Raw genomic sequence first — 288358 nt, forward strand, 5'->3', positions numbered from 1 at the left:
TTTCCCAGCCACACATCATGAACTTTGCCATTCATTAGGCCATAACAGCATAGGGGAAGTAGTCCTGTATCACTTGTCCATATTAGTTATGGCACTTGGATGCACAGCTGGAGCAGGTACCACACCAGAGGGTCTTCCCTTATTCAGTACCAAAACTATCTGGTCTGCAGTAGGACTGGACCTGAATACACACAACACATAATTGGGAAAATGCCAAATATTTGTCCCCATATTCGGTGGATCCCTTGTTTAGGAGTCCGTACAGGATCACACTTGGAGTGCGTTTCAAAAATGTTATTTTTTTTAAAACTATTCCTTATATTCTGGTTTATTCTGATTATTCATACTAGATTCCTTAAATGTTTGCAACCATCTCTGCTGCTGTGACACTGCAAATTTCCCACTCCAGGTAGTCTGTATCCAATGCATTCAAGTAAAACTATCCAACATTGATTGTCTATCACTGGTACATATCAATATTATTTTATTGTCTAAGCTTACTGTAGACAGACAGTTTAGTCTAGATGTCAGAAAAAAACAAGATATCATATGACTAATAATTGCACCATCAGCAAGCTATACATTTGTTGTCTCCAAGTGGTTCCAAATGTTGTATACAGGAATCTCCAGTGGAACCTCATATCTGTCACAAGATGGTTAGATACAAAATAAGGGGGGAAATCCCTTGGCAAAAAAGAAAATACAGATCCGTTGATCTTTACTTTTATATTGTTATTACTGGATGACTTACAAAGTATTCACAGGCATGGGTGAGATAGAGGCGTTCACTCTTTGCAGACTGTAACAATGAGAAGCAAATAAACACTGCTTGAATTTAAAGGCAAAGAGCGCTTTTCTAGACCAAAGGTAATTTGAGGTTGGACCCTATAGTTTTAGTGATGTTTTTCAGTTGTTTTATCAAAGTGTTACACATAATATGCCTTTTTCTCAAGCGATATTTAATGTCAATACCAACATTAAACCAAATAAACTGAGCTTCAGTAACATTAAACAAATTAATTCTAATTGAACCAAGACTGGTGACTGCATTGACCCACGATGCATCACTAACACTTCAGGCAGCAACAGTAGCTGAGACAAGAAAACAAAACTAAACATACACTTGAAACATATACCAGCCATGGCACATAGGCCACCCCCGGTTAACCACAGACATGTTGCACGTGTACATGGTGTAACACTGACATTCAGGGACACCCACTGACAACATACACAAAAGTCCAAATCTATATGCAAATCCACACGTGTCACACAAGCAAATGTGAGCTTGTGCTTACACACATGTATACAGAAGCAAACATGGAAGCCACGAAAAGTACATTCTGTCTGAGTCACCAGTAAACTCTGATAGATAAACAAGATGTTGGAGGCAGCGGGTTTATTTGACATTTCTGTCTGTCTCCTTCAGTTTGTGGTGTCTCTCTTGGCTCATCTTTAACCGTGACCTCCTGCTGTATTTGTTTTAGAGGTGGGACTCTGAAGCTGTTCAAAGAAACACTCACACAGATGGACACACTGGATGAACACACAAAAACACAGGCCTTGTTTTATTGTCAGATCTCAAGCATAAAAATTTAAGGTCATCTGGTACTTGAATTTAAAGACTTGTTTTTTCTAAAACAGTAAATTCTACATTGAGGTTTTCTGGATATGGAACTGACGATGAGAGAGACAAACGTGTGATCAGAAGTTTGGGGGGAAAAAAAAAAAACAATGTCCCATATTAAATTCTCTTTATAGTTTTGGCAATTACACCACTGGTAAAATCACTTTTTATGACAAAATCATAAAAGCTTGCAGATGATGCAAACTGACAGCTGGGACATAGGCATGTTGCTTTTGGAGTTCTCCAAGCACATATAAGATCTTGTCATGCATAATTAAAAAGATTAGTAGAATGTCAAAGCACAAGATTTGTACAGTTGCAGGCCAGTTGTTATGTAGGCTGCTACACAAACAGAGTCATGGACCTCGGAACGCACCTTTTTGGCTACAAAATGCATCTTATATAACTGGTTTCATAAATCCTGTTGTATGGTTTCCTCTTTTCTGAATTTCTGCTAGCAAGCCATATCGACTCTTCATAAAGAAACAGAAGGTACATTAACTTCTCCAATGCATCTATCATCACTCTTGCAACTGATGGGTGGAGATAAAGGTGAGTTTTCTGACAGTAATGGCACAGTTCAAGCCATTAATTTTCTAAATGCCACACCTGGATTTTTTTGTGTATTTTCCCCCAGAGAGAGAATATTTGGGTTGCAGTGTTGTAGTGTGAACCTGAAAGCTGGTAATGTAAATCCAAGTACAGAGTAGGTTGTATTCTAAATGCTGCACTACAATAGATTTAGTTAGTAATAGCTATATTTCGATGTAATGACAGATCGTTTTAAGAAAGACAGACATAGACAAAGCAGTGTTTTATAATTAAAAAAGAAAAAATAATTTGTTTCACGTTCGTAGAAAACGTACTGAATCATAACCTTAAACTCAAGGCACATGTTTTTGTGTACCATTACACTCCTAAAGTGTGATATCGTGCAGCCTTGGAGAAAAAAAACTGGAGATAGAATTAAAGTATTTCTAGATTACGTTGCAAAGATCAGTTTTAAGTCACTCATATCATTGTAAAACCAGGGTATGCAAAGATTACTATTCATCTTTATGCAGTGTTGATTATTACCATGCTGTACCTACGCGTGCAGTCATTCGACAAACTGGAAAAATTGGATGCACCAGTGCCACCAGTGGAAAGGTTAGTTTGGAGCTCTGCTTAAAACAAGGCTTTTACATCTCCAGCTGCTAATAGTTAACTGTATAAAAGCGATTGCAATATGAGTACAAATAAATGATATACTGATGATGGGAAGGTGGAAATGTAAATCAGCTGCTCTTTCGAGCTTTCAGTAAAGTACATGGAAGAGACCGCAGAAACAGATGAAGATAGATTGAAGTGTAAAGTCTGTATTATATATTACTGTCATCATGAAGTCATCGGTTTAGTTTTGATGATGATGCACGTTCCTGGGTAGTCTTTCAGCTCATGCTTGCCCTGGTAGTAAACCTTATACCTCCACAGACTACAGGATAATCAAGGAACACCCACACATCAGTGTGCACTCGCACACAAACACACGCCAAATACACTCATGCTTCTGGCCTGGAGCTGGCATTTGCAGGCCAGGGTGTGAGGGGTAACATTTCAAAACACACCGCCAACTCTGCTCAGAAACAAAGATGAAGTACGCTTACTTACAGACACAGACGCACACACAGACACACACACACACACGCATCGAAAAAGTGGAAAAAATATCACATTCCAGGTGTGTGGAAAATTTGGACTAAACATTCTGAACTAATGTGAGCAGATGATGGAAAAATTATCTGGCAGAAAATAATAAACATCAGTCTTGCCCATTAGTTATTAGACTTTATTGATAGCCCTAACAGTCACAAACAGCTGACTGCACTTCTTAACCCAGAACACAAGTTTGGAAATATTAACACGCGAGTGTGAGCCAATGTACAGTCTGGCATTCCTTTTATTCCACCCCTAATTCAGATTTAAAATGTGTTTTTCAAAGGCCTTGGAGTTTGCACACTGTTCATCATATTTTGGCTCTGTCAGTCTTTGTATTTTACACCAATTTTATGATCACATACTGTGTAAGATGTTCCTGTTTGTTACACAAGGCCTGAACCATAATCTTAAGAAGATTATCAACAAAGTCACATCTATTTTGTTTTTAAGTTGATGGATAGACTCGCACACTTTGACCTATGCAGTCTGAATTGTCCAAAATTATAGCAAGAACACGTCCATTATGATTTAAGGTGGACTTTCTGCTTTAGTTGTCATCAGTTTTGTTACTTTTGAGACCTGATACCGCGTCAAATTCAAATGTTATCTATGCTAGGCTAACAATGGCTATGCAGCATTTAGTAAGTGTGTCTGGATGCATTTTTACTTGCTTCCTATGACTTTATACTGCATGTTTTGTGCATTGTGGATGGTTTGCATGAAATTTTAATTTAATGAAACCTTGACTAGTCTATTCTTTTTGTGGATTTAATGACCTCTTCTGCTAAATCTCATTTCTCTAAAAAGTCAAGCTGAAAGGACAAAGTAGCTTTAGTGTCAATAATTGATTGAGGTCTCTGGGTTCAGTCTATCACCAGGAAAGACACTGGAGAAAATTCCAGGATCCAGTGCATATTTTATCAGGCACCAAGACAAACCACAGTCAAAATCAAACTAAAATGACCACCCATTATGTACAACAATATTTCTCCTTACGAGAAGAGATTCAACAGGCAGAAAAATAATGAAAAGCCTTTTCAGGCTTCTGTGTATAGTAAGGTAGAGTTGTACGAGTTATACAATCAGGTTTTGTAACCATATATCAAAATGCCAAAAGTCCAGGTTTACTTACTATAAAGCTGGAAGACATATCTCTCTGGATAAAGCAAAGCTCAATTAGTTTAATACATAGTGATGTTCACCCACTTTGTGTAGCATGCTAAAATAACAGCATTTATTAATAAGCACAAAATACAGCTCAGTCTAATGAGAATGTAATCAGTAGTGGGCAAAATTCAATCTTTAACCTGATGAGGAGCCTGTGAGGAGTCAAGGGATGGACCAGATTCATGTTATTCTCCCATTAGTTATCTAGACACCACTAAGAACCAATACCAACTTCATGGTGACACCCTAAGTTGAAATTTCCTCCTTTTGGTCATCCATTACCCTCTGAAATATGGATACATTTTCAATACATGAGCACTGGCTGGAAGTCATTAACAGCTACAGAAGTCTCTGTCATGGTGACCTATTGGTAATCATCACAATGTCTGTGTAGATTCTCAGATCATGATACTTCAGTCAAAGTCACTTGCGACCTCCTCGGGTCGCTACAGTGGTAACATCGTAAACAAGCTGTAGTCTTCAATCTCATTCAGTAGTGAGAGGCTTCACCTGGTGGTGCAACCAAGTACTACAACAAATATGCTATACATTTTCTAACATGCATGTCCTTCATCGTCTGCCTTATTAACTGATATATTTCCAATTGGCTGATCAAACTAAAACGTAATCAATGAGACTACCCTCATTGAGTGACATTCAGTCAACTATTAGAGGATACCCCAAGTATTGATCCCCTAGGGACGATGAATCCAGTGGCAGTGCTGATACTTGACCAGATAACTGAAAATACTAATCTGCTGATGGCATTAGATGAAAAGTAATTGGATGATCAAAATTCAGTTCTCTCAACAATTAACATTTTAATCACTGGTGTACATCACGTTCTCTTTTCACAAATCACATTAAACAAAAACTTTCTGAAAACAAACAGGCACACTGCTCTCTGAATCTGCTGCAGACTGAAGTAAAATTGTCATCAAACAGAACACTTGCAAATGGTAATAAAAGAGACAAAGTTGGGACCAAAAGTTGGAAACAACATAAGCATAATTAGGCATAATAAAAGCTCTGTTCTTTATATCTTTGTACAACTTTGTACCCCACTGCTCTTTCTCAACATGTCTACTACAACAGCTGAGGAGCATCTCATACCAATGCTGTAACCCTGACATACAAGTCCTAACACACACATGCATTCGCACACAAACGCACACTTTCAAGCTCACTCACATGCACGGACACACACAGGCAGGTCGTGGCCTCTTATTAATATTTCCTATTCTGGAGTGTTCTTTTGGCAGGCTGTGCTGTGCTGCTGCAGTGTGTGGCCTGGCTGCACAAACACTGAGTTTCACCAAAAGCTCTCTAAATTAAGTTTTATTGCCATTCCAGGAGGTGACTCATTGGACTGCCACACTAATGAGGGGTTCCCCTACTTCTATCCTATTTTTCTGCCTTTTCGTTTATTTCTGTATGCTGGTGTGTCTGTCTTTGAGCCTTCCTTTCTCTTAGTCATCATCACCATCATCGTGCCTTCTGTCAGTACCACACAGTGTAACGTATTATTCCAAAAGCGTGGTGTGATTACAACAACATTGGTCACTTGCGCAAATTCTTAAGCCGATCCATGTTTACTTTTTCCTGACAAGCGACATATTTCAGTAACGTAAAGGATGACTGTCCTCTAGAGGGAAGTACTTCAACATTAATCTACCACAAAACCTGCAAAGGGGGAGGTCAGAGTGGACAGAAAACATCTCACTTCAACACAGGAGATTAGCTGTTATCTCTCCCGTTTTTAAACTCATGAACTGGTGGCAAACAGTTAAGAGAGATATTTAAATTAAATATAACTTCAACTGCAGTAGACTAAGGATAAGCCTTGGAGAAAAATGCATCTTTGAGAGCAGGGAAATTGGATTTAATTGTCAGTGTAGCATTAGTCTCAGTTCATCGACTCAGCCATACTGAGCTGTTTGTTTAGCAGGATAAGATGTATAACTGATCACTTTAGTCATCGTCATTAGAGTGAGCAGAAAGACTTCTGCTGGGTTCTGTAGTCAGGCTGGACCACAAATGAGTCGTAGTAATATTCCAATGCGACAGCTCTGTTTCAGCTCATGTCTTACATTGTTCATACAGCTCTGGGATCACATTTTAAAACCTTCCTAGAATCATGTCCTTTGTGAGGTGAAAAGCTATTGTATCAGTGATTTCTCTCTGGCATTTGGAACCTTTTCTCATAGATTAACACTTGTTAAAACAATCAAAACAGTTTTCTGTCTTTGCACTCCTATACGGAGCTTTGTCGATTTAAATGGCAAAAAAGTTTCTTTTTGAGTTGCGTCTTGTAACGGTAACAACTGTAAGGCACTGCCAACAAAATACGTGTTTTTGGTCTACACAATCCTCACTGTGGAAAAATACAGCCATACAACAGATGCTGGTTTAAATCAAATATTCCTTTCCAGTGTTTCTTTCCTGTTCCTCACTCATTTCACCATGTCTTTTAAATAACGCTCACAAACCTCAGTGTATTCAACAACAACATGGAAAGCTCCAGCAGTCATGAAAAATATCAACCACCTGAGTTTTCTTTATGTGTCAAGCAGCATGATTTTTGCGACTAGTCGACAGGTAAAAATTCTAATTTTTCTATAGCAATAGAAGGAAACATCCCAACAACAATTTCATATTTTTATCACATTATCGAACTTTAGCTGAGCTGAAACTTCTTTGCTCCCCAGGCTTCAGAGAGATACAAACCTAACAGAAAGGTCTCATCTTTCATGAAATGAAATCATGAAATTTATGTCAGTTAGCGATAGTTAATATCTCCTCCTGCTGTTTGCACTTTTAACTGGCAGCCAACTAAAATGTGAAGCTGCTAAATGAATGCTTTTTGAACGTCAGAACTCAAGAGCGCACACAAATCCTTTGTCACATTCACATACTGCACGTTTCATCTGGATGTGAGCAAAATGCTTATCGTGTTGAGTCCTGTGTAGACGGGCTAAATAAGCATTTTTGCTTCTTTTTGCCACTGAAACTGAAGACGTTGGGAAATCAAAATTATACATATCTTTGAGAAAAAAGGAGGCTTTTTAAATAAAGTTTTGGCATGAACAGCAAACAATGCAACTGACAATCTGACTTGCATTTGATGCAAAAAAACAACTCTGAAAACATCTGCACTGCACAGTATCTCTTCTATCGGAGTGATTTAAAATTAGTTTCTTGTCTGGCACCGTGTAACTGCTGTTATTTTTCTCTGCTTGTAATCTGTTCATCGTGTCACAGTCTGTCATTTATTATTCGTGTCTGCGCCATTGGCAGGGCATCGGTTTCTCTGTGTTATTATTCTCTGTTTGCAGTCAGTCGAAACTGTCAAAGAAAATTTATTTATACACTGAGTAGAAAAGCTCTTGTCTGTTACCACCATGTAGTGTGATAATTAATGGGGGTATTGGGACATCAAATGACGTCTTCAAACCTAGTTCAAGCACTAAACTGGTGTAGTAAATAAATCTGCCTGTCTATTTAAGTAAAGCCATCAAGGCTCCATCTTGTTTTTTGTTGCTGCTGTTGTCGATTCCTCCCAAGTTGCATTCAAATGCATGCCGTTTCTCCATGGTTTTCAATACTGTTATATTCTCTTTGTATTTTCTTGTTGTTGACTATAAATAAAATGTTTCAGCAAGAGATGGTGTAATAAACAGACATGCTGCCAAAATAAAATCTCCTCAGTCTGTATGGAGCTCAGTTTAAGAGGCATTTTTGTTGTTAGCATTTTTGGATATTCTCGGTGAACACAATTAATCCCAGATGGATGGAATCGATAAATTGAAGCACTTGCTAATTTACTGGCAAATATTTCAGGAAAACAATTAATTTCTGCTTGGGATTACCTATAAACAAATAAATCACTCTAATATACAGCATGTGTGCAAGCATGAATCTCTAAAAAAAAAAAAGAATGGACGCGAAAGATTGTTGTGTTGCTCAGAAATTAAGGAAAGGACAAAATAACCCTTTACGGTCTGCTCTTGGTCTGTCTTTTCATTGTTCTTCTCTACTGGCACAGGATCTCTATTATCAGGTTCATCGCACACACATGAACCACAACTACAAGTTTCTTTCTCAGCTCTGAAAACACCTGACTCATGTGGCTTGAGTAATGATGTGGGTATCACAAGAGTTTCCATCTCTGCCACCATCAACATCATCATCAGGCACCCACATTATAAAATCACAGATGGCACAGCCGGCATGAGGATGTCCGGTTTGGGAGTTTCAGACTTGCAACTCAAGGTTCTGTTGATTCCATCCGACCGTGACCTTCAGCACACACTGGGGTTGTTTGAAGCTGAGTGTAAAGCAGCCTGGATAAGAGTCAGAAGCTTGAAGTCTGAGGCCATGGTTCTCTGGAAACCAGTGGATTGCTCCCTCTGGGTTGGGGATGGCTTACTACTCAAAGCCAAGAAGCTAAACTATCTCAGGATCTTGTTCACGAGAAAAAGGAAAATGGAACATAAGATGGACAGAGAGGGAGAAATAGGAATACAGGTGTAGTACTGGTCCGATGTGATGATTTATCAGTTGATCTATGTTTCAACCATGACCGAAAGAATGAGATTGCAGACACAAGCGTCCAAAGTTAGTTTCCTCTGTAGAAGAGCTGGGCTCAGCCAGGGAGATAAGGTAAGGAGCTCTGGGAATTAGAAGAGGCTCAAAGTAGATTTGCTGCTACTTCATGTTGAAAGGAGCCAACTGAGGTGGTTCAGGTATCTAATGAGGATGCCTTTTGGGTGCCTTTGGGGGCTTTTGGGGTACATCCAACTGGGAGGAGAACCCTAAGTATCTACTCAAGATACAGACACAGAACTCTCGAGTTATCACAGATCTCTTCTAACCTCTGCACCCCCTTGGGATCCCTGTCTGGATAGAGGGACATCTGACATGACCTGCTCAGCCTGCTGCATACACAACTTAACCCTGGAGAAACTCTAGGAAATGGGGTGGATAAAGGAGCAGACAGACTTATTTAGCCTTTCCACAACCAACAATCCAAACCAGTTTTTCATGACATGACACAAAAAAATAGCAAATATTCATATTTTGAGACCCTAGCCCTGAGGAATGAGTAGTAGAACATGTGCAAACTTTAAGACAACAATTTCATTACAGAAAATTTGGCATTTGGCCTCATACAGGACTCAACAAAAGTAAGAAAGTAGTGCTATATTTTCAAAACTAAGTAGTCAGAATAACAAAACGAGATACTGTTGTTGGATGTTACTGGTTGCACCATTCCCAATTTTACGTTAAACGCCCCTATCTGCCTGAAACATCAGCATGTCAACACATTAGTATCTCCCTGGCTAACATGTTTCATCAGATCCCCACTCAAACTGTGTGATCAAACACTTCATGTGAGCTGCTGATCACTGAATGGGCCACCATACAGCTGGGGAGCGTTCAAAGACACTCAGGTAGGTAGACAAGTGCGGTATGCTGGCTGCTGCCGTTTCCCTCTCATGCAGCAACCCAAACAGACGTGCACATGAACCTGCATAGACACAGGCAGCCTCACACAAAGTGGCACATTCCTTCTGTGACACAGTCCGGCCCAAAAAGGGGGCTCAGGTGTTTCTGCCTTTTGTAGTCTTACAAACACCAAGAAAGAGACAAAGTGAGTGAGACAGAAAGAGAAAGGGAGGGGAAAGATAGGATGTTTTCCTTTTTCTGCCTCGGCTGTGAAACCCCATCCTGCTTTCATTCCCTCTTTCATTGTGTCAGTCTGTCTTTTGTGTGCGTCGCTGATGAGGCCCTCTTGACACTGAAGAGGTTATCCAGCTGATACCTGACTCCCACTGAAGATGCTTTTCTCTCAAAAACACACACACACATCCACTATCCTCTTTTCTTCAGTTTTCCTACACACAAGTCCCCGTCTCTCAATTTCTTCCTTTCTTCTTTGTCCCAAGCCTTTTAGTCACCTCTCTACCACCCTAACACAGATACTCATCAGATACTACAGAAGTGTCAGAAAACACCTTGCATTATCGTCGAAAGGGGGAGTCTTTACTTTGTGTTTTCTCACCTTGAAAAGGTAGATCTGCTCACGAATAAACCACATAAGATGTCAGATCCACATTAAGTCAGATCCTGAGAGATTTAACCTCCATACCTTCCAAATATGTTTTCTTCTTTGTTGAAACTCTAAAATTCAGATGAAAGATATCTCAGATGATAGAACCAAGTGGTCGCCTTGTCATGATAGAGTGTCACCAGTCAAAATAAAGCTGGGTGTTTTTACAGTGCTGGGCTGATGAGACAGGGGTAGCTATCACAAAACATGTTGACATGAAAAAACTGGCTTCTGTCAGTTTTGTCAAAGCACAAAGAATGTGATCAGAATAATGGTTCACTTTATACACTCAACAAAAATATAAACGTAACACTTTTGTTTTTGCTCCCATTTTTGATGAGATGAACTCAAAGATCTAAAACTTTCTCCACATACACAATATCACCATTTCTCTCAAATATTGTTCACAAATCTGTCTAAATCTGTGATAGTGAGCACTTCTCCTTTGCTGAGATAATCCATCCTACCTCACAGGTGTGCCATATCAAGATGCTGATTAGACACCATGATTAGTGCACAGGTGTGCCTTAGACTGCCCACAATAAAAGGCCACTCTGAAAGGTGCAGCTTTATCACACAGCACAATGCCACAGATGTGGCAAGATTTGAGGGAGCGTGCAGTTGGCATGCTGACAGCAGGAATGTCAACCAGAGCTGTTGCTGGTGTATTGAATGTTCATTTCTCTGCCATAAGACCAGCCACTTGGACAGCTGCTGAAACAATCGGTTTGCATAACCAAAGAATTCCTGCACAAACTGTCAGAAACCGTCTCAGGTTTCTGAAACTGTCAGAACCCCTCCCCATAAAACAAAACTGCACCTTTCAGAGTGGCCTTTTATTGTGGGCAGTCTAAGACACACCTGTGCACTAATCATGGTGTCTAATCAGCATCTTGATATGGAACACCTGTGAGGTGGGATGGATTATCTCAGCAAAGGAGAAGTGCTCACTATCACAGATTTAGACAGATTTGTGAACAATATTTGAGAGAAATGGTGATATTGTGCATGTGGAAAAAGTTTTAGATCTTTGAGTTCATCTCTCAAAAAATGGGAGCAAAAACAAAAGTGTTGCGTTTATATTTTTGTTGAGTGTATATATATATATATATATATATATATATATATATATATATGATATAGAATGCCTTTCTAGAAAGATAATGATATTAACTGTAGGAGCCAATGAGCTCGTTATATTATAAATAGGAACCAATCTTTGTCTGGGCAGGTGTTCCGCCCGGAAGGTAAAACAGTTTTGACCGCCAAAGCAGCTGCCGAAAAAGCTGGTAATAATGAATTGTTTGTTTTAGATAAAAACTGTTGGACTACAATTGTTTGGAGTAAAAAAACAGATTATTGGAACCGCAAGCATTGTTCTCAGCTCTCTTCATCAGATGTGGTAAAATTTGTCGGTGCACCAACACTTTAAATCCTGGTGAGGCACCTCAGGGGCTTCAAGCATTGGCTTAGCCTCTACATTATAAAATTGTTTAGATGCCAACATACCTGGCATATACCCGTATAGCTCAACGGGTTAAGCGGGTGACCATGTAGAGCGGTTGGTCCCCGACGCAGTGGACTGGGTTCGATTCCCGCTCATGGCCCTTTGCTGCACGTCTTTCCCCAACTCTTCTCTCCTCCTTTCCTGTCCATCTCTCCAACTACACCTATCAATAAAGCCAAAAAAAGAGATTAACACGCCTGAAGCTTCCTCTTTACCTGACTGTTGTTTTGGTGAAGAAGTAAAGTACAAATAATAGAATATAACAACACATGCTGATCACCTACTAACTTTCCCACAAGACATAAGTCAAAACAATGAGTAAAAAGAGATGTAAGGCACAAGAAAAGGAAAATTTACACTCACTCGCGTCAAACAATCTGTTACAGTGACAATTTACGGGGAAAACAAATAAATTTTAAACTGGCAGACAGCGCAGTTGCATTGCAGACATACTTTGAAAGATTTCCTTCCCAGTGTTTGTACCTCACAGCCACCGTGGGACTACATGAGCTTCAAAGCCTCCTCAGTGTTTCCTATCTTGATTTGCATAGGTTGGGTTTCCTAACCATTCAGTGTAAATAGAATTTGTTTCTTTTTACGTTTTGTTTTTTTGCCCCTACAACTCTCGACTACCCACAAGACAATAACAAACTGAAGCTAAGCGGTCTGGAAGGATGTTTCAATAAACATCTTGTCTCTCTGAACTTCACGATGCCTCTGCTTTAATGGCATGTATGCACAAACACACGGATGCACAGAAACACACGCAGAGACCATTCTTAATGATCCCTGCCTCACTTCAGAGAAAATCCTCTCCCCTCACTTTTTACCACTACATTAACTACCCCTCACCTCTTTTCACCCCCGCCCCACTCCCCTTTTTCTCCCGTCCTTCCCATCCCAACCTCTCAACAATTTACATCCAGAGGTTGAGGAGCAGCTGGACAATAAAAGCAGCTTAAAAGGACACTCTCCCACGATGTTTATGTTAGCCAGCTCTGAGCAGCAATCAAACCGAGGAGTAAAGAGGCCAGTTGTTTTGGTCGCCAGCCAAGTTTGTGTGTCCACATCTATCTCTGAGCCGTCACAGTCCAAACGACTTCAGGACAGTCTGGGGCAGACACTGTATCTCCGGGACGATGTGTCCAAGACGCCTGGATATGGGGGCTTTTAAAACACCGCTCAATAGCACAGTTTTTCCAAACAAGCTGTTAGGACGATCAGATTAGACATTAAGAGAGGGAACATGCACAAGATCAAGCATGAAAGAGATTCGTCTGGTCCAGCTTACCAACGACATGATACACTATCACTCTACCTGCAGATATAAAGAGACTGCAGTGACAGATTAGCAAAGTGCACCTCCTGTTTGATATGGCTCAGAACTGCTAGTGGAGAAATACTTTACTTGGCAGTTAAAAATAGCAGTCAAAAATTTTACTTGCAAAGAAAAAGGTTCTTTGTATTTGTTATGCAACCTTCGTTTGGCTATTTTGCAAGTACTGAGAGTGCAAGGTAGTAGATAACCTTCATATTTCAAGCTGTTGTATAACGCTTTTAATGTGTACTTTACTGTGGTTATTTGTATTTGAACATAGCTTTAATTTAAGTTTGATTTATTCTACTGTTTCCTGTCCTTTACTCTGTTTTTATCCTTTTTGCAACTTTAACTGGTTCACTTACCCGACAGCAGAACACTAGTAGAACCTAAAGATTTATCATACCACATTAAAAAGAAGAAATAACTCTACTTCAAGAGATAAACAGAATAATAACAAACGGGTGGGAAACAAAGGAAAACCCTAAACCCTTGACCTCTGCAATGAGGGCATCCTGATGTTCTCCTACACTGCGAGCTTCATTTTAATGGCATGGTCTGGGTCCATATTTGTCCCCTTAGAGGAAAGAATCCCTGAAAATCAGCACAAAGCTGTTCTGGTTACAGAATGGTTGAATGAAATGAAAATGATGTGAAGCTTATGCTCTGACTTTCATAATCACCAGATTTCACCGCACTGTACACCAAAGAGTGATTCTGGACCAACGTGCTCTCCACCCCTATCGTCTAAACCCCACATAAAGTATATCCTTTTAGAAAAGGGTTTTTGGCGCTCCATTAAAGGTCCGAAGATGTTGAGAATTCATGCCTTAAGGGGTCTGAAGCTGTTCTGCCAGCATGTGGTGGTCCAACAACTTACTAAGACAATTCATGTTCACTTTTATTTTATTTTGTTGCCCATAATTAGTCATTTTCTTCTAACATGGAGTCATTTTTGGAACACTTTTTCAAGACGTTACTTCTCAAAATGTACCTATTTGACTAGTTTTTACAACTTTGGAGTAAAATTAGTTTCAGTCAGAATACAGCAAGTGATATATGGATTAATTAGCCCTTGTCATTGGGTTACAAGAAGATATTTCTTGAGTTAAATAGCAAAAAGAAGAAGAGAGATCCGAGGCACTCCGAGTTCCTAAAAGTCCTTTATTAATGCATGGACAATTTGATGTTAAATAAGTCTTCCTGCAGTGGGTTCAGACTGTATGTCTATATTGCTTGTAAACAAAGTAGCACATACAGTTAGTATTTAATGTTTAGACTCATAATTAGTTGGGAGACATGTTAAACAGATTTGTCGGAGAGGCTTCATGTCGTGGTACACACAAACACACACACATCTACTTCATCTGTGGTGGGACCATGGGGGACCCGTCTGCAAATCTCTTCAATCACACACAGTTTCATCCACATGCCTTTCAACATGGATTACTTCATGTTCACAAGGGAATCTCTACACACACAGTTAACAAGCATCTGTGGGTTTTGCAGATAGTTTTGAGCGCAGCGGGGTCTGAGGTTAGCGCTCATCACACAATCAAACACACTGCAGAGACCTGAGCATGTCTGTGTAACATATGTGCTTCCTCAGCCGAGTGTGATGAGATGAGATGTAGCTATAGCTGCTATAGCTGCTATAGCGCTGAAACACTGTTTGCCCATATTTCAGAGGATTTAAGAGTAGAGTGGGTTCTGTCAGCCACCCGATGGGGAACAAATGTCTTTTTTTACGTGAATCTAGAAAGTGTGCACAGCTAAAATTTCACCTCTTGGCTCTGAAATGACCATTGCTTGCAAATACGTGCCAAGATTTTCACGGCAAAGACAAAGGAGTGACGACAGTTAACACCTCCCAGTATGAAGCTCATTACCAAACACAGTACAGCTTGACGCATCTATGATTCACCCGAGGGTCCTACGAAAAAGCTCAGCATAACCAGCACTTCTGTTCACTATCTGAGCCTCACAACAGGCGTGCTGAGCAACTCAAACTGTGGTGGTATTGGCAACAGATCACCAATCACAAACATAAGCAGGTCCAGAACTGCATTTTTCTGGCAAGAAGAACAAAATATAATCCTAAATGTATAGGAGGAATTTTATAATACATAGTAGAGGCTAAAATCACCAGATAAGAAACTGAAAATCGTACACTGTGTGAATGGACATGTCAATAGGTTTAGAAGTATCACTACCCCATCATTAAAGCATAATCTGTCTACAGGGTGGGCTGTAAGTTTCCATGCATAGGAAAATGTACAATGCATATTCTTTTTATGTTTCAGACGCCCTAGAAGATGCATTGACGCTATCTTTGATGGCACCTGAAGGCCATGCTGTTTCAGGTGAAGATACAAGACAAATCATCTCAAGGAACATTTCACCAATGCCATTACAAGCATAACTTCAACTTTGCTAATGCAAGTGCATCAGCAGTGGACAACACATATTAATATGCGTTTTCAAAACAATAGTGATCATATAGAGCACATTATATAAAGAAAAACGCTTGTCCAACATAAAATGTTTATTTTTCCTATGTGTGAAAACTTATGGCCCACCCTGTATGATTAGAATGGTGGATTCCAAAAAATTGTAAGACAATTTTAGCATTACTTTTCTAGCTATAACCCTGGTAATGGTCAACATTCTTGAGAGCAAATAATGAACAAATATAACAACATAATAAATAGGCTTACTGCAAATATCAAAAGGTCAACAAGGATAAGGATTCTGTGCTTTAATCAGCCTCTGTATTACAATTATGTCACCATGCAAAGGCTTGTAGAACAGCAAAATCTCTGAAATCGCTTACAGTCAACAGGAAAAAAGACACACAAAGCAAGGAAAACTGCAGTTTGTTCTCCTGAAGATCTATTTCTTTCAAATTTATGCTAGTCAGTGAAAGAAAAACCTAAGGTTACCTACCTAGCCTGAAATCCTGCTTCATAGCACAGTCTTCTGGTCTGCAGCATCATGATACAGGCGACAAAAACAATTCACAAAAGCTATGGTGTGGAACCAACAATTTTAAATTGTATGTAGTACACAAGAGGCAGATTACCAACAATAGACCCTGATATGATCTGACCTCTACAGTGAGTGTAGATGAGTGGAGCAGCAGCAGCATAAATCACAGAAAAAGACAACATAATATGAGAAGCGAAAGAAGACAGATGGAGTTTAAGATTTTTACATAACTAATCTGAAATTTGGGTTTGTACACGTAAACAGACAGCATTGAAACAAGTAGTCATGATTAGCTACAGCCACAGTACAGCTAGCCAAAAAGTGACAGTCAAAAACTGAACTTATCCTGAAGTCTCTGCATGATTTTATCTGCTGCGTGCACTGGATTACAACCAATTTACTTGCTTTTACCCAATTAAATAACTTTATAGGATGAGTCCAACTCATATAATACCGTTTTCCCACTTGAAACTGGTGTACTAACATTTCAAAAGATATAACCCAGAGGATAATTGCAATAGACATAATTCATTTTTGGTACATATGAAACCATTTCTAAGTCATGCTATTCACAGTATAGCTTCCAAATATGAATAACATATCACAAAACATCTCCTAAACATCAAAGCCCTACTATAAAATTGCCTGTACTCATAAATGCCATGCTTGATTATGCTATAAACAAACATTTGTCTGGTCATTGGAAAAGTTTCAAGAAAAAAAGCATCACTACTGATATAAACAGATTTGCACGCTATGGCTGTTAGACGACGATAAAAGCAGCTGCAGAGGTACACAAGCAGGAAAATACAGCTTTAACAAGAAGCAATCAGCAGTTGGCACAACACCTGTATATACCACAGTGGAGTCACCACATCGACAACACTGAACCAGGAGAAGCTAGCCAAAACAAGCACAGCGATGAAAGCCAAGAGCAACACTACAGCCTAAAGCTCGAGTTCAAACATTAATTCAAGAAACCAACACAAAACAAGCCAATACGTACCTCAAACAACCCCAACTTTTAAGCTACTCAGGCCACAACAAATCTCAGTTGCAGCATTAGCATCAAACTTTAGCTTCCTACCTTATTGAAGTGAAGCAGGCCGTCAGTTGGAAATAAATCCTCTGAAGAGTGACGATAAGTGACAAAAAAAAAATCACGCAATTCTCAGTTAACACCAAAGAATACTTATTTATTTAAGAAAGCTGTAATGTATCGACAAAATGACACTAAGGACGCAGTGGCAGCTGGTGATAAAATATTTGGGGGGGGGGGCCGCACTAGCAGACGGGCATTACAACACAACAAAACAATTACTTGAACATAAATTGTGCTCTCCTCTCCTTCAGGCCAGCAAATTTATCAATGACTTTCTGATTGAAATCTGTCATTTCACAAACGAGTCTCTTTTCCATGGAGAGCATGGCCAAGGCATTCAGCCTTTCCTGGGTCATGGTGTTTCTGAGAAAAGTTTTCACTCTTTTCAAGGTTGAGAAACACCTCTCTGCTTCAGCTGTGGTCATGGGTGTGGTGATCAGGATCCTTAAAAGATTGACGGTTTCTGAAAAGACAACTTCAAGATTGTTCTCCATGAACAGCTGGAATAGGTCCAGTGCACCACAGCAGGCTCTGAACTCTACTTTGCTGGAGATGAGACCAAGTTCTGTCTTCAGCTTGCTTCCATTCAGCATCGGGTAGGCCTTCAAAGTGCGTTGCAGTGCCTCTTCAGGAAATGACCCGTGATGTTCTTCAAACCTGTCCCCCTGCAACAAGGTTGCACGGACGAGATGGTCGGTGAAGGAGAAGCGCTCCTTGGTGTGTCCCAGAATGGTGTTGCAGATCTACAGAGAGAAGGATACAAAAACATATAGAGAAAAAATAGATATGAAATTAATATACTTTTGTTGACACTGTTACCCTCTGTTGCTGCATGGTTTTGGAAAAATATCTTGCTATTATTGACTACTGCAATTGTGGCATGATTTTTAATATTTTTGAATAATTTTCATTCAACAGATTGTGATTAGATGATCTCTGCAACATGACAATGACATATTTAAATGTCATATTTCAAAACACATTTCTCCTCTAACAAACATTACAACCTCCAATGAAACATAGACTGAGATTTCTACAACATAAACTCACCTCTTCTGCAACCCTTTGACGATCCTCTGAACCGAGTGACCGACGCCTCTTTGCTGTCGGACAGCCACTCCTTTGCTCACCCATGGAATGGAGAGAATTTCTGTAAAGGATAAGGAGAAGTCATAATAATAACCAAAAAGGGGGAAAGAGATCCTGTTGAAAAATGTGATGATCATATTACTGACAGGAATACTTATTACCTGATGTTTTCGATGTCCTGTTCAAACTGCTGGATGCTCACTTTTATGTGGACTGCATCTATGTTCTTCTTCTGGAGCTTGGCATAGAGGAGGTCCACATGTGGCATGATGTGGTGAAAAAGTTCCAGAAAGAACTTAAAGTCCTGATGTTCCAGCAGCATGGCCATGGCCCCTGCCTCTCTGATGGTACTGGCATCAAAGTCACCCGAGTCTCGTATGTTCTCCAAACACTGAATGAGATCCTCTCTGTGCTCAAACACAGTGTTGATGGCTCAGCTGTGAAAGTTCCATCTGACATTGCTGGATGTTGGCAGTCTATGGGCCACCATTTTATCGAGAACAGCTGTACGCTTGGGTGATCTGGAAAAAAAGCTGGCAAATCCACCCAGGTCAGAAAAAAAATTCTCACCTTGGAAATGTGAGAGGTGGCCTGCTGCATGATCAGGTTGAGTTGGTGTGCATAGCAGTGGATATAGTGGGCATTTGGGTACACATCTTTGATTTTCCTCTGAACACCTGCAGTGGCACCCCTCATCACACTGGCTCCATCATACGTCTGGCAGATTAGCTGGCTTTTCTGATCCTCAGGAATGATGGCAGCAAGACGCTCTGTTAATGCAGTAGCAGTGGACTCAGACGTAGCTGACTGCAGAGGAATGAATTCAAAAAATCTTTCCTGCACACTGTGTTTGTCATCAATGTAGCGTAGTACAAGCACAAGTTGTGACTGTGTTGAAATATCTGTTGTCTCATCTGCCTGGATTGACACAAAAACACTCTTTTGGGCTTCTTTGATTATTTGCTCCCTTGCAACAGACAACATACAGTCCAGGAGCTCATTTTGGATAGTTTTTGAAGTACCCTTAAAAACAGTGGCAGTTTCAAGGTGCTCTTTCAAAGCTCCATCCAGAGAGGCAACAAAATCCACCAACCCATGAAATATCCCAGGGTTAACAGCAGTGGCGGCTGGTGAATTTTTCTTTTGGGGGGGCGCACTTAATTTACCAAACCAAATAGCAGAGTCGGCAACACAATACAAGAATTGATGTAAATTATGTTCACAGCCATTTGATGTGCTATTACTATGCACCACTACGAGGGTACGCCTAAGCACTACTGCTGAGTCAAATAGACAATTAATCAAATAGACAATTAAATGCACTTAAATGTTACCAGCTAGTGAATTTGAATTTATCTCCCCAGTGTTTGATATGATTTGCTCCAGATAAGGTGTAATTGGTACACACAAACCCTTAAAATCTCCTTTTCTATAATTAAACAAATTAAGAATGTATAAATATGCAAATCTATTTTTTTACTTCCAAAGTAAAAAAAAGAAACAATTCATTTTTCCAGCTTCAAAGAGTGCCAAGTGCTTCTTCTGTCCAGCAAAATCTTTGGAACAACATCTTTATATTTACATACTCACTTTCTTCTGTACACCACCTGTGGCTCCTCTCATGACACTCGCACCATCATAGGCCTGGGAGATGAGCTTGCTCTTCTGGTCATCAGGAAGAATGAGGCTCAGCCTCTCCAAAAGTGCTGTGGCAATGGACTCAGCTGTGGCAGATTGCAGAGGTATTAAGACGTCCGGCCGGTCAGGTCCGAGCTCCTTCACTCTCAGTTTCTCCTGCAGTGTTCTCCTCTCGGACGGCGTTGTTTTCAGTGACTTCACTGAATTTTCTCTCTCCATTTTCTCCTTTTTTTTGGCTCTCTCAAGAACTAGTTGACAATCTTGCTTGCTAATTACTCCTACACTCTGCGCTGAACGTCACTCGCTTGGCGGTTTTAAATAAAGGCAAGCGGATGAACAAACCGCTCGCTCTCTGCTGCCACCCCATGGCCGGTGGTGTGTAAAGCGATCAGAGGGAGACCGCAGGGCGCTGTCATCCTGCGCCCCATAGATATATACAAACGCTTTCAATCGTCCGGCTGGCCAACGGCAGATGGGCTGGCCCGTATGAGAGAGGTTTTGCTTAAGGTTTCTCCCTGTTAAAAAGGAGTTTTTCATTGCCACTGTCGTCTGAGGGCTTCCTCTGGGGGTTTCAGGCCATATGGGTTTGTAAAGCGTCTTGAAACATTTTAATTGTAATTGGTACTATATAAATAAATTTAAATTGAACTGAATTGAATTGAGAATCAGCCATTATGCATCAACACAACTGAAATTTCAGCATACTTTGACATTAATTTTCTCTAAAATTTTACAGTAAAATCAGGTGATACTGTGCAGGTGCTAGCTGGGATGACCCCTGACAAGGCCATAGTGAGAGATCTTTGTCACCGCCTCAGGATTTGAAGATATTGAAAGTCAAAATCTGAATAACAGCATGTATTTGCAGCGGACGTCTGTCAGCCTGGCTGCTCAGCGCCTGTGATAACATTACGGTATTACGCAGAATAGCCGCGCAACGCCCAGCGGCTCACTTAGCCGCAGTTTAACGGAGTGATTCCTCTGACAGAAGCAGATCGCTGTAGTGAGGAGGATGGCGCCCAGTTTTACTACTAAAGGTTCCTACTACTAGCTTAACCCTATAATTCTTGAATCATTAAGTAATTGACAAAAAATTCTTTTTTTTTTCGGGAGTAGCGGAAGTGACGTAATTTGCGCACATGCGCCGTACAAATCAGGTTTCCGGGACGGATCGGGTAGTGACAAGACATCTAGTGTTTGTATATATCTATGGTGACAGTCTCCTATCTCTTGTGTTGAAGAGGAACCATATGACGTTTCCAATCTGACTTTTTATTACAAATTATACATTTTAATAACTCTCCACAGGCTCTATTATCAATTTTGCTTGCTAAAAACATAGGATATACATGTAAATGTAATTTTAAAAACGTTTTATTAAAGGAAGGGCTGTGACACTACATGATGTGACACAGAGGGGGCGGCGCCCTAGCGCCCTCTATTGACCAGCCGCCCCTGGAGAGCTCTCACTCTCATCATGGCCACGTAAAGCCAACTCAAAGGCCCCACAAAATTTCACACAGTCTATTATCCTGGACAGTATGTGACGATTTTTTGTCACCTCTTCATGGTCTACATGTCAAACTGGTTCCATAGTAGAACCTTCACTGTAAAAACGTCATAGTATGGTGTGTTGCTCAAAAAACATTACGACCGGCTGTCTAGGGTTTCCGAGGAGCGACATAAAAACAGGACAAACGCTGGTTTATAGGGGGTCAGGTGGATATTTATTTGAAAGAGTAAGTTTTGCAAACTTACCCTCTACAAATAAATATATAGAGTGCTACTTACTGTATTTTATTGTATTTCAACATTTACATTACTGCACAGAACATTTCAGATTATTTTACAGATCAAGGGTACAGATTGTTGTTGTTCACTGTGTATTGGGTAGTACTCATTTTGATTTAGACCGATTAGCGCACAGAACCCTATGATGTTTCGGGTATATAGCTGAGAACTAGTTGCTAAAAGTGCAGAATATTATTTCTGATTTTTTTGCAGAATTTTTGGATTTTTTTTCAGACAAGGAAACAATATTTTTTGGTGCCCGTAAATGGAGAGAACAGGAGGTTAAGAGAGTAGAAGCATTCCTTTCAGTGTCATCTGTTGGACTAATTGAACATGTTGCCTAATTAGTTTTATTAAAAAAAATTTAAAAAAAAAACTAGGAAACTGGTCTTCAGGTTTCCCAGATCCACCCTGCTGTCCAGGAGACAGGATCTACTGCCAAAGTCCTGGAGGGAGACACGACTGGATTCTCCAATGGGCCAGAGCTGCTTTGATGGAATGAAGGGGACCAAGGCGATACAAGGTGGGGCAGTTTGATGTTGTTACCCATCGGTGTGGCACTGGAGTGGAAATATCTTCACACATGTACATGCATGCTCACTGACCTTATCACGCTCCACATGCTCATCACCGAACACATTCATCAAAACACACCCGAGCTGTAAATAATTACTCCACATCCAATCGCATGCAAGAGCAGAGAAAACACAGCCTGCAGGGAGGACGAATGGAGGCTTATTGTGTCTGGAACATGCTGGCCGTCCTTCAGGAGTAAATACTGGCAGTGTGACAATGGGATGATGTGAGCTGAGGATGCTGTCACCTCAGCTCTTATCAGCTCATGCATCTTCACGGTCTGCCTCTCACACACACTCATGCCACGGATACACTCCAGCAGACGCGACGTTCATAAGTAAGTGACTGCAAGAAGTAAACACACCAAGATGGATGAGTAAATAGTCGCATTTAAGAGCAAAACAAGTCGGACAGACGATGCACGCATAATAAATGACCGCGCATACAAATTCCCACACACTAGAAAAAATGCCCCTCTCAAAACAAGAAAAAAAAACTTATTTCAAGGAACTTTTACCATAAAATAAGTGAAAAAAAAATCTGCCAATAGAGCAAGTGAAAATTACGGAAGAGTATTAGGGCCACCCGTGAGAAAAAAAAATGAGAGGGGGTAGAATTTTTTTTTCAGCATGAATTTTGAGAAAAAAGTCGAAATGTCGAGCATAAAGTCAAAATATAATGTCGAGAATAAAGTTGAAATATAATGTCGAGAATAAAGTTGAAATAGGATGTCGAGAATAAAGTTGAATTAGGATGTCGAGAATAAAGTTGAAATGTCGAGAATAAAGTTGAAATATAATGTCGAGAATAAAGTTGAAATAGGATGTCGAGAATAAAGTTGAAATGTCGAGAATAAAGTGGAAATATAATGTCGAGAATAAAGTTGAATTAGGATGTCGAGAATAAAGTCAACCTTTTGGAGGTCTGCAGCCAACTGCTCTCGCCTTTTGAGACTAACAACCAGCGCACTGGTTGTTAGTCTGGTTGTTATACTTCAGACTCGGCTTTAGTAATAAAGAAATACTTTCTCTTTTAGCCCACAGACATACTGTAGTGATAAGTGTTAGAACTTTGAAGAAATTGATGGGATGAAGTAATTGGCTATCACTTTGGGGTCATTGTTTGTTCTGTATGCCTCCATCCATACGACATAGCGACTAAAACCGTCAATACAGCCATTAATGGCAATTCCATATGGCTTCAATTTATCATACGAGTCCATGTTCCACAGTACATTAGGGCCTTTGTTGCAGCAATGCCTGTGTCTCTCATAGCTCAGTGCATTGAGCTGTTGCTTTTGGTGCAGGTGGCGCGGGTTCGAAACCCAGTTGTAACATTTTGTGAATTTCTCTTTGGAGATTAATAAAGTATCTATCTATCTATCTATCTATCAAACGGCACACCCGCCTGAGCTCCACACCTTCAGGATCAAAGAACTTGATTAGCTGTCTTATTGTATCTTGTGATACAACATATCCCCTCTGAACTGTGCGCAGATGCAGCCATCGGTAGCCTTGCATTTGTCCATTACCCGCTATTTCAGCTTGCACGAATGAGGCCACCTCTTCCAACCGTGTGTGGTTTATCCTTCGGAACAGTCGCAGTTTTCGGAAAAGTCTCTTCAAAGTTCTAACACTTCTATCACTACAGTATGTCTGTGGGCTAAAAGAGAAAGTATTTCTTTATTACTAAAGCCGAGTCTGAAGTATAACAACCAGACTAACAACCAGTGCGCTGGTTGTTAGTTTCAAAAGGCGAGAGCAGTTGGCTGCAGACCTCCAAAAGGTTGACTTTATTCTCGACATCCTAATTCAACTTTATTCTCGACATTATATTTTGACTTTATTCTCGACATTTCGACTTTATTCTCGACATTATATTTCCACTTTATTCTCAACATCCTATTTCAACTTTATTCTCGACATTATATTTCCACTTTATTCTCGACATTTCAACTTTATTCTCGACATCCTATTTCAACTTTATTCTCGACATTATATTTCAACTTTATTCTCAACATTTCAACTTTATTCTCGACATTTCAACTTTATTCTCGACATTTCAACTTTATTCTCGACATTATATTTCAACTTTATTCTCGACATTATATTTTGACTTTATTCTCGACATTTCGACTTTTTTCTCAAAATTCATGCTGAAAAAAAAAATTCTACCCCCTCTCATTTTTTTTTCTCACGGGTGGCCCTAATACTCTTCCGTAGAAATGGCTTGGTAAGATTTCTTGAAATAAGATGTGATATTTAGCATATTAAGATCTTAAAATTAGCTGAGAAAACTTATTTGAAGCTATATTTTACCAGGACTGTCAAGCTTAAGTGTCTTAAAATAAGCCAGATATGTAAAAAAAAAAAAAAAAAAAATTAGCAGTTTTTCACTCAAAAATAAATTTTCGCTTTCATGTAACCTCCTAATTTGAGACGTTTTAACCCTCCTGTTGTCTTCATTTACAGGCACCAAAAATATTTTTTCCTTGTCTGAAAAAAATCCAAAAATTCAGCAAAAAATTCCCCAAATTTCTGAAAATTTGCAAAAAAAAAAAACCTTCATGAAGAAAATTCCAATAATTCATTAAAAGTTTCCCTTAAATGTTTTATTTAAAAAAAATCCCCAAATTTGGCAAGAAAATTCTGGTAAACATTTTTTTTAAAAATAGTAAAAATCTTCCCCAAAGAAACCTAAATACATCTAAAATGATTCCATATATATCAGTATAGCTTCTAATATTTCCTGAAGAACATTCACATAAAAATCAACCAAAATCCAGCGAATTTCGCTGGATTTTGGTTGATTTTTATGTGAATGTTCTTAAACATTTTTAACGGTTCTTTTCTTTCCCCAAAGATTTCCCAAAAATGTTGAAAATGTGGACACCAGAAGTTTCACTCTGAAAATATTTTTTCCCCACATTTTCAAACTTTAAAACTGGTCAATTCTGACCTGCAGGACGACACAAGGGTCAAACATATTTTGAGTTTTCTTGTAAAATTCAACTCAAAACAAGATAATTTCAAGATTGTTTGACTTAACAAGATATTTAAGATGCATTGTATTAGAACAAGTCCCTCTCTCTTGTTAAAATGTCACTTTAAATCAAGTGGGATGAGACATTTGACGAAAAATAAGACAGACTTGGTAAGATGCTGAGTTTTTTTGCAGTGTGCACGGTAGTTTCTCGGCTTTTATCGCAGCATCTCGCCTCCAGCTGTGGCAGTGACAGTTCTCCTCAGATCTCCTCCAGCCTGAGAGCAGATAACGGCCGTCTGAGTGCTACTTGTTGCAGGATGAAGCCACCCTCATCGCACACACATGCAATCCCCGACGCCCATAAATCTATCTACGCTCCGATCTGCTCCATCTCTGTGGGCACCACTCCCCTCCTAAGTACCTCCAGTTGGCTCTCGGCTGATGAATAGCAAATCAAGTGCAGAGATGTCCCACAAACTGATATTTACATTGCACTCATTGTCACAGCCCTCATCACAGACTCATGCGATCCCATTCTGGAGCTAAGAAAAGCCTCTGAGGTTATCGAGGTGGCTTTTTTGGACCCGTCTTCTCCCCACTAAGCCTCTCCGGGGCAGAGCTAGGCATGCAACAAGCATTTTTCTTGTTTAAAACACAGAAGAAATGCTTGTTGCATGACACGGGTTGTAGGATGGCAAGACGAGAACCGCCTCCCAGCTGTGTTTCGATGGCTTAATTATGCCACTGTCTTTAACTAATTATCTTCATGAAAACCATGTGTTAGAGCTGCACTGATATCTTCTTCAGCGTTTAATTTCCATTTTATTTTGGAAACAGCAACATGGTGGTCAGCAGCAAATACTGAGCGCTCCCTGAAGTATTTGTCATTTTTTTACGGTTTCAAATAGTTCGGTCCGTAAATATTTGGACAAAGTTTTTCTAATTTTGCTTCTGTACAGGAACACAATAGCCTAACCACGCTACACCCATGTTTCTGACGGCACAAGGGTCTAGGCACGCTCGACAGGGAGGGAGGCGGTCTAAAAGGTTGTCTATCAAATCACTCTGCAGCAATTGGGTAGGTATACAACCAATCAGCGCAACGAATAGGCTCCTAGAGCGCCGGAAATCAGAGGATGCGGGAGTTCGGTGAAGCCTTATTTATACAGTCAATGGGTGAAGCTCAAGTATATTACAGACATGCTAACAGAAAGATTATTCAGAGTCGGTGCTAATGGAGCTCAACGACTGTTGTCGTTTTTGTTGTCGACCCTGGCAGAGAATTAAATTTGTTGCCGTGTGTTGTCTAGCACGGCTAGGCTAGTTGTTTCCGGTTGTTTCTGTCAGAATCGTTGCGCCTCTGTCGTCACTTAGTTACGCCCTCCTTCTGACTCTACACTTCATGGTGATTGGTCCAGCCAGTTTTAGGAGAATCCAGTCTCGAGCCTTATGGAGGGTAACTAGACCCACCCTGGCAGAGAATTAAATTCGTCGCCATGGATTGTCTAGCGCGGCTAGGCTAGGAACACAATAAACTTTAAATGAAATCTTTGAACATTTTTGGTGGAAGAAAAGAAATATTAAAAAGGTTTCTGAATTTTGGGATTTTTTTCAGACAAGGAAACAATATTTTTTGGTGCCTGTAAATGAAGACAAGAGGAGGGTTGAAGACGTAAAAAAACAAAACTTGCGTCAGCGTCCAAACGTATATGGACTTAACTGTAAATTAGTAGCTTTTCTGACCAGTGAACATGCAGTTTTAAGTCCTCACACGTTGATCAAAACTTTTTTTATTCACATTTACATTATTTTACTTTCTGTAAAGCAGCTCTGCAGAGACGAAGTACGTGAGGAGATGTGGATTAAACTCCTTCCCCTCATGATCACTTCATCCAGGTAATTGCTGCAAATATTTGAGTTTTCAGCTGCAGCCGTAGAAAATGGGGCCGGTAACATTAACCTCAAAGCTGTGGTAGACCTCAAGGAAAAACCTCGCAGATCAACATGTCGACTGTTTGGGAATTCAATCGCACCTTTCACCTTTAAGAGTGTGTCGGGGAAGAAATGACACCTTCAGGCAACACTTAGTGTAAATACAGGTTTATTAGGGATGAAAATGTTCCATGATAAACAGAAGAGGAGGGGGGGAAACAAATTCACAGTACATTTCATCATTTCACCTCCCTAACGTGGCGCACTGATTCTTCAAAATCCCATTGTTGCTCTGCACAAATACAACGGCGCTTTACAAAAATACTCTCCTTAAGAAGAAGAAAAAAGGGCACAAAGGGGGCATTTAGTCAAAATGAGTCAAAATTTCCTTCTCCCTTAATTTGTCAATCCCTCAGAAATGGCGACAAGTCACAAATATGAGGCAAACACGTCATCTTGTAGTCATAAAGACTTTTTGTGTGTGTAAATCGACAACAATAACCCGCTTTCTCAAGCACTAGTGACATCTGCAGCTCTACACTCGCAAAAATAAGAGTTAACTGAGGTCTGGTGGTTAAAAATGAACACAAAACAGAAGGCTATTGGTCCTGGGTTTTTGGATAACGTGAGAGGCGACTGGTTGATGGGAAATGAGCGGTGTGGTCCTGCGGGAGGTACGGTGAGAGGTGACTGGTCAGACGAAGGTCCGGTGGAAAGGTGTTGGTCGTTTTATGGAGAGGTAGGATAGTTGTCATGGTCAACAAAGTGTCAGGTCCCAGGATGAAACTATAACTTCTCACAGTACTTTTATGAATTACAAAGTGAAGACGACTGCCGACCCGTCACCTCACCAACTATTGATCCTCAAACTATGTACCAATATACATCCTAGTTCAGCTACTGTCAAAGAAATATACAAAGGAGGAAATGCAACCTCACCTAAAAACCAACTTCTTGTACTTTTAGTTTGGTAAAATCAGTGGAAGCTATTGTTATTAGTTAGTGATCTTTCTTCAGCTACAGTGTCAGATTATCCAGATTTGTGCCATCGTTTCTAACCAGACTGAGTTTGAGAAAGGAGTGGTTGGCACAAGTTTATGGCAAATGTTAGGTTTTAACAAAATTAAGAGGAAATAAAATGGCAATTTCAGCTCAGAAATGCTGACTGAGGAATAACTAGCAATCCATATATACTGAAACGTAGCAACAATTTCAATTTAAATAACTGCATTGTTGTTTAGACTCTTTACACAACAGTCGTTCTGCCATCTGGCTCTACTTTACAAACAGTGATCCTTCATTTCCCCGTGGAGCAGTAATGAGGACACACATTGGAGTGGATGAGCCACATTCACTTAAAAGAAAAAAAAAACCCTTCTTCACCATTAAGGCCAAAAGCTAGCATCTCATGTACTGTAATATCGGAACCACACAGGGTGAAAGAACACACCTGGTTCAAAAACATCATAAAATCCATTCAGCCGCCAAAGTTACAAGAGTGTTTGTTTGTAAGAGCGGGACAGTCTTTACTGCGGTCTCACACGGAAAGGTCACAACCGGTCGCTTTATCGCATTATGGGCTCGAAAAAAGACGCCTGAATGGATTTTTAACTGTTTTCTGGATCCAAGTGTGCTGTAGAGGCATTGGCGGAGGTCACAAGACAAGTGAAAAGAAAAAAAAAAGCAAATAGCACGACGACGTACAGACGTTTTCTAAGTTTAGGATAACTATGAGCCCAAATACAAAAATCTCTCAATACAGTAGAAAACTGGAACTGAAAGAACTTTACAAAAATGTTGCACTATTTTGCTTTTTTTCCCCTTTAACTTACACAGAAAATAATGAGCATCTATCCAAGGGAACACCGTATTACTGAAGAAAATTAAACTCTGGAGGAAAAAGGGAGGAGAGTCTTTACAGTGTGGAAAAGATGTGAGTGCTCGGGTCTCGTCTCTCTTCCTCTGGTGAGATTCCAATTCATCTATATTTTATTTGAGCTATGGACTATTTCCTAAAACATCTTAACAGTGAAATTGAACATACCTAACACTTTAAGCATCTACACTTCTGATTGCTGTTTTACTTTAACGTACGGGTCTAAAATGAGGAGGACACTCGGTCGACGCACCCTTCCTTTAATATCTACCAATAAAAGAAACGCCAAAGAGTCATTGAAGTGTATTAACTCAGAGGAACTAATAAATCTACAGTATGTGCATTATTTGGCTCTCACTGCACAAGCCTGTTTCTTCTTTTCTGTTTTTTGCAACTAACTTTCTTTTATTTATAGATTAACAGAAAGGGTTTGCCAAAAACCTTTTATCCAACTTATCATCTTTGCTCAGTTGTTTGAGCAGCAGCTGGACAAAGACGATCTCTGTGCCGTTTGGAGAAGCTTCTCCTGGTCGTCTCCTCTCCAGGTGTGCTCTGGGTGGAGGTGTCTCTCTCTTATTGGCTCGTGGTCTCGCGGACCTTCGCCTGCAGGGCGTCGCAGGTCTTCTTAGCGTCGCCTAGCAACATCGCAGTGTTGGGCTTGTAGAAGATGGGGTTGTCGACGGCTGCGTATCCCACGCCCAGCGAACGCTTCATTACGATCACCTAGACGGGAGGAAAACAGGAAAATACACACACACTGATTAGCATCTAATTGAGGGGGGTCAATCATGCGTCCAAAAACCGGCCCTCCAGAGGGTCCAATCCGGCCCGCTGGTCGGAGAAGACATAACTGCAAACTGTAAAACTATAAATTGAAATTAAATTATTGAAAGTTTTGATCCTAAACTAAAATACTACATTGCATATTTATTCTTTTGTCATTTTGTGTCTCATTTTTGTAACATTGTGTCTTGTTTTGTTTTCTCTAACTTGTCGTTTGTCTCTTGTTTTTCTCATTTTGTGTTTCCTTTTTGTCTTATTTTTGTGTTTTGCTTTACTTGTTGTTTTGTCTATTTTTTTTGCTGTTTTGTGGTTTTTGTCTATTTTTTTTGTCGTTTTGTTTCTTGCTTTTGTTATTTGTGTATTTTTTTTGTCTTGTTTTTTGCTATTTGTCCATTTTTTGTCACTTTGTAACTTTTTGTCTCTTTTTTTGCTTTTTCATATCGTTTGTCACACTTCTGTCATTTTGTTTCTTGTTTTTGTCATTTTGTGTCTTATTTTTGTAATGTTTTGTTGTTTTTTGTCTTTATCTGTCTGAGTTTTAGCGTTTGTCTTGTGTTTTTGTCGTTTTGTTTCCTTTGTTGTCTCGCTTGTGTTTTCTGTCTTATTTTGTCATTGTGTTTTGCTTTATTTATTTTGTGTAGCGTTTTTTGCTTTTGTCATTTGTGTAGTTTTTGTCTTGTTTTTTGTCATTTGTCCATCGTCTTGTCGCTTTGTAACTTTTGTCTAATTTTTTGGTCTCTTTGTTGTTTTGTTTCATATTGTTCATTGCAGTTTTGTCATTTTGTCTCATTTCTGTAATATTTTGTCTTGTTTTTGTTGTTTCTTGTCTTTGGTTTTGGTCTGACTTGTGTCATTTGAATCATAAAGTAAAATACTACATCGATAGCTTTGAATAAAGGTTGCATTTCTTTGTAGATTCTCTGATCTGGAAGTTGTAATGTGTAAATGATAAACTGAGGCTGAATGTTGTTGAAACTAAACTTATTTTTGTTTCAGGTTGTTCGTAATGTTTTGTAAAAGATAGTTCCTTAAATGTGTACTTTTTCGCACTAAAACAGTTTGGAGTTGTGGTTATTTACAGGTTATTATGCTGTGATTTTACTGGTTCGGTCCACTGGAGATCAAACGGGGCTGAATGTGGAACCTGAACTAGAATGAGTTTGACATCCCTGATCTAATTGGACGAGAAGAAGAAGCAGCCTGAATAACAGTGAAGAAGAGCTCTGGAGAAATGCAAATTCTGTCAAAGCTCTTCCAAGTTTTGTAAATCAAACTGAAATTTTCCTTCCTCCTCGCCAGTCCCTCTTCACCAAACAATGTCTGTTGAACTTGGACGTAGAACTAAAGTGAAGTGATTGATCTTTTTTTTTTTTTTTCCATACAGCTGAGATGTTTGAAATTCTGCTTCTTTTTTTAGGTGAATTTCCTCTTGGCTTGTGTATGAACATATTTTACAACCTTGTTTTCATTTAAGTAAATTTAATTCCAAAAACGACAAGTCATAACTTTTCATTCTGGCCAGGGAATTCACTAAACACGTATATCGAGTTGAAACCAAGCAACATTCTACGAGTAGTGCACGACGTATGTAACAGTTGGGCACTTATAAATCACTACATACGTGTGTGTGTGGGGGGGTGTGTGTGTGTGGTTAAGTAGAACGTTCTCTTTGATTTCTCCTGGGGAAAGTGTGTGGAAACTAGCTGTAGCGCTGTATAAAGCCCACGTCTCTGAGCAGTGCCAGTGGGATGCTCTGAATGTTGTCATTCCACACCGACACAGTCACCACTAATGGGATCAGGATGGGACTGCACCTGGAACTGAACAGTGTGTGTGTGTGTGTGTGTGTGCTAATGTGGGATGGCATCTCTTTAGGTGGGTGTGTATCATCAGATGGAGGCCCTCTCTGCGGGTGTGGACAGTCCAGTTGTTGTAAAATCTTCCACTCCTCTTCATCTCGTTGGGCTTCGGGACAGATCTTGTGATCACACATACACAGTCCAGATGTCTCACCTGCTTCGACTTCCAGACCTCCAGCACTGGCATGCCGGCGATGATGGAGTTGGGATCTTCCTGGGCGGCCGAGTTCACCGTGTCGTTGGCGCCGATCACCAGGACCAGGTCAGTCTCTGGATTGGACACAAACAAAAATGCATGAACTACATCTCTATTTATTTATTTTTTTGTGGGGATTTGATTCCTTTTTATTTCTACAATTCAACATTTTTGCCAAACTATTGTTGTGCACTGAAAGCACTTCATTGAGTTCATTTTTAAACCCAGATACAAAAAGGATTGGCAACGAGTGTCAACAATGTATCATGACCTGAAATACCAGAAGATCTCCGTAATTTTAGATAGAATTAGGACAAATTATGTCAAAAGTAGGAATGCCTGATAATATCGGCCCACTGATATTGGCATAAAAATGTAATATCAGTCGATATTGTTTTTATTTGCCCATCATAAAAACCGATAAAATAATGCCTGGATTTCGCCAGCATTTACTGGACTCATAGAGGGAGAAAGAGTGTGAACTGTTGTTTGGGACAATTTTTTAAAAATAGGCATAAATGTGGCATTTTTTCCATACTTAAGTTGAAGTAGTTTTCTTATTTTGCACAAACAATGTCTACATTTCAAAGCCTTGTTGCATTTGAGAATGCATCCAATGGGGCATCACAATAAAATCAGGCATGTTGTTTTAATTCCACATCAGGAGATATGTGATGTTACCTAAAATTAGTTAAACAGCCGACATATATCGGTATCGGTTGATATCGGAATCGAAAATTGAGAGTTGGACAATTTCGGCATATCGGTTATTGGCCCCCCCCAAAAAAAAAGCCAATATTGGAGATGCCTAGTCAAAATTCGATTCATCCAATCATGTGCATCCTGTTTTATGATGATATTTCTCACAAGTTCTACCTCAGTTAGACAGAGATGGCATAGGAGATGATGGGAGAAGATTATAGGTTGGAAGAAAATGAAAATGTGCAACAAATCCATCACGATGGGACAGATTCGGGAAAAACATATTTACTTTATAGCTGCAACAAGTAAAGAACAGTAAAGTAGTTATGATGTAGCAATATTTGTGTCATCCGTATGTGAAAAGTTTGTTGACATTTGCGAGTAAGCTCATCATAAACTTTATCTTTCAATCTGAATTCTTTGACGTTTTGGGAAATATGTTTATTTGCTTTCATGCCAAGACACAGAGGAGAAGACTGTTAGCGGGCGTCTTTCTGAGTGCTAAATGTGAAACTAGACAGTGACCATAAAGGGTGGGATTAGGGGGGGAAATGGTAGCTGCGCTCTGTTTAAGCAAAATGTCAGATTGTTGCTTTTACTGTCTTTGTTGCTAACTCTAATGGAAGCAGCAAAATAAAACATAATGAGTCACAAGAAGACCAATTCATGTTTTCTGCAGAAAGTGACTTTCTTACACGCTCTTTCAGCTAAATACAGACTGGACAGCAGCATCTTGTATAAATGATTACTCCTGAGGTTTGCCAAATGCTATGGAACAGTCCGCTGCTGGGCTGGAGTTTGTTGTCTTCCCGTCTCGATCGCTGTATACAGACACATCACAGGATTTCTGGAGGATTTGGAGCTTCTCATTGTGTTTGGACGCCATTTATGGAAAGCAAGTACAAATCAAAGCATCTCTGTAGTCTGGCAGCGACTACTTCAAGTGAAATTCCTTCGTTTTCCTGCTGCGTTTGCAGTCGAAACACTTGCAGTATGTGCAGTCATTGTGGTCATAAATTTTGGCCTGCGTGTGGAAGTCCACATGGAGCCTCACAGACTTGAGCAGATAACAAAATTTATGTCACGCAGACGCTCGCTTACACAGAAAGCATGAATTAGCCTTCATTCTGGACGAATACACGGCAGGTGCAGAATGTAAAATTATGGAAAAGACCGTCTCTTACCAGGGAAGTCGTCGTTGATCTCATCCATTTCCAGCACGATATCGTACGGGACACCAGCTTCAGCCAGCAGCACATTGAGCTGACCAGGCATGCGGCCGGCCACCGGGTGGATACCAAACCTGTGGGAACCAAAGGCTGATTATTCATCCCTATAGGAATTTGAGATGCTGCGATCGCAACAATTAGCGCAAATTCAATCAGTCTCCGTGAATTTTGTCCAATCACCGCAACTTTTCTGCAATTTTGGCCCGCCTCCCGTGAGTTCCACCAATCATAGCAGTCCCCAAACATAATGTCACCAATTTCACTTCCTTGCTTATGGTTTGAAGATGCTGACATGTCCGATTCTAAAGCCTCTCATTTACCAACAAAAATTACTGCTAAAGACCGTGAAAAACAATTCCCTGATGTTCTTCATGAAAGTGGAGGTAAACCGTTTTGCACCCGTGTGACATTGTGGTGGAACACAAATGAAAATAATTGATTTATAAACACTTTTCTACCGCAAAACATATCAGGAGAATGGCTGAAAATCACATGATGGAAGCTGTTGCATCCGGATCTGTTGCTGAAAGAATGAAGGTAAGTTAGATTAATTCATTGATGTGACAAGCCGTGAGAGCATGTGTGTGTGTGTGTGTGTGTGTGTGTGTGTGTGTGTGTGTGTGTGTGTGTGTGTGTGTGTGTGTGTGTGTGTGTGAATACATGCATGCCAGGATGTGAAATTGACACCGACATGTCCAAATATGATTCATTCAATAGTAAATTATCATTTAGTGGCTTAAATCTACCAACCACTTCATGTTAAACCATTAGCTGCTGCTAATTTCCCATCATGGTGTGAAAGCTTTTTGGGTTGGAGCGCGTTAAAGAATTAGTTTAGGAATAAATATCATCGATTAAAATGCTGAAACATGTTCTAAAAGCTGAAAAAATGCAACTTTTTTAGCAATTGTCACTGTCTCCTGCAATTTAATCGAAATAAATAAAACGGCGCAATTTTTTTTAGAAAAGAATTCAGTCATTTTAGGACACAACTATCTGGAAAGACGCCGGTGAAATCCTGAAGGGACTGTTTGTAATGCATACTTGAACACAGAACTTCAGTTATACACCTGTTCACTGATCAGAAAGACATAAAGGAGAGAGGAGATGTCAGAGAGGTAAAATGGGAAAAAAATGGCATTTTGTCTGATTATACAAACACACCGATTCCACTCCTCCACTTTGTATTACTTGTTTGGTGTGTGTGTGTGTGCATGTGAACACACAGTTCTCAAACTCAATTAGCCATGTCATGTAATCAGAGCAGGAAATTAACACCACCTCTCTCTCTCTCTCTCCTAGATGCTTTTCCACGTAAATGACCACTTAAGAGATTTATTTTCCATTTGATCGGTAAGTTTAGACAGAGTGTGCTGGTGCATCTTCTGTTGCCGACTGAAAAAGTCAATTTCTACCCTTCATATAATGCCATACAGTCCAGATGCATAGAAAGATGAGGGGGGAAAACAGTGGCTTTGGTTTTAAAGAAGAGAACTGATTGTGTCTCCCAGCTTTATAAAGTTAAACTGATAAGTCAGAGGAAGAAGAATAAAACTGGTTCATTAAAACGAATGCAAAAAGTGACAAAAAAATGACACATTCTGATACAAAGAGCAAGAGGACAAGTGACAAATCAAGAGATTGAATACAGACCAGTGGAAAATAGAAAATAAGAGAGAAAGAACAAGAGATCACGGTGCAGGAGGTTTTTTTTTTTCCCATTTTTCTCTGACCACCCACTTTCCTTTAATCAAGTACAAATGCTGTAAGCAGCAGCAGCTGCAAAAGCCAGGATCAAACGACAGAGGCAGGACAATTACACAAGCTTCCGCTGTACCTTGTCCTTCCCCTCCTCTCTTTTGCATTTCCTTTTTCCCTCTTTTCATTTCTCATTTTCTCCTTTACACGCTCTCTTTTCTTATCTGTCCCATCACACGTTATCGTGAGCCAGACTCAAGCCTGAACTTCTGTTTCTGGAACAGTTTACATGTTGTTTCATATAAATGTTCTGCGTATCACTCTCTCCTTTAACTACATCTGTCTGTATCAATCGGTTCTGTCTTTATCCATCTACAGCTAGTTACTGCAGTTCATTTTAATAAATCATTTAGCTTTGTTGCTTTACCTGACTTTCTTGCCAGCTTCTTTCAGCATCTTGACCAGCTCAGCGATGGGGTACTGAGCCTTTGCAGCACAGAGTCCATAACCTGAGATGGAAAAACACACAGAAATAATGGAAAAGACAGTCTAGAATGGGCATATGTTGTCACTCAGACATGTGTTGATCCTGCTGTGAAGGAACACAGGCAACTTTCAGACGGATTTGACCTTTATTGTAGCTTAAAACTAGATGCTCTTGAAGTGTGAGTGCCACAGAGAGAGAAGAAGAATCGTATCCGATGAAGAAATGAAGCGCAGCAGCAGCAAGGCAGCGGATAAAGAATGTTTTATCATTAGATATCTCTGTCGTTTGTCTCACTTGTTAGTCTTTACAAACTGAAAATGACAAAAAAAGTGGTGGTTTTGATGTACCCCCAAAAAGTTCAAGCTAATGCCAAATGAAAGCCACTAGCACTGAAATGCTAGGAATTAAAAACGTATATTTTCTTGTAACTAGTTTTTTAATTGGGGTCTTGTTTGGAAAAAGATGGAAGGTGCATGTCTCAGTAGTTAGACCACTGAAACTAATGTTATGTGTATTTTATGCATCTGCAAGGGTCCAAGTGACAATTTTCGTCATCAGAGGGTAAGTTTTTGTGATAATTATGCGATAGATAGAACGATAGAACAATAGATAAAACGATCGATAGAACAACTGATCGATAAACTTTGTCTGTCCTAAACGGTGACAGAAATTCTCCTGTGACAAGGCTCCAACAATAAAAATAAAACACACTTCAGACACAAGCTCACACAGTGCAGACGTCTAAAAGAAAAGTTAAAGAAACAGCAGCCGATGACAAAATACATGCAGTGTTCAGAGTCTTATTTCATTTTGTTCTGGGTGGTGTTTGCAGTGGGAATAAAGGACTTTTTCTAGATGTCTCTGCAGACCAGTGGGACTTTGTAACGTCTGCCTGATGGAAGTAACTGGAAGGACTTATGGAGGAGTGAGGGGTCCTCTGTGATCACTGAGCGGTTCTACAGTTCAGAGACATGAGCTTGTGGTGAACCAATGGCTTTGCTGGCCGGATTAACAAGACAGGAGAGTTATGTTTTGTGTTTAGTGGAGGTGGGAGCCAGGATGAAATGTTGAATGTGAGGATGGATTCAGTGAATGAGGTGTAAAGCAGGGTTAAAATGCCTCCGCTGACATTAAACATCCTCAGTTTCCTGCAGAGCTGCTACGTATATAAGTCACTATCTGCTAATGGGTAAAATTAGATTTAATATTTCAAAAAGTCATTTCTTAAGACTATTTTTCAGAAAATGTGCCTTAAAAATGGTTTAGACAAAATAATAAAGTTATAAGAGATAACAGAAACAATTCCATGTGTCAGTTCTAATGATTTCTCGAGAAAAATAAGGTTTTATTTTCATAATCGACGAATACGATGGTGCTGAGTGCAACAATTCCGATGAGCCACATTTGGAGTTCACCTGCTGCTTTGCAATTTATATTTGCCACAAAACAAACTTTATTCTGAGAAACATAGATATTGATCTACTAAAAACAAGTCTAACTAGATTCAAGAGCATATTTATTTAATAAAAAAAACGAAAGGAAATTACAGCCCTTACGTGTGTTATTGTGTCCGTCAAAAAATCAAGTCGGCTGTCAGTCCGGATATCTCAACAAAAAACAGTACAACGAAACATTCTCTGCAATCAATCAACCCACTGAAATATTTCCGACTGAAAAATAAATCATTTGTGGCTAACAGCCCGTCTGTGATCAAAATATATCGATCATATGATAACTAGATCGCTGTCTGTCAAAAAAATAACGTCCATAAGACGTGGTGGTATCTGCGAGATGTATGGGTCCACGTGGTACATACATTTGTCAAAAACGTGCCTAGTTTACTATCTTTTCATATGTTTCTATTGTTAGGGCAATCATCAAAGTGTAATAAAATGCCCTTTGGTTAATCAATAAAAAAAATGTGAATTTCTAAATGATTTGTTACACATTATTACTCCTTAGCAGATTTTGACTCGTATACGGCAGACGTCCTCTGAGCCAACTAGAAAGTATCATAATAAGAACAACTATGCATTTGTGGTGTCTGCAGCTGTCCGTGTGGCCGTCTGGAATGAGGTCTAACCAGGCACTTAAATGTCAAACACATGACCCAGTCCATCTAAATGAATTTCACTACAAGTGATCTGAAGTGGAGAAATAGTACATGCATGTTTTTTCCCTTGATGTTAGCCCTGTGCTGAGGTCTGAGCTGTGTTTTACTCAGGCGTAAACTAACCGTGACGTCACCCGTTGGTTTCAACGCCGAGAAAATGAAGCCCGGATTTTGCTACTTCCTGGTCGCCGTTTTGGATTTTTTGGAGCCAGTGATGTAAAAAGCGTCATCAAACAGACTGGACCGGAGAGCAACCAGGGGCAGGATTGGCTGAGGACTCTCTTATCCCGCCCACATTTTACCGCAGAGGCTTCTGTTGCTGTCTATCAAGTATAGCCACGCCCCCTGGCTCCGCCAACTTTAACGATTTATTTAAAATTCAGTACTGATTTATTTTAAGATCAGCCACCTGATCTCTCATTTTGACCATGAAAACTAACAGGAAAAAACTCCTGAGCTGTAGAAAATCAGTCTATCAAATTTAATTTTTTCCAAAAATGAATTGGGGTCTATGGAGCAAAAGCTTTTTGGAGCCAACCCTAGCGGACAGCGTGATATTGCAAGTTTTTGACACTTCCGGGTGGGCTTCAAATTTGGAGCCAGATGCTACATCCATTATATATATACAGTCTATGGTTTTACTCAAAAGAAAGAAAAGTGAGCAATGCAGCCTGTCATCTAGTTCTCAAAAAGAAGACAAAAAAACTCTGCTTAAAGATTTATTTACTAAAGAAAAAAAAAGAGCATTATTTGGCTGCCTACATGTCTGTGAATAGATGACATGTAAAAGCGTTAAAATATTTATAATCCTGTTGGCCTTTGACCCTGCATTCCATATACAGCGTGTGCTTCTTTCTCTAAGCCGTGGATTTCTTTCATGTTTAATAATCTGGTGCATGGCACTTGATTTTTATCACACCATCTCTCACACACACAAACACATGTCAAACGGTCCGGTGGTGTTTACTAGCCTTGTCACAACAACCAGTCAGAAGCCGTCGTGTTACAACACACCAATAAAAATGACAAGGCTTCAAATTCAGCTTGAGAAAAAAAAAAAAAAAACAGAAAAAACTCGACTGGAAACATGCAATTTAATGGTTTTCACTATTTTCTCTCTCCATCACAATTCCTTTATTCCTTGTGCTTCCAATATTCTCTCTGGAGTTTTTTTTTTTTCTACTGTAAGAAAAACAACGGGACCCAGACCATGCAGAGATGGGCCAGACAAAGCCAGGAAAACACTTATGTTTATCAGGCGAGGTCTTAACCGTTTCCACAGATGTCAATCAGGCAAAGTGACTGTGACGGCTCCAATTAGGGAGAATGGTCAAAATGGAAACGAGGGCGCTGAGTGAACGCCGGCGACGAGCACCGACACAGAGTGTGAGAGCAGAGAGAAGAATGAGGTATTTGGCTGTAAGTGTTACATAACTGGTCTAAACAGTGAAATATTACGTGTATGTTCTGGCTGATATCATGTTTCAGTATTTAAATTTTGTCCCGGTGTTTGTACAGCTCCATATGAACTTTTCCAGTTGCAAACAAACGCTACATCAACACTGCTCAAGGCTAAGTGTGATTTTGATTTTTAAATCCAACTTTCGAGGCCGTGTGACACCCAGACCGAGCATCAAAGTCTGGATAGCTGACCAATATCTTTTAAATTGCACGGCTCATAAAACGACTCTGACAGGTTCTATTACAATTTGATTCAACTTATTCCAATCCTTGTATTTCAACAGATTTATGATGTTCTGTAATCTTTCAAAGAAATGTCTGGTATTTTATTATCCGTCTTGTCCTGGTGTGGGTTTGTTTATGGACCGTTTTTGAGAAAAAGGCTAAAAAGAAAAACATAATTTTTCATTTCCGCTCCTCCATTTCTCCTACTCCTTCCAATTCCATTTTTTTTTCCTCTTGGTTTTGGTTTTAGCTGTCAGACATGTTCCTCTTTGTCTTCCTTTATTCTCAGAAAAGAAAAAGGGGAAAACAAAAAAGATGATTTAACCTACATTCGATGGCTCTCCTTGGCTCGCTTCTTTTTCACTCGACCACGTGACGGCCTTAATTTTGCAATTCTTGCAAATTGCAGCGGTTTCCTCTGAAGATTTAGTTTTTGTATATAGGCACTCAGCGCTGTGACTGGAATCACCAATTTGCAGGCTAGATGCCTTTTGTCTGTGTTTACATGTACCCACGTGAGCAAAACAACTCTTTGGAACGGTGACTGGTTCACAACGGTCTGATGAGAGGACTGAAATGTCACCGGGCCACACAATGACGAATTTAGGGCAAGGACGGTCGTAACGGTCCTGGTGGGAGGTTGACACACATTTCTAAGCAAATACTGAAAACATGTGAAACGTAGAAAACCATGTAGCTCGAACAGAGTCTGGACCCCACGCTTTAACCCCGACAAAAGAACTACAAGCTCATTTGGAATGCAGTATTTGAGTTGTCAACAAAAACCCAGCGTACCCTCATCCCATCTAATTTCCCTTTGACCTTGCATATATATATATATATATATATATATATATATATATATATATATATACACTGCACTGTAGAATGTCTGCTAACGAGGGGCTGACGACCACACAGAAACCTAAGAGTGTGTGTGTACCCTCCACCATGACTTGTCAATTAGCCGAGCAGAATGGTGTTGTAACATGGGTCAAGAAAAGGTTAAATAAACAGAACACACACTTTGCTAATGCTGGAAAAAAACAGTGACTGGCACAGTTAGAGCACCATGTTTTTCCACGGACGTACAACACCTCTGTGCGTGCGTCTCACCTGGAACGATGATCACGTTCTGGGCCTCTTTAATCATCTCGACCGTCTGATCCACGTTGACCTCCGTGTGCGTCCCGACGATCTCCATGGGTTTTCCGGTACCTGTGGAAGATGTGCCGTAGCCTCCCAGGATCACGTTAGCCAAGGAGCGATTCATGGCCTGAGAAGGAAGAGAGGATATTCTGTACTGATCTTCATACTTTCTTTTACCTTACAGACTGTACGCAGCAAAATATGGCAATCACAAAGAAATTTAAAGGGAAATTTCACACATTTTCAACATGAGATTGAGTTCAGATCATGGACTGCACTATGCTACCATAATGGTAAAGTTACAGTCCCTCCTTGTGGACAGGAGAGGAATCACCACATTAACACAGAGACTCTTCATCCTAAAGAAGCTGAGGAAATGTGGATTATCCTCCAAACTCCTCAGCAATTTCTACAGATGCACAGTGGAGTGTGTCCTGACCACTTCCTTCACTGTGTGGTATGGGAACTTCAGCTGTATGGACAGGAAGGCTCTCCGGTGTGTCAGTAAGACAGCTCAGTTCATCTGTGGAGCAGCCTTCCCTTTACTACACCAAAGAGAGCACACATCACCAAGGACCACACCCACCCACAGCACACACTGTTCACACTCCTGCCGTCTGTCTGGCAGATGCTACATGAGTGTGAAAACAACGACCACCAGACCAAAAACAGTTTCTATCAACAGGCCATCAGGCTACGAAATCACTGACCAGTGTTTCCTCTACATTCATTTAGGCGTGGCGGGCTGTTATTCCTAAATCCTAGACACCGGTCCTTTAAATTTCTTTTTTTTGTTAAGTTGTCACAAATACACCACTGCTGCCTGTCTCCACCGTCAGAGAGTACACAATAACCAACACAGTAAACTACAGATAACTATCTTGCTCAGTATCTACTCTTTGGGGGGTTAATACGACGCTAATTACTCGCGAGAGCACTGCCTTGAAAGTGACGTCACGTCAAACACCCAGGCAGCAGGTCAGAGAGTCAGAGGAGTGTCGTCTTGGGCAGCTACTCACCGGAGAAAAGTTATTAGCTTAAGATAACTCATAATACATTTTACAAGTTAAACACACATTCGCAAAATAATGATAGCCAGCTAACGATACGCAACGTATCGGTAACTTCAGTTAATTGGGCCCGGTGCCAACTCAGCGTCTAATATCTACACACATGATCTAACTACTGACTGCATTTTCAGATGAGCTTGTTCAAAATGTTCTATTTATTGTAGCTTATTTTTTATTTTTACATTCAGCCACTAAAAAGCTATTTTCTACTGGTCATTCAATAAATTGGTTGTACAAGTAAAATCTGCAGTCAAGTGTCATTTGTCTACGCCAAAACGGCTCCTAGAGAGCCTGCAGCCGCTGCTGAAAAAAACCCTAGAGGAAACACTGACTGACTCACCTACAATATCTTATAAATAGCAATATTTTGCACATATCCCTTGCATATCTACACATGACAGTATTGCAACATTTGAGAATCGAATTTATTTGTAACAATTTTTTAAATCTTACTTATTTTTATTCTGTTCCATTTTATTACCGGCCAGCAAACATCGTTTTCCGGAAGGTATTGTTTTGAGCTGCATGGTCTTGGTTGGTTGCTTGCTTATTTGTCTGTAACAATTTGGTTTCCGTGCGATAACTCGATAAAATATTGATGTAGCCTCACCATATCTGGTACACAGGTGTACCATAATAAGACACAGGTCAAGTTCGCATTTGGTGACCTTGGCCTCATTTTCAAGGTCACAGGGGTCATCTTTGTCGCCAGGCGGTCCAAGTTTGGGAAAACTTCTTGTTTCATTTTTATCTTTTCTCATTTTATGTTATTTCAGTTGTGTGTTTCATCATTCAGGGTAAACAACGTTTCGGTTGTATGACAATAAAGTTCTTGAATCTTAAACAGTGTTTGCAGTATTCCCCTTTGTGTTTTCAAACAGTGGTGTTGGGACACGAAGTACCAGCATTTCAGTGTTTGTTTCTCTTTAAACCCAGACTGCGCTCCACTCACCACACACATAATGTAGGACAGAATGGCTCCAGAGGACCCGATGAGAGCTCCGACGATGGTCAGCAGGTTGTTGTTGAGCAGGAAGCCCTCAGCGCACAGAGCCCAGCCTGAGTAACTGTTCAGTACGGTGATGACCACGGGCATGTCAGCGCCTCCAATAGCTGCTGTCAGAGTGACACCCTAGAGGAGAAAAACGGGAAAACATGAGATTTTATCCATTGCTGAAATCACACTAGTTGTTTAAAACCGTCGGTACATGGAAGAGCAATCAACAAAGGTGAAGTTATGAATTATAATCAACAGAGAAAAAACACCTCTCTGGTTTTTGGTACATTTTTCACAATCAGATTCACTTGTTCTTCGTCCCTGAATCATCTGTGCAGCTTTTGTTCAACACACGCCAACTGTAGTTACCAAAGCAGCAGCAAGATCCAGAAGGGTGTGCTAAATTTTGTGAATTGTTGAACTGCAGCGAACGCACACACACACGTACAGTAGATGATGCATTATACTGTACTTTAACGACTGATTAGAGGTCAGACTTATGAAAGAGAGCGACCTGATATCCATCTAAATTTTCTGGGAATGCGCTCTTAGTCTTTTCTGGGACTCGGTCCAGTTGCTGATTTTCCGAGCACCACGTGTAAATACACAAAGCGAGCAGAAATGCTGAAATTGCAACACGTCACTGTGTTCAACTTTATTTTTTCCACTTTTCTCAGTAATCAAAAAAGTGTGTGTCCTCTGCTTTTGTCGGCTCTGCTCGGGTTCACTTGATTACAAACTATTTTCAGAAGCTGCAAAACTCAACATCAGTAAAGAAAACTGCCAGGATTTATCAAAACTTCAGTATGTCCCAAGACTAATTAAATCCCACAAAAATGACCACGTCCGTTTTTAATCTCCTAATCATGAAGTGAAAACAAGCCACCATGACCAGTAACTGCTTTTTGCAATGCTGGAAAAATTTGGAGAGCTTTCTTCTTCTCGTTTTGCTGTTTTTTATGTTTCTGATTCACAACAATACTTTAGTCCGGATCATAAGACCATATGCAACGAATAATCTGTCTGTGGCGGTCAACAGTCAAGATTTTATATTTAATATATTATCTTTGTTCTGTGCTCAGGTTGAGCCGTGCCGTTCACTCCTAAAGAGAAGTCATTTTGGAATATGCTGATGTTGATGATGGTCTACCAGATCCTTTAGTCCTGCATAAGCAGCCTTGCCGTTTCAATTTTGGTACCAAGTCCAAATTTGTTTGCCGGTTGGTGAAGTTTTTCCAAATTTTGCATTGAAGGCATGCTGCACAGTCTTGGGTGACTGTGTGCGAGCAGATTCCAAGACGCAAAATGTATTCTCTTTGGGAGTGAGTGGCACGGCTCAACCTGACAATAGAACAAAAATAAAACATTAAATACAAAATCTTGATCTGTTTCTATACATTCTGTGAAAATTTGAGGTTATTTCAACAAGAACTGCCAAAATTATTGACCTACGAAATGATGTGAGATTTTTTGGGACACCTTTACTTTGGCAACACAACAAGACGGCTACTAGTGGCGCTACCCACCAGAGAAGAATCGAGGAAGCAATTAGAAAGCTGCCACCCTCATCGGAAAAGGTGAAGCAAATAACAAAAAGAAATGTGTATTGTGAAAAAGTGCATCATTATACATAAAATAAAGATGCATCAGTGATCTTTTTATAATCGAATTGTTGCCCCTGAATCATAATCGAATCGTGAGGTGTCCAAAGATTTGAACCCCTACCTAAACGTATGAATGTTACATATTTTACCTTTAACAAAGGTGGAGACCGAGGTAATAAGTTGAAAACAAGCAGCGACCTGCAGCTCCACAAAGCACGGTCTTTTTGCTGCTATGACTTCCAGCTCCCCGCTTCACCCTGAATTTCTGGGCAGCTACTGTTTCCTCTGCAAAAAGCCTCCAGTTTGACATTTATTAGTAAATCCCTCCTGTTGTCTATTTTCTCACTTACTACATTTTAGTCTGTCTCGAGCATAATTTTTTTTCTGACTTTTATGCCTTCTCTCCTTCCTGGCATTTATTGAAGTTTTTTAACAACATTCTTACATGTTCAGACTGTCAGCACGAAAGAACATTTCAAGATTTTCCCTCCGAAAAAGGCCCCGCTGTGTGCAACTAAAGACCCCAAAAACACAGACCCACAACGCACCATGACAGCAGAGAGAGCAGACACTGATCCGAGACAGGTGAGGCCTGTGGTGTAACTTGGATCCAGCATGTAGGGAATCATTCCACCAACACTACCTGCCATAAGACTGGCATTCAGGGCGTGACGACCAGGGAGCATCAGAGGAGCGCTGTTCAGCACACCTGAAGTGGGCAGAAGTGAAAGGTTTCAGGAAAGACAAGGTAAAATATGTAATATGAAATAAGGGGAAAAAAATAAATAACACCTGTGAACAAAAAAATACTGTGCCGTGATCTTTTAAGGACATTCAGATTCCACATGTGACATTTATCATTTAGTTTTCTCCTTCAGCTGCCACCACTGGAGCCCTGTCTTTAACTGAATGTCATGTTCATGCATAATTTGTCCTTATGAAACACTTGCCGTCAACATGGAAATTACAGCGTGGCTGCCAGGACTGCTGCCAGCACATGAACCTGATGAACTGTTACTTTCTCTCCTTTACACAGCGGGCAGCAGTGACCTTCTTAGGCTGATAAATACAGAACAGCCAAGCTAACACATCATCTGTAAGCAGCAAGTTTAAAAAAAAAAACTCCATCAGTCCTGTTTCGAATGGGATTTTATTTGCATCCATAAAGACAACCATTTCCTGTCATTAGCTCAACATTAAAGTGCATCAGGATTCACAGCTCACTTAATTTGTGATATTTACCCACAACTAGGCAGCATTAACTTGCAAAATACTGAATGGTAACTGCTAAAAACATAAAAAAAGATGCATCACAATTTTAACAAAGAGAACAAACTGGGAATTGGAACATTTTGGGACTCAATACCACTCTCCTGCCAGCTACAGAACTATAGACAGGATTTGATTCATTTAGCTTAGCATAAAGACTAAACACAGGAGGAAACAGCTAGCTTAGATCAATTGTAGATGGTGGAGGAAGTTTCTTCATCTAGCATCTGTAAAGTTCCCCAGTTAACACTTCAGTTTAAATCTTTTGCCAAAACAAAATGTTGAAGGTAGCAGTTTCCCCAGGTTTTCAGTCTTTAAGCTAAGCTAATGAGCCTACAGGTCTAAAGGCCTCTACATATACTGCGCGATTTCAACAATCTTATAAGTTTACAGCTTGCTACACTGTATGACATGAATCTAATAATCTTTGGGCACGACATGAAGTTCGCTCTGTTCAGATTGCACGATGAAAACGCAGCTGGGTCGAAGCCTACGATGTGCATGAGTCGACGTAAATGTGCAAGAATAAAATGTCATAAGTGTGCGTCGTCTATCCATGAAAACTTAACAGATGGAGCTCCTACAATCACAGGGAAACTGGCAAAACATAAACCGAGCCCTCGCTCTTGTGACATTTATGTGTTCGGAGAGAAATCTCAAAAAAAGGAGGAGGAGGAGAATATGGATGCAGTCGTGGCTTGGAAAGAGAGGCCAATTTGGGATGCCAATTTTGCAAAGGCAGCTTGAAGTAAGTACCTGTTAGCATCTACTGGCATTGTACGTTAGGAATTACTGTTATGGTCTGTTACTTTCTAACAAAATACATGTCTTCTTTGTTTGAATCACACATATTTGTTTTGATGCGTTTTGTAATTGTTGCCACAAATCATCTATTTGGGTTTAGCGCCGGTGTCTCTCTGATCAGTACGTCATTTCATCCTGCATTTCTATTGGCTAGTTAATTGGTTGATATGGGTCTCAGCAGCAGTCACACTGTGAGACGATCACTCCAAATTTCTGACAGAATTTTATTGCAGCTTGTCTTTGGTCACCATGACAACGAGCGTTCTTGAACCCATCTCTCAGTGCGACATAGGACCACCGACTTAGAGCCAAGCCCAAAGATATCACCACGATTCTCTCACGATTGTTCTCTTTCGTGTGAGACGGTCGAAAACAGCACAGTGTGTAGAGGCCTTAACAGAGATGTGAGCTGGTTCGGAAGGAATGAAGGAAGAGAGAAAGACGACTAGGACAAAGCTAGTTTTCTGTAAATTAACTACTCAAAAACTAACTAAACAAAATTCCAAACTAATACCTCATCCAAGGTTTTTCCAGTGTGTATTATGCACCTACAAGGAGTCAAATAGCAACATACAATGGGCTATATTTCCAGGGTCATTAACAGTATGTGAAATGTGCTTTATAGGTGCATAGCGAAATTAAAAAGAATTCTGTCTGTACACAAGAATAGTAGAGGTGTGAGTGTTTACTTCTCAGGGAACATCAGGTATGTGCAGCTGTGCTTTTCTCACCTTGCAGTTTGCCGTACGCAACCAAAGAGCCACTGAAAGTGATTCCACCGATGTAGGTGCCAAGGTATGCGACTATCTTGGTGAGGTTGGCTGCAGGGTCTGTGGCGAAGTGGGGGTACTCGATCATATATTCAGCCACACAGGTGAGCACGGCGGCCAACCCGACCAAGCTGTGGAAAGCAGCCACCAGCTGAGGCAAGTCAGTGATCTGGATCTTCTTAGCAATGGCCAGACCTTGAGAGGGAAAGAGAGAGAGAGAAGATAGCAAATAAATGTAGCAGTTCCGAAAGACCTGCACACAAATAACATGCAAATCACAAGCATGTGCACACACACTCAGAGGACTGCTGGGAAGTGGGCCCATCTGAAGAGCCAGGTGTTGCAGATGAGGCCTGCTCAGGGAAATTCCACATTTGTGAGTTGGTCTACACTTTGTGTGAATGCGTGTCCTGAAGGAAGTATTTGCTGAAAGGAGCATTATTGTTTGCGTGGATAGTTTAGTCTGGTTTCAGCCTTGTTACTGGAACAATTACCATTTAAATGATCGCGCTATCCTGAAAGAGAGAAAGAAAGTGAGTAATACCTGCTGCTGACGGTCCTGACAGACCTCCTGCGTCTGGCGGGGAGTTAGTCATGTTGTGTTTGATGTAAACATCACAGACTGTACTGTCGGCACACCTGCTGCTTAATCTGGCCAGATTTGGAATACGTGCATTCACGCACAAACAATGCAAAACCCAAATCCACTATTTTTGGGAGTCAACAGACATTCCATCTGCTGCCACGTAATTCTGCAGATATTCCTGCAAGTCTGTCTGCTTGTTCTCTAGACGTAGATACTCACCAGCAGTGCCACCCACAGCCATGGCGGCACTCATCTGCGCCAGGAGCTCTGGATTTGGTTTGAGGGCGCCCAGAGTGGCAACGATCCCCCCTGCGACTCCCATCATACCCAGAGCGTTACCCAGACGGGCTGTGGACTGGTTGGAGAGGCCGGCCAGGGCACCGACACAGCACAGACCTGAGCCCAAGTACATCATCTGGTGAGAGGGAGAGAATGGAAAAAAGGGGATTGCAGATGAGGATTGAGGGATCACAAGCTGAACAAAAAAAATGATTTTACTTGGAAGGTCCTGTACAACATCTGGGCAAACAAAGAATACATTTGGAGGTCTGGAGGACTTTTATATCACGAAAGGTTGTTTTGCACCAATTCTAAGGGACATAGAAAATGATTGCAGGAGGAAACTGTGAAGGCATTCTTCAGCTAAACATGTGGACACGGCATAAACATCCTCTCACACCTGTTCAATGTTGTATCCAGACTGCAGAGCAGCGGCGTAGCCTCCGACGAAGACGCCACCAGGAAGCAGATAGAGGTAGTTATGCTCTGGAGGATCAGTGGGACGTTTGAACATGTCCAACATCTTCTGGGTCACCAGGAAGCCACCTGGGTGAGAGAAAAACAACACACTTACACTTAAAGCGGCACAAAATAAGGTTTAAAAGTTGCTTTAGAGCGTGAAAGAAGAAATACACAAAAAACTTGATCATAAGTGTAAAATGGAGAGAACAAGGGGAGAAGCAGGGAGTCAAAGCACCTGAAATATATATATATAAATTTGGTAGAACAGGTGTTTTAAAGCCAATAGTTAAAATTGCTGCCAAGCCCAATAACCAATGTTAGGAATTTAATGAGTCTACTTTATGTCAGTGTAAATATTTCAAGTTGAAAACCTCAAAAGTGTCAAACCAGGACCAGACAGTGCCTCATTGCTTTACAGGGGAAGATCACATTACTGTGTGTATGTCTCTCTTTTTCCCTCTGGCATGATTGTAGCCACGTGCACACTCGAACTCATACATACAAAGGTGAATCAGAGGTGAGCGTCTGTTTCTGTCCAGCGAATGTAATATTGGTTATAGAATGTCCCAGAATCTGACAACTGTTATTGTACACCAGTCTGAGTCAATACATTAACAGGGAGGAATGTTCACGTATTTAAGCAACACAAAGCCAGGATCTACTCCTTTATTTTGGTTGTTCTTATATTTTTATTAAACTAACATAAAATGGGTCACCTGAGAACACAATGCACATTATGAAGCCTAAAACAAGACCGAGGCAGAACTGACACATGTGTTTCAGGCTTCAATGGTCTCCCTTCTTATTCACTTTGAAAGGGGTGATGTCACGTCTTGCTGAATGGCTTCAATTTGCTTGCATTTTTCTGTTTTGGAAAGTGAATAAAGTTCACATTTCAAGCACAAGTGCCATCACATTTATGCTAGTGCCACTGTGAGAGCAACAGAAAAGGCTTACAGAGTTAACGTGAGAGAATCCCCCTCAGAGGTCATAAAGATTCATCATCTGTGGACCAGAACTACAGTGTTATCAGTCCAACAGGTGCAGAAATATTTCAGTCTGGAACAAAGTGATGGATGCACCAAATGAACAACATTATGATTAATACTGTAATGTCAAATTAAACATGAACCGATATTAATGGATGCAGCTATAAAGTTCTTTATCTACTTAAGCCCTATTTGCATGGGATCACTATTACCTAAGGACAATGGTGATTTGCAATAATTGTGGAGGATGTCTGTGTCTGAATGCACCACGTCTGTAATTTGTGAAGTAAAAATTCCACTGCAAATTACCTACCAAAATCTGCCAAACACGGACATCCTGTGCTAATACTAGCCCTGTGCTAATCTTCATCTCAGTGATTGGGGGGTATTTTAGTTGTTTTTAGTATTGAACACCTTTTTCTACCTCTTTCCCAGTTGAATTATGGAGGCTGTGGTGGAAATTATTAACAGCATTTCAGGAGGAAACGCAGGAGCAGGCCGATACACAACAGGCCTATGGAGCATTCGCAGAAATGGCAAAATCAGACCAACAAGAAGAGGGAAATCTGGGAGCATACTGAGATGGATGACGTGTAGCAGCATGTGGCAAGACACATTTTTCTAGACTTCATACAAACGCCCTGATGGCCCGTAATCCCGGCAACGCTGCCCACTGTTCTCAAGTCACGTTGCTGCTTTGACGTATTTACTGTTGCCATGACGACTACATACCGATAAAAGTGGATGTTGCGAAGTGCACAGTTTTGAAATCATATTCGGGCTGTAATGGCAGTAAATTCGAGTAAAATGCAGATTCCATGGCTGAAACAACAACTAAAATACTTCCAAATCACTGAGATGCAGATTTATCACAGGACGTCGGTGTTTGGTGAAATATGGTAGGGAATTTGTGGCAGAATTTTTATTTTACAAATTACAGACATGGTGCATTCCCACGGGATTGAGATCACAGACATCCTCCGCAATTATTAGAAATCACCATTGGTCCAGAGGTAACACTAATCCTGTGTGAATAGGGCTTCAGGCTAAAGACACACAATATATTTCTCCCTTTAAAATGATGCTTTTTTCCTCATAGGAGAACAGGAGCTGTGATTTACTGGGCAATTATCAGTTGGAGTTTATGGTAGCAACAAACTCTGTAGTGTACTGAGACATGTTTCTACCACAGACTGAACTGTTTTTTAAATCATCAATGATCAGAGACAGAACCAAAGCTCACTGAGCAGAATGAGTCGTTTGGAGCAACACCAGGAAAATCCTGAATTTAATGACCAATCTTGTGCACTTTGACATTCGGAACGCGAGAAACTGATCATTTTCAGCTCGACAGGTGTCTTTTAAGCGTTTCCACATCGTACGACTGTGCAGATAGGTCGCTTTTATTGGAGCTAAATTTTCACCATTGTGTTTCGTCCCTTTTCCATGGAATGTTTTTTTTTCTGTTCCCATGGGTTTATGGGTAATGTGGTAAACTGCTCAGAAATGTGCGTGTGGAACCGAACCCAAAGACGACATCAAAAATAAAATTAAACAGCGGTAGGTATGTCTCGGACGGCTGTGGTATTCGAGCATGCTTTCGGAAAAATCCAAAACAATTTGAACAGTAATGCCACGGAGTCTTAAAGGGCTCGTGATTTGTGGCTAAATTCACAGCTGTGGCTTGAACTTGAACCTTGTGGCGTCCTGCATCTCTCACACAAAACACTCAAACAGGCTTCAGTGGATTTTAACAAACAGGCTGAACTGATCTCTGTCACTCAACTACTCATTTGCATCAAAGTCTCCCCTGACGCCTGGCTGTGAGCTAATAGGAGAAATCAAAACCAATTCATGGCTCAGCCCCGGAGGAGCACTCCGTTTCCCGGGACTATTACAGAGTGATGAGTATTATAATGACTCCAGGAACACTTTGTCATTTTAACGGGAATTATTAAGGCTAATAGCAGGAATTGATGTGTGTGGTCCGAGCCCGAGCCACCGACTCCGGTCTGAGCAGGTGGGCAGAGAGGGCAGCTGCAAAACTTGGTTAGAAACGATGTTATTGTACAATCAACAGAAAACTCTTCAATCTTTGGGGGAAGTTGATATTTTGTTGGCTCGAGGACGCTGTAACTGGCAGGGATCGCCGTGAGGTGTCTGTGTTCGCGTGACTCACCGGCAATGTTGACCGAAGAGATGAAGGCGGCGAGAACAGCCAGCGTCTCGGCAGTGGTACCCGGGAGGTAGCCGCCTCCCATCAGGGACAGACCACCCACAGCTGTCAGACCTGCAGACAACCCATATTACAGCATTCATTTACTTACATTTTCACACTACATCATCATTTTGTGCCCTAAATCTACCAACCACTTCATGTTAAACCAGTATCTGGCTGCTGCTAATTTCCCACTGTGATGGACCAGCTTTTGTGTAAATGGGTTGGAACATGTTAAAGAACTAGATTAGGAATAAATATTGCCGATTAAAATGTCCAAACATGTTCTAAAAACTGAAAAAAAATGCAACTTTTTAGCAATTGTCACCGTTTCCTGCAACTTACATTGCAATTTTTTAGAAAAGCTGCCGTGAATTCAGGCATTTTAGGCCGCAACAATCTCTGTGCAAAATCCTAGAGGGACTGCATAAGTTAGCATTTAATCAGCACATCTACTGACATTTTGCTCCCAATACTGCTTGTTTCCCATGTAAGAAAAAGAAAGACAGGAAGATGCAGTGATAAAAAGGAAAGAGTGAAAAAGAGTGTGTGTGTTTCCACCAAAAGAGACTCAGGAAATCTTGATAAGATCAGACCTGTAATGACTTACAGGCAGTGAGATGTGGCTCAGCGCTGTGGGGGACGTGAGACTGTGTGCAATTTAGGTTGACTAACAGGTAGAGAGGGTCTGCATGTGTGGAAGAATGTTCGTACTTAAAGTCAACAGCACAACTGGGCTTTCAAATGAGGGAAAAGGAAAAATCTAACCTACATTTTTCAATGCAAAAGTCAGATTTAAGTTTGCGGGTCTATCAGCTTCTACCTCAGAATTTCAAGTACAATTTCACCATTTCTGTAACGTAAAAACAACCTAATTCACAGCCTGATTAGCCTTATTATTGTGTTTTTGTACCAATTCTCAAATTTTTATTGAATGAATGAATGATTCTTCACAAAGTTTTTAATCTATCTGTAAATGTTCTTTCAATCCAAACTTTACTTACATTCGATCAAACATTACATAACTCTAATTTTTAGGCATTTCTTAATGAGGTACATGGATAGTGACGGGCAACAAAGATCCCCGTTTAAACACGGACCAGAAATGTTGCGATTCCACGTCAGCACCGTAAACCTGGTGACCTCACTTACTACATTCTTATCAGGTTTTCTAAGGATAATTATTGCTTCCGTGCAGCTGATGACTTCAAGATAGCTGCTTTGTTGATGTTAAATGCTGTGTAGTCCTTTTATAAAGGCTTGTGCATTGGGATGTTTGTGTGCCTTAGTTAAACTACTTCTGATCACTGAATATGGTGCCTCAATAACAAATGAGCCAGTATATAATTGAGGGACTTTTAAAGTCCATGGGATATAGCTTGCACACATTTCTATTAGAATTAAAATAATAATGTATCTTATGTTCATTATGATCATGTCTTTACAAATTCCAAAATGATTTATTATGGAAACAATCACTTATTAATATCACTTAAAATGTCAACGAAATAACCGTCCAAATTTAATAACAACCACCTTCTAATGAGCTAAACAATAATAAAATGAGCTTATTCAAAAACTGTTCTGATTGTCAAGGAAGTGTGTTAATTCCAGATCACATGACCTGCTCCACATGATGTCATTTCCTCCTGAAGAAAACACTGGAAGACTCCAAGGCTTTCTGACTTATTTAATATAAAGTAGTGTGTGAGTCAAGTGTGGATTTATGGCATGTCAACAGGTTTACTACAATATCTTCATAAAAAACTTTCAATTTCACTCAATTATTTATAGAATATTGAGAAGAATCTTTGTGTAAAAATGCCATGTGGTGTTTGGTTATCGGCGGCCATGTTGGTTTTAGGCCTGAAAACAGCAAAAATGTCAACTATGATGCAAAAAGTCCGTATTTATATAGCATTTTACTATACCTGCAAGGTACCCAAAGCGCTTTACATGATACGTCACATTCACCCATTCACACACTGATGGCGGAACGACCCCTCAGGAGCAATTAGGGGTTAGGTGTCTTGCTCAGGGACACCTCAACATGAGCTTGACGGGCCAAGGATCGAACCGGCAACCCTCCGGTTCCAAGACGGCCACTCTACCCACTGAGCTATGCCGCCCCCAAATGTCAAGCCCTTTACTGTACATTTTCAAGTACTGTCTGCGTGTTTACACTAAATCTGTCAGGCTTGTCTTCCTCAATAATATCAGCCTAAAATGTACTAAAAAGCTTGGTGTAAAACGTGTTCTGACAGAAAAAAGAAATACAAATAGCAGAAATTATATGCTGTAAACCTCTGCTTTATGGCCTATATGGGGTTACACAGGTTAACATTAACAACACTGGGTAACAGATTGATAACATACTATATATCCACATCCATCATGCTCTTATAACAGAGGCTATCCTGTAGCCAATGTGAAAAGCCGAACCTGGTCACTGACAAAAGGCAATGATAAAGCCAAGAATTTGTGTTTTTACAAAAGGAGAGAAAAGAAAACGGCTCCAGTTACACCATTTAGGAGGAGATCTAAGGCGTGCCTGTCCTCCACAACGTACTGATTAGCCAGAAAGAAAGCCAACAGGCATCAGTGGACACGCAACGGCAACACGTACATACACAGATGTATGCTGGGTGGGCTAATGTCGTGTAGGTGTGACAAACATTAGGTACAGGAAAGATTGAATCAGTGCTCTCAAGTAGATGAAAGCGTTTTCATCAGTCATCAGATATGAAGACGTGCTTGAGTGAGCCACTGGATATGAAACCAGTATCTGAAGAATTTAAGATGACCCACCAGTCAGAGTCACCACAGGTTGTAACACTATAATCTCCCCATGAAGAATATAACTGTCCTTCATTCAAACCCTAAATTCCAACATGATTCCCTAATGTCTGCGAGTGATCGTGTGTGTGTGTGTGTGTGTGTGTGTGTGTGTGTGTGTGTGTGTGTGTGTGTGTGTGTGTGTGTGTGTGTGTCTTTACGATGCCTGGCATAGCAAAAACAGAATTCTGCTGGTCTGTTTCCATAACCGCAGTCAGCCAGTGACAGAAATTAAAAAAAAAGGTAATGAGTCTATGCCAAATACAAAAGAAAAAGAAATACCTGGACAGAAAGGAAAAGAAGGAGTGAAGAGGACAGATGGAGGGCAGACAGAAGCAGAGCCTTTAAAGAAACTTGACTGCAAATTAATTCTGAAATTCTGCAAATTTTCAGTAATGAACTTGCAAATTTATGGCTGTTAGAGCGCTCTCCCTTCAACGATAGCGTTTGAAAAACTTCACAGAGTTGCAGACAGTAAATCTAAAGAAAAGGAGGCGGAAAATAAAAGGGCACCGACATGATGGAGATGGTGTGAAGAAGGGAACATGTGAACAGGGTATGGGTGTCGCTAATAAAGTTTGAAAGAAAGTGAAAAGTGTCTCTTAGTTGTTACACCGCTGGGCTCCACCACCGAGCTCTGGTGTCCGGCTGTGTGTACGAGTGAAAAGACAAGGACTTCCCTGACCCCCAAAGATCACACATGGTGTGTTACTTCCTACCCCAGTCTGAGGCTTTAGGGTGATCAAAGCTGTGAGAACACACACATGCATTTACCTCTCTAACCTCTTAACCTCTCTGTGTTAAGCCGCAGCAACAATAAGGACACCAGCTTAAAAAAAATGTATTTTGGCTTAATAGGAAAAAAGCGACAGAACGGCTACAAAGACCCACTAGATGGTCCTTACTTTACGTTTTAGAGGTGTTATTTGTATTTTTACCAGGATACTGAGCGAATAACTTAATGCTGTTTCATGCAAGTTGTGTTTTTGAGAGTGCTCAATAACTTTCCACTCTGGTAGACAATAAAGTTGTATCAGCTTATGTGTGGACAATGACACTCAGAAAACCATTACTGACATTATAGGACTGATTATGTGTTAATTTTGTGCAAAAATTTGATTTCAAACTTCATAAACATATCTTTATTTAGGCTTGAACAACAAATCAAATGTATGAAAATTCAGTGTCACTAAAATATAATGATTAATCAAGTGAACTGATCAACTAAAGAACAAACTGATTCCAATCCATACATAAATTGTATGAGGTTATGTTTTTGAGTGACATTTTTCAGCTGTAACCTGCTCATACAATCACAAGTTACAAACAGAACTGATGTTTTCACTGCTACTTTTCCACTGACTAAGAAATATCTTCGTAATTTATTTTTCTTATTGGGTGAGTAAGATGCATGTTTGAGTCTAAGTCAAATGTGAAAGATTTTGTGCATGTACTTTTCATACAAAGCTAAACGTGACAATTAATCATGATGTAGATTTAAATTAATATGGGTTCCATAATGTTGAAAGTTGTTTTTAAGTTTTTGCCCACTTGTCCTACATTAAGGTGCAGAATGATGCATTCATGTGGAATCAGAAAGCAAACCGACTTCACTAAAGTTTAGTTCATTCACTGTATAAGAAATGCAAAACACTACTAACCTGAGATGGCGTTGGTGACAGACATGAGTGGAGAGTGCAGAGCAGGAGTGACTCCCCACACGGTGTGGTATCCCACGATGCCTGCCAGACCAAAGGTGGTGACCATCTGAGTGAAGGCAGCGTTAGGAGCCGACAGGCCCAGACCCAGCAGGGTGGCAACGCCTGGCACAGAGAGACACGATTAAAGAAACAAAACCAGAGTGAACGTAACAAAAAAGCTTTGACAATACACCTTTAGACAAATACAAAAAAACATGCCCACTGGTGATTAAACATGTCTCCATGCTCTGCTCTTCCTAAATAAAGTCACTGTAAAACTATACAAACACATAAAACAAATCCACCACAAAATAATGGTAAAAATAATTAGCACATTGTTTGCTAGCATAATGCTAACTGCTGTGACTGTTTGAGACAAACAAAATAAGCACAAATCTATCTAAAACTTTTACAAAAAGACTACAACTGTAGAAAAGTAGAATAAAATGACAAATCCTTTTTGTTCCTCTCTTCGCTTGTTAGCGTCTTTTCATTGTAGCAAGGTGAAGAGCATAAATGAGCTCTGGATTTAGCAGATCTAAGCACATTTAGCTGTTTTAGGATGTGGTAGGCACTTGGCCACCCAAGTTGTCCTAATTTCCTTTTACTTCAAGAGACAGGTAGACTGATCAGTTAATTTATCCGATTACATTTGTGAAAGTGGGGATATTTTCTTTACCTGACTGACTGTCTATCCATGACTAAAAAGTCTAAATTACATGCCAAACCAATAAGCATCTAACCAGAACTAAGCAACTTCTCACCTAAGCAGCTAACATCAGTAGCTGTGTGGTGGTGTTAAGTAGGAAACTACTCAAGCACCTAAACAATGTGTGAACCACATTAACTACATGTGGTGCACTTACACAGAGCGCTGTGCAGCACCATGGGAACCCCACACTACAGCGCTACTTCAAACAAACACTCAGCGTGACGCCGTTTTTACAATGCACACTTCCTGACACTAACAGGGTGCCTGTGTGCGTGCGCTCCCTTGTAATGTGCTTCTGTCACTTCTCGCCTCCTGTGCACATTCCAGCAGTGACCTAAAAAGCTGGTTTTTAACCCGTCCTTCACTTTATGGCAGCCCTCAAACCTTAAGACCCAATTATGACATTATCAAAGTGTAATCTATGCGAATTAGAACTTTAATCAGATTTAGCACCTTCCTGATTTCTCTACCAGAAAATCTACGTTTAAGTGACAGTAACTGACCTCCAGTGTAGGCGCCAGCAGTAGTGAGTGTAGCCCTGAAGGGGGAGATTTGAGCAGACTTCTCTGCCTCCAGTTCCTGGAGAGACTTGGGTTTAGGAGGAGCTGCAACGGGAACGTTGTTGGGCTGAGGAGCCGGGAACAGGTTCTTTCCATTCTGGATGTGATAATAAATAGACAGAGAATGATACAATATGAAAGGTTGACAGAGGATAAAAGAACCATCATTTAATCATTGTTGGTTTAGCATAAGGTGAACTACATCTAAAGGCCCTCTTCACTCCTTTTATTAAGTCTGATCACAAGTGAACAGGCTGGTGTTGTGCTGAAATTTGCATGTCAGATTAAGCATTACTTTTAAAACAGCACAGGGCTGAACTGCATACAGTTATATTAACGGATAGGGACATGCAATAAATGGTAGTTTGAGTTGTGTGAAAAGATAAAGAGAAGGCTTTTCCCACATCGCAGCAAAGAAAGTCTTCTGATTTTATTAAACACCTGCAGCAGCAGACAGCAGCAGGTTCATTAGAAGTGAGAGAGTCGTGTACATTTATGCACAGAACAACCATTAGAATTTTAAATGATCACCGACAAGGAGAACGATTCGATCGGCATGAAACAGCAAGACACAACCTTCTTTACTGTTGGTTAAGTAGTTGCTAGATTATCATCACACGTGGACAGAGCTTTCGGAAATCAGAAATAATCTAGTAGTCTCTTATTAATCTGGACACTTTGATGAGCTGCTGTTTGGCTAGATTTAGCCTTTTGTTATTGAATTACTGTGCATTAAACATAACTTGATGTATTTTCAAATCTTGCTCTATCAAAAATGACAATAAAATGATGCTACTATATTTGACAAGTAGAGCAGAGTACTAAAGACTATTTTCTCCCTGTGATTTTCATTTATAACCATTTACAGTCATTTTATTTTGACAATAACACACAAAGTCATGTACGATCTCTATGCTGGACATGCTCTAGCTAAAACATGAAGACAGAAAACCGTACATCTGTCTGCATGTGTGTTTTATTATTTTGCTAAGCCACATTTGTCAGAAATTAAGCTAAGGTATACTGAGTGTCCATTTGCCACTTGGTAAGAAAGTTAACGTGTCCTAATGGTGACATCTAGTGACTGTGGCAGGGAGCTACAACATGTTGAATGATATTCTAATAACTGCAGGTTCTATCTGTGCTGCAGCCTCTACATCACATGAAAACGTTCTGAGAAAGGTCACCTTTACAATAACTGCATTGGCATGTTTGTTTTGGCTTCTGGCCACGTGAGCGCTCATACCTGCATAACAATAGATCCTCTGACGACATGATCCATGGTCCCGTAGTCAAACACGTCCTTGACATCAAGGTAGAAGTTGTCCTTGTCAGGGCTGATTGCCCGCACCAGCTTCGTGATGTTGTTTGAGTACAGAGTGCTGGACTGTGTTGGTAAACGGCTGGGCAGGTCTGTGTAGCCAATATGGGTCACTCCCTGAAACGAAGAAAATGAGAAAAAGAAAAGTCACATTCAGCTGGACTGGCAGACAACAATGGCTGATATAAGACAAACAACAGAAGTCAAAAAAAGCTTTGTCATTAGTAAAAGTCTGTTTGAACATGAAGTCCGCTGACCTTATGTACTGACAGCTCTCCAGGAACTGTGGTCTCAATGTTTCCTCCGGCCTCCGCAGCCAAATCCACCACCACTGAGCCATCTTTCATGCTCTCTACCATTGGTTTGGTGATGAGGATGGGTGCTCGCCTACCTGCAGTGTTAAAAGACAGACAAGAAGGCGTTAGCGGTTTGCCAAAATCCAAAACTAAACCTCTTGCTTGTCACATTCGAAATCAAATATGGTGAAAAACGTATATATTTTTTAAACTTACAAGAGAAAAAGCTTTCATTCTATGTTATGATCCAACAAGATAATCATATTCACTGCAGTTGAGCTGATAATATAAACATTATATATGTTCCAGGTCCAGTAATAGTATAGCTTTTGTAAATAATATCCTGGTCCTTTCTTATAAATAGATTTTAATGACTTAAATTCTCTCACTACCAGGGAAAACCATGTCTCACAATCAGATGCTGCCAGCAGACTGAGAGAAAACTGTTTACGCTGCCTTGATTTCGAGGACGGTCTATCTTTGAAAACATTTACGGCCCGTTTTGTGCACAAGTCTGTACTTCTGAGCGTACCGGGGATAAGAGCAGTGCTGATGACAATGTCGACGTCCTGACACTGCTTGGCAAACAGCTTCATCTCTGCCTCGATGAACTCCTTTGACATTTCCTTGGCGTAGCCTCCCTGTCCTTCTCCTGACTCCTTTATGTCCACTTCCAGCGGTTCTGCGCCCAGAGATTTAAATTGCTCCAAAGCTGCAGCTCTGAAAGAGAAAGAAGGGAGATGAGGTGTGAGGAGAGATTTCATTACTTGAACAGCATAAAATTTACCGGCAACTATGTAGAAAAATTTAATTCTTGTTTCATCGAAATGTACACTTTTGTGCAAATACATGTTTCAAAGTCAGTAATTCAGACGTAAACAAACCTGGTATCAAATCCCCTGACAATGGCTCCCATGGCCCTAGCAGTGCCAGCTGCTGCCAACCCAGCCACACCTCCTCCAATGATCAGCACCTAGTAACAAACATTAGTTAGAGATGGTCACAATAGCAATGTGCCGCTACAACTACCCTAGACACATTCACATTCTAAATAAAATACTTTTAAATCACAGAAACATACTAATACTACACACCTTAGCAGGAGGCACTTTACCAGCTGCTGTGATTTGTCCAGTGAAAAACCGTCCAAAGCTGTTAGCTGCCAGAACAACTGACTTGTACCTGGAATGAAAATTATGGGGAAATTTATTAATATAGACATTAAGCATCTGCATGTTTAATGTAGCAGAGATATAAATTAAAGATTAGTCTATGGATATAAAGTAAAATGCTGATAAGATAGAGAACCCAAAAAAAAGAGAGAGCGCTTAATCAAAGAGTAAAAACACTTTGTCATTGTCATAAACTGCAGAAAATGTTGTAGTTAGTGGATGTTCTTAGCATAACACTCTGCTAACTATGGTTGTAATTGATTGATTTGTACATTAACTTAAATGCATTTAGGCTCCTACAGGTATTATAGCCTACAAAGCTATTTGTTTATTAACCCATTGCGTTTCAGTGCGAAGTAGGTGTACCGCCGGCGGTACACCTACTAGTTTGCATAGGAATTTCAAGAATGTCCGACGGCTGCAAACGCGATTATACAAACACTATACGCCGATGGAAAGCTTAGATTCTCATGAATCCGCCGGTATAAACCACTTTCAGATGCGATTACCACAGCGGGTGAGAAAAACACATTTGTCCGACAAAAACGAATATTCATCCATCCGTTCTCTATACACGGCTTCAACGCACACAGCGCGACTCACATTTCCGGGTTCATTATTACACACAGAAAAAAGATTCCACAAAAAACGGCCATAATCCAACCTTTTACATCCAGACGACACAAGCCAGTAAACTATTTTGTCCAAAACATGTCCTGAAGTCGGTATAAAATCCACGAATCGGTCGTTTTCAAGGAAATGCACCTCGCGATGTGCGTCCAATATTCCCCGTATTTTTCGTAATTTTTTTATTTAAAAATAGAATATTAGCGATTTTTTGTACTGAAAACGGCTGGAATTGACTGCAGCTTAAAGGGTTAATACAGAGTATACACATGTACTGTAAATACGCCAGGCTAGTTTATCTTTTTAAGCTGAGTGAACAATACATGTACCAAACAAGTGGATTACATTGTGAGAAAGAAAGGGTAGACAACTACAGTAATTTATATTGTGAATGTCTGCCAAATTGTAATAATATTCTCCTACACAGTACTGTTTGTGTTAACAAGACATCGTAGTCCTGTAGTGCCACCTTGTGGTCTGATCCGCTTTTATCTTGTGGAGCGCACATTTCTTCATTTTGTTTTTGGTGATTCCTAACTTCCTGTTTCTTTGTCTTCAACGTAGTGCTCACGCATTGTCGGAGGAACGGTAAAACCTGTCTAAAAACACTAGTTCATTATATTTATTTGTTTGAATTGTATGAATTATATGGTGCTCGTTGAGAGTGAGAAATAAATCGACGCTCGTTTGAAACTCTCTGTGCGTCTTGATCAATGAAACCAAGGGGCGGCTACAAATACTAAAGTAAAAAAGTAACTTCCAAAGACTCAAGCTACTACTAAACTCTTAAATAAATGAAATACAAGAGCAGCAGGTGACTGAAGTGGACACGTACCCTGCAATGTTTGCCATGGAGCTCAGTGCATCGTAACCCTGAGCGATGGTGACTCTGGGCACCTGGTCCATAGCCAGAACGGTGGCTTTCTTCTGGGACAACATGTCCATCAGCTCCGGGTTCTGAGCTGGATAGATGAAGCTGATTAAAGTAGCTGCGTCCTTCATCATCTCCGCCTCATGGACACCCACAGCCGGGTTGAAAATGGGAGCACGGACCTGGAAGCATAAAAATAAAAAATCAGGTAGAATATGACTATTCTGCATACCTGAACAGAGAAAAACAACAACTTTACATTTCATCTCTTTAAATTGTCCTCTCTTCCAATTCCAACCTCAGTACTTTTTGATTGCCCTGATCAGTGTTTTCACTCAGAATTTATATCAAACATACTGTAGAAGAGCATAATTGTTTCATCTCTCTCTTACTTTTATCTTTCTGATTTTACATCAGCATTTCAGACAAAGTGTCCTGTGTTCCAACGTCTTTCCTCTTCCTCCTGTCATCTTTGTTTTTCCACACCTTAACCTCTAAGTATGTCAAGAATCCTCAACATACATACTTCATTTTTTAACCAGGAACTTCTATTGAAGAGGAAAATCTCTGAAAGCACAATCCTGCTTTTCATTTTCAGAATTGTTCTGTTCCCTCAACCACTGCGTCTGAAGTGAAAACATACTTGGCAGTTAATTGTCTTGGCCTAGGAACACTCTTTCTTTTCCACATTCCCATGCTCTGTCATCCCTCATTTCCCTCCCACAACCAACACCAAAAGACACAAATCATCTGCCAAGCCTGTTCCTTCCATTATCCCTCGTTTATTACCTCTTCTTCACCAGTTCTTCAAATAACATCTTCTGACATTTTTAACTGCGTGTAAGGTTTCATCAAACCCCCTCATACGCCTCCACCTCCTCTATCTTCACTTTAAACCCACCTTAACCACCACATCAGACGCCAGGACATCTTTCAGGTCTTTAATCGTTGCTCCAGCCTGGGTGTACTGCTCATCAGGAAACTTGGAGGGCTCTCCAGCTCCAGACTCCACGACGACATTGAAGCCCTGTTTGATGAGCGCCTGGACGCCGGCGGGAGACAGCGCCACGCGACGCTCATTCTGGAAAATTTCTTTGGGAACGCCGACTGTGAGTTGTTTGTATGGAATACCTGGAGAGAAAAAGAGGAATGACACAAGAGCGTGTGACATAGAGGACGACTACCGGAATAATTCATATAACCGCATTTCACTCTTTACTGATGACAGATAATCCTTAAATTAATGACAGGGAAACAGTCACTTCAGGCCTTCTTAAAGCCGCAAAATGTCAAATGAGTTTATAAAGAATCGATTAAATGCACACGGAGGCAAACATCTTCATCATTATACAGCTATTTTATTCATTTAATGGATTGCTGCATGAATAGACAGCTTCTTTTAAACTGCTTAAAACTGTGTTTACTATAAATACAGTACAGTATGTGCAATGGCCTTGGAAAGCAGACAGTCAGGGTCTGTGTCCTCTAACAAAGCAAGTACTGTTTATCTGGAGAAATCCTAATTTTGGCTTGATAATGTCACTGGTTAATCAAATTCACTACAGTAAATCCTGAGGAGATATGAACGTCTGCATCCTAATGTAAAGGCAATCTGTACAATAACTGTCTAGTTTCACTCCACTTGTACCAGAGGAGTTTTAATCTACAATCACAAGCAGAAAAACATGAACATCACAAAGAATAAGTAACAGAGAGATGGTAAAATATGGACACAGTGATGTTTTTGTGCTATTCAAAGATATCCTGATTTAAACCGTGACAAAAAGCAGGAAGAATTAAATAAATCAGTGGCAAGAGAGAGACCGAATTATTAGCACACAGAGAAAATAAACTGTCTGAAAATAAAAATAGTTCAGTGTCTTTTTTGGTCCTTGGATTCATATCTAGGCCTCAGAGCAACAGGCAGGTCACATGCTGGGTTGGCTCCTATGGAAAATTCCACTGCAGCTCTTTCCCACTGTCTCTTCATCTTCACATAAACATAAGAACCTGCTGCCTTTCCTCCTCTTGCTGTGGTGACCCATCCTCTCGCAAATTTAGTTCGACTGAAAGCTTCACAACAAAAGACAGCCAGACATAGCCGATCGCGAGGACTCCATGTGATTTTTAAATGCGTATAAACTCAAAGTCACCACACACCACTGCTGGTAAATCATATGGATGTCTTGCACTTTTAAAAGCAATTTAGGTAAGGATTAAGAGATTAGCGTTTAATACTTGGGTAGCCTGTCCCAAGGGTGTCATGTTACTGAACAAATAGGGGCTTTAAGATCTGTTAAGAATGAGTAGAAATCAAGAAATAAACCAAACCGCTAACATGCTACTAAAAAAGTAGCGACCAATGTTTACACGCTGCATATTTGGGCTTTCAGAGCTGTGGATAATCTCATTGTAGAGACATTAGTGAGACTTTAAACTCGGACACATAACACAAGCCTTCCTGGATTATATTTCTCTGCCAACCAACACCTGAAGAAACTTGCCCTAGGTGTGGTGTGTCGGTGCTGTGTCAGCCATTTGGCACAGTGTGAAAACAGATCCACACAGGTAGCAGTCGTTCCAAAACACTGGTCTGGTAAACTAACTGCTCTGGCACATCTACGCTGAAAAAACTGAAGGTTTACAAACACCAATAACAGTCTGTTCATACAGCAGAAGATGATAACACCCACTTTCCAGTTCAAAAACCCAGTCAACACGTGGTCTCAGTCTATACTGGACATCTATAGGCTCCCTGGAGGTCAAAGCACAATCATCCATACAGAGCGTGTGGTTTGTGTGTCCCTCCTCTACAACGCTGCAAGCTGAGACTTGTGTGTCCAGAATAGACGCTGCCAGCTGTTACTGGAGCTGTCTGAACTGCAGGACTGTCAACCTCTGTCACCATAAACCAGAGAGACAGAGGCATTGGCACGTTCATGAACCTGGCACACGCATAAAGCTGCATCCAGCCGGAACCGGCCGGCTTCACGGCACTCATGCACCCTCTGCATGCTCACCTAGATCTCAGGGCATAAAAAATGGAGAGTAATGCCTGAGGGCCGCAGTCTCCTTAATGTGACCTTGGAGGTGAGAGCGAAGCAGGCAGAGACACTGACCCAAAATCTATTTAAATAAACAGAAGTTAAAGGACTATATGTCCTCTGTGAGGTTTTCTTTATCTCCATTTTGCCTAAACAGCGGATTAACTTGCTTTTAAGAAGGTGCTGTCCTCAAAACAAACGTGCAGATGAATGTATGGGTAGTAACTCACTCTACAGTATACTTAGATCCCAGTGACAGATTTGGTTCACTCGTTGCCAAGGCCGGCAAAGGACAATGGTGTATACTTGTGCTACCACTTAACTGAACACCCCTCTGTCAGTAAAAAGAGGTTGACACCTGACACACAGCCGAGACACGAGTGCATGAGAATGCACACAGAAGCTACAGGTGGCGTTACTTTCATGTGGTTATCAGCAGCTAAACGCCTATCTATGAACCTAAACAGATGTGTGTTAAATACGGCTTCCAACAGGTGGAAAATAAGAAATTCCTTTATGATCTCGTTTACTTCTGCTATAAAATGTGCAGTGAACTCTAAATGCATGTCGACTGTAGTGTATCTGCACAATTCAGACCTCTACTCCTACAGAGAAACACCAGGTTAGAAATTCTTAAAAATAGAAATCACACGCTGACTTGAAACTGGGTCATTCTGCATGTTTTCTCTTTTTACAAACCTAACGAATCAATAAGTAGGAGTATTTCCTGTGTGTGTTCCAACATGTAAATGCACGAGCTATGGCCTATGGCTGGGGTGACATGCACTTAAAAAAAGAGGAGCTAGTCATGGAAAATGTGGTTATGTAACACAAAGTGAAAAAAATTGTACTTCAGCATTTTTCCTCAAAAGACAGAATGTAAAGCAGCTAATATTTATTTTCATCCTTGATTTTTCTATGAATTATAGGCTGACAAATCAACAACGACTTTGCACCGTGCAAAGTTTTAACAGTCAAGATTGAATTTGCAGTGTTTAAATCAAAACTGTCACAATTATGAAGCCAGAACCAGAAATAAACTTAAATTATTTCAACTCCAGAGACGATCTTTCTCTGTCTAAGCTCTTTGCAAGCTGAACTGACAAAAAATAAGCCATGTAACATAACCCTTACAATATGAAAGAGGAACATGAATTAAAATGTGCAACAATTGAAAGCTTGAGGTGGAACTGAACAATAAAAAGATATCAATCAGAAGGTGCACAAACAAGCAGCAAGTGAACTTATTAGCCGATATGTGGCATATCAGGGGGTGCATAGTGTCTCCAAAAACTGTTTGTGTGCAACCGAAAAGTGGACGGAGAAGTTTTGAAGGTCCTCTTGACACCAGGACAACTTGACATCAGCACAGCCTGCATGCATCTGATGTACCTCGTTCACACAACGCTCAGGACGATATCGGCAGTTTGCAGCAGCAGCAATCGAGTCACTTCAGTAGAAAACCTTCAGTTTGGCAAAGTTTATCTCTCTAAAGTTGTAGTTTTTGCACAGTTAGTGACTTTATAGTGCCTGATCACTGCGTCGTCTCCTACCTGGACTTGCACATCGCCCGAGAGCTTGATGAGTCCTGAAAAACCTCTGGCATGACGACTTGACGGCGCTTCCACTCTGCAGCTTCACACAGGAAACTCCGCTGAATACGGGTGCCGAGCAGCTGGCCGCCACGGCACGTAGGAGGCTCGCCATGGTGCGCACACACACACACCTGACACTCACACTGCAGGAGGAGCTCAACGGGACAGACAGCAGCCCTCCTGGGGAGGGGACAGCGCAGACAGGGAGGGGAGGGAGGTTAGAGGTCAACATCAGTAAAACAACAAAAGTGAAGATGTCAAAACTTTCACCCAAAAACTGCACACATGTGAAACGTTTCACAGAAAAATGTCCTTCTGCTGTTTCTTTGTGTAACAAATACATATGTATGACCTTTCTTTCATGCAACAGGTCACATTGACTGAGACAACACTTTCCTACATGCATTTGTACCAAAATACACACTCTGCTGCTGGAGCCACATTATCAACCTCTACCATGTTTGCACAATCATACATGCATATTTATAATGTTTGTCCTTATGAGTTTGACAGGAAAAGACATCTTATTCACAAATCTGTACACTAAATAAGGGACAGCGCTAAATGACGTGTTTATTATCAGGACTTAACAGAGTCAGGGAGGACTAAACCGACAACCGCAGACTCTTCTTCAAATCGCAGCCCCCTGAATGACACTGAAGCAGTAAACAGCCTGTGGGACCACATGTTTACTTTAAAAGGAGATAATGGAACTGGGATAAACTGGGGAAGCTGGCTGGTGTAGTAGGGTTTGAACTAGAATTGACTGGCTATAAACTCCACTCTAACACTGTTTGTGTCCTGAATGACACTACTTTCAGGGAGAAGGTCAAAAAAGAAATGAATTAAAAAAATAGAAAAAGAAAAAAGCCAGTCTGACCCACGATTTATTCATTTTCTTTATATAACTTGATTGCAGCACGTGGAACACGTAAATGTTAATCCCTGAGCCATCAATCAGTTATACAGAAGGTTCCTATTATTTTCTTATTGGAATTATTGTATTTTCTATTACTTCATTTATTTAACAGTCATAGCTTTTGTGATAACATTTCTGTCTTCTCTGCCGTTTAAAAAACACAGACATTGACATTAAAAACTGGCAGAGGTTTTATATCTTTAGGTTCTCCTTTCTGCATTAGAATAGAGAGCAGTTCATTTGATGTGTTTCATGTGTGAATAATGTTTTCAAAGAATGTTAGAAAATCTGCAAATGCCCAAAGTGGTGAGCTGTAGCGATTGTTTAGTTCACTGACACTGGAGCTAAAAGGGCACAATTAACATATCGATCATAATTTAAGGGAAAAAACAAAACAACGCATCATTTATAAACCCACTTTTATAGATTTGCTTTATGTGACATTTAGTTTTACATAGTTTTATTTTTTTTAACTCTGTATTATGTCCTGTTTATTTTAGATGTTCTCTCTTGTTTTATTTTATTTCCAGCTGCCTGATTCCATGGTGTGATGTCATCTCTCAAATTTTTTAAATTCTATGATTTTTTGATTTCAAAATGTTAACTTTAACCCTCAAATTTAGTCTTTAATTGATAAAACTGTCTAGCTCCTTTGTTTGCTACGATTGCAAATCCAGTTAATTTTTCATCTAATTTCTTATAATTTTTACTATTTATTTTAATTGACTGCTCTGACGAGATTTATCACACTTCATTTTTTTTGCTTAATTTTTGGATTTTTTCCAGATGAGAAAATATCTTTTGGTGATTGTTCTTAAAGAAAATATTAAGAAGTTTTACTGACATATATGTAATCACTTTAGATATTTTTAGGATTTTATTTAGAAGATTTTTACTCATTTTAAAAAATATATTTACAAGAAATTTCTTGTCAAATTTGAAGGATTTTTTTTAAAGATAAAACTTTTGAGGGATATTTTTAAGGAATTATTAGAATTTTCTGCCTGAAGGTTTTGCAAACTTTCAGAAATTTGGGGAATTTTTTGTTGAATGTTTGGCTTTTTTTTTTCAAATGAGAATATAGTATTTTTTGGTGCCTGTAAATGAGGACAACAGGAGGGTTAAGCTACTTTATCAAGGACAAATGGAAGCCATCTGCAGGAAACAAAAACTTTTTTTTTATTTTTCGCATATTTGCTCTAAAGTTTCTTTTGTAACTTTTTTGACTGTTGTCTTGTAATTATTGATATTTATTGATTTAAAGATCATCTATTGAACATTAAAGTCACTCAGGGGCCAAAAATCTGAAACCACCACGTCACCAGAAACTGTGGCTGTTGTCCAAAAATATGAAGCTTCCAGTTTCAGATACCATTTAAGCTAACGGTTAGCAAAAACACAACCAACACAGCAACCTTCGTAAGACAAACGTTGGTCGCTTTATGCTGAATTAAACACGGCCGATACTCCCATAAAGCTCCCGCAAACGACACCATTAACCTTTTATAACCCAATAAATCATCGATAAAACTAATTCACATCTGAATCAACGGCTTCCGCTCAGCAGCGCCGCCTGTCAACGGTCATTCAAAGAACCTTAAGGGCAAAAACTGGTGCATTAGGTGTTTTTTATTTTTATTTTGGTCGCCCAGTAATGTCTGTCTGTGAATCAAACATCCAGGTGGGCTCAGCTTCTCTCTGTTTTTTTTTTGTCTCCACTGCATAACATAACGCGGGCGGCTGAAGCTAACGGCGGCTAGCCGGCACGCTAGCTAACAACAAAGTCACCTCCGTTTTCGTGGATGCGGTTTTGAGTCAAAATGCGCCCCTGCACACTCACGGCAATGCAAAACGAAACAAGTGCATGACGGAAAGTGAGAGTAGAGAGTTTAACGACGGATATCTCGACTGACCTTTGCAGACAGTCCGGGCCAATGGTCCGGGCTCTGTGCAGCACTGGCGAACTTTCCGTCGACCCGGAAGGCGTCTGGAGCGTCGGCCGGTCCGGGAACGTTATTGGATCCGATGAGCCGCATCAGAGGATGTCGGACATCTGATGTGCTGCTGCCACTGACGGGGCATTAAAGGCCTATAAATAGATTTTTATTGTGCATCTGTAATGGTAGCAGTCACTTCAACGTGTTATTAACCGGCAGCAGCATGTGTATGTTTAACGCTATCCGATTTATCATTAATGATTAACGTAAGTTGTGTCTTTTTTGACGCAGATAGATTTCTGGATGCACAAACCACAACTACCCGCAGACAAATGCATGACTGAAAAGAAACTGATTGATTAGAATATTTATATCTTATTCTAAAGCAGAAATGGCGTCCAAACACTAAAAATGCAACTCCATACGCTTCCACTAAGGGGCGCTCTATTACAGCTTCATCCATAGCAAAGTGCAATAAAAGCTGTGAGTTTTTATATCTTTATTTGTTGTACTGTTTCTATCCAGGCTTTACTTTCCTTCCAAACTAAACGTAGCATTAACAAATAAAGCAGTCAGTGTAGTATGTTTTTTTTTAAAATCAGACTAATAAATAACCGTGAGCCCCAAAGTTTTATGCAGGTAGGACCAAAAACCCAAGGGGAGAAACTGTAAACAATATACTATAAAGTGGCTTGAAAAAATCAGTTTAAAAAGTGCAAAGATGCAGCAGTGCAAGAATTGCTGTGTAAATTTTAGGTTTGGGATAATATGACAAGATTCAATTTATCTTAACATCAGCCGGTGATGCTGATTTTATAAAGTCTTTAAGTGTGGATTTATGGCATGCCAACAGGTTTACTACAATATCTTCACAAATAACTTCCTACTTCAATCTTATTCAGTTGTATTATTTACAAGAGGCTTTCTGTAAAAATACCATGTGGCGTTTGGTTATAGGCGGCCACGTTGATTTTAGGCCTGAAAACAGCAAAAATGTCAACTGTGATACAAAAAGTCCATAATTATATACTGAACCACATGATGCTAATTTCAAACTGTGTCTGTGGGGATAATCATAACCTACTGTATGAGATCCAGTGTTTTCAGGTGTCTCGTTTTATGAATAGTAGTGTGAGTTCACTGGACGGGGAATTTGAATCTAATATCGCTGGTCTTAACTGTAATCCAAAGAAAGATAACACCACGATGAAAAATGTGAGCTAGCAGGATGAACTGGTAGTTTTACATGCTGTATAAGGCAATATTTGAAATAAAAACACATCTCTGAAACTATTATGTGCCTCAAGAAATGGATTGGATGTCTGATTAAAAAACAGAGAGGATCAAAACAAATATTCAAGTGTTTGTAGTCCAGGATGACACTTCTATAAGTGAATGCTGGATCACCCTGTCCAGGCCTCTTTGTGGACTTCACCCTGCCAGCAGCGGCATAGTTCCTTAAACATGTGGTGCAAGGGGAGTCCAGTCTGATGTTAATGAGGAACTGCATCTGTCTTGTGCTAATAGCAACATGTGGAATTTTACTGGTTTCCGTTGTTGATGAAAAACAAAAGGTTTGGGAAAATTGGGGCACAACCTGTGTTGACACTCATTCAAGAATACAGCAGCAATAGCTTCTTCGTCTGTCTTTCTGTGTCGTATTTTCACTCCACAGCAGCACATTTATCCACTTACAGTGTACTGGATGTACTGTATACAGTATAAACACCCCTTTTCTCACATATACTGATCATCTGGTTCTTTTTATCAGGCTCAGAGGCTGGAATGCATTGTTGCTCCGCCTGGTTCTCATTGTACCGTTTCACCCTAATTGCATTCGCTTTGCTTTGATTCTTCTTTTTTTCATTTTTGGCCTATATTCTTTCACTTCTTCTTCCTTGTCTGTGATATTGAAACTATAAATTTAACCAACACGTGTAACTTTGAGGTCAAACTGCAGGTGCAAAAGCATTTCTGACTGTAATAACTCTTACAAGTCGGTGTTTTCAGTCATATCAAAGTGAGTAATTCTACCTGTTGTAGTACTTTGCTGCGTACATGTGCTTTCAGGCTGTCACTAATAACTACTACTATAACTACATATCCATTTATCCTTGCCATTTTTCAGCCCAAGCTGGATTTCCATGACAATGTTGTGAAAATTAAGGGCGTAATGACTGTGAAATAATTTTAAAAAGACACTAAAAGCTGTCACCAAGCTGCACATTGATAGTTTTCTGAAGATCCTATTATGAATTCTAATAATAAACATGTTGTGCTTGGTGGCCATCAAAAATGCAAACAGGGACTGAGCCTGGGTCTACCTCAGAAAGAAGGAAAAAATATGATCATGAATCAAGCATCGTCCCAATTAGAGTCGTATTAGAACATTACTTGGTAAACTCATTTATGACTAATATATCCTCAGCATCATAATCCTTTTGTTTCCTCTCATATTACTTTGTGTATTCTCAGAAGTCATTCAAGTAGTTCTAAAATCAAATTCTAGTCAATTAAATTCTTATTTTATGAACACAAAAACATAGCATTTTAGACGTTTGAGTAATTGCAGATGAGGTTATTTACATGACTACTACTGTATTATTAAAATTAATATCACCACTGACCAAACAGGATTCCTGTTACAAACAAACTGTGTACATCCTCTTTTAATTGGTTGCATTTGGAGCTCTCCATGAGGCCGTGTGGTCTTGCACTAATACTAGCTGTTTAAAGTGGTTTGATTCTTGGTGGGAAGAGAAAACTGAGAGGGTTGGACGCATCTAGTTTTTGAGGTTTTTGTTTAGTGTGGTTAAGATAGTCTGATTTGAGTCAGTGGAGGATTTTGGGAAGTATTTGTTAGAGGGATCAGTTCTTTTTCCAAGTAGAAATTCTTAAAGGTTAACTTTCCTGTGGAGAACAGATTCGCAATGTTGAACTGGTGTGAACTTTCCCAGCCATCGCCATCTGTTCTCCAGTCTGGGTTACTTACGGTTACTGCCTTTTCCCTTCATTTTAAAGCTTTAACCCCACTGATCAAATGGCTTTCACTAGTTTCAGGCCCCTACCTTTCTCTCATATTTTTACCTCTTTGCTGTTTCTATTTTTTAACCCTCCATGTGTGAAGTAGCCTGCAACAGTTTAGGTGCTGGTGTCTGATGGATTGTGACATATGTTTAAATCAAAACTGTCAAATAGAATCAAGCTTCACCAGGTGTAAAATGTGGGTAATTAAATAGTTTGCAGATCCTTGGAGGCATATTGTCTGTTCAGTGACCGCAGTATGGAGAGGTCACAGGTCAGGATCGGCTTCTAAGCAATGTCCCTGAAGCTGGACGGGACCAAAGACAATGTTGGGCTACAATGAGTTATGCAACAATGAATGCACATATGTGGGTATAAACAAATGCTCTTCATTGCGGTTCTATTGATAATAGACATTAAAATTAATGTGTTATAAAGCAGCACCACACTTACACAAGGATAATGTATGTGTGTGAAGGAGAGAGAGATTTTTCTGCAAGAAAATGCTTTGAAGCTGCAGAAAATTCCAGGAGTTTCCTGTTAACGAGCCTGGGGTATAATGTGAACCAGGAGCGTATGTGTCTGTGTAGAGAGAGGAACTTCTCCCGGCTCAGTCTCTCTGCTGGCGAGAGAGGTTAACATCTCTGAAGTCTTCTCTCTCCATTTACGTTCCAGATTCCAGATTTGATCCACCTGTTTTTTTCTTCAGGATACAGAAATGCTGCAGCCTTCAGTGGAGTTTTGAATTTGGATTCAAAGTATGGAACCTTCTCAGCTGGACATATCCTGAGCTTTTTAAAACTCTTAAATCACTTTTCTAAACGGCTGCCAAATCCGTGTAGTTTATTTCAGATGCAACACTGCTGCCCAAGACGCTGCAGAGGTGAAAACAAAACTAAACACATGCATTTCTACTCCAGATGAGGATTTATGAGCTGCTGAGCGGTTCCAGCTGATCACCAAGCCAGTTATGTCAGTAAGGATGCTTCATTTTTATACCTCATACTATCTGTTTTTCGCTGCTTTGTGGAGCCTCAGCTATCCGCGTTTGCTCACCGCCTGGCCCGGTTTCGGTGGAAACAAGCCAAAGCATCAGTTGGACCCTAATGTGAGGGATTGGGGAGACTATTCAGATCTTCCTCCAGGTATCGAGCACGGATTGGGTCTGGAGGAGGAAAGCGAACATGAGGAAAACAGGGGAGTTGGAGAGACTTCATCAAGCCTGGCTCCGGAGCTGGATTTCTTGGCTGACTTTGCAGGCAAGAGAACTTAACTCACCAACTGCTGTATCTGTTCGTATGTTTGCTTACTTATAGTTCGTACAACCTCCCCAACTCTCCCCTGCAGGTAAAAAGCGGCTGTGGGTGATAACAGCTCCATCACACAACGATCACTATCTTCGTATGATGGAGAAACAGCTAGAAGACATGGAGCAGGTACTGCACTGAGGCTGATTTAGTCTTTTGATGCATCCAGAAAAATAATTCAGATGAAAAACTGTTCTTTAACTCTCTCTCCATCAGAAAGGGCTGAACTGCCATCTAGCAGAAAGAGACACCTTCATCATAACCATCATCCAGAACGCTATGATGGAAGGTAGACTCCAGAAAACTACCTTTGAGGGGGATGCCTCAGTAGAGAGCCTGGATCCCGACACAGTCACCAAACTGCTGCACTACTTGGAGCTCACCAGCCAAGTAAACAGTGTGACATAAACAAATCGATCAATTTCCGTCTCTGAAATACCATCGATAACAGTTTTTTTTGTAGTTTGCCTTCTTTTGCTTACCACCAATCCTTGCAGGAACAAGGATTCACCATGCTGGTTATAAAGAAGAACTTACGAGTCAGCGAGCACTTCCCTTATCCGGTCCGTGTCGAGGCAGTTTTGGAGCTTATTGATCAGTTCCCCATGAGGAAGCTGGAGAAGATGACAAGAATGGGATCAAATTTAAGGTTTCATTATTCTGCTATTTCTTTGCACTTAAAAATGGTTTTGCAGTGTAATCTAAAATGACACTGGTTCATTTAAAAAAAGGAATAATGAAAATGTTAACTAGCCTGTGCAAAATTTTCAGTCTCTAATTGTGGTTTTATGTATGTGTTGGTTTGGCTATGAAGTCACTAACAAGTCATTTTAACCCTCCTGTTGTCTTCATTTATGACCACCAAAAAATATTGTTTCCTTGTCTGAAAGAAAATCCAAAAATTCAGCCAAAAAATTCCCCAAATTTCAGAAAATTTTCAAAACCTTCAGGAAGAAAATTCCAATAATTCCTTAAAAGTTTCCCTTAAAAATTTTATTGAAAAAAAATCAGCCAAATTTGACAAGAAAATTCTTGTAAATTTTCTCAAAAAAATGAGTAAAAATTTTTAAAAAATCCTAAAAATATCTAAAATGATTACACATACATATCACTAAAACTTCTAATATTTCTTTAAGAACACTCACATAAAAATCAACCAAAATCCAGCGAATTCGCTGGATTTTGGTTGATTTTTTTGTGAATCTATTAAACTTCCCACATTTTTTGTAAATGTTTTTAAAGAAACATTTTTAACATTTCTTTTTTCCACCAAACAATGTTCAAAGATTTCCTAAAAATGTTGAAAATGTGGACATCAGAAGTTTCACTGTGAAAATATTTTTTTCCACATTTTCAAACTTTAAAACGGATCAATTTTGACCCACAGGACGACACGATGGTAAAGCTATGTTAATCGTATTACTCCAAAAATGGCCGCATTGATAGTAGATCCACAACTTTGGCCCAGATAATCTCAACAGCTGTTAAATGCACTGCCATGATATTTTACAGACCTGCCCAAATGTTGCCCATATTTTTGAGTCAGCTGTTGAAACAGCTGGAATGGATGCAACCATTATGATCACCCTTACAGCCAAGTGCAATAACTGGATTCAAACTTTGAAGCTATTGATATTCTGGTTATCTTCAGCTGCAGGTTTAGTTTCAAGTTAATTAGAAAACTGGCACATAAACATGCCAAACTAAGACGGTGACCACTGTAAACCTTTTACCCAACTATCATTTTCAGTGTCAGTATGTTCACATGTTAGTATAACGGAGCATCTAAGGTACCTAACTGGGCAGTTCCAAAAAGAAAACAATAAATAGAACAGGGAGACGTCCAGCAGCAAGAGCTTCTTTTGTTTTCCTCTAACTCCTCAGAGGTGGAGGCCTGCCAAAAACTCTTACTGCAACCCTGAAGGGACAGAGTACTTCCCCGATATACGTAATAAACAAAGGACAGTCTGTTACATTTAGCATTAGATGTAGGCAGCGCAGCCTGACAGATCTCCTAGAGACTCAGTTTGGGAAATGTCCTCTAACCTGCTTTGCTTCTGCATCAGCTTACACCATTTTAGTTTGTTGTAATTTCAGACACTTCCACCCTGGAGTTGTGAGAAATCAGGAGGCAAAAAAAAATGAGAATTTACTAGATTGAGGGACTGAATGTGATTTGAAAAGCTGTAAATATCAGTTATTCATTCAAAGCCATTCATGCAGTCACGTACACAATAAGTCTTATCCAAGTGATTGTTTATAATGTGAATTTAATCCTTTTGTATGTCATGTTTTAGGTGTAAAACTGTTAAAAAGAAGGTTGTGGTGAAAAGAAAAAAGATGAAGAAGAAGATGGTACTGAGTCCACAGAGACAAGGAAATGTTATATCTGTGGTACAAAGGAAACCTCCTGTGGACAAAAAAGCTGCCCTGAAGAGTAAGATCCAAGACATATTGAGCGGTCGGTCGAGGTTTGTTATCCGTAAGCAGCCTGCGAAGGGAAAGGACTCGAGCAGTGGTGCTGGGGCAACTTCTAATGTGCAAAGAAAAGAAAAAGTGCCCCCGTCTGTTTCAAGGCACAATGAGGACGTAAAGAAAGGCAGGTTCGTGAAAATTTCAAGCTTGGTAAAGAGAGGAGTGTGCCTGTGAATGTTTTGATTTGTGTTCACATCTGGTCTGCCATGCCTCCTCATCTTCATACAGCAGACAAGTGTGTGTTTTTTTTAGTGCTGGATGAACATCAAAGTCTTTTTTTTTGCAGGTCCCACACTATTGTGCAAGAAGGAAAGAAAAGAGGGCGAAGCAATGAAGATAAAATAGAGCCGAATGTAAAGGATGATACACAGGAAAAACAGACCTCTAAGAAAAAGGGCAAAGGGAAGAAAGGGAAGAAAGGGAAAGGAAGAGGGAAAAAGTCCAACAGAGAGGCGAGTGAGAAGGATAAGATAGCTCTGAAGGAGTTTGTGGACAGTTTGAAAGGGACGAGAAGGTTGATGGTGAGACGTTTTCCTTTTTTTTTTTTCCATAATCCTGTTGCACAGTTTCATTGGACAGATATATGTTTCTTTCTAACCAGTGGACCGTGTCTTTGTGTTGTCCTGAAGCTGATCGCAACGCCAAACAGAGACGCAACACTCTACATTCAGCAGACTGACGAGAACGAGAGGCAACACTGTAAGCTCGCTATGAGGAGGATCACTGTGGCAACCATTGTGGGTGAAGGCAGTGACGCCACGCTCACGCTGCAGCACCACCAGCTCGGTACAAAGTGTTCATGCATCTCTGTGTGGTGTTGTGTGTTTGAATATTTGCATCTAAAACATTTTCCTCCAGGGGCGATCCTAGCTATCGTAAAATCTCACGCAGATATTAAACGTGTTTTGTTCTGTAAAGACACAACTGCGGTTGGAATGATGACCAAATGGAAAGGTTGTGTTTCCAAAAACAGAAATACAAATAGTCTACAGCCTTGTTCTGTAGCGGAGCTTTACGCTGAATGACAACACAGTTATAGCATGTCACTGCTTTGGCAGGTATCCAGTAATAAGTATTAGATAAGAAATGATGTTGGCCCTACAGGAAGAGTCAGGAGCCACCACAGTCACTGTTGTTTAACTGACCAGACATAGATTTCTGTCATTTCTGACAAGCATCTAACACAACATTCTCCCATATTTCTAGTTTTTAACCATTAAAAAAATCCTCTTATCTACACGACACAACAACCTCTTAACTAGCAGCCCACATGCTAGAAATGGCAAGCTTTGCATAGCATTTAAATTGTAAAAGAGGGTAGACCCGGGCGGTATTTCCAGTAAATTATCCATTTAAATGACAGTGTTCACCTGTCTGCATACAAATATTCCATCATAACATGATCCCCCGTCACTATTTAACAGCGGCACCATTGCTTTATCCTGGGCATAGCGCTGTCCAAGACGATTATTATTGGTTTAAAGAAAGACTTTTTTCCTATCTTAGAGCAGATTGATGATGAGGTGCATCGAGATAGGTATAATGTATATAAAAGATGGAGGCAGCTGGTGCAATATCATCCGCTGGTTTATGGACAACAGTTCTAAAGCTTGAACTTAAGCTAAAACTAACTAACTGACCACATTTCAATGAAAAGATAAAGCTGAGGTGTGAGTTCAGATCAGACAGAATTTAGCAGCTAACACCAGCTAGCTTGGTTAGCAAGGTGCATCCATGATTGTAAATTTTATGGAAACTGGAAAAGAAAGTAAAAACATACTGACAACTAATCAAGGCAATGACTTTTTAAATTTCCCCAGTATCAAGAATACATATTATTCCATCTCTATCCTGACTAAGGTGGACGTTTTGGATCATAACTAATGCTTTTGTTGTATGCATTACACTGTAAGGTATCGCTGGTGTTTTGTTTGTTAGTTTTATATGTTTGTTCACACATAAATTCAGATATCTTTAATTTATGTGTTTTGTTTGTGTGTGTTTCAGAGTCAGAGCCTCCACTCAGTGATCAATCAGAGCAGTTCTCGGATCCAGGCCTGATTTCTCTGTTGAGAGCAGAACTCGGCTTGTCGTCCTCCGACCTCTTTTCAATGACCGTCACTGATTATGACATCAAACCCAACGTAAGAAAGTCCCAGCTGAGTTTTCTGAGTTTTGTTGTTGTGTTTTATTTGGATTTGATAAGAATGTATGCTCCTTTTTAACACTGCTTTTACATGTGTTCACACCTGGAAACAGTCTGGCTGAAAACTGCTCAAACTAATAAGAACCATATTTGAGATTTTTTTTTAAGCTAGGAATGCAGGAATCAAGCAAGCAGCATTACCTTGAAACATGCATTTGAAATCCTTGAGTTTCATTTGATTTTCTCTCGTTTTTTGAGCAATCATGTCCTATTTTACCCCCAGAGAGTCTTTGAGGCTCCTCCATCAAGCCCAGCTTTGTTTGAGTACATTGACAACTTTCCCTCAAGGCACTCAGAAAAGGAGAAAGAAAGGAAAAGTCCTCCAGTCTGTTCCAAAGACAAGCAACAGCCCGGAGCTGAGAATTCACTGCTCAGGTAGAGTAACTCTACCAGAATATCTTATTACTAGATATAGAAAAAAAATAACTGCAGTCTTTTCAGAAATTTAATCATAAAGCTCTTCCTTAGTGAGAATGTCCTGACCTAACGTTCACTGATGTTACATAGTATAATTATTCTTCTTTCCCTAGTAGGAAATGAGAATTCTCACTATTGCCTAGTAGGGGAAAAAATCTGGGTTTATTTACTGATTTCATTGCATTAAATGTTTTATTAAAAAAAAGACTTAAAATGTAAAAATTGACGACAACAGAGCATCTAAATGTTTCTCTCCTTCTTTTTGTGAAGCAGGTGGGATTAAATGAAGGTGTGTGGCTACATCTTTCAAACTTAAATCAACCTTTTGATCTTTGTCTAGGTTCATGTCTAAGAGAAGACTGCTGCTCATCTCTGCTCCCTCTGAGGACGACTACTCTTTCCAGCAGCAGATCTCTGCTCTCAGTGGACAAGAGTGTCACCTGGGTGAGGAACACAACACACTGCCTGCTCTGTCAATCTGAAAATATTGTCGGACATTTAGGATTTCCACCCTTAACCCTTCCGTGGTGGTCTAATGGTTGGATTCGACGCTCTCACCGCCGTGGCCCGGGTTCAGGGGACATCTCCAGTCGTGGTGCAATGGTTAAGTTTCTGGGCAACTGGGCACCCAGATAGCTCGAGTGAACAGAGGCTATAGTCCCCAACACATCTTCCTAGGTTCAATTCCAGTGCACAGGCTGTGTGCTGCAGGTCTTCTCCCTACTTTACCGTCTGCCTCTCGACTAAACACTATCAAAAAAGGCTAAAAAACTATCTTAAAAAAAGAGTTTCTGATCAGAAGGTCAGGCTCAAACCCCGATGTGGCCACTGTCAAGTCCTTGAGCAAGGCCCTTAAACCCTTCCTGCTCCAGGGGTACTATGGCTGACCCTGTGCTCTGACCCCAGTTGGGATATGCAAAAACAACATTTCACAGTGCTGTAAAAATGTATTTGTGACAAATAAAGGCTTCCTCTTCTTCTTCTTAACCTTCAGCATTGGGAAAGGCAGAATATGCCAAGACTGCCTTTTGCCCCATTGGGCAGAGGTACTTAATGAACATTTAAAAAGGGCAGCAAGAGTAACTGATTATTGTAAATCTCCAACAGCTAGGAATGCATTCAGCCAGCACCTCAACTTTTTTTTTAACTTGCATAATATACTAAAGACTACAGAAGAAAAAATATGTATTTTATTATGTTTCATGGCAATGGTATGCTTGTTTGTTTGTTTATTTACTTGTTTCCATGAGGTGGTTGATGTCTTTTCTAAAGTCTTACTGTTAAAATATGGCTTCCTGTATCTTTTCTCAGGTATTCGTCACTTTGCCATGTTAAAGCTGACTGGGAGTGGAGAAAAAGCATCAGGAACTGTTGAGCTATTTCCCCTAAATGGTAATCACATGTAAATGAAGTAATAATGGGACCAGTAAATTTGAATTTATAGCCATCATTGTGTGTGTTAGCATGAAAATAAATACATTCTTTTAAATGTAAGGTAGAGCTGTCACTATATTTAATCTCAGTTGAAAAAAAGCATCATAAAATGAAAGAAACCTCTGTATTTATCAGAATTTCTAGCTGTAATACTGAGTTTCATGCCTTTTCCTGTGTTGTGTAAAGTGCAGTATTTAGTTTTCGCCCTGTCATACTTCCTCCAGGTCGTAGTCAGAGTGAGGTTGAGCCATTAACCTGCGACATGGTCAACAATCTGAGAGAGCAGCTGAAGATCAGTACGGACTATTTCAGCATGCTGGTTGTGGGGAAGGACAGCGATGTCAAGGCGTGGTTCCCTTCGCCCATGTGGTCCCTGGATAACATCTACGACCTGGTGGACTCCATGGAGCTTCGCCTCCAGGAGGAGAAGCTACAGAAGAGACTGGGGATCAGCTGCCCCGAGGACCGAGGAAGAGGAGGCAGCAACACAGGAGGACACTATGGATACGATGATGAAAGGGCAGAGGAGACATACTTGTATCACAGACCAGAGGAATAAGAAATATCTTCAAAAACTCATTACTAAGACTCACAAGAATCAATGTTTAAAGCCAACATAGCTAACGATGATGCATCCATCCGATACCACAATAAAAAGCTGGATCTTTTATAGTTTTGTATTGAAAAGTTGAGCAGAATACAATGGAATGGTTGCATTTTTAATAAGTCATAATAAAAGCATATGTGCATCCTTCAGATCTTCTTGTGGAAAGCTGGTGGTCTGTTATTATTTGATGATTGCGACAACAAAACTGGAAGAAAGATCAGTGAAGGCCGAGCTTATTGTGCGTTTTGGCAGCACTTGTGTCCAGTCTTTGTCAAACACATTCACTGTGCAAAGTAACAGGAACATCTGTTGTTGAAGAGCGGCAGCCTGCAAACACCACAGGGTCACTAAAACAAAGAGTTATTAATGCAGAATCCATGTAGGCCTGAGGAGAAGTGATTACAGCAGCTCTTTGAAAAGCAAAGTTGTCTGCAGAGGCTTTTAGCGGCGGGAAATAAAACAATGTACCCAAGAACTGCAGCAATTGTCCTTGAAACAACTGCTTCCATTAGATATGATGGGCCGTTAACAAATTCCTTTAAGCAAACATTCCACTAATTTCCAAAGGGCCTCATTTGATCTCACATAATCGCTTTAGCAGTCAATATTAACAAACCCAGGATCCCATGAACATGATAGTAAGTACTCAAGATATGAAACTCAGACGTGAGAAGATGTGCAGGCTACAAAACCAAAGACAGCAAACTTCACACGTGCAATAGTGTGAATGTTAGTTACAGCTTTCTGCAAGCACAGAAGCTTCAGACTATAAAAAAAGAGGGAAGAAGACCAATTACAAAGAGGTTCATACAGAAAAAATAAACTAGACAAGGTTAACATGAAGGACTATTTTTGAACTCCACTGACAAAATTCCTTGTTATTTGTATATATAGTGGAGTTTACTGTTACTGCGGGTTTGAAAAAAGTAAGGTAGGCAGTTCACATGTGAATGAATCCGTTTAATCTTGTGAATTGGATTTCAAAGTGTTCAACACGTGCATGACTTAATGATAATATGATAATCCTGACAGATACTGTAAGATATAGACACCTTAATGACATGAAATGTGAAGATAAGAAAAGAAACCATGGCCTGCAGCTGTAAACCCTCACAGTCGTAGAAGAACAGAGAGACAACAGAGATGTAACCATTAAATACAGTCAAGCAAAAATGACAGGAGAGGGAAAAACACCCCCCTCTAAATTCTACTTTAACCTTAACTTTCAAAGAGCTTCGGACAAAAGAACCCAAAAGGTGAAGTAAAAATAGATTTTTAAAAAAAGAAGAAATAGGTAGTTCAAGTAAAACAGAAAGTCATCCATAACCGTCTGTGTCGTATTTGCATGTCGGCACAATGTACCTCCCACATTTCAAATGAATGGCAGCCGGGCGGATTGAAATTTCAGACTGTTATGGATGACAGGCAGTGGGAAAGAATGAGCTCCATCCACCCGGTGCAACCTGTTAGAGTTTGCACGCCACCAGCAGCCGAACTACACAAAAAACACCCTCTACACATGCAGGAAAAGTCTATGTTTAGCACATAGCAAAGCATGGACATCCCAAAATGTCCTCCAGCCACATTCAGATCTGAATAAACACTCTGAACTTTAAATACAATGCACATTTTTACGCTCCAATATAAAGTCCTCTGCACCTCTATGGAATCAGCGCAGCCACAGCTACAAGTAAAGACAACTCAAAAATGCCTTTTGTGCAGTAAGGCACAGTTATAATGCCATGAATCATAAAAAATATAAAATTAAAGCTACATTTCATTGATAATATATTTTACAAAAGTGTAAAAAAAAAAAACTTGGAATCAACATGTACAACATTTTTCCATTTCTTTAGGTCCACAGATATTAATGATATATAACAAAAGTAAGCTCCACATGCTATAAATACTTTAGTAGTTTGATGTTTTATTTATTTCAATACTTTCCTCCTCTCTGCTTTGTGGAAACACGGCCTGCAGTTCAGCCATAATTCAGTAAATAGTTTTAATCTAGTTACAGATGACCTTACTTGGCCTCTCATCGTGTGCAGCAGCCTGATCACGAGCTTATCGGGAGAGTGGGGTAAAATGAGGCTGTGGGTTAGCTGAGCCACCCTTTGTTTCTAGAAAATTTATGGAAGAAATTAGTCATGTGACCAAATATTTTTTTCAGAGGAATCCATTGAACTCTCTCAGTGAAGAGAAGGAGCACATGGAATAAGAGCTGAGCACATTTTATTAACAAAACAGTTGTTTGCTGTTCAAAGTAAATTTTTCATGTTTATGGTTTTATGAGTGTCGCGTTGGAACAATTATTGAAACATATGAAATAATTCCACACATGTGTGCTAGTTAATTAGTAAGCTACAATAAGTTAAGCTGAGCCATCAATGATTATCAGTAAATGATTACATTATTGTAATTCTATATCGTGTTTTTTTATATTTTATGACCAAAATGATGTGACATTTTGCTTTTGAGGCCCTGTCATGTGTGTATAAATGGAAGATAGACAGGGCTTCAGCTCTTTTAAGGATGTGGAGACAGCTGTAGGAGAAGTAAAGAATGGGAAACCCATACGTCAGGTGACAGATGAAGATCGACAGAATGACTGTGAAGCGATTCAGGGACAAAAAAAAGAAAGAAAAAAAAGATAAGCAACCAGAACAGGATTCAAGCAGGATTCACTCACCAGGTCTTGGATGAACAAATGGAGACATATCTTGCATTATATGAGGTATAAAATTTGAAAATTTACTTCAACATTATTGACAGCACAATTTACCTCAACACATTTTCTCCAAAGGCTCAATTTACCCCTTGCCGGGCTATAAGAAAACACTGTTTCTTTAGAAAGCCATATTTCAAAAACAGTTTATTTCAGATTCAAAGCAGTTATTCCCAGGGATGCCCCACATCCTGAAGCATAAGAACATGTCTTGCTTTTAGAGTGTCATGCCTCCACTGCAACGACACCTCGAGTCAAAACTGGCTCCTTTTACCCCACTCACTCCCAGCAAATTTTGCAGCACTCATCATCACCAAAAAGAAAAGTCTCTTGAGGTTGGACAGCTCTGTGACTTCCCAGTACATGTTCCGTGGTGCATAAAACTGGCAGCGATGACATCCACTAGGGGGTGCTTAGCTCTCTGTGGGATAATGGAGCTACAATAAGAGCAGCCAAATGTTCCTACCTGCTCTGCTGCTGTAGGATAGACAGTACCGTACGACTGTGACACGTCTGGCTGATACATCGTGAGCTACAGCTGCTTCACCAATCACTGGTGAACAGTGAGCAAACCACAACAAGGGATTTCAGGGAGCTCATTTTTTTCATTCAGAAATGCAACATGTATGAACTTAATTTAGCTTTTATTTATCATTATTCCTGATAAAAAGAACCTGAATGATAAGAATGAGAAAACAGATGAAAAGTAGCTGTCAGCCTAAGGCACCACAGAGGGTTAGGTTTCTTCCTCTGTGTTTCTTATTAAACTGCAGTTAGCATCAAGACAGTTGTTTTCATCCCTAATCTTTGAGTTAAAGTGTGTCATGTTCGTTACATTGTGCTTTCACGCTTCGATAGTGTTTACAGGAACAGCATGCATGCCAGTATTTCAAGTGAATTTGTGATGAAGTGACTTAATGCATGACTCATACATTAAAAATAGCCTAATTTACTCATGATGCATGATGATGAAGGATGAAGAACAGAAGCTCAAATCGTATAAGAAGAGCTAATCTCCCTGTGACTCCCTTGTAATTTGTATAGAGACAATAAAACAAGACATAGGAAACAAGTAAAAGCAGTCGATTAAAAGTAAATAGTAAAAATGACAATAAATTAATGAATAATTTGATAGATTAGAATGCAACTCAAACAAGGGAACAATAAACTCTTGTTGTGTTGCATATTAGATGACCACACTGTTTGCTCCATTGCCATTGTCTGTTCAATGTCACATTCTTGTTCACTTCGTCATACTTGTAGTGTTTAATGCGGTTGCTAAGGAACAATTCTCCCTGTTTTTTTTTTTTTAGATTTACCTGTAAGGAACATCGGTTGTTAAGCACAGAGGCAAACTGCAGAGAGTTTGCCAGGGATAGTCAAATCCACCAGATCAAAACACTCAGATAACAGCGGCAGTGAGAGTCGCGATCTCAGATAACACGCATACTACTAAGAGAGGAAGTAGTCGGTTGTAGACAAATGCTTATGTCACCGTCAGAAGTGGAGTATACATCCCCCAGCAGACAAACACGCTCAGACACTCAATGGTTTACCACGGTCTTTCAGCACCTCAGTACCTTTCTCTGTTCGACAGAAACTCACACAGAGACACTGAGCAAACACTCTCCACGGCTTAATCCTCCAACCAGTCAGACCGAGCAGCAAGATTGTTATCCTCAAGATGGTGAGTACAACTTTCTGAACAGCTGAATTTTTTAAAAAAGAATTACAATCTTGATGTTAGAATTACTCAGGAGGAGTTTAGGAAGATTGAACTGAAGAAAGCTGCAAATGAAAATGTTTTTGTGCGTTGTTGTTTGTATCAACACTCCCGCTTGGATCAATTAATTTTCACTTTTCATTCTTTGAGCATGCAGGATTAAAGAGGAAAGGCTGTCATATTTACATTTTAACCTTATATTTAACACAAACTGAGGTACGTTTTTGCCATTTGTGGCCATTTCACCGCTCCATTAACTGTTATTTTAATTTTGCGTTTGATAATCAATGCATTCTTCTTCACACATATGGTACAAAAACTGAATTCACAAGTAGGGTTGGCAGCAGTTGTGGGGTTTGTGTTGAGCAAGATAACTTTGGCCTGCACTTTTCATCACACTGAAAATAGAAACTGTGGTTCCTCTTTGTCTCATCTTTTCTCTGTCATTTCTTTAGCAGGTCATTGGAATTCATAAGCACTGGTGCTTAAGAATTACTGCATTTTTAATTCAGTGAGAGCAAAACTAGTTCGCTTTATAACCAACATAGCAATACTGTGAGTTTCCAGATAATAAAAATGACCCAGGAGTAACACAATGGATTGTATGCAAGTTAAAACCCATCTGGATTATACTCCTAACTATACACTACACCTTTATGACAGCTATAATGTTCCTAAAGTTCCTTAAAGTTGACTGCTGTGTCTGGCTGTTCAGCTCCATGTTCTGCTGAGTAGTACTGCATTAAGCTGGTATTCTGAGAAGTGCTTCCAGGACTTCTCAGAATACCAGAATTTGCAGGTTTTTACAAAATTGCAACTGCAGTCCACCCATGTTTAGAGAAGCAAGAACTGCACCCGGTCAGGACAGAAAATATTGAGCAATTTATAGTTTACTGTGGTTGAGAAACAGAAGTATTACAAGGGAACTTTCCTCCATTTCTTTTCCTCTGATTTCATATTCAGCCGCTTAACGTTAACACGCATCACTGTGCCTCCAATAAAAGATGTTAGCGGCACTACTGAAGTGATGTCACACCCAAAATCTATCTTCTAATCAGCAAATATACATATACATTGTGGAACCATGAATGACATATGAATCTTCTGGGCTACACTAATGAACCAAAGCAGTGTTTTTAGCCATAATTTGGATGACGACTGGGTAGAAATCATATGACTATGTGGAAATAAATTAGGAAGTGGGGAAAAACATTGTTAATATTTTGACAGTTCTTGTTTCAACATATTTTATGCACGTTTAAGTATTACATTACTTACTCTACTACACTTTCTACTCTCAGTATTACAGTACTGTGTAACACAACCTGTGCTGCTGCCAAAACTACATGACTTAATTCGTCTTTATTGTAAGGTTTTTTGCTACATCACTTGATAATTATCTATGTAGAAACATGGCTTATGTAGCAAATTTAGCAAAATCATATTATAAAAACCAGCAAAGCCTGATATATTTACCATATTCACTTAACCATGAAACTAATATATGATGTCAATTGTTGTATTTAAGCAACTCATACTATTTTTATGAATTTTTTTAGGAAAAACTGCAGAAGACAATGGTGACATGATTTTTTCAACCACAGTCTTTCCCTGCAACTTCAGTGTGGTATACTTTGTGCAGTGTGTGGACTGGAAAACAAATTAGAAAATAATAAAGGCTATAATTAAAAGTAATTAGTATTAATTGTTTCTCAAATGGTTCTGCTCATCAACGGGTCACAACAGGTTGGTAGAAGACTCTCAAATGAGCATAACCGTTAGCTACAGCTACAGAGATAATCCAAATTACAAAACATGCATTAACTTCCTCCTTTTACCTGCAACTTTACCATTCAAAAGACACAACCCAGTATTTTTCTTGAACATCTCTATCATATCCTGAGATGTTTGTGGTGTTTTAGCATCTCGTTTAGCTCTACACGGTTCAGTTTGTACCTTTCCTTGTATAGTTTCGTCTCACTTTACTGCTCTGCTGCTGTAATAGTGCGCCCTCATGTTCTTATCTCTACTTCCTGGTGTGGTGTCTCTGACCCCAGTCAAACCGGCCTCATTAAAATAGGTGTGGCTGCTACCTGATCAGCCCATCATTATGGAACTCTACAATACAGCTCCATATCTGATTCTGAACCAAACCTAATAGGTAACCCAATTTTAACTGTAGTTTCCAAGCAACCTGTGGTTAGTAATGCGGCTTCTGCACACGTCTGTATACTCATAAAAAACAGACTGTATTATGAGTGGCTTGTTTATTAATATCACTGCCAGATTAACACCATTGGCCTCTACTGACAAAATCGTTTGCAATGTAACCGCTGAACAAATAAATAAAATGCACGACACTGTAAACCATTTTTTCTGCTGAGGCTGATTCAACCCCCAACCAGGCATATTGTTATATTTTCCATCTCCCTTCCTTTCCAGAGTAAACACTTGACAAAAGTACCTTTTGTTTTCCTGTTCTGGTATATTTACACAAGGTAAATAATTAACTAATGTGTTTATGACAAACACAAGCTGGGAAGTTGGACTGAGGTGTGAGAAGTGATAAAAAAAAACAATTTTATAGCTGCTACCTGCAATGAAAACCATAAATGGCCTGTCGTATGTAAATTAATCCTTTTATATAGAGTCATTCTGTTTTTAATCTTTCTCTTTTTGGGGAAGTATTTTTTTCATATATCATGTTTGCTATTAATTCATCAATTTTAACCAAAAAGATGCTTTTGTATTAAAAACTTTACACATGAACGCATTTCCCAAAAGGCTGTACTACAAAGAAAGATAAATAAAGCCAGGCTTTCTTTGCAACAGCTGGCTTGACAAAGCTAAAAGTCTCATCAGAGATAAAGGTGGTTATCAACTTCCTTTGTTAACTCAGGGTTTCTTCTTCTTCTTCTTCTTCTTCTTCTTCTTCTTCTTCTTCTTCTTCTTCTTCTTCTTCTTCTTCTGTGCGTGCTTCCATAAAAAGGGAGGTTTAATGCATCTTCTTCTGCACAAAATAGACTGATTGCCACGTACTTCAGTCAAAAGAAATGCTGCTATAATATGGAGCTGTGAGGATTATTAACATCTACCACAGCTAATAAAAACTGTTTTTGCAAATGAAAGATGAATGAAAGTCATTTTAGTTTTTAGCTAAATGAAAGCAAAATGAGCACTACTGACCTGTGTTCTATTAGCCGTAATACCAGTATTGTAGATTTGACTCGACAGCAAATCAGCACAAAGCATGAAAACATATTTATGCTTTTTCTGTATCAAAAAATGAATACATGTAGGCTCCAATGGCATGCAATGTATAGAGGTTGTGTTTCTGTAAATGCATTGCTTCATTCAGTGGCATTGCAATCATACAGTTCAACAGGTTTGCAAATGTGTTCCCTCTGCTGAGAATCTACCGAGTCAGTATATAATTGAGGGACTTTTTGTATCGTAGTTGACATTTTTGATGTTTTCAGGCCTAAAATCAACATGGCTGCCTAAAACCAAACACCAAACACAGTAAAATTTAAAGTTATTTCTAAAGATATTGTAGTAAACCTGTTGACATGTGATAACACACTACTTTATATTACATAACTCTTGAGTCAAACTCTTGGAGTCTTTCCAGCCTTTTCTTCAGGAGCAAATGACATCATGTGGAGCAGGTCATGTGATCTGGAATTAACACACTTCCTTGAGAGGTGTTTTTGTAACGTGGAACTTAGTTGAAAGTGATTTCTTGGACACGGATACAATTTGTTATTTTCCCTATCAAATTTGTTACAGTATATTGCTAAAAAAGAAATATCTGTCATGATTATCTCAGCCTAATAACACGAACACAATCAAAACAATTCTTGAATAATCTCATTTTATTATTTTTAAGCTAATTAGTAGGAGGTTGTTATTAAATTCTGACGGTTATTTAGTTGGCATTTTAGTGATATCCAGTCATTCTTTCTTAATAAGGGATTGTTTCCATAATAAATAATTATGGAATTTGTAAAGACATGATCATGATGAGCATAAAAGACATTCGTTTTTCTTACTTTTAAATAGAAATATATGATATACCCCATGGACTTCAAAAGTCCCTCAATTATATATTGACCCTATTGCTAATAGAGAAAATTGTAGTACAGCCCTCAGTTCTCATCTTTATAGGCTAAAATATGTTTTAAAAAATAGAGTATCGAGGACATTATTGTAAGTTAAAACCAACAGGATAAACTCAATACATTATTTTTTTTACGATTGTTGTGATTTTTGGCATAAATGTCAGAAGAACTGGATGATTTATTTTAAAGTTGACTTCAGAGTAATGGTAATGCATAGACAAGGTCCTGACCTGGCCATAGCAAGTAATTTTGGGCTCAGTGTGGTTTTCTTCATGACATGACAAAACTGAACCACAGTTGCCTGTGATTAACAGACGACCTGCAGCTCTAGAGCCACAGGTGTGTTTGTGCACATCAGCGGTGTGTGACTGACCTCGAGGGAAACAAGAGAAACAAACTGACTGGTTTTAATCAGTAACCACAGATAAACCCCAGTCCCACTCATTGGACAGTCTGGAAAAAAAGAGAACAATATGTGTTAAAAGGAAATAAGGCATTTTTGAAGTTTTGCAACTTTCTGTTCCTATTTGAACTTTTATGTTAGTTTGCGTGTATGCATCTTGTTTTCTTTTATTCCCTTTTGCTTTGTCTGTCAGTTTCGGTTTCTGTTTTATAATCTGCTGAAGTCAGTTTATCACCTACCAAGCACAGTCTGATTTCATTTCCACTTAGTGTCCTTTTCAGGGTATGAATCAGAATCAGATCCCGATTGAAATTCTGTTCTTTCTTTTCAGGAAAACAAGGCTGATGTTAAGGCCATCATGGCTCGCTTCCAGGCGGGTGGAGCGAGCACTGATGAGACTTCCTCCACACCGGCTGGACGGAGCAAACAACCCTTGCACCCCACCCTCTCCTCCGGCCCGTCCGTACAGAAGAAACCTGTACTGGAGAGTCTCTCGGGCAGTGCCATAAATGCTCCCCCAAAACCAGCTTTCCTGAAAAACACAGTATCCACTAAAAGTGACACAGATGCACATGAACCAAACAAAACTAAGGCTCTGGCTAGCAGGTTTTCCAGCACCCAGGATGACACCAACAACAAACCTTTCACTATTCATAAGCAGCAGACACCCTTGAAGCCACCTCTTTCACAGGCTCCTGAAACTAAAGGCTTTGGACCGAAGCCTCCTCTCAACAAACCCTCCCTCAGTTCCACCCTGTCTGAATCCAAACCTCCCTTTCCTAAACCCTCTCCTGCAATCACCTCCAAGCCCAGCTGGGTAAAAGAAGACAGCGGTGGGGGTGCAGCATTAAACACCAGCATCACACCATCCAAAATAACACATTTGGAAAGAAAACCAAGCAGCAGCATTGCAAAATTACGGCAGCATGGCGAAGAAACGGAAGGACGAAACACAGACACCGCAAACAAGCCTTCGCCTCTCGCCAACTCTACTTCTAAACCCTCCTCAAACTTTCGGAATGCTCAAAACATGTTCAACAAAGAGAACACTGAGCAGACAGATAGCGTGGTGGCCAACAAACCGCCTCTAACTGCTACTAAATCCATTCCTCCTCCCAAACCTTCAGCCACTAAAAAGCCGAGCATAAAGAAGCCACATAAAACCTTTCCTCCAACCAGCAGCACCAACGGCGATTCTACTTCAGAACCAAAGCGTAATCCACTCCCCAACAGTTTGGCTTTGGGTCCTGCCCCAGCTAAACCCAACCGACCTCCCAAAGTCAACCTGCAGAATTTCAAAAGAGGTGCTGAAGCCTCCAGTGATGGTAAGTCAGACTTGGATAGCAGCATTGTTTGAGTAGAACTGATGCCATAGTCAACTCTTAAGCTTAAGCCATCAGTTAAACATTGAACCAACAGTAGTTAGTTTATTCATTCAATACTGCTTTTAAGATATTTATATTTATCAAAGTGTAGACATAGGCACCATCAAAATAGCTACAGCTTAACATTCATGTAGAGAGGTGTGATCGTACTTTCATGGCCCCAGTTAAGCTCAAGCAAGCGTCCTTCATTTAGGTTCCTCAGAAATCTCTCACTTTTATCTTCGCTAGCTCAAACGCCTACAATATGTTAAAGGTGTCCTTGCCTTATTTTACTGCCTAATTTCACCAATTTCACCCTCTCTTACCAAAGTCACCAACAAAATCTTTCAGCGGTTCCAATTCTGGTGACTATTACCAGAGGCATAAACATTAATTAATTTCATCAAGTGCAGAAGACACTACTGAGAGACACCAAAAGCCCTGAGGTAAAGCCTGTCTCCCAAAATAAGTTAGTATACAACTAAACTGCATTCTCAAAAGCATTTCTTTGAGCTGTATTACAAATATGCTTCCAGATCTTTGCCATTTATAGTACAGCTTTCCAACAGTCGCTGCTTTTCCAACCAATCACAAACTGGATGGGGTAGGGCTTGTCACTCTAGCAAACAGGAGAAGCTTTAAACACATTCCACAGTTCAAAACACCATACTTTCCTAAACCTAGCCAAACTCCTAAAGCAACATTATGTTACAGAAGGGCAAATTAACCTGAAGCACGACTTAAAAAGAGACTCTTTTTCCTCTACTGGTATTATATTCCTGACATTACAAGGAAATATTGGAAACAGCATTTGGATCCTCATTAAAGGCGGAAATGACCAGATTTTAAATATAAATACAACATTAATATAGCAGCAAACAACTACCCATTATGTAAAGACTTGAAGTCACACTCCCTCTGTGTGTGTTGTAATACAAGCTTCTCTGTTTTGCTTCTATGTTTTTGGCAGCCACTCTGGCCTTGTGTGCATGATAGTGCATGTTAATGCCTGTTAATGCACGTGAGTCCTGTCCTTTGAAACTACTGCTGAACTCCAATACTGTCACTGTCATAAAAATGGTCCAAAATATGACACAGAATTCAAAATGACCGACTTCCTGTTGGGTTTTGGGTGTATGTGCAAGTGACTTTTTTGTGCATCCTGATGTATCACAGATGTGAACCAAATTTTGTAGCTGTAGGTGAAACATGGTTCGGGGCCTGGATATTCATAGCATTGCAGGGGGCGGAAACGAGTCATTTTGCCACATATGTTTGTACTTCCTGTAAAATCTAACATTTTTTGCCAATCCTGATGTGTGTGCCAATTTTCATGCATTTGTGACTATTTTTCGGGCCTCATAAATGCATTTCTTTCGTCCAAAGAAGAAAGTATTAGGGCTGGCCCGAATAGTGGTTTCTGGCCTCCGAATATTCGGGCCCTATTAAAGACGAATATCCGAATATTCGTTCTGCCCCGTAACGTCCGACGGCGGGGGGGTCGGCCTGCTTGTTGGCGGAGATGGCCCGAATATTTGGACCGTTCGTCTGGTCTCCCGGGTCCAAATTTTGCCTTCGTTTTGTCTTCAGTTAAACTGAAGAATTCCCAAAAACCGGTCTTCAGCATCTTGTCTTGTGTTTATGCAACGAAGTGAAGCGTGACGTCAGAGTCGGCAGCCACCCGGCCATTCAGGTGGTGTTTACAAACACGAATGGAGGAGCCGAGATGAGCCGAAGAACACGGCGGGATGAGCCAAAGTGGGCCGAAGGCGCAGGGAAGAGACGAGCTCCGAATATTTTCGTCTGGAGGGAGGAGGGGGTGATCACATAGACATATGTGTATATGTTATAAAATTAATATCCTGATACCGCCGTAGCGAACGAATATTCGGATATTCGGGATATTCGGGTCCGGCCCTAGAAAGCATAAGAAAAAACCCAAAACGTTGGTGCTCGGATCCGAATAAAAAGTAGTTCTGGACTTCACAGACACAACTACAGTCAAGGTTCTTACGGAAAAAGACAAAATCAAAAAAACAATGCTCAGCCAACACATTAGCTTTAACCTAAGGTAGCGAAAATTGAATAATGATTAAAGATATGAAACATTGCTTTCCAGTGCAAGATTCCTTACAGCTTAACTTATAACCAAGAAGGTGATATATTCTAATTACTACAAACAGATGGAAAATAAAGCATAAAACAGATGTGTTTAGGAGGGAAACTTCTGGCAGCCAGCAGGAACACACATGTGGCCCCACAGGCAGGAATACTTCAACTATTTGGCTGCATCATTTATTTTCCATTTGGTACGACATGCCTTTGATCCAATACTCCCAATCAGTGTACAACAAATACGGCAAATCAAACACAGAAAAAGTTGTCAGCATAATTTCTTTTCAAATAAACAGGCAACGGCATTTTATGTAATGGATACTTTCTCTAAGCTGAGCCAGGCCCTTCCTGTTGAGACGATGAAATGACGAGGAGCTGTATATAACTTGGACGTCTGAAAAAGAGAGTGGTGTTATTCTGTTGTCTGAAGTGCATTTCCCTTTTAACACTCGCAGTGCGACTTCTACCAGACTTTCTTAGCACATTTCAGAAGTGTGAAAAGGACTTGCTTCACAGTTCAGTGTGGTTTTAATGACGTCTGCAGTTGTTGAGGCTACTTTGGGTTGTCGGACCAAACGGCAACACAAAAAACTTCAGTTTGTTCCTGATTATGGTGCTAAATTATGGGAATTTTTAATATTCAGTCCAGAATTAGTGCAAGTTACAGAAATGCTGCAGTTGTTTGGAGCTTCAGATAAGAGACCAAGTCACAGAAACACATTTAGTTCCTCTATTTGCTCTGGCCAAGTTCCCTGTCCAGTTTCTCTTTTCTCCTCCCCCCATCGCTCTCTGCTCGACAGTCGGGTTTGTTTCACCACATGGGGAAGTAAGTTGAAGCAAACAGGGATTATTTCAGACGTGAGACTGTTTCTATATACAGACCTGTTCTCAGTTTATTGCCCATCAGAGGTGAAGGATGACGGCTGGCTGAAACTCCACGTAAAATGTGGGGCAAATACTGGAAGATGGAAAACTAAAATAGAGAATACTTCTGATATTCTAATATAAATAATAAATATTTTGAGGATTTTTTTCCTGTAATTTAATTGCAGTTTGTGATTTTGGTCTATGACTTCATTAGCAAAGAGTGGAATTTCACACATTTTGTTTTCTGCATTGCGCTCTTCCTTTCTTCCCTTTTACGACCGCTGCTCTTCTCTCTTTTAATACCGCCGAGAATGTAGTTTAAAGTTACACCATCATCGGTATAGCCTTCTTTACTACAAGTGATTGATGATGTGTTCAATGTGATTAGTGTATCTACTGATAGTGTCCTTTAACTGAGTGTCCAGGCTGCTTCTTTTGAATGGAATTATTGTTCATAATCTCACTTAGAGGTACTTGTTTTTGACTGATTCAGGTTTGTGCTCCTGCTATTCTTTTCACTTGACAGTGTACACATGGAGGGCTGTGGACACTGTGTGTAGAGCTGTTATTATGCTACTTTCTAATCTGCTTGGTGTCCACATGGAGGACTCTGTTCCATGCATGTGCAGTAGATCTATCTATGTATTCACAGTAGTGCCCTTGTACTATCGTTGATACGCAGACTGTCCACACAGATACAAAACTTGGGCTCCATATCTGCAATAGGATTCGTGTAGACTCTCATTCACTTCAGCTAATGACAAAATGTAAACCACACCAACCAGTGGTCATGACAGGGCATGTGTGTGACATTTTTTGCATCTGCCGTTGTATTCCATGTAGCGGTGGTGACTGAATCCCACACGCTGACCTTTACTCTAACCTTAATCATGTCGTATGATGTTTTTCCATCAGAAAATGACACCTAATCTGCACAGACAAGACACGAGAAATAACCCACTATTTACACGCAGTCTCACAGTTAGACTGTGTGGGTTTAACACTGGCCTTACACTTCTACTCAAACACAATTTCAGAGGCTTCTTGTCACTCCACTATATTTTTCTGACACGAGATACTTGTCAGATTGTGATGTAACATAAAAACCTGTTGTGAATTTATAAAACAGGGAGTGCTGATTGTCTTTGTTCAGCCGAAAAAATCTTAAGTGATTGTTTAGTAAGAATACTTTCACTTTCAACACTTTTTAGCACAGAATACTTTCTAAGGCAGTGGTTCTCAACCCTGTTCCTCAGGACCCCATGTCCTGCATGTTTTACATGCTTCCCTGCTCCAACACACCTGATTCAAATGATCAGCTCGTCATCAGGCTTCTGCAGAGGCTTGATAACGAGCTGATCATTTGACTCAGGTGTGTTGGAGCAGGGAAGCATCTAAAACATGCAGGACATGGGGTCCTGAGGAACAGGGTTGAGAACCACTGTTCTAAGCTATATTAAAGTAACAGAGTATTTTTTTCCCATTGTTCTTGCTGGTACCTGCCTGTCTGTCTACACATACACACAAACATACATACGTGATGTTAATTTGCACATTTCTAAATCACTCTGTGTATCACTTTGTATATTCTTGTATATAGTTTTATTTTTTCTTTTCTATTTTATTTTATTTTATGTTAGCTCCACTTTAAAACCTGACCTAATATTCTGTGCCGTCTTGTTGTTAAATACCCGGCTGCTGTAACAACAGAATTTCTTTCTGGGGATTAATAAAGTCTAAGTCTATACATACTGTCTACTACACACATATGACAGTCGTTGCCACTAGCAAAGCTTCATTAAACTACGCCGTTCAAACACTACGCGTTTTTGTTGCAGGCCCTGGTTTTAAGAAACCCGTCTTCCCAGCTCCTCCGACCTCTCAGCCCAGCAACCACAACAATCATGCGCCTCAACCACCTCAGCCTGCGGTGCCTAGTCTGCCACCACGACATCCTGGAACCATGTACGCTTCAGACTCACACAATAACAAACACACCGATAAATGATACCGTATATTTTGTGGATAAAAACCACTCAAGTTAACAGCAGCTTTTCCTTTTTATAACTGCACTCTTCAGGAACCAGCAAGAGGATTTCTATGATGATGTTGACGATCGAAGCAGCGCTCCTCCACCTCCTCCACCACCGTCTTCAGGTTCAGTAACAGTTGCTGCTTCATAACACCGTGATGCATTGTGACTACCATGTTGCAAGTTACTTTTTGGTCTAGCACCGCATGAAGACAGAAAAAGACTGCGATGTTGAACCTTTTGCCACATTCACATATAAGAAGACATACATAAAAGGAACTGTATTAGTCAGTACATCCTGCCAGTGTGTTACTATTAAGCTTGGTTGGTAGCTGTGCATTATCTCTTGTCATGTTGTTTTATTGTTTCTGTTCTGCAGGTCACCCCAGTCTGAGGCCGAAGGTGAGATATGCTGAATTAGATGCTGCATACAGACATATTTGCATGCAGGTCCATGTAGAGATGTTCAGATAAGTACAGAAACAACAGTGGTGGAACATATGAAGCAGCAGAGAACAAAAACCACACAGCAACAGAGTAGACTCGATACGTGTCCACATTTAAACAGTAAAATGTGTGCGCAGAGCAAATAAGTATATCATGAAGAGACATCAGAACAAAGCAAGAGAGAAGTTTAAATCACAGCATAAAAAATGTTACTGCCAGTTACTATTTAGGCCTTTTGCAGAGAAATTAAGGATGTGAATATCTTCACTTGGGCTGCATAGTGGTCAGTGGTTAGCACTGTCGTCTTGCAGAGAGAAGATCCCTGGTTTGAGTCTCCACCTTCCTGGGAAGGACGGAGTTTGCATGTTCTCCCTGTGCATGTGAGGGTTTTGTCCGGGTTTCCTCCCACAGTCCAAACACATGCTGAGGTTAAATGGTGACTCTAAATTGTGTGAATGCGAGTGTGATTGTTTGTCTCTAAGTGTGGCCCTATGATAGAATGTTACCTGTGCAGGTGTTCAATCCTTCATCCTAAGTCAGCCGGGATAGACTCCAGCCCCACCGTGACCCTAATGAGGATTAAACGGTGTATAGATGATGGATGGATGGATGGATGGATGGATGGATTGATATCTTCACAATGCAAAAGATGAAGATGGAAATTTCAGTTTAAATTATAAAAAGAGGAATATTAAATTAAGTATGAATTAAATATGCCTTTAACACGACTTTAAATATGCTTATAGCTGGAAAATATATAAGGTATGAAAGGCCTGACGTGAATTTATTTCAGTTGTTTTCATTGTTCCTTTGTGTCCTCTCTACCCAGGAGGAAAATAATGACGATGATGAGGATGGAGAGATGTATGAAGATCTGGATGAACGATGGTGAGAGAATGTCACACGTTAAACCTTTACCTCTTAAAACTAGTTCAGGTTTACATACGAAATAAGTTGTCTGTGAGTAAAAAGAACTGCAGGGTTTTCAGTAACTGAGTCTGATGGGGGACTTGGCACAGCACAAGTCTCAAAGCTGAAAACTCTTGATACAAATTTCTTGAATCTACTGTGAACTGATGTTAATTATTTAAATTTCTGAGCATATTTAATAATGAATAACTTGAGTTTAGTGACAGCACTCTCTGGTGGTTCTGTTGCAACACAACAAGATGTTCAACTGTTGCGTTTTCAATGATTAAAATAAAGGAGTAGATTACAAAAACAAAAACATAAATTGCTCATTTACATGTGTGTGCTACATAGGCACTTATAGCCATGATTTACTTTGGTACCCGGTCAAAACAGCCTAAAAAGGCACTCACACACCTTCTAATTTGCGAAAAAAAATACATTTATTTGCAAAGTTTTGGTGCTAATTCTTCGTCTGGTCGGATTCAATTTCAAAACAGGATGTCAGATATCAATGTGTCTTTATAATTTAGACAGTGTGAGGAAGCTTTTGTTATGCTTTCCCTTTTAATACACACCTGTCTCATGTGTTAGATATGTGAAGAGTTCCTTTGTCTTTAACCAAATGAATGCTGACATTATAGAACATACATTTAGTTTTGTTAATATTGCCCAAGCAGGCTGAATCAGTGCCTGTTTATCTAGCAATTGCTTACAATTATCATCTACAATAATTTGTAGCAATTAGTTTGCTTCTGTTGCTGACTCTTCTATACTCTTGGTCTCAAAAGGGAAGCGGCTGATCAAAAACAAGACAAGAAAAAAGAGAAAGAAGAGAAGGAGGAGAAGAAAAGATTGGAGGCTGAGAAGAAGGAGCAGAAGGAACGCGAGAAGAAGGAACAAGATGCTCGAAAGAAATTCAAAGTGAGTGGATTTTCCAGCTAAACCTGCTAGAACATCTACACAGAATGCACATTTAGGAAATATGCTTATTTTAAATATTTCTAGGAGAAAAGTGATGCCTTTATCATGCCCCAATAATAAATCTGAAACAAGAACTGGCAGACAAGTAGATTAAATTAACATAAAGGCTAGACACAGGGACATTTAACACAGCTTTATCCAAAAGCAAAAAACAAAAAAGCCAGTTAGTAGCACTTCAAAAGTTAAATACCTGACAAGTTATATCGCATTTGCATAATCAAACAAAACCAGAGATGCACAAACTCTCATTCTCGTGCACTAAATATAACTTTGAGCCCAGAGACAGTTAGCTTAGCTGTGCATGGGCTATAAACATAGTTTTACAGCTGTGTTGTGAGGGTTTCTTTCCAGACATCTGCCCTGAAAATGAATACATCAGCATCATTTTGGCTCTGCAAAAGCAAATACCTGGTTCTATTAAAACAACGTAAATAAAAGTTCTCATCTGTTGTTTTCATGTGCATTTATGACCTGCCTGAGGAGAATTTCTTTTAAATCATTTCTGAAAACTAACTTTTACAGACTTGCTTTTATGTGATGTTGTCTTTTAGTTTTCTGTAGTTTTAATGTTTTATTCTGCATTGTGTCCTGTGTATTTTAGATGTTCTCTTTTGTTTTATTTTAGTTTTAGCTACCTGGTTCCTTGGTGTGATGTTGTCTCTCTAATTTTTAATTCTCCAACTTTTTGATTTTTAATTTCTAAGTTTAACTCTCAATTTCATTCTTTAATTGCTAAAACTGCCTAGTTCCTTTGTTTCTTTTGATTGCTAATCTAGCTAATTATTCATTTAATCCATTAGCATTTCTATTTATTTTAATTGACTGCTCTGACTTGTCTCCTATTTTCTCTGTGTTGCACGTTTTAACTGTCAAAGCACTTTGTGAACACTTTTCTTAAGGCTGCTTTATGAATAAAGTTATTATTATTATATTATTATTTACATTTTTTGGTGAATTGTCGTGTGTGTTAGTTGGTTGGACCCCTGGAGGCCATTCACCAAGGAAAAGCTCGTGCGGACTGCAGAGGCGGCAAGACTGACCTCGCTCTGAAGCAGGGAGACCCTCTGGACATCATCCGTGTGCAGGGAAACCCAGAGGGGAAGTGGTTGGGACGATCCCAGGACGGATCAAGTACGTTCATGATGCATGCTTCATTCATCTGTCCTCTTTGCTGTCCTGTCATCTGTAAATACAACATAAAATTATTAATGCAGCTCTATTCTCAGTTTTCTTTTTTTTAGTAAATATTTCAGTGACTGAGCTGCATTCAGTGACAGACAGTTAGACAACACTGGAACAATAAATCACGCTAATATTTCATTTTGTTCTTGCAGTCGGTTATGTGAAGACCACTTCAGTGGAAATTGACTTCAACACGCTAAAGAACTGTCAAGTTCAACAGTCGTATGATCCTGAGGTTTACGATGACATTGATGTGATCTCTGACAACAGGTATCAATGGATGTCAGTTTACATATCTGTCAGAGAAATCTTCTGAAAGGCACACAGAGTCACCAAAGTCAAAGCAGAGTTTATTTAACCCTCCTGTTGTCCTCATTCAGAGGCACCAAAAAAATATTGTTTCCTTTCTGTCAAGCCTTTCCTACAAAAATTCAGCAAAAAAAATCCCCAAATTTCTGAAAATTTGCAAAACCTTCAGGAAGAAAACTCCAACATCTCCTTGAAAGTTTTCCTTAAAAGTTATTTTTTAAAAATTGGCAAGAAAATTCCTGTTAATATTTTAAAAATGTGTAATTTTTTAAAATCCTAAAAATATCTAAAATGTTTACACATATGTCAGAAAAACTTCTAATATTCTCTTAATAACATTCACATAAAAATCAACCAAAATCCAGCGAGTTTCGCTGGATTTTGGTTGATTTTTTTGTGAATGTTCTTAATAAACATTTTAACATTTCTTTTTTTTCCACTTAAAAATGTCCAAACATTTCCCAAAAATGCTGAAAATGTGGATACCAGAAGTGTCACTGAAAATATATATTTTTTCACAAATTTTCAAACTTTAAAATGGGTCTATTTTGACCCGCAGGATGACACTAGGGTTAATTCTTGCAGCAAGGAGACCAGCCTCACACAGACGTACAGAGTTGTCTTAATATTAGATTCTGCAGGACACATTTTTATCCAAGTTATACGACAGTTGGAAACTTTGTCCCGAATGCGTTTGATTCCTGCTCAGCGTGTGATCACCTCACGACTGCGTGATATCCGGCTGTCTGACTCAGCAGCTTTTTGAGCAGCTTCAGTTTCTTATCAGAAAAACAAATCACATTTTTCTAACAACATCCAAACACAGATGAGTTGCATTTTCGTAAGAATGGAGACAAGTGAAACAGGAAGCGCCACTGGAAGTATCTGAAATTACTCCAAAACAGCAGAACAGAAACTCTACAACGTCATTACCAAACACAGATTAACAGACATTCATTGTCTACATTTTACCATTGTTCTTAAACTTTAGTAGAATTAATTGTGCTTAATGCCACAGTGTTTATGAGTCTCAGATACTCGACTACCTACAAGTCACTTTATTGTTGCAATTTAGGATCAAAACACGTAACTGTGGTGGGGTTTTATTTCAGATTTGTTTACATGTATTAAAGGAAAAACTACAGAAGTAACTGAAGTTCAGTTTAGCTGCTCTGAGAATCTGAAGCTAAGTTTCACAACTCCACCACTCTGAGACCAGACGAGTGTTTCCTGAAAATGTTTCACTCCATTTGCAGTTGGACGTGCAATTCTAATGCTCATTAAAGTACAGTTATATTGTCAGTGGAATAATAGTCCTACTTTTCTTTGAAACTAATGGAACACTTTTTAAGTGAAATTACAGTTAACAAAATGCATCACTTTCAATTTTAAACCTCAATTTCTTCTATTTCTCTCTCTCTTTACAGTGGCATCAAGGGGCCAGGAGGTACGATTTTACAACATACTGAATCTTCTCATATTGAGTCTTCACATTCAATTAAAGTCAAGTTGTCCTACTAACATTAAACAAGTTTCTAATTCTATTATATTATGGGGTTTTTTGTCTTGTAGTTGTTCTACCCCCACTACCAGGAGAAGGAGGAGAAATATATGATGATGTTGTTGATCCAAACCTGGAAGTGAGGTGAGAACTCATAAAAAATAAGTGTTACAGTAAAAAATTAAATATTTGAACACTTTTATGAACAACAAACACTGAGTGGCAATGCTAAATGGAGGAATACACTCAGGGGAGACTAAAAAATGAAGAAATGTAGATGTTTTCATGCTTGGTTGTAGTTCCTCTGACACCAGGTCCTCTCCTCCTACAAAGCCCCGTGGCTTCCTGCGGATGTTTGACCGAAACAGACGTCTTGCCAGCACTAAAGAGTAAAATACACTCAGTAGTAAGACTGATCACAGATCCTCTGTCCCCTGTCGTTAATCTTTAATCCTTCAGCCGACAATCCCCTTTAAACGGCTGCACAAATGTTGATTTTCTACCGAGATCAGCGTCAGATCAACTTCACCATTGTCTGAATAACAGCGACAGATCCCAACCTGCAGTTTAATTACTGCAGTCTGAGACACTGAAGTATAACACCGGTGTTCACACGTGCATGTCTGACTATTGATCTGTGATTTTACTAATCTTCTCAAGTAATTTGCATGTGGAATCAGAAAATCAAGGTATTAACTTCTAACACTGTCAGTATAATTTTCATTGGTTCATTTGGGATGCTATAAATCATATTAACATTCTTTTTATTGATTACATTATATGGATATGGATATATTATGCAACACTTTAATATTTTTTTCTTCTGTTGTGCCAGAGTGCCTCCACCCAGCCAGTTTACTGCAGATGGGAACTCAGGTATCACTCTCTGTGATTAGATCACTTTGTATTATATTGATATTGGAAGAAAAAATAACTCATCCATGATTAAAGCAATGTCTGCTTCTTCAACCCTTTAATACACAACATGGGTCAAAAGTGACCCATATTCAATGGAAAATGGGTATCTCTTGACCCATGTTGTGTATCAAAGGGTTAATACTGCACATTCTTCCTCTTACAAATAAAGAACTTGTAAGTTACTAAATGCACATACAGGGATAATGGGTTTGGTGTGCTGTTATGTAACTGCCATTACAGTCACTTAACCGGCTTTTTTTTTTTAACGGTCATTGTAACTTGTGTCCACATTGGCTTGCAGTGCTCAGCAAGTTATACTTTAACCCTCTACAGTCTCTCCAGTCGAGAACAATTAATACTTTGCTTATTGCCCGAGGGTTAGGGTTAGGGTTAGGGTTCTGTAAGGTTCTTTAGACTTACTATGTTCAAAAACCAGAAGTTTTAATCTTGAGGCTATCATTGGTACACTGCAGTTTTAAGGAAATGTTCAGCCATGGCACTGACAGCTTATCTTGCTCATGAAACACTACCGTTCAAAAGTTTGGGGTCATCTCGACATTTCCATGTTTTCCATGAAAACTGCCACTTCTATTCATGCGCTAACATAACTGCACAAGGGTTTTCTAATCATCAGTGAGCCTTTCAACACCATTAGCTAACAGAATGTAGCATTAGAACACAGGAGTGATGGTTGCTGGAAATGTTCCTCTGTACCTCTATGGAGATATTCCTTTAAAAATCAGTCATTTCCAGCTAAAATAGTCATTTACCACATTAACAATGTCTAGACTGGATTTATCATTCATTTAATGTTATCTTCATTGAAAAAAAATGCTTTTCTTTCAAAAATATATATATTTTTAAGCAACCCCAAATTTTAGAATGGTAGTGTATGTCCTCTGGCATATAAAAAAACACCATAACAAGGTAGAAGAATTTTAATCAAAGGGGGTCTTTAAACCTGCAGTGCTTTGCCTCCCCCTTCTGGCAGTGAGAGGAATTACATACATGCTATTACAGTATGCTTATGACCTAGGCCTAACAGTTGATCGCCTTCCTTTTTAGACTGTAATCTCTTCTCTGAACGCTGAGATTAGTTGGTTTTTTTTTATCTTTAACATCAAAATATTTTCTTGCATTTTACTTATCCAGTTGAGATGCAGACTGCTCCACACCTTATCTTTACAGTCACTGATGAAAACACATTTTAGCTGTTAGTCTGATTGATTTTTTTCCTTGTCTTAATACAGATAAGTCAGGAACAGCGATTGATGAAGAGATATATGATGATGTTGACTCTCAAAATGTGCCTCCCCCTCCTCCTATCAGCAGGTACAACCACATCAACGGTTAAACAAAATCAGTGATTACATATTATGAACTAACTGCTCAGATTAATGGTTTCAAAGTGTTAGTAAAGTTCTTTGTTCTTTCTCTTGCTATGTTTTTCTGTCAAGCCTTCCAGCCATTAGAGGCAAAAGCAGGTCTGAAGATATGGACCCGAAGAAGCAGAAGAAGTTTGAGAAAGAGGAGAAGGAATTCAGGAAAAAGTTCAAAGTTTGTCACTCCTTCCCTATCATTTAAGTCCTCTAACTGTTCCCACAATCACACCTGCTTTCATTAACAGCTGTATATGACATTTGAATTTCAGTATGAAGGGGAGATACAGGTGCTGTACCAGGTGACCATCAGTAACACACTTACTAACAAGAAGTGGAGTGCAAAAGAGCTGCCAGTAAAAGCAGGCGAGACACTTGACGTCATCGTGAAAGCCGTGGACAACAAACTGATATGTCGAAATGACGACGGCAAATGTGAGTATCTCTGCACCCATTTGGACACATCATCACACGCTCGAGATCCCCATGCTCCTCACTGGTCTTGCTCTTTTTTTTCATTCTTACAAAACTGTATTTTCTGCATCTCAACTCTAAAATGTGCTTTTTTTTATTTACAGTTGGTTATGTTTCGACCTCCCACATTGCTACAGAGTAAGTATCACAATTATTGAAACATTCACACGCGTACACACTAAGAGAGAGAAACTAAACAATACGCTGTTTGTTTCCTGATTAATTACAGTGATGGAGATATCTATGATGACATTGGAGATGGTATGTTGAGAATATATTTCTGCGCAGTTCACCAAAAATCATCTTTTAGGAAAAACAAGCTCCTTTTAATAATCAGTATTACATTTTGTTTTCAGATTGCATCTACGACAACGACTAAGAAACATCCTGCACGGGCCAGATTATTTTACACTCATATTGCTCATTTTGTTGTTTTGTTATTTATGATGACTTTTGATGATATACGCTAGGAGTTGCAATAAGTCAGCCTGTTAATCAGACTGACTTGATACAGGAGTTGTAGTAGCGGGCCAGCTTTAAGTCCTCTGAACAATGCAATACCCTTTAAATTGCTCCACAAAAAAAAAAAAAAACAGCTTGACAAACGATGTAAAGAGGTTATATTATATGAAGGACCTTGAAGTGGGAAACATTTGCTGGAACAACAGTATTTGAATATTTCTGTTTATGTTTTCATCATTTAAAAATGCCAGAGCACTGTATTTATACGTAGACTTCCACAGTTTAGCAGCATTATTAGGATAGCTAAAGTATAAGGTTAAGAAAACATTTATATCATTTACCTCTTAACTGAAGCCAACAATAATGCTGCCTGTAAAGCCGCTGAATTTATGTGCCTCTATGCAAGTTTCAACATGTAGACAAAGCAACTGTTTTACGTAGAAATGGCCGGTGACATACTGCACATATGAAGACATATGAGACACAGATGCAAAGCTTTGTTTGCTTTTTCTCTACAGAGCTTGCATTTTTTGTTGTTAAAATAAAAGCATGTCTGCTACAAAGAGAATAAAGGGAAGGCTTCTGTTCCATGAGGAGACTCTTGCTGTATGATATCTGTAAACTTGAGTGACGCATGTGCTGGTGGATGATATGTGTTCGTGACTAAATGAACCATGAATGATGAAAGAAAAGATGAGAAGAATAACCATGATTCCATTCCTCAGAGAAGAAGAGGGGACTCGGCAACATGTAGTGACAGCTGTCAAGAACTACAACAATAGCAAACTTTACACTGGGATCTGGATTTCAGTCTAAAGTTTCTAATTCATGTAATTGATACAGCACTACAGAGATCATAAACAATTTTACAGATTTGAATGTCAATTTATGGAACAAACTCATCTTATTTTTACCAAAATAATGGCCACAAAATTAAGGAAGCTATTAATTATAGTGAATGTATTTTACAAAACATGGGATTTTTAAATCTACATGACCATGGAAAATGTATTACTGTAAATAGTACCAAGTGTATATAACAAATAACTGCCACAGCTAAATTATATTTTTCAGCTCGACAGTTTCAATATGTTTATTAACTCTACATGTATTTGATAACTGTGAGCAACTTTACCTGGTATAGACGGTCAGTCCACCTGAAACTGGGCTTGTGTTTTATTTGTTTGCAGCTTAAAAGAAAGAATAAAACACCATAAATGTTACATTTTGGAAAAGTTGAAGATATTTAACTCCATTGGCTATGTGTTTGACCCGTGAGGGGCGTTAATTTTCAGTTCCTGTCGTGAAAATATTACCTTGCCAACCATAGATGAATCAGCCGCCATAAACCTCAAACAAGATGAAGAAGACGAAGAAGCGTAATTTCCGGTTCCAACGGAGGTCACTCCTTCCTGTCAACATGGTTCCTCCGGTCGCAGTGTCGCCGCTTATCAAGGTAATAACACCGGTTATTTTAGCTGATAGTTGTCATTCTTGCGAATTCAAATGTAAGCCGGTGATCGAAAACACTATATTCCACCTTAGTATGAGCAGAATTGCGAGCCGGCTGTGAATTATACTTAATCTCGTTGCATGCTAGCTAGTGTTTGCTAGCAGTGACATTGAGAGTCTGGACAGGTGAACAAGTCTCCGCATAAACAGCTGCACATCTGTCACATGTGACTATCACTACTAACTAGTTGTTTAGCTACGGAAGAGTGATATCAGTCAGCAGCTGTAGAATTAGTGTTATGCGCTTTAGTAGGAAAGGTCATAGAAAGCTGGACTTCGGCCCGTCGCTGCTAATGTTGGCGTAGTTTGTGTGCAATTCTGTCATTCTGTGTTTAACGGTGACATCATTATGGCTGTTGTTGAATACAGAACTGCAGAAATAATCGGATAGGTGGCCCTCAGTTAGCAACTAGTGTTTAAGCGTTTGAAGTGACATTGTCGCAGTGCAGAATTTGAGCACTGTTAAAGTGAAATAACTTTCCTAGCAGCTGGTCTTGCTGTTTTGTTCCAGCTCATACATAGCTAGCAGGTAAATCACATTTCTTTAGTTTGCTAACACGTTTGAATCATTTGTATTTCAGACGGCCAGATGGTCCGCGCTGCTGCTCGGCGTGTTCTACGGCAAGCAGAGGTTTGGTAAGTTTACCTGTGCGCATGCGCCAACGACTGTCAGGAAGGTTTCCTGTATACCATTGTTTACCATTTCTGACAGATGGATGTCATCAGGTTCTTCATTTTAATGCCACATATGTGTTGGCTCGTGTTGATCTTAGATGCATTATTTCTAGTCACTGGGATGTTTTAACGTGGAACAGCAGGAAAAGTGCGAAAGAAAACTTTTGTCTTGTGCTACAGGAAGTTAATAAAGTGAACCACCTTAGAAGTCTACAGGGAATGAATGCTTGACGCTCTGCACTTATTTTTTTTTTATCACCTCAATAAGATTAAAATTACATTCCAAATCTTGTCAAGGAAAAGTTGTTTGAAGTGTACGAACCAGAGTCACTGAGGGACTGAGGTCGGACCTGTTTGTCTGACATGCTAAACAAATAAATTTGCTAAGATTTCCAAAGAATAAATATAACCTTTTATTAAAGAAAAAAGGTAATCAACTCATGATAATGTGCTCAAAGTCATCAGCAAAGTAATGAAAGCCTGCTTAATTATCCTGTCCATATTCCTCTGTTTAACATGATAACCAAATAATATCACATCCAAACAAATAACAATCATTATGCCCCTTAACCTTATAATAAAACAATTATTTCATGGCTCCTACACTCATTTTTTGCAATGTTGGTTCCCCTTTTTCTAACATGGACATAATGTTGCTGGAGAGTATAGTTATTTATACTGCAAATACAGACTATAATTCACCTCAGTGGTACTACTACCCTGCTTCATGTTTGCAATCTCTTATTTAAATTTAGCCAAATAAGCATAATCCGATGCCTGCACAACCTCAAAATATAGTAATTAAAAATAATTTTAAAAATTAGATTCCATCTCGACTAAACTGAGTTGTCACTTTGTAGCATTTATTTGGATGGAACCTGCTGTTATGTGGACAGTCTGTGTGAATGTGCAGCTTTACTGTAAACCTCTTCATGCTGTGATACTCAAGTGAAATCTCCCTTTAACATGCATGCATGAGAGTGTGATTTTGATGTTTTATGCTGATGTGAGTGCACTAGTAACTGGCAGTGTTGTTATTCTCATTAAGAATACCTGAAGCCCATAGCAGAGGAGGAGAGGAGGGTCGAGGAGGCAGAGAAGAAGGCCCGAGAGGAGCAGGAGCGCATCTACAAACAGCTGTCTGAAGGTAACACAGGAACACATACAGTCTTTGTTCCTGTCTCTTTACCTGTGTGTCGCACAAACACAGCTTTTGCTGTTATTTCCCAAGATCTGACAAACAGTCCACAAAATGTCCTATTTACAAATGTTTCTCTTCTGTTCTCTCTGCAGCCAACTCCGACACCATCCTCAAATGAACCACTTCTGGACCTGTGTTATATTCCAAATTAAATAAAAACTGAAAATATTTTTCATGTAATTCCATAAGTGGTGTTGTGGTGTTTGATTTTTCTATATCAGTTAATTAAAATAATAATTACTTTTATTTACCTTCTTTTAGTTAAGTAGAAAATAACATCAGACCCGCTGAGCCACTAAAAAAAGAAACAAACGACCATCTTAAGTTGCTGTTGTTGTTTGTTTGTTGCATACAATGCAGATAAAAGACACACTGTTGCACACACACGTTGTGAGTAGAGCAGGTGTGTGTGTGTACCTGTCCTTCAGTGGGAGATGAGCCTGGGGAAGAGCATGGTTGTAATCCTGGCCTGGTTTAGCAGCAATCCCAGGATTGGGGTCAGGGACCAGTAGTAGAAAGTGCAGTGTGGACAGAAGCCTTCCCTCAATGCTCTTGTGTGTTGTGTAATATCCTAACCTTCATTATGAACTCCACTTTGCATTATAGTAATAAAAAATTATAGGAATTATAAGTAAAATATATAAATTACACTATATTTAAATAATATGAATTTATAATATAATACATTTATGTTTAATGATATATAAATGTATTATATTATAAATTCAAATGTATACATTTATATTGAAATTATCTTCATATAAATTTGATATATTATTGATATATTTATGCTAACTATATTAATATATAATACATATTAAATATATAAATTATAGAAAAGTTCAAATATATGAATTATACAAAATTTTCTACATAAATTATAGAAAAGTCTAAAATAGATATCAGACTTTTCAATTCTCCATATTAATAATTTTAGCTTACAAGTATATGCTGTGTATGTTTTTAACTTTATATTTATTTTCAAATTTATAAAGATAAATGACTAGTAGATCAATATTTAGACTATTGTGTTGGTTATCTGTGTATAAAATGCTGCTGTTACAAATAATTTCCTTGTTAGGATCAATAAATATACAGTATTCTATATTCTATCCTATGGTACATGCTATTGCTTTAATATTGTCATGAAAAGGTGACTGTAGTTAGGTATGTGGCACGTTCTTTTAGTGATAAAATAGAGCTACATCTCTAAAAGTAATCCCTTCGGGGTTGGAAAGTGAGGACCAAAGTTTGACCTTCAAAATTACAAGCAATTAATTCACTCATTTACCTCATAAAAATACATTTGCTTTATTGAGTGATTATTGTACACACGTGACGAGGCAAGCTTTGAAACACTAAAGTAACTCCAGCTATTTAAAAATGTCATGGGCGTATCCACAGCACATTCTGGTTCATTTCCCTAACACTACAGAGTCACCTTTAATACACCCAAACCTTAATTCCATATGTGGAATACTTTGACATCCGTAAATTTAGGCAAGCATCATAAACTGGTACCTCAGTAAATAATGGAAAAAGAAACTTAATGACTCATTTGCCAGAGTTTACAGATATTACTAGCTTAAAAAAAATAAGCATTTCTATGTACACTACCAACATATTTACTATATTTACAGGAGGGGAGGCAGTATGTACAAGTCATTAGACAAAAGCTCGGTTTGTTCTTCACGCTGTCTCAAACAGGCGTGTCTTTGTTGACTTCCAGGCCTGAATACAGACGTCGCTGTTAGAATAGTCTGATGATGGCTCGCAGCTCATCAGTCCTGAGTTGAGGTCTTGGACCTGATCTTTTTTTGTCTTTTTTGTCTTTTTAAGAGTTTGCATGTTCTTCTTGTGTTTCCTTTCATATCTGGGTTTCCTCTTAGATCAAACCCATGATGGTTGTTTGCTATAATTATTACTCTTATATGCTGATGTGCTCTGGCTGAGTGGCCCCAAAGCTGAGGTTAGTTCATGTAAAACAACTTACTCTTTAAACAGGTGTAAGTGAACCTGCTGGTCCCAGTGTTTGATCACGCTTACACTGACATCCCTTTTCTCTGTTCACCGTCAATACAGCCAAATATGGTAAAGTCATATTTAACCAAAAGAACAATCCGTTTTATCTGGAACCACTTGACTTCCTGGACAAAACCTGTTCTCGTTTAATAAGACATTTGTTACACTATATTTGTAAAATACGTCTGAGGCTACTCTCCCATTCACACGTATATACAGTATAAAGGCATCATGAATAAGCAGCTACACACCTGTTTTCTCATAGCAAACTTACAGGGTGTCCATAAGGTCTCTTTACAATTTTAAGAATTTATTACAAAGGCAGTTGATAAGATATCTTAACCAGATTAGTTTTATTGTAATCGGTGTTTATTAAAGTTTGTAATCACATTGAAATTGTGTGTTTCAGGTATCCCGTCGGTGAAAGAGGTACTGTTAAATGAAACGCGGCGTTTTCCTCTGACGTTCTTGGTCGCCCACGCCACACTTTATCCAACACTGTCTCGGTCTCCATAAATTTCTTGTGCCACGCCTGAATTGAAGGATGTGATGGTGGATCTCTTCCATGCTTAGTTCTGTAGTTTCACTGAGTTTGCACATCCGATTTTGTCTCAAACCATCATACACATTGTGCCATCTCTTGAGGAGTAGCCATTTTTTAGGGTTTCATGTAACAGTACCTCTTTCACCAAGAGGATACCTGAAACACACAATTTCAATATGATTACAAACTTCAATAAACACTAGTTAAAATAAAACAAATCTGGTTAAGATATCCCATCTACTGCCGCTGTAATAAATTCTTAAAACTGAAAAGAGACTTTATGGACACCCTGTATATCTCTACTGCACTGCATTGATATTTATGAGGAGTTTCCATTCTTACCGTAGCGTTACTGAACATCTATCTTTGGCTCTCTGCTGTCAAGGTAAACAAACTCTCATTTGTAAATAGTGAGTGACTGGAAGGAATAAGAGTAAAGGAGGACATTCCAATCTAGCCATTCTCTGCTGAATGTTCTCTAAAAACTACAATAATGCACAACGCATGGAAAAATAGAGCTCCAAACATTCTGTACAGTCTATAGAGGTGTGGGCATAAAAACATTTAAAGAAAACTGTTCATTCTTAAATACTATACATATATATATATATATATATATATATATATATATATATATATATATACACACACACAAGTTGTGGTCTGTAATGCTTGGATAACTAGTTTAAGAAACTGGAAAAAATATATAAAAGTTTTCATCTATACGTTTGATTCACAACAAGGACATACATTCAAACATACATACATCCGTGTTAGCTAACAGTTTTTAAGATAAGAGAAACCTGAAATGCAAAAATCTCCTTCACTCTTGATTCATTTCAATACAATGAGTTTTTAGGACATGGATAACGTCGGCTACTCAGGACTGTTTCTGTTGTTCCTCATCTTACCAAACGAGATGGAGACGTGGAGATCTCCTGCTTTGTTCTGAGCTAATTTTTGGCTCACCTGGTTGGTATCCCTTAAAGATAAACCTTTCTTGGTGGGGATCTCTCCTTATTCAGGTTTTTCTTCTCTGATTGGAGCCAGTGTTTCTGAAGAAGTACTACGGGGCGGTGCGTTCGTGTGTCTGCCTTTGTGCCTCTACGACATTTTTTTCCATGGCAGAGAGACCAGTTGACTGACTGTGGATCAATCCGTCATGAGCATCCATGTGCGTCCCCATAATGTACTCAGTTCTTTGGACTTCTAGCACATGGAGCAGGTCTTGGAGCCCGACCCTCCACCGCTGGGGTTGTTCGCAGCAGCTGTTGGACAAATGCACAACAAACAAAAGAGTCAATATATGTGAGAATCAGGAACTGTTTGGAAAAAAAAGGCAGTGTTGAGTTCTTGTGCTGTGGTAAATTTCAGTGAATCACTCCACCTTTATTGCCCGCTGTTGCCTCTTTAGCAGCCTTTTCTTCCTCTATGGCTTTGAGTTTAGCTTCATAGTCTTCTTTTTTAGCATTCCATTCCTTCCTGTTGTTTAGGATGCCGTCCAGCATCGGCGTGATTTGTGGGTGGAAGCGAGAAAACTCCTGATAAGAGCCAAAGAGTGAAAGAAAGGTGAAAACGGAGAGTTTAGACCAGAGGTTTGTACAGACAATCATGCTCCTGGGAACAAAAATAAATAAATGAGTTAGTGCATTTTAGGTTTTATCACAAATTAATGGGAGAATAATCACAAAAATAGGTCGCAATAAAAAGTGATTTCATCTAGAAAAACTATCAACAATCATTCAATGCTTCAGTTGTGAGTAAAAAGGTAATACTGAACATTACCTTGTAGACAAATGTGCACACAAAGTCAATGAAACCACACTGCAGCTTTGGAAGCTCTGCTGACTTGTTTCTGTCCATCATGGGCTGGTGGGAGGAGCAGAAATCAGTAGCACTCAGAACTGTCATATTCATGAAACCTGTGCTACTCTGGATTTAATTGGGAGTTACAGGCCCTTACAATGCTGTTGGAACATAGCTTCCAGTCATCAGTGGTAATTCTGATTACAGTGTTTCTGAGCAGAATAAACCATGTGGCATCTTTAATTCTACCATAACCTAGAAGTCACCTACTGCTTATACAACTATGGCTTATTTTTGACATTTTAAATTTGCATCTTTTTTTTCTCCTGATGTGTTGCTGAATAATTCACACTGATTCTGGTGAGTTTCTGATAAGGAATGAATGAGCCTGATGTCTTAACTGACATTTTTCTGGCTCTGGGTTGCTGATATGGACACATTTCTATTATAAGGTTCCCTTTTTTATGCACTTATAGCAGAATTATAACCACGTTTCAACCCTCGCTATTGGATGTGTCCATCAGGCAACAATCCAGTCGACATGAATACAATACATCAGTCCAACCATTTGAAAACTCACAATGGGTTGTTGTTCTAGTACTGTCCTCTCCAGGTCACCCTGTTCCCAAAACTCTGCTGCCACAGACAAGGCAACCTAAAAGGAACACATGAACAGTTATCTTTGGAGAATTAGGTCACAAACACAATAAAAATGCTGTAAAACAGTCAGGAAAACTAAACTTTCTCCAGCTTCTCAAGGTTTTGTCATGTATCAATTCACTTATTAACAAATTTCTTTCTTTTTGCTCAGTAATTCCTTCATTTGCTCATTTTCTGTGTTTCTCACTTTGCTCTGCACTTCCCAAGGCTTTGTGATAGCGGACAAGTCACATGCGGTCATCATCATAGCCCTGAAACGAAAAAAAAAAGATTTGGAAGATCAGAGGAATGTAAAGGAGCAGTGAACATTGTGTACGCTTGATGTACTCACATGACGATCTCTTTTCTGGTTGTTTCTAGTGACATGAAGTCGACCCACTTCTTTTCATCCTCATATGTGTGTGAAAGGTCCACGATCTTTTGGAACATCGTTCTCTTCCTGAGAAGGTACAAGGTAAATCCAAGATGTAAGAGAATGAGCTCAACAAAGGAATGAACAAGTGGAGGGCAGAGATCAAGTGAGAGATTGTACTGACTTGAAATAAAGAGCCAGGTCAGTGGCGATGATAGCGATGTCCATGAGATGGATCACATGGTCGACCTGTCGCCTGTTAAGGTTCTGGTAGATATTCAGCGACTGCAGATGAGACGCAGTGAAAGGTGGGTCAAAATTACAGACTGGAAAGATATTTATTAAATGAAGTGTGTTTGATTATTTTGTCTTCTTCCTCACCTCGTCAGCCAGGAGAAACTTTCCAAACTCTAAATGGTGTCTTTCCAAGATGGAGGAACCATGTAACTTAGCCAGAGGGTTCCCAGACCTGTTGAGGTAAACAAAAAGCCCTCAGATATCAGCCTTCACAAAAAGGCTACTTTTACAATGAACCACGTACTGTTGTACAGTTTAGAAAAGTTCCTAAAAGCACTTACTTGACCTGGTACAAGTTATTGGTCCCTCTGTGATCGATATCATGGAGGAATCCTGCAGTGATCATGGCCATTACCTCCAAGTCAGTGTAGTATCGCTTCAACATCCCTGTCTGAGCACACAGAGGCACACACCAAGTGGTTCAAACAAAGAAAATGCATAGAATACATGACTGGAGATGCCTGTGTGTGTTCTTGCTGTCTTGTGTGTTTCAGGCTCTTGAGCATGAGAGCAGAACCTAACTAGAAAAGCACTTAGAGAGTCCAGACCTCTGCCAAGGATAGAGAGGAAAACAGGAAACCCATGCAGTAAAGGATCATGAGCTGGAATCGAACCTGCGTCTCTGACACAGTTCTGTTTATGAATCACCTTCTTAACCAGTTGAGCTATCTGGACACCTTGTTCCAGTTTGTTGGATGACATACTAACCTATGATGTTTTTGTCATATTTTGGACCACATACGAAAACATACTAAAAAATTCAAAGTGATCCAGAATCCAGGATCCTTTCCAGATTGACACCAAAATTAAATCAGCTCTTCCTCTTACCATAGTCTACATCCCCTCAAAATTTCATGTGAATCTGCCCAGCCGTTTTTGAGTTATCTTGCTAACAGGCTAACAGACAGACAGACAGACAGACAAACGCCGGGTGTCACATGACCTCCTTGGCGGAGGTAATAAAATTTGAATAGCTTCTATTGTAATAGGCCAATGAAATGCATAAAATAATACCGTTAACAGCGTGAACATGGTCTGCCCCACGTTGAAGCCGTGACGCCAGTTGTGGTAGGTGATTCTTCTGTAGCCTTTACTGACTGAGTACATGAAACGGACCAGCACCTGAAATAAGAGCAGAGAAGTGAATAATCAGCTTTTAAAGTCAAGGCAAAACTAACAGATTGTTCACAATTTTAAAATGAAGTGCTCATTTATGTCTTCATACGTTACCTCTTGAGGGACCTGGAACTTCTTGACCACTCCAACTTCATAGTACATCTGGATGCCGCACTTCACCAGGTCCATCTCTGAGCAGTTGAAATCCGAAAAGTGGAACTGATAGATCTCAAACTTCTTAATCATTGAAGGGAGGTCTTTTTTCTGAGAGGGAAATGAAACGAGGATAAGCAGAGGTAGAAAACTAAAAATTAAACAGCACTTTCACGGCCTCAGTAGACGTGTAGTTTCAGACTCTTTTCTAAAATTCTGTCTGGTCAAGCACACAAGTGTCAGGTTTACCAGGATACCCAGGAGCTCGTCCTCTTCACAGTCTCTGGGTTCACAATCGTAGACTTCTCTGGTGTTCTGAGAGAGACGCAAAAACCTTTGAGATTAAATGCTTCACCTGAGCCAACAGTCAGTAGAACGGTTGTCAAGCCTATTGCAAAGTAAAACGATTATACTGAGGTAAAAATAGGAAATATTAAGCTTTTTTTGGCCAGATACTAGGCTGTTTATGTTGTGTTCTGGTGGGACAGGAGGAGGTGAGAAATGGCTGTTGGGAAACCTGCATGTAGACGTTCAACTGAATAATCCCGTGGTTATAATTGACTGACAGGCAGAAAGAAGTATGGCGGAACAGTACTGACCAGGATATTCTGAATTTCATCGTCCCGACATTTGACGTGGTACAGCACCATGTCCTGAGCGATGTCTTTCCGGTTCTCAAGCTTGTTCATCTTGTCGTAAGTGTCCGTGTTCAAAACTGACCATCCCAGGAACTGGGTCAAAGCCTGAGAAACAGGGAAATTAGCAAGAGAACAGAATCAATATGCAGAACTTCTAACAAAGGATGTCCACATTTTACTGTCACTTAGCAGTGGTTTAACCCCCCCCCCCCCCTCATGTATGGGCACCCCAAAAAATATAGTTTCTTTGTCTGAAAAAAAATCCAAAAATTCAGCAAAGAAATTCCCCAAATTTCTGAAAATTTGCAAAACCTTCAGGAAGAAAATTACAACAGTTCCTTGAAAGTTTCCCTTAGAAGTTTTTTTTTTTTTTTTAAATCCCCAAATTTGGCAAGAATATTCTTGCATTTTTTTTCAATACATTAGTAAAAATCTTCCAAAAAAATCCTAAAAATATATAAAGCGATTACGTATATATCAGGAAAACTTCTCATATTTTCTTTAAGAATATTCACAAAAAAATCAACCAAAAGTCACTGGATTTTTGCTGATTTTTTTTGTGACTGTTCTTAAGAAACATTTTTAACATTTCTTTTTTCCACCAAAAAATGTTCAAAAATTTCCCAAAAAGCATTGAAAATGTGGACATCAGAAGTTTCACTGTGAAAATATATATTTTTCCCCACATTTTCAAACTTTAAAACGGGTCAATTAGACGACACGAGGGTTAATGGTACCTCCATGAGCTGTTCATCCTGATCATCAAAAGGTTTTCCATCTTTTCTGTTGTAAAACGTGGCCACACCAACTATTTCTTCTTTTTTGTTGACGATTGGCAGCGACAGAACATTTTTTATGGTCCAGCCGCTGTTGTCCAGTGGCTCTGTCTGGATCATTAAAAACAAACAACATATCTGCAGGAGATGCCTTCGTTGTTTTTAATGCAAGTTCCAGTCAGTGGTGTTGAAAAGCCTCTAACTGGAGCTAATGCAAATAGTGAATCATAAATGCTGCAAATTAGGACTTACATTAGGCAAGATGTCTGACAAAGGGTTTATTATTTCTGTTATATTACTTTAACTTGATTGCAGAATGTCCAATACTCCTTGCATTAGAATATAAAGCACTAAATATTTGGATGACTGATGATCTGAGGTGGACACAATCCATCACATCTTAAATCTATTATGCAAAAAATATTGAACTGAAGCTTTAAAATTGACATGTTTTCCTCAAATTGTTCAGGTTTTTTCTCTTACCTGAAACTGGAACATTTCATCGGCACCAGCATTCATAATGTTACAGATCTAAGGAGCAGAAAAAGAGATCCAATTGAAAGATGCGCAAGTTGATTACTTTGGTCTAAAGTGATTCAACAACTTGTAGCAATGAATTAAAAGAATCTTACAAAACCACTCTCAGCAACATAAGTCGGCAGTCCACTACTCAAAGCCCAGTGGTCAGCAGGTGGATTGCTGTGTGACACAAGAGTTAGAAGATGAGACCACAGACTGTGTCCAAACTGTGATTAAGACAATTTTTCAATGTGTTTATATCATCAATAAAAATAAGAATAATTATACATTTTCCTCAGCTCTGCAATTCAAATAGCTAAGGCTGAATTCTCACTAATTTGCTATCCTTCACCACATGTCTATCGTATGTTTTTGTATGACTTTTTTATTGCTTTCATTGTGGGTTTTTTTTTTTTACATTTTTAAAGCATTTCATTTAATAGTTTTTTTTATTGCTTTCATTGTGGGGTTTTTTTTAAACATTTTTAAAGCATTTCATTTAATAGTTTTTTTATTGCTTTCATTGTGGTTTTTTTTTAAACATTTTTAAAGCATTTCATTTAATAGTTTTTTTATTGCTTGTATTGTTTTATTGTTTGTTTACATAACAAATCGCCCTTCAAGTGACAAATAATAAAGCTGAGGTTACATTTTGAATAATTAATTAGTGGCACTAAGTAAAACTTTTAAAGCATTTACTTACGGTATTACTTTGATGTCCTCTTTTCCATGTAGTATATAATCAATCACTTTGTAGAAAATTACTTCCTAGAAGAAAAATGAAACACGGACATTTAAAAGAAAAGGAAGACAAGTACAGAGATGTCTGCTAACTAATGGACTGCTGAAAGAAAAAGTCTGACAATGAAACAAAAATAACGTACCCTGCCGTCTGGAGTTACGGGGCCAGAATAAGGTGCCTGTTCTCCCATCAGCACTGGCCAGATGTCGAAGAACTCCTGGAAGGACAGAGGGAGGAAGTCTAGAAACTTCATCGGAATAAGCAAACGCAAAATGTGGCTTGTTACATTAAAGACACAGGAGGACATCATACCTTTTCCTTTGTCATGTCTAGTAAACCAACAGAGTAGCGGTCACAGTTGAGGTAGGCTCGGACTGTGTACAAGGCTTTGTGAAACTGTCGCTCGATGTCCGTCAGCTCTTCAAATACCTTGTTGGCAGACCACAGCAGCAACTGGAAAACACGACACGCATACGGTAGAAAGTGTGAAATGTTTAGCTCAGACAGTTTTTCAGTATCTTGTGCAGGTTAAAGTCCTGTACCTGTCCTTTACGTGTCTCACAGCTGTGGAGGTAACTCAGGTGGTAGATCTTCAAGTTCAAAGAGGCAACTTTCAGATACTTTAAAAAAAGCTGAAAGAGCAAACAAGGGGAAAATTGCACATTACAACTAAACCTCCGATATAATAACAGAAATTATATATTATGGCAAGGCAAGTCTATTTGTCCATCACCCTTCATGTCCAAGATATTTCAAAGTGCTTTACATAAAACACTAAGAGCATTACAGTGAGGTGCAGATAAAACATTAAAAGTACATGAGACATTGCAAAAATCAGAACAAAATCATGTACAGTAATTAAATTGAATTAAGATGATTAAAAACAAGCAACAGTCAAGAAATGTTAAAAGAAACCGTGCAGATTTTATGCACAGGCATGTGAGAAAAGAAATGTTTTTAACCTGGATTTAAAAGTGTCTACATTTGGTTAAAGTTTAATCTCCACTGGCAGTTTGTTCCACTTGTTTCCAGTGTAACAGCTAAATGCTGCTTTTCCATGTTTAGTCTGGACTCTGGCCTGGACTAGCTGACCTGAGTCCTTGGCTATATTATGATACAATATGTGTTGTAATGGGTGTGATGATATATTAATATGGTGGAAGGATATGGATTATAGAACATGAGATGGGGTTTTTTTGTAAATATGGTGGATAATAATTGCTAATTTTGGGCATCTGAGAAATTTGCATTATTTCAGCCACAATGGAACACATTTATAGACATTCTTCATGTCATCAATGTATCAAAACATAAAAAGCGTCATGCAATAAAGTCTCTCTTCTTACCTGCAATTTTATAGGAAAGAAGCAGATTGTCTGATAGTTGTGTTATTAATCTGTCGTGGGTCCAAATCCATTCACCTTAGGCTTATTCCTTCCATTTTGAAGGGTAGTTTATCCCTAATAGGGATGACACTGTCGTATGTGATGGATTAAGAACCTGACGTATAGCTGGTCCACTAGTTAAAGTCTTGAATAACCTGCCAGTTTCCTCGTAGGGAGTTCCCTCCACCCTTTAGAGCTATCATCACAAATGGACATGCTCTGTCTAAACAACCAAAAAGTTCCACAGTTTAATTCTGCCTGAGCTATGACTTTATTTGGAGGCCTCCATACATCACATTGCTCTGTTTTAACTGTGTGTGTTTGTGTATTAGTGCTTACATCTTCATCCTCAGCAGTGAAATGAGGTCCTGTGGTCTTGTTTATCGCCATGATCACGGCCACCATGTCTTTGCCGTTGAGGATGGGTGTAGCCAGAACACACTTGGTCTCATATTCCGTGAGTTCATCGACGAATGAGCTGAAATGCTGGTTCTAAACGACAGAAACACATTTGCAAAAGCCTTCATTAATATCACTGTAGGCACGAAAAAATCCTCCCTATTGAACACAGCGTGCTTTTTGTTTGAAACAAAAGATAAATCCAAAATTATAGTAATTTTGCACAGTCCAGTTCAAATACTTTAACTTGATATTGTGATAAAGAGTACACATGTATCTTCATTTAGTAGATTGGAGTTTCCTGACTCCAAAGTGGATTCATGTGTAATTTAAAAAAGGCATTTATGTGGATAGGCAGCTAAAATGTAGGTAATTTCAGGCCTCTATAGTATCTATGTGGACCAAAACCACAATCACTACTGACAGTCAAGGAAATTTCATAAGTAAACTACACCGTTTCTTTTAAATCTACACCCCTGTACTTTGCTGGATATCTTACAAAACATTTAATCTCCTTATGTAATTAAAATCATTATAAAAAGATCCACTTTGAACACAATGTATTGCAGTGAAGTAAACTAGTTTTGATCTGTTTTAGATTCCTGCTGACTGCTGACTAAGTGCCAGAGGCGTCTAATCCACAGCTAGAGCAGAGGCTGATGGGATCTGAAAATAAATGGATTATGTCTGACAAGGAGATTTACACCCTCATTTGGTCAAGTATAGATATGTGTGACTGAGTCTTGTTTTACTTGTCTGTGACCAACAGACTTCGGTCATGATATGTACTCTAACTCATGATATCGTATCGCCACTGACTGATGTTGAAAGTTAACATGTGATCAGTTTTATGTAGCAGGGTTAGTATTTACATCATTAGCTAAAGAGTAGGTCTTTAATCTTACACAATCTGTTGTAAATCTACACTTTTAATGCATCACCAGTACCAAAATAGAGTTACAAAGAATACAAAGCTTCTACTCCTGTGCATTGATAAAAACTTCCACAAATTAAATCCGTATACGAATACGAATATGGTTGCTAAAGTGGTTTCTAGACTAATTTACTGTTTATTCAGGGGATTGTGTCCATTCAATGCATCATGGTGAGCTAGTTAATTATGTGTCAAAAATGGTGAAAGCCAAACCTAACAAATTGGTATTTGACTGTGCTGCCTTTTTCATATGTGAAATATCGATGCTTGTTCATCTGCAGCATGTTATTTAAAGCTTTGAACTATTTATTACACTTTTCACAGGAGATTATTAGGCTGCGTATTTCTTAAACAACACACCGGTCATCCTGAGTTTTGCTATTCATATCAAGATTATTATTGGTTAGGAAGGTAAACATGTAGTTATCACTTAAAAGCAAGATTGTGGTCACCTGGTGGTAATATCATGAATCACACTGTCAGAGCCAATAATGTAGCCTCATATATGCTAAATAAGCACTTCATCACTTTAGAGTACTGTTATTTGCTGCATTATTCCCCTCTAACTTACTGCTTACCTGTTTGACATCTTTCACGTTAACGGTCTTCTTGGTCAGGGCCACGTTGCCGACTATACCCATGTCAAGCGGATAGACGATCTCAGAGTCCGGTGGCACCACACAGTTCTCCAGCTCAGACTCCGTGCTGACGTTGAAGAGCCTTGTGGCGAGCTCTCCGATGCCGTTTCGCTGCCGGTACATGAACAAGCTGCAGCGGTCGGCGTGGATGAGAGCGCTGATTCTCTTCAGGATCTTGAAAACCACCTTTTCCACGTTGATGTTTTCTTGCATGTCTTTGATCAGGTCGTACATAATTTGGCTTTCTTCAACCTTGAAAAAGAGAAAAAAAAAAGTCAATTTTTAGAACTGTAGCTGAGACTAACTAGGTTACAAAACCATTAAAAGCTCACTAGTGTTGATGTTTTTGCTCCAATAAATAAGTAGCTACGAATACCCTTTACCTGACTGAGCTCTTGAAACTGACTGAAGTCAACTTGTTTCTCTGGGAGTCCTGATATCTTCGCTACAGCAGAAGGATTCATTTTCTTGGCAAAGTACTGTTGAGCAAACGCAGGGTTCCCTTTGAGGAAGTTTTCCACATCTTCCTTTTTCGCACCCATGGTTCCTTCTTCCTCTTCTTCTCCCAAATGTCCCTGTCTTCTGCCTCCTCAGCTCAGTGATGGAGCTCCAGCTGGGTCCAATGCTGCTCCGTAGAAGCAACCTCCAACTCCTCCAACTGGAGACAAAAAGCAAAATATGCAAACAGACAGTTTGACTAATTTACCTCCTTTATGTCCAAAAAAATAGAATGAAATCTTACCCAGGTATTACACAGAAAGTGGGAGAAAAGAAGTGGACACATTCAAACGCAGGTAAAAAAAAATATAATCCCCCCTTGTTAGTGGGATGAGCCGACTGAGCAAGGGAGAGCCCTGAGGAGAAGGCAGAGGGCTGAATCCAAACAATCCTTGTGTCATCAGCAGATAGTGCTGAAGGTTAGCAGGGATCTGCCTATACTAAACTCATCAGCTGACCATGTAGTAACAGATATGTGGGCCAAATGATCCAGCCTCCAGTGTGCTGCAGGACATTCAGTGCCTGTAAAGCACAGGTCAAAATCTGACACTAGAACTGCGTTCATTTAGACGTAGACATAGACATATGCTCTGTCATGTCCTGCATTTAAATCTCAAGACATACACAGGAAAAAAATGTATGATTTAATAAGTTTCTCTGTAGAAACACTGTCCCGTTTTTCCTTTAATTGCACTTTTGTTATTTCACTGAAAAGGATGGATTTATTAGAGGCTGTTTGCAGTGACAAGTTGGAATGGATAGAACTCTGAAAGTCACAGAAAAAGCATATATATACAACAAAATGATTACGGTAATTAGCACCGAGAAAATGAAACAGCAAATAATATAAACACATAAAAACGACCAAACCAAGTTAACAAAGCTGAAGGCCTAAAAACATACAAGAATAGCATCTAATAATAATAAATAGAAAAACCTGAGAAGCAACTGTTCTGTTTTTTTTGTTAATTTAATTTTGTAAATACATCAAGTTACAGATTCTTGTGTATTTCAAACAAAAGTGTGATTTGATTACATCCTATTTCATCACAAGATATCAACAGAACGTACAGAAACATCAATGCTAAGTATACACACACTACATGGTGTTTCCTTAAATCTACAGTCTCTTTCCTAGATTTTTTAATTGATTACAGTCCGCTGCATCTACCTCTCGCTCTCACTGGTCTACCTGTACAAGCTCTTTAAGTCCTTATTAAACAAGGCCTCCTCTGGCATAAGCCCTGTTTAGTTAGGACACTAGCTGATTATCTCAGCACCCCAACTCTCTGTCTTTGTACAATTCTAAATGCAGTCCACATGCAGAGCACAGACACAAAGTGGGAAAAGAGAAATGTCCTGCGCTTCTGTAGGGAAATTAATCCTTCCATTCAGAGCTGGGAAGACCTGTCTATAATAAGGATCCATAAACACCTTAAACAAAAGGTCAAATACATAATCTGCTTCCACTATAATAGATTACGGCAGGTCCAACATGTGTACGTGTGACAGAATGAGCGAGGGAAGGAGGCTGTAGTGATTTAGGTTGATCACTTTGATGAGAGAGTGTATTGGACGTGTACCTGTAGCATCACCTGTATTAATCCACATATCATCTGAATCAACTGTGGTACACACTTACTCTGTACTTCTCTGGGTTTCAGAAATAGTGCACTTTTTTTTTTACATCAAAGTGAAGCTGTTTTGGCTTTATCTAATGAGAATGCTTAAATTTCAAAACTGTTTAGTCTGCTGATATAAAATCTACATAACACAATGAATTATTCAGTGGTAAATATAAACAATGTTTACCAGCTTTCTATCCGTTAGCATGTTGCTCATTAGCGCTATTATGAACACAAAGTTCAGCCCAATTTGATGGGAATGTCACCAGTTTTGATCTGGTGACAAACAAAAGTACTGAAGGTGCTGGGTGAAGGTCAGAGGATCAATATTGTTCTTACAGTTCATTCTAAGGAGGGAATTAATGTGTGTGACGAATTTCATGCTGCCTAATCTGATAGTTATTGACACATTTCACAACAAACATCATATATCTACACTGTGGATCTCATTAGGGCTTCCACAGCATAAAAAATTCACTTGAAACAGAATTTTTGTCCTGTTTTTCAGGAAAAACGTGCTTCTTGTTGGCAGTACACAGCCTATATAGCTCTGTATTTATAACATTTTATAAGCAACTTTTAATGCAACGTAGACCACATTTTGTCTACAAGTGTAATATAACTTTGGAGAAATTCCTACACACGTATCAATGCCATCTCTCTTTTAAGCAAGGAATGAAAAAATCATCAAAATGTTAAACAAAAAGAATCCTGAGGTCCCCAAACCGAACTCCCTCCTCACCCCGGCTGCACTTTGACATCTTGTCCATGAACACCACTAACAGGATCGGGTCACATGGTCACATCCTGACTCTACGTCTTACCATCTGTAATGCTCCCATACACCATGAGATGGCAGCAGACCCACAGAATAGTCTGCTGTCAGGGCATCCTGCTAGTGAAGCTTTCTAACATGTGGTTAACATTATGAAAGGGTCTATTTTATCCCCAAATCTGATCTTTTTCCAAAAAATAACCATGTGGATTTTGTTGGCTAAAGCTAACCACTTTGCAACTGGAAAAAAAAATACAAAAGTTGCTTTGGTTTCACATGAGAAACAAACCTCAGTGTCCTGGGTGAGAGTCCTGTGTTTGACCCATTGATCCCCCACAGCCTCCTCCCTACTGTGGCCCTTTTTCCACCTCACCTGACTTCCTAAAGCCTTCTGGCAGAAGGCCCTGAAGTCAAACTTCTTCAACCACCTTCTTAGCACCTCTAGTCCTGAAAGCTTTTACACACCCCTGCGTCACAGGTGACTTATTTTGCCTCTCAGGATCATCCATCCATCCGTTCTCTATGCACCGCATTATCCTCACTAGAGTTGCGGGGGACGCTGGAGCCTATCTCAGCTGACTCGGACGAAGGCAGGGGACACCCTGGACAGGTCGCCAGTCTGTCGCAGGGCCACATACACAGACAAACAATCACAATCACACTCACACCCACGGGAAATCTAGAGCAATTAATTAACCTCAGCATATTTTTGGACTGTGGGAAGAAGCCGGAGTGCCCGGAGAAAACCCACGCATGCACAGGGAGAACATGCAAACTCCATGCAGAAAGATCCCAGGCCCAAGCTGGGATTTGAACGAGGGATGTACGCGACTTGTCGTTTAATCGTTTAACCGCCTACTCATTTATTAAACCTTATATTATTTTACTAGTCGGTTCAATGCTGCATTAAGCATCATGCACCTTGTTCTTCGTGTCTCTGCCTCGGCTTCTTTGTAAACAGGCTGAGCACACTGTTGCCAACTCCTCAGTAAGGAAAGTCGCTGTTGGCTGTCCTAAAAATCGCTAGAAGTCGCTAAATGACGTCATCGCCTAATTTGCATATTTCCCAGTTTGCATGTAATTGTAATCAACGTTGTAGGAGAGAGGAATAACGTTGTGAAAGAGACCAAAAAGTGAATATAAAACACCCAAAATATGTTTTTGTACTAGAGGCTAAATGCTGTGGTTTATTTTAGCATGACAGAAAGAAACATTTTCGTTTATATGGCTCCGTAAGTCTGGATAGGATCTGTAGTGACTGCGCATGCGCGATTCATCTGTCGTCTGGCCGCGGAGTGATGTGGGTCTCCCCCTCCCCTCATTCGGACTGCTGCGCGGTTACTGGACTGACAGCCTGTGCTCTGGGAGGGGGAGAAGCTCACAGCAGCACCTGCTGCTTGTTGAAAACAGTAACTGCAGAATGAGCCGAGTTTTCCTATTAGAGTCTCCAAAACGGCAGAAAAAGTCGCTAGATTTGTCGCTAGTCGCTTTTGACCAAAAAAAGTCGCTAGGAGCTTTGAAAAGTCGCTAGATTTAGCGAGAAAGTTGCTAAGTTGGCAACACTGGCTGAGCAGCCAGGTAGAGAATTGCTCCTCCTCCCCTCCCCTCACACGTACAGGTAGCAGGGGGCGGTCGACCTCCGGATGACACGTTCATTTCTCCAAACCTACACCCAGTGTTGCCAGCTTAGCGACTTTCTCACTAAATCTAGCGACTTTTCAAAGCTCCTAGCGACTTTTTTTGTCAAAAGCGACTAGCGACAAATCTAGCGACTTTTTCTGCCGTTTTGGAGACTCAAATAGGAAAACTCGGCTCATTCTGCAGTTACTGTCCTCAACAAGCAGCAGGTGCTGCTGTGAGCTTCTCCCCCTCCCAGAGCACAGGCTGTCAATCCAGTAACCCCGCAGCAGACCTCGTGAGGGGAGGGGGAGACCCACATCACTCCGCGGCCAGACAATAGATGAATCGCGCATGCGCAAAGTCCCTACAGATCCCATCCAGACTTACGGAGCCATATAAACGAAAATGTTTCTTCACTGTCATGCTAAAACAAGACAACATGGTCTTCAATATTCCCTGCCACATGTGATGTCTATGAGTCTATATCCAAAATAGTGATCAAGGGCCATAACTCTGTTAAATATTATCGCACAGGTCTCATTTTCGAACTTGATCAAGGTGTCCATGGTGTGAAGCTACACACTAAATTTCGTAATCCTAGCTGTAATAGTTTCCGAGAAAAGCTGTCCCCTTCATCTCGGACGCACGGACGGACGGACGGACGGAGGCCAAACCTATATCCCCCTTTTCCATTTCGTGGAGGCAGGGGATAATAAACCACAGCATTTAGCCTCTAGTACAAAAACATATTTTGGGTGTTTTATACTCACTTTTAGGTCTATTCCACGTTATTCCTCTCTCCTACAACATTGATTACAATTACATGCAAACTGGGAAATATGCAAATTAGGCGATGACGTCATTTAGCGACTTCTAGGACAGCCAACAGCGACTTTCCTTACTGAGGAGTTGGCAACAATGCCTACACCGCCTGTCCGTTCATCCCCCCCCCGGCACAGCCACGCTTCGCGGCCCCCGGTCCCGACCGGGCGCCGCCATGCAGCTCTACGCTCGGGCGTGCGCCGCACGCTCTTCCCGTCTGGGCTACCTGGTTGATCCTGCCAGTAGCATATGCTTGTCTCAAAGATTAAGCCATGCAAGTCTAAGTACACACGGCCGGTACAGTGAAACTGCAAATGGCTCATTAAATCAGTTATGGTTCCTTTGATCGCTCTCTCAATGATACCCAACAGGCTTATCAAAATGTCTGATCCACTTGTGAAACTCTTCCTCATCTGTCAAGCAAACCCAGCCATCATCATCGTCATTTACGACGGGGCCGTGAACGCCACTGCAGCCTCCATCGTTATTATCAGTGCATTTTCTCCCGCGTCTTTTTCCAACCCCTGGTATCCCCCTCATCATTAGCGGTGTTTTGACCACTCCAGCTACACCCACCACGTCGACTCTTGCCACTCCGGACCCCGTGAAGCAAAGCATCGGCTCCGGTATGTGCTGCTTGTGGACTGTCATGGCGCACCGACCCGCTGCCGTCACGCACAGACGCAGCGGCACTTTCTGTCTCAGTGGACGACTGAACATCTTCATCAGAGGGTGAATATTCCTCTTCAGAATCTGAGTAAGCCATTACTTGCCAAAGTACTTTGTCAGCGTTGACCAGACCTCTCGGTATGGTGAGTTTTCTCACTCTAAAATGTGCCGTCTTGCGCTCTGATACGCTCCGACGGCGAAACTCTGTAAACTCCAAAACTTTGAATGAAAACACGCCCACAACTGATGCTCAGATTGAAGTTCCAGATGTCCGCCATCTCCTGGTGTACAGTACATGAGACACATGAGGCAGTATATTTGAAGCTATGACTTGTTATGTTCAGCAATGTTGCTTGTCGCAATATGCGACTTTGGCGCTTAAAGGGTTAAATTGCAAGTTTTCTGAACTGACTAGTCGGTTCGGAAATTAGTCAAAATTCCCATCCCTAATTTGAACCTGGGATCTTCTTGCTGCAATTCGAAAGTGCTAACCACTACACCACTATGCAGCCCCTCTTAGGATCATATGAGAGGAAAAATACAGCTAATTAAAATATAAGCTACAAAATATGTGTTACAAAATGTCATTGGCAGACATCAAACACTGGGGCATTTTCTGTTTCATGAAGGAAGCTCTTGTTCCCGTATACACATTTTTACTCTCGTCTCTATAAATCTTTTCCAGCTCAAGATGCCAATAATAAAATTGTCTTTTCCTGAAATTAATGAAATTCTTCCACTCACAAATCAAAGGTCACAAGCCCAGGAAGTCTGGCCAGGAATGACCTCAAGATCACTGTTGAGTATTTTTTTCACAGAACAGTTCCAGGGTCACAAAATGACTGTGGGAAATTTATCATCAAATCTGTTTTCAGTCCTTCATGTAATTCTACTCTGCTTAATGTGTCCAATTTAATAACCTTGGCACAAACACATATAGTGGTCTTGTCCTGTTTGAAAGTGTTGAAAATAAGAAAATCAGCATTCCATGCCATTTTTGCACATAGGACTTTAAATTCAATTAAAAAGGTGTCAAGTTTTTCCGTTTTTGTCAATACTCTATTTCAGTCCGTGGAAGTAGGATTATAGTAATGAGCAGCACAGTGAATGGAAAAAATAGATCAGCTGCCTTGACTGACTTGTCTGTCTGTATCCTTGCTGAAGTAACTGTTTACTATCAGTGTAGGGTCAGTCTACAACGGTCACCTCATTATTAAAGAACTTCAATTGAGGGGTAAAAAGTATAATAGTAAAACAGAGCACAGACAGGAGTCGTAAAAGACTTTGGATGTTACTACATGACATATTCTTTCAGCAGTAATCTCAGGTGACCGGGGTTAATCCAGGAAATGAGTGTTTGTGTCTGTACCTACGAGCATGAATGACTGTGAAAATGGACACTATGTCTGCAATGTTAGGCCCTCGTGATGTTGAGTGCTTCTTAAAACTCCCAAATGTCTTCTGAAAACGTCTCTTTGTTGAAGATGGAGTCCAAATTTAACATTTTTTTAGTTCATGTATTTAATTACCTAACTGAATTATTTGAATGTGTTTACACACCACTTCTCAGAGGATTACACCCTGATTACTCAGCCAAAGAAGACAGCATAACTAGGTAGTCCAATTCTGTTTACTCTCGCCTGGCAGGTATTACAGCAGGTGGTGTGACAGAGTGTAGTCTACGTCCTTGACCTGGAGTCTGTCTGCTCCCAGTCCTTTACATTTTCCTGCAATTCACCTTGACATAACATGTTCAGACAATGCTTTGTTACCTTGAGCCATCCTCTGTGCTTTACTGATGGATTGCCAAAGTTCCCATGAGTTTTAGAATACAATTAGTGATGACAACTTACATTTCAGTTTCCTTCTTTATCAATACATGAACATTGGGTTCTAGAAACTTTCAGGGATGGGATCAGCAAGTTGGCGGCAGGTGGCGGCGGCGGCGGCGCAGCGACTTCCAATCGTTGGGTCGTTTAAAATCGTCATTAACAAGCTATCGTTAACGTCGTTACCATCTCGCGGGAGTATCAGTGACAATAAAGTGTTCAAACTTGAAATGAAATCCGCGGAAATCCGCGGAAAATTCCCATCCCTGAAAAAAAGCAGAATTCCGCAAATTCGCGGAAAAATCACATCCCTGAACTTTGCAAAGAAAAGGCCAGAAAAAACGAAGCTCCAGTGAAGCTGATTGTGGCTGAGGAAGACAACACAACACAACGCTATACAGCTTTACTCTTTTCCCTCAAATCAAGTCAGCACTTCAGGGAACCTACTTCATGAGTTCCACAAATGATTAAGAAAATGACTTCTGCACTCTTTTCTCAGTGGAAAACCAGAAGGAAACAAGTTTAACTGCAGGTTTTCTTTATTTAAGCTAAATTACAGCATTAGTTTCACTATTTAATTGCAGCAGTTCATTGCAATGGTTTATTATCAATACCTTCATGACAACTGTATATAAAAAAGGAATTGAGTGTTCATCCCTGGAAGTTCTTGTCATAAAAACACAATTAGTGTCATTTTTGAAGGGTGCCAATAGTTTTATATCCTCTCAAATTTCAGCTGTGTCATATTTTTTAGTCTAAATTCACAATTTTTAGAACATACATCAATAGCACTTTATAGGTTTATCAGATCTCTGTCTTGTCGAGTAATAAGGACTTACTATATTTCAAAGTGGCACTAAGTATGATTGAGCCACATATAGTAAACGTAATGAGTCTGTGTCAGCTTATTTTTTCATAAAAATGAATTATGTGGATGGTTGCTGGACATTTCCATCATCATACTTTACCTTGTGATCCGTTGATTGTCTGAACCTGGCTTGGCAAGGTTCGCTGCCTCCTTCTGTTGAAATCGCCTTTTGGAAGTGACTGCCAACTGTAAACACACAACATTAGCATTATATTTTAAAAAACATGCAATAAATAATTTAACCATTACAAGTTATAATCTCATAAAGAAAAAACAAGACGACTTCGAACAGCCATACCTGCGTGTTAGCTAAAAATGCATCACTAACTGTAGCTCATGTCGCAAGCTAAGAAGAAGCTCACGTCCGCGTTAGCTTGCGATATCAAACAAACTGACGTTAGCTTCGTCCAAACCTCGAACAACAGGAACTATTTCACTTTTCAAAAGGGTCGAGGCACACGTAATAAACGCAAACACACTTGAAATATTTAAATAGTTATTAAAGAAGAATACACGTCTGTTAGAGATACAACGTAATTCGAAAACGCTAAAAAAAAAAGCATGATATGCTAACATGCTAAAGCGTATGTAAGCTAGCTAGCTTGGTAGCTGAGATTGGTTCACAGAAAGCACAAAGAAAGCATAATGTAATGTTGGAAAACTTTGTGCAAATACAATACAAACATTGTTCAAAAACATAAGTGGACATTTTTACTCATAGTATTTATTTCACTATTCATGCTTCCACAAATAAGTGCAGTAGTGTCATATTTTACATATTATTGTAGCGTCTTAAATGTAATATAACTAATACTTTTACTAATTACTAAGATAACTTTGCATAAAAGATAATACTAAAATCATATTTATCAACTGTAAGGTCATTTGACTCATCAGCTGTTAAATGTGTAATATAAAAACATTGCTTATGTCTTATTGTTTTGCTCTTGTAGCTGCATAATTGCAGCTACAAGAGCAAAACAATAAGACACTGAAACACTATTATTATTATTAGTAATAGTAGTAGTAGTAGAGGCAGTAGTTCAATTAGTGTTATAGTGTTATTTTCTGTTACTTGGGCAACTTTAGCCTTAACTCTACAAATGTTGGCACGTTTAATAATTTTTAAAAGGTCCACTTCCTACTAAATTTCTATTTTGTGTACATTCAAAACTACAGTTCACTGCCCAGCCCTGGTGTTCATGTGTCTGTTTTACAGCGCTTCCCATCAGTTACATAAAGGTTTAATTGTTTTTATAGTAAATCTTGGGCAGGTTTGAACGTACAAGCCAGATTACGATAAGGATTTCAACCCAACAGGATTACCTCTAGATTTAAGCACCTTATTTAGTTCCAAGCAGCGAAAATCAGCCATAAGCTTGTCTGCGGTGCACATATATAAGGGCAGCCCCTGAGACAATACCCAATCTGCTGGATAACCACGTACAGATTATTACTCACAGTCGCTACTTTGAACCAAAACAGGTAAGAATCTTTACATTCTAGTTATATCATTGTCAGAAAGTTGTTGTTTATTTCTGTTGAGAGACTTTACCAAGATACTGTACGAACTGGTAGGACATACAGGCTGTTGGTGTCCAAAAGGGATTTTTCCTGGCTTACATTTTGGAATTTAACATGGAATAGGTTTTTAGAATGAAATGCATTGCTTCAGCATAATTTGAAATCTAACCAGCAGTCAACTAGTCCTACTGTTTTCTATATTTCATCTTAAATGGTGCCATTTATTGATGGTATATTTATAATATTGCTACATCATACAACAGGAGTTGATGGGCTACTTTAGAGTAAAGATGCAAAATTGAATTTCTAACAATGAAATGTATTTAAATTTGAACTCCAAAACATGACAGACACATAACACTGATATTTGTTCATTACAGAATGGGATCCTCTAAGCTGGCCCTGCTGCTGGTCTTTGTCTCCTGCGTCGAGCTCTCTCTGTCCGCCTCCTGTGTCGTTGATAGCTTCTCCGTCAAAGAGGACTTCGAACCCCAGAGGGTGAGTTAATGCAAACACACAAATGGCCTGCATCTTGCAAAAAAAATGTTGAAAGCAGTTACTGATTTTTGCCCGTCTTTCCTTTTCATTGCAGTATGCAGGGAAGTGGTACGCACTGCAGAAGAAAGACCCAGAAGGCCTGTTCCTGCAGGACAACATCTCAGCTGAGTACACCATCGACGATGACGGCTCCATGACTGCCTCCTCCAAAGGACGTGTCACTCTGTTTGGGTAAGTTAGAGAGTCAGGTAGACAGTGTTTATACTCATCATATATGGATAAAATTACAGAATTGGCTTAGACTTTTTAGACTTACAGTTATACACTAAAGCCAGACCTTCTGATCTCATTGCTCTTGCACAAGCGCTATCCTCATCCTTGCTGAGGGCAAAGGGTCCTTTCAGGCACAAAGACCTTCTTGATTCTCTGTCAATATCTGGGGAGTTGAGGGGCCACTTCAGATATTCAGTTTCCTGGGTACAGAAGTTAAGAAATGTCTTCAGGCTCTGCTCATGGTCCAAGTTAAGATTTATGAAAGGAACTCTAGCAAAGAATGTGTTGAACGGCATTAACTATAACACGTGTTTTTCCCTGGGTTATGAAGGATTAGGAAGAAAATGCAGGTTGGAGAAGGGGATTTTTACACAGCAACGTGGGCTTAAATGCACAAACAAAAGAATTACAACTGAGTTCAGCACTCAAGAACCTGTAAAATATACTGTTGGCATAAAAAACTCTGCCTACTACAGACTGGAATGAGAATTTCTGAGACATACACAGTAAGAATTATCTGTAATTGCTAGAAAAGGGAGAGTTTTTGCACTCATTTCACATTCTGCATAGTGCTTATATGTGTTTGTACCATCATTTTGCAGCTTCTGGGTTGTGTGTGCTGACATGGCCGCTCAGTACTCCGTTCCCGACCCAACCACCCCCGGAAAGATGTTCATGAACTATCAGGGACTCGCCAGCTACCTGTCCAGCGGAGGTTAGTTCTGCACACATTCCCTCTGCACCTCACATTCTTCTTCTACCCCACAGTCCTTCTCACACCTTTCTGTCCAAACCAGGGGACAACTACTGGGTGATCGACACCGACTACGACAACTACGCCATCACCTACGCCTGCCGCACCGTGAAAGAAGACGGCAGCTGCGAGGACGGCTACGCCCTGGTCTTCTCCAGGAACCCACGCGGCCTGCCTCCCGCCATCCAGCGCGTCGTCCGTCAGAAACAGGAGGATATCTGCATGGCCGGACAGTTTCAGCCTGTCCTGCAGTCTGGAGCCTGCTAAACAGAGAGGAGGGGAGAAATGTACGCCGGCTAGCTGCAGTCTAGGTGGTTTGACAGCAAGAAGAAGGAGAATGAGAGAGTGCATTTGTATAAGTGAGAGAAAATTGCAAAAAAAAAAAAAAGCAAAACAATAACACTGAAAAATCCGCAAGACTCTCCAAGATTTTCTTCTGTTTATCTTTTTTACCCATTTCCTCCTTGTTTCGCTCATCCATCCTGTCTGTCAGAGGAAAATATTACTGTTGCAACAGCGATTGGAGTGAATGTGAAAATCCAAATAAAAAATATTTTTCTAAACAAACATATGAGAAAGATGTCTTTTGTGCTCGTGGGAAAATCGTAAATTCACTCTAATAGGCTCTAGTTACAAATGTAGATCACAAAAAAGTATTCCTCAGCAGTTCAGACTTGGAAACATGCTGCACTTTGACCATGTAAGTGGCTAATGTCTTCTGAGCCCAAGAAAATGCAGCCAAACACAGGACAATACGCTCTGAGTAGTAATGGGCTTACTGGTGGTCTGATGTTCAGAGATCTTAGTCCTATTAACTCAGCTGCTAGACCACTCGGGGTGCTGCAAGGTGAAGGACCAAACTAAGAATGTTTCTAAAGCCACGTCTGGTTTGGACTGCAGAAATAACTTCAGGGCTTCAAGGTTACAAGTAAAGCAAAAGAGCCATCCTTGGTGGCAGAATTATTCCCATCCTTTATTTAAGTAAAAGTACTAATAACATACAAATCCTACTTTAAAAGTCTTACTTATTGGGTCAATATATAATTGTGGGACTTTTTGTGTCATAGTTGACATTTTTGCTGTTTTCAGGCCTAAAATCAACCTATAACCAAACACTACATGGCATTTTTGCAGAAAAATTCTTCTAAATATTATATCTACACAAGTGAGTAAAATTGAAATTGAAAGTTATTTATAAAGATATTGTGGTAAACCTATTGACATATGTTAAATCCACTTTGATATACTGCCATTAAAGAAATATCTGTCATCGTTATCTCAACTTAATAAAAAGAACACAATCAAAACAACTTTTGAATGAGCTCATTGTCTTATTATTTAGCTAACTAGAAAGTGGTTGTTGTTAAATTCGAACGGCTACTTAGCTGACATTTTAGTAATATCCAGTCATTTTTCATTAATAAGTGAGTATTTCTGTACTAAATAATTCTGGAATTTGTAAAGACATGATCATAATGAACATAGAAGACTTCTGTAAATTTTGTAAAATTACAATTACAATTCGTGTAACAGGTGATATCAGGGAAGGGAGAACAAAGCAACCCCTGATCCTGATAGCATTATTATACGGTTTGTATTGACATATTTGTCTTTACAGTGACATATTCATCAACCTGACACATCTAAAACAGGCTCATCTAACTGTTAAAGATGCATCCATTTCTTAACCTGCAGTACTATTTAATCGATGTTCTAGTTCATTGTTGGGTCTTGCTCTGGTTTGTTAGAGAAACACTGCAGGTGGAAAGTAGGGATGTGTGTGACTGAGGATCAGCAGGGGATTGTGGATATCGTCTGTGAGTAGTGACAATGGTTGGCGGGACAGTGTAAGCTACAGTTAGTCTGTTTGTAAACTAGCTTAACTCCAAGAGGATCAGCTGTTCGGCCTTACTGGGAATCAGACCATCTGTAATTCTCCAGAAAAACTGCTGAACCCCAACAAAGTTTTGATTAGGCCTGTTTGACAAACAGCTTCAATCACAGGGCGTGGATTGTGATAATGTTGGATTTTACACAACACCAAGTACTGGAATTTATGCACAGCATTTCATATATACAGCAGATACCAGTTTGAATGAAAAAAGAAAATAAGAGTTTGTACTGTGTCTTCATTGCAAATTCAGACTTAAACAGACTGTGACACAGAGGTACAAATGTAAGTTTTATCTGTTTGATTCTGTTGAGGCCCCAACAAAAAAATCTGATGCCTTTTCCTTCTGCAGCCAAACAAATGAAAGCTAAAGTGACAACAAAACTTTACTCATGACTCAAATTCTGGTTGAATGTCATATTTCAATGTGTCAGACAGGTAGCTTTCCTCTTTTACTCACAGTTTGATATTTGAAAAACTGGCCCTGTACAACGGACTTCACTGTTAAACTCATTACCTTAGATAAATGTGAATGTTTTATGTAGATTGTCACAGATAGATCTGTCCACCAGAGGGCCATCAAACCACACTTAATGTTGAACACTCTATAGAATAACAGCTCATGACAGTTTCATATAGTATTTATTGTCAGTATTGCATTAACCACATAAAGCCCACTGTTACAAAAATACAACATTAGTTTTACCACGGGACCAGTTAGCTATGACAGAAGCTAATCCTGTGGTTGTTCCTTATGAATTTACTTCAGGATTGTGTTGAATGAGACCAGAAATGAGTCGGTATTTTGAAAAATATCTGGAGGTGTGCTTGTTTTTGAAACATCACCAGATTGCTCAATCCAAAGACCTGTCTGTCTCCTACTCATCTGTACCACTGTTTTCTCCACAGGTTTCTGTCTGTATGAAAGACAATAAAAAAGTAAAGAGGAGTTACAAAAAAAAGATTACTCCTGTATTCCAGCTCTTGTTATAAAAGACAAAACCAAATATGAACAGGCTTCTGCTTGCAGACTGGCTATTATTTACTATAAATCTGTGCAGCTAACAACAGTGTATTCTAATTAACTGTGTCTAACTGTGCTGCCTAAAATTACGTAAAACTGTTTTAAAAAAAAGTATTTATTAAGACAAATGGATTTATCTCACAGTAGCATTTGGTCAAGCTAAAGTGCAAAGTCAGTCTTTCTGTGTGGTTGTAAATAGTAGATAAATATAGATCCATTCGCTATAAATCAGCTGAATCAGTAACCGAGACATTTAAGACCAAACATATCTTTGCAAATGCTTTGTAGATATTTATGCAAGACCTTTGCAGCTCTATTCATAAATAGATAAAGAAAAAGTAAGTGTTGTAATAGAGCATCATCATCATTAGGGATGTCTGATAATATGGGCCCACTGATGTTATCGGCCTGATACTGGCATAAAAATGTAATATCGGTCAATATTGTTATCAGGGTTTTTTTTGCCGATCATGAAAACCGATAAACTAAGAATCTACACAGACATACAACTAAGTCAGTTATTGTTTGTAGTGTTGACACTGTAGCTGTCATGAAATCAGTTCTGAGCTAGTGACCTCTGAGCTCATTTCAAAAGTTCCTAAAGGTCTGTTAATCCTTCAGTATAAAAACAGGTTTATGTCTTATGATCAGCAGTTGGATTTTGGTTTTCATTCAAATACTTTCCACTGGAGGACAGTTGTTTGTGGCGGCAGTGAATCTATAAATGACACCAGGCATCAGTCACCTACAGATGTGAGAGGCATTAAAATAATAAATGCTGATGATCTTGTGGCACCAGAGTGAGACATTTCTCACGATTCTCTCATCTGTTTGTCCTGTTGAAATGTTCTCTAGCCTTGTTGATTACCTGTCTGTCTGTATGTCTCCTTTGACTCATCAGACTCTCTGTCTGTTGTTTTACGACTCTCTGAGCTAAGGGTCTTGACAAATCTGTCTGACTGTTGTGTAAACAAGCCAAGCCTTTGCCAGGGGAGGGGCAGTGAGGCGCTCATGATGGGATTACCTGAGGCTCTGGAGTCTTGTTGCGTTTTGAAAAAACTCAGTGACTCTGTAAGAGGATCTCAGGTTGCCTGTTGTTGTTGTATTGTTTTGTGTTTTACTGGTCCATTCTGTTTGTCTTGTTTGCTCTGTAAACAGCAGATTGAGTGAAAACTGACAAAAATGTGCGTGGTAAAGCATGTAGAGTTGACTTCTTAAGGAATCTGTGTGGATAAAATTGTTATTGTAACTTAGATGTCGCCATCGATAGACAAGACTACAGATTAAAACTCATTACTATGAACATGGTCTCAGATACACTGGAGTCCTGCATATTACATTTTAGATTTTAAATCGAATGTTAAGACACTCCTTTCGTCATCATTTAATTTTCTCTTTGTGGATGTGGATTCCTTTAGCTTGGTGACTCTCTTCCAAAGGTCAACTTAAATTACAGATTATCATCATTGCAGACCACAGCGGCATCATTATGCCATGATGGACAAAGCGAATACTTGTAGGAGGATGTGCTGATTAAGGGATTATCAGAGCAGTGAAAAAAGTCCTAAAAGTCTCTTATAAAGTTTATATAATCAACCGACTCACTGCTAAACCTGTGTGTATGAAAACCAAACAAATGAACTATTGTACTGTCAGTCATTCCTGATCATCTGTTTTTATTAAAGCAAAGGCCAGAATCACTGTTACTGCATGTGTTCTGACAGTCACATACATACATCACCTGTCACTGAATTATTTCATTTTACAAGTCGTTCTTATCATAGTAATTTTAGTTATTTAGCCTAAAAATTTCCTCAGAATTGTCTTTGATGGAAAAATCAGACATTACTTCACGTTGAACCTCAGTAACAACAGATGTCCGCCTGCATAATAACTGTGGGGAGACTTTACATGTTAACAACTTTACTAATTATAAAGCAGCTGTTTTTACCCCTTCAATGTCTGTTTTCATTTGGTGTAGCTTTCCCTCCATGTTTTATAGCCAATTTTATTACCCCCAACAACACAGTCATAAATGGATATTCGTTTAACTCTATTCTTCTGTTCCTGCAATTAAAAAAAACTTTCATCACTGATTCATTACAGAAAATTATCAGGAATTATCGGGCGATGTGACAACAAATGACAGAACAAATTAAGTAGTGTTTAATTTGTTGATAATAAGTTGTTGTAATGTGTTTACTACTAACTACCAAATGCCAGCAGCTACTGTATTAAACTATGGTGAACATTGTAAACCTGTAATGCATTCTAACACCAACAGCACTTTTGGTGTTATTATTTTCACATTTTGTTGTGTTTTAGTCACTTTTTACTTTTGTGTCATCACTGTGAGTGTTTGTTTACACTACAAGATTGCTTGGTTCGGTTTAGGAACATAAATGACTTGGCTTGGTACAGAAAAACAAAAATTCAGATTTGGGATAAAATGTACCTGAAACGGCTGTGCGTTTTGCCACAAGAGCATATCTAAAAAACAGAAGTGTCTCACAACTTCACAACATTTTTGTGACAATATGTTTTGTGCCGTTGTCTAATGTAGCCATTACAGATTTTGGTGTGAGACTGGGTTAAAATATAAGGCAGACGTCATCTAAGGTGTAAGTACTTATTGCTAACTGCCAATGCTATCTAAAAAGTAAAAAAAAAACAACAACAAAGACTCAGCCACCTTACACCACAGACTTACCTGAGATGGCCACATGGTCCCAGGCGTGAACTAACTGTGACGTCACCCGTTGGTTTCAACGTCGAGAAAATGAAGCCCGGATTTTGCTACTTCCTGGTCGCCGTTTTGGATTTTTTGGACGTAAAAAGCATCATCAAACAGGCTGGACCAGAGAGCAACTAGGGGCAGGATTGGCTGAAGACTCTCTTATCCCACCCACAGAGGCTTCTGTTGCTGTCTATCAAGTATAGCCACGCCCCCTGGCTTCGCCAACTTTAACGATTTATTTAAAATTCAGTATTGATTTATTTTAAGATCGGCCACCTGATCTCTCATTTTGACCATGAAAACCAATGGGAAAAAACTCCTGAGCTGTAGAAAATCAGTCTATCAAATTTAATTTTTTCCAAAAATGAATTGGGGTCTATGGAGCAAAAGCTTTTTGGAGCCAGCCCTAGTGGACGGCTTGATATTGCAAGTTTTTGACACTTCCGGGTTGGCTTCAAATTTGGAGCCAGATGCTACGTCCATCTTTATATACAGTCTATGCATGGTCCCAGAGAGACTCTAACAGGCCACTCCCCCACCTTATCTACACTTCCTCTTCCTGGTTCTCTGCCCATTGGAAGAGGGAAAAGAACATAGATATGAACATAGATATCTATGGAAAAGAAGGCGGGGAAAACAGAGTGAAAGAGAGGCCTTGTCCTCAGGCTCCCCCTACTCCCTCACTGCCTCTATTTCACCCCCCAACTGTTATTATTTCTCCTAAACCATATCCACTGACTAGATCGAGCAGCTTCATCTGGCCCTCACCATCTTTCTCAGACTCTGCCCCTCGAAAGTGAAACAGCTGACCCTGCAACAAAGCCCCGACACCCCACCTCAACTGGGTTAACTCTGGTTTTCCATCCCCTCTGCTCAGCTTCTGTCTTTATGCCTGCATATCCAGCCTTCTTCCTCTCATAAGATGCTTCCACTGAATTTTTCCCACGGGACTGTTAACTCAATGAAATACACTCTTTTCCTTCACAGACCACAGAAGAATAGCCGTGCCATGATATGTCACTGATTAATACAACTTTTTATTTAGACAGAGTACAAACACAAAACAGCAAAGTTAGTCAAAATGATATTCATGTAAGACATAAAGTCTGGACTAGATTTACTAAAGTAAACTTTACCACAATAGGAAATAAATATCTTGTTTAACTACACAACCTTGTCTTAGTAAAACAGTGTGAAGATACAGATAATGGTTAGTTAGTTCCTCTTTCACACATATCTATCTGAAATTCATCAACAGGACATATTTGTTTGTGGTTATGCTTCTCCAGAGCAACTAATCAAAGTGTCACTGAAAAACTAGCATTATTCTTTGAAAACACAGAACATTCATAGTCAAGTAATGCCCCCAAAAGACCCTTTGCAAAACATGTTTTTTCTGGGAAAAGTGAATGAATCTCTGCAAATCGTGTGTAATATCCTCACACTACAGTAATCTGTCTTTAGTTTTTTTTTCTCTCTGTCTCCTTTTGTTTTGTAAAACACTGTCATTTTTTGTATACTTTGTACTACTTTTTCTAACTCTATCCCCTCTTCTTTTTTCTATTTCTTGGTCTCTTCAATCTGCTCCACCTCACTGGATTCATCCACCACCTTCCCGTTCACCATCGTCTGAGTCACAACCTTCACGATTTTCCTGGTGCGAACGTCAGGCTCCTCTGTGTAGGAAAAAGACGGAATTGGATGAGATGGGAAAAAAGGGAAATCATTCAGAAAAGACAAGCTCACATTTCAGATTCATCTGAACAAGGAAGTTGAGATAAAACAGATATAGACACCTTGGCAGCTTCAGATAAAGGCTGAGGTGTGATGCTTAGAAAAACACTTGATTTGTAAAAACAGATTTACCTTTTCAACCCTTCCTAAAGAAACTGCAGCCTTTTATGCCCTATGGTCTTTAGCTTCTAATGTTGTCGGACCAGAGATGAAAATTTTCAAAACAAATTACTGTTCGTTAATCCAGCAGTGTGAGTCAATCGAATTAAGACACAGTTTCAACACTGGGATAAATGTTTTCACACCTACATTAGTTGTTGGGTGTGTAAAAGTGTCAAAGGTATACAGTCATGGAAAGAATTACTAGACCACTCTTGTTTTCATCAATTTTGTGTTCATTTTAATGCCTGGTACAACTAAAGGTACATTTATTTGGACAAATATAATGAATACAACAAAAACAGCTTGTAACAGTTTCATTTAAGAGCTGATATCTAGACATTTTCCATGATTTTCTTGATAATAACCAAAATCATTTAAGTTCTTACATCAATAGCTATGGCATTGTGCTGCAAAAAACAGCCTTTAGACATTCCATGTTTTCTTTTCTGTCTGTTTTAGTCTCATGATCCTCAGGGGCGTTATTACTGATTCATAGCCATTGTTTCTGATGACTTCAGCCATGCGTCTCGGCATGCTCTCCACCAGCTTCTGACATTGTTCTGCTGTCACAGCAGCCCATTCCTGTTGCACAAATTCAAACAAATGTGCTTTGTTTTTGGGCTTGTGGTTCTCCATTTTGCATTTGATGACTTTCCACAGGTTTTCAGTTGGATTTAGATCTGGTGATTGAGCAGCCAAGACATGGTTCCAATCTTCTGGTTCTCCATCCAGGCTTTAACTGACCTTGCTCTGTGGTAAGGGGCATTGTCTTGTTGGAAAATCCAGTTATTACAGCTTGAATGTAAACAGGAAACCACTCTAGACCTTTGTATGTACAGTGCTGCTTATGACATGAAATGGCCTCTTATATACCCTGAGAATACAATTAAACTTAAGCATGTCAAATAGGACATAAAGTATTATGGAATCAGCTGCATTTTTTGCCATGTTCATTGTATTCTTCAGGTAACGTACCTTTAGTGCTACTATGCATGAAAATTAACAAGAAATCAAAGAAAACAAGAGTGGTCTAATAATTTTTTTCCATGACTGAATGTCAGTTTCACTCCAAAGTTGCCTTAAATTAATTTGAAATTCCAAATAATGTTTGATTATGGTTATTATGCAACAACTGTTAAATGAGCACCTGTGAACCGTCTGACCTCCTCTTTTGCTCCCTAATGTTACATTCAGGTTCTGACAAGCTGCTTTCAGAATGAATGATTAAACACAGCAGCAGTCATTCAGGAGGTCATTCTGCTGCTCTGACACACAAGTAATGACTTCCTTTTGAAAGTGAAAAATTGAAAAGCAACAACTCACTTTTTGGTGGAGGAGGAACTTCTTTCATTCTGACAGGACAGAAAGAAAATCTGTTAGAATTGCCTGAAAACGAGGTCAACACATTTGAAGTAATTCTTTGACTTACAGAGATCTGACTAGAAGATAAACAACACTGTGTAGCTGGTTAGCTTAGCATAAGGACTCTGTCTAAAGGTAAAAAAAATCAGCCTTCCACAATTGCAAAAGCTCACTAATTTGTTCATTAATCTTATTTTGTTCTGGTACAAACTGTAAAGCCTTTTTGTTAACTAAGCTGATCAGCTGCAGGTTTCCGATTGATCAAACCAACATGAAAGTGGTATCTATTTTCTCACTGAACTCTTGGTAAGAAACGTAAAAAGCACACTGCCCAAAATGTCTATTCGTTTAAAGACAATTTGACATAATAATCACCATTTTCCTATAACTGCATGTATTCGATGAGCACTAATAATCGTGAGAATCAGAGAACAGCTCCAGTCCAGTAATGAAACATGAGCAGTAAGATGATCATGGAAGGATTTGTAAGTAAGCCAGCAGTGCAGCCAGATTATGTAAACTTTAATTGGAGATTAAACTGAAAGTGGCTACATCATAGCGTTGTTAATAATCCACAGGAAAACAACGTGCATGCCAAGTATAGCGGGTCAAAGTCGAGCCAGGAAGTCGGCCTCTAAACTGTGAAAGAAGCTGAAAACAAACAGCCTACGTAATTTTCCTTCATTACCTCTTCAGAATGAGTTAACCAGGCGAACCTGAAGGATTTTTTTTAAATACTATATAAATGGGATCAATCAAAACTAGGAGATGAAAGTTGTAATAATAAACAACTGTTTTCTCTTGCACCAAAGCTTTATTGCTATTGAGTCAATATATAACTGACGGACTTTTGAAGTCCATGGGATATACCTCACATACATTTTTATTAAAAGTAAAATAATTAATGCTTTTTATATTCATTATGATCACATCTTTACAAATTCAATAATTATTTATTATTCAAACAATCACTTATTAATAAAAAAATGACTGAATAGCACTAAAATGTCAACTAAATAACCATCTGAATTTAATAACAACCGCCTTCTAATTAGCCAAACAATAATAAAATGAACTTATTCAACATTTCTTTTGATTGTGTTCTTTTTTTAAGTTGAGATAATCATGACAGATATTTCTTTTTTGTCAATATATCACATTTTATATGGAAAATAACAAATTGTATCTGTGTCCCAGAAATCTCTTTCCGAATTACAAAAACACCTCTCAAGGAAGTGTGTTAATTCCACATCACATGACCTGCTCCACATGATGTCATTTCCTCCTGAAGAAAAGACTGGAAGACTCCAAGGCTTTCTGACTTATTTAATATAAAGTAGTGTGTGAGTCAAGTGTGGATTTATGGCATGTCAACAGGTTTACTACAATATCTTTATAAATCACTTTCAATTTCAATTTTACTCAGTTGTATCTATAATATTTAGGAGAATCTTTGTGTAAAAATACCATGTGGTGTTTGGTTATAGGCGGCCATGTCGATTTTAGGCCTGAAAACAGCAAAAATGTCAACTATGATACAAAAAGTCCCGCAAATATATATTTACCCAGTAGTTATTTTGACCCTATTGTGAAAAAACTCACGTTTCCTCTCCCTCCAGCAGGCGCCTGTAGGTGGCGATCTCCATCTCCAGGTTCTGCTTGATGCGGAGCAGCTGCTCGTAGTCGGTCTTGGTGCGCTGCATGTCCAGTCTGAGCTGGGAGAGGTCGTCCTCCAGGTGACTCAGGGTGGTCTGCAGACGCTCCATCTCACCAGAATACTTGTGACCGCTTTCACCCAGGTTTCCTTCCAGAGCTGCTATCTGAGCACAGAAAGGACAAATAACATATTTTCGTATTATTCATAATGTCAGTAACATGTTAAAGAACTGGCAGACTCAGACACATTCTCTAATGCGATGCTTTATTTTGGCGGGTAGTTCTGGCTCTTCAGCTTCCTCCCTTTCCCTCACAAGGTGTTTGCCAGTGGAAATCAAACCTCAAGAATGTGGCCTGACTCTGAAATTTCCTCCTAACCCATTATCAGCAAACACCGGTGGACTGACAAGTCCTTGGCACCAAAAGCAAACACCGGCTGCTCAGACACGATTACCCGTCTCACCACCGAAACTCACCCCCATAATATGTAGCAACTGAATCCTGTAGGTTCCTGCACGACTTATCAACGTGAGAAAACATGTTTAGTGTCAACACTGGATTAGAAGAAAGAAAAACAAAAAGATTTTTTCCCACCCAATACGATCCAGCGACATGGAAATGGACAAAGAATGCACAAGAAACTCTTACTGATGCTGAATCTGAACTTCCTCAAGGATTTTCTCTGCTCCTGTTTGACAAATCCCCTTCTTTAAAGCAATACTATAATTCACTGTGGCTTTGTGAGCAGTTAATACTCATAACCATCATTTCACAGCCGTGGTTGTGGTGTTTGCGCTGCTTCAGGTGAGTCAGCTCTAAATGTCGAACTTGGACTTCTGTCTCCAGAAAAGACAAATCCCTCCAGGCACCACAGACTTCATTTTCCAAATTTTAGCAAAGAAAAAAACTTGCTCTCAGGTGTGGCGGCTCACCTGTTTGTGCAGACTCTCCAGCTCCACCTCAAGGGTCTGCAGGAAGCGTTGCCTCTCGGTCAGCTCTCCCTGAGCTCCTCTCAGGGCCTCGTTGCTCTCCTTCACCTCGTTCTGCACCGTCTCCAGCTGGACGGGACGCAAAAAAATGTTTTTTGTTGAAACTTTTTGTAGAATTTGACAGGCTTAAAACCTTCCTTTTTGACAAATCCTATAGTTAGGGCTGACCCCTCTTCGACATCCCTTAGTTGCCCTTAATTACAGTATGCTCCTATAGGTCTAGGCTGCTGGGGGGACCTCTTTTGATGCACAGAGCCCTTCTCTATCTACCTTTATATTTACTATATATACCGTTATTTCATTGAATTCACTCTGTTTCCCCCTGTGTCCTTTCTCCAAGGCTGGATGTTTCAGATCTGTGCTTGCTGTCCCACCAACCGGTCTGGTCTCCATCATGTCCACTGTAGGATGTTGCTGCTGACCTTCCTCCAGCCCACTGCTTCCAGCTGCCCATTTCCACCAATCTACTCTGTATCGCCCTCCCTATACTTGATATGTTCATCTACACACTGTTTGCATCTTACTACCAGCTACATATGTAGTATATTTAACCCTTGTGTCGTGCTGCGGGTCAAAAATTATCCGCTTTAAAGTTGGAAAATGTGGACAAAAAATACATTTTCATAGTGAAACTTCTGATGTCCACATTTTCAACATTTTTAGGAAATCTTTGAACATTTTTTTGGTGGAAAAGAAGAAATGTTAAAAATGTTTCTTTAAGAACATTCACAAAAAAATCAACCAAAATTCAGCGAAATTTTTACTGATATATATTTAATCACTTTAGATATTTTTAGGGTTTTTATTTGAAGATATTTACTCATTTTTTTGAAAATATTTACAAGAATTTTCTTGCCAAATTTGGGGGATTTTTTTAAAGTTGAACTTTCAAGGTAAACTTTTAAGGAATTATCGGAATTTTCCTCCTGAAGATTTTGGAAATTTTCAGAAATTTGGGGAATTTTTTGGCAGAATTTTTGGAAACAATATTTTTTGGTGCCCATAAATGAAGACAACTGGAGGGTTAATGCCAGAGCCGTGCACCATGACAGTAAACTCATGAATCAGTTTCAATGTTAGTTTGTTCTTTGCATGTATCATTTATGTTGCTCTTATCATGCATGTATCGCAATGTGTGTTATATGTTTCCTTGTCCCCCAGCCTCATCTACTTCTTCTACCAGCCAGCCAGTAGTAGATGAGTCCCCCATTTCAGCCTGAAGGTTTCTTCTCGTTAAAAGGGAGTTTTTTTCTGCTCTGGGGGTTCAGGCATATGGGTTCTGTAAAGCGTCTTGAGACAATTTGAATTGTAATTGATGTCATATAAATAAAATGAATCCAGTGAATCCAGTAAAATATGTCTCCCTCCACCTTCTTGCGGTACCACAGCTCCGCCTGCTCCTTGTTCTTCTTGACGATCCCCTCATACTGGGAGCGCAGGTCGGACAGAATGGTGCCGAGCTCCGGCCCGCTGGCAGAGTCCACCTCCACATTCACCTCATCTCTGGCTATACGAGACTTCATCTGCTCCAGTTCCTGCAGGGATACAAGCACTTATATTCATTATGTTGCTCAGTCACAAAACTTGCACCGGGGATCGAATGTCTCTTCTGGATAAACTTCACTGAAAGCTGCATCTTGTTGAACGTCTGTGTAAAAAGGCGAGATATGGACAGCTTCTGAATCCTACACCAGCAGAGAGGATGCACTGCATTTTTATTATTTAGATGTTCTTCATCAATACTAGATGACACAGAGCTCAGCTTACTCCTGCTCTTTCAGCTCTCACACAGTAAACTCCTGATCATGTATGCTTGGAGGATCTCTTTCACTCTCTTCTGCGTTTTGCTACTTGCACTTTGTTTTTATGCAAAGTTATCTGTTATCCATGCTCTATATATATATTCATGTACAATTTTTCCAGCTTTTGCTGAGCAGTTCAATTATATTTCTTGTTTCGGGGACAGTTATCGAATCCTTGCTTAGAGGAATGAGAAATATGAGAGGACACAGTGGGATCTAATTTCCCAACGAACCCCAAGAGATGCTCCTTATCTGATGCCCCTTTATTCAACAACGTAGATCCGAGAGATGAGGGCAAACAAAGAGGCATTTAAAGTCTGTAATGAGCCAGTTTAGGACACGAGAACTATCTCTGCACAGCTAAGATCAAAACAGTTGCACGGTAGTCAAATAAGAAAACCAATGAATGCAAAATACAAATGAATAACTGTCAAAAAATAAAAAATAACTGTCAAAACACGGTGAAAATAGTGAAAATAATGCCAAGAATCTGTATAATAATGATATTTTCAACTGATTTAAATACATTAAAACTGTGTAATACTCAGTCACATATTGAGAACCAAGTACAGTAGTTATTTTTTAAAATTCTTTACCATGTTTTTGGAAAAATATTGATTTTTTTTATGTCAATATTAGTGATAATTTTGGTGCTTAATGTGTAAATTAAAACTATTCCTATGGTTTTACTTGTTATTTTCTGTCTGTTGTTTAAAAAACTATAAAGGAAAATCTGTAAACTAACATTTAAGAAATATGTTTAGCATTTTTCAGCCTTTAATGTACACAGTATGTCTTTCAAATAATAAAATAACTAAATATCTGTAAAATGACTGTATTTAATGTTGATTTGATAATAGTAAAAGCTAATTTTACAGTCAGGCCATGTAAAAGAAAAAATGACCATTTAGATTTTTTGTGTGTTCTGTGATCTTACTATAACAAAACAGGGAAAACAATAAATCGATAGTTAAAAACTGTTTAAATTTTTTTAAAAATTGGAGTGTATATTAATATAAAGTGTGCATTTAAGATTTCACAGAACCTCAAATTGAGTGGGTAAAATTCATTTTCATATCTGTAGTTTTAGTGTCAAATTGTGATTCTAAAGCCAGTAAATCTCTCTAATGCTGCACCAACACTGAAGTTAAACACACAACTACATTATTCTAGTGTGCTTCAGTGGCATCTATTTGGACCTGCATGTTTCAGCAGGAGGGATATCAGTCCATCCTTTGCTGTAAAGGAGTAAGTCTATCCTTCCCTCAGAGGATCAGCTGATTGAACAGAAAGAGGAGGTTTGAGCAACCGGATCCACCTTCTCCTTTTGTGTGTAGTAACCAGAGGAACACCTCTCTCTGGGTTCTCCATCCTCACACAGCCTTTTCCTGTCAAATCTGACTCTTAAAGAAACTAGTGATTCCTTCAAATCAGGTCAGTCTGATACCAAACAACCTGCTGTTTGTGAGGGCAGGCTGGAGATTCAGAGAGACGGCCAAAAAGAAAACGAGACTACACAAATGTCAAGTACTGAGAAAAGTGAATGCTGTTAAACAGAGCGGTAAAAGAATTACAAGGAGCGGTGAGAAAGGGGGGAAATGGAAGCTATAAAAATGTATAAAGAGAGTTTGTGGTGGCAAACAGATGTACCTCCTCGTGGTTTTTCTTCAGGAAGTAAAGTTCTTCTTTCAGACTGTCCAGATCTCCCCTCAGAGAAGCAATGATCTGCTCATGGTCAGTTTTGGCCTTTTTCAGAGCAACACAGTCTCGTTCCACAGACTGACACATCACCAGCTCAGTCTCCCACCTGGTGAAGTTTGGAAAAGATAAACTCATATTAAGACTGATTAATCAAGTATCTATCTATCTATCTATCTATCTATCTATCTATCTATCTATCTATCTATCTATCTATCTATCTATTATATTACATATAAGACACTACAGTAGTATATAAAATGTGACACTGCAGCACTAAAACTTGGCATCATTGAGTATTTTGTGTAAATAAGCATTAATAGTGAAACAAATGAGACTCTCTGCAAGTAAAAATGTCCACTTATGCTTTCGAACAATGTTTGTATTGTATTTGCAATAGTATATTATGCTTTCTTTGAGCTTTGAGAACCAATCTTAGCTACTGCGCTAACTAGCTTACACACACTTTAGCATGTTATCATGTCATGCTTTTTAGTGTTTTCAAATTCTATAATATTTAATCCGTGACAAACGTGTATCTTCTTTAATGACTATTTCAATATTTTAAGTGTGTCTGCATTTATTACATGTGCCTTAGCCTGTCTGAAAATAAAAATAGTTCCTGTTGTCTGAGGTTTGGATGAAGCTAATGTTAGCTTGTTTGATATTGCAAGCTAGCGTGGACGTTAGCTTCTTCTTAGCTTGCTATCTATCTATCTTTTTAGTATTAATGGATTTTCTAATACTTTGAAACGAAAATCCACTGATTGAGTTCAAGAAAACTGTCACTTGTCTGTAAAAAAAAAAAAGTCTTTAGTTGAGTTATTTTTAATTAGCTACACTGGAAATGTCCACTGATTGGCTTTTTTGCATTTGCAATTAATGGCTAATCTATATGTAAACTGTATTTAAATAGTTTTATGTCTGCAACCTGTTCATTTATGCCTCTGCCTGTCTTGGGCAATATGTTCATGTATGAGCCGCTTCCTGGTTAACTAAAGATTAGATTAAAAATATGAGTAAACATCCAGAATGTTTGGCTTTCAGTTTCATGGGGAATTTTTGCAGGAAGTATGTGAATAATATTTGTGTGTGTATATATATATATATATATATATATATATATATATATATATATATATATATATATATATACATATATATATATATATATACATGTACACACGCATTTACAGTGCAGACATGTTTTATATATTTTAACTGTAATAGAAAGTGCCTTTATGGTTACATTTTAAAACTAGTATTTGTCTGTAGAAGGAAATTAAACCTTTATTTTTTTACTGAAATTCTGTCCAGGACATTGATTTGCATAATGTTGACTAGTCAAAGTAGTCCAAATCTCTATGCAGAAAGGAAGGCCTTTCAAAGCACACACAAAAGCTGGAAACTCATCGCTGCAGAAGTACAAAGTCTAAACTGAAACTGATGTAAAGTATTTTGAAATATAAGACAAATTTCCATTACATTGTAAGATATGAAATAAAATTTTAAAAAGTACAAAAACAAGTAAATAAATTGTAATATTCCAGCAAGTGGAGCTGCAAAAAAACACAGTAAAATAAACAAAAAAAATACAGAGCCTATACTAGAACTATCAGTAATTATATCTAAGCTTAAAAACATATTTACTTTGTTAAACTTGAGTTTCATCCATTAAATGACCAAAATAATTTACAAACAAACTATTAAATTTACAACTATTTAAAACAATTCTGATTTTCTTGATTGTATACATTAGACAAGTAAATTCATGGTATATTATGGTAATTTCATTCATGTATGTCAAAGATATTGAACATTTTTTCAAATAAAACAGAAAATTACACTGCTTAGAGTGTAATTATCAACAATAAGGACCTTAAGCTGATCAAATATTACACTAAAAAGTGAACATAATTAAATCTCCATTTAATGCCGGCATGCTGTGCAGCCAGCCAGCATCCTCTACAGCATGAAACAGATGTTATAAAACCACAAAGGACTACAGTTTTTCTTCTCTACAGTGTAATCATTAATCACTCACTTGATTCTGAAGTCATCAGCTGCCAGTTTAGCGTTATCGATCTCGAGCATGAGACGAGCATTTTCCAAGGTCTTCTTTCTCACCTGGCAAATAAATAACACGGGTTAAATATAACAACAGACATCCAGCATCCTTCACACTGAAATCTAAAGGAACGCATTATTCGTTTTATGTGATGTAATCATGCTGTATTTGATATACAAATAAGAGCACAATGCAGTAGGATTACTAAAAAACACATTGAAGTCTGTCTTGAATAAGGCAACACATTCCAGTTTGATTTAAGCGTAACGATTTCTGTAGTGAAAAGGCAAAACAATCATTAACATCATCTTAGCTGTGAGTTAACTCAGAGATCAAGTGTAGGTTAAATTCTGCCTCTGATGAAGATGCAGCTAAAAGATGAGCTGTCGTGCATTTGCATGAATGTTTTCTCTGTAAAATGATCAAAGTCAACTTTAAGACCTGCAAAACTGGTTGTCTAAGGGTATCTGTGTGTCTTTGAAGCTTAATGCTCACCTCCTGCTCCACAGCATGAGCCTGAGCCATCATGGAGTCGAGGTCGTGACCTTTGGGAATGCGGTCGAGCATCAGCTGCTTAATTTTGGCCTCGAGGTCGGCGTTGGAGCGCTCCAGCGTACGAACCTGAAGCAGAGCAGAAGAGAAGGGGTTTAATGATCAGCCCACCATCCTAACAGTGCAGCTCTGGGTTAAACGTCAGACCTTGTCCAGGTAGTTTGCCAGACGGCTGTTGAGGCTCTGCATGGCCTCCTTCTCGTTGGTGCTGTTTCCGTGCAGCCCGTTCAGTTGGAGGCTGATCGGCCCATTCAGGTCCTGGCTGATGGAGGATGAACGGGACAGCGGGCTGGTGGCGGCGAAGGACACCGAGGCCCGGGAACGACGACTGGTGTCCATCAGGGAGCGACTGGTGAAGGAGGGCTGGCGGTTCATAGAGTAGCTTCTCACTGAGATGCTGGAGGCCATGACGGGCGGCTGTGAAGGCAGAGAAAGCAGAGAACTTGAACTTGTGAAGAAAAAACGAAGCTTTGACTCGTATTACAGCGTCCTGTCTCTGCCAGACTGCTTGACCTATTGTAGTTATTTAATGCTGGTGTTACATGAGATCTGGTTTAGTGCCCTTCAGCAAATGGGCTTTATTCTAGCATTTAAATAGAAACACAAGTAGGGTCTTATATTCAAGACCACCGGCTGCCCACTGAACATAATGAAAGGAGCTTTTCAGTGAGTGCATGTACGGCTGGTTAGTGGCTTTTCAAAAGAACCGTCTGTGTCACCGAGATGACTGACTTTATGGTCGGAGTCACTTCAAGTCAGCAAAAAATCTAAATGTAAATGACCACAGCTCAGCTATGGGAGGAAGGAGAGGCTCTCAGTGAGAATGAGGACACACTTCTATATCGTTTACTGCGGATAATAAGATGCTTTTTGTATTCTGGAAGAGGATTTATGAAAACAGAAACAGAGGAGGAGATACTGTAGTTGGCTTGTTTCTCCAACAAAGAGAAGCTTTGCTAAAATTTAATGAAATATCTAATATAAATAACACATTTTCAGCGATGTGATTCTTCTTTCTACCTTTCATTTGACTTCATCAGGTGGACTTCAAGCAGGACCAGTTGTTATTTTAACGCTCCTGTTGTCTTCATTTACAGGCACCGAAAAATACCGATTCCTTGTCTGAAAAAAATCTGAAAACTCTGCAAAAAAATGTCCCAAATTTCCGAAAATTTGCGAAACCTTCAGTTTGAAAATTCCAATAATTCCAAGTTTCCCTTAAAAGTTCTATTTGGCAAGAAAATTCTTGTAAATATTTTTTAAAAATGAGTAAAAATCTTCCAAAAAATCGTAAAAATATCTAAAATGACTACACTTACATCAGGAAAATTTCTAATACTTTCTGAACATTCGCAAAAATGGTTGATTGTTTGTGAATGTTCTTAAGAAACATATTTAACATTTCTTTTTTTCCACCAAAAAAGTGTTCAAAGATTTCCCAAAAATGTTGAAAATGTGGACATCAGAAGTTTCACTGTGAAAATATTTTTTTTTCTCACATTTTCAAACTTTAAACCGAGTCAATTTTGACCCACAAGACAACACAAGGGTTAAGAAGGATTCCTAGAATAAATTCAACTCCTTCCCCTACGTTGTAAACAGGACATCCAAAATCTACACGTAAAGACTGCCCACTATTAAAATTCAGGCACGTTGAAGTTACATATTGAACCACAAACAGCTTCCAAATCAGTTAAGATGTCTTTAAATAAGACTTAAAGTGGACCTAAAGCACATAAACTAGTGTCAACCAGGTAATAAGCACATTTTTAAACACAGGGGTCTTTAAAAATAACACTTCTATCACCTTATAGAGCTGATCAGGTGAACATATTGACATTTTCTTCCTGCTTATACATGGCTGCAAACATGGAGCATAAACTGAGTCCATCAGGTCCAATATTTACTCCAACTTAAGCTCTATTTGTTCTTATTCAGTGATGTGACTCTTCTGTCTTCCTTTTTAAAGCTCATTTGACTTCATCGGGTGTTCGCATTACTTCTTGGACTCGAAGCGAGACCAGTTGTTGTTTGGATGTCGGACATAGTGCAGCTTTGTCCGCCTTATGTGTGCATGTCGGTGTGAGTTTTAGCGCATGCTCGCCTTTGTGTGCAAAGTTTCAGTGGCAGATTAGCGGTCAAGGGAACCTCTCTGTGTGCCCGTCACCCGATCCTCGCAACACCGTTCCCACAACACTACAAAGGAGCCAGCGGGAGACAGGCAGTCCTTGTTCAGATGAAAGATAGAGCTTGGGAAAATGATCCAGAAAATATTCAGACCGAAATTCCCGCGACACAAGGAGACACTTTGTTCAGCAGGAAATCAACTCTCGGTTCATTCTCGTCCACATCAGATGCTGACAGCTCTGAATGGACGTGAACAGGAGGAAAACTGTAGAAGCTTTTTCCTCAAGTTACACTTTCGGTTTATTTTATTTTTAATGGCAATCCCAACAACTAAACAATAAAAGAAAGCAGAATAATTGAGGGATGTTTAAACGTTTCTTTTAAAGATGCCCGGTAGTTTAAAAAATGATTTAAAATATTCTTCCTACCTTGATGTTCTTCTGATAGAGTGGATTTGGGATCCAGAGGAATGCAGGAGGGAGGCTCTGTGCTGCTGATGCTGCAGGTGAGCTTATATGCAGGTGTGCAGGAAGTGGGCGGAGCTAGCTCTCAGCAGGAGGTGTGTTTGTTGCACCTGAAGGTCTTGAGAAAGGGAGGCGGTTTAGAGTCTTGTAATGTAACCAACACACATTTCCATTTCTCTTATCTGCCACTGAAATGCAACACGATCCTTTGTTGACATACTCGATGCCCACTTGGTACCTTTTCATGGGAACAGAGCTACAATCTGCACCTAACCTTGACGTTAGCAACTCAAGACATCCTTATTGAGACAGGCTTTTGACTGATTTAATCTGATGGATTTTTATTGGTATTTATTAATCACTTTTTCCAGTTGTTCAATGTAGCATTTATTACCTCATTTTGTAAATTATTTTCTTTATTCAGTTTTTCTGAATTCTGGCTTCTGTTTTGCCCCTCACTTACTACTGCTTGATTATTTTGTTTAATTTAATTTCATCCAGTGTTTCCTCAATGCATGTGTTATGTAGAATAGCATTTCTTCAGTTCCTCTATTTATTGCCTTTTTATTCCTTTAATCTGTAAATAGAATTCCTTTGATGGACCAAAACAAACAAATCAGACCATGTTTTGAGTTCTCATTGTTCTCCATCGGTACTTGAGGTTGACATTCGTCCGATCATCCATCCATCCATCCTCTATACACCGCTTTATCCTCATTAGGGTCGCGGGGGGTGCCTGGTGACTCGGGCGAAGGCACGGGGCACCCTGGACAGGTCGCCAGTCTGTCACAGGGCTACATATACAGATGAACAATCACACTCACATTCACACCTACGGGCAATTTAGAATAATCAATTAACCTCAGCCTATTTTTGGACTGTGGGAGGAAGCCAGAGTGCCCGGAGAAAACCCATGCATGCACAGGGAGAACATGCACACTCCATGCAGAAAGATCCCAGGCCCACCCCGGGATTCAAACCAGGGATCTTCTTGCTGCAAGGCAAAAGTGCTAACCACTACGCCGCTGAGCAGCCCTTCGTCCGATCATTGAAGGAGTAATATGCCCTGAGCTGCTTTCAGGTGCCCTCTCCAAATTTTTGGACTTTTTTTTTTTAAGTTCTGCGTCTCGTTCTCAGTCCACATCTTCCTCCTTTGGCCTGAATTTGAAATGATGCTCTGATTTGATTCATATTTCTTTTTGGAGGTGAAATATGACTCGTCATCAGGTCATATAACCCTGTTGTTGCATTTCATTTTTATGAGAATTACTATATAAAGTCAGATTGTTTTATTAATAAGGATCAGGCTAATCAGCAGCCTTTATTGCAGTTTCTGTATTGCCTCGTCTTTACTTAATATATAATTTCCTTCTTATGATTTTAACTGTGTCTGGATGTGAAAAAGTGCTTCTCCAGGCTTGATTAAATGTATGAAAATACTCTTCTTCACATAATAATTCATATCTGATGTCTTTTATAAAGGATTCCTGAAATTAATTCATAAACAGGATATCCAAAATCTAAGTGTATGCAAAGACTCTACACTATTAAAATGTATAAGATGCATATTTAACCACAAAGAGCTTCCAAGCCAGTTAGGATGTCTTTAAATAAGATTTAATGTGGACATAAAGCACATAAACGAGTCTCAAGCAGGTAATAAGCACATTTTTAAACACGGGGGGCCCTTAAAAATAACACATCTATCACTTTATAAAGCTGATCGGGTGAACATATCAGCATTGTCTTCCTACTTATACATGGCTGCAAACATGGAGCATAAACTGTGTTCATCAGGCTGTGTTTCTGGTCCAATAGTTACTCTCACTTTAGCTCCATTTGTTCTTTTTTGGAGCAAAATATCTGGCTATGCTCACCAGCTGATCATTGTGTTTGATAGTTAGATGGAACCACAACAAGTGTACGAACAGTGAGCTGAAAGATGCTTTGAACGCCGAAAGGCTCTAAAAAGCTGCAGAAACAGCAGAGATTGAGGGTAATTCTTATCAGTCATTCCTTAAATGTGGTCTGTTTTTCTCTTGTTGATACAAACATGTTAATCTGTGGAGGTTTTGAGACTAAATCATACACTCCGATGCTTCTATACCAACATAATCCCCTCTACAGACACTTTGTCGGTGGTTTGAAGATGCTGCCACTGTCCTGTCAGCCTTCAGCTCCCACCTTGCAGCATCACTGACCACAATAACGCACGTCTTCTCACGTATCTGTGCTATTAAATATCTCATTGTCCTTACTAACAGCATCGAGGTGTGTGCAGCTTCACCTGCAGCTCTCTGATCCGTCCTGTCCTGCAGTCGCTCATCTGGATGTAACTTGAGCCTCCATCTGCCTGCCGGAGATAAAATATTCAACAAGTCGAGAAAGGCAACCTGCAGGGTGAAGCGCTTTATAACAAACACGGTTAGAGGCTCAGTTCCAACAGGGAGATGGTAAAATATCAATATCAACTGTATTTCACTCATGAAATTTAAAGTGCAGATGAAAGTCGTGTTGAAATTGAAGTTGTTCACAGTGAAATACTTGAAATGTGTGTGTTCTGTAGCTCAGTCTCCTGCTTACACCCTTATATCCCTGAGCATTTAGAGAGATGAGTGAGTAATCCTTCTGTACTCCAGCTTTAGTTCTTCTGAACTTCGACCATGCAAAGTCCTCTACAAACACAGAGGAGTCTCTGATACTAAAACCATGCAGGTGACGCATGTGAGTCTCCCTTTTGATCACATTCAAATCCAAGTGAGATGAAAGTGTTCTCTCTCAGAATTGCAAATGTCTGGATTTGCATCGGAGCCACAGACATTCTGCATCTTATACCAGCAAAGTGCATGTCAGCAAAAAGTGAGCAGAAAACGGTTATTTGTCTTGTTTGGTCCAGAATCACTGATGTACTGCATGCTATATGGATCTTACACTAAACACTGTTTAGTTAACCAGGATTGTGTCATTCTAACAGCCTTATAAGCCATTGTACTACATGCACCTCACTCATATTTATTATATTTATGTTTACGCAACTATTTCATCGAAAAATGATATCATTAAGATGATGTATGGTCTAAGAAAAAGCACAAAAATACCAAATTAAAGAGCTATTTTTAAGAAATACTCTGCTTTTGGACTGCTGTTATCCTGTTTTCAGGACTAAGACATTGACTGTCTTCTATCCTTTAACAAATGATACTAATATATTTGTACTGCACGTCAAAACTGCTTTACACAAAATAAACAACTCAGCAGAAACTGGCAAAAGCTACTTTTAACAGGTGAAGATTCAAAATGTGACACAAAAAAAGGAAATTAATGATGTTCTGTTGCAAGTTCATAGTAGTAAGATGACAACATTGTGAACGTTGTGACCAGAAGTGGTGAAGGACAACAGTGCAAAGTCAAATAAAAACTGACAAAGAGTGGTAAAACAGGAAATATTCTCTGTTTGAGTTGCATTTAATTATTGAACATAAATTCCATCTGCACCACATCTGCAAACTTCCTCTTGCTTTGCTGCATTATTTCTATCAGTTTTCCAGCTGTAATGTATCTCCACTGTGTGGTGAAGGCTGGTAAATACAGCTTCTGAAACCAGCACTGACGCTTTCCAAAAGAGGGCAGCAACAAGCCGTGCTGATCCAGCGCTTCTACTAATCTTTGGTTAATATTACAGCTGAATGAATAAATGTACTTTTTTATATGATGAAAGAAAAACGGCATTTCGAAAGAGTTGGTGAGTGATTCAAAACACAAACAAGAACATGTAGCATTACCTTTTAATTTCTGTACACTCAAATGGAAATCTTTAAACTGGATGCATCACTAATTCAAATTAAACAGTCTACATGTGTTGTGCATTCATTTATGCACAATCTCTCCAAATCTATATTCAATTTCTGGTATTTTAAGCAGCTTTTGGGTCTTCACTAACATTCAAAATCAAGTTCTGAGTCTGAACATTGTCTTAGATGCTCAGCAGGTTTGCAAACCGTCACCTTAATGACAAACACGGTGTGCTGAACGTACGATCACATCCCCAACATGAGATCAATCATGGTCAAGCTGGACCTCCATCAACCCCTTCAACTTACTTTCACTTTCTCACTCTCTCGTCGTCCGGTGAGTGTCGATCAGCGTTTGGCTGTTAGATAAATAAACAGGTGATTAGACTGGCAGGATGTCAGGATACTACTCATGACCCCACTTGACCCCTCGTGACCCCTGTCACAAGTGATCATGTGACCACAGCTGCAAAAAACCCACAACACAGTCTACAAAGCTACTGGTGGCAGACAGGTCGGATCATCACTATAATAGTAGAAAAATATGCAATGAACCACACAGGCTCAAATTTGTGGTTGATAAAAATAAAATTCAAACTGAAATCAACATGATGGTTCGGCTCACAAACAAATCCATTTAACTGATAGATTTTTAAGGTAGGGAGAAATGCTGTGCTGTAAGTTGATAACACAACATGATGAGAGTCATAAATTCTTAATAAAAGCGCAAATGTGCCATCCGACACTCACATATGTGCAATTAAAACACATGAAATACTACCGTGGAAGTTAGATCAGGTCAAGTCCACATTAAGGATATAATGGTTGTGATGGTCATTCTGCTCTGGAAGTGGTTTGTTCCTGCTCCAGATGTTCTGCTGGTTCACCGTCATTCATGTTGGAAACAGACAAACAACCACAGACACATTCAGCCAAAGCAGACTGATCCGATTCCACAAGTTCTCGTTGCGTGTTTAGTCTTCACCATTCTGTCAGAGTTTAGACATCGGCAGATACTGAAAACTGCTGAAAACTGCATCTCTGAGCTGGAGTTGTCAAGATGGGACATATATATAAAAAAAATCTGAAAAGACTGACAAATATTTCAAGTTCAAGTACAAAGTTTAACCACAAAATGATAAAAAAAAAAAAAAGGCTATAAAACAGACACACAATTATCACATAAAGGCACAAAATGATGAGAGACACACAAAATAACTACAAAAATAATGCAAAATGACCACAAAACATTAAAATTTATCACAAACAGACTGTGAACGACCACAAAAGGGCACAAACTGACCATCAAAATGTACAAAATTACCACAAAAAGACCTATAATGACCAAAAAAGAAACATTTAGACCAGGTCATGTGACTTGGAATCAACACATTTCCTTGTGTTTTTGTAAAGGATACTCAGTTGAAGGTGATTTCTCAGACACAGATACAATTTGTTATTTTCCATCTAAAATTTGCTATATTTCCAAAAAAAAAGAAATATCTGTCATGATTATCTCAACTTAAAAAAAAGAACACAATCAAAACTATTTTTGAATGAGCTCATTTGATTATTGTTTAGCTAATTAGAAGGTGGTTTGTATTAAATTCTGTTATTTAGTTGACATTTTAGTGATATCTAGTCATTTTTATTAATAAGTGATGGTTTCCATAATAAATATTTACGGAATCTATAAATCTATAAAGACATGATCATACTGAACATAAAAAAACCTTAGTTTTTTTACTTTTAATGAAAATGTATGCAGATATATCTCATGGACTTTCATTGACCCATAAACTCTTTGCATTTGCTGTCATATCACTCCTAAAATGAGGCATGATGGGAAACGGAGTCAACAACCTGAACGCTCTAACGCGCTCTTTTCCATCACTGGCTTTCTTCTAATAAGTAATGCGCTGCTATTAAAATTCATCCCCAATAACCTAAACTATTGAGAAAATCTCACCGTAATGCAAACAACCCTCAAGCGCTTTTTTTCCAGCTCAACATTTCCACAACTTAGTCCTTCCCTCTGCCATGTTTCTCACAGTTCCCCTATCAAAAGTTTAGATCTAAGGTAACCAGTGGAAGTGGATTCGTTATTCCACCAATTTAAGCAGCTCAAAGCGCGGCTCCACTCCAGACGCTGATTGATGTAATTTGGGCCCCGAGTCAGTGTTTGATGGGCGGACTTCAGTCCAACCAGCCAGCCTCTGATAAGAAGATAAGAATCTGCAGAGGAGAAATTACACACAGATAACAACATATGTGAGCAACTCTGGAGGTCAGCACCTGCACTCCTACGCTCTTTCTTTTCTTTTGCTTTAACTGTCTGTTTTTTTTCCTTTTCTTTTTTCCTCCATTTGGGTTTCCCCCCACCTCCTCCTCCTCTGCTGCATAAGTGCAGGTTGCTTTTGTGTGACGGAAACACGTCAGACCACTCAGAATGTGTGTAGATTGTTATCAGGAGGGTTGGTAATATTTAAGATATGGATCTATATGCGTAACTGGTGACTGTATGAAAAGTTGAAAGGGAAAGAGCTCTGTGTGTGTGTGTGTGTGTGTGTGTGTGTGTGTGTGTGTGTGTGTACGTGTGTGTGTGTGTGTGTGTGTGTGTGTCAGCCCTTATTTAAGAGGGAAACTTGGCTAAGAGTGCAGTCTTATCCTGTACATGACCTGGGGAAGTAGCAACAGGAGCTGTTAGTGGTGCGACCATGATCCTGTTGACAGCTGAACCACTGAACAAGTTTTGAGAGTTTAGCGCTTGGTTTGGTGGCACCTTGGCAGCAGCTGTGGTAAAAGTTTTCCCACGAGATTCTCACACGAGGGTTCAAACTGCTGAGAATCCCATTTTGAGCTGACCTACTAAAGCAACAGGCAACCGACCCAGGACACTTAACTGTGTGCCGACTGGTTTTATTAACCCTCCTGTTGTCCTCATTTACAGGCACCAAAAATATTGTTTCCTTGTCTGAAAAAAATCCAAAAATTCAGCAAAAAAATTCCAAAATTTCTGAAAATTTGCAAAACCTTCAGGAAGAAAATTCAAATAATTTCTTAAAAGTTTCCCTTAAAAGTTTTAAAATAGTTTTTGACTAAAAATAGTAAAAATCTTCCAAAAAAAAACCCAAAATATCTCAAATGATTACATATATATCAGTCAAAGTTGTAATATTTTCTTTCAGAACAATCACAAAAAAATCTACCAAAATGCAACGAAATTCACTGGATTTTGGTAGATTTTTTGGTGAATGTTCTTAAAGAAACTTTTTTAAACTGTTTTTTTACTTATGAATGCCAAAATATTTCCCAAAAATGTTGAAAATGTGGATATCAGAAGTTTCACTGTGAAAATATATATTTTTTTCAACATTTTCAAACTTTAAAATGGATCAGTTTGACCCACCGGACAACAGGAGGGTTAAATGACGAGTCTCTTCCTTCTAATGTCTCTGGTTTTTACCAACATTGTCATGCCATGACCAACAAAAATGATACTGGGACCAAAAAACAACCAAAAAAACAGTTGTAAAATATCTCTCCTCAAAAATAAAGTCTTCATCGTTTCACATCTTCATTCAAAAGCGAAAACGACCGAGGCGAAAGCTTCAAACCAGACAAGACAATAATGACATATCTCTGTGATCCATCGCTAATGTGATCATTGGATGTTTGTTTTCAGGCAGAGAGCTCAAAATCCGATGTTGCTCAGCTTTCCTTCATTTGGTCCCATTAACTGCTGGCAGCGCTCTTGTTTTTCCGTTGTTGTTGAAAGAAGCCCTTTCATATTCATATGCCATGTTCTGAAGTCTGCACTCTGTGTGTGTGTGTGTGTGTGTGTGTGTGTGTGTGTGTGTGTATTTCCTCAGGAATTATTTTGCAAAAAAAACAACAACAAGAAAGCCTGTTCCAGTCCAAAGCTGGTGGTTAAACTGAAACGAAACCAGAAAAATTCTTTTAACACAGTTTCAGATGAGCAACTGTTACTCTGACCACTTTATTCAAACAAGGATTTAATATGCGTTTAAAATCAAAATGTAACTAATCTATAATCAGCATTTGTAGTGTGAAGTTGTCTAGAAAAAAAATATTGAATTAAATATGCTTCCTGATTTAATTTATTATAAATTTAATATGAAAACCTCAATTAAATCTGTTTAAAAACTGAAATATTTGTTAGGATCAAGACTAAAATAACCTTCCTGACATCGCTCGTGACAATGAAGTTAAAACGCAGGTAACTGTGAAGATTACTACAAACATTATTCATATGTTTATACTATATTCTCAGCATTTTGTTGTCTTTTTTTAGTATTTGGTTTTCTGTAGTTCGTTAAAGAATAGGGGGAAAAATCATGATTATAGAAATTTGTGATGCATTTTCTTCACTGGACAGTGTTAGTGGATAGGTTGTATTTATTACTGTTGCTAATTTATTTTATTGTAAAACGACTGAGAAAATTTTGATTAACAAAGGTAATCTTAGAGACAATGAACTTAAAGTGAAGTGAATTGTGCAGATCATCATATACTCTACACATACTGTATGTTCACATAATATCCTGAAACTTTTGCTTTCTTTTTTTGTATTTGGTTGTGTCTCATCTAGTTTGATAACCCTTTGACGCACAGAATGGGTCAAAAGTGACCTATATTCAATGGAAAATGGATATCTCTTGACCCATGTTGTCCATCAAAACGGTAATGGAAAAAAAATCTGGATTACAAGAATTAGTGATGCATGTTTTCCAGTGGACAGCATTGATGGATACGCTGCCTTTAATTTTTTGTAAATGAAATGAGAAAACCTTAATTAAGACAATTAATGTTTAAAAAATGAAACATTTGTCAGTTGTTGAGGATAAAACTAAACCTGTTAGGCGGTGCAGTGAACTTTAAGCACAGTTAATTAGGTAAAGAACAGGCCGGAATTAATATTTGAATTAAGACTATTTTGTGATGAATGGCGTGTTTTGTCACTTTTTCATGCACGAGACATATTAGCAATTAGCCTATACCTGGGCCTGATTAGAATAAATACTCCTTCCATAGTTAAAGGGCCCGTCCTACCAGATATTACTGTGTCAGATTTGACAAGAGGAAAAGGGAAAAGAGTGTTTCTTTAGCTCAGAGCGACATGATATATTTCAGAAGTAAGTTGTTGATCAATATGCCCAGCGGGTGCGATGAATATGCACGAGGCGTCCGCCGCGGCGGCCCGGTAATTGCCGGTCGTCAGGGGTGGCAGGCATGGTAATTTGCATCTCGGGGATCCTGCAATCAGCGTTCTATTCATTACCGCGCCAGCCGCTTCATCTGCTGGCCACTCAGAGCTGCCAATCTCCCCTCGGCAGCCAAAGCATTTGAAAAAGAAAAAAAAAAAACAGAATGGAAAAGTTTCAATTATAAGCCAAGGCTGCGGGTAGTGGTGTAACAAGTCCTAAACCCTATATTTAGGCTGTTTTATGCAGGTGATTGACTGTTATTGCATTGTGAAAGGAGAAGTAGAAGGAACAGAAAAAAGCTCAATGAAACAACCATAATCTCTTGTATTTTATATCACCTTTATCTGTCTGCATTCACAGTGGTGGTGGGGGGGGAGGACAGTGGCTGCGACATTTTTGCCCGTCTGAAGTGGGCCTTCAGTGGCTCCATCGAAACCCAGAGAGGAGGGGGTTACATGAAAGAAAGCTTATTATACGTCCATAAATGAACACTGGCACTCAAGGCCATTGTCTCATGGCGATTACACACTGTGGGCAAGGCGAAGGGCGAACACGCCTCAAATCTATCATTTTCTCCCACGTGGCTGCACGTTCAGAAAGGGGAGTTGTAGCTGATATATGACACCTGACACTTTGTCTTTCTCTTCTCACAGACATAACCTCATAAATAAACCTGACACAAGTATGAGGCTTTGTATCCTGCCTCACACTGCAAAAACTCAAGATCTCACCGAGTCTATTTGTCTTGTTTTTAGTCAAAATGTCTTATCCCACTTAAGATAAATTCACTTAAAAGGTGACATTTCAGCAAGATGGAGGGACTTGTTTTAGGACAACGCATCTTAAATAGCCTGCAAAGTCAAACAATCTTGAAATTATCTTGTTTTGAGTTGAATTTTACAAGAAGACTCAAAATAAGTTTAACCCTCCTGTTGTCCTGCGGGTCAAACTGACTTGTTTTAAAGTTTGAAAATGTGTGTGTGTGTGTGTGTGTGTGGGGGGGGGGGGGGGGGGGGGGATTTAACAGTGAAAACTTGCACATTTTCAAATTTTTTTTGGGGGGGGATTTTTGAGCATTTTTGATGGAAAAAAAAAGGTTAAAAAAATTGTTTCTTTAAGAACACTCGGGGGGGAAAAAATCAACCAAAATCCAGCGAAATTCACTGGATTTTGGTTGATTTTTTCCCGAATGTTCTTAAAGAAAAAATTAGAACTTTTACTGATATATATATGTAATCACTTTAGATATTTTTAGGATTTTTTGGAAGATTTTTATTCATTTTATGAAAATATCTACAATTTTTATACATTTTAATTTTTGAAAATTTTTTATTTGTGGCCAAATTTGGGGATTTTTTCTAAATAAAACTTTTAAAGAATTTTCTTCCTGAAGATTTAACAAATTTTTATAAATTTGGGAGATTTTTTTGATGATTTTTATTTTTTTTTCAGACAAGAGAACAATATTTTTTGGTGCCGAAATTGAAGACAACAGGAGGATTAAGACACCTACACTTGACAATCCTGGCAAGATATAGCTTAAAATAAGTTTCCCCTGCTAATTTTGAGATCTCAATATTCTAAATATCATATCTTCTTTCAAGAAATCTTACCAAGTCATTTTTACTTATTTCAAGGTATAACTTCCTTGAAACAAGTTTTTTTTCCTTGTTTTGATAGGGGCATTTTTTTTGCAGTGCAGCTGTCTCCTCTGTGCTTTCATTCTTATGTTTTTTGCCCCTCACTTTAACAAAAAAAGGAAAAGAAAGAGGATGCACGACTGTTGACGCTTCATCCTGATGACTTGTGAGCCCAGGGGGATGTGTCACTCGGTGTGTGTTTCTTCCAGCGTTGCAGCAGGAAGGGAGTTCCTTGTGGTTGAGGGGTCTCAGGACAAGCCAAAAGAGTGCACACGTGTTCACAGTTGTACCATGAATCTTTTCTATTGTTTTACAGTGGCACAGTTGCTGCTTCCTGTGTCATAAATCTACACGCTCACACACACGCAAAGCATAATTTGTAGGCAAAAACACACCTCAGAGTTACTTAAAAACTCTGCAGACATGCACAGATGTGAAAATGCTTTAAAAAAAAAGTCATGCATATGCTGCTAATAACTAAGAATACACAGACGTTTGATAACAAACGAGGATGCACACCTCACAGCTCTCCTGCCCTGCCATTGTCTTGCAGAGGAAGCCTGCGAGTGAAGGAGGAGGTGGAATTGAGAGAGGGGAGTTCGATGGAGAGAAAACATCAGGATGGAAAAGACGAGGCCAAGAGGAGGCGCAGAGGGAAGAGGAAGGAGGGAAAGAAGACGAGGAGGAGGCAAGACGTTTTTGCTGTAAATGCAGATCCTCACTGACAGTGTGATCGGGATAGATACAGGCATTTAATTTAACCCTCGTGTCGTCCTGGGGGTCAAATTGACTCATTTTAAAAGTCTGACAATGTGGGAAAAAAGTATTTTCACAGTTAAAAACTTCGGACATTTTCAACATTTTTGAACATTTTTGGTGGAATAAAAGAAATGCATGTTCTTGCCAATGTAACCCTTCCTTTTGGCTCTAACACCTTAAGGAGTAAGTCAGGTTTGGGAAGTAATTTTAAGAATAGTCAATCCAAAAACACACAATGACAACAGATTGTGCAACAAGTCCTCACCCCACGTAAAAAACTGAGCTCATGAAAGTTGAAATGACCAAAACAATGTATCTAGTGACAGTTCACGATAAACACAATTAAGTTCCCAACAGGTTCAACGACAAAAAAGTCTTTTTTCACCCACAACTGGGCAGCCAGGAAAATCAAACCCAAACCCCTGAGCAACAACACAAAAATGTTGAGTGCACTCAGAAAAATCCTACCGCCCCCTCATAATGAAGGTCCGATGAGACCGTCCGAGGTGATGGCTGATCCCAGCCTGATGGAGATGGAGATATGGACATCAACACACAGTGGCAGATGGATGAAGATCGAAGTCCCACTGAAGAGAATCCATGGGAAAACACGGATGTGCAGGGCAATTACTCATACAATCCCTAATAAGTGTCCATTTACTTCAAAAAAGCTGCCATTCCTCCAGTCCTTTCTTGGCTCATAACAGGCTTCTCAAAAATCATAGATGAACAATACAACCTTTTGAATTTAAATAAATCCTTCCCTCAGCCTACAGTTTAACACATTACTAGGACTCAGTAAGTCACAGTCTAGCTGCATGAAATGTACTCTAGCATTTGAACATATATGTATCATCTAATTAGTCAGTGCTGAGTGGCGATTCTTCGTTTTACACAGTAAATTACTCAAGTAGTAACCCCATACAACAGAAAACACATAAAACAGTCAACAAATATTAATGGAAAACCACTGAATTCCTCTCAAAATTATCCCGACTGTGTTTTTAGACAGACTACAGGGCTCCTGTTTCCCGTTGTTAGCTTCACTGCACTAGCGTTAGCATGCTACGGTAAAACCTGAGCACCCATTACTCACCGGAATATCGATTTCTATGAGGTTAAAAGATGTTTGATGATTCTTGTCTACTTACGTAATTTCTGTAGTTGACTTTAGTGATGAAATACCTCATTTATGGTTTGGTTTCTAAATATATCCAACTCCAGCAACAGCGTAGCAGGCAAGAGAAAAAAAGATGGCATATTTCGGTAAGATGGCCACCTCTAGCACTTTTTCGTGCACTAAACAAACCTATCAAATTCAATCATAGGGACAATATCGACCTTCTATTACAACCTTGTCGCCAATTTAAGGTACTAATTCTCCTGAGAGAAAAGGCAAATTATTAAGGGACTAACTCAAAATACTGGCTAAAAAAACACTTAATAATCTGAGGTTATCTACCCGGGTTACATCAAATTCGGGGGCTTTTATTTTAACAAAACATTTAAGGGAAACTTTAAAGGAATTGTTGGAATTTTCTTCTTGAACGTTTTGCAAATTTTCAGAAATTTGAGGAAAAAACATTTTTTTGCTTTATTTTTTTTTCAGACAAGGAAACAATATTTTTTTGGTGCCCATAAATGAGGACAACTGGAGGGTTAAAGTGAATCGAGGAGGTCGCACATGTATTTAAACTTAAATCTGAGGCCAGTAAAGCTCCCAACGGGGGTTCGAGGAAGTTAACTAAGAAATATATCAATATTTCACTTGTAATTTTTTAAATCTCATATGAAGCGAGTTTCAGTTTTGCAGGACAAAAACCTGAACAAATGGGTTTTGTGCATTTATTTGAAAACCTCGAATGTCAGCATACACACCCAGTAATGTCTCTCACACATACATCCAGTGAGAGGCTCTGATGGCGTTATAATAGTGTCTGCTAACTGGATTGAAACACTTTGACTGGCACAGAGCCATTTAGCTGATTAAAGCCACCACATCAATCTGTGAGTGGAAGCCAGTGTGTGATTGATACGTTATTTATACAGTCATAAAGAGCTAACAGCTACCATGCTTGATATGTGCAACCTGAAACAAAGGAGACAGCGGCCTAATTGAAAGAACATTCAGAAGGTTTAAATGCATTTTCAGGGGAAATCAAAGACTGTTTTCATCCTCCAAAGTGTAATTTATCTTGTAACCACCACATCTGCATACAGAGTCTGAAGTAGGGCAAAGCACAATATTGTGATTTTAGCACATTAAAATGTAAATATATTGAAATATAGCTATAAATATAAGTGAGAAAAATGTGTTTTTGCACCTGAAGAGGTAAATGTAAAGAAGGAAGAAGTGAAATGGCAACACACAGACATGTTAAGCATCTATATTCTCTGTAATCTGCAGTGACTTCATGACGAATTCAGACTCATAAGACAGTGGTAGAATAAGTATTCAAATAAATTTCTAAAGTAAAATGTCAACACAGGAATGTAAAATCCTCTGTTACAAGTTAAAGTTCTGTATGAAAAATCCCACTTGTGTTAAATACAGACACAAGTTTTCGCTGCAAAATGTATTTAAAGTAACTATTTATTTGTAACTAAACTGTAATTTCATTTAGGCTTAAAACCCTTTAAAGGGCACTTATTGAAGTACTTTCAAATTCAAAATTTCAACTCTACAGTGCTTGTGGAGGACATAAGACTTTTTTTTAGCTTTTGTGACATATTCCAAATTTTTAATGTTTAAAAAAAAAATTCCAAGAAATGTATATATGATCTATAAACACTTAGCACAACCACTCAACCATAAAGTGTGTGCGTTCTGTCAACTAAACATGGTTAGTTTTGACATTTCCACTGCAAAAATGGAAGAGGACCGAGCCACAAGTCCACTTTTTTTCAAACTTCGGAGTAAAGAGAAAGTTTGATACGTTCCTCTGCTAACTGGTGAAATGCCACGATGGAGTGTGATGTAACATAGGGGGATCTTCGCTGATTGGCTTCTCAACCTCACTGAGAGGCAACGCCATATTCAGTGTTTGCAGAAGTTACCAAATACGATCACTTGCCTGATAAAGAGGCACCATAACTGACCAGGTTGTTCACAAAATCCAGCCCACTGAGAGGACCGTAACCATCACACTATGTCATCTCTGCAAAGGGGATAAAAATATCCTAAGTCCTTATAAAGGGTTTATAGTTTGTGTTTCGGAATATCGCCATTTTTTTCAGAGAAACTATAAATCTTGTTGATTGTTATCTCACACCTGAGACCACATGTGGGAACCTCTGATTCAAACCAACGACAACGACATACAATATTTATGTTTTATGGTCATAAGGTCACAATTTTCAGTGACAACCAGTCATTTGTTTACTTTGCACCCCGCCCCTATACTGTATCACAGAAATTCAAACCTAAAAGGAGCCTATTTCTGTATCCACTGAAACAACATAATTGATTTGACATGTCTCTGTCAAATTATTGTGTAGCACCTCTTCCATTTCTGCTCCGATGCATATCTTTGCCACGCTTCGCCTGCAACTGGACCCTGCGCACACAGTAACTCCCTTTTTCTCCAAATGACTGAAATAACACTATTACTCTTGCCATCATCATGTCAAAACCCTTTTCGGTGTCAGTCTGTCTCACCCAGCGTGGATGACCAGACCTCCAGCTGTCAAAATTCCCCCCAAAAAAGACAAAGAAAAATAATAAAGTGGCTCGTGAAAAGACTCCTCCAGACACATGAAGAGGAAGAGAGGAGCAGTTGAAAAGTAAGGTGGATTCCAAGGAAGTAAAAGGCTGGGAATTTACGCTGGGAAAGCTCCCTGTCCGGTTTAGAACAACAAACCCTTTTATTTTGTTGTTTTATTGAGAGGTGTGAGCGGTATGCCAGCACCGTCGCGCCTCCCTGGACCTGAAAGGAAAGAAAACCTGCACAAGCCTCTGAAACCACGGCAACCTCACTGCCCTGCCCACAAAAAACACCTTGACACGCACCTGTCAGAGACGTCAATATGTCTGTACGCACGTGCACGAGACAGAAAGAGAGCAAAGGAGGAGACGGGAAAGTGCAGCACAGCTCTGTGGGTGGCAGAGGAGAGGGATCACTGGATCTGACAGGAGCTATTTGACTAATCCAAAACAACAGCTGTAAGGTAGGGATGAGGGGACGGAGGGGGAGGAAGGGGAGGAGGGGGAGGGCTGTCAAGTGGAGGAGGAGGATTTTGGGTAGAAGGGAAGTGGAATATGAAAATGAATTCCGTATGTAAACCCTGAGGGGCGAAGAGAACCTAAAACGCTGCAAACTGAAAAAGAAAATGTTGGACATGACAAAAAGAGAAAAGGCGGAGGGTGAGGTGATGTAACTAGAAAAAGGGGGGAGGCAGAACGAGGGGAGACAGGCAGAAACGGCTAACATGGCTTCCCTGGGTTGCATCCATTAGCCTCCACACAGGGGGTTGTATCAGCACACACACACACACACACGGCGTCCTCATGCATACGCTGGCCTTCATTACACATCTGGTTGGGTTTTGCAGAGGGAAGCTGCAGTTGGGTGGTCCTCGCTCCTCTAACACGTCGGTCCTGTTAACACGGCAGGCCACGGCGAGTCCATCAGCCTGCAGGCCAGCACCTTAACATCTTAACATCTTAGCTCCGTGCAGAGCAGCAGCAGCAGCTACAGCTCAGTGTGGCAGAGCAGAAGCTGTTGAAAAGGTTGGATTTTAGCTCGAGGGCTGGCGGGGACATGCTGTGTTTCTTCAATAAGGAAGGCAAAGGTCACAGATGCAACTTTATTGACTTTCTTACTTATAATTAAATGATAGAATCAACAAAACTCACAGATCTGTCAGGAAAATGGACCGTTTTCCAGCAGCTTCCTTGCTCACAACCAGAGATATTGGCTTTTTTGGAAATAACCGATATGCCGAGATTGTCTTTTAATTTAATTTCTTTTAATTAAAGTTAATTAAATGTTGCGATAGCCCGACAAGAAAAAATCAGGGAAGAACTCCCCTGGCCCCCTAGATGGCCAGATTTGTCCGTTTGTGATTTTTTCTTGTGGGGCTACCTCAAGGGTAAAGTGTACACGACTCGACCAAGAACTCTGGGTGAGTTAAAACAGAGAATTCAGGATGAAATTCACAGTATCCCAGCTGAGATGTTGCAGCGGTCAATGAGGAATCTCAACAGCAGATTTCAAGAATGCATTCGTACAGGAGGACGCCATCTACAGGAAGTAATTTTTAAAAAATGAAAATTCCATCATTGTGTCTTAAATGGCATGTTTTAAGGTTTTAATTATTATGAATAAAATATTTTTCTTCCATCACTCTTGGTTTTATCGGATTGTTAAAAAGTTCCCGTTTTTTTTGTGTCACCCTGTATATATAATATTTAAAAGAATCTTTCTGTAAAAATGCCATGTTGTGTTTGGTTGTAGGCGGCCATGTTGATTTTAGGCCTGAAAACAGCAAAAATGTCACTAATGTTACAAAATGTCCCACAATTATAGATTGACCAAGGAGACTCAGATTTGGCTCCTTGCGACTTCTTCTTCTTTCCCAACATGACATTCAAGGTAAAGGATCACATGTTGATGCTACAAAAGGGACTACCAGGGAGCTTTCTAAATGTTGCAGGAGCACTGGGAGCAGTGTGTTGATGCACAAGGTGAGTGCTTTGAATAGGATGTGACCAAATTTAAATCAATAGCAGCTGCTCTTTCTTTTTTTTCCTTTTTTTTTTTTAACTTCTTGACCTTCTTGGCAGGAAATATAAAGAGTGTGACACAGAAAGGAGAACAACTATCAAAGTAACTGTTAAAGTCCACAGCTAGAACCAAAACTAGGGATACTGCATTTGCATGTTGTTCATCTCAGACCACTGGGCCCACTGGCTTCATGCTCTGCTGATCTGTCAGAATAAAACATCAACCAGCACAATGTGAAAAGTGGCTTCAGCTGCAGTTCCTCTTATAAACTGTCAAACTGTGCAGAGATAATCACATTGCCCTCTTGGCCAGGTCTCTCTTGTAAAGGAGATCTCTGACCTCAATGGGACTAACCTGGATAAATAAATGCTAAATAAAAATAAAATACAGATAATGACACAGTGGTTGAAATGGTCTCTGATATTCTTGTTTCTTTATGCAGAGGCGATAAACGGTGCATTTCATTTTGTAATATGATTCAATTATCAAGTTAAACCAATCAATTTAATGATGAATGTTTTAATCCTTACCTCTCTTCATAGCACAACAAACATGTGGTTTAACTGGAATCCAAACCTCTCTACATGCAGAGACAGAGGGGATCTGCAGCTCTGGGTTCTATTTAAATTCGCTGAGGTTACGTCGGTTCTGCTCAGAGGCTTGGCTGTGAAGCCTTGTTTCTGTGGCTTCAGCCCAAACCAAGATCAGAGACCCTTTTCCTCGCAGAGCTTGTCTAGATGTCTGGTTTCTCTCATCTCGCTACTCAATGTCTTGTCGATGTCATTCCAGAAACCATGAGAACAGATCGGGCTTCTTCTCCTCCACTTCCATCCATGTGGGATATCTGAGAGTCTTCAGTGAGGTATGCTGGAGCATCATTTTGATGGGATCAGGCCTTGTTTGGTCATGAACGTGGTTTGGGGCAAAGAGACGCGAATGAAAGGGAATGAAAACTGACATAGTTAAACACTTGAAGGTGAAGAGCTGATGTAACGGACAGCTAAAGTAACCGTCTGGCTGGACCGATTTGGTGAACTCTGAGAAATGTACCACCGTCTGCATGTCAATACTCTGACTTAAAAAGAAGAAACACACACATGATGTCTGTGCACTCAGGGTAGAAGATAAGACAGCATGAGGTCATACCGGGGATTTGTTTATGTATAAAAACAAAAAAGGAATTGGAAAACATCCAAAAGTCTTTCTGTTATTGCATCATTTAAAATATTTTCTGCATTTAGCGGTAAAACTCATCAATCATTTAAAAGGCTATAACTCTAAAATTATTTTAAAACTTCTAAATGTGGAAGTCCAGACATGGTGCTGCCTTTAATGTCACTCTGAGAACTTTAAACACGCCTTCATGTCTGATTGGGTCTCAGTTTCAGGGTAACTTATACAGAGCAGCTTATGCACCATGCGTGTGTGTGTGTGTGTGTGTGTGTGTGTGTGTGTGTGTGTGTGTGTGTGTGTGTGTGTGTGTGTGTGTGTGTGTGTGTGTGTGTGTGTGTGTGTGTGCGTGCATGCGTGTGTGTATGCGATCATGACTGTATCATGGACCTAAGTAGCAACAGATGCTGCGCTGACCTCAGAGGCTTCCTGGAAACACAAATTTGTCAAAATGAAGCAGGAAAAAGAGAGAGCAGCAGTTTAGGTAAATGTAACATATAGGGAACACACACATGGAGACACATACACACACAGCAGACACACACTCATATATATATGTCCCTTCAACTCACTGGACACACACACACACCAAGTCGAGGGTCGGGTTACATGGGGATGCACACGGTGAATAATTGCAAATACAAAGACTGAAATAAATACAAACATCTACTCAGTATCTGAAGGTTTACTACAAACACACACACGCACGCACAGCCTGAGGGTTCCATATATATAGTGGTGTGTTTTCATGCAAATGTGTTTAATGTGTAAATGAGTTTTCCTCTGTTAACCTTCCTGTTGTTCTGGGGGTCAAACTGACCCGTTCTGAAGTTTGAAAATGTGGAAGAAAAAAAAACTATTTTTACAGTGAAGCTTCTGATGTCCACATTTTTGAACATTTTTGGTGGAAAAAAAGAAATATTAAAAAAGAATTTCTTCAAGAACATTCACAAAAAACTCTGGATTTTGGTTGATTTTTTGTGAATGTTCTTAAACAAAATGTTAGAAATTTTACTGACATATATGTAATCACTTTAGATATTTTTAGGATTTTTTAAGAAAGATTTTTACTCATTTTTTGAAGAATTTTCTTGGCAAAATTGGTGTTTTATTTTTAAATAAAAATTTTCAAGGATTTTTTAAAGAATTATTGGAATTTTCTTCCTGAAGGTTTTGCAAAACAATATTTTTTGGTGCCCATAAATAAAGACAATAGGAGGGTTAATACATCCCTCTTCTCTTCATGGATTTTAGAAGTTAAAAAGCTGCTTTATAACTGGTTTGGCCAAATATCCAAATACAACCACTAAGATCCCTGAAGAAACATCGTCTTAATGGTCACAGGGAGACAAATTTGCAAAATTAGAAAAGAAAACTTGAAAAAAGGTGGGAAAATACGTCTAGAAGAACCTTGAATAAAATCTTCTCATATAACTCTTCACCTAATGGTACATTTCAGCAAAAAAAATAACAAACAAGGGAAAAAAGCAATAAATCCCTGCAGCCGAAATTTTATCTCCAGATAATAGAGACTATAAACTCAGCTGCTGAGTTTAGTTTCTGATGAAGGATCATTTCCGGCCGGTGTAATGACAGAGCATTTGAAACGCAGCTTGTAAAACAAACCGACTCTGGCTTCGTTCCAGGGGGCAGTTTTTGGCCTTCGAACGATAACAGCGAACGATTTGATATGTGATTTACTGCCATGGCTCCTCACTGAAAACAGGCTGCCCCTCTCATCCATCTCAGCCCTTTTTCTTTCTTCAGCGCCGGAAGCAATCACGCTATCTCGGTGACGAACAAGCGGCCTGACCGCATGATACCACCTCTTTAGGAAAAACAAGAGGGAACACGTGCCAGTCGCTCTCACATGCGATCAATTATTTTACGTCGAAGTCGGTCTGGGGGGAAATTTCCAGCCATTAGCCCTTTAGTGCAGGGATCATACTGAGGGTAATAGTGACTAAACACTGAATAAACACATTTGGCTAATAGGTCATTCAAACCTGAAGCGCAGAACGTTGGACCGTTGATTGGCCGGGAGGTTGTTCTGAGTGCTCGCATTAGCAACATGTGCTCAGATTTATTCACCGAGACACACAAAATCTTTGCAACACAAAAGCTTCTCGTGTTGGGTTTTTGTTAAGACTGTCACGTGGAATTATGAGAACTACCGTAAATCGCAATTTCAGGGGAAACAAGCCACACAAATGAGTGGCACATATGACTTGCAATTAGCAGGGAGGGTGTGTCAGCTTTAATAGTGTTCACGGCAACACGAGGCACTTTGAGAGACGGGCACTTTCTGGATGAATTTCTGGGTTGTTAGTCAAATTCTTAGAAATTATGCAGCATTGTAAGAGGAGAAAGTCTCAGAAAGTAGGACAGGAAAGTACAACTGCAGCAGAACAAGAGCATTAATTTGTCTGTCGGTTTGATTTATTCCTGACAACAAATCCATATTTTTAAAAAAAGAGCATCAAATTTCAAAGCAATAAAGATTACATACATTTACTGGTAGTCAATGAGGTATTCAGCTCCTCGGTTTAAGTAAAAGTTACGATAATACTTCACAAAAATACTGTATATGTGCAATGAACAACAGTACGAACAATATTAGAAGTAATATATTATGACGTGTCATATTTCCAATATAACAGTATAAAAGTGTGTAGTATTTAAAAGTTTATGGAAAAGGACAGTTTTCAGCAAAATACAAGAAGTACTATTAGTTTGAATTTGTCTCGGGATTCATAAAGTATCTATCTATTACATATAAGACACAACAATAATATATAAAATGTGACACTGCAGCGCTAAAACTTGGCATCATTGAGTATTTTGTGGAAATAAGCATTAATAGTGAAACAAATGAGACTGTCTGCAAGTAAAAATGTCCACTTATGTTTCTGAACAATGTTTGTATTGTATTTGCACAAAGTTTTGCAACATTATATTGTACTTTTTGTGAACCAAACTTAGCTACCACGCTAGCTAGCTTACATGTGCGTTAGCATGTTAGCATGTCATGCTTTTTAGCGTTGTCAAACTATGTTTAATCTGTGACAGACATGTGTTCTTCTTTAATTACTATTTCAATATTTCAAGTGTGTCTGCGTTTATTAAACGTGCCTCGGCCCATCTGAAAATTAAAATAGATCCTATTTACTGTATTTCCATGTATAACTAACATTCTATGTTAAATCTATTTCAGTTCATCAAAATCATGTGCTAATCGTGTCGTGCATGAAGATACAAGGTACAATATCTCCCTCTGTAAATGTAGAGAAGCAAACTAGGGAGGTGAGTATGTCCTGCAGCTGCAAAGAAATGGAAATACTCAAGTAAAGTAAAAGTATTTCAACACCTTCAGTAGCAGATTTGACTAAATGTATTTAACCCTTGTGTGGTCTTAAGATCCTTTCCACTCCCCTTGTCCATAGGGTCAAAAATGATTCGCATTCACTGAGCCTCGAAAGCAATTTAACTGAATTTTCAACTCAAAATCTATTTTACACGAAGAAACAACCTGTCATTCGTCACACACTTTGTGAATGTCTGTGTTTTTCCCTCTTCAGAGGATTGAAAGATCATTTAATCAGTTGACACCACTCGCTTTTAATACATTACACATGTTGTAACTATTTTCTTTACTAAAGCAGAGGTTTAATATAACTACAATTGCTGTTAAAGGTACTGCAGAGGTGTAAACGCTTTTAAGCAAGAGATAGTATTTGCAAATCCTAAGAAAGTACCAGAAATGTGCAGAAAGTAGCTTTAAATGCATATTTTTAAGGGAAACTATAAACTGCACAATGGAATTCAACAACAACTCAATACTAGTCTTCTCGCATCTTTTGAATCATTCGGAGCATAACTAACTGCAATAATTAGAATAAAATACAATAATAGACACAGTAATAGAGACAATGTTTAACTTTTTCTAATGGTGGAGTCATTTTAGGAAATTGAATGTCAAGTTGAAAAAAGGTCATTTAAGGGGTTTTCTCTGCTATCAAACACAGTTGCTGGGTCATTTTTGACCCAAAGACAACACAAAGGTTAAAAAACTCCTTGGAAACATGCATCAAACACAATCCAGCACCACAGTCACAGATTCAGATTCAGAGCCGGGTTCTGCTCGAGGTTTCTTCCCTGTTAAAAGGGTGTTTTTCCTTGCCACTGTCGCCTTTGGGCTTGCTCTGGGGGTCAGGCATATGGGTTCTGTAAAGCGTCTTGAGACGATTTGACTGTAATTGACGCTATATAAATAAAATTGAATTGAATTGAATTGAATTCAGTGAAGAATATAAAGCATCACATCTCTTAGTCGCAGCAGTTGTTAGATAAAATGAGTCAAACGCTATCTGAACCAGTGTTCCTGCAGCGTTGTGTTGTTGTGTTGTGGGGTTTTTTCTCTTTGTGTACACACATCACACACACACACACAGCTCCAGGCGAAGCATTGGAAGGGTGAAACGTAACTACTCACCTAATTAACCTCATCATAAGAGGCAGCTACTCACCAGAAAAAAAACCTCGACCTCAATCTCGGTACACCGCTGCTCCACTGTGATCTCTGTGCTTTTCTATTTATAGCAGCTCTGTGTTTTTCCATCAAGTAACCAAGTGGGTATCGTAGTTTCTCATCCCCAGCCCTGATTGTGTCCGTTGGTCTATTTACTCTCGATTCAGCCTCGCAGTTGTGAGAGTTTTTTTTTGAAGTGCACGCAGCAATATGATTATACTTTATAGATTTTCTTTTACATGTTTGCATTTTTATTTTCTGCATCTAGTACCACTCTGGTCGGCCCTGTCCTCCCCTCTCTTCCCATCACCCTCTCTGTTTTCCCCCACCCTTGCTCTGTTTATTCTTCTGGTGGTGTACAGCAGGCCCCAGAGCCCAGAGGCGAGTCATGTTCTCAGGGAAACGGCAACTCTCCACAGAGCTGATATCAAAATAGTTTAAAATGTGAATTGTCTGATAGTTCCCAGTGAGCGCAGAGCCCGAGCCAAACACTTCCAGATCCCCCTGCCAGCAGAATGTAAACAGAGCCAGGGGCTGCGAGAGAGCAAGTGAACCTGTTGTGGTCTTGTCACACAACACACTGCAAAAACTCCAAATCTTACCAAGTCTGCGTGTCTTATTTTTAGTCAAAATGTCTCATCCCACTTGATTTCAGATAAATTCACTTTACAAGTGACATTTCAGCAAGATGCAGGGACTTGTTTTAGGACAATGCATCTTAAATAGCTTGTTAAGTCAAACAATCTTGAAATTATCTTGTGACCCTCGTGTCGTCCTGCAGGTCAAATTGGCCCGTTTTAAAGTTTTTAAAGTGTGCAAAAATATATATATATTTTCACAGTGAAAGCTTCCACATTTTCAACATTTTTTGAGAAATTTTTGTACAATTTTTGGTGGAAAAAAAATGTTAAAAAAAATGTTTCTTTGAGAACATTCAGGAAAAAATCAACCAAAATCCAGCGAAATTCACTGGATTTTGGTTGATTTTTTCCTGAATGTTCTTAAAGAAAATATTAGAACTTTTGCTGCTATATATGGAATCACTTTAGATATTTTTAGGATTATTTTTGGAAGATTTTTATTCATTTTTTTGAAGACCGGTATATTTACAATTTTTAGAATTTTTTTTAAAATTTTATTTCTTGCCAATTTTGTTTTGTTTTTTAATGAAAATTTGCAGGAAAATTTTAAGGAATTTTCTTCCTGAAGATTTTGCAAATTTTTAAAAATAAATTTGGGGAATTCTTTGTTGAATTTTGGGATTTTTTTCAGACAAGGAGACCACCATATTTGGGGCCATAAATGAGGACAACAGGAGGGTTAAGACATCTAAGCTTGACAATCCTGGTAAAATCAAGCTTAAACTAAGTTTTTCCAGCTAATCTTAAGATCTCAATATTCTAAATATCATATCTTATTTCAATAAATCTTACCAAGCCATTCTTCACTTGTTCTATTGGCAGATTTTTTTTCCCACTTATTTCAAGGTAAAAGTTCCTTGAAATAAGTTTTTTTACTTGTTTTGAGAGGGGTATTTTTTTTCAGTGCTGGTTTGGTTGGCCGGGACCGAGGTTTCCAAAAACTTTTTTTTTCTCTCTTTTCTTTCCCCCTCGACTCCTGTTAAAAGAATGTTTTCGCACAAAAAAGTCAAGGGTGTGCAGGTGGCGACTCTTGATGGGGAAATATTTTGTCAGAGCGAGAATGCTGAGATGAACCAGACGTCAGCGGATATTTCATCTGTTATTCCTTCATGTCTAAAATTAACAATGGTGAGAATCCGAGGTTGTATTTTCCTCTGAGGGACGTAATTAAAAAGACGGTATAATCTCAGTGTCCTCGGTCGCCTGCCACCCACTCTCCCCTCGTTCCCTCTCTGAACCCTTTTACGTGTCGATGCGATGAAAGAAAAATCACACCTTTGCACCTCGCGGAATTTAAATCGCTTAATTTGAGTTAACTGAACAGGGGACAGGAAGAGGTGATAGAAAAGTGTCATTTTGCAGACAAACTGTGTATTAAAGCTGGGGTTTTTTTCACAAAGCATGTACATTTAATCAATAATAGATATTCTAATTTCACATAAAGACATATTTCATACGGAGAAATGCCATTTTAGGATGCAAAAACTATTAAGTAAGGATGTATATGCTGCATATTTATGTTAAATAAGGATTAAAGTCTCGCCTGAGTGTTTACAACCAGAGATATGTACTTTTCTGTAATACGGAGTGAGTAATAGAACTTCTGCTTAATGCTTAAACAGAAGTTATCCATCTGTGACTAAATTTAAACAGCTAAAATTGGAATTCTGCTCAAACTGATCACGTTTTTATAATGTCCAGTTGCATACCAAACATATTTAACAACTATATTTCCTGTATTTTCTTTAGTTTCTCTTCAGACAGTATACTATCTACTGGCACAACCTGACGTTTAATTTCTGCAGAGGTTCATTCTAACATCCACATTTCTACTCAGAACACATTAAAGTTATTATAAATGATTATTCTGATCAACTGGCTAAAAGTGAGTTGAACCCTCTGAGCTGAAAATGTAGGGAAACACCTCAGTTTCCTTCCAGAAAAGTGAGAAAATACGACACTTTGATAAAAATATGAAATAAAAATCTCAAAGTCATTTTTCAAAAATCAGTTATCTCCACTTTGCTGGTTTAAAAAGCTTCAAAATCTAATTTTATTCATTCTTTGTGTGTGTATTTTCACTTTTTTTATTGGTGTGCTGGAGGATTTCATGTGTTTGTGTATTTCTGCACGCATGCTGGAAGAACAGATCTTGCATAATGTTTGATTCGCTCCTTCATTTGTTTGTCCGAGTGTTTGTTTGTGCTGGATTTCAGTGTGTTTGTCAGGAAGCCAGAGATGCCAACATGCAGTTACACAATGTTATGGTCATCATCATCATCATCATCATCATTACTAAGTTCTGGACAGAGATGCATGTTGGAGGGAGGAAAATCTCAGTTTTGCTTCACCAAGATCTCATTTATTTGTACTTAGAGTGATTTTTAAATAATGAATGCATGTTTACATCTTGCAAAACTTAGTGTTAACTTCTTTTAAGTCCTTTTTTTGTGTTTTTCTACGCCCAGAGTTTTAAACAATAGTGCTCACTTTTCCTATTGTTGATCTTTCTTGACTTCTATCCATTCATTCCTGCAGTAATTCTCTCTGTAAGTCACAATGCAGCGCTGCTAATGTTTGACTCTCATTATGACTGAACGCAAATGAAATTAAAAAGGAAAAACTGAAAATGAAAACTTCTCGAGTTCGCCTCCTCGCTGGGAGTTTGTGGGCTTTGCCTGAATAAGCACTGGAACTTTCCAGCATTTCTTTTCCTCCTTATTTATTTTTTTGTCTGTGTTGTTTTCTCAGTATTGCAATGCATCACTTGACATTACCCAAGCAAGTTTGAGCTGCAGCGCATCAGCTGAAAGCAATTTGGTCCGGAGCGCAGCTGCCAGGCGGATAAGACTTTCCTTCTTTCGTTTACTTTGAAATGTTCCTTTTTTTTCAACTTCCAAAATACACAAGGCAGCCAAATTGCTGACATGTGTGAGAGGGGCAGTGAGACTCCTGCATTCTTTCATGCCCCACTATGCAAAACTCCACATTGTTTATTTAAAGAACACTGAACACTTTAGCACTATTAAGAAACATGTCATATAGTAAACTAAAGGTTTCCTCTCAGGAAAAATCCCTGTCAGTTTATTTTTCTTTTGCATAAAGTTATTTTAGTTTTGACTCACAAACTGACTGCATTCACAATTAGGTAACAGTGTTGTAGCTCTGCTCAGGATGCTAACCGGCTCAGTAAACCTGGAAGCAGGCTGGTTATTTATGTGTTGAGGCGTGGACGGGTGAGATAGGAGCACTGGACTGTCGACTCTGACAAAAAAAAACGCTGCAAGATGACAAGAAAAGTCAAAGTTTCCTCGATAAGGCTTTAACCCTCCTGTTGTCCTCATTTACGGGCACCAAAAAATAATGTTTCCTAGTTTGAAAGAAGTCCAAAAATTCAGCAAAAAATTCCCCAAACTTCTGAAAATTTGCAAAACCTTCAGGAAGAAAATTCCGATAATTCTTTAATAGTTTCCCTTGGCAAGAAAATTCTTGTAAATATTTTCAAAAAATGAGTAAAAATCTTCCAAAAAATCCTAAAATATCTAAAGTGATTACATTTATATCAGTAAAACTTCTAATGTTTTCTTTAAGAACATTCACATAAAAATCCAGCGAAATTCACTGGATTTTGGTTGTTTTATTATGTGAATGTTCTTAACCCTCCCGTTGTCCTCATTTACGGGCACCAAAAAATATAGTTTCTTTGTCCAAAAAAATCCAACAAAAAAATCCCCAAATTTCTGAAAATTTGCAAAACTTTCAGTAAGAAAATTTCAATATTTTTTTAAAAGTTTCCCTTAGAAGATTTATTTAAAAAAAATATTTTAAAAAATATCCCAAATTTGCCAAGACAATTTTTGTAAATATTTTTTTTTTAAAAACCATCTAAAGAAATCCAAAAAATATCTAAAGTGGTTACATATATATCAGTAAAACTTCACTGTAAAAATCTATATTTTTTCCCATATTTTCAGACTTTAAACAGGATCAGTTTTGACCCGCAGGACGACGAGGGTTATTTCCTGCATAGATGTGTTTGGGCTGCAGCCTTAGCGAGGATGATGTTTCCAGGAAAAAACAAACCAGGAATCAATACGACCTCAACACCTACGGCAGTGAAACCCAGCTCTCCCTGTGGCTTATTATGGGCTGCAGACAATTACAGAGCGGCAAGAGTGTGCTTTTACTGCAAATGAAAATGAAAGATGACAAGTGAGCGCTGTACTTTGACACGCCATGATCAGAGTGGAAAACAGAGAGCAGGATCGAAGGGGGAAGTAAGGTCTGAGAGACACCACACTGCAAAAACCCAATGTCCTACCAAGTCTGTCTGTCCCAGTTTTAGTCAAATGTCTCATCCTGTCTCATTGATTTAAGATAAATTCACTTAACAAGTGACATTTCAGCAAGATGGAGGGATTTCTTTTAAGACAATGCAACTTAAATATCTTGTTAAGTCAAACAATCTTGAAATTATCTTGTTTTGAGTTGAATTTTAAAAGAAAACTTGAAATAAGTGTTGTACGGCAGGTCAAATTAACCCGTTTTAAAGTTTGAAAATGTGAAAAAATATTTTCAGTATTTTCTGATGTCCACATTTTCTACATTTTTGGGAATTTTTTAAAACATTTTTTGGTGAAAAAAAGAAATATTAAAAATGTTTCTTAAGAACACTTTGCAAAAATATCAACCAAAATCGAGCGAATTTCACAGGATTTTGTTTGATTTTTTGTGAATATTCTTATAGAAAATATGAGAAGTTTTACTGATATAAATGTAATCACTTTAGATATTTTTAGGATTTTTTGGGAAGATTTTTACTAATTTTTTGAAAATATTTACAAGAATTTTCTTGCCAAATTTGGGGATTTTTTTAAAAATAAAACTTTTAAGGGAAACTTTTAAGGAATTATCGGAATTTTCTTCCTGATGGTTTTGCAAATTTTCAGAACTTTGGGGAATTTTTTTTGCTGAATTTTGGGATTTTTTTTTTCAGACAAGGAAACTATATTTTTTGTTGCCTGTAAGTGAAGACAACATGAGGGTTAATACATCTCAAATTCGGAGGTTACATGAAGGCGAAAATCTGTTTTTGAGTGAAAAACTGCTTTTTTCTTTAGCATGTCTGGCTTATTTTAAGACACTTAAGCTTTACAGTCCTTGTAAAATATAACTTCAAATTAGTTTTCCCAGCTAATTTTAAGATCTTAATATTCTAAATATTATATCTTACTTCAAGAAGTCTTACAAAGCCATTTTTTACTTGCTCTACTGGCAGATTTTTCCACTTATTTCAAGGTAAAAGTTCCTTGAAATAAGTTTCTTTTTCTTGTGTTGAGAGGGGCATTTTTTACAGTGCAAAAGAAGGGGAGGGGGGGGAAAGCTGACATGTAAACCGGGTACGACAGTCAGAAGAAGGCCTGTACGTCAAAGGTGGTGTGTGGGAGGAGGGAAAAGGGAGAAAGATGGGAGGACGCTTTGTGAGTGAGTGATGGGCCACCGGGGCCTCGGAGCGGCCCGACGCTGGGAGCAGCTAACCTACCTTGACATGCGTAGGAAACCCAAAACTTTGCGAGCCCTCTGTCAGATAGGAACCACCCAGAGGAGCCCCGCCACAACTGTGTAGCCCGAGCCGCCCGGCGTCCTCTTTAACTAGCTGTGTTTAGATGAACACACGGCGGAGGAATGCTGCAGTGTACCTCGCAAGAAACCACAAGCACAACAGAATTAGGGCCACGTCAACTTCCCAGGGAACTCCATGGGAAGAAGACCACTCTGGCTACTACACTGCAAAAACTTGAAATTTTATTAAGTCTATTTGTCTTATTTTGAATCAAAATGTTTCATCCCACTTGATTTAAGATAAATTCAATGAACAGGTGACATTTCAGCAAGATGCAGGGACTTGTTTTAAGACAATGCATCTTAAATATCGTGTTAAGTCAAGCAATCTTGAAATGATCTTGTTTTAACCCTCATGCCATCCTGCAGGTCAAATTGAACCATTTTAAAGTTGGAAAATGTGGAAAAAAAAAATTTTTTTCACAGTGAAAACTTCCACGTTTTAAAAATTTGGGGGGAATTTTTAAAAACATTTTTGGTGGAAAAAAGAAATGTTAAAAAAATGTTTCATTTCGAACATTCAGGGGGAAAAAAAGTTCTTTGAAATAAGTTTCTTTTTCTTGTTTTGAGAGGGGCATTTTTTCCAGTGCAGACCTGATGTTAGAAGCGAGGCGATGCATCTTTGGTGACGAAGAGTAATGATCAGAACCCCATCTATCCTGTTTTGTCAGATAACTAGTAATTACATGTTTTAAAATCAAAAGCAAACCCACATGGATCAGACGCTCTTCACTCGTCAGCAGAGACAGATCGGAGACTTGTGAGACTCGTGAGACTTCGCTTGATCTGAATCAATGAGTTATGACAGAGTAAAATCCCTGAACTGTAAAAATAAAAGAGACAGCCTTTGTAGTAATAAATTATTGATTTAAGACTTGTTGCATAAAAAGATTGTGCTGACAAGGGCTGAACGATTAATCAAAATATGATCAAAAGGACAAGATGACATGAAAAAGGTTAAATTTGTCAAAACAAAATGTAATAAATGAGAGACGCCTACAAATTAAATTCTCCAGCTGTAAGAAAACACGCTTGTTTGGTACAGGTTGCAGCAAAAGTTACATAATTATGTTTATATTTGTCTCAGTGGAAAAGGAACTCAAAAACTGTCATTACCATTAAAATCATCAGTCAGACGGATCAGTATATAATTGTGGGACTTTTTGTAACATAGTTGACATTTTTGCTGTTTTCAGGCCTAAAATCAACATGGCCGCCTATAACCAAACACCACATGGCATTTTTTACAAAAACATTCCTCTAAATATTATATATACAACTGAAAGTTATTTATAAAGATATTGTAGTAAACCTGTTGACATGTGTTAAATCCACTCTTGACTCACACACTACTTTATATTTAATAACTCAGAAAGATTTGGAGTCTTTCAGTCTTTTCTTTAGGAGGAAATGACATCATGTGGAGCAGGTCATGTGATCTGGAATTAACACACTTCCTTGAGAGGTGTTTTTGTAACAGGGAACTTAGTGGACACAGATACAATTTGTTAATTTCCATATAAAATTTGATATACTGGCAAAACAGAAATATCTGTCATGATTATCTCAACTTAATAAAAAGAACACAATTAGAACAATGTTTGAATAAGCTCATTTTATTATTGTTTAGCTCATTAGAAGGAGGTTGTGATTAAATTGGGATGGTTATTTAGTTGACATTTTAGTGATATTATTGTGATTTTATTGTGATGCCTCATTGGATGCATTCTCAAGGCTTTCAAATGTAAACATTGTCTGTGAAAATAAGAAAAGTACTTCAACTTAAGTTATGGAAAAAATGCCATATTTAGGCCATTTTTTTCTCAAACGACAGTTCACACTCTCCCTCCCTCGGTAAATGCCGGTGAAATCCAGACATCGTTTTATCGGTTTTCATGATAGGCAAAAACACCGATAATGATATTGACCGATATTTCATTTTTATGCCAATATCAGGCCAATAATATCGGACATCCCTAGCCAGAATATATATGTTTCCTCTTGTTCAGTATTATAGATGTATGACAAAAACATCAGCAAAACTCTAATACTGAAAATAAAATAAAATTGACATATTTTTAAAAGAACAGCAATTCATACTTTACTTGAAAGTCTAAAACAAACATCATCGTGCAGAAATTGACATTTTTCACCAAAATCAACACTGACTACCAACAGTAATAATAACAAATAATAACATGAGTATAACATCACTTTCACTACTGTTTTTATGCAACATTTAACATACCAAATAAGCTTTATTTAAAAGAATAAGCTATCCCAGTGTTTCACAGATGGACTAGATGTTATATTTTATATTTTCACATTAATTACAGTTGCTGTGCTTTTTAAAAATATCTGGTTGTGCGAATGCACCGACGAGGATGATGTTTAATTTCACTATTCTATTCTATTCTATTCTATTCTATTCTATTCTATTCTATTCTATTCCAGAAGATTTTTTGATGCATCACAACAGAAAAATGAATCATGGCTACAATCCATTTAGCTGCTTGTGTCTCTTCCTGCTATTGTGCCCTCTCAGTGGGACTCTATTATGACTTACAGGAACACTCGGTGAGAAAACATTAATATTAATCTTATTAGCACCACCTGTGCTTTACCTACTGTGGCAAATCACAGCTTTTACGTGATCCGATTCGACCTAACAATGACATGAAATGCAAAAACATAACCTCTAACTGCAGCGTAGATTTCATACTTCAAGAGTTCACACGAAAGAAATATTTTAGCCAGCTTTATGAATAATACTTGTGTCTGTACACGGCAAGACAAATGAACACATAAACAATCAGTCACACGAAGGAAAGAATGAGCAGAGGGTGGATGTGGATATACACTTGGCCACGACTGGATCTGTTTGGCAGGAGAGGAAGAAGAGCGAGACAGAGAAGATGACGAGAACACAGAGGAGAGGAGAAGGGAAGAGGACTGGGAAGAAAAAAGGATTGGAAGTTGGCACGCAGGGGAGAGGCTGTCTGCGGTGGACTTGTAAATAGCCGGAGGGACGGAGGAATGGAGCTATCAGCAGAGAAGTGATGAAGGTCTGGGATCAGGCCAAGATAAACACAAGGCAGCCCAGAAGGAGCTGCAGCAGCGCACACATCCACCCACTGCACGGCACATACATGCACACATGCATCCAGACACTGCATGAGGCCCTTTATATCCATCACACACACACACACACACACACACCTGCAGGAAAATAAACAGCCTTTATGTATGGCTCCCCGACCGCAGCTTCTTGAGCGTTAAGCTGTGTGACAACAGGCCGCCCTGTCATTCTGACGTCTCATTTCATCACATACTTCCCATTAGTCCATTTGCTCAGATACCGCAGAGTAAACACGGAGTGAAAAGAAATGGTCGGAGTTTTATTTTTGAACATGTAGAATAAACAGAGTCGAGAGGCAGTCGAGGCCTCAGAAAACCCCTCTCGAGTCTTGTGTTGTCCCTAAAGTTTGAAAATGTGAAGAAAAAAATAATAAATTCACAGTGAAAGATTTTCAACATTTTTGGGAAATCTTTGAACGTTTTTTGGTGGAAAAAAATGTTTCTTAAGAACATTCACATAAAAATCAAATCAAATTTTTATGTGAATGTTCTTAAGAGAATATTAGAAGTTTTTCTGATATATATGTAACCACTTTAGATATTTTTTGGATTTTTTTAAAGATTTTTACTCATTTTTTGAAAATATTTACAAGAATTTTCTTGCCAAATTTGGGGTATTTTTTAAAAAAAAATTTAAATAAAATTTTTAAGGGAAACTTTCAAGAAATTATTGGAATTTTCTTCCTGAAGGTTTTGCAAATTTTCAGAAATTCTGGGAATTTTTTTACTGGATTGTTGGATTTTTCTCAGACAAGGAAACAATATTTTTTGGTGACCGTAAATGAGGATAACAGGAAGTTTATATGTAATTGCTAAAGATATTTTTTGGATTTTTTTTTGGAAGATTTCTTCTCATTTTTTGAAAAATATTTACAAGAATTTTATTGCCAAATTTGGGGGCTTTTTTTTTTTTTTTTAAATAAAACTTTTAAGGGAAACTTTTTCAGGAACTATTGGAATTTTCTTCCTGGAGGTTTTGCAGATTCTCAGAAATTTGGGAGATTTTTTTGATGAATTTTTGGATTTTTTTCAGACAAGGACACAATCTTTTTGGCGCCTTTAAATGAGGACAACAGGAGGGTTAAATCTTGGCAAAACAGAGAGAAAACTGTACATTTCATCATAAATGGTGGGAAGACATTCGTCTCTACTGTGTCTTTTATTCTGAGCGTGTGACTGAGCTTCATTAGTGTGCCGTGAAGCGAACGCTCTCCTTGCCTTGTCTTGTCTCCAGCCGACTAACACCTTGAGTGAAACCTTTAAAAACCTGCTGAATATTATCTTAAGCGCGGCATTCAGAGGCAACACTGCAGCGTGAAAGAGCGGCCGTGGAGCGTGTCGGTCTGGAATGCAAAACACAAAGTCAGGGTCATCACTCTGTCACCGGGCAGATTTACACGCTGAGGACCGGAGCTTTATGAGGGGGTGTCGTTTTGATTCTGTTAAATTTGCCCTTAACAAAAGAACTTAATCCCCGTTGATGTGTGAATGTGTTATTAGTGTGAAGCAGCTATGCAGATAAAGAGAATCCATCCTCAGCAAACAGAAGTTAATGCAAAGGCTATTTGAAGAAACAATAATGAATATTTTTATAACAACTATGGATTAGATGATTGTGTGCAAAGCGACTTTACGGCTAAACTCTGCAGCTCCTTTTATCCCCACAGAGCTTTAGAGCAGGGGTGTCAAAGTTATCTTAGTTCAGGAGCCACATTCAGAACCATTTGATTTGAAGTGGGCCGAGCCAGTAAAATCACAGCATAATAACCTGTTAATAACCACAGCTCTTTTTTCCTTTAAGTGCCAAAAAGTACATTCTGAAAATCATTTAAGGAACCACCTTTTTACAAAATATTAGGAAGAACCTGAGAGGAAAATAAATTCAGTTTCAGCAACATTCAGCCTCATTTTATCATTTACGCATTACAACTTACAGATCACAGGGTTTCTACAAAGCAACACAACTTTTAGTCACAGCTATCTGGAAGTGAATGATAGTATTTTACTTTGTGATCAAAACAACAAAAGACAGAAGAAAAAAACAAAAGACAGAAGACAAAATATTAAAAAAACGACACACAAAATGACAAAAGCGAGAAACAAAACGACAAAGAAACGAGACAAACGACATGAAACAAAACAAAAAAAGACAACAAATTTGATGAAACGTTACACAGGGACAAAAAAATGGACAAACTAGACAAATGAGGCAACAAAACGACAAAAACGGCACACAAAGCAACACAAAACAATGACTAAAGCCAAACCCTAAATGACAAAAATAAGACAAAAAACAGGAGACAAAGTCAGACAAACGGCAACAAAAATGAGACAAAATGTTACAAAAAATACGACACAAAATGGCAAAAGAACAATCAGCAATCTAGTGTTTTATTTTATGATCAAAACAACCTTTCGTGGTCTAGAAATTATTTAAAATTTTATCGTTTTACTGACTTAAAATTTGCAGTTAATGTCTTTTCTGTAATTTTCACACTTTGCAAAGTTGTCCTGTGGGCCGGACTGGACCCACAAATGTTGCTAAAAATACACATATTTAATACACTACCTGTTGTGCTGAAAATGCTGTAATATTTATAATCAGTTACACAAACTTTATTTTATATGGCATTTTCATGTAAATTTCCAAAAATTTTTTTTAGCTTAAAACTTTTTTTTTTACAGTGAAATATGTAATGAAGCCCATTTTTTTAACCCTAAAATCAACGGTATCACTACATTTCTTTACCGTAAATGTAGAAAATGTTTTATCAGAATTTTACGGTAGCGTTCTGACAGACAAAGCTGCTGGAATTTTACCATAAAAACAACTTTCTTTTTTACAGTGTAGCTCCAAAAACCCTCTCTGCAGCAGACAGACGGATACTGTAGTGTACAAATTGCAACAAGCAGGGTCATTAATCAAATTCATTAATCAAATAATGAGATTGTGGAATGTCTGAATGATTTTCTCACTCATAAAGAAGTCTGCTGCTTGAGGTTTATTGACAATATGATTATCTGCTGCCTCAGTCTCTAAGTGGACAATAAGACGGCAGAGTTAATTCACTGTATCCCATGAAAACTGCTGGATTTTTTTTGCATATTTTGACAAACAAGCACTTGATAATCTTTGAAACTGTGTTTATTGCTCACCATTCAAACAAATGACACATAAAGTTGAAGTCTTTTAGTCATTTTCATAATTAGAATAGATTTAAAAGACACATCATTCACATAGAAAACATTTAGGACACCTTCAAATCCACAAAATTAGAATCAAAGTGGCAGATTTGGTGGCAATAATTGGATCCGGCTTCAAGTGATGGGTGGAGCCTTGTTTAAATCTAATTATTCAGCCTGTTAACATGTTTATATGTATATTATAGGGCATAAATGGGTGAAAAAAGCTCCATGGCTGAACATTTCCACCTTGAAACTGTCTCACAAGCATGGATTGAGACTTGCAGGGTTTAATATGTAACACACCTTAAAAAAAAACTAACTTGTCAAGTCAGTTTGGTATTATTATTTACCTTCAAAATCAGCTTCTGGTTGGAGTATGTATGACTGAATTACTCCAGTATTACAACTCGCCATTGGGTAGTGTAAAGTCTAAGCTTGAAGGGATTCATTTAATAGAAAAAGACTCTAAATAAGTTATTTTTATGCATTTTGGTGAGTTTTTCGGGGTTAAATCAGTGGCCAGAGATGGATTTTAAAACCTCTGACATCTCATTTCTGCTCTTCTCTTCAAGTGTGTGGTGTCACAATGCCAAGATCTAAAGAGCTCTCTGAGGCCTCCACAAAAAAAAAGAAGCTCGTGGATGACTACGAGTCTGGCAAGGGATTTAAAAAAGATCTCCAAATTATTTGAAATGAATCATTCCACTGTAAAGAAAATCATCTGCAAGTGGTGTCGATTTCAAAGGACCGCCAATTTGTCCTGGACTGTCCGCCACCAGCAGATTCAGCCCTGAGAGCAGCGTGAATCAAAAGCTGCTTGAAGATAATGTGAGGCCATCCAAAGCTGAAGTTGAACCGGAAGTGGACTTTTCAACAGCTGTGGGAGGATTTGAGGGATTTGAAATGGGCACCGCATGCAAGAAAAGCTTTGGATTTCTTGCAATTGAAGGAATTTTGCGAGGAAGAGTGGTCAAACATTCCAGCAAACTCATGTCAGAGACTAAAGAAGATCATTCAAGGGGTTAATAAGAGGTTCTGACGTCAAATGTTCCTTTTTACGCAGAAGAATGTTACATTTCTTGATATTTTTGTTGAATAAATGACTGAAAAAGATCATTTTTCTCATGGTTGTGCTCAAATATATCACCTTTACTTGAAGAGAAAAAAAAAGTAAAGATTGTATTCAACATTTAAAAAAGTAACTTTGTGCAAAAAAAAAAAATCAATGTAAAAATGCATCTTAAAAGAGAATTTCCTATTTCAGTGACAGACGTGTTGCACAAATATCGAGCAAATTCTCAAAAATGAACCCTGTTTAAGGAGGTTTTCCCTCACATTGTGATTTCATCGGCACCCCAGATTCCTCCTCGTCTGAGCCACAGTAAACCTACCCAGGAATTAGTCTGATCCTTAGTCCCTGTGAGCGTTTACAACCCCATCTTCATTCCACATCTAACCAGATACAGAACCTTCCCTTTGTTCTAAACCTGGATTAACTTATTCTGCACAATGCAAGAAGACAAAAATACAAAAAGGCACATTCAGTAACATTCAGTTTTTAAAAATTCTTCTTGTTTTTTTGATTTGTAGGCACTGAAGCCAAGAGAATCAAATAACTGCCCATATAACTAAAAAAGCCAACAATTTCTATGGGACGTCTGTTTTCACGTGACTGCATTTGCAGCATCCAGTCATGTCTTACAATTCAAACCCATCGTTGTTCCTCTCCTCCCTTCAGGATAGGGGTGCCCAACATGAGGCAAGCGGGCCAAAACCGGTCTGCCAGAGGGTCCGATCTGGTCCATGGGAGGATTTTGTAAAGTGTAAAAATTACAGAGAAGACATTAACTGCAGATTGCAAATTTGTAAAACGAGAAATTTAAAATAATTTCTAGACCGTGACAAGTTGCTTTGATCATAAAGTAAAATACTAGATTGTTCATTGTTCTTTTGTTTGTCATTTTTATAATGTTTTGTCTTGTTTTTGTTGGTTTTTTTTGTCATTTTTGAGTTTTGCTTTATTCCTTGTTTTGTGTATCGTTTGTGTCTTTTTTATGTTGTGTTTCTCGCTTTTGTCATTTTTGGTCTTGTTTGTCCTTTTTTTGTCGCTTTGTAACTTTTTTTGTCTAATGTTTTTGTCTCTTTCTGTTTTGTTGTGTGTCGTTTGTCTCATTTTTTTTGTCGTTTTGTGTCCCATTTTTGTAAGATTGTCTTTTTTGTTGCTGTTCTTTGCTGATTTTTGTGATTTTGATACCATTAAATTCCAGATAGCTGTGACTAAATGTTCTGTTCCTCTGTAAAAACACTGTGATCTGAAAGTTGTAATGTATAAATAATAAACTGAGCAAAGCAAGTTTAAAGATTGTTTTGTTTTTATTTTTACTATAACTGAAGCAGCTATTGCTGCATTAAATTACTTGATTTACGTCAGAAATGCTATAAACGTTGACGACAAGATGTAAATGTATGCTGAATTCTACTAAAATCACTTTACAAAGTTACTTAGCATAAAATAAAATGAATTAATTTGAGAATTTTCAACCGCATGCGGGGGATGCAACATCTGAGATCTTGTTTCTTCTGTAAAGCTGCCTGCATGGTGCTCCTCAGAAAACACAAAGCTGCTTTAAGTGAGTACATGTGAGTGTGTCCTGGGAAGTTTACCCCTTTTGAAGCTCTCAGATTAGTAATCTGTGTGAGTGCTGGCTGTGGACGGGTGGAGGTACTTGTGACCTGGACCTGGTCTGGTTGTGTGTTTTCTGCTGCGACCTGCATGTCAGTTCAAAGCCGCCTGGCGCTTCATGAGGGGGGATGAGAGGACACATGAAAGCAGCACTCGACAACATGTACGGCCTAAAAGATCACAGAGGCAAACGGCGAGGACCAACATAAACAAATCAAACGCACCTACACTTTTAGAGTTTGTCCAGTGAAGTGCGCCCACATGTTGGGGGCTCTTAGGGACATGGATGCAGCAGATGTTTCCAGGAGGAGGAGGAGGAGATCGTAGCGTTGCTGAAACAAAACTGGCAATATGTTACAGAAAATAAAGGAATCCTCTGGTAACCCTCCTGTTGTCCTCATTTACGGCACGAAAACAAACTGTTTCCTTGTCTGAAAAAAATCCCAAAAAATCCCCAAAATTTCTGAAAATTTGCAAAACTTTAAAGAAGAAAATTCCAATAATTCCTTAAAAGTTTCCCTTAAAAGTTTATTTTAAATAAATTTCGCAAATGTGGCAATAAAATTCTTGTAAATAATTTCAAAAAATGAGTAAAAATCTTCCAAAACATCCTAAAAATATTTAAAGTGATTACATATATATCAGGAAAACTTCGAATATTTTCTTTAAGAACATTCACAAAAAAATAAGCCAGATATGCAAAAATCAACGACTTTTTTTGTGAATGTTCTTAACCCTCGTGTCATCCTGTGGGTCAAAATTGACCCGTTTTAAAGTTTAAAAATGTGGGAGAAAAAAAATATTTTCAAAGTGAAACTTCTGATGTCCACATTTTCAGCATTTTTTGGAAATGTTTGAGCATTTTTTGATGGAAAAAAGAAATGCTAAAAGTGTTTCTTTAAAAATCAACCAAAATCCAGCGAAATTTGCTAGATTTTGGTTGATTTTTATGTGAATGTTCTTAAAGAAAATATTAGAAATTTTACTGATGTAAATGTAATCACTTCAGATATTTTTAGGAATTTTTTGGAAGATTTTTACTCATTTTTTGAAAATATTTACAAGAATTTTCTTGCCAAATTTGGGTGTTTTTTAAAATAAATCTTTTACGGGAAACTTCAGGAATTATTGTAATTTTCTTCCTGAAGGTTTTGCAAATTTTCAAAAAATTTGAGGCATCTTTTTGCTGAATTTTTGGATTTTTTTCAGACAAGGAAACAATATTTTTGGTGTCTGTAGCACTCGATTTATGCACCTTTGTCGACACATTTACTATAAATTTGCTGGGTTATGCAGCGATGGCTGGAAATCAAAAATTTTGTCTGATGTCTCCTTGAACTCCAAAACAAAAAAAACCTCTTCCAGCTTTGACTGCTGGTGCTCATCTCCACTTCAAACATTCACTTTATTATGTCGAACGTGACGCTGGACAATGGGGATATTGACAGTCCTGTGTTGTGAACAAGCCGGGTTGTTTGAGTATTTTAGCGCGCCGGGCTCCCAGGCGGGCTGTAGCTTTCTGAAAGCCCTGTATTGTATTTCTTTCCTGTGCCAGAGCCCGTTTCCTGTGGCGGTGCCGTGTCAAACAACGATGACCCTCCGCTTCCTGCAAGTCGCATGGAGACGGGCCCGCCACGAGCCCTGGAGCCTCACCGCCAGCCACTCCGTCCATCCGTCTGCCTGTTTAAAAGTCATTTTCCTTCTTAACCTTTCTGCAGCTCACTTTGTTTTTCCTGGTCCCACCTCATGCTTCCCTCACACTGGAAAAAATTCCCCCCTCAAAACAAGAAAAAAAAGAACTTTTACCTTGAAATACGTGAAAAAAATCTGCCAATAGAGCAAGTGAAAAATGGCTTGGTAAGATTTCTTGAAATAAGATGCTATTTAGAATATTGAGATCTTAAAATTAGCTGGGAAAACTTATTTGAAGCTATATTTTACCAGGATTGTCAAGCTTAGGTGTCTTAAAACAAGCCAGATATGCAAAAAGAAGAAGCAGCTTTTCACTCAAAAATAGATTTTCGCTTTTATGTAACCTCCTAATTTGAGATGTTTCAACCCTCCTGTTGTCCTCATTTACAGGCACCGAAAAATAGTTTCCTTGTGTGAAAAAAATCCAACAAAATCTTCAAAAAAAATCCCCCAAATTTCTGAAAATTTGCAAAACCTTCAGGAAGAAAATTTCAATAATTCCTTAAAAGTTTCCCTTAAAATTTATATTTTAAAAAAATTCCCCAAATTTGGCAAGAAAATTCTTGTAAATATTTTCAAAAAACGAGTAAAAATCTTCCAAAAAATCCTAAAAATATCAAAAGTGATATCAGTAAAACTTCTATTTTCTTTAAGAACATCCACATAAAAATAAACTAAAATCCAGCAAATTTCGCTGGATTTTTATTTTTGGTGAACGTTCTTAAGAAACATTCTTAACATTTCTCTTTTTCCACCAAAAAATGTCCAAAAATTTCCCCAAAAATGTTGAAAATGTGGACATCAGAAATTTCACTGTGAAAATATATATATTTTTTCCACATTTTTAAACTTTAAAACGGGTCAGTTTTGACCCGCAGGACGACATGAAGGTTAAAACAAGATAATTTCAAGATTGTTTGACTTAACAAGATATTTAAGATGCATTGTCTTAAAACAAGTCCCTCCATCTGCTGAAATGTCACTTATTAAGTGAATCCCTCTTAAATCAAGTGGGATGAGACATTTTGACTAAAAGTAAGACAAACAGACTTGGTAAGACTTTGAGTTTTTGCAGTGTAGTTTCTTCTGTTTTCATTCATTTCTCTGCCTTCATCCCTCCTGCATCTCAGTCCTCCGCTGTTTTTTTTTACTCGCCTGCCCTCCGTCTCCTTCACGTTTCCCTCCGTCCACACCTCCTTTCCTCCCTGCATCCCTTCTTCTTCCCCTCCTTCCTTTGTCCCACTCTCCAGGTCAGAAGAAGGTCTGTCAGGCGCTTCCTGTGCGAGCTGCAGCACCAGACCACACCTTGCGAGGGGATTTCTGCGGCCGCTGTCAGCGATAGAAACACGCTTCGTACATACATGGTGCTCTGCTGCACAATGAAAACACGCGATTTGTTTTTGGAAATAAGCCGTGCACTGTTGAACTTGTCATGTGTAGGATAAAGAGACACTTGTGGGAAAAATGCTGAGAACTTACAGTCTGGAAAAGGCAAAAACAAAACAGGCAAAATGTGTATTTTTAAGTGTTCTTAGTAAAAATCAAAGTGACAGCTCCTTTGTAAGTCAAGTTCCTGCGTTTCGGTGCTCGGAAAAAAAGATGTTTTTCAATCACAGGCACAAACCCCAGGGTCACTTCTGTGCTTTGGAGTATGAGAAAGCTGTCAAATTTAGCATTACTATTGGTCCCTATAGAAATCAGCCACATGATGGGGGTCAAACACTCGACTTGCCTGATGTCTATCATGAAGCAAATCAAAGTGTGACGACCGGTGAAGACTTTGAACACATCGTATGTATGCAGAAACCAACTTCTACGGTAAATTATCTTTAACAGATCTCCCTCACCATGTTGTAGATGAACGACAAGAGCTGAACAATTATCTAAATAAAACCCTTTTAGCAAAATATAAGCCCAGTCCTTATTTAATCCGCCTGTTGTCTTCATTTACGGGCACCAAAAAATATAGTTTCCTTGTCTTTAAAAAAAAAAAATCCGCAAAAAAATTCTTCAAATTTCTAAAAAAAAATTGCAAAACCTTCAGGAAGAGAATTCCAATAATTCCTTAAAAGTTTTATTTAAAAAAAATGCTTAAATTCAGCAAGAAAATTCTTGTAATTATTTTCTAAAAATGAGTAAAAATCTTCCAAAAAATCCTGAAAATATTTAAAGTGATTACATACAAATCAGTAAAACTTCTGATATTTTCTTTAAGAACATTCACCAAAAAAATCAACCAAAATCCAGAGCTGGATTTTGGTTGATTTTTTTGGTGAATGTTCTTAAAGAAACATTTTTGAACATTTTCTTCCCCACCAAAAATGTTCAAAGATTTCTCAAAAATGTTGAAAATGTGGACATAAGAAGTTTCACTGTGAAAATATTTATTTTTTCCCACATTTTCAAACTTACCCGTAGGACTACAAGAGGGTTAACAGAATATTTACAGCGCTCAGCAGCTCACGCTTCTGTGACGTGGAGGCCAGAATCTACAAACGAAAATATGATCAGCATATTCAACTGATAATATAAGCTATGAAATAAACAACCCAGTCTCACAACCAATACGAATTCATGACTGAAGAGACGAAGAATTTAACTCAGAATTGATGTGACGCTCTATGATGTTTCAAAAAATAAAAATAAAAACGTGTCAGAAAACTTGCAAATCAACATATTTCCCCAAATCATTCAGCCCTCATGTGCTCACACTGGCACGGTCCTCCATGTCTTTGAGCTGACTTCTCACCCTCCTTCCACTCGAGGTCATGAACACGCGTGTGCACGGACACGTGTGCCGGCAGCAGTAACACGCTTTGCGGTGCGTCTCTGAAAACGACTCCTCTGGTCTCCTTCCAGTGCAGGTCAGAGGCAGGAAGTGAGCGGAGAGAAAAGGAGGAAGCAGAAGCAGCTCTCTGTGGCTGCAGGTAGTGACCCTGAACCTCCACCTCCGACCTCACGCTGCATCGCTCCGACAAAACACGCTGACAAAACACAGACGTGCAAACACGCCTCTGAACACTTGATGTTGCTAAGATGAGATGTTTAACAGCAGCTGAGTCTTTATCCCTCATGTCGTCCTGCTGGTCAAAATTGATCCGTTTTAAAGTTTGAAAACGTGGAGAAAGAAAAGACATTTTCACAGTGAAACCTCTGATGTCCACATTTTCAACACATTTGGTGGAATAAAAGAAATGCTAAAAATGTTTCTAAAGAACATTCGCACAAAAATCAACCAAAAACCAGCGAATTTCACAGGATTTTTTTGTGAACGTTCTTAAAGAAAATAGAAGTTTTAATGATATATATGTCATCACTTTGGATGTTTTTAGGATTTTTTGGAAGATTTTTACTCATTTTTTGAAAATATTTACAAGAATTTCCAGTGCAAGGAGACATCAGACAAAATGTAGCAAATTTATGGTAAATGTGTCAACAAAGGTGCACGAATCGAGTGTAATCTGAAATCTTTTCTAGTAAATTAACCCTCGTGTCGTCTTGTGGGTCAACATTGACTTGTTTTAAAGTTTGAAAATGTGGAAAAATATACATCAGAGGTTTCACAGTGAAACCTCTGATGTCCACATTTTCAACATTTTTGGGAACTCTTTGAACATTTTTTGGTGGAAAAAAAAGAAATTTTAAAAAGTTAACTTAAGAACATTTACAAAAAAAAACGACCAAAATCCAGCAAATTTCACTGGATTTTGGTTGATTTTTTAAGTGAAAGTTCTTAAAGAAAATATTACAAGTTTTACTGATATATGTGTAATCACTTTAGATATTTTTAAGATTTTTTTGGGAAGATTTTTACTCAGTTTTTGAAAATATTTACAAGAATTTTCTTGCCAAATTTGGTGGATTTTTATAATTTTTTTCTAAAATTTTAAGGGAAACTTAAGGCATTATTGGAATTTTCTTCCTGAATGTTTTGCAAATTTTCAGAAATTTGGGGCATTTTTTTTGCTGAATTTTTGGATTTTTTTTCAGACAAGAAAACGATATTTTTTGGTGACTGTAAATGAAGACAACAGCAGGGTTAATATTGTTGAAAAAAAAAACTGATTCAACTCCAGTGTTATAATTTATCTCTTTATTATGGGACAACAATAATAACAGCATGATGCTTTTGTTCACTTATTACATTTACAGAAGTGGTCAGAAAGCAGCATGGATTCATGGACTTTGTTCACACAATCATCCATCCTTCTTTCCTTTATCGAACTGTTGGACAACGTTGGAGGTAAAGCTGCTGAAAAGACCGTTGGAACATGAGCCCTGTCCAAACCCAGCCCTCACTCCGTACTGGTGCAAAAACCAGCATCCTTAATGCTGCTGGTTGCACTCAAACCCTTGAAATCGATGGATTAGCGAGTGGTCAGGCTGTTTTTTGGACAGAGTTCATGACTGTGGAGGGCGACTGATGTTCTGCCTCACCAGCTCCAGAAGAATAACTTGCTGCCATGCTTGGCAGGCTCCAGTTTTCCCTCCGTGGCTGGGTTGGGCTCTGGACGTGGTCTAGAGTGGTAGGGGTTCTCTGGGAGGGGCCGCGAGGTCGCCACCTTGGTTACCTACGACAGCAGAAAATACACAATTGGCAACTTGTCAAACATACAGTAAACACACTGGAGTGTCCTGAAAAGATGCTTTAATGAACATACTTTTAAAGAGCCTGCTTTTCTTATAATTAGAATGAATACAGCGGACTGAAGCAAGATAGTTAACATAATCATCAAGGAATTCCATACTATTGTAAAAATCTCTGACTAAATGGTTAAATTCTATTGCTGTGTGCCCAGATAGCTCAGCTGGCTGAGTGGACGACCGGACGATAACGGGGCTAAATTCATTCGATTCCAGATCATGATCCTTTGCTGCAGGTTCTCCTCTCATTCTTCTCACAACTTTCCTGTCTAATGAAGCCAACAAAAGGCAAAAAAAAAGAACTTCAGAAAAGAATTCTGTTGCTGAAAATCTGTAACAACCTGTAGGGGATCGATTATTGATGAAACAATAATGCAAAGCAGTTCAAAAATCAGTGATCTTATCAACGTAAAAACATTCCACAAGAGCTAAAATGATCAGCCAAACGGTCAATTAATGGTTGACAGAAAATATTATCCAACTACTCAAATAATTTCATAATTTTCTAAGCCAAAAACGCCCCAAATTCACAATGTGTGTTAATATTTGCTAATAAAATAGCAAAATGGACACTTTCTGCTTCTGAATTTGTGATGAGACCAAGCAGGGACACTGAACATGGAACAAAAGAAGCATCAGGTATAAGCCTTTAAATGTCGTTTTGTCCATTTTCTTCTTCCCTTATGTCATGTTTTACATCATCTCAGCTCTTCTTTTACCATCACATCACCCATCCTCTCTCCTGTCTCACCCCTACTTTACACTGTTCAGTAGAGCTCCTGGACCAGGTCCTTCTCATTATCTCTCATGTCATTCTTCAAGTCTGGACATCTCCCAGCCAAATTGTGCAACTTATATTCAATCCAATCAGCCTTTATCAAAATTCAGTTTATTCCCATCAGTTAAAGTATATAATTTGTTTCAGGAGCACAACAAACAGTACAGAGAGTAATCTAAATGTTTTTTAAAGTAATCTGAAGCCATATTTCTGTTCTTTTGTCTCCTTGCTCACGTGATTCGACGCCCTGAACAACAGCTCCAACTGATAAGTGCAAAACAGCCAGAAAGTTGATTACAGCCATTCACAGGTTTGTTCAAGTGTCTTTTCAAACACTACATAAATAAATACCCAAAAATTCTATCATCAAGATCAGTTTTTGGTCTTGTTTTGATTGCTGATACTTAATTAGTGCTTGGCAGTCATCTGAACGCCCTTAAAGATGTCAATTTATGGGAAGAAAAACCGACGCAGCATAAAACACATGATTTGGCTGCTCACAACCAGAGCTGAATGAGACGGCTACGCAGATGCAATCAGAGCCTCTTGCACAGCCCACAATCAGTAAGAATAGAGCCCATCAACCACGCCGCTGGCATTGTAAAAGCAGTCGATCCTTCACCAGTCTCACCTTAGACAGATCTCCCAGGTCAGGTCTCTCCCACCCCAGTTTATCGAGGACGCAGCTGTCGAAGGCTTGCTGCTGTTTACGGCAGTGACGCAGCTCTACCAGGTTTGTATAATCCAGACAGGTCCAGTACTCTGTGAAGGACTCGGCACAGTTCCCCTTGATTTGCCTAAAAGGCAGACAGGCATAAGAATCAGAATCAAATATGCAAGAGTTGGATAGAAGTAGTCAAGAATATGCAGCTGTGATGCATGAGCTGGAAATCTCAGCCTGAAATGCTGAGAAGAAACTTTAAAAGCTGAGACTGAGGGGGGTAAAATGGAGGTGATATTAAAGGAATATAGAACATGTAAGTTAAAGACTTCTACATCAGCTGGTATTTTTATGTGCCCGACATGTTCAAATTCTAAATGATTTAAGGAACTTTCATTAACTCGTGGCTACTTGACTTATGACTTATCAGTTTCCTCTCCTTGATCCCATTTGATCGCTATGGGCAGCTTTCCACAACAACAACTATGTGAAAGTACCTAAAAGCGGCCGGCAGTTGCCAGAAACACCAGAGAATCAAACCAGGCCCCTGGTGCAATTACAATTTTTCTCAAATCTGTCCTCATTATAATAATTGCAGGTACTTCTCTAGAGGTCATGTGTTTTTTTTCTTTCTTTTTTTCAACCAAAATCACAACCTGTTTGATACAAACTTACAAAAGCACCATAGTTACTGCAAAAGCATCGGCACAAAGCTCAATCTGGAACTTTCAGTAAACACAGACGCAGAATTTAGGAGTGAAAAATGCCAGACTACTTCCTCGAAGGTTTGTAGACACAATAGGCTTTATGGGTAATTTATTCATGTTCTCTAACTAATGATGTTTGCTTTGTTTCCACTTAAGAAAACACTAAATGACATTTGGTTAGGTTTAGTTGGTTTAAAATCATAAACAGGCTGAATCATTTTCAATAACTACAAAAACAATTACAGATTTTTATGGAATAAAAATTGACTAATCTCCTGAACATCCCCCCATTTACTACTTTTGACTAAAACTTGAGACATTTTGTTTGTTGATGTCTGAGGGTAAAAACAGTACGTAGCACATAGTAATTCAACAAGAACATGCCCCTATATACAACAAAAAGGTAAGGAACGATTACTGCTTCTGATGCGATTGTTTCTTCAGTATTAGCATCCTAAAATGATTTATGCTGTTTGAATGTGAGGATTTGTGCTTTCAAACAATGACTCAGATGGCATTCAAAATACAGTGGCAGCTTTTTTTTTCATGTGGCTTGTGTTTGGCTGCAGTGAGTGTTAACAGGTTAAAGCAAAGTAAAAACAATAAATTAAGAAGCTCTGCAGCAATAAATATTCACTCAAAAAGACAAATACAAATGATCCAAATATATAAACAACTGTATGATTAATACGTTGACAAATTATGTTTACACAACAGAACAGAACTCTTCAGAGATCTGGCAACAACTGAGAAATGTTGCTTTCATAGAAGTCCGGTTGGTCATTGTGTGAAGCGTAAATACACCGTAAAATGTAAGATGATCTTTACCATAATGCCCTACAGAAGGCTGGTCATACCCACTGACTACCGCACAAATAAACACTGGAATACAATGTACAACGCGTGTATTTCTTCACCCTGAATTTCCTTAATATCTCGTAGACATTCAGAGAGTCTGCAGACATCTCACAACTAGAAACAATCACCAGTTACACCACAAAGCTTCCAGAAGAAGCCTTGTATGGAAATCCATTGTGCTATAAACATCCACTTTTATTTTAGACCAGATTTATCAAGTTATCCTGAAGTTTAACTCATTTATTTTTGTAAAATCTGCTTAATCAACTCCCTCCCACAAGCTGCACAGAAACCTAATTAGGACTGCCTTGTTCTCTTCTACTCTTGCATCCCTAGTTTTAAGTTACTAATCCCACTTGGTCCAGAGTTTTCCTCTCACCTCTACCAAAAGACCATTAAAGCTTATGAGCAGGACAACACATAGAACAGGAAACTTCCTGACTCTGAAATCATCTGTGTGAACTTAATAACTTTAACCTCTGGAAGAACCACTGTCCAAAACCAGTGTTTGCAACCTCAGAGGATATTTGTGTCCATCATTGAGTAAGAAATGCAAAAACTCTGGCCGCAGACTTTTGTCGCATGGACTGTTAAATTCTTCGCTCTCTGCCGGCTTCTGAGTTCAGCCACATCTTCACTCACTCTCCAACCACAAGCACCACCGCTCAGGTCTTTAGATGACAACATTGTAGCAGCCCTCAGCTCTGAAAATGTCATTATTCTGCCTTTGGATATTTTCTGTCAAATGCTGAGATTTTTTAAAGCCAAGGCAAAAGAGATAAAGCATATGGTTTCAACACTTTTTTGCTCACATAAGTTTTCTAGTATATTTATGTACAGTTTCATACTTTTTAACAGAATCTTTTTGAAATCATGATGCACTGACCACTCTAAAAATTGTGTCCAGAAACTGCAGATATATTTATACCAAGACTATTTGGCCAAAAGCACACAAAAACCCAGAATGTGAGCTACCTGAAGAAGTTGAGTGCACACTCGTTGACTTTCCTCCCTTCTTCTAGACACTTCCTGGGGTCCTTCTCCTCCCAGCGACAGAGCATGAACTCCTTGTTGGGTTTGTCACACTGAGAGCCATAATGGTGGGCAGCAGCCTTCAGCACTGCAGAGGACACATTTATCTGGACAGAAGAAGAGACAAGAGCAAGAAAAACAATTAGACTGGACAAAAATAAAACACAAAAAAACATTTAAGCACCAGGTAACAGAGAGCTTTAGAAAAAAAACTATTTCATTTTTTAAAAAAGAAAGCAGTTAACAAAATGGCACTTGTTGATATGTAAAAAAGAATATTGCATCAATTTGCATGCCTCAAATGTAGAACTGGTGTTATGAAGCATAACTTGGAACAAATGAACCGAGTTGCACCAGTTGGCCTTGACTAACCCTGGTCTTAACTGCAAAGCCTGTCTTAGTTGAGAACAATCTTGAAAATGGATGCAATGTTGGTGCCATCAATAGAACCGAAGCCTGATCTCTGCCTGGTTTTAGCTTAAGACCGGCTGTGCATCCTGTTAGTGCAACTGGCCCCTAGAAATTACAATTCTGGCTCCTCCAGCATGCCATCTACGCCAACTATGGAGCTCACAAGTTTTGGCTTGTTTACCTACTTATGTATCTTAACATAGCAACAATTGAAACTGTTTAAGAGGTAGCTGTGAAGTCTGAGCATTGCTTTTAGAGGACTACCCTTTGTTTTTCTCTCCTGTAGAGATTGCCAAGCTTATGGATTGCCTTTTCCCTGCAGAAATGATGAAATGTTTTGTTTAAGAAAAAAACAAAAAGTCTGACATATAGAAATCAGTACTGGCATTTTTATTTGTTGAAGTTAACCATTTAAATTTTCTTAAAATATATTTGTGAGGTCCTGGAAACACTACAGCCTCCTTAACTTAAGTTTGTTAAAAACAGACTAAAGATAATAATTGGGATGTTAATGCATTACACAATGCAATGTAGTTCTAAATAGCTAACTACTAAATGCACAGGAAGTCTGTCTCTGTATTTAGATTTTCAGACCATTGATGCTATATTTATAAAGCTGGACGAACACAGGCTACTGTCAACTTTCACCTGACTCCCAAGGACAAGTTAAGTGGGTTAAACAACACTGCTAACGTAAGCCAGGCAGAGAACTGACAGGAGCCAGTCGTTATAGAGCTGTTGCCCTCACATGAATACACTGAAGACATAATATGGACTGTGAAAAATGTGATACAAAGATTATAAGACAAAGTTAAAGCTAACGTCATTTAATATGCTCAAGGTGGCTATCATAATGATACTAACAAATTAACCAGCTTCACACAGTTATATTCAATCGCAGACACAACATCTACCAAGGTAATGCAGCTAACCTAGAGCACGGTGAAGGAAAGTAACCCCAGCTGGAACAGTTAACAGCTACTGATGCATACAGCTGCTAGCCGCTTAGCTTGTTAGCTGCCTCGATATGTTTCTCATTGAAGCTAAACAAAAACCGCGGCTCACCTCGTCCACCTTCAGCTCCTGCAGTGTGGGTACTTCCAGCGTCGTAGGCATGGCTGCGTGCTTGTACGATAAAACAAACGCAGGAAATCAAACACGGCTGTTAAAAAACATTCAAGGTCCTAGTCGGGCTCTAGGACGAGCGACGAGGCCGCGAAGAAGGTCAGTTTACTGCGCCCGCTGCCGTCAGTGGGGAGGCGCGTTCTGATGACGTAAGAGAACGACAGTCGCATGCGCACTTAATGAACTATAAAAGAAAACTATTTAAGTAGAAAAAACTGATCTGTTTTGTACATCTTTTACATCTGTGGCAGTTCATTTAACAAATATTAAAATTGTAAAATATATAACAGACGGTGTGTTACTTTTTGTGAGGAACAGTTCAAGCTTTGGCCTTTCGTGTTGCCATAGTAACGTGACACCTCAACGGTTGTGTTGTCTTGTTTAGTCGCTGCTGGTTTGTATGTGGTGTTCTTTTACTAAAGCGACAAGGGCGCCAGCAAGTCAGTATTTCAATGGAGCTAATAGGAAGCAGCTATAAAGGAGATACGAAAAATGGCAGGTAAATGAAATATTATTTTACCTGGGCATTTCTTTAACATCAGGGGGAATTGTAAATATAATGCAGAGAGACTCCCAGGCATCCTATATTGCTGTCAAATATTTATTTTCTTCTAGATCAACATTTCATAATGTAGCTCATATTATTCCTGCTGAATCAACACACATACAGACTTAATTTACTCATCTGTCCTCTTTGGTGTCTTTTGTTTGGGGAAGTAACCTCTTTGAATGTGCATGTGGCACCTATTAGTGCCAATGAATGAATTTATTTAAGTTATTAATTTGCAAACACCTGGAGTTTAACAGCTTATGTGTGTTTCAGCAAGACTTCTGCTCATGTTCAAAACATTCAGAGCATGTATCTATGTTTGATATAGATTGAAGTATAAAGACTAGCCCATGTCAGGGGATTTGTTGTGTCTATGAGTTAAGGTTATATAAATTTCACAAAATAAAAGTCCTTTAACAGGGGGATGCATTTCCCCTTGGCCCTACCTGAAATCTACACATATTTATATTCATGCCACTAGTACAACCAAATTAAAAGTATTACAGAGTGGGTCAATATATAATTGCAGGACTTATTGTATCATAGTTGACATTTTTTGCTGTTTTCAGGCCTAAAATCAACATGGCCACCCATCACCAAACGCCACATGGCATTTTTAAAGAAAAATTCTTCTAAATATTATATTTATACAATTGAGGGAAATTGAAAGTTATTCCTAAAGATATTGTAGTAAACCTGCTGACATGCCATAAATCCACACTTGACTCACACACTACTTTATATTAAATAACTCAGAAAGCCTTGGAGTCTTGCCAGTCTTTTCTTCAGGAGGAAATGACATCATGTGGAGCAGGTCATGTGATCTGGAATTTACATACTTCCTTGAGAGGTGTTTTGTAATGGGGAACTTCTCGGACACAGATACAATTCGTTTTTTTCCACATAAAATTTGATATATTGCCAGAAAAGAAATATCTGTCATGATTATCTCAACTAATAAAAAGAACACAATCAAAACATTTTTTTCAAAAAACTCATTTTATTATTGCTTAGCTAATTAGAAGGTGGTTGTTCTTAAATTCAGACGGTTACTTAGTTGACATTTTAGTGATATCCAGTCATTTTTATTAATAAGTGATTGTTTCCATAAGAGGTAATTATGGAATTTGTAAAGACATGATCATAATGAACATAAAAAAACTTTTTTTTTTTTTTACTTTTAATAAAAATGTATGCAAGATATATCCCATGGTCTTCAAAAGTCCCTCAATTGTTGTTTTATATTGAGCTAATTACACACGTGGACAAAATTGTTGGTACCCCTCAGTTAAAGAAGGAAAAACCCACAATTCTCACTGAAATCACTTGAAACTCACAAAAGTAACAATAAATAAAAATGTATTGAAAATTAAATAATCAAAATCAGCCATCACTTTTGAATTGTTGATTAACATAATTATTTTAAAAAACAAACTAATGAAATAGGGCTGGACAAAAATGATGGTACCCATTACTTAATATTTTGTTGCACAACCTTTTGAGGCAATCACTGCAATTAAACGATTTCTGTATTTGTCAATGAGCGTTCTGCAGCTGTCAACAGGTATTTTGGCCCACTCCTCATGAGCAAACAGCTCCAGTTGTCTCAGGTTTGATGGGTGTCTTCTCCAAATGGCATGTTTCAGCTCCTTCCACATATGTTCAATGGGATTCAGATCTGGGCTCATAGAAGGCCACTTTAGAATAGTCCAACGCTTTTCTCTCAGCCATTCTTGGGTGTTTTTGGCTGTGTGTTTTGGATCGTTGTCCTGTTGGAAGACCCATGACCTGCGACTGAGACCAAGCTTTCTGACACTAGGCAGCACATTTCTCTCCAGAATGCCTTGATAGTCTTCAGATTTCATCGTACCTTGCACACTTTCAAGACACCCTGTGCCAGATGCAGCAAAGCAGCCCCAAAACATTACTGAGCCTCCTCCATGTTTCACCGTAGGGACAGTGTTCTTTTCTTCGTATGCTTGCTTTTTGAGTCTATGAACATAGAGTTGATGTGCCTTACCAAAAAGCTCCAGTTTGGTCTCATCTGTCCAAAGGACATTCTCCCAGAAGCTTTGTGGCTTGTCAACATGCATTTTTGCAAATTCCAGTCTGGCTTTTTTATGAGTTTTTTTCAGCAGTGGTGTCCTCCTTGGTCGTCTCCCATGAAGTCCACTTTGGCTCAAACAACGACGAATGGTGCGATCTGACACTGATGTACCTTGGCCTTGGAGTTCACCTTTAATTTCTTTGGAGGTTGCTCTGGGCTCTTTGGATACAATTCGAACGATCCGTCTCTTCAAATTGTCATCAATTTTCCTCTTGCGGCCACGTCCAGGGAGGTTGGCTACTGTCCCGTGGGTCTTGAACTTCTGAATAATATGAGCCACTGTTGTCACAGGAACTTCAAGCTGTTTAGAGATGGTCTTATAGCCTTTACCTTTAAGATGTTTGTCTATAATTTTTTTTCGGATGTCCTGGGACAATTCTCTCCTTCGCTTTCTGTTGTCCATGTTCAGTGTGGTACACACCTTTTCACCAAACAGCAGGGGGACTATTTGTCTCCCTTTAAATAGGTAGACTGACTGATTATGAGTTTGGAAACACCTGTGATGTCAATTAAATGACACACCTGAGTTAATCATGTCACTCTGGTCAAATAGTTTTCAATCTTTTATAGAGGTACCATCATTTTTGTCCAGGCCTGTTTCATTAGTTTGTTTTTTAAATAATTATGTTAATCAACAATTCAAAAGTAATGGCTGTTTTTGATAATTTAATTTTCAATAAATTTTTATTTATTGTTACTTTTGTGAGTTTCAAGTGATTTCAGTGAGAATTGTGGGTTTTTCCTTCTTTAACTGAGGGGTACCAACAATTTTGTCCACGTGTGTAAACTGACAAAGCAGTGAGGCCATTTTTTTCTCTTCTTTAGGATGGAAGGTGTGGGAGAGTACACCTTCCCCACAGATACTAAGTATGTAGGAGAGACGAAAGATGGGATGTTCCATGGCAAAGGAGTGCTGCACTTCCCAAATGGAAGTAAATATGAAGCCGAATGGGAGAACGGCATCGCCAAACAGGTGTGTGTGTGTTTGTGTGTGTGTGTGTGTCCCTGCATGCATGTCAGAATGCATGCATCCACGTGCATGCCCCTGTGTGTTTCAAATTGGTTATAGTTGATATTACATCTGGTCCCTCTTAGCAATCACTCACCGTTATTGTCGTAGTAATTAGGTTTCTCTCGTTTTTCCCTGTAAGAGATTTAGTCTCTTCTGCTCTGATGCAGTGTTTCATAGGCTTTGCCACAATGGCGATCGCTCCAATTATTATCATCACTGCAGATGCGGTTCATGTGAAATGATAGCAGCTCTGAACCATGACTAACCTTGGAACAGACTATCCTGCACCTGCATTCGATGCCAGCCCAAGGAAATCTACATCTATTCAAAACCAGACCGACAGCCATCCAATAAACCCAGAATCCAAACTCTGGAAATTAGATCTGCTAGCTCACAGTTCATTCTTCAGCTTTACCTCTTTCTTCCTTCATCTGTGATCATAACAAGCATTTCAAGGTGTCGTGAGGCCATAAGAGGGAAATTCATTGTGTACATTAATGAACAAGATAGCCTGGAATTATTGTACAATAATTATTTTTTCTTAACATTTTGTTATTTATGTGTAATGATTCCTAATATATCTTGTATAGTGAAACATTATCCAAATGTGCTAAAAAGTAAAAGGGACAGAGCAAATGCAAACCTGGTGCAAGATAATGGAAATAGACTTGCACCATTTAGGGAAATCAGTGTAATGCAGTCTAAGTATATGCTGTGGAAAAGGTCTTTTACATAAAACTCATGTGATTCTAGCACACCAGCAAATTCCTCAATATATTTCTCTTCTCTTCTCTTCTCTTCGAATTTCTGTTTGATACGCTCCCAATTAAGTATAGATCCGTGTTATCTCTGTTGTAAAATCTGAATTGATGCCATTTTTTGTAACTGCAAAGCATACTGTCAGAAGAGCATAGAAAACGTTATAGGTATGAATTTAGTTTGCTCATTTAAAAAAAAATCTGTTTTCATTCTCAGTAATTCACATGCACGCACACACACACACACACACACACACACACACACACACACACACACACACACAGAGAGAGAGAGAGAGAGAGAGAGAGAGAGAGAGAGAGAGAGAGAGAGAGAGAGAGAGAGAGAGTCCTTCAGTTCATCCAAGATACCAAAAGACATATTTTTCTGCTTTCCCCCAGCGATGCATATCTGCGCAGACAGTTTTGGTTTTATCTGCTGAGGTTTGGAGATATCCATCTCTGAGAGTTCCTCCTCAACCCAAAGACAATGGAGGGAAATTTAAATTCTTTTGTGGGGCCAAAAGCACTGAAAATTGACATTTGAAAACCTCAACAGCGACTTATCTCACCAGAAACCCTGTCTGGGCTCTGTAGGATAACCCCCAGACCTCACATTTGATAGTTTTTGCTGGAACTACTTTCTATCAAAGGAATCTTCCCAATGAAACCCGTCAACAATGAGGTCTGCACATTATCTTGAGTAACAGGGGCATTGTTTCTGCTCTGGGGTTTTAACTTTTTTTTTTTTTTAAATGCTGTGAGCAGCACAAATTAAATTGTGGACTAGTTGCACAGGCAGATATCCCACATTTCTGGCATGAAAAGTTGAAAGTACATGTCAAGAGTACACTTGAGATGAATGGAAAGTAGGATTTTTTTTGCCTTTCGAATGAGCTGCCTTAATAATGGGGATGATTCACTGTGTTTCTCACTCTATTTCCTCCCAAGGGGTCATTCACATTTGCTGATGGTCTGCAGTATCAGGAGAAGGACTGGGACTATTGTGATGGTTACAACAGGCGCTTCTACAGTGAGCGGTGCAACGGGCTCAGACCGGCAGGTCGGAATTTTTTTATTTGCTTAAGTATTTGTTCATTTGGTCACATGACAGGCTCTTCTGAATCCCTCTATTGGCAAACACACACATCATTTGGCGTGAAGCCTTGAAATAAAACACACTTCATAAGTTGAGGAAATCTGATAGAGGAGTAATGCTAAAACCCAAAGTACCATAAATATAGGTTTTCTTGTGAGATCTCTAATTTTTATCTCTCCATTGTTAGACTGAGTGTCTTTCCCACAAGGTAGCATAAGTTAGTTGACTGTGTGAGTTCCCAAGTTTTACCAAGCAAAGTTAGCAGCTGATCTTGTAACACTGCATCATGAGTCAAGGTCTGTGTCCACCTTGAGCCAGACAAATAGTTGGTGGAATGCAGAAGCCATTACATACTAGGATGGACTGAAAATTAAACCCAGAATCTCCTTGTGTGCGAAAGCATTACCCACCAAGTCACTCCTCAAGCTACTACTAATGTTGTTAATAGCTGTTACTGTCCAAAAGACAATCATTTTGGAATTTCTGGTTTCAAGTTCGTTGCTGTTTTTTGTCATCATTTCATTAATATTTGAATGTGTCTGATCATTGAAACTAATTGGAAGCACAATAAATAAGATGTTAAGGAAGACAAATGTGCACCTTTAAAAACTGACGCTGTTTTACAACGTTCATTTGATGTCATATGAAACAAATCACGACCGTGGTTTAGTTCAGGGTCACACATGTGGAATTTTGGGTCAGATGCAATATGGCTGCAGAGGAAAACGCCAGCATTGCCAGAGAGGAAAAGACATGACCTAAAAAACTTAACTATTCTGCAGGGTCTGAGAGATGGTAACTGTGACTTATAAGTTTTATTTTGTTTCGTATTTGTTGCGTTGTATGGATTAATACAGTGTTGTCACAAGCTAGCATATCGGACCTGTTTAACGACAGATAACTAGCTTGAAAGACTTTTTGGAATCTGTCTAAGTAGAGATAATTTTGTGAAACTTTGTGTATTTCTGAAATGTTTCTATGTCATTTATTTTCATAGTTTTCACGGTGTTGGCTGACCGAAGAACAAATAAGTGTTAAAAAAACATCCGTATGATGCGTTGCCTTCTATACATCAGACGGGAGTAGTTACAATAGTTGAAAAAGAGAATTATAAAATCATTCAATGGAAAACAACCACTGCTTTCATACAGGAGAATCTCAGGTGTCTGATATTCATCCTCCACGAGTCATTCCTGATGGATGTTATGACTGTGGAGACGGTTTCTATGACCCCAATACAAGAGTCGTCACTTCCTACGCCGGCAGATTCCTCAGGAATGCAGGTGAGAGAAAATATACTGTTTAAAGAAGCCCTGTTATACCAAAGATAGTTGGCCTTGTCTCCAAAACAATAGATACATTTTAATGTGGTTATATTTTGTGAACCATACTTACAGTGTGAGGTGAATACAAGTAGTAGTCTACAGTCCACATATAAAGTGGGGTTAGCTGCATCAACCTGAAAATCCTACTTTTTTCACAGTTTGCATCCCTTTTGTTTGTGCACATTTCTTTCCATCAACCTAATGCCAAATTGGCTCCATCAGAGTGTTGAGTAATATCCAGGCATCGTAGCCTGCTGTGCCAAGGTAAATTGCAAAGATGAAAGTCCAGAGCAAACACAAATTTCCATTTCAAATTATGTACACAAATTCTTACATCCAGCGAAGCACCTTTAAGTGATGGATTGCTGTGTGTTAAATGTATTTATTTAGAAACGCAATAAAGCAGCACCATTAGTTTCTATAATTGACCATGACTAGAAACAATGTTAATTCCAGCAATCATGTTGCTGTTGATGTAATCTCTGTTTTGAAACTGCAACACACAGCTGCTTTAGTATGTCTACAGAGAGCATGAATTTGGCACCTAATGTTGTTGGAGTGTTTGGTGGAGTTCTTGAATGTAGACTCCTTATGTCATGTTGCTCCAAGATATAAACATAAGGAGACACAGAGTCTGAAAATGCTGGATTATTTAGGGAAGGAGATGTTCAGGAACATGTGTTCCAATAATAAATTTGTAAAATTATGTCCACCTTTTAACAACTCGATTTCTGCAAACAATCAATAAGACAAGAATCAAGTAAAAGAAAGATTTAAAGATTAGTTAAAGGGGGTTGTGAGTCCATGAGCTGTATAGGAATATCTGTTGATGGAGTCTAGACACAGGTGGTAGATGAGCAGTGAAGTAGAGTGATGCTGAGGAAACTGAAGGTGGAGGAGGGTTGATTGATCCGACAAATGGCAGCTGCCGGCAATAGCAAAAGGAACAGCTGACTTCAGAGTGACTGGGTCAGAGGCGCAGAAAAAGGAATGCACTCAGAGAATGTAAATAAATAGTACTAGACAGTATTCCTGATTGTATTTTGACTTGAAGCTTTGCTGAAGCTACTTTCCAGCAAGGTTAAAGTTCATCCATCCATTATCTATACACCACTTAATCCTCATTAGCATCGTGGGGAGGTTGGAGTCGATTCCAGCTGACTTAGGGTGAAGACAGGTCACCAGTCTACCATAGGGCTACATGTAGTGTTTTTCCACTAGCACCTACTTGGCTCGACTCAGCTCGACTCTACTGCGTTTGTGAAGTTTCCCATTAGGACGTAGTACCTGGTACCAGCTACTATTTTAGTACCTACTCAGCCGGGGTTCCAAGCGAGCCGAGTCGAGCCAATCATGTGCAGACAGAGTGCAGGCCACTGATTGGACAGGGAGTGACGACACAAGAGAGCAACTCCTTCACGAATACCAAAGCTGCCAGTTAAAAAACAAAACAAAACTGGCAACAGCGACAGTGCACATTGCTCTTCACAGAACAGAAATCTGACAAAAACCGCCACAACACTGTTGAGCCCCAGGTAAAAGCCTTGCGTTGAATTTGTTCAAGGGAGGACAGCTTTTTCTTTGCTCTTTTTTTAAACTACAACTCTAGGATCATACAGAGAGGCTGTAAGAGGAAGTTGTTGATCAGAATGAACCCACTAAGATATTAAATGCATTATCCCTGTATTTTCTGACAGGAGATTACTGCTGCATGTCATTTGATAAGCATGCTGCTTGAGGCAAAAAACAGTAATTTCAAAAGTTGTTTTTTCTTTTATTTGTCAAGAGTGGAAAATTGAAGACACATTTTTCCACTGAGTGAGTGCCCAGTCTGGAACTCCTGATTTGAAGTGGATGCAGTTTGTCAGGTGTCCAGATAGCGATTCCTGAATTCTGACATCCTCTGCTCATCATGTCTCCCAGCACATTTTTACATCACCACACAATGTCAGACAGTTAGATAATGTTAGACGAGTGATGGCAATGTCAAAGTATTCTCAGCAGTAGTGAGAAGAAGTGCTCCGAATTTATACTTAAGGAAAAGTAACACTACTACCACAGTGTACAAATATTCAAGCAGAAGTCCTTCATTCAAATTTTTACTCAAGTAAAAGTACAAAGGTATTAGCATCAAACTGTAACTAAAGGTTTTAAAAGTAAAAATACTCACTATACAGAATGTTTCATTTCAGAATAAAGTATATAATATTATTTGATAATTATTGATGCATTGAAATATAAAAAAAGAATTTCATTGTTGTTGAAGGTGAAGTTGATTTTTATATAGAGCTCCCAATAAAGTTTAAACTTATAATAAACTAATAGTAGTAATACCTTATTATATTTTGTATTATAAACCTGAATATGCAAAGTAACTACTGATAAAGTTTTCAAATATATGTGGTGATGCAAAAAGTACAATGTTTACTTCTGGATTGTGGTTAATTCGAAGTATTAAGTAGTAAAAATGGATTCATAGAAAATGGATTATTTTAGTAGATCTACTTAGTTACCTTGCGACACTGGTCATCAGGTGACCTGCTAGTCAGTCCGCCATTTCGTTCCAGGTTGAAATATCTCAACAGCGACTGAATGAATTGTTATGAACATTTTTACTAGCATTCTTGGTCCCCAGTGAGTGAACCATGCTGACCTTAGTGACCCTCTAACTTCATAGAGCTGATATCTCATCTGTAGTCTTGTAATCTTTTAACTGAACATGCCCTGCACAGTATCTTAACAAACTACTGAGATGTAAACTCTTGCAGAACACTTGAAATGTTGGTTTTAATTTTAGAAACACACCAAACATTAAAAACAGGCTTTTTCTGGTATCCTTTCACTGTGAAATAAGACAAAGTCCAGCCTCAGCAGCTGGATTCTCCTCTAATGATTTCCAAACCTGTTTTATTATATATATTTTTATTTTTTTGTTACATTACAAATGCAAACATGTGCCAAGATATGATTCCTGGCAGAAGTGAAGGCATGACTCACACGCTCCCTAAGGTAGAAATGTATTTTAGGGCAGAATATTTGTATTCGGATGAGCTACTTGCAACATAATACAGATTAGTTCCACAAGCACGCAAATCTCATTTACATATGTGTAGAGTCAAAAGACCGACATCCTCGCCAGATGTCATCAGCATGTGTAAGAAGACAAAAATATGTCTAGTGATCCTTTCCTTGATGTGAGTTGTTCATCATCATTACAGTCCTGGTATTGATCAGTGGAATGACGGAGGGTAAGAGATATGAGGGAGGACACAAAGAGAGGATAAGAAGGAAAGATTTTTTTTTTTTTAAATTGAGATGAAAAAGAAGAGGAACTGAACACTTCCAACAATACTCTGACTCTGTTTTCATTTAGATAAAAGTGGAGTAAAACAGGAACTGTTTTATTGATGAGGGCCTTTTATTTTGGCAGCGTTCACATGCATGAGTGCAGAGGGATGTGCTCTCTATGTGGCTAGCGCTATAATACGCTGTTTATGCCGATGTGCTGTCGCTTTTGTCTTGGTGCACAATTCTTGAGAAGAATGCTCCTGTATCCTGTATGGATTTATTTTCAACCCCGGGAGGTGAAGGCATATTTGTCAGAGTGGGTGTGAAGACTGAATTTATTGCCTTGTGGCTTCCGCCCAGGATGAGGACCACGAGGACGATGGGGCACAGGGAAGACCCACCCTCCCAGTTGGGACGTTTGCAGCAGCAAGAAAGAGGAAGGAGCTCCCCATGTAGCTGTGGACAAGGGAAGACTGAACTGACAAAGACAAAGACTCGTATTTACAAAAGCTGCAGAAAAGATACGTACAGAATTGTTTAAGCCACAGATGACTTATGTTACACTCCCTGGAGCTGCATGTTGCTAGGAAATAGGCTAAACTTGAATTACCGGCCAAAACAGACCCTTTGTAAAGTCCTGTCCTCCGTAGTTACTGTTGCTAACTTGGACAAACAGTCCGTCTTGGAAAAGTGCCAAGTAGCAAAACAATAGGATTTGCTGCTAATATTCCCCAAGAGGTTATAGATTATTTTTGGATTTCTTGTCATCAACGCCTGCATGTATAGAGAGATTTATCAAGAATACTGGTGCACGATGTAGAAATTTTGAGTGACAGAGGAAATCGAAAGTGGTGTGAGTAGATGCTAATCATCTCTAAAGGGTTCAAGAGTAAGTTATGACATCCGAATACAACTGTCTGTCCACTCATTTTCAACACCTCTTTGCATACCCTTCAACTACAACAATAGGTGAATAACATTAATTAATTTTTTACGATGCATTGTTCTGCGGGACAACCTTGGATCCTGGCATACATGTGGATGTCACTTTGAAACATACCACCTACCAAAACACTGTTCTAGTCGAAGCATATTCCCTTAATGGCAGTGTGCCTTCCTATGCTGCAAAAACTGCTAAAGGATGACTCGAGGAACACAACCAAGAGCCTAAGGCTTTGACCTAGAACCCAACACAGAATCCAATCCAGGATTTGCTGGAACACCCTCCACCCTCCAACCCACAGGATCCAACTTGGTACCAGACAGGTAAATGGACTTGCTCTTATATAGCTCATCTGAGTACTCAAAGCACTTTTACAAGAATTGCTCCCATTTACCCAGACACACACACATTCACACAGGTTGCTAATCAACCTGCAACATCAGTCAGTATACATTCATACACCAGTGGAACAGTCACTGGTAGGCAATTCGGGGTTCAGAATCTTGCCCAAGGAAACTTCGGCATGCAGCACATAACTCGGCGAGAGTGGGAATCGAACCACCGACCCTTCGATCATTGGACGACCCGCTCTACCACCTGATCCACAGTCACCACAGCTGCCCCAGGTGATTGCAATGTTGTGGCTGATTGGTTTATACAAAGAAATAACTGATAACCTTTCTAGGAATTGCTGTCTCTGGGGTGAAAGGGGAGGTCAGCCAAGAGTGGAGTTCGTTGTTTGTTCCTCAAGCCTGATACAAAACCGCAAACCATTTCCCAAATGGGAGCCACCATGGATAAACGTGTGTGCCAAATAATTGTAATACAAACAATGACAACAATAACGAGATGTATGACCCTCACTTACAGCCTGTTCAGCGTTTGAGACACCAATGTACGGTAAAAAGCTGAAAGTGAGTCTGATTGTTGATGGCTCACTCAGCCAAGCCCACAAAAACTCACAAGAAACATCACTTTACTCATTGATTTTGGGAAAACTAGGAAGTATTTATATGGAGTAGAGAAGTTGTGACTGTAGGTGTTGACCAAAAGACTCTGCAAGCTGAGGGAGAGAGATTTTTAACGGATCTTTTCAGTGCCGACCCACTGGGCTGGCATCGGCTGTTCTTTCCTGCATCGTTGTTTAGGAACAAATGGTCTTGAAAAACAATCTTCTCCCTAAATTGCCCATTAAATTCGGTTTCTGATTAACTCTAAGTGAAAAGCTGCGGTTACCTCCAGAATCATGTGTTAGTTGATATCTACACCACCACATTGAAGGAGCTGCTCATTGGGGTTTCAGAGGTGGGGTTCCAGATCATCATCCAAACCAACATATCAGTGATTGGTGCAGCTCCCTCTTGCTGGACCCAGAAAGAGGACCTTTTTGTGTGAAGATACCACAAGAAGAGTTAGAAGAAGGGAGTTTGGAAAGCAAGCAGGATCAACAGGAATTAGACAGGGCACGAAGCCACCTCCTGAAGACGAAAAAAGGAATGTGTGTGCCACTATTCAGTCCCAACCTTCCAGTTTACTTCCACAGGAATATGCCATTAAATATTACTCTGCAGCTTCTCCATCTCCTTAACTCATCTCTCACATCGTGGGTAAACCAGGTGATCTGAAAAGAAGAAAAAGAACATGTCAGTGCACTGCACACTTGTTAAGCAGCTGATCCATCTTTGTCTTCTAATTCTAATTTTAAAAAAAGATCTGAGCTGCTGATCATGATATTTGGCTGTGGGTTATTTGTGTCTTGCTAATTGTCTTTGCATTTTGTAAATATGGCAGAAGCAAAACCACATTTGTCCTCATCACTGGTGGTAGACATCAGGTGGGAATCCAACTCAGAGAATTAAGATGAAGTTGAGATGGTTTACAGGAAGGATAGTTTGATAAAAGTGTTTCTTTTCCACAAGGGTTGGCCATTGTATAAACAAAAATAACAAAGCAATATTTCACATACTGCTCGTTAAACAGCTAATGAAGTTCAGGAATTCAGATCGGCGATGTGGCTTGATTTAGCTTTCCAGATTTAATTTCCATTTTTATTTTGATGAGAGTATTACAACAAACATGTGGTTCCACCTCAGTGTGTCCCAACCAGCCCCGCTTAATTAAAGCCAACAGACTACAGCACCAGGGAATGATTACCGTTAAATCTGAAATACAAATCACATAATCAACAAGCTAAATATTTCAAATACAAGCGACTCAAGAGGTTATTTTTATCTGCGCTCCCGCACACTTGTAGAGACATACATTAGTACTTTAATTTGTCAGCGCTGATGAAGATTGTTGCTAAAGTTTCGGGGTACAATCTAACACATTTGCATTACTCTATGAAACTGCAATTAAAAATAGAATAAGGGAAAAAGATGCATAGGCCACATCTGCACAATCAAACCTCCACTGTTGCCTGATTGAATATGTGCTGTTATTACAAACAAACACACACACATAGCTGCTTGTGTATGCTGTATTCTCTCTTGGCAGGCTCAGATGGGGCCATGTGTTGCCATATTATGTGTAGCACTTTCCTGTTTCTGGGAGAACTGCTTCCATTTGATTTCAAACTCGGCACAGAGAGAGAGGTCCACACTGAAAACATTCCACTGCCAAGCAAAACACCTCTGGTGACCAAACCACGGCTCCCCTCCCTTTGTCCCCGTCCAGTCGAGGTGTTTCACAGACAGATACGATCAGCTGGGGCACTGGGGAGTGGAACATATCCTCACGCTGCCTTCCCTCAATACGCTCATTTTTCAAACATGCTCAGGACAAATTTTCACCGTAAAACAGGATTCACATGTTAAATCCTGTCAAATGTGGCAGACGGATTAATAACTTTATAGATCGGTATCTCTCTTTTAAAGCCAGAAACCCGGAAAACCACCACTGTTTTCTGTGATGTGTGTCACCAAGACGCAAAACCACCGGCTGATCTGCTGACTGAATTGGAGACAGATGACTTTACATGTTTGAATGTTTCTCTGAGTGTTCACATTTAGCTCTGTTTCGCTGCAGCGCCTCCACTTAGAAACCACACATTAGGATCCTGTAAGTCCACTAAGTCGAGCCTCTGGTCAGTGTCAGCGGGGCAGCTTCAGGATTTGGGGTCTTATTAACATCTCTGAGTCACAGTTCTCATGTTTCTGTGAATTTGAGAGAAAATCTGCTTCTGTTTCACCATCAAATCCCGCAGAACTTAATCCTCTCTTATGCAAATCACCACAGTAGAAGAGTTTGCTGTGGGTAATTAAACCTGTGTGTATGTCTTTGTATACATGTGTGTCTGTGTGTGTGTTAAGTCACTGCCATTAGGCTGGAAGGAAACACTTTTCCCTCTGAGTGTATTTTAAGGATTAAGATAAACAGACTTTAACAAGGTGCCATTATCGCTTCCACACACTCTCTCTGCTGTGTACGTTGCACAAAGGTCGTTCATGCAGGTTGCTGGTCCAGATGGATATCAACAAGGAAACTTAAATAAAGTGTGTGAATTCAGAACTTTATTGAAGATTAAGGTGCATGAAAAGTTGTTCTGAAATCTGCTTCACAGATACGATATAACGCTTTCATACTCCAACCTGGAAAAAGTCATTCACACACTTATTTTCTCCAGCCTTGACCGCTGTAACTCCTCCTTTTTTTTTTCTTCAAAAACTCACTCTCTCTTTCCTCCAGTTATATCAGAATGCAGCAGTTTGGCTTTTTACCTGGTTGTCTCTCTCCATTGGATCCGAGTTTGTTAGGAGTTGATTTTGTAGCTTTACCGATCACTTTTAAAACAGGTCTGTTACCCAAAGCTACATCGCAGAAATGTTGACCACATATGAAAGGACCTGCAGCCTTAGATGCTCAGGTGGGGCCCTTCTGGCTGCTCAAATGTCGAGACTGAAATCTGAAGGTGACCATGTGACCATCATCTTTTGAATCACTTTTTTATTGGCCCGATATTGGCATAAAAATGTAATACTGGTCAATATCGTTGTCGGTTTTTTGCCTATCATGAAATTTGATAAAATATTGCCTGGATTTAGAGGGAGGCAGAGAGGGAGTATGTGAACTGTTGTTTGAGACAATTAAAAATATATACACTGCAGCCCGTAATTATTCATACCCCTAGCAAATTTTGCCCTAAAATTACCTTTAAATGTAAATAAAAGCTGAGAAACTATTTTGTCACACAATGGTGCCTCTTGTACATCATCTTATTATCTTTTGGGAAACACCTGTGTCATTTCCAATAAAAAAAAAAAAGTTGCTGGTTGAATAAAAGTAACTAAGTCAAAATTTACTAGGGGTATGATTAATGTCAGGCTTGACTGTATACATGGGATACATGTGGCATTTTTTCCATACTGAAGTTGAAATACTTTTCTTATTTTGTACAGACAATGTTTACATTTGGAAAGCCTTGTTGCATTTGAGAATGCATCCAATGGGGCATCACAATAAAGTCAGGAATGATGCATTAATTCCATGACAGGAGATATGCAATGTTACCTAAAATTAGTTAAATAACCCACGTATATCGATATCAGTTGATATCGGAACCGGAAATAGAGAGTTGGACATCAACATATCGGTTTTTTGGCAAAAAAGCCAATATCTGACATTTATACTTTTGATTTATTATTGCGCTTCTCATTGTGTTGGCATGTATTTATGGTGACATGCTGCATTTTATGTGATTTATCTTCTTGTTTTACTATTAGATTCATTTTTCCTCATTATTCGGGCATTGTTTTTAAAGGTCTTACATAAATATATGAAGTTGTTGTTAAATTTTCTGTCTGTTTAACTGCAATTATCTCAGTCCTATTTAGAAATGACTGACTAGGGCTGCACAGGATACAGTTTCAGCTTCAACATTACGATAATTAGCCATATCCCTCAAAGTACCATGTGAAATAAGTCAAACTAACTCAAACACATTGGGCTACAACCTTTTTTTTGCTACTTTACACAAAAAGAAAACTTGCCCGGTTCTCATTTTCCATGATCAATCTCCGTGAGAAGTCTGTCTGGTACAACATGATTTACTCTCTATGAAGTGTTCTTGGATACATTGGAGTGTTTTTTAAAACTTTATTTACAAGAAAATGAGTTTGTTGACATGGAGGCTCCACATGTTCTCAGTAAAAGGAGCGAGAAACAGTGGGAAGAAGATTTGGTTGCAAAAAGAAACTCATCAGTCAGTTGTATGGAAATGTTTTGGCTTAAGAGAGGTTGTTTTCATGAAAAATAGGTGCTCTATCTGTCTTGCAATTGTTGCCGCTACACGAGACAACTTAACTGGTGTGTTTGATCATTTATCAGCACCACAGAGGTCTGCATGAGGAGTGCAAAGACAGATCTGATGACATCTGAAGCAAAAAGATGCTTCTGATAGTATACGAAAAGATTCAGAATGGCTTTTTTGTTAATATATTTTTTTATTTTTGATGGATGCACCACACTACAAAATCACCCTAATCACTCAGGAATTAATAGTTCTTTGCAAATAGAGTTACTTTACCCTTGTTTTGTCATGTGGGTCAAAACTAACCCGTTGCAAAGTTTGAAAATGTGGGGAAAAAAATAAATTTTCACAGCAAAACTTCTGATGTCCACATTTCCTACATTTCCGGGAAATTTTTGAACATTTTTTTGTGGGAAAAAAATAAATATTTCTTAAGAACAATAATAAAAAAATCAACTTTTTGTGATTTTTTGTGAATTTTCTTAAAGAAAATATTACAAGTTTTACTGATATATATGTAATCACTTAAGATATTTTTAGGATTTTTTTTGAAGATTTTTACTCATTTTTTGAAAATATTTCGAGGAATTTTCTTGCCAAATTTGGGGCATTTTTAAAAATAAACTTTTAAGCGAAACTTTGAAGGGATTACTGGAATTTTCTTCCTAAAGGTTTTGCAAATTTTCAGAAATTTGGGACATTTTTTTTTTCCAATTTTTTCAGACAAGGAAACAATATTTTTTGGTGCCTGTATTGCATTTTAAACATAGCAGGAAAACTAAATATTGCATTTTTTCCCCACCATCCAGCAGCTTTAGCTTGCTGTTAAATCTAAACGACAGAAATGTCCTGCTGCCCTCAGACTACAGGAAACACATGAGCCACCTGTGCCCTCAGATAACTCAAGGTAGCAATTACACGTGACTTAAATCCCGAGATAAACGCTGCTATACAATCTGAAGAGGGCGGAATTACAGCAAATATGAAAACGTCCCAATCTAATTATCATTAAGGCAGGTTGCGGGCTGCGGTTAATTGAGGTCAGCGCGTCTCGTGGCAACACAATGACGGGATATAGGCTCCAATAATTACCTTTTCTGCCGTACCAATGCGCCACAAAGACTCGGTGCTAAATGTTTGTCGTGGCAGCTGTCCTCGTGTCCGGTGCGTTCAATTGACCCCAGAGCAGGTAGAAAAGCAGACGCAGAAAGAGGGGAGGTGGTGGTTAGGCTGTGTGCTTGAAGTGGCTGTTCGTGTTGACGCCCATCGCTGGCAATTACGCACAATCAGTCCGAGAGCCTCAGACCTGCTCCTCGGTACAATGGAGGTTCTCAGCGGTGGAACCTGGGGGTGAGGCCCCCGCGAGCCGCTCAAGTGCGTGCAGCTGCGCGCGCTCCAGAGAAAGCTCACTTCCCCTGCAATTAGCTCCTCGTTTCAGTTTTTAACAACGAAAAACTGGTTTATTAGCGGCTCCTCTGGCAGTCTTTGGGGTTTAAAAAGCAGCAGAAGAAGCAGAGGGGGGGAAACGAGTCCATTTTTGTGGAGGTTATTATTTATCGGTGTCTGAAGTGGCTCTGAGAAGTTATTTTCTGCTAATTGTCGGGCTTATCTCGCTTTGACGAATTTTAACCGAGACTTGAATAATGGCACTTCACCGCCAACCGAAATGACCTGCGGTTTAATGACGCAGGTTGTTAGACGTTTGATTTAAACGCTTTAAGTGAGTTCAACACACGTGAGTGCTGCTTCTTGATGTGTGTATTTGTATGTGTGTGTGTTCGAGTCTGAGCTTTGGTTAAACAACTATATAAACATTTTCAATCCACACTTTGTTTCCAGCAATATTAACTAAACTATTATCATTGTTCAAGTGCAATAGATGTGTTTACTTTCACTTCATTTTCCTTCCATCTTTCTTGTTCTTAGTATAGTTTACATCTTGTACTTGTGCCATCTTATTTTCTTATTTTTTCTAGACACTTCACACAAACACCTTTAGAAACTTTGCATTCTTTGTTTTTTCTATTTAATACTACCTTCTGTGTGCATATTCCACTAACCATTGTTTTTTATTGTATTGTACTCTGACAAAATAATTTCCTCTGGGATGAATGAAGTAGATCTTGTCTTATCTTAAAATTCTCATTATTAAAATGTTTCTTCCAGATGACTGTGAACATGAGTGGATTGTGCGGACTTGTCTAAAGGCCTGGGATGAGTCTGTTGGTGTCGATCCTGAAAAATCTGTTGTAACCAGATCTGAAGAAGGAAGCATTACAAAATAAACTGCACGTTTACTATGACAAAACGTCAGGATTTTTTTGCTTTTGTATAAGACACATGTGTTTGTTGATATTACTACTTTTAATCTTTATTCCTTTTTGCTGTATTTACATTCAGTTGCAGTGGCTGCCTTCCGGTGCATTCATCTTAATTTCCATAATAGTGTGTATGGATGTGTTTTAGAGAAATAGGGTTTCCATTCAATTAACTGACAACATAGTCTATACCCAGGCTTTCATCCAGTTTGATTAAGTTTTTCACTTTACTTGCTTTGATTGTGAAATCATCCCATCAGACACGTCCACCACCCATTCATTCTAAACAGGCAATCAGTCTCCAACTGGGTCAAAAATCTAATATATGCTGTCCAACCCACTGTGCTAGTTTAGTTTTAACCTTATTATATGACAAATTTCCCTTCCCTGTAACAAACCTGATTTGGTTGCAATGAAACAATGAGCTGTGATGCAAAAACAGTTTACAATCCTGTTTTTTTTTTTAAACACAAATAGACTGTTGGTGTGTTTGGAGGGTGCAGTTTTGATTCTAGATAGGAGGATTTTAGGGCTCACATGTGCAAAGATATAGATAATATTTAAAATAATAACCTATAAGTGTGACATTCTTAATACATATGTGAGTAAATAAAATTATCTACTGTATTTAGGCTTTAGGTGATGGTGAGCTGTCAATAAAAAGTTGGCTGAAAACTAAATATTCCACGTAATATCTGGGACTGATGTGAAAGGTGCTAATCTGCTGAGTGAACTTCTGTATTCTTTGACAGAACTTTATGAGATGAATTTGAAAATAGCATCAATAACATGAATAATGCATGAAGGTTTTTTTTTTTTTATCTCTCCCATGATGCATTCCTCTCTGCTTCATGCCAAACACACATTCAACACAATTCACCACAAATTGAAGCACAAATACATGCGCACAATCAACAAAAACACAACAAACATACAGTGACAATACAGTAAATTATGATTATTAAAAAACATGCATGCATTTGCAGATACTTTATATTTATGGGTTTTATGTGTACCATTCGAAAGCTATTTTTGTTTAATTTTATCGCCGACCGCACACATGCTGTTTAGGAAAGTGAATTACTGCTAATTTATCCTGCAGAAATGATCCAAACCCACAGAAATATCACATTCTATTTTATTGCATTTTATTACACAAAACATTTATGATGCACAGTCTATCAAATAAACTTTTTGTTTCATTTCATGTGTTTTTTTTTTTAACAAAACAAAACAATTTCAGAAGGAGGTGGAGGGGAAAGTGCTTTACAGGGATTTTTACCATCTCAATAAATATACAAGGACATTGAGGTCTTGTTGGATCCTGTTCTTCACACAATGGCCATGGCACTAAAATACAGATGCACACTCTCTACCCCTGCCAGTACACGCACATACACACGCACACGGAAACACACTGCGCACACACACCACACGTCTTACTATATACAAACCCAGTCAGCTTTATATTGTCCATATTGTACCAATACTCCATTTTCCCTCCTTGTGTGAAGCACACAGAGGCTGAACAGGCAACCGTATAAATTATAAATTAGTGACAATACACCAGTTTGGAAATATGAAAATATGTAACATGTCAGATTTTGCAGGAATGTGTAGATTGACTAGTATGTTCATCTCAGACTTCCCTCTGTTCTGTTCACACCTGTTTCTACTGTTTATAGCTAACAATACACGAGCTCTAATGTTGAATTTTGTGGTTTTACTTCATGATAAACAGTCAAAATGCTACAGCTGAGACGTATTTCGCAATTTCTGAATTATATATGGAATCGGTCCATATATAATAAAACTCAAAGTCATTGTTTAATGATGAATAATCAGTTTAATTTCTCTTAATAATGGAAGATAAGGCACATAATGTTCTTTTTCTTTAACAGAAATGTAATTCTGGACAACTGAAAGTGGGAAGTTTCTATTTTTTTGAGATGCCATACAGTCAACATGTCATTCCAAAAAGAAAATATCTCTACAATCAAAGTATTCTGTTGACATTTAGGTTTCCTTCATGTTGCTTAGAGAGAAAAGAGGGAGGAGTCTTACCTCTACTGTGGTCTACTGTGTTGAGCCCACAGCGACAGTTTCCCCCTTTAAATTTATCTTCTGACGGCACTCGAGAAGCTTCAGTCCTGCTTCCTTGGTGTGTTTCATTCCCTTAAAACTCCCTTCACCTTCCAGTTAGGAGGCGGGTAACGTGATGCTGTACACGTGAAGCAAAAATGGGTCCATTATGTGGTGTAAAATCACAGTCTGTGAGTTCCCGCTAGTGATAAACGCTTCACAATCATTGTTTGAGAAACTGGCTGCAGGTGAGATATTCCTGTCCCCAGAAAGAAAAGAACACAACGACAGATGTATCTCAGTTTGTTTCCTCTTTCTTCCGATTTTTCTGTGTCCAAGAGGGCAGGGCTCCTGTTAGATTAGTCTTTTTCTCCAAGTTGACTCCTGCCTGACCTTTTGGAGTCAGGTCGGTCGCTGAAGGGGAGATCAAGGGTGAGGGTCCGGAGGTTAAGGGGGTCACGAGTGGTCGAGGTGGGGGACTAGCGGCTGAGGGGTAGCTGGGGCAGCGACATGGCCTGGTGAGGGAGGCTCTGAGAGGTCAGGACGGAGAAGGGATGACCTGAAAAACACAAAAAAAACGTGATAAAATCTGCCTTATGAAATGAAAATATACCGAATAGTCACTGGAATAAATAATGCAATCACAGCACTAAAGTAAGCGACAACTCACTGTCGATGTAGCCATGCAGGGCCACCATGCGCGCTCGCTCTGGACTGCCAAACGGGGAGTAATGCAGCTCATCGGGCAGCGACGAGGGGATCCTGGACTGAGGGTGACCTTGGGAAGCACTGTGCTGGGGCGTGTGCTTTTTATGTCTTGCTCTGCAGTTTTGAAACCACACCTATGAAGATGCAATGTAACCAGACATCATGTAGCTACATTCTTGAAATAGAATATGTTGATTTATTTCAAAAGTATGTTTTCAAAACTGTGGAAATATAGCTGGTAACATCTTACTGTTGACACACCGTTGTGCATTTCTGAATCAAGTTGTTTGCATGTATGTTGCAGGATTGATTACAAACCACAGAGTGTGAACCTCTAACTGTACTCACCTGTATAACTCTCCTGCTCAGGCCCGTCATGTCGGCTAGTTTCTGTAGCGTTTGAGCATCTGGGTTGTTGTCCTGAGCAAACTGTGCCTGCATGATCTGCATAGTAAGACGACAGATTTGCACAAAATCAGCTGCTGTTCAACATTAGTCCATTAACCCTTGTGTTAATGGTCAAAAATGACCTGGCCAGCAGAGAAAAACCCCCAAATAACCCTTTTTCAACTTGAAATTCGACGACTTTTCAGAATAAGTGAAACATTGTCTTTGTTTATGTTTTAAAACTGGACACCACCGGGGTACAAAGACTGTCTGAGGGTCATTTTTGACAGTCACAGTGGACTAAAACACACACAGTGAGAAATTAAAACTATGTGTGCTACAGGTTATCTCAGAAAAACATCAGCTTTCAAATGCACTGTAGTTTCCCTTCAAAAAAAGCATTTAAAGCTACTTTCTGCACATTTCTGCTACTTTTTCTTAGGATATACAAGTGCTATCTCTTGCTAAACAATAATAGTGATAATAAACCTCTACTTTAGTGAAGAAAACTGTTCTAATAAGATGTATTAAATTAAGTTGTGTCCACTGAAGAGGGAAAACCCAGACATTCACAAAGTGTGTGATGCCTGACAGGTTGTTTCTTCATGTAAAATAGATTTTGGGTTGAAAATTCAGTTAAGCTGCTTTATTTTAGAGGCTGGGTAGGGCAGGGTCATTTTTGACCACTAGGACGACACGAGGGTTAAAGAAAGCATGCATCACTGTACATGGAGTTGAGGTGAACGTTTACAAAATGAAAATTCAAAATTACTTGTAGCTGTTCGGCGGTGAAAGACGTCCGCGCCCTTTTGGCCGGTTTGGGTTGACTGTCTTGTTCTGTTGGAACCGCTCCTTCTAGTGTGATGCCGTTGCCTGAACAACACAGAGATGCAAGTCAGATGAGTTACACGATAATTCCAAGTGACTACAGATGTCAGGAAAACCACAGCACTTGGACACTGCATCATAAAGGGGACTTCAGGATATTTGTTGCTTCAGCTGGGACACGGTTGAATCCTGAGCTCTTGTAGCACAATTGACTAATCCTGTAGGTATGAAACCACTAAGAAATAGCAAATAAAGGAGCTAGATTTAATAGATATCACTAATCCAGACATTAGTGTTGGTTTATGCAAGAAATATTATGAATATTCTGCTCAGTTTTGGATGAATTCTGTTGCTGAAAGTCCATCTTGTGCAAACACCTGGACCACCACCAGGAACCACCGCATTCACTCTGCTGCTCACCGCTCTCAGCAGCTCGTTTGAGGTTCTCCACCATGGTGTCGTAGTGGATCCTGCACAAGACCTTCTCCTCCACCAAGCCAAACTCCTCTCCCGTGGAAAGCTGCCTCTTGCATGAGTAGCAGGCGAAGCATGCCAAGTGGTATGCGTTTCCCCTGGCGCGGCGCACCCAGTCGCTGGCGTAAATCTGCCGCCCACAACGGGCACACTTAGTACCAAACCTACTGTGAGGGAGAGAAGAAGAGAAAGACAGAGGCAGGGGAGTCGGAGGGAGAAACACGATGAGGAACGAGGGGTAAGAGCCACATTTGGGGGTCAAAACTGTAGCCTTTTATATCTTACATCTTAGATAGTAGATGGAAAAGTACACACTGACAGCCTTTTCTTTGAGAATATTCAGAGTAAGATAAAGTTGAAAGTGCGCATTTTTCAACTTGAAGCTCTGGCAGAACTCAAAGGCTTCACAGGAGAAACCTTGGAGGAGGATATGACGTTTCAGAAAAGACTCCTGAGTGCGGCTGCAAGCTGAGCCTTAAATGCAAACAAACCAACACCTGCAATTTCCTGACTGATGCATGAAGGCCCTGACATGTACACACACACACACACGCGCACACACACACACTCAGATCGGGGAACACACCGACGCTCACATAAACCAGCGGTGGGTTTGCACACAGTGGAAGAAGAAGACAGACTCGGATGACATCATCCGCGAGCACCCTGCTGTAACTGATAGCAACCGTGAGGTCGTATAAACCTAAACCACCTGACTCACTGTTCTGGATGGGTGGCTGGAGAAAGAGGGGGAGTTGAGGGGAACAGAAAAAGAGGATTAGACATAAACGGTCAGCAAGAAGAAAGAATTTGGGAGTAAATTTCTTTGAGAATTAGCCTAAAATAAGATATTAATGTCTTCTCTGCTAATGTCATACATTCCAGCTGCTGTAAACGTGACCAGAGGAAGAACATGACGTTAATAAATGAACATTAAGGCAAAGAAGTAAAGCAAAAACTTCTATTTCATAGGTTTTCTATGTAGTCAGTGTGTGAAAGTTGTTCTGATGTAAACTAATCCTATGAAAAGAGTAGGGATGTCCGATATTGGCTTTGTTGCTGATATTGTCCAGCTCTCAATTTCCGAGTCCAGTATCAACCGATACCGATATATGTGGGCTGTTCAACTAATTTTAGGTAACATCACATATCTCCTGTCGTGGAATTAACACATCATGAATAATTTTACTCTGATGACCCCGTTGGATGCATCCTCAAAAGCAACAAGGCTTTTCAAATGTAAACATTGCCTGTGCAAAAAATGAGAACACTACTTCAGCTTAAGTTATGGAAAAATGCCATATTTATGCCTTTAAAAAAAAAAAGTCTCAAACAACAGTTCACACTCTCCCTCCCTCTATAAGTCCGGTAAACGCTGGCGAAATCCAGACATTATTTTATCAGTTTTCATAGTAGGCACAAAAAATGATACCGATATTGACCGATATTGCATTTTTATGCCAATATCGGGCCAATAATATCAGCCCACCGATATTATCATCCTTAGAAAAGAGCAAATGCAATGATTTTTACTTCCCTATCCTGTTTGTGGAACTAATTTTAAAAAAAAGTGAATTAAAAGTTTTGACAAAAAGTGTCAGTTGCCCAAAATAACTGAGCACTGTTGGCAAATTTGAGTCAAGCGAGCAAATAATACCTTTGAAGTAGACTATGGATGGACTTCTTGATGCAGATCTGATGTTGATCAACTCAGTGTATGTGAAATGACTCAGTGCCTTTGGGTTTAAAACATTAAGACTAGACCGTGATTAAGCTTCACGGCCCAGAAAAATAATCCAACACAGACGAGACTTGATCGATTCATTATTGTTGAACTGAAAAACATCTAAGATATGGGTTTGAATGAATCCAAATAAGCCTCCACTTCAATACAAATGAAATATTAAACACTCCCTGTTTTGCACAACAATAAAAAGAGCTTTAAAGAGCAGATTATGGGTGTAAATGGGCATATAGCGCTTTGAGGCGGTTATGATCACGTCAAGAGCCATTGTTGGGGTCAGCAGCTGCCAATTCTGGTGAAGGAGGCAAGATTTGTAAAGCAGCCTGAAAGAAAGTGTTCCCTCATGGGTGAAAAAAAAAAAAAATCAACCTTGTAATGGTGAAACGCACACAAAGTGGAAACAACAGCTTTCCTTATTACTCAACCTGAGCAGGGATAAAACACGGCATCACAAACAAGCAGAGGTCAGTAGAGACCGGTGCAGAGAGGGAGCCGGGAAAAGAATAGACATTGAGAGGGGAGGTAAATGACTGAGACGGAGGGTTGTAGTGCTGAAGGAAATGGCAAAGTAAAGAGCAGGAGGATGGGGCTGCAGGAGAGCAAGAGGGCTGCCAAGTGAGGGGGTTTGGCAGCGTATCAGTGCACTCCAGTCCACTCCTTCTAGGATGAAAACATGCTGTAGCCCTGACATCTCACAACCTGGTATCTCTGCTTATGCGTACGAGCTCCTTGGTGACAAGTTTCACCTTCAATGCACATGTGGAGAAGATTCCCAAGTCATCATTCCACCACCAGGATCAAATCTGCATCTATCTGTACTGAAAACACTCAGTTCTTACCAGCCGTAGCATCACAACAAACAGATTCAGAGCAGCATTAACCTTCGTGTCGTCCTGCAGGTCAAAATTTATCCGTTTTAAAGTTTGAAAATGTGGGAAAAAATACCGTGAAACTTTTGATGTCCACATTTTCTACATTTTTGGGACATTTTTGAACATTTTTGGATGGAAAAAAAGAAATGTTAGAAATGTTTCTTAAGAACATTCTTAAGAAAATATTAGAAGTTGTACTGATATATATGGAATCACTTTAGATATTTTTAGGATTTTTTTTGGAAGACTTTTACTCATTTTTTTTTGAAAATATTTAAAAGCATTTTCTTGCCAAATTTGGGGGATGTTTTAAAATAATATTTTTAAGGGAAACTTGTAAGGAATTATTGGAATTTCCTTCCTGAAGGTTTTGCAAATTTTCAAAAAATTTGTTGAATTTTTTTGCTGATTTTTGGGGATTTTTTCCAGACAAGGAAACAATATTTTTTGGTGCCTGTAAATGAGGACAACAGGAAGGGTAAAGCAGTCGTTCCAGAGACAAATCGACTCCGCGGTTCACTGTACAGTTATGTTTTCATCGCGGCAGACTGTTGTGGAGAATTCCAGCCTGTTTCTACAGTAAAGAGGAAAACATTTGTAGAGCATTGCAGCTAATCCGGCATGACAGCATGTCAGTTTCATGCTCCGAGACAGAACCCAGAAAAGCTACAAACCATCCCTCGTTTTACCTCCTTCCTCCTCCTCTATCTTCTTCCCTCCTTCTTTTTTCCTCTGTACTCTTTGTGTACGTCTCTTTTTCATGTTTGAACCAAAAAACCTGATGTTTGTTTTGGAGTGATGCCAGTCCTCGCAGCCTCTACAGGAATCCTACACCGCAAAAGTGCCTCTTCTATTTGCTCCCCTTTTTTTTTCTCGTCATATTTGTACTTTTTTCACTTTATTTCACCTGCTGCTTTGGATTATTTCTGATGTGCCATGAGAATACACTAATCTCTATTAGGTTTGTCCTGAGAGAGGTGTGCAGTTTTGAGACAAGAGGTTCGTGTTCGGCCTACAGCACAGGGAGAGGAAGTGATCTTTTCATTGACATATTATGAGGCTCTAAGAGAGTCACTGCTCTTTGAGGGTTTTTTTTGTAATAGCCAGTCTGATTCTGAGCATGAATTCATCCATTCCAGAGCTTTAACTGAGAATCCTGTGTGTGACAGATGTCGTATTATAATTTTAATTAATTCAGCTCCTAATAAATCTTTTCTTCTCTGTACCGGCTGCTTGTCTTTGTTGCTATGGAGACCTAATCAGCAAACCAGAGATGGGTGGTTGATGAGTAATTATTATTAGAGAAATTATGTATAAAGAGACACGTATGCATCCAGAACGTTCCCCGCACATACATGGACTCTGGTTACAGTGCGAGGATCCCAGGGTGCCTCTGATTAGCGCAGCTTCCCGTGTGGCCTGCAGCTCACAGACCTGGATGAGGTTTCTACAGAGGGGGAGGCGACGGGTGAGGAAGGGGGGAGGCTGATAAAGAAATGGTTTACGTGTGTGTGTGTGTGTGTGTGTGTGTGTGTGTGTGTGTGTGTGTGTGTGTGTGTGTGTGTGTGTAAGAGAGTAAACCCCTGAGGCCTGACATGGGTTTGAGAGGCACAGCGGGGGCTCTGTCCTGCAGCCCCCTGAGCTGACGAACCCTCCACCCCACCCCAGCGCTCACATACACATGCACCGGGAGGGAAACCCGCTCTGATTTCCTGCTATTACGCCCCATTAAAGCAGCTGTCAGTCCAAAGCCAGATGAGAGGCTGACACAGATGAGGAAATATCTCCAGAGGTTTTTTGAAACCAGCCCAGAGGATCTGGACTCTCAGCGGTGTTTAGCCCAGTTTAAATCTGGCCTAAACCCAGATTACAGTTTATATTTGCAGGAGGAAGCGGCCCTGCAGGAAAGCCTCACTCTTACTGCAACGTTTTTGTAATAATAATAATAATAATGACTTACATGGAGGTAGAATCTAAACAGTGCAAATAGTATTATGGAAATGAAGATTTTGTCCTATCTTTATGTTAGTTATGTTGTTGTATGTAAGCTGCTGAACTATCTATCTATAAAATACATTATGTTCTAATTTTTCAGTCAATTTAGCATCACTTTGCTTGTTTTATCCATCTGTGGAGTCACTGCACATCTGAAAATGAACAGCCATTCCAATATGATGTGATTTTCTAAACTTAAAATTAAAAAAAAAACTTTTCACATAAGAAACATGCGTGCATACAAACAATTGCAGCTCATGCTTTTCATCAGAAAATAAAAAATGGAAGATGATTAAGAAATGAAGATTAAGAAAAGCAGCAATCTGCAAAAGCAAAACTATACAATTAGGTCAACTATGGGAAGCTAAACAACCGATTCATTTACACGCTTCTTAGGTTTCTCGTCCATTTAAATGAATTAATGGAGAGATTTGCTGTATATATTCATATATGTGTGTGATTTTCATGCAGCTTTACTCCAGTCGTGGCAGAGACTCACAGAGGCCCCCTTTGGCCTTCACTGTAAGTACGCAGCCATTTAAATATTTCATCATGCAAACAGAAACCGAGCAGCTCTCTGGAGCTCAAATGTTTAGTTAACAGAGAATAAACTGGCAGCAGTATTGATGAATGGCTGAAATCTTTTAAAAAAATGGCAATAGTTCTCCAGCACCAGCTTCTCAAACATTTGCCAGTTTTCCTCAACATCTTTGGGTTTGGACTGTAGAGCAACAACAGAATGCCTCAGCAGATATTTACCTGTGCTTTAATGACAGTTTTCGCTATTTTCTGTGCTTCTAAACAATAAATTAATTATTAAAAGTCCTCACAGTTCTCCTATATTCTAATGACACTGAAGCACTTTAATGGAATCTAACTTTACAGCAAATTCCACCACTAGAAATGAAAACAGTCGAGGTTTTAAACCCTATAATTCTACGACATCTATCCTGTTCTCTGCCTTTTTTTTTTTTTTTTTTTTGCAAAGCTGATGCTGTGGAATATTTAAACACGGTGCAGTGTTGAAGGGTGAGAGAGGTGAATTATGAGGCTGCATTTAAATGCAGACGGGTCAGCTAAAATATTATTTTGGTGTGGCAGAGCAAACACAAAAGTCTCCATTTTGTGAGAAAAAAAATGAGCAAAATGATTGGCAGCTGCTAGAAGTGCATAAATAAACAGAGATCTCAGTGTGTGTGTGTGTGTGTGTGTGTGTGTGTGTGTGTGTGTGTGTGTGTGTGTGTGTGTGTGTGTGTGTGTGTGTGTGTGTGTGTGTGTTGTAAAAGGAGGATTATACGTGTGTACATTCATGCATGTAGATGTTTTATGTTTCACTTTATAGGTTTGTTTAGTTGTGCATGTATCTGTAATAGTGTGTACGTTTTTTAAAGTTTGGATAGGAGTCATTTTCAGATCAGAAAACGTGCTGACCAGACACTCGGGGCGGTCTAATTGCTGGTCTGGTGGCCTGAGGGTTCTGGGGTGGGGGACGACTAATTGCTGGTGATTATAAACCTCAGAGCGACGGCGTGGTGTCAGGTTTTGATCAGACAAACACCAAACCTCACAGCAACGTGCACTCACACTGACACACATGCACGCACACGCACACACACGGTATTAAGCACAAATGGGCACGTGTGTCTACAGCTTCAGGCTGTGAACTGAATTTTAGCTTTGCTATAGTTAGTGTGAACCCCATTTAACCTCGAGCACCACACACACACACACACACACATTTATATCTCTGAATCACTTTTTAAGACTCACACCAACACACACACGATCAATAAAGTCATAAAAAACCTGAGAGAAACCACCACACATTGTCTCCACTTTACATGAATCTAAAATAATTTAAAAAAATGTATTCTAAACAAAATGTATAAAGAAATGAATTTGAGAATACATTATTCCAACCTATATAAATTCATTTGAAATGCTACATAGTCACATTGTTGTTTTCGTTACATTTTATTCTCTGAAAATAAATAAGATGGATTGTATTATTATTATATTAAATTATATGTTAATTTATGGTCACATTATTATGATTTTCAGGGTTTGTTGCACAAATGTGGGCCTTCAAAATGAACAGGATAGAAAATAATACACTAAAACTAAATAAAAATACGGCCATTTTTCTAATCTGTTGGATGTTCAGGTTACATTTAACGCTTTGTTTGCATATAGGAAGCGACTACATTCAGAGTAGAAGACACTTAAAGTGGCGTTTCTAATGATTCCTCTCACAATCTGATAAAACACCTCTAACTGCAGTGTGTGTGTGTGTGTGTGTGTGTGTGTGTGTGTGTGTGTGTGTGTGTGTGTGTGTGTGTCATGTGAGTGCACCACACACACACATTTGACAACCTAAAGTGGCCAAATATGGTACTTAAAAACAGATATGATCTCAAAATAGTTCCAAACATTACTTTTTAAGTTTTTTTTTCTTTTTAAATAAAGTTCCTCCAGACTGTAGTGGTGCAGCTGAATCTTTGTGTGTGTCTTTTTGTCTAGTGTCTGGAGATGTTGTGTTGTGGATATAGCCATAACAAAAGCGCAGATCTGTCAGCTCTCCACTGGAGGTAAAGGCTTCTATTTTGTTACACACTTTCAGTTTTTTTGAAAAGACCTTTTCAGGAACACATGAGGCGGCCCACATGCGTTTCAAAGCAGCGTGTGTGTGCGTGTGTGTGCGTGCGTGTTTCCAGACAGGGGACGTGTTATTTTGAAAGCAGCGCCGCAGACTTACCCTACCTGAAATAATCCATTTTACAGAAGATCTCTTTGTTCTTGATGTAGCAGCTGCTGTGTTGACGCAGCGACGTCCTGCACACTGAACACTCCAGACAGCGCACGTGCCATATCAGGTTGTTCACCTGCGAACACACACCAACCGTGACAAACACACGCACACGCAGACACGCACGATGGTGAACAAAAAAACACCTCTTTAAGAAGTCACTGCGCTGATGAAGGGCTCTGTCACACAGTGGAGTTATTTTTAATGTTATATAGTGAGTCTAATGCGCCTGCGCAGATCGGCTCAATTAGGAGTTCATCGTTAATTTAATAACAGAAAAAACAGATCAATAAAGTTGTATTTTTTTTTTACTTTATTTAATTCACTAGCCACTTCATTATGAAATTTTATTATCTGGAGCTCCTACATTTCCCCTTCTTGTTCACACATTTTTAAAGTTTTTTTTTTTAAAAACGTAATAAACATGCTCTAATAATAAACATAATAAGGCCTGCGTTACATTTATATATGTTAGAGAAGCGGACAAAATGTTAGGGGCACTTCTAAATGTTGTCCCCTACCACCAGCTATGACCTAAATAATAAATACAAAGTACAATTATCAGCCTTTTTACAGCGTTGACAAAAGATGAAAATACAGGAGCTTCGTAAAAGGACATTTTAATACATAAGTAGTAGATTGGATTGCGTTAGATTTTGCTGTTTTACCCAATAAAGTAATACCCTCTTATTGTTATTATTTTAAAACCTTTTAAAACCTTTAAATAGTTCAAACAAAAACATCCCAGAGATCTGATCTATCCTATTCTATTCTATTCTATCCTATCCTATCCTATCCTATTCTATTCTATTCTATTCTATTCTATTCTAACAGCCTTAAAGTGCTTTAGATGTTTATTTTTTCCCTAGTTCTTAATATTGCAGCCGTAAAAAAAATAATCACAAAATCATATATTTTTAGATGCAAAACGTGACTTATCTCGTGCGTAAAATGTGCGTAATATTCATGAAAAAAGAACCCATCACGCCTGGTTCAATTATTCTTATCAGATTTGTGGATCAGATTCGTTTTTTTAAAGCAGCCTGCTCCAGTCAGATTATTACTAAGAATATCGAATGGCAACGAATCCTGTCTGGGCCTTAACTGTTTTCTAAATCTGTGTCATTTTTTTGTTGTTGTTGTTGTTCGACAACAGCTAAAAACTTTAAATGAAAATACAATTCTAACATAATAAAATAAATCACTGTCAGGCGTAGAGGCGGGAAAAGAACACTGTGCAATAACAACTGGTGGAATTGTTGAATAAAGGCCAAATGGCTGCTTTAATTTTATACGTTCTGGTTCTATTTTGCTCCTTAACTGAGTCTAATTGTTTACTGCGAGAGAAATTATGAATTTTGTTTGATGAAAATAAAAGATAAAACTGTTAAAAAAAAGAAGAAGAAACTTATATTTTGTAAATGTATGCATTCTTGAATTAAGGCTATTTCATCTTTTCTTAAAGCCAGATTTCTTATCACAATTTGAGGACTTATCAGATCTTCAGGAATTATTCTATTTTTTAAAACAGCAAACGAAATCAAATTGTTGCACACAAGATGGCTTTTATAAAATTTAAAATATAAAACAGATTTAACTACTTATAGTTTACGGAAAACAAAAATATAAGACATGTTTTCCCCAATCATCTGTATACATATATATATATATTTTTAAAATATATATATTTAAATTTGATAACAGAAAATCATTACAGTTGCAGGAGATACCCCCCAATAGACTCGGGTCACAAAAGTACAATTTTTAAAATTAATTTAAATTAAAAATGAAAATATTTTAAAGCCTGCAGTAAAAATAGAATATCTGACTGAATGAGTCTGGCTGGACTTCTCGTCCTGACGGTGTTTCTGCTCCGCATCCTGAGAACAAAGTGCAGTCAGACAACACGTTGATGATCTTCACACTTCCGGACACACACTCACGTTTGCGCGCGACAAAAAGGACTGTTTTGATTGGGAGCACGCGAGCGCACGCGACAAGACAAGACGAGAAAAATCCCTGTTGAGTCTGCGCTCTGAAGAAACGCGAACGGGCGTTTTTATCCACGTTTACATACATTTCACTCACCAGATAAGTCACTTTTTTGCATATATAAAGAAATATTATTATATTATTATTTGTTTTACGGCTGCAAATTAATTCTAACATTAAATTTTGATGCATAACTCTAAGTTTGTTTAGTGCGTATTGTAATAGAAATTAATTCTGATTCAATCTAAAGTTGTGCCAAATATTTCTCAAAATCGCATCTTTTAAAATGTAGATCACCTTAAGTTACACGACTCTTATATGTTTTATTTAAGTCCAAACACCCAGCAGGCCTGTCTGATCCAAACACAGACTCAAACATGGCAGCCTCCTTCTCCTGCTCGTCTTGTGTTGACAAGCTGCTGCCGTTATATCGGCGTAAAAACAACGACGCAAACAAACAAACGCAGCTCCGTCAGTCGGAATAAAAGTCACTCCTCCTCGGCCTCTCACCTTCAGCAAGTATCTGTCCAGGATCTCCAGTCCGCAGCTGGCGCACAGGTTCTTCCCGGTGGACGGCACCGAGCTGGTGGTGGAGGTCGGCGAGCACACGGAGGGAGTGGACGGAGTGCTGGGAGACGAGCGGGTGTCCTCCCGCTCCATGTTGGACCGCTGGGACTCTCCGTCCGAGTGAGACTGCAAGAGGGACACCAAGCAGAGCTGAGTAACACACAAACACACGGATCCCCTCCAACACCAACACAGTTTGCAGATGTCGCCATTTTTTTTATTGCAATGCGCACAGAATGTAAAATCATCTGTATTTCCTCATGGAGTAGCTGTGCAGCGTCCAAACGGTCAGCTACTGTGCGTAATTTAGGCACCGATTGATCCATGCCTTTAAAAAATAAATAAAAGAAGCATAAACTGGCAGTAAAGCTCTCACCATTGGTGTGTGTTTAGAGTCCACACTGCAGCGCGAAGCTCCCGGTGTACTGTGATGCTCGGTGGAGATCACCTAGAAGAAAACGGTCAGCAAATGGCACGTCTTCATCACTTTGCCCGTCTCATCCTCAGCTCAAACATCCTTCGGAGACATTTGCAGACAAGCTCTTGAAGGGCTACTCCCTATATAAAGTCGTCCTGACAATAAAAGCCCCGGTTAACGCTGCTAAAAGGGGGCCCCCGCAACAAAAGGCACATTTTAATGAAGCTATTTCAATTTGGATTGATTTTTCCCTGCCCTTAACCCATGCCTCTCACAATAACAGTATTTTCTCCGCAATCCAGGACACGAGAGTTGGAGGAGGGTGGAGGGGGGGAGGAAGAAAAAACTACCTGTAATTACAAATAGCTTGAAACGCCGCGGATAAGAGGGACCCGGAGTGTCAATTTCATCTGTCAATCAGAGGAAGGCAACGGGTCACCCAAAGAATTGCAAATTTGATTTTTAATGGCTGTAATTAAAATCTAATTCTCTTCAGGCGAATTGGCGCTGCTCGAGAGGCTCGCGGGCCGCAAATCACGCTATTCATAACAGAGGGGCGCGTGCCTCTTCACGGCGGCTGGCGCGTGCAGCTGATCTCAGTACACAAGTCCGTGATTCTAGTGACATCACAGAGACCCGCAACAAAACTCACGCTGCGAATAAAAATGCGCCTTTTTGGGGGTGAACGAACAAGACACTCTGCTCATCCGATCAGGACAGAAGATCAACAAAATCTAGTCGATAATTTTACATTATTGCGTCATTACATCACCAGAGTACGTCATCACACAACATCTCATTCAGACAGTCAAGGCCCCAAAGTCCAATATGAAGCATTTTTACGCACAAACGAGGAAACCGTTTCCAGAGTGTCAGTACCTGCTTCGTGGGGATTCCTTCGGACAGAATCTTATTTCCCTCTGAGAGAGGGGACAAAACTTCATTTTCCAGTACATGAACCCCTGGATGTCTCACAGCTGTACAGTGTCTCCAAGCTCGGTGCCTGCAGGGATCAGGGGAAGAGTCGGCGATGTGCGTCAAAACTTGTACCATCCGTACCATACATGGGTTCTGGTGTTAACTGGCACACAGATTTAGCTTTTTAACGCAAAAAGAAAGTTTGAAAACGCTGCAGGGCGCGACGCTGAAAGTTAAGGAAGCTATGCAGAGACGAGGAGTTGCCCGCTGCTCCTCAGAGAGCCTTATTTAGAGCAGAAAGATTTCCTCCTTTCCCCCCTTTTTTCGCTCCACTTTCGCGCAGGAAGTTAATCAAATTGAGGGGTTTTAACTCCAAAGGTCTGCGGAGGTTCGGGAGAAGGTGCGGGGCTGCAAAAAAAAAAAACCCACGAAGAGCGGAGCAGAGCAGCGGAGAACCGGAGTGTCTCTGCAGAGCTGGAGTGAAAGTTTGTGGGGCTCTCTGGCCTGCCTTATAGTTAAAGAAGGGGGAGGGCGAGGAAAGAGTTTCATATGCGTGAGAAGGCTGGACACACTTTGGAACAGTTATGACAGAAAGTTAGTCAGGCTCTGCTGGTGTGTGTTTGATATCTCAGACATTTATAGCAGCAGCAGCCAGAGAGAGAAAAACACCCAATGTAAATTACAGTTGTTTACATAATTGCCATTTATTTGCTACTGGGAATATTCAGCTGGTGCTGACTGTACGGGCAGAGACGCAGCAATTAATACTGGCGCAAGTAAATAAACCTTTTATATAAGGTTTGAGTTTATAGTTTTTATTGTATTTACGTTCAAAAAGAAAAATGACGATGCTTAAAAATACAAAAAACACAACTTGCATAGTGGAAAGTCGAATTAAATTGGAAACTTTTAATTTTATGTGGGTTTAATGACCATTATTATGAATATTTGTGTAAGAAAGTCAACATTTTTAAACTATTATACAACATTTAAATTGAATGTGCACAACTAAGGCGTAATTATTGTGCATGTATTAGCAAGGGAGAAAAAAACAAATGTACAATTTGCAGATTTATTGTTTTTAAGGTTAATGCTCTATTTTAGTCTTTGTTTTGTTTTAACGCTATTTATTTCTTTATTTTTGGTGCTTTAGCATGTTAAATGCCTCCCTATAACCCATACGATTGTGAAAAAAGGCGTGCGTAATTTATGCGTACTGTACAGGAGCTGCTGCGGATGAAGCTCACGGAGTCTTTTAACAAAAGGGAAGCCTGATAATTGCAGGATATGTCGGAGCCCAGAGTGGTTTAGATCGACGTGTCAATCACGAAACTATCCGCAAAAAGGATCCCACAATTATCTGTAAATCTACAGCTCAGGAACTGTCCCATCAGAAGTAAAACTAAATAAGATCTTCTCCGTAAATTGAAATTATATTTGAACGAATAGGCCTTTTTATTGAAAGCAAATAAATACAGACACTGAAAAGAATTCATTAATCTGCTCTAATGGACATCAGAAATAATCTGCCACCGGGTGGAGGATTTTACAACAACAACCCGATTCCATAAAATGTCCAGAGGTAGGATTTGGTTCATCGGTGCGCACGAATATGAGTCTACTGATCTCCTGCTTGATCGGTAAACTCACAACGACAGCTTCAGACCACGAGGTCGCCAACACATTTCATCTTTTTGGGTTTTTTTTTAGAGCTTCACACCTGCAGGAAAGAACATCTCAGATCACATGATGACAGCACACGGAAATGAATTACAACCTTAAAACAGACCCGTACACAAAAAAGGCCTACAAAATGTCACAGCTATTTACAGGGACTTTTGGTAGACTGCAAGAAAATACTTAAATATTTATTACTCATCATGTCTGGGGAGGGAAATTAAAGCAGAGCCCCAAAATGCTACAAACCCCCCAAATGATCAGATATTATATATAAAGTTGGGTTTGTGGTCATTAAAGATTCTGTGATATTTCAGGTCTTCATAGATTTTTTTTTCCCGTCTATTTTGGATAATGATGGAAGCTAGTGGATCATGTTGTTGAGAAAAGCTTACACTAAGGGTTAAATTAATCAGCACTGAAACTCCTAAAAAATAATCTTCAACTTTAATGGCGATATAGAAAGTCTACGTTATTAGAAAAAAAAACACACTTTGGTGGTGTGATTATTTAGCTTTAATTGAAAAAATTAAATAATAAGACTGTGACCAGGGCAATACCAAAAAAATCTACACACTACACAAAAAGTCAGTAAAAAGAGTCTTATAAAAACTGGATCCAAGACAAACCAGCAAACCATTAGGGGGGGAGGAAAAAAACAAAAACAAAACAAGGAACACACAGAGAAAAAATACCGCAACTCACAGTTAAGTGTCGCTGAGTGGCTTTGTGGCTTATTATCTGAACTCCATGAATACAAACCAATTAATTACACGCCTAAAATAAAGCCAAAAGTAAGGCCAATCCCCTCCCTCCTAAAAACAAAACAAGTTCTTAAATAATGTGATGTGAAGCAGACAAAAACAAAGAGCATTTAGACTCCTTAACGATAGCATTTCTCTGTGAATCACCTGTTAAATCTCTGCACAAAAGTCAGACATGGGGCATACATCTGACAGGATAAGAACTCATAATACCTGAAAAAACTAAAACACTTTGGGTATTTGTCCATGATCGCTGTGGCCACTCCCAAACAGTCTGCTCACCTGGATCAACACTCTTTTCACTCCCAGATAGGATGTGTATAGTCTGTATAGCATCTACTGTGGAGGCTGTTTATGTGGAGGCGGGGGGGCTGAGGTGCAGATACCAGGGGGAGGGAAAGAGGGGGGATCTCCAGAATAAGTGGGACGATGGGTCATCTCCTAAACTTGCGGAAGGGCCTGCTCTGGTTGTTGTGTGATTTAGAGTAGGGCTCCCAGCGCTTCCTCTCCGGCGGTTTGTTGTAAACGTAGGCCGACGGGCCCGAGTAGTCGTCGTCTGGATTCTCCTCCATCATCTGCAGCTTGGCCTCGATGGCACGGATCTTTGCACTCGTGCTGGAGAGAAAAAGGGAAGAGAGATGTTAGCGGAGAGGCTGGAGGTGGAGGGGGAAATACCAGTGCTGGTGCTGAGGGTGGAGGACAAACTGAGTGATGGGCAGATTTTGGCTAAAAGGAGAGGAGGGGAAAAAAGAGGCTGGAGGATGGCTGACAAAAAAGAAAAAAAGCCTCAAGCACAAGCAAAAGATCACCGGTTGTGCTGCACGAAAAACAGAGGAAAGCTTGTGTTTAAATGGTGAAACTGAATCTGGAGGAGCAAGAAAGATGAGACTGTGAGGAAAAATGACGGTGCTTGTGAGGAGAAGAGCGAAGGAGGGAATGTCTGAGTGTGTGATGAGGATCTAAAAAAACAGGAAAGACAGAACAGAGGGGGCATCGGGGAGGTAGAAAAAGCGTGTTCTAGTGTTGTCTGGAGAGAGGGATTTTTGAAGTTTACACGAGAATCAAAGTGTGCAGCCTTTCCTGAGAACAACCTGAAGGCTCATAGCTTGAAAGAGCACAACAGACAGCACAAAACCGACTCCACTTAACTGGTGTATCTGCGAATGTGGGCAGAAAGTGTAGCCACACTGGTGGAATATCTTGGAATTTGCTTTGACAGAACTTCAACACTTGGACCCAGACGGTTTTGGGGCCAAAGCGTTAGTCCGGTTGTACTGAAATGAACTCGGCTTGAAGTGCGGTTTGTGGTGAAAACAAAAAGCTCAGCAGCTCTTTTGTAACAGCGGAGATGTGTGTGAAGGTATTTGTGCTACCTGGGTGAATTAAGGTTTCAGTAGCTGCTAAAAAAAACATGTTTGTATAAGTGCCACATCTGGGTTTAGACGTGTTTATGGACGACAGTTGAAGGAGGGGTCTGATTCAGTCCCAGATATTGTTGTGCAAGAGGGAATAGAAATGCTAAGACAGCAAACCAATTATTCTTCATGTCGCTACACTGGCATCAAGGGAGAATTAGGTGCAAAAAGAGCTGTTTTCTGAACTATACAGCTATATAGCCTTTTACTATGTCCAAGTATGCTAATGTCAAAAGCTCAGATTTCCTCATTGTTGCTAAAATGTACAGTCAAGCCCAAAATGATCCATACCCCCAGCAAATTTTGACTTTAAAGTTATTTTTATTCAACCAGCAAGTTTTTTTTTTTATTGGAAATGATAGGTGTCTCCCAAAAGATAGCAAGATGATGTACGAGACGCATCTTTGTGGAAAAAATACTTCCTCAGCTTTTATTTACATTTCAAAGTAACTTTAAGTTAAAATTTGCTCGGGGTATGAAATATTTCAGGCTTAACTGTAAATGTGAGAACAATGTTTTGAGATGTATGTATTTGGAAGCTGTTTTCAAGCGGCACATCCATTTTAAGGTGGCATTTTAGTCCAAAAACAATCTCGATCGATACAAACATTTTAGCTCGGTTTTAGCTGCTTAGTTGCAGAAAATACTGTAGAGAAAGAGCAGTGATGGTGAAATGTAAGGTCACAGATTTCCTTCATTAGCCGCAAGCACACAAACAAGCTCAGCAACGCCTGCAATTTGTTATCCATGTTAAATTAATTACTGTAGTCAAGGTCCATGTCTTTGTTTTCTTCCGGAAAACATTCATTTGATAGCAGTGTGAATAATCAGGGAACAACACATAGTGCCATTTCTGATCAGTGGACATTGGTGTCTGCTTCATCATTTCCAAAAGTCTCAGTTTCCGCTTGTCCAGACTAAAATGTAAACCTGGAGATTTGTGAATGAAACTGGGTCAGCAGCATTTTAGGGGTTCTAAAACTCCAAACCTGTGGGGACGCTAGGTGTGAAAGCAGCAAAAAAATATGGATTTTAAAATGGAAAAGTATTAGTGTGGATGTAGATTTTAGGACAAACACAGAAGACAAAGCATTTGTAGATTTAGCTGTGTCAGTGTGGACACAGTCTGGGAGGAATGAAAAAAGACGCAGCTACAAACAGTAGGTATGATGCTGTGTTTGTGTGATGCCAACCTGAGGTGGTTGGTTGTTATGGTTCCTTCCTCTCCTGCACCGCTGCACGATGGTTCCAGGCTGGGAGGCATCGTCTTGTCATTGCGGAAACCTTCAAACCTCTGTAAACAATATAGGTGGCCAAAAAAAAGAAAAAAAAAAAGGTACCCACATAAACAGCGATGGAAACGATACACAGACAGATGGAGAGAGACAAACAAAAGGAGTAAAATAACAGCGAGAAACCACAGAGACACATGGATGGTCACAAAATACACAAGATAAAAAGAAGCAGACAGTCAGTGGGATGGACTAAAGGTAGAATCTGTCGTGTTCAGACTCACTGTGTTGCATCCAGATGTAATACAGAGTGTTACACAGCTCACATCTGGCCTTAAATTCAAAATAAATGTTCTAGTGAATAAATACGATTGAAATTTGTGTTCTTGATAATACATAAAAGTGCAAAGCCAACTTTATTTCCCTCCACCTGAGACACATTTCCAGGCTAAGTTTGAACAAAACCACAGAACAAGCAGAGAAAGAGAAAGCAGAAGGAATCATGTCAGCCAGACTTTCAGAAAACATCCAACCTCCTGATAAACACCGACAGCTGTTCTCTGGAGAATCAACTCCAGCTCTCCTCCAAAAAATATGAACATTGTTAAATTGCAGTATTGATCTTGTTTGTGTCTGGTCAAACAGACAGTAACCGAGCAGGACTGCCTGTCCAGCTCGTAATCACACCCTAAGGGGATGAGGGAGGATAAAGTGGGACCAGCTGACGAACAACAACCAACGTCTGCACTCATTCCTCTCAAAACCACCTTCCAAACATCTCCACCAGCCAACACAGAAACCTGTGGAGAAAAAAAAAAGAAAGAAAAAAAGACAAAGCAACAGTCACATGATGGCCATGATAATCCCCCAGTGTCTGGTGCAGCTTCTTGCAGGAATACAATCAGTTAGATATCATCTGACAAAGCTGTAGGTGGTGGAACTGGAACCGCATCAAATTGACTTACATGAAGTTACACAAATGCACAAAAGCACATTCTTACATACTGTCCCATGAAATGAAGAACACGTATAGCTAAGAATAAGTTTAAAACAATGAGCAGTCCACCAGCCAGGACCCTTCCCTTCCACCTATTCCTTAAGGCATGTGCTTGGAATGCATAAGGATCTACATAGAGCCATTAAGACCATAATGAATCTGTAAACAACCCGAAGGCTACATAATGGGAAAGCTAAACCAAAACGGTTCTGATTGTATAGTTCAACCTCTGTGTTAGAATGATCTTTCAACAAGACTTTATTGTTATACATCTGAAACGTAACAAATTGTAATTATCCAATAAGTTTCGTGTTGAAGAAAGAGTAACACATGACTGCATTAGGTCACAATATAAGTCTGCTTATTTTTAAAAAGACTCTAGAAGAATAGGCTCATAAATGCTCATCGGAGTATTTCCTCTTTTTAAAAGCGGTGTACTGACGTCAAGATGGAAGCCTGAAAATCTGACGACAACTTTTTGACGCTGCCTGTTTCTGACTCACTTATCCCAGAACGTCACTTCAGGGCTGGAGTCAGTGAAGACGATTAGACCCGAGCTGGCTTCACTGGTGGAAGATTGCTCAGATCTTACTTGGAGATTGCATTGTCAAAACTGGTGCCAGAGGAAGGTTCACAGAGCAGCCTGCTTGAATTATCTACAACGCCAGTATTCAGACAGCACTTCAGCGTAAAGCTTTAGCTCTTGTGTAGCGTTGTATTTGACCAAACACTGGATCACAGTGTACCATCTTCACTTGGATAGGAGTAAAAAGCGCGCACCGCAACCGCAGCTGAAATTTAAATAATATATGTGTAATCCTGTATTATCATTTCACCATGACTGTATAACTGCTAGTTTTAGTTCTGTTCTAAATTCGAGGTTTCAGTGCATTGCTACTGTCCATTCAGGAAGAAGACTCTCTATGCATTTGTGAAAACAGTAACATTAGCAGCAGTAAAGTTAACCCAGCTGTCTCCGTTTGAGCGAAACAAACTAAATCATTAAAAGGCGTGTGTTTTGTGGCACATAATTAAAAAACAGAGAATAGTGAGAATATTCCTTCAAAAATGATGGTATGTTTTGTTTGACTTGTAGAAATTTAGGGTCCAATGGCAGGGCAGATGTTGCATTAAAGGTTTAAAACTACACACTTGTATTATCACTATGCACAGCGAGCACTATGACTAAAAAGAAACATTTGATGTGATGGGTGATCTTAATCTTTGGGAATCATTTCTTACATTAAGGTTTTCCGAATGTATGATTTGCTGGCCGACATGCTTAGTGTTCATTAACCTCTAGGCGTTTCTTCCTCTGCAACTAAGCAATAAAACAATTCTGATATGAAATGGCAGACCTTGTATTTTCTAACTCATCTTCGTCAACGGGAAGACAGACCAGTGAGCAGTTTGGCAGCAGGCAGCATGGAGATATTCTCACAGGTAGAGTGCAGCCTCAATCATAGAAATTAAAGGGGAACTTCGTTTTTTTTTTCAACCTGGGCTCTGTTTCCATATGTAATTTCATACATGTGAGTGATGGAGAAATGAATTTTCGACATAGCTCCAGTATTTAGCCAGGCAGGCAGCATAGCAGCTCAGCTAGCAGCTCGGCTAGCGAAAAGTATGGGGCAGCTGGCCCCCCCCCGCGTCAAAGTCCGCCCTAACGTGCTTTTGCCCCACACTGACCGGCTCAGATAGTCTCAATGAGTGTCCCACCACATACCAGAGATGAGAAGTGAATGAAAACCTCCACATTACCTGGCGATCGCTCTTTGTTGTGGTCTGTATCCAAATCTCAGGACGCTAGAACGCAAATCTCGTTCCGAAATCGCGCGAGAGCTCGTGAAATCGCGCAGTTTTGGCGCAAGCTATCGCGCGATTTCAGAACCAGATTTGCTTTCTAGCGTCCTGTGTTTGCGTCCAGTGTGGGGAAAAAAGCACATTAGGGCGGACTTTGACGCGGGAGGGGCCAGCTGCCCCATACCTTTCGCTAGCCGAGCTGCTCGCTGAGCTGCTAAGCTGCCTGCCTGGCTAAATACTGGAGCTATGTTGAAAATTCATTTCTCCATCACTCACATGTATGAAATGACATATGGAAACAGACCCCAGGTTGAAAAAAACTGAAGTTCCCCTTTAAGTCTAGCAGGACGGCTTGCAGGGAGCACATGAATGATCATAACTCAAGGCCTGCATCGTCCCCAACAGACTGAAGCAGGATCAACTTGGCAAAGGGCAGTTTTAGAATAAAGTGTATAAATGAGCCTCATTTAATGCAAAGGAACCAAAAGGGTTCAGGACCTCCAGAAGACTTCATGTTGAGATGTGTGCGGACTCTATTACAGCCTGTAGTGTCTCATAATACCAGTTACTGAGTCTGTTCAAAGCCAGTATACAAGTAACGTGCTGAAAAATCTAGATTTAATTTTAGATTTATGGTATCTCCTGTGTTAATGCACCATCATGTTTTAAAACTATCACATGTTGAACTAAAGCTTGATTTTAAAAAATCTGTCAGAAAAATCCCAATTAGATATTTTCCCTAAATTGTTGAGTCCTATTTAATGCTACTTGCTCAAATGCTTGTGCTTTGGTTGATGGAGAGAAGATGCTATTTTCTGAGCTGAACTGTCATTTATACATTTATGAGACAGGGAAAGAAAGACACAGGAGCCAGTTACTCCTATAAAACTTTACATTACCAATCCTGAACCCAAAGCTGAAAACATGCCATTTAAAAACTTTGAAAGTGGTTTGATTGGGAATAGAAAATCCTTGAAATAGAAGTATCTACAATGCAGAGTCCAGTGGCCAGTACGAAGGAAACAGTGTATATAAGATGTCGACAAAACACTGTAGAAATAAGTATAAAGACCACTTTTTCCAGTAGAGTCAGTCAAAGATACTGGCAGACTCCTATTAATAAGATAAAACCATTTACATTTTTAGATTGTTGTAATAGCATCAATAAAGACAGCTACTATTTTTAGTAAATGGTGAATTGAGCCCCGTTAGAATGAATCTGTGAGCAGATTTATCTCACAGCGTGTTGCCTGAGAGGCGGCAGCATTGACCCTGACCTCCCTCTACCATGTGTTTGTGTGTATGTGTGTGCTGGGCGTGATTCGTCTCTATACAGGATTTCCCTTCACCCTTCGCCAGTAGGCTGTCTATTGTTAAGAGACAGGCTGCGGTTGTGCTGGGATCCCTGTGCTCTCTGTAAACTGGACACTGCAGTAGTAATATTAAAATCAAAACTGATAAAAACACACGATTCATATCTATTATCACAGACAGAAATCATGCAATCACAAATGTGATTTATTGGTTGTTTTTTAACCTTTCATCTCTAAAAGTCAATAATGTATTTTTTCTAATGCACATAGATGAATAGTCTGTAATCCTATAGAGAAGACTAGACACTGCAGCCACAGTCAGTGTTATAAATACATTTGATGTACCTTGTCCTGTCAAGCATGCATAACAAGTTTTGTGTTGTATCTTGGGATCGACACTTACCCTCACCTGTGCGTGCGCCCAGCGCACGACCAGCTTCTTGGACAAAGCTAGCTTCCCATTTAAACACTGGATCGCCCTTTCTGCCTCCTGCAGACAACCACAGAAACACAGGGAGAAGAGGAAGAGGAAAAGAGGGACAGACAAGGGAACAGCTTCTTTACAATTATGATTAAAAATCAGCCTTGATGATTGCACCCGACTCATTAAATCATTAGTCCTCACAACAGAGAAATGGCAGAAACAATAATAGCTGCTGATGATGTGCCACTCTGAAGGCCATAACTGAGGTGTTGAGTGAGTGTGTGTGTGTGTGTGTGTGTGTGTGTGTGTGTGTGTGTGTGTGTGTGTGTGTGTGTGTGTGTGTGTGTGTGTGTGTGTGTGTGTGTTTGAGAGGCAGCGTGAGAAAATGTAGTTTTGTCTAATCAAATGTCTAAGTGGTTTTGGTGTTAAATTATATTAATGAACTTCTGTATCTAAGTGTGTCTACATGTAAGTGTGTGTGAGTGTGTAAGATAAACACACACTTCCTCTGTATAATCCTTTTGGGAGGGCTTCATATCCCACTGATAGACACTAGCTGTGAAATGAGATGCTTATCATGATCCCCAGGCACACTCCAAAACAAATACTGCCTGCTGAACCTGCGCACGTTCCTTTTAAGTACTTTTTTTAGATATACGATCTTCTTCAGTAAGACACACAATGAGGTACTGGCTGCTTCAGGATGTCTCGTAAAGTTTGCTGAATGTTTTCAGTCTGTGGAGCATTATTACACTCAGTGAAGAATGCTGCACTGATAAAGAAGTACAGTTCAGAGACTGTGTCGATACAAAGCAAAAACCGAAACTGATTTAAATTTGGAAGCTATCCCCTTCAAAGTAGTCTTCTTGTGCGGTGACACACTGTTCCCAGTGCTCCTGCCAAGTGTGGGATACTCCCTGGAAATCCCAGTTCAGCCACTTGCAGGTGCACGTTTACAATTTCACCATGGACCTCAGACTTGTGTAGAAAGCAAACATCAGATTCTTTGTCAAATTCATCCAATCTTTGGTCTTTTGATCCCAATCATCACTACTGATAAGAGCTGCGACCCAGAGAGCAAACAGCATAAGAACCCGCTGTGTCTGAACCTGAAGAAGGAGCATCACGTCAGCAGCACGACCACAAACATGCTCACTGTTTTGTTTGACATTTAGAGGATTGTGCACTGTGAATATGTTCTCCTCATTGAGACTCTAAAAGCAGAGTTCTCCTGTAATATGTGTTATTTTGGCCACACCAACACAATTACACCTTGCAAGATTTAGAGTCCTGCTACTTTTTCCTCTTCTCTCCAACTGAAAAATAGAAGCTGAAGGAGTGCCCGTTTGGAAACCGTTTAAAACGTCAAAATCACAGATCGTGATGTCGACAAGACAAGACCTCCGGGTAACCTTCAAGTGTTGGTAGTGGCCAAATTTAAATCAGATGTGCCTTTTGTTTCTAATAGACATAAACGCTGAGTTGTTTGATGGCACCTCGTATCTGATGGTAATAATAGAGGAATACACAAAGCTAAAATGCCACTCTTGTATTGTATGGGGTAGTGAGAGTGCCAAATTATTTATTCTTTTATTTTATTTAAAAGCACCTTTCTTCTTAATTTTTTTTTAAATTTATTTGTCTTTATATTTCTACTTTTATTATCCCTTTCTTTTATGGATTCATTTTTTGATTAATACTTTTTTAAATAGCAGCATTAATTATTTTTTATTTTATTTATTCGTCTTTATATTTCCACTTTTATGTGTTTAATGTTTTATGGATTTATTGCTGTAAATAGGCACTCTCACTACTCCACAGTATTGATCCATATTAACTGTACTGAGGTTTGTACAACTTCATTAAATGCAAAACAAAACACAGAGCTTTGCATTTTATTTATCTGAATACAGAAAAAGCACATACAGTGTTAAAAACATTGTAAAATCATGTAAAAAATAACATAAAACAGAAAGATTTTGCACGTACCTCTCTGGTGCTGAAGTTGACAAAGCAGTAGCCTCGTGGTTGTCCCTCCAAAGGCCCAGATTTATGAAACAAGAAGTCGAACTGCTTCACTTTGCCAAACTTCTCCAACAGCTTCACCAGATGGTACCTGCAGAGGAGTCATAATAAAAGACAAAAAAAATGAAAACAAGTCAAGCTTTTTGGAGACACTAGGATGACAAAACTGCTTCTATATTTGGTAAAACAGTCCAGTGTCTGACCTAATCTTCATATTTTCATATTTTTCCATGATGATCAGCAGCATTGTAGGTCAGCAGGCTGCACTGAGATACAGTCACATTTAAAAACCATTTGCCACCAAACAGTCTCTGAATCTGTCAAGTTTTGCTAATGAGAACGACAGCTTTCTCTCTCTCACACCTTTTTAGCAGCAGGCCAGCTGGGGTGGCAGGCCAGTGACAGTAAATCTCTTATTGAGACAATGCTGAGGATACAGTAGCAGGACAATGAGGGAATAAAACAGAGGAAGCCTCAAATCCCTCTTGAGCGCAGAGCTCTGCACAAACAACCTCCACCGACTGTGGAGCTGCTGGGGACCTCTGGACTATAAATGAGCGTATATATGTGGTCACTGTAGAGCTATGCAGTGTGTGTGAGTTTGTAGGTGTGTGTGTGTGTGTGTAGCTGACACCATGGGAAACAAAAATCTTTCTTCTGACAGCACAGAAAAGAGCAACGAGTTCAGGGTCACTTGAAGACTATATGTCCTGTAAATACATAGTGGCTGACTGAATGAACACAGGCAGAGCAGCCGGTGATTTTCAGTTTCATTACACAGAAAATACAAAAAAAATGCCAATTATAGCCTCCAAAGACAGAAGCTGAAATATTCACACTGCTTGTTTTGTCTGATGTTCAAACATTAACCCTCTAAACCCCAAAACCTGCTTTAAAAATAAGTAAATCACATCATTTATCACAAACATTTACTGGGTCAATATATAATCGAGGGACTTTTGAAGTATATGGGATATATCTTGCATATATTTTTATTAAAAGTAAAAAAAAAAATGAAAGTTTTTATGTTCATTATGATCATGTCTTTACAATTTCCATAATTATTTGTTAAACAATGGAAACAATCACTAATTAATAAAAAATGACTGGATAGCACTAAAATGTCACCTAAATAACATCCCAGTTTAATACCAACCACCTCCTAATTAGCTAAACAAGAATAAAATGAACTTATTCAAAAATAGCTTTGATTGTGTTCTTTTTATTAAGTTGAGATAATCATGACAGATATTTATTTTTTTGGCAATATATCAAATTTTATATTGAAAATAACAAATTGTATCTGTGTCCCACAAATCATTTTCAACTAAGTTTCCCATTACAAAAACACCTCTCCAGGAAGTGTGTTAATTCCAGATCACATGACCTGCTCTACATGATGTCATTTCCTCCTAAAAAAAAAGACTGAAAGACTCCAAGGCTTTCTGAGTTATTTAATATAAAGTAGTGTGTGAGTCAAGTGTGCATTTATGGCATGTCAACACGTTTACCACAATATCTTTATAAATAACTTTAAATTTCAATTTTACTCAGTTGTGTATATAATATTTAGAAGAATCTTTGTGTAAAAATGCCATGTGGTGTTTGGTTATAGGCGGCCATGTTGATTTTAGGCCTGAAAACAGCAAAAATGTCAACTATGATACAAAAAGTCCCACATTTATATATTGACCCCACTACCACAAACTGTGAAAGGAGAAAGCATCATTAGATTTTCAACTTTCCGAATGTCTGTGACACGCTGCTCCATCAGAAAACTTTACTAAATCTTAGCTAAAAATAGCAGGATTTCAATTAAATCACCTAATTCAACATGTCTCATTTACATAATAAGTGCCATTTACTCTCTGCATTCCAGAGCTCCATTATTTCTTTTAATTCCCTTTAGTTCAAACATAATTTGATCATCACAGACTAACAAACTCAGAGGCTCTACAGTGGTGCAGATTAAAGGATCCTACACTGAGCTGGTATAGAAACCAGTACTATAATAACTTCTGGTCCACAGATCACATGACAAGGCCACACATTGGTGTAAATTATTAATCCCTAAGGAACTGACTGAGCTCTGGCTCTTGCACATGAAGTGTCAGAGAATGCTTTCTCATGGTGGCCCATTACTAACTTAACTCCAAAATGCTCTCTCCTTGCCAACATGGAACTGCCAGTAGTCCAAGTGACTGCAATCTCAGGTCACTTCAATGCTAAAAAGCAAGAGATTGATATGATTTTATTGGTTCAATATCATTTGCATTGATTAAATTATTAACAGCAATTAATCAATAAACCAATAAGCATTAACATTCCAAATTGTCATATGTCAGATTGGCCTGCTACACAACGAACAATGACAAAAAACACAAACACCTTCCTGTGTTTTTGTTTCTGTGACAGACCAGGCCTCGGCGTGACCCCAGGTGTTGTGTACAGCTGTTCAATAGGAATCACTGCTTCAGCCTTTTATTGTTCAGGCGCCTGTTATTTTTAATCCTGAAGCGGTTTGAAAATGGCCGTATGACGTGAACGCGAAAGCGTGCGTTCGTTTGTGTGAATGGGACTCGGTGTCTGAGGACGCTAAGGATGAAGTGTGGGTTCAAGCTGCAGGTTGTTCTAATGCCTTCCACCCTTCTACGACTCCCTGGAGGGCTTTAGGCCAACGAGAATTTCTGCTTTTCCCAGACAACACCCTGCAAGCCTCCCATGTGATGGCGGCTCATCCTGCACTCACACAGAAAAGCCTTCTACTGAAATAAAGTTGATCATACCACTGACACTGCTTTTCTCATGCACATATAAATTCCCTTACTTCTTTGTGCACAGGTGAACTGTAGAATCACTGGCAAGGAAGCAACAAAGACACAATTTCAGCAAAAGCCTCCTGTTGTCCTCATTTACGGGCAGCAAAAATTAGTTTCCTGGTCTGAAAAAAATCCAAAAATTCCGCAAAAAAATTCCCCAAATTTTTTGAAAATTTGCAAAACCTTCAGGGAGAAAATTCCACTAATTCCTCAAAAGTTTCCCTTAAAAGTTTTTTTTTTTTAAATCCCCTAAATTTGGCAAGAAAATTCTTGTAAACATTTTCAAAAAATGAGAAAAAATCTTCCAAAAAAAATCCTAAAAATATCTAAAGTGATTCCATATATATCAGTAAAACTTCTAATATTTTCTTTAAGAACATTCACATAAAAATCAACCAAAATCCAGCGAATTTCGCTGGATTTTGGTTGATTTTTATGTGAATGTTCTTAAAGAAACATTTTTAACATTTCTTTTTTTTTCCACCAAAAAATGTTCAAAGATTCCCCAAAAATGTTGAAAATGTGGACATCAGAAGTTTCACTGTGAAAATATACTTTTTTCTCCACATTTTCAAACTTTAAACCGGGCCAATTTTGACCTGCAGGATGACACGAGGGTTAAGAGATTAACTCCGAAATCTGCAATGCATTAAATATTATCTTTTGACGCTGCTGTCCAGTTGCACTGACACAGCATACATGTATATTTGTATGTGTTCGTGTGTGTTTTAGAGACAGATTAGATGGCAGACACTCTAAGAACATTTCTGGATGCTAGTGAGCTGAACCACAATGGACCCGCTCCTCCTGGGGGCCGTAAAAACCACCGGAGGAAGAGGAGGAGAAGGGGGGAGGAAAGAGAGGAAAGGGAGGGAAAGGTGGGCAGGGGGAGAGTAAAGTTCAGATGGGGGAGAGGGAGGTGGGTGGGTTTGGTGTAGGAAGAGGAGGATGAGCCAAAAGAGGAGCGGAGGTGAGAAGCCAGGTAAGAAAGAGACAAGAGCGAGGAAGCAGCGGGAGAGGAAGGAAGAGGGAGAGAGGGGAGGGATGGGAGTCGAGTCCAGAAAAAGATAAGAGCAGAGGTTCGGTCCAGAGGAGTGCAGGTCAGAAGGGAAACATTTTAAAGAGGAGGAGGGGTTTTGACTTTCTGGCAGTGGAGCTACAGTGTGTGCAGCTTCATCATATTTTCCTAAAAGAGTAGAACTGCAGCAGGACGATGGTTTTCATCCAAGTGAAATTCTTCAATAAAACTCGAGACAACTTCCAGGTACATGACTTAAGATGAAACACGAGGACCAGAGAGGGAACGAAAGGGAAGAAGGTGATGGATTACTATTAAGCAGGCAAGAAAAAAAAAACGAGTAAGTGGTGAAGGCTCTCGCCACACCTGCTATGGCTGTTTGTGAGCAGGGCAAGAAGAAGATGAAAAACTCTTCCCCTCTTACTCTGATCTGAGGAAGGAATTTCACTGGTGAAGAGTAAAAGAGCGTGTGACTGATGCTTGGCCCTTTGACAGAAATGATAACATCCTTGCTGAGTATTTAAAAGAGCAATATCATCGCTCAGAATAAAGACCAAGTTCGTGTTTAAAAAAATAAATGCTTGGAACAGATTTGTGTCTCAGTTTGAGCTCGAACATTCTCTTCAGACGTGGAAACTAGTAATGAATCATAACTAAGAGCAAGTCAAAATTCATTTGTCTGACATTAAAATGAAAGCGCTGCCTACTTACATCATCACATGTTAATCTAATATTTCCCCCTGACCAACCAGAGCAGCACTGGACTTCCTAAATACCCTGCTATTTACAGCAGTCCCTCGTCATATCGCGGTTCACTTTTCACGGATTTTTCACGGATTTTTCACAGCCGTACAGCGCTGGGTGCTGATTGGCTCAGTGACCGTAGCATCAGTCTCCTCCGTCTCCCGCATGTAGCGTACCTTCAGCATCATCAGTACTGCACAGCTTGTTTATCATCATCTTCATCATTTAAGTTGTCATATATTCACTGGCGAGTACCCACATAGAATTGTAGATGTTGCTAACCCTTTGCTGTTCAGTGTGGGTCAGGAGATACCCATGTTTCATTGGATTTGGGACACTTTTGGCCCATGTGGTGCATCAAAAGGTGAAAATTACGCAGGTGTAAGACTGTAGAAAGTGTGTAAGAGCACAGGAAGTGTTTATAAGAGTGTGGGAAAGGTTTGTAAGCCCTGAAATATATATAATTAATAAAATTAATATGGTTGCTACTTTGCGGAGGAACCACTGTATATAAAACATAACTATTTAATTCTGCTGTTTATTCAAATTAGTGGAAGACCAAATAACTGGGTTGATTAGCTATTTGCTAAGCTAACAGACAACAACAATGCGGACAATACCAGTTTTAATTAAAACTTACTTTACCTTCAGCAATTTCGTGTCTCATTTTCTATTATGATTACACTGCTGAAGTCATTGGAAAAACCCATAACCTGGGTAACGGTCAACTACTAATGCAAATAAACCAATCATGCTCCCAAAGACTTGAAAATATAGAAATGTGAATTAAATAAATAAAAGATAAACGAACCGAACGTGATATCTTATGGTCATTTTGCTGAACGCACAGCCTGGTGACATGAAAAACACCTAACAGGTACCGAGTAAGACGATGGAGCCGCATTTGTCATAGAAAACCAAACACAAAGAAGTTTTCTTTGTAAGATTTAGGCATAAAAGAACAAGCTGTCTCTGCACTATAGGAATCAATAGGGATTATATGGTGAGTTAACCAGGGATATCAGGCTGATGAATAACACATAAAAACATCTTAGTGAAATTCTAGCTTGGATTTAATGCCTCAGATAAAACCTCACAGAATAAGGTTGCATTTATGTAATCAGCTAAAATCCATCTTTTCTTTGCTAATTTAAAAATTACAGAGCGATGTGTGGTGTTTAATGATCTCGCCTCGTGCAAACAGCATCTTGCACCTCAGCTCTACATTCCTCCTCTGCACCGAGTTTGGCTCAGCAGGACAAACAGAGGCAGCGTATGCTATCCTTGGAGCTAATTAATCTTCCCAATCAGCAACGGGGGCCACGGGCATTTCTCTTGTTTTCCCTCCGTACAGCGAGGCAGTGGGCTATTTAAGGAGAAGTAGAGCAGAGCAGGCGAAGGGGGAAGGAAACGCCTGTCTAGACGCCCACCAGAACTGCAGACCGTACATTCTCCAGCAGCCCCCACAGGCACACAAACACGCCCCTCACCCCAAAAAACTACCTGCCCTCCATCACAGCATGTGTCACGGACGTTCAGCGACACACATCCCTGCACACAAACCCAACAACGGAAAGATGTTTGCTTGTACGTACGACGTTGTGTCAAGTGAGACAGGCCGGTAATGTACACAGACTCCTCAGCGTGTCGAAGCTGGAACCTCTCGCAGCTGCCACCCAAACATCAGCTGTGTGTTTAAACATGCTTACACACACAATCACACACACACAATCGGGTCCAGGTTGACACAGCGAGAGTAAACAGGGCAGGTGAGTGAGGAATGATGGCTGCTCCTTAGCAGAGCAGGTCTCCTCGCCTCACTGCCTCTCTTTCACACACCCAGCCCCGTCTGCTCTGTCTCACACCCCGACACACACACATAAGCTACGCACACAGCTAATCAATCACACATGCACACATACAATACGTTGCCTCTCTATGATGTAGAGCCAGGCGAGTTAAAAACTAATGCCTGAGGTTCATAACGGAGACTAAATTACAGCTATTACAAATCGAATGCTCACTGCTGCTAAAATCAACAGCAAATGTTGTTCTTCATTCAGTTGGCTCACGTGTTTGAAACTAGAGATTTGTGCTTTTGCAGTGAAACACAGATTTGTCTTGAATTCCAATAGCTTTTCACGTCTTAAATGTGTAATTATAGTGTGTCGTTGTTGGTTTCAGCCCCAAAATAATCCCAGTTGTATTTCAATAAAAATGTAAAAACCTGACTACGATAAGTTATTATGATGAGGCAAAAGGCTGTTAAATAAAAGGGGAAATGAAACGTTGTAAGGTAGTATTGACTAGTTAATGTAAACCAACCCTTACAATGAAGAGCTGCATCTTCCAAATGTGTGAAGAAAGTGTGGGCCTGCCTGGAAGCAGCAGTGGATTTACTCACTCTGTGATTTTGGGATCGATGTTGCCTATCCACAAGCGGTTTCCATCATGGGCCATGCTCTCTGAAATAATAGAGGCATTTTCCACCGTCTCTGCTGCAGACGACATGTGTACTCTGAGAGAGGCAGGGAGAAAAGAGAGATTTAAAAAGAAAAGGACATGCGTTAACATTTTGCATTTGTGTCGTTGAAGCTTGCACATTTTGGAGCATAAAGGCAGAAACTTTATTAACACAGACACACTCAACAGCCCACAACTCAGATAAGTATACTGATACTGTGGTACAGAGAAACTTAATGATGATCTACGATTTATCAGACAGGATCTGAGAAATGGTTCAAGCACATACAGACATTCAACTATCAGACCATGTTGCGTCTCTTAAGCAGACCGTTATAAAATGGAGGTGCGCTGGACAGGTCAAACTGTGAATTCTACATATACATGCTAATAACATACAGACAGTTATAACATTAACGGTAACACAAAAGCACATTGCCTATTATGTGATGAAAAAGGTCAGGCAATACCTAATCTGATCTAGGCCATTTCTAGAAATTAAGAAATCAGATCGAAATCAGACATATTATTCTACAATTTCACATTATTTGCCCATTTTACTCATTCTGTTATTGATGAGTGCATTTCTGTAAGTCTAGCCAAAATTATCAGTCACAATTAGATTTTGATGACCATATGATGTTCATGTGTAAAAATTAGAGCTGCAAGAATTCAACAATTAGTTATCAACTTCTAAGTAATTGCCAAGTGTTTTTTTTAATCAATTAAGCAGTTCAATCCAAATTTCTCTGATTACAGCTCCTTTGAATCGAATATTTTGGGTTTCTTTACTCCTCTATGACAGTCAGTTAAGAATCTTTGTGTTGCAAATACAACAAGACATTTATCATCTTGGGCTTTGAGAAACACTGATGGACACTTTCCCTGGTCAATAGACCAAACACGACAGATTAATCAACAATGGAAAAAAACGTCAGCGAAAGCAACAGCATAAAACAGCGTCGAGAAGATGAAAGAAGGCTGTCAATATATTTCTATTTCCGTTTACATCGAGGGCACGGTCATGGAGGTGGTCAGGACCTATCTACACCTGGGATTGCAGCTGGACAATAAACTGGACTGGTCACACAACACGGACAGCATCTACAGGAAAGGACAGAGTCATCTGTACTTCCAGAGGAGACTGGGGTCCTTCAATAACTGTATGAAACTGCTGCTGATGTTTTACCAGTCTGTCGTGTCTAGAGTTTTTTTTTAAGCTGTAGTTTGCTGGGGAGGGAGCATTAAAAACAGTGACGCTGTACTAATAGACAGACTGGTGAGGAGAGCTGGCTCAGAGGTGGGTACAGATCTGAACTCTCTGGTCTCAGCAGCAGAGAGAAGGACCCTGGAGAAGATTCTCTCCATCCTGGACAACATACAGCATCCTCTGCACAGGACTGTGATCAGACAGAAGAGTGTGTTCACCTCCAGGTTGCTGTCTCTGACCTGTTCTACCAACAGGCTCAGGAACTCTTTTGTAAGTGTTTTTTTATAGTATTGTACAACAAGTTTTTCAGAGTATATACTAAGGTTTAATGTTAATGTTACTAACCTGCCTGTCTTGTCTGTTTGTCATTTCTGTTGTTATATCTATGCTGCACGTGAATTTCCTTCGGGAATAATAACGTATCTATCTATCCGTTTTCTTCATTATTATTTACTTGATAGGTGTACAATATCTCCAGTATTACTTTTGAACAGAATCAGAGAATGATATAGGTTGAAAGTCATCTAAAATTTTGTTTCCTTAAAAGCATTTAAAAAGAAGAACTGTAAGTTCACGATCTGGAAACGCTAACTTGCTACTAGCTAACTTTAGCTTAGCTGACTAATTGACTGACTGTTATTCCTTCATTGTTATTGTTATCTAGTTAAGATAAATCAGACTGCGTAAACCTGATCTGAACATCCAGGTAATGAGAATGTCATTACTTGGATGATCAGCATAGACATTTGTAGAAGTTAGCTAAGCTAGCTCAGACACTCTCCGTTTACCTCGGTGGTGTCAAACTTCCTCTTCGGTGGCGACGTCTTCAAATTAATTACATCCACTTTTGGGATGATTCAGTTACGTCAAAACGTAATCCTAAACATTTCATATCCTGATATCCCCCCTGTTTAACTGACCAGGTTAGCTAGCTCGAAGGGTAAACAGTCGCCTTACTACCGTCTGACAACAAAGGCGCAGGATGATGCTGTAGCTGGTTTGAAGGTATGCGGAGTCCAGTGAAAGCGCTCGATTTATTGTTCGGCATCTCCCGTAACGCTCTCATAGCCGCTTCCGTTGATAGCACCGCCCACTCGGTGTGGCCTGTATAAACTTTCAAACATATACAACGCAGGCGCTTTCTGATGATGACATAGATGTCTTCTGCGTCTTCTCTGGTGCTCGCTCCTGCTAACATGTTTCTGTAAAGGCTTGAACTTGAAGTAAGTACACAGTTTGGCTTTATTTAAAGTTCACCGCTGCGTTTTAGTGGGTTTCAGCTCGAGTTTAATGTAGTTTAATGTTGAGGAACTACGGGGTTTTGGCTTGTGTCGCCTACAGTTTGAGAAAGAGGCGAAGAAGTGTGGCATGTGTACGTCCTCATCACACCGACCTTCACTCTGCTGCAGTTACATCAGGGCTTCATGAGGTTGTATTATAGATAGACAGCCAGAGTGATACTTTATTGATTTCGGGGGAAAGTCAAGCATCCACTCGCTTAAAAAACAGCACAAGAACGTCAGGTAGGGTGCAATACAGTACAATTGTGGTGGTCCACGTACAATAAAGTGGTAGTCCTATAATTAGCATATTAAAGGATTGATACCACTGACTAATAGTGCAGTACAAAAATAGACATGTTAAAGTGATCCCATGCAGCGCCATACTTGTACAAATGCATTACTGTAAATTATGTATATATATATATATATATATATATATATATATAGTCCTTTTCACTTCATTTTTTTGAAGTTTACAAGATCCCCTTTATCACAAGACAAGCTCAGAGGTCTTTGACACACACACACACACACACACACACACACACACACACACACACACACACACACACACACACACACACAATATAAATATATATACTGGATATCTATATATTAGAGAGAAGTTAGGCAAAGTATATATTAATTTGGACAGAATTCATTCAAAATGAAAATTAAACCCCCCTTTTTCCAAGTTCACTTTTGAAGAGGGTAAAATTTGAGGAATTTGGGAAGAGCTGCAACATCACCACTCAAGAACAGGTAGCAAGGTAAAAGGAAGGAGAAATAGATAAAAGGCCTGAACTTTTACAAGGCAGAGAGATGGACTGATGATATGGCTCTCTGTAGCATGTGAATATTTCTGGGACCACTGGGATGTTCTGGGAGTGTTTGTGGAGCATGGACTCCATGGACTGGAGAATATGGTGGGCATTGTTCAGAATGGGCAACAGTTTGTTGTCTCTGTCTCTGCTACTGTCTCAGCGGAGTCCAGCTTTATGCTCACTATAGAATCAGTCCTCTTCACCAGCCTGTCTGGTGTCTTCTCCAAATTCAAATTTAAAAATAAATCTAGCATGAACAAAGAAATTGTCAAAATCTTGGCGCACTGGAGTCCTAATTAAGTCCAACAATTTTAGATTTAAACCTGAGAATTACACATTTTTTGAATCCCATAACACGATGCTCAAAATAAACAACTAATAATATTTAGAACAAATCTGCTGCATGTGTTGTTTACACAAAAAAATCAATACTACATAACAGTAATATGTGTTTTACTTGGCAGCCTGTTTCTTTGATGATTAGAGATGTCATGTTCCATATGGGAGCACCTACAACCGATAATGTCACTACTGCATATATCCTTCAGCGAGGAAGAATAAAATCTCCATATTAAAACACTTAACATACAGTAAATGGATCAGACTTTTCCATAGAATGAAATAACATCCCAACTGTTATCAACCATATCGTGCCATTTTTGAGGGCTTTAGCTGGGATTCAACCCTATCCATGCACCCTTTGGGGATGTAGTCTCAGAGACCCAGGCCTAAAGTGAGCAGTGAGTCAACCTGGTACCAGTTTGAGGACTGGAATTACATTGAAATGAATAAAGAAAGCAAAAAATGATACCAACAGCTACCAAAGCTCAGACGACGTTCCTCACAGTGGGACGTATTCTGTTTAGGATCCCAACTGAACCGTCATTTTCAGTTTTAAGTGATGTTTCTGATTCGTTTATTCTATTATTATGTTTGATTTGATTCATTAAGAATGCTCTGGGGTCAATCAAATCACTTACCATGCATGTAGTCTCCTGTTATTGTTACCTAGTACTGAAATGATTAGCTGATTGACAGACTGAAGTAGTCACGTTAAACAAATCAATTTGGAAGCCATTTATTGAGCAAAAGTGTCAAACAAGAACAAGTTTTAAGCTTCTAAAACATGAGGGTATTTTGCTTTTTTTCTTACACAATATTGTAATAGGACTATAATTGTGTTTGGGATTTTTTATCTGCAGAAAAAACAACTTGAGGACGTCACATTGTGCTCCAGAGGGGGTTGAGATAATCAATTTTCACCTTTTCTGGAACTGCATAAACTAAATAATTAATCAATTACACACAAAAAAAATTGAGTGGTTGATTGATAAACAAAATCATTAGTTTCACCCCCAGTGTGAACAGTGTGTTTGAGGAGCAGAACACTCTCAGACACTCTGCAGTGTTATGTTCAGAGCATGTGGGCTCAGCAGCTGCTTTCTGCTGCTGGAAGGAACAGAGGTGTGTCTGCAGCTGCTGCTGTGTGTGAAATCACCAGGATATGAGAATACAGTATCCCACTGAACACCTGTGCTTCACTTTTTCTGCTTGGCTTCCCCTCCAAAGAGATCCGTCAGCGGCCCACATCTCTGCCTACCTGCTGTGCCACAGTGTGGCGAATCAGATCGGCTTGTCAGGAAACCTGCTTACTGTGGACGGCTGTTTTGGGTTTGTGTCGGCGGCGGTGGTCCGCCGTGTAGCCTAAATATTGCCACTGGATTATGTATGGATGTTGGTCAATATCTGGAACGGCACCAGGGATTAGCGGTGTGGCTGTAGCTACACTTGAGGACACCGAGGACAGGATTTTGTCTGGGATTTTGTGGCTTTAATGTTGTGTGAATTCACTGTTAGAGACAAATTAAGCATGGACAGTTATTTAAAAGCTCAGTCTGATGTACTTTATGACTTGGAAAAACTTTAGATTTGGCAGTTTCTGACAAAAACAGTGTAGATAGTAAAAATGACAGAATGTAGTGAAAGTCCTCTTGATTAATGAAACATTTTTTAGAAATGCAAGTTTTGGATGCCCAGATAGCTCAACAGGTTGAACAGGCGACCCATGAACAGGGGCTATAGTCCCTGATGCAGCGGCCTGGGTTTGATTCCGGATCACGGCCCTTTACTGCAGGTCTTCCCCCCCATTCTTCTCCCTACTTTCCTGTCTGCCTCTTGACTAACCAGTCAAATAAAGCCAAAAACGGCTAAAAAGAACTTCAAGTTTCTTTTGGAGAGTTTGGCTTTATGATTGTTGTTGAAAAGTGTTTACTGGAGTACTAGAAATACTGTCCAGGTTTCTGAAGCATCTTGCAAACTTTTGTCGGATTAAAATGCTCACAGTGTGCTTTTAATTCCCAGCTTTACCTTCAGTCATGAGTTCTCAACTTCACTTTCAAACTTTACATGTTGAGTGTATCAGCTGTCAACTCAATGCTGCCTTAAAAAGTGTCAGAACTCATTACACCGATGTAATTTAGTCGAATCCTCTTCTTTGAGTAGAGAAACAGCTTTTCTGATACTATTTGGCCACACTTGATTTTGTATTTTGTTGTGAAAAATGTAAGAAGTTTTTCAGGAGAACTCGTCTCTGTTTCAGTTCTAAATCCACAGCAAACATCGGAGGGTGTCAGCCAGGCTTCACTCCACCGCAGAGTGTTCACAGCCACTGACTGTGAAAGACGGGCTTTGGTGTGTGTTTGTGTCTGCAGGCTGGAATATCTGTTTGTCAGCTCCTGTGTGTACACTGAGGGTCAAGAAGCAGTCTGCGAGGCGGGTGTGACTGTCAATAGAGAGGCGGAGGCTGGTGTCACGTTGTTTTTGAATGAGACGCTCCCCTTCAGGAATTCCCAAACAACTTTGCCTGGGTTACTCGTATCCTATAGATTTGTGATTGTGTAACATGTAGCCTGATGGCAGGAAGCTCCCCAACAGCACTGAAGACATGGTGTTTGATTTAAATGAAAAAGATGCTGGATTAGTGGATGAATAGAAACATAACCGGCTGCCGTTTTCATTCATTAATTAGCCATTTTTCAAGACAAATATGTCAAACATCTTCTCAGTGAAGATGATTTGCATTTTTTTGTCATTGTAGTGAAGAAGAATGTACTTGAATGATCAGGCAAATAGTCAGCAGGTGAATTGCTGATAAAAAAATAAATGTTATTTTCACTCCAAGATCCAAATGTAATGGAAAGGGTCACCACAATTCGGAAATTCACACAGAAATTGAACCGTTAAATAGAGCAATAGGTCTTTTAATATGCTGATTAAAGTGATCAGTCTGTTGATGATATTGTGACAAAACTCTATAGATTTGTCAGCGCATTTTCTTATTTATTACCAGTAATCGTTCAGACTTTGTTAACTAGGTTTATGGATAGAAATCTGTGTTGCCTGCTCCAATGTGGGTACATTTTTACTCGCAAAATAAAAATTCCGAGCGCTTACAAGCACTGAATCTATTGTCGAAAGCATAATTAAATTGACATATATTGCTGTATATTAAGATATTTATTTTTGTTTTCCTTTACACAAAGATGTTCCACCTTAAGCTGATGCAGAAAAGGAACAAACAGATCCATAAAAATGTACTTAAATGCAGGAAATGCGGAGTTTGATGCTCGAAATTGACTTAAATGAAATGTGCAGCTACGTCTGCTTGTATGTGAAATGTTTATCAAGTGTTTTAAAGCAATTAAAAAGGCAAATCTTTTCAGTTATGGCTGGTTCACAAAAACAAGAACTCTTAGTCTTTCATATTTAAGTTGAATTTCTTCGGTTAATGTTTTTATGTGAATGTGCTTCACATTCAGTTGACGGAGCAAAGAAAATATATCGTATGAAAGGCTGGTTTGTGTTTTTGCTGTTTTGTTGTAGATATTTGTCACCGATTATCATCAGATAGTTGGAAAGAAGAGGAGAGATGATGTTGCTGTAATAAATTAGAAGAAGATGTCGGCCTACCTCCTGCTGGCTGAAATGAGCTATTACCTCATTTTGACAAATATTACCAACGATTGGTCTCTGAATGATTTGTGACTATGAAATGTAATCAGACGTTTTTATTCCAAGCTCTGCTGCATTATATTTATGTACTTGGAACATTTTTAAATTACACGCTGGACTTTTCCCTTTCTGTTCTGTTTTTTGTTGACAGTTATGGCTTTGAATCATCTGCTGCGACCTTTCCTGTGTCAGTCGCTGGTACGACATGTCCGGTCTCCTGTCGTGGTCGCCTCCAGGGTCAGCGTTAGACCGCCTCTGTGCCCCGGCGTCGCCCGCCACCCTGCTGCATGCGCCAGGCTCTACGCCACCAAGAAGGCAAAAGGTCAGCGAGGACACTAGAGTTCACATGTGGACAGCCTCTATGGTTCCATCGGAGCCAACATGAGTTTGTTGATTATATGTTATTTGTCTTCGATATGAGCCTCAATGCTTTCCCTTCTTTCCAAGCCAAGGCAAAGGGCCAGTCAGCGAAGGTGAATATCAGTTCAGCTCTGGTGGAAGACATCATCAGTCTGGATGAAGTGAATGAAGACATGACCGCAGTTCTCAGCGCGCTCAAAGATGACTTTACACGCAACCTCAGCATCCGAACCTCGCCAGGTAGTCGGCTTATCTTTCTCTCTTTCTTGGACTCCCTCTAACTGTTTTCCATCTGCCTGTTTCTCCTTACATCACGCTCTGTTGACTCTGATGTGTTACCACTTCCACACAGAACACAGCAAAACGTGCATGAATGTAATGTTTCACACGAGATACGCATGAGGTCATTTAATATGACATAAACATTGAATATTGCAGTGAAATGCCGTTTGAATAGACTGTGTGTGAGAGAGAGCCATTGTTAAATTTTGTGCCCAAATTGCAAGGGTGTGAGTTGCTTTTGGACTGGTATTTGTCAATATTATGAGTAAAAAGTTGACCGTGCAAGTCAAAAAGATAAGAAAAAAGAGCTAAAAATGTGTCAGAAAGACATGAAAGGTAGTCATAAAATATCTGGGTCAATATTTAATTGAGGGACCTTTGAAGTCCATGGGATATATCAAGCATGCATTTTTATTAAAAGTCTTTACAAATTTCATCATTATTTATTGAATGAAAAATGCGTGGATATCACTGAAATGTCAACTAAATTACTGTCCCAAATTTGAATAACAACCACCTTCTAATTAGCTAAACAATAATAAAATGAGTTTATTCAGGAAAGGTTTTGATTGTGTTCTTTTAATTAAGTTGATATATTCGTTACAGCTATTCCTTTTTTGGCAATATTTAAAATTTTATATGGTGTCTGTGTCTGAGAAATCCTTTTTAACTAAGTTCCCCATTACATAAACACCTCTCAAGGAAGTGTGTTAATTCCAGATCACATGACCTGCTCCACATGATGTCATTTCCTCCTGAAGAAAAGACTGACAAGACTCCAAGGCTTTCTGAGTTATTTAATATAAAGTCGTGTGTGAGTCACGTGTGGATTTATGGCATGTCAGCAGGTTTACTACAATATCTTTATAAATAACTTTCAATTTCAATTTTACTTAGTTGTATATAAAATATTTAGAAGAATCTTTGTGTGAAAATGTCATGTGGTGTTTGGTTATAGGCGGCCATGTTGATTTTAGGCCCGAAAACAGCAAAAATGTCGACTATGATACAAAAAGTCCCACAATTCTATATTGACCCATCTTTTCACAGGGCAATTATCTTAAACATACAGTCAGTGCAATCAAAGAGCTTTTCAGGATGAAGAGTAGGAATACCTTTCACTCCATCATAATAAATAACTTCATCTCAGTTAGATTGAGCTGCTTTACATTGAAGTCAGAGGCTACAATAAAAAAACTGAAGGTAGCTGCAGTGACGCTCTGGAAGATCATAACTAGAGAAGCTAGGAAGCGTCCGGTGATGTCTGTGGTTCCAAAACTTGAGACATCATTGCCCTGTTGTCCAGGAAAAGAGTGACTGTACTTTAATTGTGCATTGACTCCGTGAAGTCTTGTATTCACTAGTCCTTTACATACCCATTTTTCCTTTGGGATAAAAGCCTTTTCTGTGTTTTGGTCTACCTGACAAAGCGCCCGAGGGTTTAGCGTGAGGAGATCCCATGTGACATTACCGTGACCCTGGTTTGGCCTCTATTTCCCAACAACATCCGGGCCGTGACCCTTTGTCTCTGGGTTCCAACAAATGGGAGCAGGGCTCAGGGAGTCGGAGGTGGGGTGTATAATGGAAGCTCCCGAGGGAGGAGGCAGCTGCTTGAATCGGACTTTTAACTGAAATTGTCGTGAATTTTTACTTTTTCACAAATTCACCCTCGATTTGTATGTTTGACCCCTATGTGTCACATCTTTCCTTGTAGATTCCCAGCCTTGTTTTTCCTTTCTCCATTCATAACTGAACATTTCTTTTGCTCTGAGTCATTTTCTACAGTCTGCCCCTCCCTCCATCACTTGCTCTACTTTTCCTCAGCTTCACATTTTGGCCTCTGCTAATGTGACATTTTTCAGCCTCTGTCTCATACTTCTGAATTCAAATTTCTCGTCAGGGAAAGATTTGTTCATTCATCTCCAGAGCTCCTTGCTCCACGTCCTCCACCTCTTTCATCATTAGTGCTTCCATCCCTCCATTCTGTCATCCTTCCTGTCTTCTCCTTCAGTCCGTCTGTCCTGCGCTGCTGTCCTCCGGTCCGTCCATCCCCCTCTCTTCTGTCCAGCTGCACAGTAATCCAGGGAGGCAGCAGGACTTAGGGCTGACAGCAGAGATGAGATGGTGGAATGGGATGACGTCAGTTGTCCGAATGTGTGTGTGTTTGTTCCATGAACCTCTCATCTGGCTCTCATTAAACTTATGAGTGTGTGGACATGGCTGTATGCGCTGCAGTGTGTTGCCATGAATGCATGCTGTATGTGTGCATGTGTTTGTTTGTGTGCAGAAAGTCATAGATACCGTAGATGCAGGGAGAGGACGGAGGATCAGTGCTTTTGTCCCACCATGTTGTGATAAGCAGATGGATAATCGGCTTCCATTTCTGTGAAAACGTTGTTAAAAAGTACAGTTTAGCATTTTATGATTATTCCCATTCTCGTGGCTACAGCCAGCAGAGGGTTAACTTAGCCCAGCGTGAAAGCTGGAAAACAATTAGTCTGCTTGGCTCTAAGATAAGATAAGACAAAAGGTTATTAATCTTGAAGAGAAATTCTTTCACATGGAAATGTTCTCTAATGGTTAAAGTCTCTTTTCAGATGTTGATTGAACCCCTAAAAGTCTCTTCTGTGTAATTAAGTTACAGACTTAGGCTTTTTTTCAATTTTAATAATCCATTCTTGTGTAAAAGCGGCTTAGATGTGACTCTACAGCAAATCTCCCTCTAGAAGTCCCTGCCTCCCTCTTCATTCACCCTTCCCCATTCGTTGCAGCTCGAGCACACCACCTCACCTACGACTGCTCAAACACTAAAACTACGCTACACAATAGCAAAGTGTAATATTGGAGTAATTCAGCCATACTTACAATGAACCAATAAAGAACAAGGATGATGATACTGAAAGCCTCACCCCACAAGTATCAAGATTAGTTCCTTAACCCGTTATTGGGCAAGTGATCGTATTTGGTAACTTCTGCACACATTAAAAATGGCGTTTCTTACAACTCTCAGTGAGGTTGAGAGGCATGCGGTTTTTACCCAGCCAATCAGCAAAGATCACTCTACATTACATCACACTACATGGTGGCATTTGACCAATCAGCAGAGGAACGTATCAAACTTTCTTTTTTCTCTGACGTTGGAAAAAGACAGACTTGCGGCTCGGTCCTCTTCTTGCAGTCGAAACGTCAAGACTAACCATGGTTAGTTGACGAAACTCACACATTTTGCAGTTAAGTAGTTGTTCTAAGTGATGATATATACATTTCTTGGAATGTTTTTTTTGCCACTAACAGGCGAGGAACCATATATGGTAACTTTATAGACCTTGAATTTTGACTTGAAAATTAAAAATTTTGAAAAATTTCACAAAAGTAAAGAAGTCTTAGGGTTGACAGTTTTAATTTCAAAGTATTTCAATGAGTGCTCTTGTTACTTATGAGACTGTTGTTGGTACACTGTGGTGTTAAGGTAAAAATGCTCAGCTGTGTGTTGAATTCCTATATCTTACATATGTGCATATAAAAAAAACATATTGACAATGTAAATTTTCTATCATTTGGTCCAGTTAATGCAGGGTGGTGAGAACGCTGTCCTTTAATTGCTGGTGCGGACCAAACAACTGCATGGAAATCACCTGATGTAATATATTGTACACTTTTCTGACTAGTGTAGGCATTTTTTCTGCGTGCCTTTCTGGAGCGTTTTGCCGGAGAGAGGTGACAGGCAACAAAGGTAGCGAGAAAGGGAAACTGACATGCAACAAATGAACAATGAAAATTGCCTTTTCAATGTTATGACAGTGGCTACAAGCCAGATTCTGTTATTATTTCATCAGATGTTAAGTTTAGATCAAAAACTGTTCTGCCAGATTTCTGATATTTGGCAAATACATTCTCTTCTGCTCAACTCTTGGCCCCCCACCTCATCGTCCATCTTTATATATAAAGAAATGATGTCTGCCCTCCTAAAGTACTTGCAGATGTGTTGGAGCTTATTGTAAAAGCACAGGTAACAAAGACAGACAGATCTGAGTATGATGGTCTACATTTATACAGAGACACTGTGAGGCAAACAGTGGGACAAATGGATGTTCAAAGTCAAACAGGGAGACGGTGTAACTGGCAGGCAGGTGGGCGGCCTGTCATTGCCAGTGGTGGGTTTTTATTATTTTTGTTTTAATCTCTGATTGATACATCTTTTTTTCCCCTCCTTGATAAATGAATCTTGTAGAGAAAATTACACCACTGGCTCACCTCCCCTTCACCTCACTTTTCCACACACAGCCCCCAGTGGGTGAGCGGGGAGGCAGTGATGTAAGGCAGAGGTGGAGGAGAAGGAAACAGCAGCGTCTGAGGTTAGCCAGATGGAGGAGAGAGGGGTGGATGGATGGAGCAAAAAGAAGGTACAGGAGGAGGGTGGGCCGTTTGTCGACTTGTGTTGTCAAACTTACCGTTGTTGCTCTCGCTGTCGAGACGATGGATCACGGAAACCTTTACCAGTCTCTAATTTAGATTTTTTTTAACCTACTCCTGCACTTTGTGACTTCTGCTGTACATTCTTCTGTCTGTTTGTGAATCTGCCTGAGTGACTAAATGATTTACTTTATGTTTTCATTCATTCCATATCTGCATGGAAACTGTGTTATCAAACCAGAAAGCTACTAAATCTGCCTGTAGTGATGCTCATTGTCAGAGACAGTCCCTACAGGATTTTGTGGGCTTTTTTGAGGTTGTTGTGGCCTACAATGCCTGAATTCGCAGCAGCTTTTCAAAAAAATTTGTGATGTTTTAAGCATATTTGTTGTGATGAAATTGCGGGAGACGGAGACAATTGCTAGAAAGTTGCATTTTTTTTTTTTCAGCTTTTAGAACCTGTTTCAACATTGTGATTTACAATATTTCTTCCTAAACTAGTTCTTTAACATGCTTCAACCCATTTATACAAGCTGGAACACCACGGTGGGAAATTAGCAGCAGCCAGATACTGGTTTAACATGAAGTGGTTGGTAGATTTAAGGCACAAAATGATAATTTGCTATTGAATGAATCATATTTGGACATATCTGTCAGTGGCTTAAAAAGTTAATTTTACTTCCTGTCACACATGTATTCACACACTCGCGGCTCGTCACATCAATTGTTTAATTTAACTTACCTTCATTCTTTTAGTGCTCCAACAGATCTGGATGCAGTTTCCGTCACGGCGATTTGTCTGCTCTGTGGTCTGTTCGTTTCAGCCATTCTCCTAATATGGCGGTAGAAAAGTGTTTGTCAATCGATGATTTTCATTTGTGTTCCACCACAGTATTGCACGAATGCAAAGCAGTTTACCTCCGCTTTGGTGAAGAACATCAGGGAATTGTTTTTCACGGTCTTTAGCAGTAATTTTTGTCGGTAAATGAGCGACATTAGAATCAAACATGTCTGCATCTTCAAACCATAAGCAAGGAAGTGAATTTGGTGACGTGCGTGCGTTACGTTTGCGCTGGGAACTGCTATGATTGGCTGGCCAAAATTGCGGAAAAGTTGCGGTGATTGAACAAAATTGCAAGATCAGAGATTGGTTGAATTTGTGTTAATTGCTGCGATCGCAACATTGCAAATTCCTGGAGGGACTTTAGAGAACACAAAGTCAATAAATGTTTATGAAGCATTTGTGATAAGTGTGTCTGGAAAAAAAAAACTGTTTTATAGTAGACTTTAAAGTCTGAAACAGCAGTAAGAAAGAGACAAAAGGTAACTGATTAAACTTTATCAATAAAAATGAAGTCAGATATCCATAAAATGCAGCCTGTAAAACTGTTTGCTGCTGCAGTTTACCATCACTTTGACATCCCAATTTTACCAGCTGTAACGAACAACAAAGCAAAGTCAGGTTATATTGCACGTGGCAAGATGAAAATACAACTAAATTCACTGAGTAACACACAATCACAACGGGTCAACCATTAAAATGATGGTATACAGCGATTTATGTCATACTCAGTACAATGCAAGACGTTAATCTACACATTGAGATGTCTGTGTAACTAAAGAAGAAAAATCACTGAAATGTCAAAAAGCATACCTTGTGGTATCAGTGTGCGTTTCTATTTTAAGTATTATTCCGTTAAAAAAGTCAAATCAGATCATTAGCTCTGTGACTGTCTTCTTAAGTGCAAATTAGTAGTTGTAAGTGTATCAAAAATGCATCACAAGAGGAAGTGATAATGCCATATCAGTCTTTTATTTCCCGCCCCGACCATATCGTCCGTTTAGACTGATACATAAATTGACACCTCCACTGATCTGTATTTGTTTAGGAGCTCTGGATCACATCGTGGTGACGACTCAAGACGGGAAGTTTCCTCTCAACCAGCTGGGTCAGATCTCCATGAAGTCACCTCAGCTCATTATGGTCAACATGAGCAGCTTCCCCGAAGTAAGACGATCGCATACATACACACACGCAAGAGAACACACACATAACCAAGGGCAGTTTCTTCCTACCGGTATCTGTTTGTCTCATACGGACAAGCAGGCAGTAACTAAGCTTTGTAAAAATAATCCAAAGCGCAGTCGGACAGATAGATGGTCCTCACTGGAGGAAAAATGAGCCAGAGCAGAACTCGAATCCCCACATCACTCTGTGTGAATGAAACCTGACCTGCCTCTCTCTGTCCTGTGTCTCAGATGCTAATTGATTGATCACTCGGGCAGCCCTTTGTTCTGGGGTGAAAGATAGCAACAAAACTCTGCCTGCGTGTGTGTGTGTGTGTGTGTGTGTGTGTGTGTGTGTGTGTGTGTGTGTGTGTGTGTGTGTGTGTGTGTGTGTGTGTGTGTGTGTGTGTGTGTGTGTGTGTGTGTGTGTGTGTGTGTGTGTGTGTGTGTGTGTGTGTGTGTGTGTGTGTGTGTGTGTGTGTGTGTGTGTGTGTGTGTGTGTGTGTGTGTGTAGTGCGGTTGTGTCTGCGTGTGAGTTGTCACAGAGGAGGAAATGACCTCATTTTACCCGCAGGTTAGGAAGGATTGGATTATTTTTCTTTTTTCACTTCTTTTCTCTCCCTCGTTTCCTTCGTGGATTTTGTCCGCAGGGGCAACTCACATTTTTTGTGGTCAGACTTTCTTGTGGTCTGGAAAATCTAAATGTGCTTTTTTTTGGTTTTTTGGGGTTTTTTTTTGCATTCAACACGACATTATGTAACCAAATATCCAGAGATGGTAATGACTGATATAACTGATCTCTCAGCTGTCTGTAAAGTTCACCTTGATCTCATTAATTCTTGGGCTAAAATTCACGGCGCGTTGTTTACGTGATTTTTGTCCTCATATCTGATCGGTTTTCTATCAAGATTTTGCACAGTCTGAGTTGTACTGCATCCTGTATAATTAAATACTTGCATGAATACTCAAATGACAATGTGCTAAATCTTAAATTATTTAACTAGTCTGCAAAATTAAGATGCAAAATCATCAATCCCTTCTGGTTAAATTTGTTTAGATGCACAGAATAGTATCAGCGTTAGAGACACTTATTATTGTTTCGCACATACATGATTTTAAAATAGAAATATACTGTAGAGAGACAACAAGAAGGAAATATTTGCAGCCAGAACCTGCTTAAAAGGAGTAGAAATAATAAATAGTGCATTATAAGTGATGCTGGCATATACAGTATGTCAAACTGGCTAATTTACAACAATAATTTGAAATTCAAATAGCAGCCTCAGTGTCCGAATGGCTGCCACAACACCACCTGCAGAGCTGCAATGAACTTTTCTGATAATTTAGTCATCAAAGTGAGTCATTCTTAAAGATAAAGTGGTCAAACTTCTCACATTCCGGCTTCATAAATCTGAATATTTTCTGTTTTTCCTTGCTTCCGCTGTGACAGTAAGCTGAATATCTTTGGGTTGTGGACAAAACAAGATGGCGTTTTTCACCATTTTCTGGCATTCTACGGACCGAACAGCTAATCAGGCAGATTAATCGACAACAAAATGAACAATTAGTTGAAGGTTTTGTGCCTGATTCAGCACCACATGGGGACCTGTGTTGCAATTCCACATCCTTTTCTCTTGACATATGTTGCCTGTGTGCCTCTTTACTTCACAAAAATTACTATAAATAAATAATGCGAAAGATTACAGAGAAGCAGGAACTAAAATGGAGAACGCTAAAACCATAATTTATGGGGTTTAACTTGTACAACTTGGAATCATTTTGACACATTAAAGTAGATGCGAGGCCATAAACAGTGACAGGTTATGAAAATCTCTCCTGTCAACATTACATGGTGGAATCAAAAGACGTGTTTTCAGAGGCATTCAGCCTTTTGTTCTGTCAAACAAAAAGCAGTTCTTCCTGCGCGTTCTGTTTCCTCAAAAGCCTCCTGAGGCCTGTGGTTTCCTCTGTTTGCTCTCCAGGTGAGACCACAGCATACAGTTGCAAAACAACATGCAAATCCAACTATTTATCAACACCTAAAATCTAGAAATCCAGTTTTCCAGGCTAAACAGTTCCTCCGGTGACTCTTTCTTTCCCCCACCTTCCAGAAACTCTCACCAACAGACCACACACACACTCATGCACGCACATGCTGCCCTGTCATGTCCTGCGTTAGCCATGTCCCACACAGAGGTGAGTCGTCAGTACCCAGAGCTAATAGGCTTATAATGATGCCTATCCATTACCAGGCGCTGCAGAGGCCCTGCAATTGTTTTCCGTTCATTCATTAAGAGCAGCCTGGGAAGACAGTGGAACTAACAACATCAACCGGCATGCTTGGATCCGGAGGCAATTTGGTGTGTGTGCATGTCCATGTTCAAGCATCCCACCGCCGCGTTCATCCCACCACGCACACATTCCTCTCCGCTCGGCGTTCTGCTTTGAACCGGGCCGCAAGCGTTTGATGTGAAACTTCAGTGTAATTTCTCTTCCTCTCCAACATATTAACCAGAAACCTGCGCGGGCTTTTCAGAGAAATTCCACTCGGTTTTTCGTAACCGCCGGAGCGGTCATCCGAGAGAGGAAGCGGTGATGAATTCGATGCTGAGAACAATCAAACATAGGTATGGGATGAATCTATCACCCCGCGCTCAAAGAGAGCGACTGGAGGCCTGCTTTCCGGATGATTTTAACAAAGGAACAGAAACCTCATGAATTAATTTAACGCACACAAATAAATTCCTTTAATCTCGCTGCCATTTCTTTTCCCCCGGTGGAAAAGGCCAGAAGGAGCTGTCGAGAAACGAAGGGTAAAAAAAGCAAGGAGGACATTATATGGTCTTTTTCTTTGCATTGCATATTTGCACACTTTGTAAAGCTCACCGAAGGGAATTGTCATGCGGTTGAAGAATTGATTTGAGGAGTGTGACTTTGTTTTTAGTAATTCAAAGGGTCTGGCCTCCTCTGCATCGTGTCCATGCACCATTTAACTGTAGCTCTCTGCTTCTCATGCAGAGACTAAAAGATTGTGTTGTAAATGATGGATACTGTCTTTATGTTTCACATATGTGAATGCAGTGAGTTTAAATTGTGCTTCTTTTTCTGTCTTCCTGCTGCCTTGTAGGCTTCTCAGAAACTTTTCAATAAAATTCCCAAAAGCCACTCGATAGATTATCTGATATTGTCACATATTGTGCGACCAGTAATTCTTAGAGCCTCTTAGCGGCGTCTTTCTCTGGTCCTGTGCTCTGTTGTCTTTTTACAGCCCAGCTGCCTCTCCAGCCAGTGTCCACTCACTGAACACATAATGCTCTTCTTTTTTTAATCTCCCTCTGATTATCTTCAATCCTTATAACAGATGACAGATGGCATCTGGGGAAATATTAGCTTCCTTTTGAAAAAGATTTTCACAAAGATATTTTCAACAACAACTGAGAAGGAGGAAGTTTTCTGCATGTTTTCATTTCTAAAGATAGTTTCGACAGGCCACATTTACAGTAGGCAGCAGTTATTCAGAGAAAGCCGACGCAAATGTACATGCCAAGCTATCAGAGTAGAAGAAAGGAGACATTGCAGCTTAGAAATGTCAGAATAGATTAAAGGTATTTCACCAATTTTACTTATGCATGCATCACTGAAGTATGCATTGATTAACCAAAATGAGCTGTAGCTTAGCTCAGTGTTTCATGACCTAAAAATAACAGGAACGAAGATGATAAAAAAACATTGGTTGCTACAGTTTGAAATGCATTTCTTCTGCACAGTCTTCATTGCCTTTCATGACAGAAAATGGTTCTGTCATTCTGATAAATCCACTTTGAACAATGTTATGTCTTCATCGTGGTGCTTGTCTCTAAAGTACACAGTATTGATGCCTTACAACAGATTCCCACCGTGGAAGTTCCAGCTGATTTAACCCTGTTAATCTGCTCTGAACCTGAACCGGGTTTACAGATCCAGTCTTGAACCTTCCGTACTGTTCACAGACTCATCAGGATTATTATCAAACATGTCTGATATCTGGATGTAAGGATATTAAAAGTGGAAGTTGTAATCTTATCTTCACTTCTCACTGAAAAACAGACAACCTGTGTTCATTCCTCCTGCTTTTGTTTTTCCTCAGTGCAAAGTACTGTATTATTAGTGTTATAGCAAGTTGCTGTAGTCCAGTCTCCATTTTATCCACATCTACTTCTCCATGACACAGCGCTCAATTTAGATCGTCGCCAGGTCGCCGCAAGCGCCGGGAATCATGGCAGGTTGATGACATCATACAAAGTGGCTGCCTCCATGAAGAAAACATGATAGACCGTTCAGCTCGATCGAGCGCTCCATTTCGACGGCTGCCAGGTCGCCATTTACGTCGTTTTTCGTCGCAAATGGCGACCTGGCAGCCATCGAAATCGAGCGCTGTGACATTACACAAGGTACCACTCTGCTCCCTTATTGCAGCTTCTTACACAATAATACCAAAAAAAAGAAATTCTGAATTGTTAAACATGTGTTTGAAATACAAAGGAAGTTACCACATGTAAATAATTTTCCCACTGTGGCATCTTGTGTGACGCACCATTATTTACCAGTCTTGTGTTGTGCATATGTCTGAGATCTTTGAGTAAACTTCGATTTCTCATTGCCGGGTTGAGTGTCCTGGTTTTTGGTCATCAAAATGTGGTCACCCTAAACATAATTACCATTTACAATCTCCACGGATGTAGAGAGAGCTTCAAAACTGAAAATTAAGATTCCAAAGTTGGATTAAAAACCAAACACTAACTCTAAAGCACGTGTGTCCATGCATCATGCACAAGCAGACTCTCCTTCAGGGTCACCAGAGGTCAGCGCCGTGCCCTGCAACCTTTCAGTGCTGTCCCACAGGGCCGAGCGCTGACAGTGGCCCGAGGCACTTCCACAATACATGGGCTCCACACACACACTGCATGCACAACACCTTAATGATTGCCAGCTGGAGTCGAGCCACTACCTGCAGTTGTATCACAGTGTCAATTCATACATGTGTGTGTGTTGTGTGTGTGTTTGTGCCTCCAGGCCACAGCGGCGGCCACCCGAGCCCTGAGAGAGACCAGCATGAACCTAAACCCCGAGGTGGACGGGACCATCATCAAGGTGCCCGTTCCCAAGTGAGTTTTCACTCTGACACGCTCGCGCACAAACATGCCTGAGGCCACAAATGCTTTCAGACATTTAGCACTTTCCTCCGTTTCCGTCTTCTTTGCCTTTCACTTTTATTTTTCTTCTGTTTTAATTCATTCTCATATTTAACCCATGTGCCGTCCTGCGGGTCAAAATTGACCCAGTTTAAGGTTTGAAAATGTGGAAAAGAATATATTTTCTCAGTGAAACTTCTGATGTCCACATTTTCAACATTTTTGGGAAATCTTTGAACATTTTTTTGGTGGGAAAAAAGAAATATTCCAAATGTTTCTTAAGAACATTCACATAAAAATCAACCAAAATCCAGTGAAATTCACTGGGTTTTGGTTGATTTTTATGTGAATGTCCTTAAAGAAAATATCAGAAGTTTTGCTGATATATATGTAATCACTTTAGATATTTTTAGGATTTTTATAGAAGCTTTTTACTCATTTTTTGAAAATATTTACAATATTTATTTTTTAAATAAAACTTTTCACACAGACTTTTAAGGAATTATTGGAATTTTCTTCCTGAAGGTTTTGCAAATTTTCAGAAATTTGGGGAATTTTTTTTTGCTGAATTTTTGGATATTTTTCAGACAAGGACTCAATATTTTTTGGTGCCTGTAAATGATTCTGTTTGATCTGAAATTTTTTACTGATTAGATCTGTCTGACACTTGTGGAATTTTATATAATTTTGTGCATTTTTTTTTTGTTTGATTTCACTTTTCATGTGTTATTCAGACAACCGTTTTACAGACATCGCCAAATAAAATATCAATAAAAGAACCAATCCATTATGTGAATGTCTGTAGTTAAACACTACAGCAAGTCTCAGCTATGGGTTTGTGTTTCACCCCATTAATAAATCCGCCGGTCTGTGTGCTTTTTGCTATAACTGACAGGTTTATTGACTTTCCTTCTAGATGTATAGAGACCCTCGGTGTGTTGATGCGTGGGTTTGGTCAGCCTCTCTCTTTCTCTGTTCTGACCAGACCTCTCTCGCTCTCTCTCTTTCTCCTCCGGCCAAATCAAACAACCGCACACAAAACAATCCGTCAGTCACTCACTAAACCGCTCCGTGTGTGTATAAAGTATGTTTTTTACATATGCACGTGTGCATGTGAGTCCGCATGAATGCCACCCCATGTTTACGTGCGTGTGCGATCGTGCGTGTGCACGTGGAGCAGCAGGTGTTAGTCTGGCAGAGGAGGGACACAAGAGTCAGGCTGCTTTTCCCCCTGCAATCAGTCTCGGCACGCTCCAAGCCTCCATTTGCATTTCCAAAGAGAAGGCGCTCCTTGATTGGCCCTGGAATCGGTAATTAGGCCGTATTGTTTGCAGTAAATAGACGTTGCACTTGGATTGTTTGCAAATAGTCCCCGAGGCAAAAACAACGAAAAAAAGCCAATTAAGGACAAAGAGGGAGAGTGAAATGGGAAGTAGGACTTTCTGAGTGATTAACAAATGCAAAGTGAATGCAAAGTTGCTGGAATGACGGATGTTTCGGCTCTGGTCTGAGTCCTTGGGAAGTGATTGGTGTTAGATGGTTGCTGCGAGTCGGAACTAAAAAGGATTAGATTTCATGCTTACAAGCACTCAGCATCCCCATTTGCACAAGTGATTAGACCGGCTTTCATTATTTTGTTTCGGCGCATTTATGTGTTTCTGTTTTAGGTGCAATTTGGATTTTTTTTTTGTATTTTTCATCCAAAAGTTTTGACCTTTTTTTTTTATGTCTCTCTTTGAAATGCTGCCAGTTTCAGTCTCTTTTAAGTAAACATTATCGTACTGTACATACCAAAACATTGCAAGCTGCTCCTTAAACCCACAGGCACCAGTTCAGCTAAGCAAGTCCTTCATCAAATGTTAAAAGTGAATAAAGACATTAAAAGACGCAGATGAGTTTCTGTGTGGACCCTTGCTCGGTATAATCACTCCACCTGTCCACACTTCTGAAAACCCACTTTTACAGACTTGCTTTCATGTGATGTTTACTTTTTAGATTTACTTAGATTTAGTGTTTTATTCTGTATTATGTCCTGTTTATTTTAGATGTTCTCTCTTGTTTTATTTTACTTTTAGCTGCCTGGTTCTTTGGTGTGATGTCCTCTCTCTAATTTTTTGATTCTCTGACTTTTGATTTATAATTTTTAACTTTATCCCTCAATCTTATTCTTTAATTGTTTAAGCTGCCTACTTCCTTTGTTTGTTATGATTGCTCATCTAGTTAATTATTCATTTAATTTATTGTCATTTTTACTATTTATTTTGATTGACTGCTCTGACTTGTCTCCTATATCTTGTTTGATTGTCTGTGTTCCATGTTTTAACCATCAAAGCACTTTTGGAACACTGTTCTTAAGTTTGCTATATAAATAAAGTTGTTATTCTTGTTTTTCATCCTATATTTTAGCTTGTGTTTTGCTCTCTTTTCTGGCATTTCCTCCTTTTCCCTGCAGAGTGACTCGGGAACACAGAGAGAACCTCGTCAAGCTCGCCAAACAGTTCAGCAACAAGGCTAAGGATTCGCTGAGGAAGGTGCGCTCTAATGCTGTCACACAGGCCAAAAAGGCAAAGGAGGGACACTCGGAGGACACAATACGACTCGTAGAAAAACAGGTACGAGATACAAAGAGTGAAGAAAGAATCAGGGAGCTTCATGCAGATGCTTAACTGATAGACTGAAGAAGGAACGTTTGAAGGTCGGATATTGAGCAGCAGATTCCTGAAAGCCTTGCCTGTCGTCTCCAGAATGCATTTTTTTCATGTTTCAGCCTAAAATACCACACAGATGGTTTATTTCACCATCACTGTAAACCCCTGGTTTCAGTCTTGTTCTAAACATTCAGTGTCTGTAGCTTTAAATATAGCTGAGCCGCTGCTGGCCACGCCCACTTCAGGAAGAAAACTGCCTCTGTGTCAGTTATTGACTACAGAGGAACAGCTGAGCAGACGTCAGAGAGGTGAATAGATGTGTGCAACTAGGACTTCATATCGCCTTTAACATTTTTTTCTGAGCAATTACTTCACTTAGAAATATCCTCCTGACTACCAGGAAAAAAATATTGTCCAATCTCATTTTTTTATTATTCCCAAATTTTTTGTTCGGTAATTGGAATACTGAAATTTTTTTTTTGAAAGAAAAATTTTTCTTGTCATTTGAAAAAGCACAGAACAAAATGGTGGAAGTAACTACAAATGTCCACCACAAACACTTCAATACTACGCTAAAATACAGTTAAAATAATTCAGACAATGTTTTAATATGTTATTTAGAGAATTCTATAAAATATGCCAACAGCATTTTAAGCCAAAATTTACTCAATAAAATGTATTGTGCGCTTACTTTTCCTCTTGCACTGACAGACACCATTTTCCTTAATGAGAAAGAGAAAGCCCCACCTCTTCACATTTGGTATCACTGAAAAGCCCTAAATGTCCTCTGTAGATGTCTAAAGGAGTTAGTTCAGTAGCATGCAGTGAGTTGGAGATAATCAGGTTTACAAATGTCCTCCACAGACGACAAATCCGAACTGCTGGTAGTCAGGATAATAAACAGATTTCACAGCGTCACCATTCTAAAATTAGTAGTTTAGCAGTGCAGAGCAGGGAAATGGCTATAAAGGGACTGCTGGTTAATATGTAGTCTTAAAGGACTGCGTTTCAGTCACGATTTAATACTTGTTCTGCTGTCCGACAACAGGACAAGAGAAATCTGTAAATGTAAACAGCTGTTTTGGAAGTTCGACTGCATTGAAATCGGCATCTGTGAGCACAGAGAGCAGGAGAGAAGTAAACACTGGGAGCATGAGTATACGGTACCTTAAAGTTTCCACAGAGAACATATGATTAACGGTAACAACAGTTAGGATTTTTCTATTGATGTGGTGACATTGCAGTCAATAATAAAAGTAATTCCCTGGATCTTTAGCTCCACAGATGCTGGGAGTGCATGTAAACTTGTGTTCACTCTTGCAGCCAACAGCAGAAACTTTAGTGTGGTTTGCTTGTGGCTGAGACATTTTAGCAGAAGCAACACTAGAAAATAAAGAAACCGGGCTAACTGTGAGGCAACTACTCTTTCTGAACAGCTCACCTGCCAGCAGCAGGCAGTGAAGGGATAGGATTATTTAAAGTTTGACAAGATGACTTCTGGTTCCTCAGTTGGAACGTGGCATTTCAGTAAAATCCCTCCTGGCTTCCAAGCTAGGATGCTATCTAGTTACACCTCCAACTTTTAACAACCACAATAAAAGTGTTTATTCACCGTATGGGATCTTTAAGGGGAGACTGAAATAAGAGAAACTGTTGCAACCACAGTTTGAACAATATGCAAAGTCACAACATGATACAGTAATTAAAATATTCAAAATTTGCTAAATTCTCTCACAACCACCTTCAGTTCAGTCACATCCTACCACTTGGCAGCTACTTCATTTAATCCAAATGTGGCTAAAATGTGCATTTAAAAATCTTTTTTCTCTCTGCCTTCATAGATACAGCAGATGTCGGACGACATTGCAGCAGACATTGACAAACAGCTCGCAGCAAAGACCAAGGAGTTGTTAGGCTGACGGCGCTGATTAGAAGAAACATGCAGGTTTTATATTTGATACTTCACCACCGGTTATAGGACACAACAGCAGCAACAAGTCTGCTTTTCAACATGTTGATAATAGACAGTGACTGGACCATGTCGGGGAGCTGGTTTTTGAATCACACACAGAAACACGTTCTTGGTCCTGTAGCATATTTTTGGGTTCTCTGGGCAGAAGCCGAGCCTTTGTTCCTGCCCACATCGCTGGCAGAGATCTTCATTTCACTGCTGTGTGATATCTGTGTTTAGCTGCGTAAGTGCATAAACAGAAATTGGCACGGAAACAACAACGACAGACTGCCCGTCACCTCCCTCCTCCGTTGTTACTCTTCCTGTCTTCAAACAAACACCGAGCAAGGGACGAATGGACTTTTAATGGGATTTGCGGGCCTCCTCCTAATCAAACCCTTTGCCACAGGGGCTGTCTGTTTATATAAAGTAAGCGCACCCGTCCGAATGTAAACTGGCTGCGGGTTTTTCTTGGTGGCAAGAGCGAGAGAGAGTTTGTTCCAGAGACGTAGACGTCGACCGAACAGATACCGTTAGCGTGTTGCCAAACATTTGTTTCGCATTGATTCCAAGTCTGTTAAAAAGTCACTTGAGTGGGTAAAAAAAAAAAAAGACCTTTAATTTCTGTCCATGGTGAGGATTGATAATATGACTGCTCTCTTTTAAACACAATAAAGTCAGGAAAGTAACATTATTGATGGACTCCATTAAAGAAACACTGCTTTGTACCATGTGCGTCATCTTGCTCTCTTCTTGTTTTCTTTTCTTTTTCTCCACTTTTGGTTTGAAGTCGCCCCCTCCTCCATTAGTTAGAGTGATAATGGACTTTTCCTGTGCACGGACCTCCAGGCCCCCGGCTGCTGGCACCACAGTTGTCCATTAGGAAAAGAGGCTTTTAATGTTGCTCGCCTGTTTGTCTTTAAATAGCCGCGCTTTTAAAGCCACAATCAGAAATCGTAGCTGTTGAAACCGAGTCAATAACAAGAAACGTTGGAATGAGAAGCCTACCCAGCGACACACGCATGACTCGGCTTTCATCCCTCTGCTGTTTGCACCAGCTCGAGGCTTTCTGTGCCATTATGTGGTCGGTGTCATCATCTCTATCATGATTGCTGCTACTGCTGGTCGCAGGCAGCCCACAAGTCAGACAGGGTTTATTTTAAGTTTGCCCACACACTTGGTCTTTCGGCCACGCAGCCATTTGAAGATTACAATGCTGCAGCTGCTAATTATGTCTTTGTCAGAATGCCTTCCGACTTCGTGAAAATTAAATGAGGAATGGTGACAAATCAGATTTCATGGTGGTTTTTGTCATCTCGGCGCTAGCTGGAAGCCACGCTGTGTTTCTTGTGACTTTACTAGGTTTGCCCCGCTGCTCTGGCTCCCTCCATGGCTTTGCTTTAATGGCCCAAACAGACCGGAGTCATTGGATAAACAAGAGTTTAGCAGAGGAGTGGCTGAGTTGGGACAGAGGAGGGTGGGGTGGAAATGGCAGGTTTTTGTGGTGATTCTAGGTCCATATGTCAGCAATTTGAGGGCATTGTGTACCTTGGCCTAAAACAGAGGCTTCATGATCGATGGAGGGGTGAAAATCTCCCAAGTCCCTGGCGCAGAACACAGGCGAGCACGAGGAAATTGCTTTCAGCTGATAGCTTCATTTCGGTTGACATTTATCAAGTGAATTACCCCTGTTCCTTTCGAGTGTTTACTACTACTAGCGCCGCCTTTTGACGTACATGTGTGCGTGTGCGTGCGAGGCTGCGTTTGTGTACGAGCGAGAAAGCAGTAGAGGTTTGTCTTTGTGGAAGTTCTGGTGTGTCCTTTGGCGATTCCTCACAAAAATATACAAGCCTAAATTAGTTCAGTAAACGTTTGATTTGATAGTCTAGGCTTTTATCCGCTGCCGGTGCAGTGAGCGAAAGATCACCAGAATCACACTTGTGTGGATGGAACTCACAACAGGCTGTTTTTGAATCTGTTCTCACTTAAGAAGCATCTAATTTTTGCACAATGGAGTGATCGTACTATTGAAAGCAAGACTTTTAGGGCTCCAACTATATAACTTTTGCACATTGGGCTGCAAAAGTGACATTTATATTTGCTAAAAGGTAATTTAACAGCATCGTAAGTAGGGAAGAGTTAAAATCAGTGAAGTTTTCTGACATTAGGGTTGAATGATATGCCAAAAATGATTGCGCCATGAGTCACGATTTAAGTGGAAATGGTAGTTTTTACATTTCTTTTCCACCCAAAGAAATACAGAGCGATGATAAAATGATATTTGCTGCGGTCTGCACCAGACAGGCATGTTTGCTGGACATGATTTATAAGCTGGGGTTTTTCTGTAGCATCACAACGCTTCATTTTATATTAAGCGGTATATTGTGACTCATTTTAACCGTCCAAAAGTTGCAGCTCCAGCGATTTGGATATCGTACGTGCAATTTCGAGGCTGAAGCAAAACCTGTGAGTGCTTAACCCTCCTGTTGTCCTCATTTATGGGCACCAAAAATACTGTTTTTTTTGTCTGGAAAAAAAACCCCAGAAAATTCAGCAAAAAAATTCCCCAAATGTCAGAAAATTTGCAAAAACTTTCAGAAAGAAAATTCCAATAATTCCTGAAAAGTTTCCCTTAAAAGTTTAATTTTAAAAATCCCCCAAATTTGACAATGAAATTTTTGTAAATATTTTTTAAAAATGAATAAAAATCTTCCAAAAAAAATCCTAAAGATACCTAAAGTGATTACATATGTATCAGTAAAACTTCTATTTTCTTTAAGAATATTCACATAAAAATCAACCAAAATCCAGCGAATTTCGCTGGATTTTGGTTGATTTTTATGTGAATGTTCTTAAGAAACATTTTTAGCACTTCTTTTTTCCACCAACAAGTGTTAAAAGATTCCCAAAAAATGTTGAAAATGTGGACATCAGAAGTTTCGCTGTGAACATATATTCTTTTCCCCACATTTTCAAACTTTTAAACGGGTCAGTTTTAACAACACGAGGGTTAAAATAAGTAAAAGTGCATTTTAGTGTTTGTCAATTCAACTTTTTATGTTTCCTCTTTTTAAAAAAAACTTGCACGGCGTTCACACTGGAGGCTTCAGTCGTCTGTCTGCGTCTGCACAGGAAGTGTTCAGGTCCAGTGTTGAGCTGTAGGTCACCCACATTTGGCAGCACTCGACGCCGAATACGCAATTACCGTAGTTACACGTGGAAAACGCACGAAAATTGACCTGAAGTGCCAAAATACGCCACGGGATGCACTGAGGAGCGTATAGTGGTGCTAAAACGGCAGCCATTACACACAGCTGAAGAATGTGTCTGAAATGCTTTGGTGTACAGACGCCTGTACTCGTACTGGAATCATATCTCTTGAGCTCCTCTTCGTCTTCCTTTATTCTGTACCATATCTCCACTCTCCATGCAGATTCCCGTCCTGCATTATTCATGTGTTTTTTTTAAGAGAAGCTCGCGACAATGGTGTGATACAAGTTTGCCAAAAAGCCCTACTTCATATTGTAAAGCCACTGTATGTGTGACAGAAGAGGAGTGTATGTACGTGCTGCCTCTCTGCCTCCTCTCTTCCCTTTTGTGCCGCCTGATTACACCCCGAGCCTCGTGTTCCTGCAGCAGCCGGGCCGCCGAGGAGGCCGAGGAATCGAGCGACGACGGGGCTGACCACTTCAGCGTCGACAGAATTGGACTGATCCCACATACACACCTCTCATCCCCTCCTTCTCCCTCTCCCTCTCCCTCTCTTGCTTCTCATCACCTCTGGAGTCTGAAGAGCATCAGAGTGTGAGAAGCCACCCTGAAGATCTCATCAAGGATCCAATCAGCCGCGTGAATACAAAATGCACTCTCCTCTTGCGATGTGATGATGGTGTGGAGGCGGGGAGAAGGGGGGTTGAAGACATATTGAGACAGAGAGGCTGTTGGGAGCAGAAGTCTCTGCATATGCAAATTGAACTTAAAATTTAAATGGGTTTGATGTTCATAAGAGTATCTCTGACCCTTTCGGGGATGCAGCAACAGGCTCAGAGGAGAAGAATATGTGCAGATTAGCCTATTAATATTTATAGATGTAATTGTTGAGCGAGGCCTGGATGTGCCTGGCGTAATGTGGAGCCGTGTTCAGGCCTAATCCAGGTGGGCGCTCTTACTGCCTCTAACAGGGAAATGGTCGGCCATTTTAGGAGGAAGCTGGATATCCTAATAATCAGGTGAACTAATACCGGGCGGCGAGAGTGTTTCCTTCCGGAGCTGTTGGCACGTCAGTCATTCACAGAATTGCTCCTGTCTGGTCTGTGAGCCATTTTAACTCAATTGAACGTGCGCCTCTCCACCCTCCATTCCCCCCACCACCACAATGCATTTAGAGAGGACCACACGGCGCCCCTTTGGATGGCCTCTACACCCACGAGGAGGCTCCCCGATCATCGCAGGGACCAACCAGACGTTCCAACACACACTTACACACACACACACACACACACCTCCCCGCTTCTCCGGTCTGAACAAAGCGTTCCTCAGTCTAAAGTGGTTAAACTGTCATTTCAAATCGTCTGGACATCGTGATTACCAGCATGGGAGGAATTATATATTTAGCTTTATGTCCGTCGCCATTTCCTCCCCCCGCCCTGATCTGAAGTGACTAGCCAGTAGTGCCCTTGATATTACTATCTCTGAGGAGTTTAAACCTTCCCCCAGGAGACAAGAGTAATCAAGGGCTGCCAGCGGGAGAGAGGGAGGAGGGAGGTGGAGGTGTGGGGTGAGGTGGGTGGTGGTGGAGACCTGTAGAGATGTACGTGAAGGGAATGTCGATGGACTCAGTGTACAGATAGAAATAGTCCAAATCCTTGAACAGAAACTACTAAAAGATCTGTCTTGCATGACCTTAAGTCTGGAAAATCATTTCAGAAGATAACATTTGGTTTATTTATAGGAACTGCTGTTTATTTCATAATTTCCTTTCTACAGATTCTAATTACTGAACTTTTAACAGACGCTTGTCTCCAAACAAATACTGAAAATAGCATGTTTTGAAATTATTGCTAGAATGTGGATTTTTTTTTTTGAGGACAAAGTAGTTTTTTTAAGGCAACCATTACAAAGGGCTTTATTTTGACAGCTAACTTTTATTCTGTAATTAAGCCCAAAAGTCCCTTTATTTTTTATGTGAAAACAAAAAGAAAATTATATTATGCAAAGAAATTGTGTCAGATCAGTCAACTCTGCCAATGATAAATCTAACTTTAGGATCAAGAAAACAGATTTTACAGAAGCATGTGTTTTAGATTTTTGTATTGTTTGTTTAATTTTGAGTTTTTAGTCATGTGCGGCCTACATCTTGGGAAGTAAGAAGAATATTCTTAACATGAAATTCAATCAAATCATTAAACATACCCTGGAAACCCTTTGCTCCTCAAAAAATTTAGATTTTTAAGACGTAAGGCTCAATTCTAAACAAAAATACTTCAGATATATAGTTTATTTTGCAAGACAAAACATACTCAGTACCTCGTGAATGTAAATTATTCATGTACACACATACAGATGATATTTCCGTAATGTTGAAGTCCTTGGTTGTTTTTCGAACACGTGGGTAAGAACCGGTTGTCCTGTAGTGAGCCTCCAGAATCTCATCCATCCTGAAGAGACTCATTCATCCTCAATAACGTCACCGCTTGGTCATAAATAAAAGTGACCGTTAGGAAAGCAGATGAACGCAGCCAACGGACTGGACAGGAAGCCTGTTAATCTGCAATCCAATCCAGCTCTAGTCTAGTGAAACCCGGCTCAGCTTGGCCGGCCGAGGCCTGCGAGGAAGGAAGTGAAGGGCTCAGGAAGCGGTGTTCAGAGCTTTCACCAGTCATATCCATCACAGCGCACCGTGATGGAAGCATGTGTGTTCATGTGTGTGTGTGTGTGTGTGTCCCTGTTTCAGCAGTCATATCCATCACACAGCTCCGTCTCCTGGCTCGGCCGAGAGGACTGGAGGGTCATTAGAGGGGCTGGGCTGCAGGCTGCAGTGCCGCACTTTAACTAAACATCTTTTCCATAAAATAAATGCTTCCAGGTTACCGTGGGTCCCGGAGAACCCAGGTTGCCTCGCTTTTGCTGCCACTCATCTGATCCCAATTACCAGACAGACTGGGCCAGTGCCAGCGGATAGTGTATGGATGTAAACTGGAGTTGTTAGACTCCAGTTAGGGGCTACAAAAGACCGCACAACCTGAGTGTGGCATCTGTGTGGCTTAAAACAACACATCCGCATCCAACATGAGCCAGTCCTCTCCAGAATAATCTGCAATTCAATACAAACAATAGCACCTCTCTATGATGAGAATGGATTTTGTACTCATATTCTATATTTTTGGTTCTCAGTCATGCTTTTATGTGGCCTTTTATGTGTGAGTATTTGTAGATTTAGTGTCAGGTCTGAAGGTATGAAACAAACCTGAGCTCTAAGTGTACGTAAGCTGATTGAAATCTGAGCCATTTCCCTGTTTTCCATTTATATAGATAATTTGTACAACTGCATCTCATAAAATACACACCTGTCTTCATTTGATATTTGTATAAGAGATAATGCCCAATTTGAATGAATCAATCTTTGTCACTTCCCTTTCTTCTTTCATCATATTCTCCTAAAAAACTAACAAAAAAAGATGCACTGAGCTGAAATATGAATGTAGCATACAAATCCTTTTCTTTTCTGACTAAGGAAAAAAATTAGACATCTCATACTTGTTGCTATGTCTGTAAAGGGATTAATTTTAGCCAAAATCCAAATTCTCAGCCACTGAGTAAGTTCACAGCCTTGTCAAGTTTGGCAGTGATCAGACTGTGATGAGTACACAGACGCTCCTTTAAGTGGTGTTTTACTGAAATGACTCGATGCCTCAGAAGACAAGAACATGCTGTTGGGATGTTGGCTGTTACGGCACCCGAATGTCTACAACTGCAGCATTTGTCTTCTGAGAAATAGTTTCAGACTGCTATGGTGTGATAGCGATCTTGTCCTCCAAAGTGTCCACCAACTTCACCGAGTCCTTTAGGAAGAGTGGGACAACAGTTTACATGCCAGAATCAACAACTGCTTTACCTCTCTGTCGCAGATATGCGACTTGTTACTGACTTAATGACCCTTTTCAGTATATTTAGTTGGTTCATGACGTCCATTCTGTGGTCAGAGATGCTGTGTGTTGGAGCTAAAATACTAATTCTACTATGTTAAAAGAATCGATCAAATTTACCAAAATATCACATGCTGTGTTTATATTTTTGTTCAGCATAAAAGAGGTGATGAAGTCACT

The 288358-nt window shown here is 39.3% G+C and overlaps 12 protein-coding genes, 1 long non-coding RNA gene and 1 other non-coding gene across 22 annotated transcripts; 6 read left to right on the forward strand and 8 right to left on the reverse strand.

Moving 5' to 3' along the window:
• Positions 1–17701: 17701 nt before the first annotated feature.
• LOC127530855 (uncharacterized) lies at positions 17702–19675 on the reverse strand. The gene is made up of 3 exons (XM_051938606.1): positions 18770–19675; positions 18570–18669; positions 17702–18262 (listed from the first exon to the last, which is right to left on the reverse strand). Exons 1-3 carry the CDS (start codon positions 18934–18936, stop codon positions 17735–17737), a joined length of 795 nt encoding a protein of 264 aa, XP_051794566.1. The 5' UTR covers positions 18937–19675; the 3' UTR covers positions 17702–17734.
• An 8007-nt stretch (positions 19676–27682) lies between these two features.
• nnt (nicotinamide nucleotide transhydrogenase) lies at positions 27683–70060 on the reverse strand. Its single transcript, XM_022206190.2, has 22 exons — positions 69922–70060; positions 67048–67269; positions 63352–63581; positions 62415–62632; positions 60875–60962; positions 60665–60753; positions 60313–60500; positions 59742–59875; positions 59410–59601; positions 58107–58260; positions 56853–57014; positions 52318–52428; positions 49088–49233; positions 48628–48823; positions 47784–48017; positions 45528–45688; positions 43331–43510; positions 41276–41435; positions 36301–36382; positions 34131–34249; positions 32203–32318; positions 27683–30129 (listed from the first exon to the last, which is right to left on the reverse strand). Exons 2-22 carry the CDS (start codon positions 67199–67201, stop codon positions 29980–29982), a joined length of 3264 nt encoding a protein of 1087 aa, XP_022061882.2. The 5' UTR covers positions 67202–67269; positions 69922–70060; the 3' UTR covers positions 27683–29979.
• Positions 70061–73035: 2975 nt separating this feature from the next.
• On the forward strand, positions 73036–81566 carry ccdc80l2 (coiled-coil domain containing 80 like 2). Its single transcript, XM_022206189.2, has 12 exons — positions 73036–74228; positions 74317–74405; positions 74493–74666; positions 74774–74925; positions 76574–76879; positions 77038–77272; positions 77381–77537; positions 78759–78895; positions 79181–79332; positions 79715–79818; positions 80686–80766; positions 81033–81566. Exons 1-12 carry the CDS (start codon positions 73940–73942, stop codon positions 81365–81367), a joined length of 2211 nt encoding a protein of 736 aa, XP_022061881.2. The 5' UTR covers positions 73036–73939; the 3' UTR covers positions 81368–81566.
• A 4018-nt stretch (positions 81567–85584) lies between these two features.
• On the forward strand, positions 85585–105926 carry fybb (FYN binding protein b). 4 transcript variants are annotated; one of them, XM_022206185.2, is made up of 19 exons: positions 85598–85830; positions 90722–91715; positions 96575–96701; positions 96817–96893; positions 97148–97170; positions 98045–98103; positions 98916–99048; positions 100080–100239; positions 100443–100560; positions 102027–102046; positions 102172–102244; positions 102400–102489; positions 102936–102976; positions 104269–104350; positions 104476–104575; positions 104670–104832; positions 104976–105009; positions 105101–105132; positions 105228–105926. In XM_022206185.2, the coding sequence occupies exons 1-19, from the start codon at positions 85828–85830 to the stop codon at positions 105248–105250; spliced, it is 2352 nt and encodes a 783-aa protein (XP_022061877.1). In that variant the 5' UTR covers positions 85598–85827; the 3' UTR covers positions 105251–105926. The 4 variants fall into 4 exon arrangements, 2 of the variants coding, with proteins under 2 accessions (XP_022061877.1, XP_022061878.1); XM_022206186.2 differs by lacking the exon at positions 102400–102489; XR_007937627.1 differs by lacking the exons at positions 105101–105132; positions 105228–105926 and having other exon boundaries at positions 85591–85830; positions 102434–102489.
• LOC127530879 (uncharacterized) lies at positions 100178–106732 on the reverse strand. Its single transcript, XR_007937630.1, has 3 exons — positions 106650–106732; positions 106469–106523; positions 100178–100291 (listed from the first exon to the last, which is right to left on the reverse strand). It is a non-coding gene; the product is annotated as an uncharacterized LOC127530879 (long non-coding RNA).
• A 14-nt stretch (positions 106733–106746) lies between these two features.
• On the forward strand, positions 106747–108901 carry atp5me (ATP synthase membrane subunit e). Its single transcript, XR_007937629.1, has 4 exons — positions 106747–106789; positions 107427–107481; positions 108569–108667; positions 108814–108901. It is a non-coding gene; the product is annotated as an ATP synthase membrane subunit e (transcript).
• Positions 108902–110016: 1115 nt separating this feature from the next.
• Positions 110017–122575, reverse strand: pde6b (phosphodiesterase 6B, cGMP-specific, rod, beta). Its single transcript, XM_022206192.2, has 24 exons — positions 122445–122575; positions 122086–122360; positions 121643–121954; positions 120071–120223; positions 118889–118978; positions 118659–118799; positions 118489–118563; positions 118308–118372; positions 117718–117784; positions 117569–117616; positions 117047–117196; positions 116271–116414; positions 115921–115986; positions 115633–115782; positions 115417–115524; positions 114684–114793; positions 114487–114574; positions 114290–114390; positions 114085–114192; positions 113941–114004; positions 113674–113748; positions 113073–113156; positions 112675–112828; positions 110017–112555 (listed from the first exon to the last, which is right to left on the reverse strand). Exons 2-24 carry the CDS (start codon positions 122242–122244, stop codon positions 112497–112499), a joined length of 2571 nt encoding a protein of 856 aa, XP_022061884.1. The 5' UTR covers positions 122245–122360; positions 122445–122575; the 3' UTR covers positions 110017–112496.
• A 9209-nt stretch (positions 122576–131784) lies between these two features.
• Positions 131785–134024, forward strand: rbp4l (retinol binding protein 4, like). The gene is made up of 5 exons (XM_022206191.2): positions 131785–131893; positions 132313–132430; positions 132525–132661; positions 133306–133418; positions 133501–134024. The coding sequence occupies exons 2-5, from the start codon at positions 132314–132316 to the stop codon at positions 133722–133724; spliced, it is 591 nt and encodes a 196-aa protein (XP_022061883.1). The 5' UTR covers positions 131785–131893; position 132313; the 3' UTR covers positions 133725–134024.
• A 6102-nt stretch (positions 134025–140126) lies between these two features.
• Positions 140127–153810, reverse strand: si:ch211-243g18.2 (uncharacterized protein LOC559906 homolog). The gene is made up of 10 exons (XM_051938834.1): positions 153688–153810; positions 151280–151549; positions 151076–151201; positions 150557–150639; positions 148465–148621; positions 146383–146547; positions 144956–145081; positions 143970–144187; positions 142329–142357; positions 140127–140785 (listed from the first exon to the last, which is right to left on the reverse strand). The coding sequence occupies exons 2-10, from the start codon at positions 151538–151540 to the stop codon at positions 140670–140672; spliced, it is 1281 nt and encodes a 426-aa protein (XP_051794794.1). The 5' UTR covers positions 151541–151549; positions 153688–153810; the 3' UTR covers positions 140127–140669.
• A 43795-nt stretch (positions 153811–197605) lies between these two features.
• Positions 197606–203885, reverse strand: ndufa8 (NADH:ubiquinone oxidoreductase subunit A8). Its single transcript, XM_022206183.2, has 4 exons — positions 203684–203885; positions 202151–202314; positions 199581–199746; positions 197606–198098 (listed from the first exon to the last, which is right to left on the reverse strand). Exons 1-4 carry the CDS (start codon positions 203732–203734, stop codon positions 197961–197963), a joined length of 519 nt encoding a protein of 172 aa, XP_022061875.2. The 5' UTR covers positions 203735–203885; the 3' UTR covers positions 197606–197960.
• Positions 203886–204103: 218 nt separating this feature from the next.
• Positions 204104–222378, forward strand: morn5 (MORN repeat containing 5). The gene is made up of 5 exons (XM_022206182.2): positions 204104–204242; positions 207226–207373; positions 209119–209230; positions 210418–210549; positions 222237–222378. Exons 1-5 carry the CDS (start codon positions 204196–204198, stop codon positions 222353–222355), a joined length of 558 nt encoding a protein of 185 aa, XP_022061874.1. The 5' UTR covers positions 204104–204195; the 3' UTR covers positions 222356–222378.
• A 1130-nt stretch (positions 222379–223508) lies between these two features.
• Positions 223509–240224, reverse strand: lhx6a (LIM homeobox 6a). Of its 3 annotated transcripts, none has more exons than XM_051938496.1 (9): positions 238141–240224; positions 237220–237291; positions 236787–236969; positions 234239–234360; positions 226814–227031; positions 226338–226438; positions 225527–225622; positions 225141–225312; positions 223509–225029 (listed from the first exon to the last, which is right to left on the reverse strand). In XM_051938496.1, the coding sequence occupies exons 1-9, from the start codon at positions 238321–238323 to the stop codon at positions 224950–224952; spliced, it is 1227 nt and encodes a 408-aa protein (XP_051794456.1). In that variant the 5' UTR covers positions 238324–240224; the 3' UTR covers positions 223509–224949. The 3 variants fall into 3 exon arrangements, with proteins under 3 accessions (XP_051794456.1, XP_022061087.2, XP_051794457.1); XM_022205395.2 differs by having other exon boundaries at positions 226814–227034; XM_051938497.1 differs by lacking the exon at positions 223509–225029 and having other exon boundaries at positions 225166–225292; positions 226814–227034.
• A 133-nt stretch (positions 240225–240357) lies between these two features.
• rbm18 (RNA binding motif protein 18) lies at positions 240358–259082 on the reverse strand. 4 transcript variants are annotated; one of them, XM_022205400.2, is made up of 6 exons: positions 258872–259078; positions 256815–256928; positions 249794–249920; positions 247790–247870; positions 243229–243329; positions 240358–241235 (listed from the first exon to the last, which is right to left on the reverse strand). In XM_022205400.2, the coding sequence occupies exons 2-6, from the start codon at positions 256919–256921 to the stop codon at positions 241055–241057; spliced, it is 597 nt and encodes a 198-aa protein (XP_022061092.1). In that variant the 5' UTR covers positions 256922–256928; positions 258872–259078; the 3' UTR covers positions 240358–241054. The 4 variants fall into 4 exon arrangements, with proteins under 4 accessions (XP_022061092.1, XP_022061091.1, XP_022061090.1 ...); XM_022205399.2 differs by having other exon boundaries at positions 247784–247870; positions 258872–259077; XM_022205398.2 differs by lacking the exons at positions 240358–241235; positions 243229–243329 and adding an exon at positions 243336–244067 and having other exon boundaries at positions 258872–259082.
• Positions 259083–259220: 138 nt separating this feature from the next.
• Positions 259221–281761, forward strand: mrrf (mitochondrial ribosome recycling factor). The gene is made up of 7 exons (XM_022205401.2): positions 259221–259306; positions 264353–264523; positions 264649–264801; positions 271146–271264; positions 276316–276407; positions 278887–279046; positions 280924–281761. Exons 2-7 carry the CDS (start codon positions 264355–264357, stop codon positions 280999–281001), a joined length of 771 nt encoding a protein of 256 aa, XP_022061093.1. The 5' UTR covers positions 259221–259306; positions 264353–264354; the 3' UTR covers positions 281002–281761.
• The last annotated feature ends 6597 nt before the right edge of the window (positions 281762–288358 follow it).

Source organism: Acanthochromis polyacanthus, chromosome 18 (genome assembly GCF_021347895.1).
Source record: "Acanthochromis polyacanthus isolate Apoly-LR-REF ecotype Palm Island chromosome 18, KAUST_Apoly_ChrSc, whole genome shotgun sequence".
In the NCBI taxonomy this organism is placed as follows: domain Eukaryota; kingdom Metazoa; phylum Chordata; class Actinopteri; family Pomacentridae; genus Acanthochromis; species Acanthochromis polyacanthus.

Bases quoted from the DNA above. Each gene is read 5' to 3' on its own strand.
- rbm18 (XM_022205396.2), bottom strand. From the start codon at position 256,921: ATGTCGTCTGCAGCAGAGACGGTGGAAAATGCCTCTATTATTTCAGAG. The intron at 247,871-249,793 runs GTACGTGCAAAA...GGTTGTCTGCAG, and splicing joins TCAACTTCAGCACCAGAGAG to GAGGCAGAAAGGGCGATCCA. The intron at 244,068-247,783 runs GTAAGTGTCGAT...TTTTCTCCACAG, and splicing joins GGGCGCACGCACAGGTGAGG to GTTTCTGTGTTGGCTGGTGG.
- rbp4l (XM_022206191.2), top strand. From the start codon at position 132,314: ATGGGATCCTCTAAGCTGGCCCTGCTGCTGGTCTTTGTCTCCTGCGTC. The intron at 132,431-132,524 runs GTGAGTTAATGC...TTTTCATTGCAG, and splicing joins AGGACTTCGAACCCCAGAGG to TATGCAGGGAAGTGGTACGC. The intron at 133,419-133,500 runs GTTAGTTCTGCA...TGTCCAAACCAG, and splicing joins CAGCTACCTGTCCAGCGGAG to GGGACAACTACTGGGTGATC.
- ccdc80l2 (XM_022206189.2), top strand. From the start codon at position 73,940: ATGTCAGTAAGGATGCTTCATTTTTATACCTCATACTATCTGTTTTTC. The intron at 74,229-74,316 runs GCAAGAGAACTT...TCTCCCCTGCAG, and splicing joins TTTCTTGGCTGACTTTGCAG to GTAAAAAGCGGCTGTGGGTG. The intron at 76,880-77,037 runs GTTCGTGAAAAT...TTTTTTTTGCAG, and splicing joins GAGGACGTAAAGAAAGGCAG to GTCCCACACTATTGTGCAAG.
- LOC127530855 (XM_051938606.1), bottom strand. From the start codon at position 18,936: ATGGCCATGCTGCTGGAACATCAGGACTTTAAGTTCTTTCTGGAACTT. The intron at 18,670-18,769 runs GTAATAAGTATT...TATCCTTTACAG, and splicing joins CAGGACATCGAAAACATCAG to AAATTCTCTCCATTCCATGG. The intron at 18,263-18,569 runs GTGAGTTTATGT...TTCTCTCTGTAG, and splicing joins GTCAAAGGGTTGCAGAAGAG to ATCTGCAACACCATTCTGGG.
- fybb (XM_022206185.2), top strand. The intron at 104,351-104,475 runs GTACAACCACAT...TTTTCTGTCAAG, and splicing joins CCCCCTCCTCCTATCAGCAG to CCTTCCAGCCATTAGAGGCA. The intron at 104,833-104,975 runs GTGAGTATCTCT...TTTTATTTACAG, and splicing joins TCGAAATGACGACGGCAAAT to TTGGTTATGTTTCGACCTCC.
- si:ch211-243g18.2 (XM_051938834.1), bottom strand. From the start codon at position 151,540: ATGGCCTCCAGCATCTCAGTGAGAAGCTACTCTATGAACCGCCAGCCC. The intron at 148,622-150,556 runs GTGAGTGATTAA...AAACTTCACCAG, and splicing joins GCTGATGACTTCAGAATCAA to GTGGGAGACTGAGCTGGTGA. The intron at 144,188-144,955 runs GTGAGCCGCCAC...TTCTGTGCTCAG, and splicing joins TGGAGAGTCTGCACAAACAG to ATAGCAGCTCTGGAAGGAAA.
- nnt (XM_022206190.2), bottom strand. From the start codon at position 67,201: ATGGCGAGCCTCCTACGTGCCGTGGCGGCCAGCTGCTCGGCACCCGTA. The intron at 48,824-49,087 runs GTGTGAGAGGAT...CCCTCTCACCAG, and splicing joins CTGGATACAACATTGAACAG to ATGATGTACTTGGGCTCAGG. The intron at 34,250-36,300 runs GTAAAGCAACAA...TGGTTCCCACAG, and splicing joins GAAGCTGGCAAGAAAGTCAG to GTTTGGTATCCACCCGGTGG.
- lhx6a (XM_022205395.2), bottom strand. From the start codon at position 238,323: ATGGTACGGATGGTACAAGTTTTGACGCACATCGCCGACTCTTCCCCT. The intron at 234,361-236,786 runs GTGAGAGGCCGA...GTGTGTTCGCAG, and splicing joins TGGACAGATACTTGCTGAAG to GTGAACAACCTGATATGGCA. The intron at 225,030-225,140 runs GTGAGTTGTCGC...TGTGTTTTTCAG, and splicing joins CCTGCATGGCTACATCGACA to GTCATCCCTTCTCCGTCCTG.
- pde6b (XM_022206192.2), bottom strand. From the start codon at position 122,244: ATGGGTGCGAAAAAGGAAGATGTGGAAAACTTCCTCAAAGGGAACCCT. The intron at 115,525-115,632 runs GTAACGTATGAA...CTCTTATTTCAG, and splicing joins AGTTCCAGGTCCCTCAAGAG to GTGCTGGTCCGTTTCATGTA. The intron at 114,005-114,084 runs GTGAGTACATCA...TTTTCGTTTCAG, and splicing joins ACCAGAAAAGAGATCGTCAT to GGCTATGATGATGACCGCAT.
- ndufa8 (XM_022206183.2), bottom strand. From the start codon at position 203,734: ATGCCTACGACGCTGGAAGTACCCACACTGCAGGAGCTGAAGGTGGAC. The intron at 199,747-202,150 runs GTAGCTCACATT...TCTGCCTTTTAG, and splicing joins TGTGCACTCAACTTCTTCAG to GCAAATCAAGGGGAACTGTG. The intron at 198,099-199,580 runs GTGAGACTGGTG...CTGCTGTCGTAG, and splicing joins ACCTGGGAGATCTGTCTAAG to GTAACCAAGGTGGCGACCTC.
- mrrf (XM_022205401.2), top strand. From the start codon at position 264,355: ATGGCTTTGAATCATCTGCTGCGACCTTTCCTGTGTCAGTCGCTGGTA. The intron at 264,524-264,648 runs GTCAGCGAGGAC...CTTCTTTCCAAG, and splicing joins CGCCACCAAGAAGGCAAAAG to CCAAGGCAAAGGGCCAGTCA. The intron at 271,265-276,315 runs GTAAGACGATCG...TTGTGCCTCCAG, and splicing joins ACATGAGCAGCTTCCCCGAA to GCCACAGCGGCGGCCACCCG.
- morn5 (XM_022206182.2), top strand. From the start codon at position 204,196: ATGGAGCTAATAGGAAGCAGCTATAAAGGAGATACGAAAAATGGCAG. The intron at 204,243-207,225 runs GTAAATGAAATA...TCTCTTCTTTAG, and splicing joins GGAGATACGAAAAATGGCAG to GATGGAAGGTGTGGGAGAGT. The intron at 207,374-209,118 runs GTGTGTGTGTGT...TTTCCTCCCAAG, and splicing joins AGAACGGCATCGCCAAACAG to GGGTCATTCACATTTGCTGA.